This window comes from Python bivittatus, unplaced genomic scaffold, assembly GCF_059951505.1.
Source record: "Python bivittatus isolate LINGU-HERP-01145 unplaced genomic scaffold, Pbiv_v1 ctg000390_np1212, whole genome shotgun sequence".
Lineage (NCBI taxonomy): Eukaryota > Metazoa > Chordata > Lepidosauria > Squamata > Pythonidae > Python > Python bivittatus.
Window position 1 is genome coordinate 213,647 of NW_028277070.1, and position 233,463 is coordinate 447,109.

General features: G+C 46.6%; 9 protein-coding genes and 1 long non-coding RNA gene across 17 annotated transcripts; 7 read left to right on the forward strand and 3 right to left on the reverse strand.

The window, feature by feature from the left end:
• The first annotated feature begins 8,377 nt into the window (after positions 1-8,377).
• On the forward strand, positions 8,378-24,195 carry LOC112542688 (solute carrier family 2, facilitated glucose transporter member 11-like). Of its 2 annotated transcripts, XM_088143706.1 has the most exons (12): positions 8,378-8,458; positions 10,711-10,809; positions 11,890-12,050; positions 13,493-13,617; positions 14,231-14,360; positions 14,519-14,667; positions 15,991-16,178; positions 16,494-16,604; positions 17,078-17,179; positions 17,769-17,844; positions 23,396-23,523; positions 23,753-24,195. In XM_088143706.1, the coding sequence occupies exons 1-12, from the start codon at positions 8,435-8,437 to the stop codon at positions 23,957-23,959; spliced, it is 1,500 nt and encodes a 499-aa protein (XP_087999832.1). In that variant the 5' UTR covers positions 8,378-8,434; the 3' UTR covers positions 23,960-24,195. The 2 variants fall into 2 exon arrangements, with proteins under 2 accessions (XP_087999832.1, XP_087999833.1); XM_088143707.1 differs by lacking the exon at positions 17,078-17,179.
• An 11,095-nt stretch (positions 24,196-35,290) lies between these two features.
• On the forward strand, positions 35,291-76,139 carry LOC112543138 (solute carrier family 2, facilitated glucose transporter member 11-like). Of its 3 annotated transcripts, none has more exons than XM_088143713.1 (12): positions 35,291-35,486; positions 40,009-40,107; positions 55,671-55,831; positions 61,229-61,353; positions 61,756-61,885; positions 63,244-63,392; positions 67,430-67,617; positions 67,931-68,079; positions 68,277-68,430; positions 68,690-68,765; positions 75,293-75,420; positions 75,663-76,139. In XM_088143713.1, exons 1-12 carry the CDS (start codon positions 35,463-35,465, stop codon positions 75,867-75,869), a joined length of 1,590 nt encoding a protein of 529 aa, XP_087999839.1. In that variant the 5' UTR covers positions 35,291-35,462; the 3' UTR covers positions 75,870-76,139. The 3 variants fall into 3 exon arrangements, with proteins under 3 accessions (XP_087999839.1, XP_087999836.1, XP_087999838.1); XM_088143710.1 differs by having other exon boundaries at positions 35,295-35,486; positions 67,931-68,041; positions 68,329-68,430; XM_088143712.1 differs by lacking the exons at positions 35,291-35,486; positions 55,671-55,831 and having other exon boundaries at positions 38,863-40,107; positions 67,931-68,041; positions 68,329-68,430.
• LOC148215351 (uncharacterized) lies at positions 70,732-75,299 on the reverse strand. Its single transcript, XM_088143709.1, has 2 exons — positions 72,474-75,299; positions 70,732-70,855 (listed from the first exon to the last, which is right to left on the reverse strand). The coding sequence occupies exons 1-2, from the start codon at positions 73,922-73,924 to the stop codon at positions 70,759-70,761; spliced, it is 1,548 nt and encodes a 515-aa protein (XP_087999835.1). The 5' UTR covers positions 73,925-75,299; the 3' UTR covers positions 70,732-70,758.
• A 2,733-nt stretch (positions 76,140-78,872) lies between the features above and the next one.
• On the forward strand, positions 78,873-79,599 carry MIF (macrophage migration inhibitory factor). Its single transcript, XM_088143714.1, has 3 exons — positions 78,873-79,096; positions 79,218-79,390; positions 79,471-79,599. The coding sequence occupies exons 1-3, from the start codon at positions 78,989-78,991 to the stop codon at positions 79,535-79,537; spliced, it is 348 nt and encodes a 115-aa protein (XP_087999840.1). The 5' UTR covers positions 78,873-78,988; the 3' UTR covers positions 79,538-79,599.
• On the forward strand, positions 79,595-100,421 carry DDX51 (DEAD-box helicase 51). Its single transcript, XM_088143708.1, has 16 exons — positions 79,595-79,726; positions 84,113-84,474; positions 85,507-85,703; positions 87,567-87,717; positions 89,764-89,909; positions 90,418-90,489; positions 91,773-91,879; positions 92,411-92,519; positions 93,488-93,633; positions 93,858-94,050; positions 95,298-95,413; positions 95,640-95,756; positions 96,368-96,469; positions 96,629-96,692; positions 97,047-97,181; positions 98,013-100,421. The coding sequence occupies exons 1-16, from the start codon at positions 79,704-79,706 to the stop codon at positions 98,037-98,039; spliced, it is 2,067 nt and encodes a 688-aa protein (XP_087999834.1). The 5' UTR covers positions 79,595-79,703; the 3' UTR covers positions 98,040-100,421.
• An 8,989-nt stretch (positions 100,422-109,410) lies between these two features.
• Positions 109,411-116,914, forward strand: LOC103050525 (glutathione S-transferase theta-1-like). Its single transcript, XM_088143717.1, has 6 exons — positions 109,411-109,673; positions 109,996-110,058; positions 111,720-111,795; positions 112,324-112,474; positions 115,571-115,747; positions 116,659-116,914. Exons 1-6 carry the CDS (start codon positions 109,562-109,564, stop codon positions 116,857-116,859), a joined length of 780 nt encoding a protein of 259 aa, XP_087999843.1. The 5' UTR covers positions 109,411-109,561; the 3' UTR covers positions 116,860-116,914.
• LOC103050281 (glutathione S-transferase theta-1-like) lies at positions 116,876-123,458 on the forward strand. Of its 5 annotated transcripts, none has more exons than XM_025176902.2 (5): positions 117,055-118,953; positions 119,706-119,844; positions 121,369-121,519; positions 122,713-122,862; positions 122,958-123,458. In XM_025176902.2, exons 1-5 carry the CDS (start codon positions 118,695-118,697, stop codon positions 123,156-123,158), a joined length of 900 nt encoding a protein of 299 aa, XP_025032670.1. In that variant the 5' UTR covers positions 117,055-118,694; the 3' UTR covers positions 123,159-123,458. The 5 variants fall into 5 exon arrangements, with proteins under 5 accessions (XP_025032667.1, XP_025032670.1, XP_025032669.1 ...); XM_025176901.2 differs by having other exon boundaries at positions 122,686-122,862; positions 122,958-123,319; XM_007444152.4 differs by having other exon boundaries at positions 119,706-119,793; positions 122,686-122,862; positions 122,958-123,316.
• A 38-nt stretch (positions 123,459-123,496) lies between these two features.
• Positions 123,497-142,676, reverse strand: LOC148215353 (uncharacterized). Its single transcript, XR_015796662.1, has 3 exons — positions 141,993-142,676; positions 125,748-125,908; positions 123,497-124,856 (listed from the first exon to the last, which is right to left on the reverse strand). It is a non-coding gene; the product is annotated as an uncharacterized LOC148215353 (long non-coding RNA).
• Positions 142,677-143,057: 381 nt separating this feature from the next.
• Positions 143,058-143,732, reverse strand: DDT (D-dopachrome tautomerase). Its single transcript, XM_088143718.1, has 3 exons — positions 143,549-143,732; positions 143,300-143,475; positions 143,058-143,215 (listed from the first exon to the last, which is right to left on the reverse strand). Exons 1-3 carry the CDS (start codon positions 143,654-143,656, stop codon positions 143,143-143,145), a joined length of 357 nt encoding a protein of 118 aa, XP_087999844.1. The 5' UTR covers positions 143,657-143,732; the 3' UTR covers positions 143,058-143,142.
• A 1,246-nt stretch (positions 143,733-144,978) lies between these two features.
• CABIN1 (calcineurin binding protein 1) lies at positions 144,979-231,132 on the forward strand. The gene is made up of 36 exons (XM_088143715.1): positions 144,979-145,308; positions 145,497-145,589; positions 149,633-149,746; positions 151,106-151,240; positions 151,886-152,066; positions 155,838-155,967; positions 157,149-157,298; positions 158,461-158,738; positions 160,378-160,546; positions 160,761-160,897; positions 161,064-161,281; positions 167,696-167,774; positions 168,065-168,255; positions 168,517-168,666; positions 169,329-169,523; positions 179,285-179,521; positions 180,053-180,215; positions 181,156-181,277; positions 189,441-189,602; positions 190,148-190,354; positions 191,617-191,762; positions 194,094-194,355; positions 194,430-194,690; positions 197,311-197,462; positions 199,792-199,970; positions 207,226-207,408; positions 207,725-208,026; positions 209,459-209,572; positions 220,004-220,167; positions 221,345-221,441; positions 221,578-222,219; positions 222,728-222,802; positions 223,943-224,219; positions 229,217-229,369; positions 229,629-229,855; positions 230,186-231,132. Exons 1-36 carry the CDS (start codon positions 145,306-145,308, stop codon positions 230,390-230,392), a joined length of 6,555 nt encoding a protein of 2,184 aa, XP_087999841.1. The 5' UTR covers positions 144,979-145,305; the 3' UTR covers positions 230,393-231,132.
• The last annotated feature ends 2,331 nt before the right edge of the window (positions 231,133-233,463 follow it).

Below are 233,463 nucleotides of genomic sequence, written 5' to 3' on the forward strand. Positions count from 1 at the left end.
GGATTGGGGCTTCCATATGCTCAGGCCCAACTTTTTTTCTGGTTTAGGTCCTTTGTTTTTTTCCTTAAGGACTTGCTTCCTTCTTATCTACCTCCCCGAAGGGATCCCATAGATAAGTTTCCTGGCTTTTGTCCTCTCTGCTTACATGCCTGCTTCATCTTTAGGTTATGGCAGCTTCAGCCTAGTCTCACAGTGGGACGAAATAAACAAAAAGATGCTAAGCATTTGCAGAAGGTTGAAGAGCATACAAAGATACCCATGCTAATCAATGGCGGTGGGATTCCTCCATTCATTTAGGAGCACTCTTTGGATGTGGTACAGCACACCCCCTGGACTGGTCATACCACATTTATCCAACTTGTTCACAAGGATATAATAAAACCTTCTCAAATGTTTTACTGAGATCACCTTCAGGTGAAACTTGAAAAATTAGAATATCGTGCAAATATTCATTTATGTCAGTACAGCAACTCAAAAGGTGAAACCAATATATGAGATAGACGCATTACATGCAAAGCGAGATATGCCAAGCCTTACTTTGGTATAATTGTGATGATTATGGCGTACAGCTTATGAAAACCCCAAATTCACAATCTCAGAAAATTAGAATAGTGTGAAAAGTTTCAATATTCTAGGCTCAAAGTGTCCCACTCTAATCAGCTAATGAATCCATAACACCTGCAAAGGGTTCCTGAGCCTTTAAATGGTCTCTCAGGCTGGTTCAGTAGGAATCACAAGCATGGGAAAGACTGCTGACCTGACAGTTGTGTAGAAAACCATCACTGACACCCTCCATAAGGAGGGAAAGCCCCAAAAGGTAATTGCAAAAGAAGTTGGATGTTCCCAAAGTGCTCTATCAAAGCACATCAATAGAAGGTTATGTGGAAGGGAAAGGTGTGGAAGAAAAAGGTGCACAAGCAGCAGGGATGACCGCAGCCTGGAGAGCATTGTCAGGAAAGGGCCATTCAAAAGTGTTGGGGACTTTCACAAAGAGTGGACTGAGGCTGGAGTTAGTGCATCAAGAGCCACCACACACAGATGGATCCTGGACATGGGCTTCAAATGTCGTATTCCTCTTGTCAAGCCGCTCCTGAACAACAAACAACGTCAGAAGTGTCTTACCTAGGCTACAGAAAAAAAGAACTGGTCTGTTGCCCAGTGGTCCAAAGTCCTCTTTTCTGATGAGAGCAACTTTTGCATCTCATTTGGGAACCAAGGACCCAGAGTCTGGAGGAAGAATGGAGAGGCACACAATGCACGATGCTTGAAGTCCAGTGTGAAGTTTCCACAGTGTGTGTTGATTTGGGGAGCCATGTCATCTGCTGGTGTTGGTCCACTGTGCTTCATTAAGTCCAGGGTCAACACAGCCATCTACCAGGAGATTTTGGAGCACTTCATGCTTCCTTCTGCAGACGAGCTTTATGGGGATGCTGACTTCATTTTCCAGCAGGACTTGGCACCTGCCCACACTGCCAAAAGTACCAAAACCTGGTTCAGTGACCATGGGATTACTGTGCTTGATTGGCCAGCAAACTCGGCTGACCTGAACCCCATAGAGAATCTGTGGGGCATTGCCAAGAGAAAGACGAGGGACATGAGACCGAACAATGCAGCGGAGCTGAAGGCCGCTATTGAAGCATCCTGGTCTTCCATAACACCTCAGCAGTGCCACAGGCTGATAGCATCCATGCCACGCTGCATTGCGGCAGTCATTGCTGCAAAAGGGGCCCAAACCAAGTACTGAGTACATATGCATGCTTATACTTTGCAGAGGTCCGATATTGTTCTATTTCCAATCCTTGTGTTATTGATGTCATGTAATATTCTAATTTTCTGAGATTGTGAATTTGGGGTTTTCATAAGCTGTACGCCATAATCATCACAATTATACCAAAGTAAGGCTTGACATATCTCACTTTGCATGTAATGCGTCTATCTCATATATTGGTTTCACCTTTTGAGTTGCCATACTGACATAAATGAACATTTGCACGATATTCTAATTTTTCGAGTTTCACCTGTTAGTCTTTCTTATTGTGGAGGGTGAGAAATCCTTGGTCAAGACAAGGGAATCTCCTCAGGAGAGGCAGAGAATGCTAATGAAGAGGAAGACAAGCGGAAGCAAGAGGATCAGGAGGCACTTAGGGCCAAAGAAGCTCAGAAACTGGTATCAGGCTCATGCTCTAGAAGACAATCCACAGTTGTCTCATCATGGAATCATAGGGACTATAGAAGAAATCCCTGCTCAGTGCAGGATCCACTAAAGCATCTCTGACTGATAACCATCCAGCCTCTGTTTGAAGATCTCTACTGAAGAAGCAACTGGCACTGACTGACAGCTCATATAATCTGGAACTTCCTCCTGATGTCTAGCCAAAACCTACTTCCCTGTGGTTTTAGCCCATTGATTCTGGACCTGTCCTCTGGGGGAATACAGTTCCCTCTTCTGTGTGAATCCCAGCATCACAGAACAGGGTGAAAGACATTCAGGCCCCCACCGGTTAAAGAAATCCAAGAACCACTTTGAGGCAGACAAGGTGTTGTGGTAGCTGGTGATTCCCTACCGAGAGGTACTGAGGCCACAGCATCCAAGCTTGATGACATCAAGTGATGACATCACAGCAGATGTTTTCCAGGTGTCCACATCCAGGATGTGACAGACAGGCTTCAAACTCACTGATAACTATTTTTTCCTAATGATCCATGTGGGGATGAACAGCATTGCCAGAAGAGACCTTGAGACTACAATTCAGAGACATAGTCCAGAGATTATGGACAGGAAGGTGAAGGAAATGGGAGGCACAAATTGGGTTTTTGTCAATCTTCCAGTTGAGGGAGACAGCATATGAAGAAAAGAAAAGAAAAAGGCAGACCTGTCACCTTGACTTCTACTCTGGGCAAGGTCATCAAACAGATTAGCAAGCAGCAGATTTGTGAACACTTGGTTGGTACGCAACAATTCACAAGAGCAGCGTGGGTTTATCACAAACAAGTTATGCCAGACTAACCTTATGCCAGCCCCACTAGGTAGACCAGGTCAGGAAATCAACACCACAGGAAGGCTACTTTTATTGAAGTTGACTGTAATAACAGAATCTTGCAAGTCTGGTTGTGCTGTTCCTCCTCCTCCTCCTTTTATACTTTTATACTGAATTAGGGAGGTGTCTATCTGAGCCACTTCCAAATGTTATCTGGACATTCTGGACTTTAAAAATGTTTCATCCCCTTCTGCCAAGGCAATGGTTCCTACATATTGCTGTCAAGGTCATCTTCCTTACTCTCTACACTTTATGCTCTTTTTTGACAAGAATTACAAGCTTAATAGATCTGGTGTATACCATGGATATAGTGTACCTTGATCTCAGCAAAGCATTTGACATGGTCTCCACAGTTAATAAAATTATTAACCTCTCATTCATAAACATGTATTAATCTCTCATGTTAATAAAATGCATTAACCTCTCATTAATGGCATTCATCATTTTATTTAAGAGACTCCATACCTCCATACCACCTCTCCCAACTATCTCTACCTAGTAAAAATTGACAAACTATGTAATCAAAACTATGTAATATTAACAGTAATAATAAATAATATTTTCTATCAACATTCATTAGAAGTGCCACATCTCTCTAAAACATGTGATTCCCCCAGAGACTTCCAGATTAATCGGATGTTAATGAGCCTCTAGAATATTTATTTTTTTATTAAATTTCTCTCCGCCCATCTCCCCCCAATAGGGGACTCTGGGCAGCTCACACAAAGCATTAAAACAATAAATATATATAAATACATAAAACATTAAAAACTTATACAAAACATTACCAAAAAAGGAGAAAGTCCAAGAAGATGATGGATCTGGAGCTGAAGAGAGCAGGCCTCTATGGGGCTAGCCATCCCACGCTTGATATATTTCCTCCCCACCCCAGGCCAAGTGGCAGAACCAGGTCTTCAAAGCCCTCCGGAAGGCCAGGAGTGAGGGGGCCAATCTCACCTCTGGGGGCAGAATATTCCAAAGAGCAGGGGCTACAGCAGAAAAGGCCCGCCTTCTGGACCCCGCTAATCAGAAATCTTTTACCAAGGGGGTCTGAAGCATGCCCTCTCTGTGTGATTGGGTGGGACAGGTAGAAGTCATGGGGAAGAGGCGGTCTCTTAGGTAACCTGGTCCCATAAAGGTGATAACCAACACCCTGAATTGGACCCGGAAGCAGACTGGTACCCAATGCAGCTTGCAGAGCAACAGTGTTACATGGGCCCTTCTTGGGGCTCCCAAAATAGCCCGTGCGGCTGCATTCTGGACCAGCTGTAGCTTCAAGGGTAGCCCCATGTACAGCGCATTGCAGTAGTCTATATGGGAGATAACAAGGGCATGAGTGACCGTTCAAAGGGCATCCCGATCCAGGAAAGGGCATAACTGGTGCACAACCAACTTCGAGCAGGAGCCATGAGTCTAGGAGGACCCCTAGATTACGCACTGAGTCTGTCTGGGGCAGTGCTACCCCATCCAGCACCAAAGATGACAAAGTCCCAGGTACAGAGGAGCCATTAACCCACAGCCACTCTGTCTTACCAGGGTTCAGCCGAAGCCTGTTGTTCCCCATCCAGACCCTTACAGCCTCCAGGCACCGAGAAAGGGCAGTCACGGCATCACTTACTTCACCTGGGATGGAGTTATATAATCGAGTATCGTCAGCATACTGATGATACCTCATCCCATGATGGCGGATGATCTCGCCCAGCGGTTTCATGTAGATGTTAAAAAGGAGCGGAGAGAGAACCAAACCCTGCAGTACCCCACAAAGGAGGGGCCAGGGGTGGGACCTCTTGCCCCCTATCACCACTGATTGGGATCGGCCCTGAAGAAAGGAGGTAAACCAGCACAAAACCGTGTCACCCACCCCCAATTCCCTGAGCCGTCCCAAAAGGATATCGTGGTTGACAGTATCGAAAGCCACTGAGAGATCAAGGAGAGCAAGGATGGTCGCACTTCCACCATCCCGCTCCCGCCAGAGATCATCCATAAGTGTGACCAATGCCATTTCCATTCCATAACCGGGCCTGAAACCTGACTGAAAAGGGTCCAGATAAGCCGTTTCCTCCAGAACCCTTTGGAGCTGTGATGCCACCACTTTCTCAACCACCTTCCCCAAAAAGGCAAGGCTGCTTTCACAAAGAATCCTGTGCACTTCCTCAAGACCTACAGACTCAAAAACCTCCCAGGTAACACAGCAAGGCACCACCCCTCAGATTTCAACCATCTAGCTTCCAGACTGGAGTGAATACAAGTGATGTTATCCAAAAGTCCCAGCCAACCCACAATGGACACTTGATTAATCTTCTTGTTCATCCTGGCTACTCCAAATGATGTTGCTGGCTGAAAGCCCATGGATGCAATAAGAGCAGACCCGTAGCTCTGGTCCACCACCCCACTGAACTTGAGCTTATACCATGGCAGCCATCATCACTCCTCAGCTTCTGTCAGCTTCACTCTAGGTAACTCTTCATCTGCTTCATCTTCCAAAGCTCCTCAGCATACAAAGGCACGTGCACAGATCAGTGGATAGGCAAGTCTGTCTAGTGGCCATTTCAGCTCCCTGTTCTGAGGGTTCCTAGATACACAACAAAACTGCCCTCTAAGTCATTGGGAAACTCCCCAAGTGCCATCAGAAAGCCCACTGGTCTGTAATCTGGGTAGCAGGGACAGACCCACGGCAGTTATGGTGGGTGTGAATTCTTGAGCTGCCTCTGACCACAGAGAGGAGGGGCTGAAATCACCCCAAGCCAATATCCTGACCAAATCCACAACATCACCAGACAAGGATGGGAGGGAGAACATCACTGGGAGCCTTCACTTACCTAGGTACAACAACTGCTGGTCACTGTGGGATAGGAAGTGACCATGGAAGTGACCATGGAAGACAATTACCATTCCTCACCACTCCAACAGGCAATCATTACCTGCCATGATTGTCAACAGGCAATCATCAGCCCTCAACATCCAGTCAGGACTGGGTAATGCATACCAGGCATGCCCTCTTGTACACAAGGAAGTCATGGATGAGGATAGATTTAGTGCAGACAGAGCCAGCATTCAGTAGTGCCAGCTTATGCCCAAGAGTCCAAGGGATCTGGCTCCCTGGCTTGTCAGTTGAGATCATGGGATTGGCCATAGGTTTCTTCTTCCCCTGCCCCCCCCCCCAACCTTCTGCCCCTCATCACTGCAATCCCACACTCATGCCCTCTTGCCCAGTTCTTCTACACACATCCTCAGGATCACCAACCAGTACAAACATTGACTAATGTAGAAAACCTTCTAAGAAGACGCCCTCACTCCCCCACTCATCTTCTTTAAAACATACAATCATTATCCTCTGTGTTTATCTCCCCTCCACCCCCGCACCCCATATTGCTAGACTCCTAATAAACCACTTCAGCCCAGTTCTCACCTAGCTATGAGTCAGAGGGAGACCCTTCAACCTTTTCTCAGCACAGGCAATCAGAGAACCCTTTCTGGTTCCCACCTTCCACTCAGGAACCATGTTCTACATTTCCAAGCTTCCAAGCTTTGGTCCCAGAATCAATCTTCATCCCTACTTTATAACCCACCAGGCAATGCAAAGCCTCCTCATCTGGTTGACATCCTTCCTCACCATCTCCAGCCAGGGTCCCCTCTGTTTCCAACCTTCATCCCTCAAACAAGCCAGCTCTTGTGCTGCAGAAATCCCGCATCCTTCTTCCTCTGCTCCAGTCTCCCCCATCAAGAAAGCATCGCTCTGGCTTCTCACTGGAAGAGTACTGGCAACTGTCTAGGAATCTATTATCCCTCGTTAGTTTCTGCACTGGAAACCAGTCACAAGAGGATCCATGTATCTGACCATCCAAAGCTACCACCTAGGTGGCCCCTGATCACCACAGTTTGGCCACAGTGACCCACTGTGGCATGACCCTTGGATATTGCTTATTTTTAATCCAATCCCCACTGCACCAAAACACAGAGAGGTGAGACTCGGTTTAGAAATCAACTCTTATCCTGACTTCACATTTCAAATTCTTGGAGGGTGGGAATCAACCTGCACAAAGCCTATTGAAGCAGGGTTTGTAACCTTAACAGAAAGGAGATTCATTTATAGGAAATATATGATGCAAGCAGAAAAACCTAGCATCTAGGGAGCTACATTCTACTAGGAGAAGATTCAAGAATGTGATGTTGCTGCAAAAAGAAAAAGAAAAAGCAGATGAAAACCTAAGCTGATTGTCAGAAGTCTAATGTCCAAATCAAGATAAATCATTGTTCCTCTCCATTCCGCATTGGTCAGACCACTCCTAAAATGTTGCCTCCAGTTCTGAACTTGCATTTCTGAAAGGACAGTGACCAACTGGAGGTGACTGGAGGAGAGTAACCAAGATAAAAAGGGGCTGGGGAAAGAAAACCTATGAGGAACAGTTGGAAGTATTGTTATTTTTAGCTGAAGAAGATCTGAAGGGCTGTCAAGTGGAAAATGCAGCAGAATTGTCCAGAATTGCTCCAGGAGACAAGAAACAATGAGTTTAAATTATGAGGAAGTAGATTTTGGTTGACATCAGAATTTCCTATGGATAAGAGTTGCTCAACATTGGAGTAGGTTGCCTTGGGAGGTGGTGGACTCTCTTCCCCTGAAGGTGTTTAAAAGAGGATGGATGCTATATTCGTGGGTTCCTGCAGGGGGAAGGGGATTCAACTAGAAGATCCCTAAGGACTGTTCCATCCCTTTCGTTTTATGATTCTGTGATTCAAGAGTAGGAAACAAATGGATGTAGGAAGACCCTGAGATTGGCAATCCCATAAACAAAGAGTAGGCAGAGTAAAAGATAAAGGAGGAACATCAAGGGAATGCCTAGCCATCTACCGCCCTTGAGCGGAACAGGTTATGAGGGGCTGGGAGGTGGGGCACCTGAACCCAGATCTTCAGCAGTGCTCCTTCTGGTGAGTCCAAGCTCTAGAAGCTGGAAATGGGAGAGTTTAAAAGGATAAGGAAAATGTGGTATTATCTATCAAGCCCTAAACCTGACTCTGGACTTGGGTGGCCCTCTGTCTCAGGTGGCTGAGATGGCGCCCTTTGATTTCAATATGATGAAGTGGGAACTTCAGGAAGGGGATGTCGGGGAGATCCAGCAGTCACTGCAGGCCATGACTGCAGAGGAGCTCCCTCTGAAGCCTGTCCTTCCCTCCTGCTTCATCACAGATCCTATGGACTTAGTCTAAACCAGTGGACATTTGGAAGGGCGAAATGTGCCATTTCACCCTATGTTCTTGTAATCATTACAGTGAATGAACTGGCATAGCAAAACATTAACCTGGGTGATTTGGGATTGCACCAAAGAAATGAAATAGAGAGTGCAAAGTCCAGGACTGCCCTCCCTTAGAGACAGGATCTAGAAGAGCCCTGAGTAGAGATGGCACCAATCTTCTGGGATGTGGTGAGTACAAGCCAGGCCAGGTTTCCCCAGCATCTCATTCTGAGGGGTTGCTAAAGGCTCAGCAGCAACTACTTTCAAGTCGAGCGCATGCTGTATGGACATCTTCCCTGACCTCCTCACGTGCAGGACCCAGCATGCCAGCTTTGAGGGACTCTGTGTAGGCACAGGGTTGGGCTAGGTCAGAGTTCCCCAGAGTGGTCAATATTGATCCCCAAGGGTTGATGGGACTATTCAAGGGGTTGCTCTTATTATTACTATTATTAATAGTACTACTATTAATTAAATTAGTATTTGTTAAATTATTTTCATATAATAAATGTTTGGGGCTTGATGAGCCATCTGAAACTTCATGAAGGGATCGATGAGCTGAAGACTTTGGGGACCCCTGGACTTCCAACTCCAGGATCCTGATTTCGCCCTTCCAAAGTACCAGTTGTTCCAGTATACTCTGACTGTTAGAGTTGGGCTTGTAGCACAAAATGGTGGCTTAAGCCATTACAAGTTGTAAAGCAGTCACTTCATTTCTTCAGAGCTTCTGCTCCCTTGTTCAGAGGACCAAATATTTTGCTGGGAGGCCAAACTATCAAATTGGAGCTCCAGTCTCAGGAAGCCTGACCTTCCATCATGGTCCCCTCCCCAGATGGGAAAAGCTCTTGGAATTTCCAAGAGATCAATGTTTGCTCATGGAAGCACAAAACTCCATTCCTGGTAATCCTGAGAGGAGTTTCCTTGTCCCCTCCCAAGATCCCAAATGGTCGTCTTTCAGTCATCCCTCAGGAGGCCCCACAGGGGAGCATCTCAGGGAAGAGGGGAGACTGAGGGCTGCCTTAGTCATTGGTCTGAGAAGGATTTTCCAGGATTGTTCTCAATGTGTATGTGTGGAAGGGTGAAATTTGTTTTAAAACGATGTTATGCCTCTTGTAGGTCTTATTGGGACCAGTCAAAGGAAATTTAACACAAAAGAGAGAGGGGGGGGAAACTATTTTTAATTAAAAGGTTTAAAAGCTACAGTATAAGGCATATAGCTGCAAGGCATTTGAAGATTTGGGGGGGGGCACTAAATGCTGACAGTCTAAGCTGAGGGGTATCCAAGTGCAGCCAGTCCTGTGGGATGAAGACACAGCCACTTCCCCAGAGTTTTGAAAAGCAACTGTCCGGTGCCCCTCTTACACCCTGAACTCTGGCCTGGCCGAGGAGAATACAGAAGCAACATGTACTTTGCATAAACCTTGCCAGGTTATCTGAGGAACCGCCTCGCCCCGGTCATCTCAGCCTGCCCCACTCGGTCCAGCAGAAGGGGCAGGTTGCAGACCCCACCCATCAAGGAATTTCGATTGGTGGGGTCTAGGCAGAGAGCCTTTTCTGCTGTAGCGCCCGCCCTATGGAACATCCTGCCACCTGAGGTGCGGTGTGCCCCCTCCCTCATGGCCTTCAGGAAAGAGATCAAATCCTGGCTCTGCCAGAAGGCCTGGGGGCCAGAGGGGGGCCCATACCTGTGGAGATGGCTGGTGGGGTGAGGGGTTGTCCCCCCCCCAGCATCTTACAAGTTTTTAGGGCCAAATTATAGGAGGTTTTTAGGCCATTTTTAATATATGTTTTTTAACTATTTATAGATTATGTCCATGTCTGGAGAGTCCTGTGTTTTTTCTTTTTTTATTATTGTGAGCCGCCCAGAGTCACCCATTGGGGGAGATGGGTGGCATACAAGTCTGAAAATAAATATAAATAAATAAATAAATAAATAAATAACACCCACTTAGGAGCTGGCCCTTCCTTTGGGTTGTCTCTAATAGCTGTGAGGGTGCATGGATGGGCATGGAGGGGGGTCCTGTAGACCCATTGGCTTTGGTTGCTTTTTATGTCTTTGTACGATGTCTTCACCACCTTCCAAAAGGCCAGTGGGGTTGGGGCCATCTGCACCTCCGGGCAGGGCCTGTTCCATAGGGAGGCACCATGACAGCTGCACAGCTGCACAGTCCCCGGACCCCAAGGCAAGGGGTGGGGGGTGGGATGCAGAGCATGATCCACCACAGCCTCTTGCAGGAGCAAATGCCCTTAAGAATGAACACAGTTGCTTTGGGAAGTAGCATCTTAAGCAATTGCTTACACTAGCTGGTCTTCTCTAGCCAGCAGGACACATTCTTATTCTCTCCTTTTTGGCATTCTTTAAAAAGGGATAGGAAGGGAGCCTTTTTGAATACAAACTAGGTTTTTGGTTTAAGAAAAAAAAGTGTTGCTTCTCTTCCTTCCAGATTCAGTATCATCGACTCCTCCAAATTATGCTTATCCTGGGAATCGGAGGAACACTGCAGGTTGGCTTCCAAGGATCTATGATCACCTATGCATCTGTGGTAAGCAGCCCCCGTCCCAGGTAGGATCTGCATGGAGGATCTAATCAGTGCTTGGTCCCAGCTCTGCAGCACCTGCCTTGAACTCATCCCCCGAGGTTGAGAAGAAAGATGTCATTTACTGTATGGCTGAGCGTGTTTGGCAGAAGAGAAGAGGGCTGTGGGAGCATCTTCTGACTGCTTCTGTAGAATGGAGTGGTAGAAACAGTGGCAGTGTGGAAGGACCTTTCTACTGCAAGGGGTATTTTCCACACAATCACAAGACCAAATGCTGGGCAGATGACTTCAGGCACGGCTGCTGGACTCCCCAAATGGTGCTAGGCAATGCCAGTCTACCAAAGGACATCTCCCTTCATGCCCCCAAGATCCTGTTCTACTTACACTTTTTACATTAAAAAAAACAGAGTTAAAAGAATTGGTATAAAGAATATTAGCCTCTTCTTTATTACCAACAATGTGTTTGACTTTCAGTTTGCTGGTAGAGTGATTTTGGTTTTGGTTTTGTTTTCCCTCAAAAATAATGGCAGAAATGGGAGGCCTCTGGGAGACAGACACCTCCAAGATCCAGCCTCAAAAGCCCCAAGTGCCCCAACACATTGCCCCTTTTAGCAGAAGTTCTTTAGGGGTTTCTTCAGGAATGCCTCTTCGAGGCTCCCCACCTCCATTCCCATCTTTAAACATTCCCCAACCCCAAAAGGGTGCTGAAAAAATGGTTGTTTCCCCTCAGGAAATACCATGGCCCTTCCAGCAACTGGAGCAGCTTCTCTCAATTTGGGGGAAAGACTCTCTCTTTTGCAGTACAACATCCTCTGTATGTCACCACTTAATCTGGAAGTGGTCTTTAGAGACCTGAAAACACCCAAGAAAGATGCCTGGCTGGTTCCAAAATGTGCTAGGTTCTCATTTACTGAGCCTGATGGCCAAGCTGACTGATGGCCAACATTGTATCACTACAGGTAGCTTTGTCTGGGTTGTTTCTTTCTCCTCTTCTAGGAGTCTTCTGCTATTTCCTTCTTGTGGACTGTAACTGAGCTTCTACAGTAAGTGGCGATAAACCTGCCTAACTACATCCCTCTTTTCCAGCACATCAAAGAGTTCATCAATGAAACTTGGCTGGAGAGGTTTGGACATTCGGTCCATCCTGCAACACTCACCTTATTGTGGCCTTTGATGGTATCCATCTTTGGTTTGGGAGGTCTCCTGGGCGCCATGAGCAGTGGATGCCTGGCTGCCAGATATGGAAAGTAGGTCCCCATTGAATACTTTGCTTCCATCAAGGCTGTCCTGAGATCAGGAACAACAAGAAAAATATGCCAACAGTCAAGTCCCAGACAGTCCTTCAGCAGCCATTAGCACTTTCCTCTTCCGTCAGGCCTTTTCAGTTGCCCTAATAATATTTGTAATTGGCTGCTTGGTTGGTTTTTTAATTGTTATAATTTATATTTATTATAAGCCCCCTGAGTACCCTAGGGTCAGAAAAAGAGGAAGAGGAGGAGGAGGAGGAGGAGGAGGAGGAGGAGGAGGAGGAGGAGGAGGAGGAGGGGGAAGAATATGCATCGAGGAAAAGAGGAGATGTGCAGCTGAGAGTCTGGTGGATGCTTTACCCATAATCAGAGTGAAATCATAACCTGATGCCATAGAATTACACAATAGGGATGAAGATCATTGGAAGTTTATCAGTTTTCAGTGGCTCCTCAGTGTTTGTATTAACAAAGTTGAACATATTTTGGAAGTCGTGCTAGGCGATATTTTAAAAAGCCAGTAACGTCAAATCAGCCAAGTTACCTACAGGGTAGAAATGTACCTTCCTAACCAGATTACAGTTAGTTTCTCCAGTTGTCAGGGGAGGTTTTTCTATGTCCTATGAAGACAGCTCAAAGATCTGAATGCATTTAGCTATGATAAAACTGAGAGGGACATGATAGCCCTGTTCAAAATCTCAAAGCCTGTGACACAGAAGGTCCAGACTGGTTTCCTCTTCTTCTCAAGTGGAGGACATGGGATGCATTTAAATTACTGGAAAGTGAAATCTTCCTGAATGTTAGAAAGAAAGTTCTTCAGTGGAATGAATGGCCCAAAGAGGCAGCAGCAATAGTCTAGCGAAGGACAGAGAACCATCTCTCAGGGATGTAATATAATGTAAATTCCCTTCATTAAAGGAATGCCCCAAAGGGATGGACTGGAAGGCCTCCAGGCTCCCTCCCATGCTATGATTCTCTGCACTCAGAGCAGGCATTCGCTTACAGCTACCACAGGGCCATGTATCTCCAGGCAATAACGTGAACTGAGGGATGTCACACAGCATGTCACGCAAACCATCAGCACTGGAGCAGGAGAGGGACCTTTTAATCCAAAAAGGCTCCAGAGTTACTTCAGGTTAACATGTTGTACAATCTGCAAAGAGAGGACATATTCTGGTCCTGCTGCCCAAACAATGGGGTGCTCTAAGCTGTGTCTTTTGCCAATCTTTCTATTTTTCACCACCCACCCCCTCCCCACACCCTGGCTGCCGACAATGGGGTGAGGGAGTCACAGGGTTTTTTCTGAAGGAAGTGATGGTTCACAGGAAGCTGGACCTCCTGTGAAGAGGCCACTCCCTCTGACACAGAAGTCCCATCTTCTTCCATCCATGGAGTACCTGCTTATGGGCCTCCTTAGCCACCCCTCCCTGCTTTTTTATGAACAGGAAGAAGTGCTTCTTGGGAAGCAACATGCTCATGCTGGCAAGTGCCTTCCTCTTGGTCTTCAGCAAGATGGCCAGATCTGTCGAGCTCATTTTGATGGGGCGTTTCCTGTGTGGCATCAGCGCAGGTATGCACTCACCTCTCACAACTGCTGGCTAGGCCCCCTTCAAGCAGGGCCAGGGGAACACATCATGACTAAGAGGGACAAGAGGCCAAATGGTCATTCCCAGGACAGAGGCGTCCATTATGTGAACATACAATCCCTGGGTCATAGAACCATTAATTTGGAAGGGCAGAGGAAGAGCCTCCAGCTTGAGCCCCAGAGGGCATCAGTGTCATTGCATTGTTGCACTGGCTGTGGGCTGCTACCTCTTGTGCTAAGCTCTCTTTCGCCTCCATCAAGATTTTGATTTAGCCAAGCCACATCAACAAATCCTTGGCTGAGTCAAAGTGATGAAAAGCTGAGTCCCACCAGAAAGAGTCAGGCGATCTGTCCTGGTTGGGGAGCCAGGCAGAACAAGGAGGCTCACCCAGTCCGCCCCACATCCTATGCAGCACTGTGCAGCATCAACCCCCCCCAATGTCAAGCCAGTTTCCAAACATTCAGCTCCCCATTTTGTGCCTCTCCCCTTGTGTAGCCAGACTGTTCTTGGTTAGCTCTGAAAATCAGGACTGATAGTGCAGCAAGCCCTTTTGCTTCTTGTGGTCCTAATAACTTTGTTATCTGCCTTCAATTCAAGGTGTGTGTATCCTTCTTCATCCCCAGTACCTCGGGGAAGTTTCCCCCAAAAAACTCCGTGGCTTTACTAATTCAACCGCGTCTGTGTTTTGGTGTTTGGGGAAAGTCCTTGGTCAAGTTATGGGACAAAGGTATAGTCACACTTACCTAAATGCCATGCTTTCATTTTAATTTTTCAGCATTGATGGCTGTAGTCATTAGAGCACAAGATAACAAACAGAAATATGTCTCATCTCTCTTACTCCACAAGCCTTTTGAAATAATCTGGGTTTTCTGTCTGCTTTACCAGGGAGCTTTTGGGAAGTGAGACCCTCTGGCCATTGCTGCTGGCCTTCAGTGGCATGACAGCCTTGGTCCCATTGCTCACTCTGCCATTCTTCCCTGAGTCACCACCTCACTTGCTCTTGCACAAAGGAGATGAAGAAGGATGTGTGAAAGGTAATAGATGACAACACTTCTTTTCCACAAGAAATGATAACATTTAAAACTCTCTGAGAACACAGCTCAAAAAGGCAGTGATGAACTGGAGCAGGTTCAAGGGAGGTTACCAAGATGGGGAGGGGTTTGAAAATGAAGCCCAATGCAAGATGATTAAAGGATCTGGACATGTTTAGCCTACAGAAGAGACAACCGAGGGGAGATGTCAGAGCAGTCTCAGGTCAGTCTGTAATAAGGCTGCCCTCATCTGTGAGTTGATCACGGATGGGAGGGCTGACCTGGCATGTGTTTCTGAGACTGGCTGGGCTCGGAGTGGGAGTGTTCCTCTAAGAGCTTTGCCCAGCCAGGTTTCGGGTGTAGCATCAGCCAACACCTCAGGGCACGGGTGGAGAAGTGGCAGTTGACTCTTAGATGGCTTTCTGGGGCATCATGTGACGTCACACCTAATCATCATGCTGGATTTGTTTAACAATAGCAACTGGAACTGCTGCAACTGCCATCGTAAGCATCACACGATGTTATGCTTTATGACCACATCATTTAGTGATGGAGTTGCCAGTCCCAATCACTGTTGTTAAGCAAGGACTACCTGTATATAGTTTTTATGGTTCTTAAATTGTTGTATTATTTTGGTGTTTTTATATTGTTTTTAATTGTTTGTCAGCTGCCCAGAGTCATCTATTTGAGACGGACAGCTATATAAATTGGGTAAATAAATAAATACCAAAGGGTTTTCACATAGAGTGGACTCATTCCCTGTTGCCCTGGAGAGCAGGGCCAGAACCAATTCAAAGTCCATGCAAGAAGGTTCAGGCTAAGCACCAGGAACAACTTCCTGACTGTGGGAGTGTTCGCCAGTGGAAGGGGTGAGTTCTCCCCCTCTCTTGAGGTCTTCAAACAGAGGCTAAGTTGCCATCTGTCGAAACTGCCTTAACAGAACCTGCACTGAGCAGACTCTCAGATCCCTTCCAGTTCTGTGACTTTATAAACAATCTTGGGTCTCACGTTCTCTGAGCTGGATAATCCTGCCCACTCCCCTTTTTCAACTTTTCCTTTCGTTCCTCAGTCAGTGTGACAGTTTCACACTGCAAAGCATCACACACACTCCAACTCCCATGTGCTTTTCCTCCACAGAAACAACAGCTGCACCATTTCTGGCCTGCCACAAAGCAGAGCTGGCTCCAGGAAGAAATGTGCCAGGTGGTTCTGCTACCAGGCAGGAAGTCAGATGAGATGTATCTGCTGGGCCCAAAGTTGTGTCATGTGGCAGTGATACTCCATGCCCACATCCCTGTCATGAGACGGCTTGTTTCTCATTCCTAGCAATGAAGACCTTTTGGGGGGAAGGGTCTCACCAGGCAGAGCTGGATGACTTGCAGGAGGAGCGTGTGGCCCTGAAGAGCACCCAGAGCAAGAGTGTCCTTGAGCTGGTGAAGGAGCCTTCCCTGCGCTGGCAGCTGTACATGCTGCTTGTCCTTGTGGTGACCACACAGCTGAGCGGCATCCAGGCAGTTGAGTGAGGCCCTTGGGGGGGGGGGGACGACACCTTTCACTTTCACACACACTTTCACTACAATTTCCTTTGACCTATTTTTCCCTTGGGATTTGAACCGGTTGTTAGCTGCAGAGATGCAGGGTTTCCAAGTCCCGACTGGCTTTTACTTCCCTTCCATCCTAAGCCTGGTTTGTTCTACCATGTCCCCAACTCACTCCCCTCTGTGGAAAAGACCCTCCCCTTGGTCCAGGACTGCTCCTAGGCAGTTGTGGGCAGCTTCCCACTGCCAGTGAGGGTCCTCTGACAACTTCTTATGGTTCCCCCTCTTCAGATTTACTCCTACACCTTTGAAGTGCTCCAGACAGCTGGGTTTCATCTTGAATCCATCCCCTACTTGGCTCTTGGAGTGAGCCTCTGTGAACTTCTCTCTGCAGTCCTTTGTGTGAGTGAACAGCTCTGCAAGGCGGGGGGGGGGGGGGGGGGAATGCAGCAGGAACTGGCCAGGACAGCTGCTGCCCCACCTCAAGGGAGGGCACACGGCACCCCTTCCTTCAGAACAGGATCATGGCTATAGGCTGCCTTTGTGGTCACGAGTTGGACCCTCTGCAAGCCCCAGGCCTGTGGTGGATTTTGAAACCATGGCCAGTTCTGATGTAAATAAGGTCTTGCAGGAACTGGATGGAGAAGACATTTGGGGGATAACATTCCTTCCTCCTGGCCCCTGGGAGGAAGTGTGGTAGCCAACAGGCCTTGGGGTAGGGAGTTTGTCAAGCAGCAGCATGGCCCTCTGTGCCCAGCTATGAACAGGCTTGCCATAGGACCCTGTTTAGACCTGCCACTGAATCAGCCATGGGCTAAGGTGCAAGTGCATCCTTGCTGCTTCCAAGCTGTCATTTCTCTCCCCCAACCCCACAGAGCTTCATCATCGAACGATACGGAAGAAAGGTGTTGCTCTGGGCAGGCTATGCTTTGATGGGCACTGTGCTGGCTGTTATCACCTTGGCCCTCTCCCTGCAGGTGAGCAAATGCTCCATGAACTGCTCATCCAGGCAAGGGATGCACAGCTGTTGAGTGATTTACTGGAGGAGGCCATTGCACTATAACTTGTAGGAGGGTCTAAGCCAAATACTCAACAGAACTTGAGTTAAATGTACTTACTATTGTTTCTCATTGAACACAGTAGAAATCATAGCAGGAGCTTTGGGAATGATAACCAAGCCACTGGGGCTCCAGGTTGCACTTCCCTGGTTTATTAGGTCCCCCCCGCACACACACACACTTTTGTGGTTAGAAAAGAAGGAGGCAACCCACCTGCCGGCTGAGGAAGGTGATTGGATTCCCAATGAAGAATCAAGGCTGGTGAACGGGTCCTTATAGGGCTGAGCAAAGCCAGAAGAGGAATTTCTTCTGCTCACATCAAAGGACCATGTAGATTGGGAGGACAAGAATAGTGGGGAAAGACTTGGGATGTCTATTGTTGGTGGGCTTTCAATAAAAATCCATCACCAACAAGGAATCTCCAGTTCATGAGACATTGAGAGTTCCGTGGCATACAAGTTTAATAATAGTAACTTAATAAACTAAAGTGCAGTTTTATTTATTTCAGCCCTGGTTCTCCTGGATGCCCTACTGTATCCTATCTTTGATCTTCTGTTTTGTGTTCTTCTTTGGAATGGGCCCAGGTAAGTCCTTTAGCACAAATTTATATGGATACCTACAGGTTACTTTTCCATTTAAAGCTTTCAAAGTAGGGGGCAGAAGAAAGTGTACCCAGTAAATCAATATCCCACCAGGAAGCTGCTTAGGCTGCGAGTATGAATCCAAAATGCAAAGATCCCAGCAACAACCAGACTTTTTTAGCAGGATGCTGCTTATGCAGAATATGTTCAGAATATGGCCCAGATTAGGACTGTGGAAGCTTTTGTGCATCCTGAATGTGTGAGGGCACTGACTGGCAATAGAGGGTGCCTAGACCATCTCTGGCATAGAAGTTGGCATAGAATTCTTTGAGCATGCTGGAGGTAAACCTGGGCTTTAGTTGTGCTTGTGGCCAAAATACCAAACCTAACCAGCACAGTCATCACTATGAGCAAGGAATGCTTCATTTGGCAGAGTCCCAGAAGGGCTGGTAACCTTCTCTATCTTGCTGAAAAGTATTATGTGAAAGCCATGATTGACCAAAGCCATGATGGACGGCGTAGGTCAGTATCTCTGGATGATGACCAAGATTGCAGTTTGGAATGCAGAGAAGCAAATGGCGGGGAGCAACTGAAATGAAATAAAGTAATGTAGATAAAAGATGGGGAAGGAAGTAATAGATTATTTCATTAGGTGACATAAATGTGACAGGCAGGAATGGCTAATCCATTTTGAGACCTAGGAATGAATGGAAATGTTGATAGGAGGGTATCAGCTCAGAGCAAGTCTGTTCATTTTGATTATAAACTTAAGTCTGTTTATATACAAGAAAAGAATATAAATCTAAACGGATAATTGATTTGATCGCTTATGAGGGAAGTCTGAGAGAATTAATGAAAAATACAAGGTTAATGAAAGGTTCTGAATGCTGGACAGACCATGATTTGGTGGTGTCAAGAGTGGATTTTGGGAAAAATAGACAGTAACAAGAATATAAAAGTAACAAGAATGAAAGTAGAATAACTGCAGAAAGAGACAGTACGAGTCCTGCATGAAAAGAATCAGAAGGTACATTAATTCCCCAGCAAAACAAATAGGAACTGGAGAAAAAGAAAGAGGATGTGGAGGCTGCTTGGAATACAGTGGGAACAATTATGCTGTAGAGTGTTGCAGAAGTGTTGGAGTTATGCCAATGGAAAGCGTGCTGGGATGGTAAAGAGGCTGTGAATGAGGAAAAAATACACACCCCAATTGCTGCAAAAATTGGGATGAGTAAAAGATACTGTATAACATGTACAGAGATAAAAATATACAGTATATGCAAAAATTGTAGTCAAAGAGAACAAGAACACTTAAGATTAAGAGAGGCAGAGAAAATGCCAAATTATTCTGATAGAAATAAAAATATGCTTTAGAAGTGGGCAAAGAAAGCTAAACTGAGGTGAAACTGAAGTGAGAGAATGATGAAAAGAATATTTTAGAAATTTGTATTGGAATGATAGAGATGTGTGAAAAAAATGGAATTAAAACAGGTGCTACAAATTTTCAGGGTCCAAGAAAATAAAATGATGAAAATGAATTAAGTGCTGTGACAGTACTGAAAAAATGGTAAGGCTGCAGGTTGGTGTAACAGGAGAAATGGTAACACAAGGATAGTGGTTTGCTTATGGAGGGGCTGTGCAACTTCTTTAACACAGAAGTTGTTAAAACTGCATCTGTGCCTGATGACTAAAAAAATGCCAGTGTTCTTTCCTTACACAAAGGAAAAGATAGCAAGAATAACTGTTTGTAAAGCGTGCCTGGCAGAATTCTGAATGAAAGAGCATAGGAGATTATCATGGGCAACCTTTGGGAACTGTGGTATGGCTTTTATGCTGGGCAAGTAGTATGCACAGCAGGTTTTTGCTTGTCCATTTATTGATTAAGAGAAAGCATATGATAAAGTGGGTATGTGTGTAATATTCATTTGGCATGAATATGGAATCAAAGGCTGGTTACATTCTCAACATATCAAACAAAACCTTACTCACACCAGAGCTCCATCAAGCTGGCCCCAGTGCCTGGGGGAAGAGCAGGTCTTCGTTGTAAGGTTTGCCCCATTCGATAGAGAAACTCTCGTGACACGTGTGGTTCACAAAGAAGGTTTACTCATGCGTAACGTAGTAGTCACAAGCAAAGCCAGGACTGGCTTGGTACAATTGCATCACTTGTTATATTCCCCCCTTCCCGCGCTTTTTCCCGCCTCGTGATCGCGATGCAGCTGTGGACTATTGGGCCCCCAATAATCCCCCTTGATTGTTCATGATGGCAGGATCGGTCAGGGTCCATTGTCCTTGATTGCCAGTCCCCCTCCGGCTGGGTTGGTCCCTCCCTGCTACGTGCAGACCCGCGGGTTCTGTGCTGCGTTGCGATCTTGTTTCGCTGCCTGCGGCCCCGTTCATTGCTGGCTCGCGCCGTTATCAGTTTATAGTTAAAAACTTCCGCTGCGGTTTTCCTGTTTGGCTGGGCGCAGGTGGCCCGTTAATTAGCGGCGCTTTCAGTTCCTCTTTTCCTCGCTAGCTACCGCCGGTGGATTCCGCGTGGTCTGGCTGCGAGCTTCCCCGAAGCCCCGTGCTGACCGAACCTGACATTCGTGGCATTCCAAAAGGCCAACAGGGTCGGGCTGTCCGTATCTCAGGGAGGAGGCTCCATGACAGAGAAGGTGTGCTTCAGAGGACCCACCACATAACACTTCTTCACCAAGAACACCCAGATCATGCTCACTCTAAGATGTAGTGGGATGAGCAGAAACCATTGGGGATAGGCTGTTCCGCAAGTTACCTGGCATCATGCCATGTATGGCTTTTAAGGCGGCAACCAGCAGCTTGAATTGCCCCCAGAAGCTCAATGGGAGCCAGTGCAACTCATGTACCACCAATGTTATGTGCACATTTCATGGTATGCTCAATACGGAAGGTGGTGTTGCATTTTGGACCAGCTGAAGCTTCCAAATGCTCTGGACAGCCCCATGCAGAGTGTGTCACAATAATCCAATTGGGAGGTGACTAAGACATGAGTGACCATGAGCAGTGCCTTGCAATCTAAGAATGGGTACAACAGGTGCAGAAGATGGAACTGTGCAAAGGCCCTCCTGGTCATGGCTGCATCTGCTCCTCGAGCAGGAGCTGCAAGTCCAGGAGGACCCCCAGATTGCCTCAGGGAGTATTACTCCATCCAGAGGTAATAATGGAAAATCACTAGATATGGGGTACTCTAAAACCCACATTCACTCAGTCTGAAGTCAATTTTTCCCCATTAAAACCTGCACAGTCTCCAGGCACTGAGAAAGTATCTTTTCAGCATCTCTTGGATGGCCCAGGGCAGAGACATATAACTGAGTATCATCAGCATACTCTGTGCTGACCTCACCCAGCAGTTTCATGTAGATGTTAAATAGGGGTGGGGAGAGAGTTGAGCCCTGTAGCACCCAACAAAACAGAGGCCTAAACAGATTGGAACCCACCTTAGAGGAAGGAAGAAAATCACCAAAGAACTGTGCCCCCCACTCCCAATACCCTCAGCTGGTCTAAAAGAATGCCATGATATTGAAAACCATGGAGAGGTCAGGGAGAGCCAGGATGGATACAATACTCCCATCCCAGGCCCACAAGTGTGATCAGTGCCATCTTGGTACTATGATAATCTGCTTCCTCTAGAGCCTTTCAGAGCTGCAGGCCTACCACCTTCTCAGGAACCTTCCCCAAAAGGGAAGATTGGAGACTGGACAAAAATTGTCCAGTACTGCTGGGTCCAGGGATGGCCTCTTGAGGAGGGGGCAAAATAACATTTCCTTTAAGGCAGGTGGAATGGCCCCTTCCTGAAAGGAAACTTTCAGTGCCATTTGGACCCAGCTCAATGTCACCTCTCAGGAACCTAATCAGGTAGGTCCCCCTCTTGGAAATCTGCCCACCTGGGTTTTGGGTGTGGCATCAGCTGAAATGCCAGGGAAGGGATGGGAGTGTACCCATTGTTATCCAGAAGACTCTGTATTGTGGTAGCTTTCAGGGGCGCTACTACACAGACAGCCAGATGTGAGAGCCTATTTGTGAAATGGGGCTGTAAGGATAAGCCTTTCTGCCTGAATGGCTTGAGTCTATGCCAGGCTACCAAAGGAGTTCCCCAGTCCTTCACTGGACCCAAAGTCAGGGTAGCTCGGGAGTTCATAACAGCCGAATAGCCAGCCGTACAACAGCCACAGGACGCAGGCTAGCTTTCTCGCAGGTCCACCGGCCTGCTACTGCTTCCCCTGCTATTCCTGACCTGGGTGCCCAAAGATGCCACCAAAGGGCATTTCCAGGCCATCATTATTACAGAGATGCACTAGATTTTGGTGAGGAGAGCAGCCACCACAACACAGCTGGTACTGGTGTCACAGCCAACGTGGAGGCCACCTACAACTCCGTCACATAGCTTTCTTCCCTGAGTTCCCACAGTTCTGGCCAAACACCATGCACTATCAGCCAGCTGTCATCAGCTCCAGGAAGGAGCCATACATCCTTTTCTCTCTTACCGAGCTGCTGTCTGTCCCTCCACTGGCTACCCAGAACAATCCAGCCAACCTATCTGGAGGGATTGCTCTGCCTTCACCTTCCATGCAGCCACAGCTGCAATTTCTTGCCCTGTGCCAGGACAAAAGGCCTCAGAAATGCTGCAAACCCTCCCAGGGACTGACTCCAAATCATCTGCATCTACACTAAGCATCCTAATCTTTTTTCTTTTCTCCACATCCTAATCCATCTGGAGCTCCAGTATAAACATCTGGCCTCAATGCTACCTTTCCTGTTGGAAACCAGGCTGAGGCTCTGAAATCTCAGCAATATCTAAGGCCAACATATTACCGCCAGTGTCTTCTTCAGGAGATGTCTTCTTTTCCTTCCTCCCTTCCCTTTTATTCTTGTTCCTTTTCCTTTCGGTTGGTGTTTCCTTTTGTTGTTGTTTTATATCATTTTTATTAAAGAAGGGGTTTTTTACAAAGTTAAAAGATAAACACAAAGCAATATAGGGAGGGAGGGAGGGAGGGAGGGAGGGAGGGAGGAAGAGAAAGGGGTGTTGAAAACAATAAAGAGCAAAGAGAAAGAAAAAGAAAACAAAAAGATACTGAAAGAAGCGACTTCCAATCTTCTTTACAGCAGTTATAGACATACTTGAAGCCGTTTCCCAACTTCAGAATTACAAAAGAAATTGCCAAAAGAAGCAACACTTCTGTAGATAAAAGTGCTTCTGGCCATGGGTAGAAACATATATGTTTGACGTGTCATGATTTGGAACACTGCAGACTCCTGATGATTGGAGACAGCTCGGCTTGCATGTCTTTCAGGAGCTGAAGCAGTTGCTAGACCCGGGCACCATCTTTAGCCCCCATTCCAAATTTATCCCAACTTCTCTTCTCCCTTCCCCAACCACAGTTAATCAAACGGCTGGTTCCCCCTCCTGGCCACAGCTAAGTTTTGCGGTGCTACTGAGCCAAGGTGGCCACTCAGGAAATCCACTTGATGAGAAATCTCCATAGGGTTACGTGTAGAACAGCGGCAAACTCTCCTCTGCTTCTCACCATAGCGGGTGCCACAGCCTCTGTTCGGGTGGAAATCTTCGATCAGTCATCCAGAGCATCTGCCTTTGTGATTGGTGGTGTCCTGAATTGGGCTGGATTCTTTGTGCTCGGAATGGTGTTTCCATTGATTGTGGTAAGCGATTCTTGTCCAAATGGGTTTATTCCTCCAGTCTGTATTATCTGCAAGAAAGGTGGGGGAGTCAACTGCCAGCTTCGTGCGGTTGGCTGAAGCTGACCTGCAGAATGATGCAAAGGTGGCAGTATGAGCTGAATCCCAGGACAAGCAACAGCACACGTTCAACTAAGAGATGCTCGCTTCATAATTCTAAAGGATTGTGGGGTATTTGTTTTTCCATCCTCAGGAAAACTTCCGTCATTTCAGCTTCCTCATCTTCATGGGGGCCCTTTACACGTCAGGATTTCTTATTTACTTCTTCCTGCCCGAGACGAAGAAAAAATCCATCCTCGAAATCCGAGAAGAGTTTGATAAACTTAATTTTAAGAAGAAACAAATCCCTGTCTTAGAAACCAAGCTGACCGAAGACCATGAATTCTGTACTAAGTTATGACAAAGCTGGACTCTTGCAGAAGCCCTGCGTGATCCAACTGAGCTGCACTGCAGCTTTGTGGGGGTCCCTCTAGATGGCGGCCTGGAAGAAGGTGCCGCAGTTGCTTCTCCATCCCTGATGCACAGCAGCAGGCGTCTGAAAAGCAGGTCCAGTCACCAAATGGTGCTTCTTTTGTCCTGACGGGGAAAAAAAGACACTAAATCCATTCGGAAATAAAACATCGTTGTATTCTTAAAGGGATAATATTGTACTTTTTGATAAACCATATAGGGCCTAGCTGGCTCTGCTAGGACTGCGGCCTGTCTTTACACGAGGAGGAAGAGACTCTGCTTCCAGAGTCCCCTGGCACCTGATGCCAGGCTGACTTTCACCTCTACCCGCATCATCTGAATCTTGGAGGGGCCTGGAATTTGCCCTCTGGTCCAGCTACAGAAGGACAGGAAGGCACAGCCACCACCATCCGGATAGAGTAGTTTATCATCTTCTTTGCCACGGGTGTATTTAATCCCACTTTTAAGGCTATCTTCTGAGGAAATGAATTCTATGCTGTGTGGGAAAGTCATTCTAACTGTCCTTCAGATTTGCTGATTCCAGTGTTAGAAAAAGGAGAAGACCTTCTCCTTCTGCATTTTTACCCCAATTCCTCAACGCCGGCCATTTTATTGTCCAGCCACAGTTCACAGAGGTCCTCCTGGAGTTCTTTGTACTTCCTTTTTGTTTTTAACCCATATGGATAACTTGATATGATCAACCATTGTGGCGACCTCACTGCTCCCTTTTAACTCCAGATTTATTACCCCAGTCCCACTCCTTCATTGCAAGAGCTGGCCATATATTTCCACTCTTCTTTAATCTGCTATTATACTTGCCTCACAACTCTGGGAATTCATAGATGAAGCTGATTACTTAGATCCATTCAGCCTTGTTCTATGCCGTACGTTTGCAAGAAAGTGCATTGCTAAGTCTTTTACTTAAGCAGGGGGAAGGGCTATTAAATTCCACTAAATTTCCTGGTGACTGTCCTTCTTGTCAGCTTCCTGTTCTAGACCCTCATGGACTGGTGTAACAGGGGCATTTAGGCTATAACTCAACAGTGAATGAGGTCATCAAAGCAGCAGACATGACAGAATAACAACAGAAGAACGACGTGGCAACACTGAAGCACAAAATAGTTTAAAAGCTAATAAAAAAGAAAACTTAAAACCCAAAACTCTGGATTACCCTTCCTGGAATTTCAGCTTGGTATTTTAAACTATGGCAGACAACAGACCAGATCTCTCAGCCCTGTCATCTCAACCGATACGGCCCAAAGGTGTGGGCCATTCTTCTCGGGCAACATAAAGTATCTCTGAGAGACGGAGTTGGAAGCCCCTGTGTCTTCCTCAGAGCATTTCTCCAGCACTGATTTCCCACAGACCAAGCAGAGCTCTTTCCATGCCAAGCCTAAAACCATTTGAAAAGATCCAAGTTAATCACATTCATCCAAGAATCCCAGAAGGTAACACCAAACTCCTAAACACGCTATGGAGAAAGGTGAGTTCAACCTCAGATGATAAATCTAAGCTGGAAGTTTTTCCCAGAATAGCCACACTCTGGAATCACACTCAGTGTGTCCTTGGGGTCTGGGGCCAATGAGTGGCATCTTCTGCTGTCAGGAAGTGCCAAGGTGGCCCTTGCCTTTTCCTGCCAGTGGGATGTGTTTCTCCTTTCCTTTTTAAAATTTTTGCTTTTAAACACCTAAACCTGTGGCTGCAGGGATCTCAGAAATGAACGGGGCATGGCAAGAAGATCTGTTCACACCCTGACAGGGATGAACCCAGATCTTCTCCAATTTGGGGGTGGGGACTGACCATCAAGCTGTGAAAATCCTTTCCCAGTTTAAACAGGAGAAGCAACCAAAAGGGTGCTTGCAGGGTTCTGCCTGGCTGCTGAGGGCCCCATCCTGCATGTTGCATGGGGCTCTGGCCAGATGTTAAGACGCCAAAAAATGTCCCAGGCCTTCAGACCTTTTCTCATGGCTCTCCACCCATTGTTGACTCAACAGAGACCACCCCAGGTTGGTGGTGCATAGCCAGCCTCAATAGCATTGGTTCAAGTCATGGCCAAATAATGCCATCCTGATTCTGGGTAAGAAGCACGTGGTGCAAAAAAGCAAAGTCCACCAGCTTTACCACCTTCCCTGTTCAGCACATTACCTGCCAGTGGGAATGTGGGGTTGCAGCAGAAATAAACACATCAGACTGGCACCTTATACATTTATTTATTGGGTTAATCAATTTAGTAGTAGTAGCAGTAGTAGTAGTCGTACTAGTAGTCTTTCCTGATTTGCCATCTCTGGACAGCATACAACAGAATAAGAACAATTGATAGAAATAAACTGAGGTGGTTTTCTGCACCCAGGAGCCCACATGCAAGCATGCCAGTTTAAAATGAGCTGCCCACTTTTCTGACTCCCTTTCTGCTTTGGCAGCAAGCTCTGCCCCAAGAGAGGCACCTCATCTGTAGCCAGTTTTGAGGAATGGAAGACCCGCAGACTCATTGTCCCATTATGGTAAAAATATACTCCCCATCCCATGGTTTAGGCCAATCTGCAGAGGAGCAACTTCACCACAGGAGATGCACCACTCCACTTGTCTTCTCTGGGGAGGAAGCAGCTCCTCCTGGTAAAAAGGGTGGGAGGCTAAGCAGATGTTTTCAGTAGGGAAACTGTTCGTCTTGACCTGCTTTCCCTCCCAGCTTCTCTTGCCAGGGAATCATGAGAAAGGGAAAGAACCAGGGAAACAGTTCCTTGGTGTGAGTTCGCTCACTCCTTGAGATAAGAGAACTGAGAGAGAAGACCCATTCTCTCCCATTCTTCCTCCAGTAAAGCTTCACCCAGACACACACCAGGATTAGGCAGCTCATCTGTAGGTGAGGGATGTTTTTGAATGTGTCCAGTGGTCTACTGGAAGACCGCTGGAAACATCTCAAAATGTGCAGTGGTCTTCTGTCAAAAAAACAACCAGCCCTCAAGATTGGGCATTGCTGTGCCAGGTTTGCCAGGCCTGGGGGGCAGCTTTGCCATGGGGACTGCTAGCTAAAGAGCCACTTCCTGACCCCCAACCCATCTGCCCCCTTGCAGTTAACTAGTGTCAGCCTTCCCAGGTAGACCAGACAGGAAACACAACCAGATGAGGTAATTCTACTTTATTGTAAGGCTACATTAACAGAATCTTGCAAGTGTGAAAGTATAAATCTCCTACCATCTCCTTTACAGCCTGAGAAGCTAGGGAGGGTCCCTTCTGAGCCTCTTGCTCCACCCATTAGGCAGCTGTGGGCTATGTCCTCTCCTATCTGAACGTTCCCTAGGCAGCATCTCTTTTTCCCATCTCTCAAGGTCTTTCTCATATACCATTACAACTGGAATGCCTTTCCCTCCCTCCCCTTGCACCCCTATGCCACCACGATGCCATGATAAAGCTCTGCACCTTTTACTCACTCAACCTCCATCCTATTTCTGGTAATTGATACATAATTTTGAATTTGTACTAGCTTTCTCCTGTAACTTTCTGTCATCTACAAATCTGATAAGGATTTCAAGTAGCCATTAAAAACTTTGAAGACCACAAGGTTCAGTCTTTCCTCCCCACACCTCAGTTCCTCTATTCAGTTTGCTAAGGAACTTCTTGTTATGGTTTCTTTGCTTTTCTTTTTTAAAATAATTTTTATTTAAAATTTTGATTATAGTAGTAAAGGCAAATACAAACTAAACTAAGAGAGAAAAAGAAATAGAAAAAGAATAAAAAGTGCAAGGAAAGGAAAAAAAGGAGAAATTAAGAAAAAAAGAAAAGAAATATTTGCAAAAGTGACTTCTGATCTTCATCACAGCAAGTATAAACAAACTTAATATGTCAAGTCCACAAAGTCCAAACCCCAGTTCCGAAGAATTCTCATGAAACCAGGCCTGGTTCAGATAAATGCTCCTTTATTGTGTGGTACATGCAGCTTGAAACAAAACATTGCTAAAACTAAAGCCTTGGAAAACTTCCTTCTATTTATCCCCCCTCCCCTTGTTGCCCTGGCGCCTTAATTCCTTTTCACCTGGTGGTGACCTCTTTCCTTCCTCCCACGGATACACAGCTCCTTCCTGGCCATCAGGCCTGGCCTCATTGCCCATATAAGGTTAAGCTCCTCACCATCTCCCAGTACTACTCCTATTACAACCATTAACTACTAGCCCCTCTCCCTAGTCACAATTGGCAGAAGCAAATCAATCAAACTCCCACTGACTGCTATGCTTTGTAAATTAACAATTGTTGGTTGATGCAGGTTCTGACATAATAACTCTTCACTCCCTATAAGGTTACAAACAAATATCTCTTCGTCCCATAACTCATTCCATATGCAAATCCATAAATCATCAACTCAGCAAAAAGTCCGTAAGGGGTTATCAGAGATTTATAGAAACATGTCTTATTTTAATCTTGGTCAAACAAACCAACTTTATATTCCTTACTTTTACTTCTAACAATCTCAATCTTTAATTCATTTACATGTTGTTATAGGATTTGATCTCTCTTCCATTTTTCTTTTTCCCCATCCCAAAGGCTTCTCTGAGGCTTTAGCAAACCTCTTTTGTAAATCCAATAAAAAGTCATTATCCAGGTCATTCTCTTGGTTTATCATTTGTATTTCCACTTTAGTTGTCTTTTCTGTCTTATAATCCACACTTTTTCTTTTCTAATATTTCTGGTTCTAATATTTCTGCATCAGGAAAAATTTGTTTCACCTTTTTATCCTGTAAATCTCTCAAAATATTCTCTTTCACATCTGCCATTCCTTCATTAACATCTTTTGGACATTGTCTATCCATAGAAGCAGACATCATTGCTTACATCGTAGCTGCTAACTTCTGACCCATTCTTCAAAGATCTCCTGGAACATTTCAAATGTCATAACATTTTGTGTAATTTTGTAAATTCCAGTACTAACCAAAAACAAAGGGCAAGATTTCATTCCCGCCCCCCCCTTTTTCCTTTGCTACTTGGAATCTTTGGTCCCCTCTAGTGTCCAATTTCTGAAGTCTTGAATTTCTGTTAGGATAGACAAAACAACTAAGTTCTCACGAAAGGCTATTTATTTATATAATGATTTCCAAAATCTTAAAGTCCTAATACTCCAAATTTGTCTGGTCCCTTAATTCATTTATAATGAATTTGTATCAGAATCTTATTTAGCTTTTTGCTGTTTATTTCCCATTCTTTAAATTCTTAAGCTTATAGTTAATTTTTCTTTTATTCAAGAATGAAGGTAAATTTACCAGGTGGCTTTTCAAACTTGTCATTTTGGAGTTCTCTATTAGCCTTAAGATAGTTAAAAAGGTAATTTCTGAAAGTCTTTAGAAAGTGAAGGTAGTGAACCCAGTGTCCTTTAAAAGGCTCCACTGCGATGGGGAGCATGATGGCTTCCCTTCTTCTCCCAGCACTCAAACCCACAGGAGACTGCTATCATGAGGAGCAGCCATCTGGAGCACATGTGGGTAATCTCCTGTCCTCTCCTTATCTGGAGGGGTTCCGTAGGACCAGTCTACTCACCAGTTCTTTGGTCTGTGCTACGGTCATTGTCTCCGCTCATTTGGACGCATGCTAGTTCACCATTCCTCCCTTGGAAGTTTATGGCTTCCAAGCCACTGTGCACCTATTGTCAGCCTCACTAGGCAGACCAGACCAAGAAATCAACTTCATAGGAAGGCTAACACTACTTTTATTGAGATTGGCTATAATAACAGAATCTTGCAAATCTGATTGTACTGTACCTCCTCCTCCTTTTTATAGTTCAGTGAATTATACTGAAGGGAGATGTGTGTCTGAGCTACTTCTGAATATTATTTGGCTGTTGTAATTTAAAATAACTTGTTGCCTTGTTGCAAGCTTGAGGGAGCTTGCATATCTCCCTCAGGGTCATCTTCCTTACTCTCTACATCCAATGAATAGTCCCACCACTCTGCCCAGCTTCAAAAATTCCGGCAAGGAAGAAAGTGGAGGACAGCAAAGCACCCAATATAGCTTAGTGGACATCTGAAGACAAACAAGAACACATATCAGTGATGGAAAGAGACAACCCAGGAAGAGTACAGACACACATCTTTGTGAAAGCACAATCTCAGAATGAATTGAGATTGGGAAAATATGCTGAGATTAAGAACCACAAATATGATTAAAATACAAGGTAAAATAAAAGAATCAGTGTACCAACTGCTCAGTGAAGAGGATCAAAAGTAACACGACCAGAGACCAAAGTCTCAGCACATCCCACCACTTGATCAAACTTGTCTGTTTGGCTCAGAAGCCAAATAGAATCAGGCCTGCCCACTGTAAGGTTATGCCCCGTTTGACAAGAGAAACTCCCATGACACGTGTGGTTCACAAAAGAGGTTTACTCAAGCGTAACGCAACAGTTACAAACAAAGCCAGGACTGGCTTGGCACATTTACATTGCTCATTTATAGTTGTCCCAATTCCCCATGGGCCCCGTTGCTAGGTTACATATTACAGATTAGATTACAGATTGCCCCCTGTAATCCCCCCTTTTGCTCGAATGGCAGGTTCAGCCCAGTTCTCTTGTTTCTTTGATTGTTGTTGCCTATGGCGTGGTCGTTGCCTTCTTTGGGGCTTCTGTCACGCACACAGCCGGGAGCTCCCCCTTGCGCGCTGATCGCTCTTCCTCAATTCCGCAGCTCTCTCCTTTGTCCATAGCGCCCGCGGCCCTCTGGCGTTAACACAATGCATCCGCTCCAGATTAGTAAAGTGGCACCAGGCGGCCCATTCATTAGTTTGCGGTTTCGCACTTCCTCTTTCTGCGCTAGCGCTCGAGCGGTGAAATTGACTAAAGCGCGGCTGGGCAAGTTCCTAGCCGTGCAGCGCAGGCTGAACCTGACACCCACTACTGGATGGGAAACCACCAGAGAATGGGGTAGTGTAGATTAGACTGAAAAGGGGAAAGCATTCTGGATGATGGTAATGGCAAACCAGTTCCATCCTATTGCCAAGAAAACCACCTGAATGTGTCCATGTAGTTACAAGGAACCAATCTCAACTTGAGGGTGTCCTTACCTCTTGCCTCTTGAGCTAGATATGGGTTCCACCAAGCAATTTTGAAGAGCAGGATGAAGTAATAGAAATAAAGCATGAGGCTGTTAGAAATCTAGTCAGAAAATAACTCTTTTCTTTCAATGAGTTTCAGTCTCTAGGACCAGATGAACTGCATCCTAAGGCACCAAAAAACAGAAACAAAAGAACTTGCTGATAAGCTTTTTGATGGAACTTTCATGGATTATCTCTGAGAAATCCAGATGAAGGTACCAAATATTGTCTGTGTCTTCTAAGTGGGAGGGCCAGAGGAACCAGGTCTCACTCAGTCTGATGTCATTTGGCAAGACACTCAATGGATTAATCCGCAAATGCTTTGAATATAATGCAGTGGTTATCAGATTTGTGAATAACAAATCTTGCCAGAGTGTGATGGAATGGACTTATGAAGGCCAGGCTCAGGGAGATAAGCATGTTCTTAGCCCCCAACAGGAGCATGGGAAGTTCAAGAAGATGAGGCTGGCACCTCCCTAAGGAATTCATGGTGTTGTGGCTGGCTGGCTTGGGAACTTGGGTTCAGTCTGGTGAGATTCTGTCTTGAGGTGGAAGCTAATAAACGCAACAGAACTGTATTTGCACTGTCTTGTGGAGTTCTTTGGGCTGAACCTGACACAGAGTCACTTTCTTTTTTACCTAAGTTAACTTTATTTGGGATTTCAGCAAGCCCTTGATAACATGCCTGATTTGCAAGTCAGTTAACTATGGTCTGGGTAGCAGGACAATTAAGTGAAATTTGTTGAAAATCATATTCAAAGAATACTCATCAATGATCCCACATCAGAAGTCAGTGCAGGACTGAGGAGTCTTCAGTATTTTATTAACAGCTTGGACAACTAGAAGGAAAAGTTGCTTCTGAAATGTCCAGATGACCTGACTGATCTATAAAATTCAAAGAGATTTTTTAAGTTAGAAAAAAGAACAGAAATTTAGCAAATGTAACACTTTCCATGGAGAAAAAATAAAACAAACGCCATAAGACTTGCAAAACAGATCTGGTATTCTGGTCAGTCCCAGGCTGACTACAAGCCAGCAAGATAACATGGCTGGCAAAAGCAAGCAATTTTAGGCTGCATTAAAAGAAGCCTTGTTTCCAAATCACAGAAAATCATCATTCCACATTATTGGTCTGGGACCATACAGTAAATAAAAATGAAATGAAATCATTCCACTTTGTTTTGTCTTAGTGAGATTCCCACCCTAAGCCTTGGGTCTCATTCCAGGCTCCACACTTTAGGAAGATTTTAGGAAAACTGGAAGAGGTTCAGTGGGGGAGATCAGAGGACAGGAAAGGAGGAAGGGAGGCAGAAGATTGCTTAGCCCTGGGAAAAGAAGGCAATGAGGGAGGACTCATGTGTTTGATAGCTATGAGGTGCCTAGAGTCGTTGACAGTCAGGTGGCATACAAGTTAAATAAATAAACAAACTAGCAGCCTCCAAATACCTGAAAGAAAGCAGTCAAGCCCTCTTCATTCTCTTCCCAGAATGCAGGTGTAATGGCTGTGGGAATGACCTGGGGAGACAGGAGAGAAAGCCGCAGACTGGACAACCGGCATGTAAATGATATCTCAGCCCACAGAAGTGGGGATAGCATGGGAAGTATTTCAGAAGGGACCCTCCCTAGTTTTCCAGAGAGTAAAAGGAAAGAAGGAGAGAAATACTTTCAGTCTTACAAGATTCTGTCAATGTAACCTAACAATAAAGATATTGCTAATAGCTTGGTTGTGTTCTTGCAAACATTTCGTTACCTGGCTAGGTAACATCTTCAGTGCTGGAATGGAGTGGGGTTTGCTTTCTGTTTATATACAGTGGTATGCCCTGCCAGTGTTGGTGGGTGGGTGTGTGTGTATTTTTTCCCCACACCCACACCCACCAGCACTTGGCAGGGTATACCACTGTATATAAACAGAAAGCAAACCCCACTCCATTCCAGCACTGAAGATGTTACCTAGCCGGGTAACAAAACATTTGCAAGAAAACAGCCAACCTCAGAGAACCCCAAGGACTCTACAGTTCAACCCTGAGCTACACATATTCTCTTCTATTGATACCCCCGGTTGTGCTGCTTCAAAGCGCTAACAGCAGGATACAAAATAATGGTTTTATCCAGGCTGAATTAGGCAGACCATATTTAATGCTAGGATGAGACTCAATAATGAATCTCTTCTCCAGCACTTTTAAGATTCCATGTCTCTCCCTAACTGGGTTAGCTCCTCAGAAATTCAGAGATAAAGGTATCAATGGGGGATGAAGGGAAAGAGAGAGATGGTTTCACCTGGAGCAAAACTGTTCAGACTTCAATACTGTTTTCCATGTCATTCCCCCCTCGTAGGCTCATTTTCCTTCAACTCTACTGAGCAGTAAACTTCAAATTTAGGTTTATCCCTTAACTGATAGATACTCTCTGCCAGGATGGTCCAGTAAATCATTAACTGTTCTTTCTTGAATCACTGCAGGTCAACTATTTGAAATGATTATTGGGAAATTACTAGCTAGTAATTTGTTGAAAAGTGAGAAAAATTTCATGAGTCTAATGAAATTCCATCCTACTATAATTCTAGTCAGCATTCCAAACCCTGTTTTGACAAAGACGTGCCCAAGCTAAGGTAATTTCAGCCTACATGAAAGGCCCGATTCTGCAGGGAGTCTCCTTCTTGTGAATTTTTCCAGCTCTTCTTTGCTGGATGTGGTCATGCAGAAGCTGGACAGTCACCCATCAGCAATGACTTCATTGGGATATTGGTATTGAGCAGAAGGTCATGCTTGGAGTTCTTATTGGCCCCTGGGACTGGGGCTGAGGTTCCCAATGTGAGACTCAATAGCTACCTTGAGTATTATTAGAAATCAACAAATGACTACCACCTCTGTTTCATTTTGCAATATGGACTAATTGGGAAGGTTGCCCCCATGCAAATTGGAAATGTGGATGCTCTGATCAAGATTGGGACTGTAATTAGGAGCCAAAGGTTTTCCCAAGGGTTGTTCTGCATGGTAACCTTAAGCTGTTTGTCTCCCCTGCTGAAATCAGCTGGAAGTGAAACCACTTTGAACATTGCTGTCCAGATTTAAATCTATTCTTCAGTTTTGTCAACAATACTAGTCAGGCATTCTGTTTGATGGTGGTTACTACAGTCCCCATTTCTTCACCCCTCCAACCTGTGCTGTGAAAACAATTGCCAAGTACTTTGTTTTCCATGGGCATTTGGGGGGATTTTTTTCCCACTGATAGCCTGTGCTGAGCCCCCTCTTGCACTTCACACCTTCTTGTCAGGACCAGCGAGAGGGGAGACATAAATGTTTTGATAACTTTTCCTTCTTGTCAGCTCAAGTGGCAGGAAGAAAGATAAAACTCATATCAATAACATATGATTAAAAAAAAAAAGATCCACTATATGTATGTGGGTAAGTGCAGTGTTTCATCAATTCACCAAACCTCAGTGATTCACCAACCCTCTTGAACCAGATATTGTTCACCTGAACCATTGGTACCCTAGTTGCATCCATGAGGATAGAAACTGGTGAACCAGTGCTTTAGAGTGCCAGGTGTCCAAGATGTAGAACAAATCCATGTAATGCTCACCAAGCCCAGTGAGGTTCAGACTTTATGTGGGCATGGACCCCTTCTTGGATGCAGACATCCTAACAATGACCAGGGACCGGAAGGGAGTGCAGAAAGATGCCTACAGCTCCATACAGTGGCCAGATGCTGCTCAGATCAGAGCAGAGATCCGTCATGGCCAGGTTTGTGCTGGTGTAAGCAAGACACCCATTCGAAGAAAAGGAGTAGGAAAGTGCGGTTGCAGATTGCCTCCATGTCAGGATGGGGGTGGGGAGAGGGTGCCATCATGTGCTCCAGCCCTCTCAAGCAACTGCTGAAATGTGGCCTGTCTGGGATTTAAAAAAGAGCCCTCAGTAAAGAAATGTGTATTCAAGGTAAACCCTGTCATTAGCATCACATGTGCTTTGGTCCAAGAAAGTGGATTCATCTTGTCAACTCTAACCAACAGCTAGCAGAAAGTTTCATATCTATTACCATCTCACATTTTTTTCAGGATTCAGTGCAGCAAGGGGAAATTTATATAATTTGATGACAGCAAAGGCCAAGTATTTGCCAAGTCTGTGGGCGTTCACAGAAGCTAGGCAGTTTCTGATCCTTTAATTGGTTATTGTATCTACTGCTGGATTATTTATTTAACCCAATAGCTCCAGCTTTGCATAGAAAGCAAATTAATACATTAACTTGAAAACTTGCATGGCAAACTTTAACTTCAATTAAATGGGACCAACTGCTAATTTCTGCAATGAGAGACCTCTTTGAGAAGCAGCCTGTGTGCCTTCCGGTTACAGGAAATTAGCTCCTGCTTGCCTCTTAGCTGGGAGATGGCTCGCTTCCTCTCGGATCTGGTGAGTACTGGGTTATCTATCACTCACCCCCTCACACGCACACACACACGCAGAGGCATAGAGGAAAAGACTCTAGATGAAGCAAATGGCCAACATTATTCGTAATGCTCCTTGCTCCTTTGTGTAGTCCGTCCCTTTAGGACTTCAAGGTTACCTTGTGCAAGGAATTACCTGGGGACACTCAGCTACCTGAAGAATAATAGGAAATGAGTGAGGTGCTCTCCCCTATGTGCCTGCCACTTTTTTGAAGATCTCCCCCAATTTCCAGGCAAGTAAGGGTGCTGTGAAGCAAGCAGGGCTCAGAGAGCAAAGGGAGAGGGTGCTGTTGGTAGCCCCCTGGATTTGAGGAGAAGGCTTGGGGTGGGGAGGGAGAGTCCTCTAAAGGATAAGAGGTAGGATTCAGGGATGGGGCTCCTGGTTGCTCTTGGACATTATGTATTTTATGTTCTGAGTATCCAATACTACACATGTCTGTCAAGAGGTAAATCCCAGTTAAATTCAACAGAATTAATTGCCAAAGTGACTGTGGGAATGCCCTATAAGAAGCAGGTGAGTGGGCATGTTACCCTCTGTTTCCTTCACTTTTGTCACACAGGTCTGCACTGATGGCATGGCCTTAGTTGTTCCCTCTCCTGGCTTGGATTGCTGTCCCAGCAGTGGGGGGTTATCTGTTTTTGGGCCAACCAGTTCTTCTTTGAGGGGAGCCACTTCCTCCAGGTCACACCTGGCCTTCCTTTTGGCTTGGGCTGCAAAAAGCTTTTCACCGAATGCCATAAGCTTTTAAGCATATGCAGCACAGTCCTTGACTGGCTGTTTTAAGTCCTTTTCATCTTGCATTAACAAATTAATTAGTTGGTCCATTTTCAAGATGAACATACATCTAGCCTTGCTCTCTCAGGAGAGCCAGCAGTAGGCAAACAGCCTGAATGCTGGGGCCAGAGTGGAGAGTGGCCCACAGCAACCCCAGGTGGCCAGTGGAGAGGACAGGTCTTCGCCCCACCCTGACCTCAAGTCAAGGTGCCACAGGTGGTCTGAAAAGCATGGTTGGCATCAGGAGAAAGTGGAAAACAGACAGGGAAGAGAGGGCAGCCTGCCTCCCAGGGCTGGGCTTAGTCAGAAGTAACTCCTGACTAATGATATGGTATCCTTCTGCAGCTTCGTGTTCGGACTCTAGCTTGAAATCAAATTGTGGGGGGGGGAAAGTCTTATGGGAAGGGCAGGTTTGTGTTATGTGTAATTATTCCAAGCCAAAAAAAAAAAAAGGAGGGGGGAGACATTCGAACCAGCTTAGAGGTACTTTTCTTTTAAAATATCCTAAATTTGAAAATTGAGCTTGATCCAGCTGTAAACTTGGCATAAGTATAGAAAAACAGCACAAGGATGTAAATAAGAGGGAAGCAGAGAAAGCTGCAAAGAGACAGACAAAAAACATTCTTTCTTACATAGATTTGCTGGAAAATCAGTTGGTATGCAAGAAGCTGGGCAAGGAAAAAATGAGACAGAGAATTGTCTCTTAAGAAGTGGGGGAGAGAGCAGTGTGAGTCAGAAAGGAAGCCCACGCTTCAGCTCAGTTACAGGCAGCACCATCTCCTTCTCCAAGAAAGACCTGCGGGGGTTAAGAGAGATTTAACCAAGGAGAAGCTGCCCTAACCCACTACCATTTCTGGTTAAGCCCTCAAGAGGCCTCTCTCAAGCAGGAAATTCTGCACGTGGTCCACTTTTCCTTTTTCATTCCCTGAAGTTGCCATACTTTAGAAAAGCAGAAAGCATAAGCTGGTACTTTCCTGAGGTTTGGCATGTTATTTATTTATTTTTATTTTTATTTATTTTCAGACTTGTATGCCGCCCATCTCCCCCAATGGGTGACTCTGGGCGGCTCACAATAACAAAAAAGAAGAAAAAACACTGGTCTCTCCAGACATGGATACCATCTATAAATAATTTAAAAACATATATTAAAAATGCTCTAAAACCCTCCTATGATTTTAGCCCTAAAAAACCTGTGAGATGCTGGGGGGGGGGACAACCCCTCACTGCACCAGCCATCTCCACAGGTGCGCCCCCCCCCCCGGCCCCCAGGCCTTCTGGCAGAGCCAGGATTTGATCCCTTTTCTGAAGGCCACGAAGGAGGGGGCAGGATGTTCCATAGGGCGGGCGTTATGCGGTAAGATCAGTGACAAATGGGGGTTAGCAGTTAGGATACTGGATCCAGGGACCTTGAATCTGGCCCTGCCTCTCAGCCCAATTGGAGCAAACTCAGTCTTTGATACGGCACTAAATGATTCCCTTGAAGTAGAATTAAGCTTTTGTTTCCCCAACAAAAAACTCTGTCATGGAATATCATTCCTATAAAGGCAGAAGCAGTGAAAACTGGTATTCTTTTGCCTTTTTCATCATTCTCCAACAGTCATTAGGAAGGAAGATTGAGCCATTAGATAATTCCTGATTTGCTGGCTATACCCAAGACACCAGAAATGGAGCACTTTTCTTTGGGAATTGGGGAAGCAATCACGGGAGGGAGGGACCGTGCTGGTGGGCTCCCGAGTGGAAGGATGCCCAAACCAACCTGCTACTTTAGAGTCTCAGATCTATGCAACGTCCAAGCCACAGGTCCAGATAATCTGCCTCCAACCACAGTAATGAACTCTGAACCTCTGCTGAAGCCCAAAAGCTTATTCAAGGAGATAATAAGTAACTAGTTTAGTTAAGAGATTCTGGGTGATTGTATTCTTGTTCTCCAGTACTTCCCTTTTCCCAATAAACTCCTTTTTCCTATCTGAACCTTATTGCTTTAATACAGGAGTTCCCATTAAAACATTCCTCATGTGCACAACTGCAGTTACCTAGCTACCTGTTAATCAGGAGGAATCTGTTAGCACCCTCTCAGACTAACACATCTGATTAAAAGACAATCAATACAATATCATTAATAAATAGATTAAATAGGAGCAGTGCAAGCACGCATCCTTGTTTCACCCCTTTAGAGGTCTTGAAGTTATCTGTCAGGGGCCCTACTGGCCCTAACCTGAATTTGAGTATTTGCATATAATGCCATGATTAAAATCAATTACTTTCTTTCCAAATTCAACTGATCTAACTTAATCCATAGCTTGTTTCTATCAATAGCATCAAAAGTTGCATCAGTAGCCACAAAGGCAACAAACTATTTCCTGTTGGCATGTGTTACATATTATACATATTTATGAAATGATCCAATGCAAAATCATGATCACTTGTGGAGTAACTCTGCCTGTTTCTCTGCAAGCACATTGTTATCAATGATCCAGTCCTCTAATTTATTGGCTAGATTTTGCATAAATTTTGGGCATGATGTTAATCAGGCTAATTGGTCTATAATTTTTTGTATATTGGGATCACTATGTTTGTATTCCAGCCCTGGGGAAGTTGGCCAGTGGAGTTAATGTTATTAAAAAGTTTAACCAAAATAGGTTTCCACCAAGCAATATTAGCTTTTGCTAAATTTCCAGGGATATTATCTTCTCCTGGGGCTTTGCCTGATGGCAAAGCCAGGATCAGAGAATCATTTGTTTCAGAGAGAGACAGGGGGCCAGGGTGTAACATCACTAAGATTTAGATTAATTGGAGAATTAGCGGAAGTGGGAGATGGAGCAAACTATCTAGTGTGATGGTTCTCCCATTCTTCTTTGGACACTCCAGTCTTTGGGATGTTCTTGTCTTCTCCCAAATTGGCATTTACCACTTGTTGTATCTTTAGAATCTATGGCAGTCAGGAACAAATGCTAAAGAGTTGTTTGGTACAATGTTTTCTTGTGCTTTAGGAGAAGTTTATATTCCCTTTTCTTCCTAAGCAGTTCTGTGACAACCCATGGGGAATAACCTTCTTTTGCTCTCCTTGTCAAATTCCTAGCTCTACCATGTGCTGTCCTACATTCTACATCAGACTAGCAACTATGCTGTTAAAATGATCTTAATTTAGAGTCATGTTGCCTTAACAAGATATAAGCTCTCTTGAGCTCTGACAAAATGAGCTATAGCTCACAAAAGGTTATGCCTTTTAATCAAATTTGTTAGTCTGAAAAGATGCTGCCAATTTCCTCCTGATTTCTGCATACCATAGACTAACACAGTTCTCCTCCTACAATGTCTACAGCTACCTGTTATATTTCAGGATTGCCACATGCTGCTTAAGTTCTGTATTTCTCAGCAGGAAGATCTCAAAAAATCCTTATTTTCTATTTTTTCCAGAGGGGAGATTTCTTTGGTAGAAGGCCTGAGAACTCTCCAGCTGGACAGAGGTTGTCAGGAGGTTCAGCCTGACCTGGATAGCTTGTCCTGGGGACCCCTTAAAGGAAGGGCCTGCCAGGGAAGTTGCACATTATTCTGCCTTGATTAGTCTGTAATCAAGCCTTATGGATGCAGTTCCTCTCTCTCTGTTTGCGGTGTGTGTGTGAGAGAGGGAGGGGGAATGACCTTGAGGATACATCTCTGGTAGTAAACTGGTGCCAAATGCTGGAGCCCTTAATGTGTTTTCTCTTTGCAGATTCAGTACCGGGGACTATTCCAAATGATCTTCGTGCTAGGAATAGGGGGCAGCTTCCCCTATGGGTTTCACATTTCAGTGATAAACTATCCCTCCCTGGTAAGTGAAAGTGTTTTGGCAGTTCCAAAGTCCCTTCCTTTCCACATGCTTTTTCTTCAGTCCAAACATTGGCCGTGCTGAGCAGCACAGAAGGCTCTCCACCCTGGAGTTATGGGGCCCTTTAGACTGTACCTACCTGCCCCAGATAGAGCTCCTTTAGCTGCAGACCCTCCATGGACTAGGAAGGAAGTTGCGCTGGTTGGTTGCAGAGTGGAAGGACACCCAAACCAACCTGCTTCTTTAGAGCCTAAGGCATCTACAACTATAGAGTAATGGACCTACCTGCTTTGCTGTGGAGCCCAACCCCTTGTTCTGTGCAGGAGTTGAAAGCATGCCAGGCAGAGGGCTCGCCAACCTCTGCCTGAAGAAAAAATAAACAGAAAGGGGAATTCATCCTGTTACAGACGCTGCTCCCAGGTTCGGCTTATGGTCACTCACTCACACACTCACAGCCTGTTGAGGCACGGGGATCTTGTCAGCCCCCCTTGCTTTCTACCTGGGTTTTCCAGATAGGTGCGGCTGGAGAAGACAGACACACAGCCCTGGTCAACAGCGGGGAAATAATTGGGGATACACACAAACCACTTCCAACCGAACACCGAGGCACAAGAGGTTCTTTGTAATACACGGAGACCCAGTGAATTTAAAGTAACAGCAAAACTTTACTGGTTGCAAGGTACATTTGCTCTTCCTCATACACACACACACACTTACCCACGTCCTTCCCAACTAGGCTGCCAGGCACTAGCTAGAGGGACGGAAGCCGCCAAGTCTGGATGACTCAGATGACCAAGAAGACTCAAATGACTCAGACGACTCAGAGTGGGCGGGCTTTGGGACCCCTTTTATCCCCAAAAGTACAAGTTGATGGGATTGGGGCGAGGGCCTCCATGTGCTCAGGCCCAACCTCCTCTTTCTGGTTCAGGTCCTTTGTTTTTCCTTAACGACTTGCTTCCTTCTTATCTACCTCCCCGAAGGATCCCATAGATAAGTTTCCTGGCTTTTGTCCTCCCTGCTTGTGCCTGCTTCATCTTTAGGTTATGGCAGCTTCAGCCTAGTCTCACAATCCTGGATAATTAGTTCCACCATCAAAATGCTTAACTAGAATAGGCCTTTCTGCAACTGAAATCCATTATCTCATCTCATGCCTTCTCGACAACATCCTTGAAAAATGCTTTGACATTTTTCTTCTTTCTTTCCTCTGTCTTCCTCTGTCTTCTCAAAGCAAACATATGGAGTTTCCTCAGTCTCTCCCGACAGTTCTTATTTTCCAGTTCCGTGATCACTCTCAGTGCCTTTCTCTGAACATCTCCCAGTTAGGCTTAGTTCTTCTTAAAGTGTGATGCTCAGAAGTGGACACAGTTCTTAACTGGGACCTGGTCAATGCAGATACAGTGATTACTTTCCATGGTTTAAGAACCATTCTACTGTTGCTGGTCTAAAACTGCATGTAACTTTTTTACAGCCAAACTACATTTCATATATAGTTTGCAGTCAATATTATTATCTTTTTCACACACACTTTTGCCAATTTGGGAATCCCCCATTCAGTGTGCCCCTGCATTTTTCCTAAGTGATTAATTTTGAGTTGTTATCCCAAGTTTTGTGTCTTCTGCAAATTTGGTAAGCATTTCTCTGTCTTTTAATCCAAAAACAATGCAAAGTATAGGGCCCAGGGCCAAACCCTGTGCCATGCAGGTCAATACCTCTTTCTGGTTTAAGGCAGAACCTTTGAGTAGTATGTGTAGAATATGATTAAAGAGCAAAAGGTGCTACAGATCTAGAATATGTATGTATGCTTCTGAATTAACAGCCACTCCAATTTCCTAGGTTGAGTCTAAGCTTGTTTCTCCCCACCCCAAATCCTGACAGTCCCCAGACACTGGGCCAGAAAATCTACCACATCTCCCATTGGGCCTGGGGTGCCATCAGAATGGGTACCATCAGTGAGTACCATCAGAATAATAATAATAAACTTGGATCAGAAAACAAGAAAAATAATGACAATGCTTTACACCCGAAAAGCAATATTGATCAGCTGTATTTGCCAAGAGCCAAAGGGGGCAGAGAAATCCTACAGGGGAAACAAACGGTGGAGGAAGAAAAACATGGCTTGAATGACTATATTAAGAAAAGTGAAGAACCTTTATTGGAGGAAGTCAATCAAGGAAAGCTTTTGAAAACAACAAAGGTGAAGGCTGAGTATAGAAAAGAAACAATCGAAAACCGATTTGTTAATTAGAAGAACAAGCCAATGCATGGTCAATACTTGAAGGATATAGAAGGAAAAGCCAATAAAAACCCCACATGGAGCTGGTTAAGATCAGGAGTGTTAAAGAAAGAAACTGAAGGCTTTATTTTAGCGGCTCAAGAACAAGGTTTGCATGAAAGTGAAAATTCATCATGTAACAAACAACAGTAAATGTCGCCTTTGTAGTGAAAAGGATGAAACAATTGACCATTTGATCAGTGGCTGCAGCAAAATTTCACAAACTGACTATAACCAGCATCATGACTGAGTTGCCAAAATTAGTCATTGGAAACTTTGCATTTGAATGTAGCAAGAACCACTGGGACCATCAAGTTGAGAAGGTTTTGGAAATTGAGCAGGTTAAGACTTTATGGGACTTTAAAATCCAGACAAACAGGCATCTTGTTCATAACATGCCTGATATAACAGTCATTGAAAAGAAGAAAGTCTGGTACGTTGATATTGCTGTACCGGGTGATGCTAGAATTGAGGAAAAGCAATCTGAAAAATTTACAAAATATGGGGACTTGCAGATCGAAGTTGAATGCTTGTGGAAAAAGAAACCCACCATTATACCAATCATGATTGGAGCCCTCGAAGCAATAGTGAAAGGACTCCCTCAATATTTAGAAATTTTGAATTTATCAGACCTGAACACCCTAATGTTACAAAACAATACCCTGCTTGGAACTTCCTATATCCTCAAACGCTACCTTAATAATTTTTAGGTTCTTGGTTAGGACTTGAATTATTAGGTTTTCACCAGTATTAGTGAATCTAATTGTAGATTAATAATAATAATGATAATAATAATAATACCTTTAACATCATCAAACAACAACCTCTGCCTATCCCAGATCCTTGAGACAGATTTGATAGGTGGATAAAAATGCCAAATCCAGTCTAAACATCTGGCTGTGTGAACAACAACAACAACAACAGTAATAATAATAATATACTGTAGAACCAAACCAGGAGGAGTCAGCAGTAGAGGAAGCCAACATAGCTATTGAATTGTTTTCATTCCCAAACCAACGACCCTCTCCTCTGCCTTCTCCTCAGAAAGAACAAAGCCCTCTAACTAAAAAACAAGAGAAATTGAAACACAGTAAATGAGCATCTAGAATAGCACAAAAAAGAACAGAATAAGGTTGCCTGCATTGAAGTTTGTTACAAAGAAACAGCTAGTACAAGTATTAAAAGATGCCAATACCGTAATATCCAATATAAGCACCAGCTCACTGCAAGAAACAAACCAACTAATGTACAGCACAATGCAGTTATAACTGAATACCTTGGATGCAAAATCAACAAACAAGAAAAAAAGCCAAACAGTGCACCACCCAAATGGAAGATCAGTTGGAAAATAAGATCGGCATGCTAAGATCAAATGCAAGCAAACTAGAACAGATGAAAAAAAAGAAGCTGAAGAACAAGAAGACCAAAGTTACCTGATCAAGAAATATCACCTAGAAACAAGGAAGATCAAAGACGCACTGGAAATGATAAAGCAGCAAATAACAGCCATAGCCAAAAAGATCAGCAGATACGAAGCTCAAATTGCACACTATAGGCAGAATCTCCAATTTCAGTCAAATCAGAAACGTTTCTACCAATCCACCAGTGGAGAGACTGCAATGAACCAGTCAACACCTGACAAAGAAGAAACAGTGCAGCTCTGAGTGCAGCCATGGGACAACCCAAAGAAATACAACAAGAATGCAGCTTGGATAAAGGGAGTGGATAAGAATAAAAAAGAAGCTGAAATGAAAGAACTTGTAATAACAGCAGAAATGGTGGAGAAAAGGGCAAGGAAAACCAAGAATTGGTCCACACCAGGTAAAGATGAATTGCACAGTTTTTGGTTGAAACATCTGACTGGTCTGCACCCACTACTGCAAGGAGGTGAAATTGAAGACTGGTTAGCATCTGGCAAAACCTACCTGATAGTGAAAGATCTGGCTATCAAACATCAAAAACATCTGCCAGGCTATCCTACCTCCTTCACGTGGATGATCTGAATCTGTATGGAAAAAGACCATCTGAAATAGAATTGCTGCTCAACACTGTCTAATATACAGCCTGTAAGGTTTGCCCCGTTCGACAGAGAAACTCTCGTGACACGTGTGGTTCACAAAGAAGGTTTACTCATGCGTAACGTAGTAGTCACAAGCAAAGCCAGGACTGGCTTGGTACAATTGCATCACTTGTTATATTCCCCCCTTCCCGCGCTTTTTTCCCGCCCCGCGATCACGTTGCAGCTGCAGATTGTTGGCCCCCAATAATCCCCCTTGATTGTTCATGATGGCAGGATCGGTCAGGGTCCATTGTCCTTGATTGCCAGTCCCCCTCCGGCTGGGTTGGTTCCTCCCCGTTACGTGCAAGCCCGCGGGTTCTGTGCTGCGTTGCGATCTTGTTTCGCTGCCTGCGGCCCCGTTCATTGCTGGCTCGCGCCGTTATCAGTTTATAGTTAAAAGCTTCCGCTGCGGTTTTCCTGTTTGGCTGGGCGCAGGTGGCCCGTTAATTAGCGGCGCTTTCAGTTCCTCTTTTCCCCGCTAGCTACCGCCGGTGGATTCCGCGTGGTCTGGCTGCGAGCTTCCCTGAAGCCCCGTGCTGACCGAACCTGACATACCGCCCCCCTGAAGACAATTCCCCCCCCCCAGCTCTATTTCGGCTTCCCGGGGTATTTTTTGTAAAAGTCCCGCACTAGGTCCGGTGCCCTTATGTGGGTTTTACTCACCCATTCGCTGTGGGACTTGGGAAAATGTTTCCATTGCACTAGGAGCTGGGTCTGCCCCTTGTGCCTCCGGGCGTCCAGTATCTGGTTGATCTCAAAATGCTGCTCCCCCCCGACCATGATGGGTGGTGGCACTCCCTCTGTCTTGTGCCAGGCGTTCCCCGGCTGGTGCAGCTTTAGCAGGCTGCAATGGAACACCGGGTGGATCTTCCCGAGGCTTTTCAGGAGCGTCAGCCTGACGGTTACTGGATTGATGACCTCTGCAATGGGGAACAGCCCCACAAACCTCGGGCTGAGTTTTTTCGATGCCTGGTGCGTCTTTAGGTTTTTGGTTGACAGATACACCTGGTCCCCCACTTTCCACTGCTCCTCGGGGAGCCTCTTGCGGTCCGCGTGTTTCTTGTAGTCGGCTTTGGCTCTTTGCAATGCCGCGTGCGCCACTCGCCGGGTCGCGTCGATTTGGGCGAACCAGGCGTCCAGGGAGTTGATCTGGGATTCTGGCTGAGGCAACTCCGGCATGGGGACGAAGTCTCTCCCGGTGGCTACTTTGAACGGAGAGAACCCGGTGCTCTTGTGGACGGCGTTGTTGTATGCCACCTCCGCGAATGGTAGTAGCTCCGCCCAATCGTCCTGTTGGTGCCCCACGTAGCAGCGCAGGTACTGTTCGAGCCCCCCGTTCAGGCGTTCCGTGGCTCCGTCCGTCTGCAGATGCGCCGCGGAAGAAAGGGCTTGTTTCGTCCCCACCCGCTTCAGGAACTCCCTCCAGAACCGCGCGATGAAGTTGCCGCCCCGATCGCTGACGACCCGTCGGGGCGCGCCGTGGAGCCGGTAAACATGTTGCACGAACAGTCTCGCCAACCCCTCTGCCGTGGGGACTCGCCGGCACGCTACAAAGTGCGCTTGTTTAGAGAATAAGTCCGTAATCACCCAAATGGCGGTCTTCCCCTTACTCTCCGGGAGCTCTACTATGAAGTCCATGGCGACCTCTTGCCATGGGCCGTCGGGTTCCGCTACCGACTGGAGTAGCCCTCTAGGTTTGCCTTTGGCCCCTTTCACCATCACGCACACCGGGCAACCCCCTGAGTACGCCTCCACGTCCTTACGGAGCGTGGGCCACCAAAACTGCCGCCGGATTAAGTGGAGCGTCTTTACGAAGCCGTAATGCCCCGCGCTCCGGCTGTCGTGGGCTCTTTCCATGACCTCCCGTCGGCAACCCTTGGGCACGTACAGCTTTCCTTCGTGCCACCACAACCCCTCTTGGCTGGTTAGCGCCTCTCGGTTCTGCTTGAGCCAAGCGTCCCGCTCCGCCGCCTCCGCGAACCCTTGCCTTACTTCAGGCGCCGCGTCCCGTCGCTCCCCCTTGGTCTGGCTTCGGGTCACCGCCTTTGCAGCCAGTCTGCTGGCAGGGATGATAGAGTCCACGATCTCCTCCCGTAGGCTGGCGTGCTGGGGCATGCGAGACAGTCCATCTGCTAGGAAGTTGCGCTTCCCGGGGATGTGTTTTAGTGTGAACCTGAACCTCCCGAAGTATTGGGACCACCACGCCTGTTTGGGGGATAGCTTACGCGGGGTCTTCAGGGCCTCGAGGTTCTTATGGTCCGTCCACACCTCGAACGGTTCAGCTGCCCCCTCCAGTAGATGCCTCCACGTGGCCAGTGCCCACTTGACTGCGTACGCCTCTTTCTCCCACACCATCCACCTTCTCTCCGTCTCGGTGAATTTGCAGGAGGCGTAGGCGCATGGGTGGATGGCCCCCTCCGGGCTGGGCTGGAGCAGGACTGCCCCCGTTGCCACGTTTGACGCATCTACTTGGATTATAAACCACCGATCTGGGTCGGGATGGCGCAGGATCGGCTCCGCTGTGAACCGCCGTTTTAGCTCCTCAAACGCCCCCTGGCATTCTGCAGTCCACGCAAGTGCCAGGCTGGGCTTGGGGGGTTTCCCAGTGCCCTTGGTCTTTAGCAGGTCGGTTAGGGGAAGGGCAATTTGGGCGAAGTTCGGGATAAACTGTCTATAGAAGTTCGCAAACCCTAGGAAGCTTTGGAGTTGCCTCCGGGTTCGCGGCGCTTCCCAGCCCAGGACATCCTTTACTTTCGCCGGGTCCATCTCAATTCCCCGGCTGGATATTCGGTAGCCGAGGTAGTCTAGTTGCTCTCGATGGAACTCGCATTTCGAGAGCTTTGCGTACAGCTGTGCCTTCAGCAGTCTCTGGAGCACTGTGCGCACCAGGCTCACGTGCTCCGCCAGGGTTTCGGTGTAGATGAGGATGTCGTCCAGGTAGACCAGGACGCCCCGGTAGAGTAGGTCGTGCAGCACCTCATTTATTACCTGCATAAATACCCCCGGGGCCCCTTTTAATCCGAACGGCATCACGGAAAACTGGTAGCTTCCGAGCAGCGTGTTGAACGCCGTCTTCCACTCATCTTTTGCGCGGATCCTGACTCTGAAGTAAGCTTCGCGCAAGTCCAGTTTTGTGAACACCCTCCCCTTAGACAGATGTGACATCAAGTCCTTCATCAGGGGGAGGGGGTATTTGTACGCCGTGCTGATTGCGTTCAGCCCCCGGTAGTCCACGCACATTCGAAGCGAGCCATCCTTCTTCTCCCGGAATAGTACCGGGGCCGCTAATGGTGACTTCGCGGGTTGGATGAATCCCCGCGCCAGGTTCTTGTCTATGAACTCCCGCAGAGCCCCCATCTCTCTCCTTGACAGGGAGTACATTTTCGGCTTAGGCAGGGTCGCCCCTGGCTCTAACTCGATGGCGCAATCACTGGGCCGGTGTGGTGGGAGCTGGTCGGACTCCTTCTCCCCGAACGCTGCCGCCAGGTCTCGATACTGCCTCGGGATTCCGCCGCCCGTCGTGGGTTCCCCGGGCCCGGCCTCTCTCTTTGCAGTTGTCTCGCCAGTCGCCGCTGCCTCCCCACGCCTCGGGATCGTTGCGGGTCTCCGGGGTCCCGGCGCTGCTGCTGCTGCTGTTGCCGGCCGGGTCTCAGGCTCCGTCTGCTCTCGCCCCGTCTCCCGGTGTCCCGGACCCTCCACTTGCCCGTCTGTGGTTGCGGCCGCACCCGTCTCCACGGCTCGGTCCCCTCTGCTCTCGCACTTCGCCGGTCTGTCGACCCCGAACCGCACTGCCTCCGCCGTCCAGTCGACCCGTGGGTTCCGTCGTCGCAGCCACGCCAAGCCGAGTACCACCGCGTAGTCGGCCACCGGGACCACCACAAATCTCAGTTCTTCCCGGTGACTCCCGATCGTCATCTGGACCGGCTCAGTGTAATACTGAGCTGCCCCCCCCCCGCCAGCGTGCCGTCTAGCTGGCTGAATGCAATGGGCTCCCGGAGGCGTCTCAGCTGTAGTCCGAGCCCCGAGACCACAGCTGGGTGCATCAAGCAGTGGGTGCAGCCTGAATCCAGTAGCGCCCGCAGCTGTCCCTCCCCTCCGGATCTCACCCCCCGGATGTGTATTCTCACCCGGAACGGAGGGCAGTCCTCATCTCCTATTGGGTCCGCGCACCTCGACTCCCCTGCTCGCACTGGGACGCCGTTCAGTGCGAGCGCGCCTCGTTTCCCGCCGGCTCCGAGTCCTCTCCGGAGGACGCCGTCTCCGGGGTCGACCACCCCCCGCGTCCTTTCTCGGTCACCGCCGCCACTGCCCCCTTCCGCAGTCGGTCGCCGGCCCTATTCCCGGTCGCACGCGGGGGCTTGACTTCAGGCCGTGGTGAGGCTCCTTCCCGCTCCGTCGGGCACTGCGCCGCTCGGTGGCCTCTGCCTCCGCACCGGAAGCACAGGTTCGGGGCTCTGGTCGCCTCTTGCACCCCGGTGGACTGCCGCCGACTGCTCCGCCTTTCCTCTGGGGTTCCCTCCCTCGGCTGGTCCCTCGTCTGGTCCCGTCGCCTCGCGCTCTGTTGGATCTGCCGCCATGCCGATTCCGCCGTTCCAGCCAGCCAGATCCAATCTTTCACTGTGGACGGGTCGTCCCGCCCCAGTGCCCGCTCTAGGATCTCTGGATTGAGCCCCCTCTTAAAATACTTCACCCTCAGGGACTCCGGCCAGTCCGTGAGCTTCTCTGCCAACCTCCGGAACTCCAGGGCGTACTCTGATACCGACTTGCCCCGCTGTCTGAACTGCAGGATGTCGTCCTCCGCCCGCTTGGCACTCAATGTGTCCTCGAATCTGTCCCGGAGCGCCTGCATGAAGTCCGGGAAACTCCGTAGTTCCGCTGCGTTGGCATCGTATAGTCCGATCACCCAGCTAGCTGCTTGACCATCTAGCAGCTCGGCCACGTAGGATACTCTATCCTCGTCCCTAGCAAATAGGTGACCACCCCTCTGCATGAACCCCCTAACGTGCGTCAAAAAGTGCGACAGCTGTTCAGGGTCCCCTGAGAACTTCCCAGTGATACCTCGAAGTCTCAGGGCGTCTGCCGCCCGTCGGTCCACCGACCGGGGCATTGTGGGCGGTGCCGGCTGAGGTGCCGGACCGCCACCCCTGTTGCTCGCCCCCTCGCTCACCGCCGGTGGTCCCACTCTCTGTAGCAGGGTCTGGAGCATCGCCTCCATGGCGTCTAGGCGCCGCTCGACTCTCTCCTCTAGTCGGGCGAACTTCTCGTCCCACTCGCGGTTCCGGGACCCTGAACCTCGGGTCATCGTGACGCCTGAACCGTCTGGCCCTTGGTTCACGCCCATCGACCACCGCTCGGCTGGAGGGCGCCCGGTCCTGGCCGCTGTCCCGTCGCTCCCGGGTTGCTCTGACCGTCCCTCCTCGAGCCTGGGTTCCTCGTGCTCCAGCTGACCCACGGATTCCTCGTCGCTGGTCATGCCTGTATTGGAAAAGGAAACGCTCCTCGGTGGTACCGGGTAGCGCTAAAGGTGAGTCCTGGCTTTATGTAAGGTTTGCCCCGTTCGACAGAGAAACTCTCGTGACACGTGTGGTTCACAAAGAAGGTTTACTCATGCGTAACGTAGTAGTCACAAGCAAAGCCAGGACTGGCTTGGTACAATTACATCACTTGTTATATTCCCCCCTTCCCGCGCTTTTTTCCCGCCCCGCGATCACGTTGCAGCTGCGGATTGTTGGCCCCCAATAATCCCCCTTGATTGTTCATGATGGCAGGATCGGTCAGAGTCCATTGTCCTTGATTGCCAGTCCCCCTCCGGCTGGGTTGGTTCCTCCCCGTTACGTGCAAGCCCGCGGGTTCTGTGCTGCGTTGCGATCTTGTTTCGCTGCCTGCGGCCCCGTTCATTGCTGGCTCGCGCCGTTATCAGTTTATAGTTAAAAGCTTCCGCTGCGGTTTTCCGGTTTGGCTGGGCGCAGGTGGCCCGTTAATTAGCGGCGCTTTCAGTTCCTCTTTTCCTCGCTAGCTACCGCCGGTGGATTCCGCGTGGTCTGGCTGCGAGCTTCCCTGAAGCCCCGTGCTGACCGAACCTGACATACCGCCCCCCTGAAGACAATTCCCCCCCCCGGCTCTATTTCAGCTTCCCGGGGTATTTTTTGTAAAAGTCCCGCACTAGGTCCGGTGCCCTTATGTGGGTTTTACTCACCCATTCGCTGTGGGACTTGGGAAAATGTTTCCATTGCACTAGGAGCTGGGTCTGCCCCTTGTGCCTCCGGGCGTCCAGTATCTGGTGGGCGTGGAATGTTGCAAGCACACCAGACAGTTGAAAAAGAAAAAAGGGCATTAGGAGCATATCCGAAGGGCAGTGAAGAAGATGCACTGAAGCTAGTACACCATGAAGGTTTACTAAATACCAAAGAAACCAAACTGGCCTATAAGAAAGACCAAATGAAGAACAGAAAAGAGATGCGGCAAGGCAAAGTATTACATAGCCAGTACACAAAAAAACTAGCAGGCAAAGCAGGTAACAAGAAGATCTGGCAATGGCTAAGAGCAGGAAAATTGAAGAAAGAGACAGGGGCTAATTCTGGCTGCACAAGACCAAGCCTTAAGAACAAATGCATACAAAGCCAGAATTGAGGAGACAGCAACAGACAGCAAATGCCGTCTCTGCAAAGGAGCTGAAGAAACAGTGGACTACCCAGTCAGCTGCTGCAAGAAGATTGCACAGTCTGATTACAAACAATGGTATGATAAGGTAGCAACAATGGTGCAATGGAATATCTCCAAGAAATACCACTTGCCTGCAAGCAAGACCACAACACAGACAAAGTAATAGAAAATGAAGAAGCTGTGGGACTTTAGAATTCAAACAGACAAGCACCTGCCACACAACACCCCAGACTTAACAGCTGTTGATAAGAAAGACAAAAAGGTCTGGATAGTGGACACTGCAATACCTGGAGACAGCAGAATAGGAGAGACAGAATTGGGGAAAATCACAAAATACAAAGACCTTCAAATAGAAGTAAAAGGTAGAAAATAGAAGTAGTGGCAAAAGAAAGCAAAGAGTTATAGGCACCTTAGTTGCAGTCCCACAACATCTGGAGCACCGCTTGAAGACCATCGGCATTGACAAAATCACCATCAGTCAATTGCAAAAGGCAGCTTTACTTGGAACAGCTTATGTCCTGCGACGATACCTTTAACACCATCGAACAACACATCTACCTATCCCAGATCCTTGGGAAGGACTCGATAGGTAGATAAAAATGCCAAATCCAGTCTAAACATCTGGCTGTGTGACCAACAATAATAATACACTCTACGCTTGCTGACAAACTCTCCCAGAAGCTTCATATAAATGTTCAGTAAGGTAGGGGAAAGGACTGAGTCCTGAGGCACCCCATAAGAGACTACCCAAAGGCCAGTCCTCTTCCCCAAATTGGACCTGCCTGCTCAGTCTTATGAGCTGCTTTGATTCTGAGGCTGAAGAGGAGAACCTAGCAGATTCTCAGCCTGTAGTTGGAGAGCCAGTCAGCTGCCAGGAACAACTCTCACCAGCACAGGTGACTCCCAATCCAGAAAGCAAGGAATGAAATGTTGATAATGGGAGAGTGCCAAGCCCCCAAACATGCTGTCATCCAATGAGTCAGTCTCTCTTCCTCCCTCTGAAGATGCCAGCTGCTGGTGAAATGTCTGAAAATCTGCTGTCTAGACCACAGTCATGAAATCCTGAAGCTCAACAGAGTGCCCAACAGATACTGACCGTGAAGCCTACACCAGCATATTTAGATATTCCTTCTTCATTATTATGAGTCAGTGCATTGCATGGCTGCACTTAACTGGTGGGCAATACAAAGTTGGCTTGCAAGGCAGTCTCTTAAGTTAGAGAATCCAGCTTATATAGAATGGGACAATCCTGTGCATTGGCAGTAATGGCAGCAAAGTGTATGTGCTCCTTCATTTTTACTGTGTCAACAGATCATGCCCCAGCAGCCTGTCAGGATCTGCGTAAGCTAGAAATCAAAGCATAGTTAAAATGTAGAATAGTGATGCATAGTTGACAGGGTTAAATGTTAGAGTTGTTAATTGTAGGCCCGCTTGCTTGTTCCTGCCATAAAAGTCAGGAGAGAAGAGGAATTAAAACATTTAGAGCCAGGTGCCGTTATTTTGGTTAAAGGCGCCAACAAGGTCAAGCAGCCGTGAGTCCAGGAGAAAGGCGTGGAGAATTTCAAGCGGGAAAAGTAGAATAGGGGGGGGGGGAAGGGGTTAAAAGGAAAGCTTCAGGCCGGGGAAAATTAGACTCAACAATCTATGGATGCTGTATGCTGCTTCTCAAATAAAGAAATCTTTGATGGAACCAAATAGAGTCCAGAGGATTTACTGAACTTGGGAACTGAGTGTGCAGACTCTGACACAGCCCTCTTTACAGTGAACTCGCTATAGAAGTGCTGTTGTGGGTATATGTGGAACAGTTTGTTGGTAAAATCACTCAGGTCTTCTGTTCTTACCTTGGGCAGCTCAAGTCAGTAGCAGTGGGGGAGAAGTCAGCTTGGTAGCCACTGTCTCATGGGGTAAAACAGGGGTTGGTTCCCTCCCTACTGTTTAGTATCCATATGTAGGTGTTGGGAGGAATTATCTGGGAGTTTAAGGTACATTACCGTAACCGTGCTAATAATACAGAGTTTTTAAACTCTCACTCCGGGCCCAGCTGGAGATGCCATCAGCCTTATCTGGCGTCTGAAGGCCTTTGGGATCTGGATGGGATGAAACAAGCTAAAACTGAAGACACGTAAGGTGGAGTTGCTGTATGTTCATTACACACAGTTCCAGTGGTGTCTCTCAAGGGGGTGGCCTGAGGGAGCAGTTCCATGACCTGAGGAACCTCCTGGACTCATAGCCACTGCTGTGTGAACAAGTGGAAGTCAGAAGGCCTTTGTCCAGTCCAGCTAATGTGAGGGTTGCAGCCCTTCCTGGAGCAAGAGAACCTAAATACAGTGACTAATGTCCTTAGCACTGCTTGCTTGGACTTGGCAATGCGCTCTACATAGGGCTACATTTAAAAACCACTCAGAAATTGCAACTGGTTCAAAATGCAGTAGTCCATCTATTGACTCGTACTCACGGCCATGACCATATTACTTCTATGTTGTGAACTTTGCATTGGTCACTGACAGGTTTCCTGATACAAGCCAAAATACTAATTTTAAATAATAAAGCCCTAGATGTCTTGGCACCAAGGTTATTGCAGGACCATCTACTCCAACCTGAGTTGGTCCATCCAATGTGATAATACAAGGAAAAGCTGCTGCTGGTAACCCATTTTTGTGAAGTGAAGGTAGCCAAGGCCAGAAAACAGGTTTTTTGCCATGCCCCCAATTCTTTGAAATAGCCTCCCCCCAGTAGTGAAATAGCCTCCCATCCTTTCAATGCTGACTTTTTGGATAGCCTTCAGAGATTAACTCTTCATGATCTGCATTTGTGTTTTTGTAACTTGTATTTTGTCATTGGCATTATTACTATCAATTTTACTAATTATTAGATTAGGTTTATGTTGCATTGGGTTGAGTGGGTTTGACTTACTGTTGTGGACATTTTATTAATTTATTATTGTGGATATTTTATTTTTAACATATGTCTTCATTGTAAGTCACTAGGAAACTGGAGGGATTCAGGAACATGCTAATAATAATATACTATAAAAATAGTACACAGGTAGTCCTCGCCTAATGACTATTCGTTCAGTGACCATTCGAACTTACAGCGGTGCTTCCCCACCTGCCTCTCCCCTCCCCCATCTCTGCCCTTTTGGCCTCCCTGCACAGCGTCACTCCTCGGCGGTGACACTGAGGCTGAATTAGAGGCCCAGGGCCTTCAGCAGTCTCAGCCAGCTGCCACCAACCCTGGGCCTCTACTTCAGCCCCAGTACCACCTGCACTGCCACCAAGGAGTGCTGCCTCAAGCTCCATGCTGTGGCCAGCCACCAAGCGCCAAATGGAGGACCCAGCCACTCTCACCGCCCTGTGCTCCACAAACCCTGACATGCCCAGCTGACCTTCACCGTCTTCCTCACGCTGCTGATGAGGTGTGCCTGGCCTGGCCCTATGCGAGGCAGCTGCTGGCTGTGCCAGGCCTTCTTCCCAAGGCTGCCTGCGCCATTCTCCAAATTGCGTGCACTTTGAAGCATTGCACTGAAGCAATGCTTCAGAAGGCCTCAAATGCTTTCTGAAGGCTTTCCAAAGCATTGCAAGAATGGCACGCACTGTTTGGAGAACAGTGGGTGCAGCCATCTGGCAACGTTTCAGAAGGCCTTCAGAAGGATCACAAGAAAGGCATGCGCTATTTGAAGAATGGCACACATGGCCTCAGGAAGGAGGCCTGGCAGAGCCAGCAGCTGCCTCGCACAGGGTCACTCCTGGTGTGCCTCAGCAGCAGCAGGCGAAAGATGGCTAAGGTCAGCTGGGCACAGCAGGGCCTGCAGAGTGCAGGGTGGTAGAGATGGTTGGGACTTTATGTTGTGGTGCTGGAATGGCTGTGGCACAGGCTTGAGGCGCACTCCTTGGTGGCAGCACCAGCAGCGCTGGAGCTGAAGTAGAAGCCTGGTGGCGGTGGCAGCCAGCTGAGACTGCTGAAGGCCTCGGGCCTCTACTTTCCCCTAGCGCCACCACCGAGGAGTGCTGCTATGCAGGGCAGCAAGAAGGGCAGAGATGGGAGGGAGATAGGTGGGTAGGAGGAGCTGAAGAGGAACAGCCCCTTACCTTACCGAGGCTCAGGGCTGGGAGGGACCAAGCTAGGAATGACTTGGATTGGGGTGGGTCCTGGCCTAATAACCAGTGGGGTTTGGTTAACGACGGCAACGGGGACTACTGGAATTGCCATCCCTAAGCGATGCGTTAACGTGACATTGCGCTTTACGACCACATTGCTTAGCGATGGAATACCATCATAATTTGAGGATTGCCTGTAGCAATTATTGTTACTATTTGGAATGGATTAAAATTCCAAAGAAACCCAACAATTGCGTTCATGTCTCACAGACAGGGAGAACCAACATATCTGGTTGAAGAGTCAATGAGAAACAAATTCGTGGATATTTTACCATTCATATTATTTTAACCATATTTTTAATAATACAGCTATTGCTATTGTTTGTTAGATACATTGTAAATTACTATAGGCAAACTCTTGTGAAAAAGTGAAGAAGTTCATTAAGTGTAAAATGAATGCATTTTTTGTCCACAGCATATTAAACAATTCATTAATGAGACCTGGCTGGAACGACATGGCTCACCACTCCCTCAAGAAAACATTGTCTTGTTGTGGTCCTTCATTGTGTCCAGTTACGGGATTGGAGGACTCTTAGGGAGTGTCTGTTGTGGATACCTCACCACAAAATATAGGAAGTAAGCTTCTTTACTAGTTAGATATATCTATAGTATGGCCTTACTCATTATCTTCAAGTACCAAATGTTCAAAATGTTTGAAACTGTACACCAGGCCAACAGTTTGGTGCCCTATTCAGGGTGTTCACAGGGCATGGTAAAAATAAAAGTCAAGATGGTGGCCACAAAACTCTCCTTCAATATTCTTTCCTCAAAGTTAAATATTCCCAGCTCCTTTAATCTCTCCCTGATTATCCTTCTTGTCCTTCTCTAAACCTGTTTGAGATTATCTGAATCCTTCTTACGGGTAGTCCTTGGTTAACAACCACTTGTTCAGTGACCATTTGAAGTTCTGACAGTACAGAACGAGTGGTACTTAGGACTGGTCCTTGAAGTTCCAGCTTTCCCAGCACCCTTGCAGTCATGTGATTGTGATCTGGGCCCTTGGCTACTAGCTCGCACTTACAGCAGTTACAGCATCCCACGGTCACATGATCACCATTTGCGACTTTCCCTGCCAGCTTCCCACAAGCAAAGTCAACGGGGAAACCGGCAGGGAAGGTCACAAGTCACTCGGGTAAGTTTCCCCCACCGTGCAGCAGCTACTCCCAGCCCCTCCCCATTTGTACCACACCTCGCTGGTCCCTTGCATAGCCTTCTGCACCCTAAAGCAGCCACCCCAAGCCCTGCCATGCTTATGCCATGCCACACTACCCCTCATGTTCCCTTCTGTACTGGCAGCAGCCACTTACCTGCCCACAGCCTGCTTGTGAGCTGCCTGGGACTTACAGTTTCTTGCCAGATTTCCCACTGACTGCTTGTTGGAAGCCAGTAGGAAGTTCCAAGGAGGTCCTTGCTTAACAACCTGCGACCCTTGCAATGGGGAGTACCAGGATTGCTGCTGCTAAGCAATGAGGTCACGTGATGTCACGCTTTACGACTGCATCACTTAGTGATGAAAATCTGGTCCCAATTACCATTGTTAACCAAGGACTACTTGTACATTGTAGCTTCCAGAGCACAATACTGAGGTGGGGTCTCGAAGTATTACTTTCAATGATGTAGAAATTATTCTTTTGTTGATAAAATATGAAATTAATTGGCCTTTTCAGCAGTCAAGGCACATTGCTGACTCACTTTTAGCTTTTAATTAATGTTTTAGTTTTTGAAGATAATGGTGTTTGCTGTCCTCCAGTTATCCAGTATGACACATAAGGGTTCAGCCAGATCTTCAACTAGTTCCACAGGTACCCCAGGATGCAACTCATCTAGTCTTGGAATGTAAACTAATTCAAAGTACAAAGTATTCTCTGATCATGTTTCTATCAACTGTGTGCTTCGATCCTGCCCCTTCATACTGCTCTTCACAATTCCCTAGTGAAAGCCATTGTTTTTATCATTGTTGAAGACTGAATTAAAACAGAATTTGAATAGCTCTGTCTTTCCTTTGATAGTTGTTAGCATTCTGCCTTCTTTACTAAATGGGCAGCATACTGATTCTTTAGTATCACTTCTACTCTGAACATACCTACAGAAGCTCCTTCTGCTATTCTTAGCACCCACTGCTACCCTCCATTCATTCTGACACCAGCTGTACAGTTCCAGGCTACTGGACAGCACCCTTCCTGTGTGATTTGCCCCTCTTTCATTTCAGTTTTTGTTTTTAGTTCTTCACTAATCTTTTTCTGTAGCCAAGTTGACTTCTTCTGCTGTCCACTTTTTTTCCTCCTCACTGGAATTGTTTGCAATTGTGCTTTTAATATCTCCTTCTTTAGGAACTCCCACCTCTCTTTCTGAGCTTCTTTACCCATTAGTTTCTCCTGTTGTGCACTTATATGTTCACTTTCCCCCAAAGGTCCTGTGACTCGCACTTCCTCTAAGTTATCCATTAATATCAGATGAAAGCAGCTGACCCTCCTGTGGCTTTCTCCAGCCTTTGAGAGAGAAAGTTGTCAGTGAGATCAAACAGGAATTACCTGGCAGGACCATCCTTGGGAGAATATGTCTCCTAACAAATGTTGAGGTCATTAAAAGCCATTCCCCATTAATGAATTGTAGCAACTCCATAGCATCACCCTGCCATCAGCTGAGATGATACGAATCCTGTCCTTATTGTTTTTATTAGGCAGTACAGCGGCTGGGTAACTAACAGGGGAATTAGCAATTTCTCATATCACTTTGATTTTATACAGTTTGTTTTCAGAAGACATCATCCAGACCTTCTCTTGGTTTGGAAGCCAATGCCAGACATCCACAAGGGTATTTTTTAAATTTGTTCCTCCACTTATTTTAAACCAGATGCTCTTTACAGTATTGGCAAGTTCGTTCACATGGATTTCTAAGCAAAACTAAATACTGTAGCTTTCCATAGTTATATTTCTATTATGAAAGTCATCCCAACATGTCCCTTAAATTGCATTTGCTCTTCTGTACTAACAGTTCAAGTTTATCTTATTTTCCATTCTGTGAGCACTCAGGTATAGACTATGAAAGCCATGAACTGTTTGTTTGTAAGATTTGTACAGCTGCCCATCTTAAAACACAACTCTGGGTGGTTCACAACAATAAAACTCAGAACTATGAAAATCACAAAACATAAAACCATAAAACTTCATGAGCCAAGTGGTTTAAAAAGCCCCAGTTCAGCAACATTTCTACTTTCCACCATGCCCAGATGTTTATCTGCCAGTCTTCTTTCAGGATTTCCAAGCTCACCCCTACAAGATTCAGTTCAAAGCCCTCCTAATCAAGCTTGCCACGCTTTAGCCAAAGACGTCTTATCAGTTCTTGTCAGGTGCCACTCATCTTGTGCCAACAATCAATCATCTAAATACCTTACACTATGGTCCCGGAGCCAAATTTCTACCAGTGACACCATTTGTATGGCCAGTCATTGACTTGCAATCGGGGGCATCCACAGGAATGTGAAAAAAAGTCAAGATGATGGCTGAACTCCATGGTCATGTTCTACCCCTTCTAACAATTAGATGTTAAAATAAGAGAATTGGAACAAAAGCATAAAACCAATCTAAACAAACAGTTGAAATAATTGCAAGAAACTAAACAACAGTTAAATTTATTCGAAACAGAAGAATTGCACAAGAAAATAAAATGCATGGTCATGGACACAATCTTTTTTGACCCTCCCCTCTTTGCACACCCTACTTGCAGTAGTTTTCTTTCTAGTCCTCTTCTATGGACTGGAAGCATGTGGAGAATACCATCTGAACCCTTTAGGGATTAGGGTATTGTGCTTCCTTCTGAAATCTTCAAAGTCTGTGCTGATTCACTTGGAGCTGTTCTCCAAAGAAGATGTCCCCACATGCATCAGCTGGAAAGGTAATTGTCTGTGGACTTGGCAATTGTTCAGTCACATATTGATCCTTGCTTCTGGCAATGCATCCAATTGGTATACATTTCTTTAATTTCCTCATAATACTGAGTTACCAGCTTAGCATGACTTCTTATACAGTACCTTTGTATTTGTCTCTCCTTCGATGATTCCTTCTTCTGCAGTTTCTCTTTTTCTTCCCTAAATGCTCTGAGCCTGTTATGTCTGCAGGGGCCTAAAACCTGTTTCTGAATATGCAGAATGACTGTGTTTCTTGCTTCCGGTTGTTTTTCTCACCCACTGAAATTGCTCATCTGTCTGAATATTGAGGGCTGCTGCTTCTTTTGAACTGATAAATCCTTGTACTTTCTCATCAAATGAAATGTGTGACCGCTCACTGCTCCAATCCTTTTTTTTTTTCTTTAAGGACTGCTTTTGTTTACTGAGAACCTATGCCAGGTTATTTTTGGTCAATTCAAACATGCTATAAGTATCACAGATCATAACATATATGCTACTGCCCATTCACTTCTTCAGCTTAGAGCACACCAACAGAAAGACTTATTTCTCAAGCTCCCTCTAGCCTGAGAAACTCTTGACTCAGAGGGACAATCTTAGGAACTCCCCATTAGACTCCAGCTTGCTCAATGAGCTCATTCTCTAGGACCAGACTGCCTTATATTCCTCTTACAGTCTCTGCTTACTCAATAATAAGCAGTCATCCAATTACCCATAATGGGCAATGGACAGCTCTCAGGATGTATCACTTGCAGTCAAACAGTTATTCAGAAATGGGTTTTTCAGTCCTCACAGTTCAACATACCAATCCTCAGTACTCTTTGCTTCTCTAGTCACCCTTCTTCTCCCCCTGTTGAACCCACCAGGCAAACTCCTGTTAGCTCTATTTCCTCACTCAATGAGCTTATACCTTGGCACTTTGTTGTTGTTGTTTGTGCCTTCAAGTCACTCCTGGTGACTGCCTGGACAAGTCCCTGCAGTTTTCTTGGCAAGATTTTCAGAAGTGGTTTGCGATTGCCTGCTTCCTAGGGCTGAGGGAGAGTGACTGGCCCAAGGTCACCCAGCTGGCTTTGTGCCCAAGGCAGGACTGGAACTCACAGTCTCCCAGTTTCTAGCCTGGTGCCTTAACCACTACACCAAACTGGCTCTCATTCCCTGGAACTAGGCTGCCTATATTCAGAGACTACAGTCTAAATTACTTAATACGCAGCCAGAAGATAAAGTTATTCGGTTGTTTTCCATTTCTTAAGTGGCCTTTGCCTATGTAGGAGCTATGGGTAAAACATATTGTGCAAATTTCCAGAGTTAACTGAGTTTGATTTGTATGTTGCAGAAGTGCACCACCTGAAGTTTCAGGGTCACAGGCAACTCCTTAGAACATTGGATGTGGCTCCCAAGAGCCCTTCAGAAATTATTACTAAATTATAAATTTTAATGTAACGGGGAACATTATTAAACAAATGACTAAAGCATAATTGTATAAACTCTATTTTCTGTTTTTGTCCTGGTCTCACCCACTACTTGTCAATTTTTTTGGCAACTGCCTGAATGGAAACAGATACTCAGCACGATTCCCAGAATTCTCTTTAGCAAGACATTTATTGAGATGAAACGGATAGGGGGACAAGATTTCACCAAGTTTAGAACCAATATTACCATGTACTGTAAATTAAGACAGAAACATTCTGGTTCTCTTTTTCAAGCCTTGCTATGAACTGGTTAAAAGACGAATCTCTTCCCAATAATAGGAATTTGGAGATAAATGTTCACATAAGGGTCTCTTGAATCTTTATCAGTTTGGAACCAATTCTTACACTACTTTTGGAAGCACAGGTGTCAGGTTGCACTTAAGGCAAGTGCTTCCCTTTGCATGGATACAATTATGCAGCCTGATATGCTGCTTTGAAAATTATAGATGATAGAAGTTCATAGTCCAATAGGGACAAACAAAAAAACCCTCAATGTATAGTGCTTAAATGCATTGTACTATTACAGATTACGTAGTCCTGCTGTTGCTTAGAAACCCCCTGGAAATCTCTCTCTCTCACTGGGCCCTCCTTCTGTTGCAGGAAGAAGTGCCAGATGTTCACCAACCTCATCATGCTGACTGCTGCCCTGCTCATGGCTTTCAGCAAGATGGCCAAATCTTTTGAGATGATCCTCCTTGGGCGCCTCCTGTATGGGATTGGCATTGGTATGCTGGATGTGTTGTGGCTCTGGGCAAGTTCATCAAACCCAGAATGGGCAAAGATCAAACATTCTAGAGAAGGCTGATTCAGGAGGCGGTTAACCCAAAGCCCTTATTGGCACAGGCTTCTCCCTCTTTCTCCCCTTCTGAAATCACTTGGCATAATTGTAACTCTTCTCACACAACTACACACGATGGAGTCCAGCTTGGGCACACAAAGACCCAAACTCAGTACTCAAGGATGGCATTTTTATGTCAGCAAAGAGATGATCTGACTCGTTATGTTCAACCAAATAATTCAGTAATGCCTCTCTGCAGTGTAAGATGATTTTAATGAAATTACAACTTAGATTAATTGCAGGCCAGCTGGTTCCATGCTCTTCTTCACAACCTTTTTCCTTTCTTAAGGGTTTTCTTTCAATATACATCCTCAATATGTGGGAGAGATTTCACCTAAGAAGTTGCGTGGATTTACAAATGCCACTGTTGCTGTTTTTCTGACGCTTGGCAAAGTTGCAGGACAAGTTATTGGTCTTGGGTGAGTGCCGTTCCAAAACGCCTTAAATGAAAGTCACCAAGGGTGTTAAGTAAACATTAAATTTAAGCCTCATTTTTAGTTTTTCATTTCAGTTGAAACTGGAGTATTTGGCTTTGATCCTGATGATATGAAACCTTGATTTCAGAATACAGAACTGAGATCTGAGTTATTTACTTGTTTTATATGGCCACCCACTCACCAAGTGATTCTGGGCTGTTAACAGGGATTTAAAACATCACAATATGAAAAGACCATAAAATAATAAAGGGCCTTCTTAAAGGCCAGCAGGATTGGCACCATCTGAATCTCAGGGCAGGGGGGAGCACTGCTTCCAGGGCAGGTGCTGTTACATGAGTCTGCCCAGATATGAAGACTTTAGCATGGCTGCCCCACCAACCAAAACCAGGGATTCAGTAGCAACGTGCCTTTTTTAGCTGTAGCCCATTTATGGTATTTCCTTCCCAAAGAGGAAGTTCTGTATTTCCTTTACACTACCCAGTAAAACTTATTTGTCTGAGCCAATTGATACTTAGATATTATGCTAGATTTTTTTTAAAAAGTTTACTTCCCGACTATACTGTAATTCTTGGTTGTGGTAAGTGCTGCTTCATTTCACTGTTATTGGTTATATCCATTGTTTTATGTAAGCTGGGAATTTACAGAATAAAAATCTTAAAATAATATATGAACTGGATTATTCATTATCTTGATATTTGCTGTGCAACAGAAATCTGATCAGCCATCTCTTTTTTCTTCTAAAAAATAAATAGTCTAGATACAGAAGAAACTGTTGAACAAAAAATACTTTGAATTTTTTATGGTAAACCCAGGGACATACATTGTAGAATCTCAAGTTTCCCACCTCCCTGGATTCAATTTCATATAGAATTTCAAATAAGACAGTTGCAAACAGTGGTCTTGCATTGCTTACAATATGAGTGACTTTCCAGGGGAAAAGGAAAACCTCATTTATATTCCTGGCTCTTAAAATAGCATAATAAAAATATCCCCTTCATGCTGGCTGATACCTAGACAGATATATATCTAAACAAATCTGGAGTATCTATTTCAGTTTTCTATGGAAAACTGGAGAGTGGGCAGAAATCTAATATTTAAATTTTAATGCTGTTCAGTCCCAAGGGCCTTGGAGGAGGGAATTTGTCCCATCTTTGCTTGGCGACAGTGGGAAGAACAATTTCACAATTTCCACCCATTTTACCCACACCGAGTGTCCTTGACTCTGCCAAGGCTCACAGAGCATGGGGAATATTGTGGTGAGCAAATTAGGACTGGCGGACAATAGCCAAAGCTTTCACTCTACTGGCCTAATAAAAATTATGCTCTTCCTTTCTCTGCAGGGAAATTTTGGGCTCAGAGTCCTTGTGGCCCCTGCTGTTGGCTTTCAGTGGACTCACAGCCACAATCCAGCTGGTGACACTCCCATGCTTCCCTGACTCCCCACCCTACCTTCTGATACAGAAAGGCAACGAAGATGCCTTCCTGAAAGGTAGGATCCTTCTTCTCCAGCTGAAAGGGGAACAGGGCTGGAACGTGCTTCTAAACTCAGTGGCAAGCTTCTTGCCAGGTCCAGTAGCCCTCTGCCTTGGAGGCAAGCAGGATCACCAACAGACAACTGGGGAGAGGAGAGGATGGGGAGCTGCTGTTACAAAGGAGGAAAGATAGTAAGTGGGAAGGCAACATCAAGCCTGTCCTGCCTAAGATTTGGGGGAACTGCCACCAAAGAAACCTGAGAGACTTATGTTTTTCCATCACCATGCCTATGCTCTTGAACTGAAAAATTGGTTAAAAAATGATGGAATTAAAGAAGCCTTGCAGCAGAGGATAGTTATAAACATTTAGGCATCCAACAAGCAAATAACATTAGATGCTTGGAAGTCAATGCAGTGTAATCAAGGAATATAAAGGAAGGATAAGGAAAGTGCTGAAATCCAAGCTTAATGGTAGAAATACTATTAAAGCCACCAACCCTTGGGTTAGCCTACTTCTTCGATCCTCTGCAGGAATTACAAGCTGGACGCAAGCTGAACTAGAAGCACCAGACTGAAAAACCTGGCAAACTGTGACCATGAACCATGCACTAGATCTACGTAGTGACCCTGATAGATCATATGTGCCTCCATCGTATGTGAAGGTTGAAGTGGAATGCTACCACAAACAGTTGAAGAAGGAAAAAAGGCTCTGGCTGAATACACAGGGTAGCCAAAAAACATACAAAATGACCTAATAAAGGAAGAGGTACTGAAAAGCAGTGCAACCAAGGATGTATGTAAGAACAAGCACTGATGATGCGAAGGCAAACTGACCAAAGAAGCCAATACATACCCAGCACTTAATAATGTCCAAGGAATAGTTAATAATGAAAAAACATGGCAATGGTTAAAAAAGACATATTAAAAAAACAGAAGGACTTATTTTAGTGGGTCAAGAACAGTCATTATACCCAAATGTAATGAAAGCTAAAATTGGGAAAACTCAACATGACAGTAAATGCTGGCCATGCAAAGAACAGGAGGGGAATGTTGAACACGTGGTACTTGGATGACCAGATGGAATATTTAGAAAAACACAATAAAATGGCCATCTTAATTCATTGGAATCTTACGAAGAATTATAACTTGCCAGCAACAAAAAAATGGTGGGATCAAAATATTGAAAAAATGGCTGCAAATTGTTCCAAATACAAAATGATAAACATTAACCAGACATGACTGTAGTTACAAAAAAACAAGTATGGATAATTAGCATTCAATAACTGGAGACAGAAGGGCAATGAGAAAGAAGCAGAAACTCAGAAAAATATAAAGGCCCTCAAAGGTCAAGCAAATGTGGAAAAAGAAAATATAGTGGTACCAATAGTGGTTGGTGTGCTTGGTGTCATATCAAAAGATGTGAAAGAGCACTTGGATACAAGAGGGATGGATAGAATTTCAATACATTAATTACAAAAAGCTGCATTACTTGGAACAGCACATACTTTACAGCAATATCTGCAACTATCCTAGATCCATGGGAAGGATAAGACTGTACCAAAAGTACAATCCTAACCAACTGGTAGACTCTGTATAAACACCAACAGTAATAAATTGCTCTCATGACTCAACGCTAAGGTAACCTTTCATACTCTTATCTTTATTAATGACATTTATTCTCGTCACTGCACCCAGAGAGTATGGGATGGAAACTCCATTGGTCACTCTTGCTGATGACTCGTGTCATGGCATGGATGCTGGGGGTGCAGCCAACCTTGTCCTGGTAGATCTCTCAGCAGCCTTGATACCACCAACTACAGGATCTGACAAGGAGCAGGAAACATCATTTTGCAGTAGTTCTCCTTTCCGAGTGGATGGGTTGATGGCTGCAGGGGGGAAGAGACTGCCTCTGCAGGGACTCCAATATGGGGTGTTCCAGAGCTTGGTTCTCTCCCCCATCCTCTTTAACATTTACATGAAGCTACTGGTAGAGATCATCTATCAACGTGGTTTGTTGATGACATGCAACTATACATCTCTGTCCCAGGCCAAATGGAGAATGCAGTGGAAGCCTTGTCCTTGGAGGTTGTCAGGGCCCGGATGGGCCTGACTTGATCAAGCTGACTTGATTGAAGCAAGACAGAGTGGCTGTTGGTTCTGAAATCAAGTAATTCTGGAGTAATACCAATTTTGGCTTTTAATGAGCCTGTGCTCTCCTCAAAAAAGAGGCTCATAATCAGGGGAACTCCTAGACTCACAGCTCCTCCTGGAAGAACAAGCAGAGACTGTGGCCGGGAGGCCTTTGCCCAGCTTTAGCTGGTGTGTGTTGCAGCCTTACTAAAATAGACCAACTGAATTCATACCCTTATCACCTAGCATCAAGATTTTTTCTACATGGGCTGTTCCTGAAAACCACCCAGAACCTTCAGCTGATGCATTTTACAGCTATCCATGTGCTTACTGGACAATACCACTGCTACAGGAGCTGCATTGGTTACCAGTTTGTTCCTTAGTGCAATTCAAAAAAGATTTCATTTATTGGAACCGTACATGCAACTCTAAGCAAAACATTGCTGAAACTAAAGCCCACGCTTTTTTCCCCCTTTACTTTATCTCTACTTCTCACCCCCCTCTTTCCAGGCGCCAGTTCTGTTTCCCACAGAGGTGCAACCTTGCACATTCCTATCCTCTGATAACAGTCCATCTTCCTGGCCTCTGATATCACACCAATTCCTTCTACTTTCCTTTTCCCCCTCCCCCTACTAAAGAATGGCAGAAACGAAGCAAGCAACTACTAAGCTAATATTTTGATTGCTGAAGGTTCTGACAGCTAGTTATTAACCTAATAAAGCCCTGTATGACTGCAGATCATCTATGCCAAGTAAATTCTGCCTGTCTAATCCAGGTGAATAGAGAGCACCTACTGAAGGCCCCCTCCTATAAGGAGGTACAGGTAGTCCTCACTTAACAATTGGGACCAGCAACTCCATTGCTAAGCAATGTGGTTATTGAGACAGTACATGACCACAACAGACTTATGACCTGACTTCCATTGCAGTTGTTAAACAAGTCACCACAGGTCATTAAGCGAGACATCACATGACTGCAACTTGCAATTTTATTGCCAGCTTCTCCATTGACTCTGCTTGTCAGAAGCCAGCTGTGAAGCATGCAGATGGCAACATGTCCACGGGATGCTGTGACGGTTATAAATGCCCATCAGTTGCAAAGCACCCAAATCTTGATCATGTGACTGCAGGGACACTGTGATGGTTGTAAGTGCAAGGACCAGTCATAAAGTTACTTTTTCAACATCATAATAACTATGAACAGAGGCTAAACAGGGCAGTCATTAAGTGAGGACTACCTTTACAATGGGAGGGGACATAGGGGCAGGCATTCTAAGTGGCCATTGGCCTCCTTTAGAACAGATTACGCCCCCAAGACAAGAAGGGTCCTGTCAGTCTTCCCAAGTAGACCAGACAGGAAACACAACCAGATGAGGTAATTCTATTTTATTGTAAGGCTCTTACAGAATCTTGCAAGTCTGAAAGTACAAATCTTCCACCATCTTTACAGCCTGAAAATATAGGGAGGGTCCCTTCTGAGCCTCTTGCTCTGCCCATTATGCAGCTACAGGCTATGTTCCCTCTTATGTGACCATTCCCTAGGCAGCATCTCTTCATCCCATCTCTCAAGGTCTTTCTCACATACCATTATAGGACCCCACTCCAACAAATAGTTAAGACTAGCTTTTCTGGCAGGTCTTTGATGATTAATCAACTAAAGAAAGAGCTGTATTTCCTACTATTTCCTGTTTTATTATTTTTACAGTATTGCTACTCTGTACTGTATTCTGATTTTGTATACACTTAGAACAGTTGGAGATAGTTTATCAATCTTATAAATAAAATAAATATTAACCCATAATCTAGTCCCCATATCCATTACTTATTGCCCATAAATCAATCACCTCAAGTGTACATTGGTCTAGGATCACCCAAGGGGGCAAAGGGACACAAGCGTACCATCATGTATGTCCTTCCTTCCACAGCCATCAAACAGCTCTGGGGTGAAGGTGACCATCAAGCCGAGATTGATGACATCAAAAGGGAAAAGGCAGCCATGTCTTGCACGAAAAGTCTCCGAGTCCTAGAGGTGCTGAGGGCCCAATCACTGCGCTGGCAGCTGTATGTGATGATCACCGTCATGAGCACCCTGCAGCTGTGTGGCATCAATGCAGTTGAGTCTTTGCTCAGTGAAATCCCACAACTGCTGCTCTTCTCTGTCACTGTTGGCAGGAAGTAAAGCAACCTGTGGCTCAGCCCATCACAGAACCCAGGTTTGCAAGATCATAGAACCATTTAAGAAAAAAAAAAGTTTCTGGACCTTTTTGGTATAATCCAGGCTGGTCTGGACAACATCAGTCTCCCATCCTTAAAATCAGGTACTATTTAGCTGGATCTGAGGCGCCTTTTCTAAAAAGAACTTTTCCCTTCTCTCCTCTGTCTTCTCTTCTAAATACATTACCTATCTTCTCTTTTTTTTCCCCTAGATCTACTTCTACTCCTTTGAAGTTTTTCGCACAGCCCAGTTTGAAGAAACTCTCATTCCATACATTGCACTGGGTGTTGGCATCTGCGAGTGCCTCTCATCCATCCTGTGTGTAAGTTCAAGAGAACACAGCAGGGAAGAAGGGAGAACATTATTAAAGATGGGTAGAACCATGTGTTCCTTTTCTTTAGAATCAGGTTGAAGATGGTAAGTGATGCTGGTCCCATTATTTTTTGCTGACAGCTGGTTTTCTGTGAGACAGAAATGGTGTGATTTGCATCATTTGTGCTGATGCAATTATGCACTCTTTGATTTATCAGATTTTGGAGAATCTTAGCCTTTCCCACAATTAGTCCATTAAAACATGTTTTCTCTCTATTCCCTTTTCCTGCATTTCAGAGTTCTCTGATTGACCGTTTTGGGCGGAAACTTCTGCTATGGGGAGGATATGCTGTGATGGTGCTGGTGCTGGCTGCACTCACAATAACCCTCTCACTCCAAGTAAGGGAGATTGTTTAGTGTTTTCTGGCAAAAGAGGAAGTATCTGCTTCTGCCAATGGTTAAGTATGGCAGGAATGGTAAAATGAAGACCAGTCAGATCTGCACTGTGGGCATATCTCAGAAGTCCCATTCTAGTCCAGGAGGGTCAAATATCCCCTTAACCCAATTTGGCACCTCAAATCTCCAATTATGTTAGCAACAGTCAGGAATCAGAGTATTGTTGCTGTTATTTTTTAAAGGACCCTTTTTTTCATTCTAGCATCGCTTCTTTTGGATGCACTACCTGAGTGTCATTTTCATCTTCCTCTTTGTAATCTTCTATGGAATTGGACCTTGTGAGTATCTCCATGCTGGGCAGATGGCTGTACAGGTTTGAATGGTGAAGAACTGTCTCTGACCCAATCCTACCAAGACCAATGGCTGTGGGTATTTGGCCCACCCAGATCTGGGGATATTCCATCTTTGACCTTGGTTGGGGTTGCACTTCCCCTTCCAAGGCAGTGCACAATCTGGGGCTCTTCCTGGACTCCCAGTTCCAGCTCAAAGAGCAAGTGGCAGCTATAGCCAGGAGGGCCTTTGCACAGTTTCAACTGCCCTTGAAGACCACCCAGAAGTTCCAACCGGTCCAGAGCACAGTGGCACAGACTGTCAGGGTACTGTGAGTGAAAACGAGCAAGTAGTTTAGGGGCTTTAACATTAACACTGTCCACCCATTCGTGATGGGTTTGGGGAAAATGTTTCCATTGAATCAAGTACTGGAGTTTGCCTTTATGTTTTCTAGAGTCCAAAACGTCTTTTACTTCGAAGTGACTTTGTCCTTCAATCATGAAAGGTGTTGGTGGAGACGGATCAGGATGCCAAGTTTCAGAGGGCTTGAATGCTTTCAGCAAATTTGCATGGAAAACAGGATGAATATTTCTATAATGTTTTGGCAATGATAATTTAAATGCCACAGGGTTTATAACTTTCTCAATTGGGAAAGGTCCCACATATTTTGGAGCAAGTTTTTTAGATGGTTGGGAAGATTTTAAATTTTTTGTAGAAAGCCAGACTAGGTCGCCTACCTTCCAAGGGGGGGTTGCAGTGCGTTTTCTGTCGGCGAATTTTTTATGCTGGCTTTTTGCTTTTTCTAGAGATTTCACAATTAGTGGCCACAGATTTGTAATGTTATTTATCCATTGGTCTGTTGAGAATTCAGGGGGGTTTTTAAGTGGTAATTCTGAGAAAGGCGGAAAGTCCTGGCCAGATGCTATTTTGTATGGCGTAAATCCAGTGCTTTGATGCACTGTGTTGTTATAAGCTACTTCAGTGAAAGGAAGGAGCTCAGACCAATCATCCTGTTGATGATTTGTGAAACATCTTAAATATTGTTCCAATAAAGAGTTAATTTTCTCCATAGATCCGTCAGTCTCCGGATGAAAACTGGAACTCAAAGCTTGAGTAGATCCAAGTAATGTAAGAAATTCCCTCCAAAATTTGGAGGTGAACTGTGGCCCGCGATCTGAAATCACCCGCTTGGGGGCGCCATGGAGGTGGTAGACATGTGTAATGAACAGTTTAGCTAATTTTTTAGCATTTGGAATTGATGAACATGGAACAAAATGTGCTTGTTTAGAAAACAGATCCACTACAACCCAAATCACTGTGTTGTGATTACTCAGAGGTAAATCCACAATAAAGTCCATAGAAACTTCTTCCCAAGGTTTTTTTGGAGATGCCACAGATTGAAGAAGGCCGAGAGGTTTCCCCCCTCTCTTCTTTGACATTGCACATACAGGGCATGTAGAAACATAGTCAGAAATGTCTTTTCTCATGGTTGGCCACCAAAATTGTCTGCGCAGAAGGTGTAAGGTTTTTATAAATCCAAAATGCCCGGAAGTTTTGTCATCATGTCCCCTTTCTAGAATTTGTTTACGAAATGAAAGCGGAACATAAAGCTTGTCTCCCATCCACCAAGCTTGGTCTTCATGGGTTAAAGTATTTTTATTATTCTGGAACCATTCATCAGAATCTAAAGCAGCATTTATCTTTTGGAGTAGGTCGTTGGTAGGGTTTTGTTTTTGGAGTTTTGCTTGAGATCTGGTTAGGGCCACTGAGCCAGGTTCTGTTTGAGGTGGTGCTTTAAGGATTACCGGGGCCACCACCTGTTCTCTTTGGCTGTTATGCTGAGGCAATCTTGACAATGCATCAGCTAAAAAATTTTTTCCCCCTGGTATGAATTTTAAAGTGAAGTTAAAGCGACTGAAGAATTGGGCCCAGCGTACTTGTTTAGGAGACAACTTTCTTGGAGCTGTAAGAGACTCCAAATTCTTGTGGTCTGTCCATACTTCAAAAGGCTGGGCTCCTCCCTCCAGGAGATGCCTCCAGGTCATAAGGGCCCAGCGTACTGCAAAAGCCTCCTTTTCCCAAACAAGCCACCTTCTTTCTGTATCAGTAAATTTGCGAGAAATATAAGCACAGGGTTTGAGTACACCCTCTTCATCTTTTTGAAGTAAAACAGCCCCAATTGCTACGTCTGAGGCATCGGCCTGTATCACAAATGGCTTGTCAGGGTCTGGGTGTTTCAAAATTGGCTCTGCTGTAAATAAAGCTTTCAGAGCCTCAAAAGCTTTTTGGCACTCTTCTGTCCATGTTAACGGGGCCCCGGGTTTTTGAGCTTTCGCTACAACTTTGCCTTTTGTTTTTAGTAAATCTGTTAATGGCAAAGCCACTTGTGCAAAGTTTGGAATGAATTGGCGATAAAAATTGGCAAAGCCCAAAAAACTTTGCAATTGCCTCCGAGTTTTAGGTGGTTCCCAACCCAAAACATCTTTTACTTTAGCGGGGTCCATTTCAATTCCTGCCTTAGAAATGCGATACCCCAGGTAGTCTACTTGTGTTTTATGAAACTCGCATTTTGACAGTTTGGCATACAATTGAGCTTTCAACAATTTTTTCAGAACAGTCCTCACCAATTTCACATGTTCCTTTAGGTTGTCTGAGTAGATCAAGATATCATCTAAGTAAACCAGTACTCCTTGATATAAATGCTCATGTAGCACTTCATTAATTAGTTGCATAAACACCCCGGGCGCTCCCGAAAGCCCGAATGGGAGGACCTTGTACTCATAGCATCCAAAGGGGGTTGAAAAAGCAGTTAAATGCTCGTCTCCTTTGCGAATTCTTACTCTGAAATATGCCTCCCTTAAGTCCAATTTAGTAAATATTTTCCCCTTTGAGAGTTGAGCAAGCAGGTCCTTCATCAACGGGAGGGGATATTTATTTTCTTTACAGATTGCATTGAGGCCCCTGTAGTCTGTGCATAGCCTCAAGCTTCCATCCTTCTTTTCCCAAAATAACACGGGAGCTGCCATGTGTGATTTAGCTGGCTGTATAAATCCCCTTGCCAGATTTGTGTCTATAAATTCCCTCAGAGCAGCAAGCTCTTTCTGGGTCATTGAATAAGTTTTCTTTTTGGGGAATTTAGCTCCTGGCTGAATCTCTATGGCACAGTCAGTGTCTCTGTGGGAAGGCAGTGTGTCTGCTTCTTTCTTGCTGAACACAGCCTGTAAATCCCTGTAGGGTTCAGGAATGTTTTTAAGGGACTCTGGGTCCAAATCTAGTGATTTGTTCATGCTGCTAGCTGTTGCCGCAGTTTCTGTTCTTCCTGACTGCTCAGGTCCCAAATAAATTCCATCTGCAAATTGCAGTTGCCCCGTCTTCCAAAAAACATGAGGATCCCACTTTTTCACCCAGTTCGCTCCGAGGATTAGGGCGTAATTCCCTAAAGGAGCCACTAAGCATTTAAGAGTCTCTTTGTGGGTCCCTACTTGCAGCTCAAAAGGCTCCGTGCAATACAGCACCGCCCCTCCCCCTGCTTTGGAACCATCCAGCTGGGTGAACACTATTGGGGTCTTTATTTTTTTCACCCTTAGCTCCAACGCGTTAACCAGTATGGGACTGATCAAACAGCGTGAGCAGCCGGTATCCATTAGCGCGGTTAGCGTGGCTTTGTACTCTGTTCTGAGCGCTGAAATAGTCACTTTAAGGGTGGTAACACTCACCGACTCATCGTCATCGGAGTCGTCTTCCTCCTCCTCCGGCTCAGCCTTGGGTTTGTGAGCAGGTTTGTCGGCCTCGACTCTTGCCTCTTGTTCTTTTCCCACCGATCCATTTTTGTAGATGACGAGGTCTGGGAACGGCGATTCTGTGCCTGCCGCAGCGGTTCCTTTTTTCCCTTTCGCGCCGGGCTTTTGCGCTGCTCCAGCGGGCTTTTTCGCCTCCCCCCCCCCCGTGCGGGTGGCAGTTTAGGACAGGAAGGTGCCAGATGACCCGGCTCGCTGCAGCGGAAGCAAATGCGATCGGCCCCTCTAGGAATTCTCTCGTCTCCTCCCCTCGATGGTTGTCTTCGGGACGTCGACGCCGGGGCGCTGGGTCTCCTACCGAAGTCCGGGTCCACTCTTCTCCACTGGGCTTCGACGTTCCCCGCGTGCTGGATCCATCCGTCTAGGGAATTTGGGTCTCCCCAGGCGAACGCCAACTTCCAGAGATCGCGACGCATTCCTTGCTGGAAGCAGTCAATTTTGAACTGCTCCGGCCAATCAGGAAGCAGCCCCGCAACGCTGCAAAACTCCAGGGCGTACTCGCCAAGGCTACGGGTTCCCTGACGCAGCGTGCTCAGTTGCGCCCGGGCTCTGGTGACTACTCCGGGGTCCTCAAATCTCCTGCGAAGGGCGGTTAGGAACCCACCCAGGTGGTTTAGTTCTGGCGCTTGTGCCGCTCGGAGCTGGATCAGCCACTCCCCCGCCTTGCCGGTGAACGCTCTGCAGATGTAGAGTACGCGCTCCCGGTCGGAGACAAAAAGATGCCCCGTCTGCTCCATGCATATCGTGATCTGCGCCATGAAGCTGGGTACTTCCTTCGGGTCCCCGCTAAATTTTTCGGTCAACCCCCAGCGCTTTAAAAGGGCATCTTGCTGGGCTTGGATTGGGGCAACCCTCCAAGGTACCATCGGGGCGGGCGCAGGTGGCGGAGCTGGGCCTGCCGGAGGACCCGGTGCTGCCGGAGCTGGGGGGGTGGCAGGTGTGGTTGGTGGGGCTATCAGCGATTCCTCTAGCCCTTCTTCTTCGGCCCCCCCCTCTGCGCCCGGGCTTTGGTACAGACCTGAACGACGGACGAGCTCGCTCATCCTCATCAGCTCCCTCTTCATCAAGGTGTTTTCCGATTGCAGGATCTGCACGCAATCTTCTAGGATCCCCCTCCCGGTGGATTCGGTTCTCCCTGTCGTCAGGGCCCAACGCTTATCAGGCTCCATGTCTAGGAATGACATCTCCCCCGTCAGCTCTTCCATGCTCCACAACTTAGTTTTGCGCCGGTCGGGCTTCCGTGGCGCCGGGAGAGACGGGTAGGTGCCGGTCAGGGATTCCTCCCCCACGGATCCACCTACAGCCCCGGCCACGGGGCATTCCTCCTCCATTTCCGCAGCCGCGGTCGGCTTTTCGAGGGATTTCTCCATGGTGGTGGTTTCCCTGGTAAATCCCTCGTAAAGTGGGGTGAGACTCAACAAAATGTCAGAGTCTGCACACTCAATCCCAAAGTTCAGTAAATCCTCTGGAGACAAAAGGTTCCATCAGAGATTTCTTTATTTAGGAGAAGTACACAGCATCATAGTTTGTTGAGTCTGACTCAACATAGCAAAGCCTTGTCTTTTTAAGCCCAACTTCCCCCCCTTCTAGGTTTCTATTCCCGCTTGCAGCTCTTCGTGCCTTGCTCCAGTTCTCACACCTCCTGGCCTTGGATGTCTGGCTCAAGATAGAGATAACGGCACCTGGCCTCCTCTTTCCCCCCCTTTTATGGCAGGTCAAGCAAACGGTTAGAATAACATTCCCAGCATTTCACTATTGATCTATGGTTAGCAATAAAAGCAAAAGTATGGTTAGTAATCAAAGCACATTAAAACAATTGAAGATTCTGGTTTGCGTAGATCCTGACACAGACCATGACAGGCATGCCTCAGTATGCCCATGTAACACCTCTGCTTCACAATCTGTACTAGTTGCCAGCTTGTTTCCCAGTACAATTCAAGGTGCTGGTCATTACTTCTAAAGCCGTACATGGCATAGGACTTGGTTATTTGCGGGATTGTCTCCCATAGTATTTGTTCAGCTGTTTCAATCTGGCAGGATTGGCACACTCCAGGTTCCTTCAATTAAACAATGTCATCTATTAGGACCACAGAATCACACCTTCTTTGTAGCAGCATCTGGCCTCTGAAACAAGATTCTCCCCAAGATCTAGATGGCCCCCACTCTGCTGTTGTTTAGAAGAGTCAAGAAACCTGACCCAGGCCTTTGGCAACGGAGAGTGAAATCTTTTGCGTCATTTCCATCCAATCTGTCATTCTTGCCATCTTTTATCTTTTTTTCCCCATTTTAATTGGTTTTATTGTAATTTCCTTCTTTGATTGTTGTGAGCCACCTAGTCATCAGGAGTCAGGTAGCATACATGTTTGATAAATAAATAAATGGGATTTGGGGTCAAGGAGCTTGTAGCTCAGCTCAAAGCAACATGCCACTGGGTTAGAAATATGAAAGGCCTTGCTGTTGTTAGGCACTCAACACCTGAGCTGAGGTATGTCCCCTAATCCTGCCGAGACCCAACCATGGGATCTGGAATGATGAGTTACTTTTAAGAGGATGCAATGAGGCTGCCCACTAATTCTTGCTGCCCTCAGAAAAGCATCTATCCTTGCCCAGGATGACGAGTCCATCCATGGCCACAAGAAAACCTTTTTCTTCACTCTTCCCACAGCTTGAGGCTACACATTTCCAAATGAACACTGACCCTGTCATACTGGGCATTTCTTTCTCTCCCTCTTTGCTAGCTGGCGCCACAATATCAGTTATGGTTGAAATCTTCAATCAAACATACCGTCCATCTGCCTTTGTGATTGTGGGATTTATCAACTGGATGGGACTCTTTCTGCTTGGGATGATCTTCCCATTCATTGTGGTAAGAGAGTAACTTGATTTGGCCAATGCACCTGAGTCACAAAAAGATCAGATGCCATATGGTACTACAACAAGCATATTTCTGTCGTGACTTAACTACACAACAATAGGAAAGAGAAAAGGAAGGGGCTTGCTTGATGAACCAAGTCCAGCCCTGTATTGATCTGTCTACAAACAACACTGAAGAATGCAGCACTGCTTGTCTTTTTTGAAGTTTTAATTTTCATTTCTCTCTCTTTTCAGGAATATCTTGGTCCCTTCTGCTTCCTGATTTTTATGGGGATCCTGGCTGTTTCAAGTGTAATCATCTACTTATATCTTCCAGAAACAAAGGGAAAATCCATTCTTGAAATTACAATGGAGTTTAATAAGTTAAATTATGGAAAGAAACAAGTTTTTCTCACAGAAAATAATTCTCCAAAGGAAACTGTACTTTGTACCAAACTTTAACTCTTGAACTACAAAATCTCCATATCTCAAGAACTGTAGGGCACATAAAATTGTAAACCAGACCATTTACAACACTGAAGCACTTGTTCTGCGATTTTGCATAGCTTCACAAAGAGCAAAACCCACCTGTTTACGTTTGATGAACTTTTGATGTGCCCGATTGTATCCTGTGCTGCAAAGCCTATCTTCTCAATTCCTGTGTCCAGAGAGCCTTTCTAAACCAGGTGGAGCATAATCAAATTAACTGTGTAAATTAAACACTTAAAATTAGGTGGGTTTTTTTTTTGTCCTGGCATGCCACTCAAAGGCCTTCTTCAAAGTTACATATCTATCATCAACCATGGTTTGCAAATCACAATAATTGGTTGGTATCTCACACCAAGCTAAACATGCACAAGTGACAATATGCCTCAGTGAGAATTTGTTGGCATGGATTGGCCATGTCCCAACTCCCTAGCAGACCTGCTTTCTGTTTTTATTACTGCCTTTTGATGGCTGTTCCATCTGTTTTCTCTTTCATATGATATTTAGTTGGTGAGTTGTTGCTTTGATACTGTGCTAAAGTGAGATTATAAATTAAGTAACTAATAACATTTTTTGCAAAAGAAGACCCTATCTGAAAATCTAAAAGCAAATAAGTACTGTGTCCATTGGAATCTGTGATCAGTTGTTCACAAGCTGCATTTATTCTTTAAAATGCATACCTAATGACAATAGGAATTTTGATGAAAAAGGAAATGACACAAATCAGCACTAGCAGCACACCCCATCAGGAAATCCAGCACCAGTCTAGTCACCAATCTAATCTACTGACACCATTCACCTGAGAGATAATTCCATCAGTCTCAGCTAGAACCAAGCCGGGTTCAAAGGGCAACTAACAAGAGATTTGCCAGGGCACAGCAGAAGCAGAATAGCAGGAGAAATGTGAATCCTAGCGTTAGACAGAGCACCTCTCTGCCTATTTCCCCCAGAAATTAAACAGCTTTCTTGACCCTACGAGGCATATAGGGCAATTGTAAGAGGTGTAACAATGTCTCTATAATATTTTTTCACTTTCTCCAAGAATCTGGCCCGTTTACTTCAGAAAGCAGGGCCAGATATTTCTATGGTGCCTGAATTCACTTACTTTCCTTTTCCCTCCCCTCTGCCTCCTAAGGCATAATCCTCTTACTCACAGTATTATCCAAAAGAAAGGGTTGGGAGCCGACTTTTCTCTGTTTAATACCTCCAGCAAGAGACACCTTTGAAACACCTCAGAGTTGTTCCAAAAGACAGGACAAGAAATGGAGGGGAAGGGGGTTAAAATTACAAGAAGCAAACTTCAATGGGGCATTAGAAGGAATGTCTGAATGGTCAGAGCTGTTCAACACTGGAGCAGACTGCTTTGGGAGGGGGTGGGCTCCCCTTTGCAGGAGGGGCTTAAATAGAAGGCAGGTGGCCATTTGTTAGGGATGCTGTAGCAGTGGATTCCTACGGGGGCAAGGTTTGGAATAGCAGGTTGAAGGTTGCTTCTAACCCTGACATTCTACAATTCTATGGCTTTGGCTTCTCTTGCTGATGGAAGAAAGAAGTCTCAGTAATTTACTCTACAGCTCTCAGATGAAGCTTACTGAATGAACTAGGAGAATTCCAGCAATTGCCAAATATAAAACATGTCCTCCTTATAGCAGAGCGATAAACTCCTGTGCCTTTTTGTCCTGCGCACACAATGCATCAGGCCTGAGGTCTCCCACATTGGGGAGGGAGGAACAGCTGCCAGCTGTCCCTCGGCACTCTAACAAACTGATTTGGCCTTAGGCTGTTGGCTTCTACCTTGCCAAAACTAGTTTTCACGATGATGATTCTGGGATTTGTCCTTGGAAAAGCCGATCTGCCTCCTACCCGGCAATGCATTCATTTTCAAATGCTCACAAGCCCACTTCTCAGTCCGTTCCAAAACTCATTCATTATCAACATCAAGCCAAGCAGTTTGTAGTTGCCTACTTTTTGAAAATAGGAACGTCATCCGCCCTTCTCCACTCTTGTGGCAGAAGGCCTGGCCTCCGTGTCTCAAACGGAGGGTCCAAGATGATGTCCACAGGCTCCTCAGGATTCTGACATCATAGGTCTGGTTCTGGAGATCTGAACTCATTTACTGCAGCCAGGGGTCCCCTAACCAGGTCCAAAGTCACCATCCCCCTTTGTGTCAATTGCTCTGTTCAGGCCTAGTTGAATGCGGTTCCCCTTCAGGGAGAAGACCAAACCACAGGAGCTCTGCTTCCTTCCGGTTCCCGTCTGCTGCAGGTTCTTTTCTGGAACCACCAATAACCAGACCGACCCAGACTCCACAGACGCAAAGCACTGGAAACCAAGCCAGTCGACTGGGTTTTTGTATCTCCCTCTGGGGGCTGGGGGAGACCCTTATTTTACAAAAGGGAAGCTTACAAAGAAAAGAAAGGAAGTGGGAAACTAGCGTAGAGGTGAATCGTAGCAACAAAACTATTTTCCATTTTGACCACGTATTTTCTACGTGCAAGCTCGTCACCCACACCACTTTCCGTAAAGTCCAACTTCACTACGTCCCCCTCCAATATGTTTACTTCTCTATTTCCGTCGCCTTAATCCTCGCACACCTCTGCCGCCTTTTCCTGCAATCTATCTTCTATCTTTTTTAGTTTCCGCTTCCCATTCCCGCTGGCTTTTTCCTCGTCTTTTCTGCCGGCTTCTTCCCGGCGGGGCTCCTCGACTGAGGGAGCCGGCCGAAGAGCGCTCCCTCACGCCCGGCCGAGGCAGGGGAACCAGCGCCCGCCCTCGGCCGCCGCCCCCCCTCCTGGCTCCCCGGGGTCGCCAGGCCCGGCCCGGCTCCTGCGGCCCCCACCCACCAGGCCCGCGGCGGCGCCTTCCCGCCGCTGACTGACGGGGCGGGCCGAGAGGGGGCGGGAACCGGCCCGCCCCGGCCCCCCGCCGTCTCCCTTGGAGGAGGGGCCGGTCTGCCTTCGGCGCAGGGCAAGCGGGGCTGCGGGAGGGGCCACCCGGGGGCGTGGCCGGCGCGCTCGGCAGCCGCAACAGCTGCAGCCTCAGCAGCAGGAGCCGCCGCCGCCGCCGCCTCCTCCTCCCCGGCCGACCTTCCTCCCGCGATGCCGGCCTTCGTGGTGCACACCAGCGTCCCCCGCGACGCGCTGCCCGAGGGGCTGCTGGGCGAGCTCACCGAGGAGCTGGCCAAGGCCACCGGCAAGCCGGCGCAGGTGAGGGGCGGCTGGCCGGCCGGCCGGCCGGCCGGGCGGGCGGGCGGGGGGGGCCGGGCGCCCTGGGCGCGGGGGGAGCGCTCCTCCCTCCCTCTCTCTCCCTCTCTCTCTCCCCGTCCAGTATGTCGCCGTGCAGGTGCTGCCGGACCAGGTGATGTCCTTCGGAGGCTCCTGCGCGCCCTGCGCGCTCTGCACCCTCCACAGCATCGGCAAGATCAGCGCGCCGCAGAACAAGGCCTACACCGCGCTCCTCAGCGCGCTGCTGGCGAAGCGCCTGCGCATCCCCGCCGACAGGTCAGGGACGGGGCCAGGGGCGGGGCTCCCTCCTTCCCTCTCCCTCCCTCTGACTCCGTCTTCTCTCCCCCCGCCCGCAGGGTCTACATCTTCTTCTACGACATGGCCCCGGCCAACGTGGGATGGAACGGCTCCACCTTCGCGTAGCGGCGCCGCGGCTGCCACGGGGGCGGGCGGGTGGGGCGGGGCAATAAAAGCTTCCGAGCGGCCGCTCTGCCTGTGTCTGCCGTCTCTGACTGCGCGTGCGCGGGGGGCGGGGGACGCGGAGCCTGGCGCGTGTGCTTGGCGTCATCGGGACGCGCCGCCGGCCGAGATGGCGCTCTTCGCCGTTCCCAGGTGAGGCCGCGCGGCTTGGGCGTCGCGTCGCCCGAAGGGGGGTGCCGGGCAGGGTCGGGCCGGCGGCCCTCCTTCCGGGGCTTTCCTGCCTCGGGTTGCGCTCGCCGAACCGGCCGGGCGTGAGTGCTTCTCCACGCTTCTCCGGCCGTTTTGGAGGGAAGCTGATGGGCTTCTGAGGCGCCGGGGCGAGTTTCGTGGGGCAGGCCGGGGGCTCTTGAGGAGCAGCCTCGGCACGGCCTTCTGAACTTGGACGCGCCGAGCTCATCGCATTCGCGCGCGAAAGGAAAACGGTCCGCCGTAAGAGGACTCCGACGCGCTCCGTTTAATCATCCACATGGGGGAGGCGTTAAAATGTTTAAAGCGTTTAAGGTGTGAGACTAACCAAAAAAAAGCACACGGCTTGTGCCAAGGCTGTCAAAGTCAAGAGAAGAAGAAGACGGGTCATGCTTTAACAACAGAGCTCCAGAGCGCAACGCCAAAGTAGGGGGGCCAAAGCGGTAAGGCGGAGATTGGGCCGTCGGTGCAATCAGACCCCGAGTGAGCTAAGGCAAGCATCTCCCAAAGCATAGGAATAGGAATGTTGGGATGTTCTGCAGTAACATCCGTAGTGGGTTTTTAAACGTGCTGCTACCTCATCTGGAGTGTCCAAGCTCTGATTCAATCTCTCCTGTCCCTCTAGCGTTGAGTTAAAATTTGTTTTCCCTCTTTTCACCTATTCGCTCTAGTTCTGCCCATCTACTTTTTCCAAATAGGGAAAGTGCAAAGCCCTCAGGGGATTCCACCAGGGGAAGTGCTGCATATTATATGACTGCTGCCCTACCTTTCATTTGTGACATCTAAGCTGCAGACCAGTGGAGTCACGATAGGTTGTTGCAGCCCTGTGGAAACTTGGAGAAAAGCATATTTTCCTTCCTGGTAATGTCCTTCCCCAATCATACACCCTGTGAGCAAACCTTATTAATGAGGGAAGGGACTCAGCCGTGCCAGAAATACCAGCTTACATTGTAGCTGTCTGGAGATGTTTCCTTACTCTTCTGCATTCGTTAGCAAGGCAAAGCTAACCAATGCTGCTCAGAATTATTTAGAAGTCGCTTCTACCGCGCTTTCCAGAGCCATTTACAGATCAATAGACAAAGCCCCTGGCCTATGCCTCAAGCAACTATGCTGCAAAAGGAAAGAGGAGAAAAACACAAGTGTTTCTGTAATGGTGTAAACTAGCCCAACTGGTTGGACTAGAAATTGTTCAAGGGGATCCACAGAGTCCATTGGGGTTGGGTGGCTAATAAATTTAAATATTAAGAATAATACTATTGATATCCAAGCCCGGCTGATCAAGTGGTGGCTTCTGTCTTGTGCAACCTGAGGGAAAGGCTCCCCGGAAGGTTACAAAGCTGCAGCCATCTTACCCAAGTTTATTTAGTACATCTGCCACCCCCGAGGTAAAGGGATTGCAGTCCCCATCCCCAAAGTTGGGGATGATAGGAGCTGTGGTTCCACAACCCCATGCTGCAGATTATGGTCAAGTTTACTGATAACACTGAGCTCAGTATTGCCTTTTTTTTTTGCCCCGTTTTTAGTTTATTATTTTCTATTCTTTTTACATTCTTATTTACATGATGGTATTACAATGGGTCTGTCAGCCCTACAAGGTAGATCAGATGAAGAAACAAGATGCCATGTTTGCCAAACTATTTTATTAAGAATAAGATTGGCTATAGTAATGAAATCTTGCTTTTCCTCCCTCCTTTATCTTCGTTTGAACTGGGGGGGTCTGTCTGGGACCAAGCAATGTTTACCCCCTCATTGCATTGCTAAGAGTTCTTCCCTGTTTCCGCCAAGGTCGTCCTCTTTATTCTCTACAGAGTCTGATACATTTAATAATAATCCTCATACTCTGGGAAGATTCGGTGGCTTTCGGTCTTGGGACCACCAAGGTCTGGGAATTTACCATCTTCAGTTCTGGATGGGGTGGCACTTCCCCAGACACACCTGGTGTACAATCTAGGGGTCCTTCAGGACACATGACTCCTCAAAAAGCAAGTGGCAACCATGGCTAGGAGGGCCTTTGCACAGCTTCAAGTTGTGTGCCAGTTGTGCCCATTCCTGAATTAAGAGGCTCTACACTCAGTCACTCATGCCCTGGTCATCTCCCATATGGATAACCATAATGTGCTCTACATGGGGATGCCCTTAAAGAACAACTGGAAGCTTCAGCTGGTGCAAAATGTGTGGGCATTTATGTGCACCCCTAGATCAGCGCATGTTATACCTCTGCTCTGTGAGCTGCATTGGCTATCAATTTGCTTCTGGGTTCAAGGTGCTGGTGATGACCTATAAAGCCCTACATGGCATGGAGCCAGAGTATTTGAGGGACCGCCTCACCCCAATCACATCTACCCATCAGATCCAGCAGAAAGGGCATGTTTTGGGTCCTATCTATGAAGGACTCATCTGACAAGATCCAGGAGGGAGCCTTTTCTGCTGTGGCACCCGCCATCTGGAGCATCATTCGCCCTGAGATCAGATTGGCCCCAACCTTGCTGGCCTTCCAGAAGGGCCTGAAAACATTGCTTTGTCATCTGGCCTGAGAATCTGGTGACAGTGGAGAGCCTGCTAAGTGATTCTCCTTTTAGGAAAATGAATGGTGCTGTCCCACTGATGAGGTTTTTATGGTTTTAATGGTTTTAGTAGTTTTATTTTTAATGATTTTTGCAGTTATTCTTTGGTTGATTTTGTACTGTTTTCTGGATTTTTAACTTTGTAAGTTGCCTAGAATCACGGTAGTGAGATAGATGGCTATATAAATGTAATATATATATATATATATTTCAAATTTAGATACCACCCATCTCACGAAGAAGTGACTCTGGGCAGTTCACAATAAAACAATAAATATTAATTAAAATACAATAAAAACAGTATAAAAATACAGTAAAAATAGAATAAAACCAAACACATACACAAATAATATCTTCCAAGATGTTGATGATCAGTAAGAAGTTAACATATGGGAGCATCTTTAAGTGCTAGCCACCCCCAGGTTTGGTTGCCCCTTTTTTCGCCCCATGCCAGTTGGCAGAGCCAGGTCTTGACTGCTTTTCCAGAAGGACGAGAGTTGGGGCCTGCCTCACCTCTGTGGGGGGAGTATTCCATAGGGTGGGGGCCACAGCAGAGAAGGCTCTCTTTCTGGACCCCTCCAGTCGACATTCTTTCATCAACGGGGTCCACAGCATACTCTCTCTGCTTGACTGGGTGGGACGGGTCAATATAATGGGGGTGAGATGGTCCCTCAGGTAACCCGGTCCCATGACATGTAGGGCTTTAAAGGTGATAACCAACACCTTGAATTGGACCCTGAAGCAAACTGGGACCCAATGCAGCTCATGCAGCAAAGGTATAACGTGCCATCTTTGGGGCACCTAAAATTGCCCGTGTGGCTGCATTTTGAACCAGCTGAAGCTTCCGGATACTTTTCAAAGGTAGCCCCATGTAGAGTGCATTGCAATAGTCTATACTGGAGATGACAAGGGCACGAGTGACTGACTGGAGGGACTCCCAATCCAGAAAAGGGCGTAACTGGTGCACAACACATAGTTGAGCAAAGGCCCTCCTAGCCACGACTGCCACCTGCTCCTCGAGCAGGAGTTGTGACTCCAGGAGGACCCCCAGATTACACACTGGGTCTGTCTGGGGCAGTGCTACCCCATCCAGGACCATAGCTGGTAAAGGCCTCAGTTACGGAAGAGTCCTGAACCCACAGCCACTCCATCTTACCAGGGTTCAGCTGAAGGCTGTTGTTCCCCATCCAGACCCCCACAGCCTCCAGGTACCACAAAAGGGTAGTCACAGCATCACTCAGATGCTCAAATAAAATACATTTAAAGAAAGAAGCTAAAAGTAATTCCCAGAGGAAAAAGGGAAGAAATTCTCTGCCTTTATATGGGAAAAGAATGGGCGCATTTGGAATTAGAGTTTTCAGATGTTTTACTAGCCTTTCAAAAAGTTCTCAAAATACTTAAACTATCATTCCATAAAACCAGATCAACCCATCTGATATAATTAATGTACAGATGGTCAAAAATTAAAATGCAAGATTGGAAGAACAAATACACTAATAGATATAAATACCTAATAAAATGAGGAAGTTCTGTAGTTGGGATTCCGCCCCAGAAAATTCTTTTTGTGTGTAATTGGTAGCTCTAAAAGTAGCATATACTGCGCTAAAATAAGAGCAAAAATTTAAAGCTGAAGACAAGTAGCTTAAATAGAGTTGAATATTCAACTGAACGTTAAAGATAGCACATAAATAGTTTTCACTCTCCCAAAACCAGATGAATAACTTTTGTTGTCTATGTGTTAAAACTACTTTCCACGGGAAATCCACAGATACGTTAGTGATGAAGAGGATAATCCAGAACATAAATCCCAGTTGCTCTTACATCGCCTCCAGGAGCAAGCAAGAACTCGGCAGCTGCAAAAACAGGAGCAGAACTGGCCCACTTCTGTGCAGCTAAAGAGATTGGAGCCTGAAATCTTTGAAGAAGAGGCTGAGAAGGAATTAAAGCAAACAATCAAAAAGAAGAAAGTAAGTCAGAAATCTCCTTCAGCCCAAAGCCACAGAGAAAAGGGTCAGAGACAATACGCTTGTAGGGAAGAAAGTTTGCCCGAAAAAGGAGATGGCTCAAGCAGGAGTAAAAAGAATGGTGGGAAATCCAAAACACCTCAAGGAAAGACAGAAGCAGTTCAAGGTAAAACAGATTTTGATTGTTGGCTGGGTCATTTCTGGGAGCTTTGGGCAAGTTTCATTTGGTTGTTGGTCACTCTATGAGGGACTGTTAATCTTTATAGATATTTTTCAGACTGTAGAATAGAGCTTATTCCATAACAGGAGCTTCTGTAAGCAAAATGCAACAAACTTTTCATGAGTTGGGTTTTACTTCTCTTAGCATAATCTGCACTTACCTGTCCTGGTGTGTTCTACAAGTTACCTTCTTCTTGCCTGCATCATGTGGCTGTTATGCAGGCACCCGTTGGTATCTATGTTTCTGTTACCAACAGACTGCAAGAACCCAAGTCAGCACAAAGTAGACACCTGCTTCTCTCTTTGGCTTTTTGGTTTCGTACTCTTAGAGAATGATACTTGAGGAACCACCTCTCCCCACTCACATCTACCTGCCCCATCAGGTCCGGCGGAAGGGGCATGTTGCAGGTCCTGTCTGTCCATGAAGGAATGTCACCTGATGGGATCTAGAAGGAGAGCCTTTCTGCCATGGCACCCGCCCTCTGGAACATCATTCCCCCTGAGTTCAAACTTGCCCTGACCTTACTGGCCTTCTGGAAGGGCCTGAGGACACGGCTTTGCCCTCTGACCTGGGGATCTGGTGGTGGTGGTGCGGAGCCTGCAAAATGGCTGTACTGCTAGTGAATTTGAGTCCGCCCTCCCACAGATTATGTTTTTTTAATGATTTTAATCATTTTTATTATTTTAATGTTTTAATGCTCTTTTGTTATTATGATTTAGGTTATTTTTGTATGGTTTTTTGTGTTTTTAACACTGTAAGTTGCCCAGAGACACATCTGTGAGATGGGCAGCTATATAAATCGAACAAACAAACAAATAAATACTATTAGAAAATACTGTTTCTGGTACTATTAGAAAATGGTTCCTCACCTAGATCCCCTTTCTGCTTGAAAACACACACCTTGGGATCAGGCACTTTCTTCCATAAAATGTTTCTTAAAAATCAAGTTATTTTTGTTATTTCTGTTCCTTTTATCAGGTGATGAAGGTATGTTGGAGAATCGTCTGGAAAACAGACTTACTGCAGCAGAAGAAAGAGTGGACAGTTTTGGAGATAACACAAGAGAGAGCCACGGAGAAGAGGATCGGATGTTGCTGACACTAAATCCAAGAACAACTTCTCCATCTTCTAGCATGACTGTCCTTGGTCCTTGTGATCAAAAGACTGTGCATAAGGTAATACATTGATAACCAACTAACCAATGTCAAATCAGTCATAGACCAGCATAAGGAGGGTGGGGTACACTCAATTAAAAAGCATAGAAGATACATCAGAGTCTAAAAAAAACATGAAAAACTAGAAGATATTAAAACAAAGTATATGTAAAAATCTATAATATAGCAAACTGGGTGTTCATTAACTCTAGTTTGTGGCACAGGTCATCATCCGATGAATTTTGAGTGCTGCTGCACAGAACCTTGGCCACATTGTATGTTGTAGCAGCGTTGGTATCTGAAAGCAGCAGGGGGGTGTAGAATTGTCCTGTGTGTCCTGGGTATTTATGGTGAGATGAGGCTAGTATGAGTGCCTCTGTAATGCAGGCACTGGAGAAGCACATGCTCCGTTGTTCCTGTGTGTCCAGAGTCAGGGGATTGTCTCTCCGGGTAAGGAATCTTCCTGTATCGGCCTTCAAGGACAGTTGAGGGGAGGGCATGGGGTCATGCCAGAGCAAAGGCCCTCCAGTGTTTAGGGACTCCAGGTTTAGCTAGGTATGCCATAGGGGAAGCAGAGTACCTGTCGGATTCACTGGCAATAAAGGTTGGGGTCCTGGCTAGATCCAGTGGGCCCTCTGTGTCTGCTACATGTTGTTTAATGAGTGCTTTGGCCTGACCGTATCCCATGCTGAGTAGAAGACCTGGAGAGATGCCCCGGGATGAGATTTTAGTTCCCACTGCCTGTTTCCATGTGGATAGTTAATGGGGCAATGCCAAGGGGAAAAAAGGAGAGTCTGAGCCAATAGTTGAGTATGGTCACCCACACTCTAGCCTCCACTTTCATGAGGCCTGTCTCTAGTCTCAGGGTAGCGTTAGAGACACAGTTTGGGACTTGACGGGCCAATCTTAGAAATTTGGATTGTAGAAGTTCTAATGGTGCAAAATTGGAGAAGAGGCCCAGCTGGGCACCATAAAGAAGTTGTGCTATTGGCTTGGCTTCAGATAATTTGAGTGCTGCAGGAATATAGTGGCCACCTCTTATCTTGAGGAATTTAAGGATGGCAGATGAGCTCCCCTGTGCATTTTCAGCAATGTAGTCCCCATGGGCTTTCCTACTGCTGGCAGAATGAAGAACTACTCCCAGGTATTTGAAGCAGGAGACCTGCTCAATCTCGTGACCATCTATGCTCCGGGAGTGGCTCTTGGGCCTTTTGGCAAATGCCATGATTTTAGTTTTCTGATAATTGAAACTAACCAATGTGTTTTATCCTATTTCTTGAAGTATGCTTCAATGAGGTCAGTAACACAATTGGATGCAAAATGTTGAAAATTAATAGTTTATCTGGTTATTTAGTAAGTACATTTTGGTAGCCCCTAGAAATCATTCCAATTAATTCAGACACTAAACCCTCAGGAAACAATGTGCAATTTCCCTGTCATATTTTAACAGAAGTTAAAGCTAGTGTATCATCTAGGCTTAACACAACAGAACCACCCCAAAACACTTACAAGCTCCTTCAGAAGGGGAAGAACCCCGCATTCTACATATAGCCACTTCAGTGAGGTTCTCTTCTACTCACTGTGGTTCTTGACTGCTCCCCCCACTCACATTTAATGAAAAGGGTGGCTTTTTAATCTGCCAAACTGCTGTCTTGCTGGCCCTAATTTAGTGCAGATTAGTTGAAGGTTAGGGGAAAAATCAGCCTCGGCAGCAAGAGCAGTGTGACAGTGGAGGCAGTTGTGAGAGGGGCAGTGGGCTTCCCTTCAGTGAATGGGTTCAGAGCAGACACTAGGCAGTCACCTGCCAGAAATGCTGCAGTTTGGATCCTTGCTTAGGTTGGGGCGTTGGACTTCCAAGTTGAGGACTCTGTGTTTACCTTCCAGGCGCAGCCTTTTGTGCCACAGTGGTTCGCTCAGCCAAAGCTATTCCACAGACAGATCAGAGAGAACCTGGTCCCTCTCCAAGATGTCCCAGTCATCCATCCTAAATTGAGGAAGAAGCTGCAAGCCAATGGAATAGTGTCCCTGTTTCCAGGTATCGTAACAATGAGGAGAGCCAGCTCCATATTTTTGACGTTTGTCCACCAAGTTTTCATCTTGGAAGTGACATAGTAATAAAATACTATTTTCACTTTTTGTATATTAAAAATGCAGTTAGCAGACAGCCTTGGGGATAATAGTTTTGACCAGCTAATGGTTTTTGTTTTAAATGTATTACTTTTCTTAAGTGTTATTTAAAGCCACTATAATCTTCTTTTAATATTTAATATGGGATAGATGTTATGTAGGGCATTTCCTGTCAGGTTCAGCCCAAAGAACTCCAAGAGACAATGCAAATACAGTTCTGTTGCGTTTATTAGTTTCCACCTCAAGACAGAATCTCACCAGACTGAACCCAAGTTCCCAAGCCAGCCAGCCACAACACCGTGAATTCCTTAGGGAGGTGCCAGCCTCATCTTCTTGAACTTCCCACGCTCCTGTTGGAGGCTAAGAACACGCTTATCTCCCTGAGCATGGCCTTCATAAGTCCATTCTGTCACATTTCCCTCATGATTGTAACAGAACTCAGGAAGTACGTTTTTCTCTGCAACAAATCTTTGAGCTAAATTAGAATTGTCATAAAATATCTAAAAATAGACATGGGCGTGAACAAATGCCTTTTCGATATCTCTCTATTCTTCATCTGTTTTCCACCACCTACCCAAATTCAGGAATCAATTTGTGTATGTGTTAATGAGAAAGAAGTAGCCATCTTTGAACAGACATGTCATGCATGGGTCCTTCAGGACTCCTTAAGGCAGGAACGGGCTGCTTCCTTCCACTGCCCATTCCCCAGGTGTCCCCAGTCAGGAATGGCATGCCAATGACAGGTCGGTCGAATTCTTTCTACCACCCTTCCCCCTCAAGATCTTCACCAGCCTCCTAGAAGTGCCACTGATTCCATGCTCAACTTCCTTTTTTCTCCTGCTACTTTTGTTCCCCCCCCCCCCCGCCACATCCCTGCCTTCCTGTGGGTTGACTGTCTGTAGCCAGGAGGGTCTCTAATTGTTGTCCCCTATGATCAGGGACACCTGCCTGTCTAACGATTTTTCTTTCGCGCTTTGGCAATTCATCCAAAAGGAAGCAGGTAGTGTGTGTCACAGGTAGCCTGTGTCACGTTGGCTCTGGCCTGAATGACCCTCTTTCGAGAGGAGGACTCAGTCTTCAGAATAGAGATTTGACAGGCTCTTACTGTTCTAAAGACTAACTTGGTTTCTCAGCATCTGGTCACGAAATAAGGGCTTAGAAAATATTCTGAGCTCAGAACAGCCAGAGTTTAATCCCAGGATGTAGAAAATAAGGAAGATGACCTTGACAGAAATACGCAAGAACCGCTACCTAGGCAAATGGGATTGAAGTTTTTTTAAGTCCAGAGAAATGAGATAACGTTGGGAAGTAGCTCAGGTAGATGCCACCCCAGGGGACACGGGAGTACAAGAAAAGGGAGGAGGTTCAGCATACCCAGACTCGCAAGACTCTGTAATTGTAGCCAGTCTCAGTCAAAATAATCTTAACCTTCCTGTGGAATTGATTTCCTGGCTTGGTTTACCTAGTGGGGCTGACACAGCATCCAGCCAAAAGGATTGTATCTCATTCCACTCCACTTTTAAGTGTACTACCGCAGAAAACCGAACAAGCCCTTGCTCTCTCAGTATTTATCTTAGATCCTCAAAAGGAAATGGTGCAGCTGAATACTATTTACCACCTGACCTACCGAGAAATTGTTGGATGATTAAAAAATCAGTGGAAGCTATTTGTTATCTTCTGCCTTTTTGCTAGTGGCATTAATTTTAAAAATTACAGATCAGCCTCCCACCTGTGTTTTTGGTCCTAGGGCATAAAATGAGGGCACAAGGCATTTGTTTTGAGTTCCATTATTGTCTATGGCAAACACCTAAAATATTTCACATTTTTCTTCATCATATCAATGGACATTCAAAACATTCCACCATTTTTTTTTCTGTTTTGTGCAAAGCTCCTCTTAAGCGTTCTCTTGGGTGGCCAGGGCAATACAGTAACACTTCCCACTTTCTTCCTTTAGTTCAGGCTGAGGTGATTCCAGCCATCTTGGAATGTGGGCCCCATGGGGCATTAGCTGGAAGGGGTGGCTACCAACCAAGTGATATCTGCGTTTCAGCCCCTACAGGCAGTGGTAAAACCTTGGCCTTCGTCATTCCTGTGGTTCAGGTGAGCTGCAGATAAAATTAAGCACTGCTAGGTTGTATCTGAGTGTGCGCATGGCATCCAGAGCCAGAGTCACCCTAGGATCTACCACCAGGGTTGTGAAATGTACTGATATGCCAGAGGGGATCAGTGGAAACATCCAGGGAAGAACTGGATCCAGACTTCTATATTTCTGCATTTTGGAGAATTTAGTCCAGTTGTAAACTTTTAATTTTCTTACCATAAAACTGAAAGTTTTGTAGTGAGTTTTAAGTAAAAAGATGAAATAGAAAAATTAGAGTGAATAGAAATGTTGTAGATCATCTGAAGGGACAGTAGCAACTGATAAGTGTGGTCAGTGCTCCGTAAAAGGCTCTGGCAGCACTCAGAACACCTCGCCTGTGCTTCAGGAAGGTGTTTGTGTGCATACGTGTCTCTGTTTGTACAGTGAACTGTTTTTTGTGCACTTATTTGGGAAGATGTAACATAGAACCATCAGACCATTTCTGACTTCCTGTTTTTGTCTTGGCAGGCACTGTTAGACCGCATTGTCTGCCATGTACGAGCTCTGGCAGTCTTACCCACCAAAGAGCTGGCACAGCAGGTATATTCTGAAGGAAGGAAGTCTTTTTGGCCCCTGCTATGAATTCACATTCAGCAAGAGATTGTTTTTTCCATTATGTCTTTGGGTAGGAATGCTGAGGGTCAGAACTATGACTCTGTCCACACGTAAGAATATTTGAGTGATAGGAGCGGGCTAGCTTGAGAATGGTCCTGGGTGAGAGACAAATTAAAGAAAAGGAAGGAATTGCTATAACCCTCTGCTAACATTATGTCAGCACATCTGCAGTTGAACTTCATAAAATTGGTGAACTGACTTGTAGCTTATCATGTTTGCTGTGTATTTTGTTGGAGCTCTGAGATCTGGTGACAAAGGCATAGTGGGAGTTGCCATTATTATTACTGATACTCCAATAGAAGAGAAGTATGGAGCTCAGGGTTTAACAGTTACATTCTTGGTGCTCTTTGCACTTAGTTGTTTTCTTGCAGATGTTTCATTACCAGGCAAGGTAATGTCATCAGCTTCCTCGCACTAAGATGTTACCTAGCCTGGTAATGAAACATCTGCAAGAAAACAACCAAACTCAGAGAGCACCAAGAACCCAACTGTTATTGATATTATTTCTATAACACTCTCTCATCTAGAGAAGTCCATACGAGGTTCATACGAGAACAATGAAAATAAAGCTAATAATACTTTAAAAGAATAAATGCAACAAATGTTCATTTTTAAAAAAGAGACAGACAAAAAAGATGATCTTACAGTTAAGTTGGCCCTGGAGATCCTGATTTCCATACATTCCTGGCAGGTCCTCATTTGTTTTCTAGAAGAAGAGAGTGCAGGGATCAGTTGAACCTCTCTTGGAGAGAATTCCATAATTAGAGTGCTCCCACTGAGAAGTCCCTGCTTTGCCAATTCATTGTGAACCAAGCCCATCAGTGGGATTATAAGTAGGGCTCCCAGATGGTTTTAATGCTCACAGTCCTAAACTATGGAGGGAAGGCAGGTTTGTCTGGCCCTTTGTCAGATTCTTTGAACGGGGAAAGGCAAACTGTGTTATAAAAGCTTTTTCTAGAAGTCTTAATCTCCAAGCACAGTGTACACAAAAGCAACTCTTCTGTCCTGCTAGTGAACATTATGGGAGGCTGGGACAGATGATCTGCCTACAGAGTCTCTGGGTATTCCTAAGTGTTGGGCCTCCCTCAGAAGGAGTTGAGGAGATGCTTCTCTGCTTACTGTTTTCCTCCCTCCCTCCCTCCCTCCCTCCCTGATGTTCACATTACCAGCCCTGCTCATTTTTCTTTCTAATTCACTTCTTTTGATAGGTGACTAAAGTATTCAACATTTATACTGATGGGACTGGACTGAAAGTTGTCCAGCTTACTGGACAGAAATCTTTTGTGAAAGAACAAGAGTCCCTTGTTGAGACAACGTAAGTTCATGTTCTCCTGGGCTCTGTGTTTTGATTTAATCCTGCTGTCTTGTCCTGTTAGCTTTGAAGTAGAGATTTGAGATCTGTGGCCATCCTAAGAAAGAACTCAGCTGCAGCTCTTCTAGTGCCATGACCCTGAAAAGTGGATTGCATGTGAGTCCAAGTCTGCTGTATACTTGCAATTGTGAATCCTTAATTTCTAATAGAGCATGGTATGAGCCCATCCTGAAATGACTTTGAATTGGAATATGTTGTGATTTGGTCTTGGTTATCCTTTGTGCACCCTCATGGCTGGTTGTCCTGTCTCATTCACCATTTGCTACAATGTTTTCCAGTCCCTAGAAAGTGATGGGAAAGCAGTCCAGGCCTAAGGTGAATCCACTTCTGGAGTGGACCCAAAATAGCATGCCCAAAGGTGCTGCTACTGATCTTTCCTTCCTTCCTTCCTTCCTTCCTTCCTTCCTTCCTTCCTTCCTTCCTTCCTTCCTTCCTTCCTTCCTTCCTTCCTTCCTTCCTTCCTTCCTTTCGCAGGCTGATGGGATTTCGTAGCCTGGCAGACATTGTTGTAGCCACCCCAGGACGCCTGGTGGACCATCTCCAGCAAAGTCCTCAGTTCAGCTTGCGAGAGCTTCGTTTCCTGGTGAGGGCACCTCCCCAAAAACATGTGTTTGGGCAGCCATTGTGAGAGAAACATACAGTGGAACCTCGGTTCACAAACTTAATTCGTTCTGCGACTCTGGTCACGACCCGAAGCAAATTTTCCCATAAGGTTCAATGTAATTACCGTTAATCCATTCTGGCGTGGAGGACAGGGAGGCGGCTATTGCTTGGAGGGAGAGTCCCCCTCCCTACGAACACGTGTCAGGGGCGGAAAATGGCCGGGGACCACGTGTCAGGGATGGAAAAATGGCCGCCGACCACGTGTCAGGGGTGGAAAATGGCCGCGGACCACGTGACGGGCAGGAAAATGGCCGCGGACCACGTGTCGGGCGGGAAAATGGCCATGGACCACGTGTCACGGGTGGGAAAATGGCCGCGGACCATGTGTCACAGGCGGGGAAATGGCCGCGGACCAGGTGTCACGGGCGGGGAAATGGCCGTGGATCCTGTTCGTGACCCGATCTGGCGTTCGCGAACGGAGGCAAAATTTTGCGATCAGAACTGTTCGTGACCCGAATTGGTCGTGAACAGAAGCGTTCGTGACCCAAGGCACCACTGTACTTTCAGAATTCCAACTGTGCTCCTTTGCCCCAAGGTTACCTGTCAGAAAGTGTTTTCAGGTTTTCAACAGTTCCCAGCAGATTTCTGCTGGTACTTTCCATTGATTGAGTCTATAAATTGGAGGAGGGGATGGGTGGTCTTCCCCTGCTAGGCCCTTGTTAGCATCAGTGAGCTCACAGCAGGAACAGCTTTAGCTGGAATCACAACCTATGCATCACAGGCTTTGTGCTTAAGGATCCTGCACCTCCTCTTTCTTCCAAACAATAGGGAGCAGCCGACACAGCCTCTTCTGGGTTCTTGGCAAGAAATACTCACCATGGCTGCCAGCCTGCCAGACCAGAGTCTCTCGTCTGAATGTGTTTTTCCCCCCATTATTTCTGAGTGCAGATCATTGACGAAGCAGATCGCATGATTGACAACCTGCACCAGGACTGGCTGCATCAAGTGGTGGAGGCTGTATACCAGCCTGAAGAGGGCTTTGGTCCCAGCAGGCTGTTCAGAAGGGCACAGCTAAATCCCCCTACAGCAGCAAGGTAAGAAGCTGCCATAGGGAGTCTTGCCTTGAGCTGGAGGTCCCACATCCTGCCCTTACTGAGCTGGTCCATCAGATCTTCCACAGAGGCCTTCTTGAGAGAGAGGTGACTGAGTGTCATGACACCAACCTGGGTGATGGTGGATGAGCAAAGAGGGCTGGGTGTGTGTTTGGTGGTTGGCTTTTCAGAAGGAATGTTCTTTCTTGTGTTTCCCCACTTTTCAGGGCTTGCTGCCCCCAGCTCCCTCTGCAGAAGCTCCTCTTCTCAGCCACTCTGACTCAGAACCCTGAGAAGCTGCAGCAGTTAGGCCTCTACCAGCCTTGTCTCTTCACACCAGCTCAATCTGGGAAAACGGCTGATGTGCCTGGGTCTCAGCCATGCGTCAGGGAAAAATACATTCTCCCTGAGGGGCTTTCAGTAAGTCTGGCTTCCCTGGATCTTGTTCATGTACTTTGGGCACCATGCACCCTTGGAAGAGGAGCCCTTGCCCCCTCACAGGCCAGGGTGGTGGACTGGGAAACATTCAGCCTCTTTTTCCACTGGAAGTCAGGATGGAGGGAGCCTGAATCACGATCTGAAAAAGGAATGTGTTGTAGCACAAGGCAGCCATAAGTCCTCTCCTCACAGATTCCATCAGACCTGGAAAGGCTCCGAGGTTTTTTGAATATATTCTAGAAGATGATGAAATGGAAGAACCTCTTGGAAAATATGTTTATTCATTTAATATTTATTCCACGTTGTCAATATAACTGTCCTCTAGGGCTAACTCTAACCCTAACTCTAGGAAAGAAAGATGCAACCAAAAGGAACAATCATCAAATAGAGCAGGAATTGGAAACATCTCTTTCTCTGGGGACTGGTTTTGGAGACCAGACACCCATGCTTTCCAGGTGGTGTTTTTATATTGTTGGCTTTGAAAGTGGAACAGATATCTGATCAGCTGATACAAGAGTTGGTGTGAAGGAATGGTTTGATGAAGGCCCCGCTCGGGGAGATAAGCATTCCCTTAGCCCCCAGCAGGAGCGTGGGAAGGTTAAGAAGATGAGACTGGCACCACCCTAAGGAATTCACGGTGTTGTGGCTTGCTGGCTTGGGAAGTTTAGATTGAGTCTGGAGAGATTGATGTCAGGTTCAGCACAAAGAACTCCACGAGACAGTACAGATACAGTTCTGTTGTGTTTATTAGCTTCCACTTCAAAGACAGAAATCTCTCCAGACTGAATCTAAACTTCCCAAGCCAGCAAGCCAAAACACCGTGAATTCCTTAGGATGGTGCCAGTCTCATCTTCTTAACCTTCCCAGGCTCCTGCTGGGGGCTAAGGGAATGCTTATCTCCCCGAGCGCAGCCTTCATCAAACCATTCCTTCACAGTTGGTGACTCATATTGGAATTATTTAAATTGTGTCCCATGCAGTGTTAGCAGTTCTGAATTACTGTGTTGGGTAACAAGACATATATTGAACTGATCTAAAGCATTGATTGGAAATCTATTATCTTAACAGGTATATTTTCATAGATTTCTCCGCAAAGCAGGACTGCCAGACTTTTAGCATTGTTGCTGTCAGTCTAGGAAAGCTTTTCCAAGTATTCTCCTCTCGAATCAGGTGGCTTTGGAGTGAGATGGACCCCTAGGGCAAACGCTATCTTTCCTTTTCTCTTGATAGCAATATTATGTCCCGTGCAGCCTGAATTGGAAACCACTGTTCCTCCTGCATTTCTTGGTGAGACTGAAATTCTCCCAAGTGCTGTGCTTCACCAATAGCAAAGAAACCTCACACAGGTGAGATTCCACAGCAGAATTCACAACAGTGCTGGCAGCCACCTTGTATCAGATCAGGCCACTGGTCCTAGGTTAGTATTCCCTGAACTGACTGGCAACAGCGCTGGGGGCTTCCAGCAGGGATCTTTGCCAGCTGTGCCGAGCCTAAGATCATCCTTCTGCAAAAACATTCTCTTCTACCCAGCTGGTTCCCCCCACCCCAACCATTACTTCTGTCTATGCTCAGGCTCTCCCTGCTGATTCGTGCCTTTGGTGGAGTGAATGTAGCTGAGTTTTCTTCAAAGCTGAGTCCAAGCAAGAGGAAGTTGACACTGAAGGAGTTTGAACAAGGCAAGATCCAACTGTGAGTCCCTCAAGGAGCAGTTTTGGCATCCTCTGCTCTGAAATGTTATCATGCCCCTGCTAATTCCATCACATACTGCATGTCTGCACAAGTGCCTGTTTACATTAGGATTGGAAGCTGTGGAACTTGCTGGTGCAGGTGCCACTGTTTAGAGGCTCCATTATGCAATGGGGTCTTCTCGGGAGTTTTGCTAGTGAAATCGTGCCAGCTTGCCTTTGCATTGTGGTCTGCTCTTAATGCTACATATTTTTGGTACTGATTTCCAAAGCTCAGGTTTATCCGTCAGTGCTTTGGCTAGCACGGCTGGGGTTTTTTTTGTTTGTTTGGGGGTTTTTTGGTGCCTTCAAATCAATGGCGACTGCCTGGACAAGTCCCTGCAGTTTTCTTGGCAAGATTTCAGAAGTGGTTTGCCATTCCCTGCTTCCCAGGGCTGAGAGAGAGTAACTGGCCCAAGGTCACCCAGCTGGCTTTGTGCCTAAAGTGGGACTAAAACTCACAGTCTCCTGGTTCTATCCTGATGCCTTAACCACTGCACCAAACTGGCTCTCACAGCTGGATTTTGGTTATGCTAAAATATTTGTGTTAATTGCCTTATGTTTTTTCCTGAATAGTTTGATCAGCACAGATGCCACGGCTCGAGGAATTGATTTTGGTGCTGTGAAATGTGTCATTAGCTACGATGCCCCTCAGTTCATCAGAACCTACATTCATCGGTACTTTTCTCAGAGGAAGGGGAGGAGGTGTTTTCAAAATAGCGTAGCAGATGAATCTGCTCTCTCCCTGAACGTCACAGGTTTCCCTTTAAAGCTTGGGAAAGGGCGGGTGGGGTGGGGAGCTGTTCATCTCCTCACCAGATGCCTTTCTGCCTTTAGGGTGGGCAGAACAGCTCGTGCTGGGAAAGCAGGCCTGGCTTTCACCATGCTACTGAAGCGGCAGGTATGTTGCAGTAGAGAGGAATAATGGGCAGGGGGGTGACTCGTTCCACCCTGTGGAAACTCTCCTTGGAATGTATTCTGTAGCACCTGGATGCGTGGGGGAGATGTATGATGTGCTACTTAAGAGTGGCAAAAATGTCAAAGATTGGGCTAGTCCAGAGCCCAGGAAGGAGCCCAAATAAGGCCGAACCATGAAGTTGCACGGCCTGATGTCTGGACACCCAGTGGCTTCTTCTTCTGGATTGCTAGGTGCACTTCCACTAGGCCACACTGCTGGTTGGTGGAGAACTCCGCCACTGCTGCAGGTAGTCGAGGTGCAGAGAAGTTGTGATATTAAACCGCTTCTCTTCTCCAGGAGTATAAGTTCCTAAAGATGTTGAAGGACGCAGGCCTTCCAGAATTGCAGCCACAGCTGGTTAAGAGCATGTCCATTCAGCCTTTCCTCCAGCAATATGAAGAAGCCCTGGCTGAACTTGCACACACCGTCAAGGTATCCTGGGTTTTAGGGAGGGAAGCTAATATGTTGAGGTTGTACTGGAGCAATTATACAAGTAATTGTAAAGCTAGTGTACACTTTCTATGCCTTTAGAAGCAAACGCTGTGTACTAACTCACAGCATACACAGTTATGGAAAAGTTCCATTTTTATTTTTCAAATCTATAATTAAGAGAGCCAGTTCACATAACACATAAAACTGAGCAATGTGCTAGGTACAGCCTTGCTGATTGCACACATTGACTTCTCTTACAAGCAAGCATTATTATCAAGCCAAGGGTGCTTCATGGATTGATTAACAAGTGGCCAGAACTAAGGATTTGGGGTATGAAGCCACAGTTTGTGCTTAGTTTCTTCCTCTTTTTTGATAATCCCCTAAACAGACAATTTGTCTTGTTTGCTGGTTCCCCTCACAGGACAGGTTCTGGTAGCCATGATCCAAGAGTAGTGTCATTATCGTGGGGTCTGTTCCTAACTGAGATATGCCTTAGTCTAGCATGTTGTGTTAATTTGTTCTGTGGCTGATCCACTTTCTGAAGTTTAGTGGTGAAGAAGACAGGGGAAGTTGAGTATCTACATTGAAGAAAAGTGGCATCTGGAGACAAGGGCTGGGTTCCTGATCCCAGGAAAGGCTTCATAGTCTGAGCTCCCTTTTCTCAGGTTGTGGCTTAGCCAGAGCAAAAGTGAATTGGCTGCTCCCGTTGTCTGTGAAAATGTGCAAACAGCTTAAGTAATCACTCTGAGGCTAATCTCTTTCAAAGTGGAGAAGCAATGAAATGTCCAAACCACCATTCCCAGGTGCTAAACCTCCTCTCTATTTCAACAGGAGGAGCAGGTTGGAAAGCGATCTTGAGGCAGACAGGAGAAATGCTTCGTGTATGCCCCCAGGGTGCTGAGAACCAGCAGGACCAGAACCCAGTTCCATGCTCTTGAGCGCACAATGCTCAGAAGCAGATATGAATAATGAAGAGCAGCCTGAAGTCCCGAAGAACAAATGGAGGGACACAGCCTACTCGCACTGCAAAGCAGGAGGAATAATTCTCACTTCTTAAAAAACAAATTAATAAAAGCTTCTCTGGGTAGAGACCATGCTCTTCAGCCTTAGCCAGTGCAGGGCCATTCTCATGAGCAACCCTGAACAAGTGTACGGTCAGCACAACATTCCTCTGAACTGTAGCCCCACAAATTAAGGTTTGAAATGGCTGGATTGTGTTTCCAAAATAGGGCAACTGAGATGTCCTTGTCCATAAAACAACAGTTACATTCATTCTTGATATCCAGTCTGTTTCTGGGTATGTCTGGAATTACAGAAATTGCACCGTCTGCGTTTGTATATTCTGCTAAGCCCAAATAGGTGGCTTGAAGTGAATGTGAGTGATCAGCTTCAAACCTAAACTGTGGCACTCAGCATGGCAAAGCTTGCTTGCTCCTTTGTTCTTTCTGCATCCACAGAGAGCCACCAGCCATGTTATTTAAAGGAACTAGCGGAATTCTAGGTTGGAAGACTGTCTGCTGGCCATCGTGATGAATTCGCGTAGCACCTGCAGAATAAAATGGCTTGTGTTTGCCAAGCAGGATGTCAGCCGGTCAGGTTCAGCTGAGTTTTTGTTTTTTCAATCCCTTTATTTATCTGTGGTACAGAGCCTCTGGAACCTGTCAAGGTTTCCCAAATGACAAGTGCCATCCCTGCTCCGTTTTGTACCACGTTCAAAACCCAGGTGGGCACAGTTCTGGGAGAGGTACAGCCCCCTCTAAGCCCATGCCAGGTTGACTACCTCATCCAGGAGAACATTCTGGAGGAGGACTCTTTATTAAAGACCAACCTAGCATTCAGCAGCTGGAGCCTAAGGCCTCCGAGGACCGGTGACTTGGCTCAGGGATGAACTCGGGGCAGAAGGCAGAATCAGTTGAAGATACCAAAGTTACTTTTCCCACAGGCAACTGACCCCCAGATTCCTGCCATATCTCCTGCCTGCCAGTGTCTGGATGGTGTGGCTGGCCCTCACTCCATGTCAGCCTTTGCCTGCACCCAGCCATCCCATTCCCCAACTCCAGGCCCCTTCCAACAGAATGAATTGCGCACAACCAGCAGCTCCCCTGGCCACTTCTGCAACACTCCCAGCAGCTGCAGAAACTACCTGGTCAGGACAGCCGCCCAATCCCCCATCCCACCAGGCCCTTGCAAGCAAAGAAAGGCCTGCTGCAAGCACACAGCAGACTAGAGAAAAGGCAGGCAGCAATCCAGGGAGAAAGCCACAAGGCAAGGCTTCAGGCAGGCCTCCGTTCCAGGCAAGGTGAGGGCAGCGCCAGCTGGACACAGGAAGGCAGACCAAGGTGCCTGGGGGGCTCAGAAGGGTTCCGCCATCATGGCTCCAACCAACCCCACTCCCACTGCCTGCCTCCTCACCACAGCACCTTGCCAAAGTTCCCACAGCCAAAATCTCAGCTGGGTTTGCCACCAAAGTGTCCAGTTCCTAACATTCAGGAAGATGGACTGCAGCAGCCGTGCCAGGCAAAGGGAGTCCATCATGCAGGATCACTCCAGGGAAGGGAGAGGTTCTGTGCAGTGAGAGGCCGTTGAGGTTCTTCCTGGCACTCCTCACATGTGTCTGCCCACTACTCTGGCTCCATACCATAAGCAGCAAAAACAAACAGTATGCTAACACCCCCCAGGCAAAACATTGCAAATGTAAGTAATTAAACAAAAATGCCCACTACTTCATGGACTATTGACTACTGAAAACTGTCCCACTCAGCATAGATGGACAGATTTCAGTAAAGGCTGACCATATTTCATTCTATTTATCCATACATTTGATATGGTGAGTAATTAGTGCCATAAATGTATCTATCTGGTGTTGAAGGACTAGTCTCTCAGCAATAAGAAAAAGACGGCAAATCTATTTTTGTTTCCAGCTATCAATTTCTGTGTAATAGGTATATGTTTGGAAAGAATATGGACATCCAAAAATATTGAAACTGGTCTCAAAGTCAAATTAATATATGTCATTGCTTCTTTCCTGAACATAATAATGTTAGGGTATTGGAAAAATATACTTTAATGATATTCTCATTGCGTCTTCAACAGAAGTGAAGTTTACTTATTTCTTTTTTATACAAATGCAGTAAGTCTGAAATTTTTTTGTTCAATAAACCATATTCTATGGAAACATGAAACATTAAAACAGTTTCCCATTATTTAGGCAAAATGGAGCACTCCAACTTCTATTGATTCAAAGGATATGCAAGTATCTTTTGATATTTACATATCAACTTGATTTTTCATTAACAGGTATTTATAAAGACTAATTGTAGGCCTTTTTGGCTAGTAGGACTTGGCGATCGCTTCTAAGGTGTCTCAAGCTGAAAATATCACTGGTCTAAACTGAGATATCAGTAAATGGCTGGCAATGGACAAATGCCATTTATCCTCAAACATAGAACATGATTAAAAAAAAACAACTCATTATCATCCAGTACTTGATCTAAAATAAAATCCCAGCATCCATCCAAATCTTCCATATAACTAGTTTTTTTTAATCAATTACAAGAGTTGCATTACCCCATAGTGTCTCTTCCCCATGAGAAAAATTAACAAAATGCAGTTTTCCAAAAACAGTATGTCAAGAGTTTTCAGGTACATATGATAGTAAGTAACAGGAGATACATCTAATCTACTATATCTTGGACCCAAAACAATCCAATTAACTAAAGGTGCTAAAGAAGAATATTCCAATGGAATATTTTGAAAATATTTTCTGCATATGTGTATAGGAATGCCCTGCAAAATATCCAAGGAATTACATTCATTTTGAGAGTGTTGACCATAGCCCTAAGAGTAAAGTTTAAAGATTCAATATCCAAGGAAATCACTTTATATATCTTAAGCTTATTTAATGTAATTATTTAAGAAATGTCATACAGAACACCTAAGTAATCAATAAAATCAAAACATATCTGAAATGATAATCACATAATGTATGAATAAACAAACATTTGCCTATTGTCATTCATTCCAGCTAGTTAACAGAGTGTCCCATAATTTGCCCAAACATGTGAATCAAATACATCAGAGTCAGAATCAAAGCATAAGATTCAGAATAAACAGCAGACTATCATCAGTATATAATACCAATTTATATTCTGATGATTTATGGACATGGATATTGTCATCTTTTCCAATAGCTGTCAAAAATCAAAAGAGATGGCGGAAGTCCTTGTAGACCTTTTTAGAGTGAAAAAGTAAACAAAAAAAGACCATTGACATTCACCTTAACTTTGTTAATTCTTTGGGTAATCACGTTCGGTTAAAGTAACATACATATATAGTTATAACTTTTATCAAAAGCTTTTTCTGTATCCAAATAACAGCTTTTTTTTTCAAATTAGTCAAATCTACCACCAGCCAAATATTATCTGATCCATGTTTATTTTAATAAATCCCACTTTATCATACTTGGCCACTGAAGGAATTATTTGTGGGACTCCATAGCTAAAACATTTAATTAAAATGTTAATACCTACATGAATCAGTTAAATCAGATGATAACACATAACAGGATCTTTATCAGATTTCACTAGGACTAATATAATATATGGGAATCAGCGAACTGAAATGGACGGGAATGGGTGAATTTAATTCGGGTGACCATTATATCTACTACTGTGGGCAAGAAACCCTTAGAAGAAATGGAGTAGCACTCATAGTCAATAAGAGAGTGGGGAAGGCAGTAATGGGGTACAACCTCAAAAACGACAGAATGATCTCAGTGCGTATCCAAGGCAAACCATTCAATATCACAATCATCCAAGTCTATGCCCCAACCACTGATGCTGAAGAAGCTGAAGTTGACCGCTTCTATGAAGACCTACAACACCTTCTAGAACTAGCACCAAAAAAAGATGTCCTTTTCATCATAGGGGATTGGAATGCTAAAGTAGGAAGTCAAGGAGTAATCGGAATAACAGGCAAGTTTGGCCTTGGAGTACAAAATGAAGCAGGGCAAAGGCTAATAGAGTTCTGTCAAGAGAACAAGCTGGTCATAGCAAACACTCTTTTCCAACAACACAAGAGACGACTCTACACATGGACATCACCAGATGGTCAATACCGAAACCAGATTGATTATATACTTTGCAGCCAAAGATGGAGAAGCTCTATACAGACAGCAAAAACAAGACCAGGAGCTGACTGTGGCTCAGATCATGAGCTTCTTACTGCAAAATTTAGGCTTAAATTGAAGAATGTAGGGAAAACCACTAGACCACTCAGGTATGACTTAGATCATATTCCTTGTGAGTACACAGTGAAGGTGATGAATAGATTTAGAGGATTAGATTTGGTAGACAGAGTGCCTGAAGAACTATGGACGGAGGTCCGTAACATTGTACAGCAGGCAGCAACTAAAACCATCCCAAAGAAAAAGAAATGCAAGAAAGCAAAATGGCTGTCTGATGAGGCTTTACAAATAGCTGTGGAAAGAAGGAATGCGAAAAGCAAGGGTGAAAGGGAAAGATATAAGCAACTGAATGCAGATTTCCAGAGAATAGCAAGGAGAGATAAGAAGGCCTTCTTAAATGAACAATGCAAAGAAATCGAGGAAAACAATAGAATGGGGAAGACTAGAGATCTCTACAAGAAAATTGGAGATATGAAAGGAACGTTTAATGCAAAAATGGGCATGATAAAGGACAAAAAAGGCAGGGACCTAACAGAAGCAGAAGAGATTAAGAAGAGGTGGCAAGAATACACAGAAGAACTATACAAGAAAGATCTTAATGTCCCTGATGTCCACGCTGGTGTGATCACTCTCTAGGATGTCTGGCTCAAGGTCAGTGAAGTCAAGTGGGCCTTAGGAAGCATTGCTAACAACAAAGCTAGTGGAGATGACAGTATTCCAGCTGAGTTATTTAAAATACTAAAAGATGATGGTGTTAAAGTGCTGCACTCAATATGCCAGCAAGTTTGGAAAACGGAACAGTGGCCACAGGATTGGAAAAGGTCAGTTTATGTTCCAATTCCAAAGAAGGGCAATGCCAAAGAATGCTCAAACTATCGCACAATTGCACTCATTTCACATGCTAGCAAGGTTATGCTCAAAATCCTACAAGCTAGGCTTCAGCAATACATGAACCGAGAACTACCGGATGTACAAGCTGGGTTTCGAAGAGGCAGAGGAACTAGAGATCAAATCGCCAACATTCGCTGGATCATGGAGAAAGCACGAGAGTTCCAGAAAAATATCTACTTCTGCTTCATTGACTATGCAAAAGCCTTTGATTGTGTGGATCACAACAAACTGTGGCAAATTCTTAAAGAGATGGGAGTACCAGACCACCTTACCTGTCCCCTGAGAAATCTGTATGCGGGCCAAGAAGCAACAGTTAGAACCGGTCATGGAACAACCGATTGGTTCAAAATAGGGAAAGGTGTACGACAAGGCTGTATACTGTCATCCTGCTTATTTAACCTATATGCAGAGTACATCATGAGAAATGCCAGGCTGGAAGAATCACAAGCCGGAATTAAGATTGCAGGGAGAATCATCAACAACCTCAGATATGCGGACGATACCACCCTAATGGCAGAAAGTGAAGAAGAACTAAAGAGCGTCTTGATGAGGGTGAAAGAGGAGAGTGCAAAAGCTGGCTTGAAACTCAACATTAAAAAAACTAAGATCATGGCATCTGGACCCATCAATTCCTGGCAAATAGAAGGGGTAGAAATGGAAGCAGTAACAGACTTCATTTATTTGGGCTCCAAGATCACCGCAGACGGAGACTGCAGCCATGAAATTAAAAGACGCTTGCTCCTTGGGAGGAAAGCTATGGCAAGCCTAGATAGCATATTAAAAAGCAGAGACGTCACCTTGCCGACAAAGATCCGCATAGTCAAAGCTATGGTTTTTCCAGTAGTAATGTATGGCTGTGAGAGCTGGACCATAAAGAAGGCTGAGCGCCGAAGAATTGATGCCTTTGAACTGTGGTGCTGGAGAAGACTCTTGAGAGTCCCCTGGACTGCTAGGAGGTCAAACCAGTCAATCTTAAAGGAAATCAACCCTGATTGCTCATTGGAAGGATGGATAATGAAGCTCAAGCTCAGATACTTTGGTCACCTAATGCGAAGAGAGATCTCTTTGGAGAAGACCCTGATGCTGGGAAAGATTGAAGGCAAAAGGAGAAGAGGACGGCAGAGGATGAGATGGTTAGATAGCATCACTGAAGCAATGAGCATGAAACTGAGCAAACTCAGGGAGGCAGTGAAGGACAGGAAGGCCTGGTGCAATATGGTTCATGGGGTCACGAAGAGTCGGACATGACTTAACGACTAAACAACAACAACAACAAATATATGCTTTATTAAATGAGAAAAATAAGATACTACTTTCAAAAATCTCATTGTATAGCTGATAGAGTTTTGGAACATCAACACATGTTTAACACGATGCCACATGAAATCCATCCAGGTTTACTATTACTGTCACGGCCAGCTCCAACTCTGACGAGGAAACCAACGGTGAGCAGCCAGTTCCAGAGTGGCCGGACGAACTGCTGCCTGAGCAGCTGCAGGCAGAGGAGGCTGCGCCGCCCCGTAACCAGCAGGCACAACTGCCACCAGTCTCGGGAGATGGGGAGGCTGAGCTGCCACCCCTCGCTGTGCCTCACAAAGGCGCTCTGTGGGGCTCCTTGCAAGAAAGGAACTTCACCCTTCCAAAGGAGCCACACCGGGGCTGCTTCTGTTTAAGAAGAGCAGCAAGGTCCAGCCTCTCCGTTGGCAACAACCATTTATTTTCCCAGATTCCGTGTGCTTTGACTCCCGACTTGAATCCTTGTGACTGTGACTCTGGACCTGGGCCAGCTGATGACCCTTCAAGATGTTTGGACCTTTGGACTTTGCTTGACCACTCTTGTGCCTGCTATTTTGGACTTGGAGCTCTCTCAAGGCAAGCTTGCTGGACTTTGGGGGGTTGATTTCTCTCGTGTGTGTGGGTGTGCATTTGCACTCACATTTCCTTTGCCACTTGTTTATTTGTTTCATAAACTTCCCAAGTAAAGTTTGCAACTGCCTCTCTGTGTGTTTCTGGGTGCGTGGCCTGAGACAGGACAATTCCTCATACTCAAAACCACTTTTTTTATGTTATCTGAATTCAAGTTAAAGCAGTAACTAGTAATTATAAGGAATGTCATTGTAGAAGGTCAATATTAGCTTTAAAAAAAGCCACTATCTTGACAATATAGGTTCTTGTGTTTACTATAGAAGTCCAAAACAATAGAAAAATAGAATAATTATATCTGGAGGAAAACCATCTTATCATTCCTATCTTTAGAAATATATAAAGAAGTGGCTTCCCCCTTCATCATAACAAGTATAAACAATTTTAGTAACTTATCACCTTCTCTTAAAATACAACAAATGATCTTGTTTTCCCATATCCCATCTCTTATCTATAAACAAATCCATAAAACCTCATCATTTCAGGCCTGATGTCAGCAAAATTCCATTAAGGGTTACCAGGGATAACAACATGCCTATTTTAAGCTTTATATTCCTTTCTTTTACTTCTAACAATCTCAATCTTTAATCCCTTCAAATAATGTCCTAGAACTTGACTTCTTTTCATTTTTTTCTTTGTCCCTTCTCAATTCTTCAAAGCTTTAACAAGCCAATATGGGAAAATTATCCAGGTCACTCTCTTGGTTTGTTATTTGTATATCCCTTTTAATTATTAAGACATCAGCCTGTTTCTTTTGCATGTCCAGTGTAACATCTTTTTCCATGTCATTCTTGTAGCCTGTCATTTTTAAATCCACTTTCAACACATTCTCAATCATGTCAGGTAATACTTGTTCCTCTTCCATAACATCTTTTAAGCACAGTCTATCTATAGAGGCAGACACTCTTAAAATTAACTTCTGGGTCCATTCTTCAAAAATATCCTTCAATATGTCCAATGTTAAAATATTTTTCTTCATTCTGTATTAGTAAGTCAAGTTTCAGTGTTCTAATTGTAATCTTTAGTTCTTTCTAGTTCCCTCTACTGTCCAATTTTTAAAGTCTTTTTTTTTTTTTAAGAATTCAAAACAGAAGCATTTTCCCATGGGAAGGATTAATTCCAAAATCTTATTTCAAATTTATCTGGACCCTTAGTCCATTTGTAACTTTCTAAAATCAAAGTTTTAATCACCCTTTTGCTACTTATTTCAGAAAAAAAAATTAAGTTCTTAAACTTGTATTTAAAACTTATTTTATTAAGGATTGAAGGAAACTTACCCAGTGCTATAAACCTGCCAATCTGAAGGTTCCTAATAGCTGAAAAGCAGTTAACAAGCAATTTCCGAAAGTGATTAGAAAAGGAAGTATGCGAACCCAAGGTCCTTTTGAAGGTGCCGACCTTGGGTTGAGCAAGATGACTATTCCCTTCTCTCCCAGAGCTTTAAACTCACCAGAGACCACTGTCTTGCAGTCTTCTCATGAGGAGCAGCTGTTTGGAGCACTTGTGGGCAATCTCAAGCCCTCTCCTTAGCCTGAGAGGAATTACAAACAGCCGGTCTACTCGCTGGCTCTTCATTCCTCAACAGTCATCGGCTTCACTTATTGTGGAGCCATTCAGTTCACCATTTCTTCCCTGGAAATCCTTGCCATTTCTTTTCTTTACTATATTCTTATTTTTTCTTTCTTTTCTAATTTTCTATTTTTTTCTTTTTCTTTTCCTTTTTTAGTTGGTATTACTTTTTATTGTTGTAAATTGTAATATTTAATACAATTATTATCATTCGCATCTTAATAGCTGTAACAATTTTTCATATTTTTCTTTCACTTCAAGCAAGTTGCCAAGATCCTACCAATCTCTCACATTTTCCATTTGATATAAGCATATTAACCCATATCCAGTTCACTGTTATGACAAATTATTCAATTCATCTTTAGTTTTGTGTAACTTTCATGGGGACTGGGGGTCTATACTGGATATCTGTGTCCAAAGAATTTTCCATTTATTTTTCAAATTGTGCATATTTTTAAGGTTCTTCTTATACAATGTGTATGCAATAATATGTTCATGCAATATGATTTATAAGATTTGAAGGTTAAGGAATTAGCCATTCATGCATTAAATTCCAAGTATTGTAATGTCTCAGAATTCATCTACTTTATGAATTTACAGTCATTCAATTAAAGAGACATTGAAATATCAACTTCCAGATAGCTTAGTAAACTGTTGCAGTTGTAAATTTAAACTGATTGGGCTGTACTCTGATAAATGAGATGTCAGTCTTGAATATCATAGCAGGCTGTGAGGTTTGGTAGCAGGAGGCAGTATTTGCAGTGGTTCTTGGTCCTGAGCAGTTGGTTCCAGCTGGTGTTACTGGGTGGAGAGAGGTCAGGACCTCAGGAACTCCATTGCACAGAGCTTGGTTCTGTCTCCTCTGCTGTTTAATATCTATAAGAAGCTGTCAGAGAGTTCATCCTCCAACCCAGGATGAGATATCAGTGTTTTGGTGGTATCTCCACCAAAGAGGGAGGAGGACCTGACAGTTAGGGTCCGGATGGGGAAAAACAGGCTTAGACTGAATCCCAGTAAGATTCCATGATGGTGGATCCAAAAGCCAGTGGTTTCCAGAAATAGACCATCTTTGACTTTTGATGGGGTTGCACTCCCCAAAGGTATATGGCCCACAATCTGGGGGTTCTCCTGCTTGAACAGTGATTACATCTTGTGTGCCAGTTGTGACCGTTCCTGGAACAGGCATCTCTGCTCTCAGTCTTACACCCTTATCAGCTGATGTCTGGGCTATTGCAACTTGCATGTAGCAGCCCGAGGTTCAGCCAAGCAGGAGCCGCCCTTGCAGCCAGCTGGCTTCCAGGTGCAATTCAAGGTGCTGCTTTAAAGCCTTCGTGGTTCTATGAACAGGGTCTGTTTGCCCAGGGAGATCACGCAGAGGCGGCCTGCTGAGGGAATGACATCTCAGTGATGCCCCTGTACCTTTGGAACCACCTATCCCCGGATACCTGGACCACCAACTCCCTATTACATTTTCAAACATGGCTCTTCAGAGAAGCATTTGGGAACATTTGAAGATTCTGCTCTCCCAAACAGTAAAGCACCAGGGTCTTGTTGTCATGCTACTGATTGGTTATATTTTAATTTTTGTATTATTACTTGTAAGCTGCTCATAGACTGGAAATGTGGTGGCTAGAACTAACTCTAGCCCTAGCCCTAGCCCTAACCCTAACCCTATGGCAATGGGGATTCCAGGCTTCTGCTGATTGGTCCAAAGTTCCACCTGCTGAGCTTGTCTGGCCAAGTTGCAAGAGGGGCTGCAGAGCCCTGTCCCCACCCACTTCGAGTCTGCTCCTCTTCCCTCTTGCCACCATGGAGACAATGCTGCTCCCCTAGGCCACCAACCTATCTAACCTCTGCAAGGAAAAACAGCATCCTGTGGGGTTAATTCAAGGTGAGGAAGGAATCCAAATTCACAAGCCAAATGGTAGAGTCACTAACCAGAGCCATGATGAATATTGCCCACCGCTCCTACTTTTCTGAATCATGCCTCTCAAGCTCTTTGAGAGATTTAGCAAGGATCTGCATCAGATGGGGGGGAAAGATCTTTGGGTGCACCTTGGAAACCCCAAACCCCTCAGGCTATAGGATGGCCAGCTCAGAGCAGGGCCCCTCAGCCTCCTGAATAAATGTTCAAAACGCTCAGCCAGCCAGGAAGCCAAAGAGGTGAAAGACCCTCTGTGACCTGCAGTAATTCTTTCCATCCTTGATTCCATGGAGTTGCTGAAATTAACAGGGACTCTCTAGACAAAGCTCTGAGAGGCCTGTTGCTCTCTTCACAGTAAGCTCCGCAATACTGAGGGCTCCCTTAGTGCAGATACATGCTGGGTTGTTACTGCTGTGGACCCCCATCTATCTGTGAGGGCCTACAGAGTCTCCAGTGATCTTCCAGGCAAATGGAGCCCTCAGCAAATGCTGGCACTTCTGAACAGCGCTGCACATAAAGATATTTGGGACAACCAAGAAATCTATCGTCACATTCACTAGAGGTGACCTCCCAGTTCTTAACCTGTTTGCTGTGCTGGCACAACGGGTCATTGTGGGCTTGCTTTCCCCATACTTGCTTCTCATTGGCCCTGCTATTGAAGGTTATTCCCCCATCCTCCCCAATAATTTTTGGTCTTTGCTTTGCTTTTTCAAAAAGGAAACAGAAGCTCCTGTCCTGCCCCTGAGGGTGGAACCTTGTCTGGGCTGGCTCCCGTTTTCAGCTCTTTGCCCTGTTTTCCCTTCCGGGAGTGCCTTTAATTGAAGCAGACCATGCTGAGAACTTGCTTCGCTTCCTAGTGCTCGGCCCCTCCATCCAGTCGACATAAGAATGGTGCTGGAACTCTACCTGGACCTTCTGTCCCAACCCTGCCGGGCTGTCTACATCTTTGCCAAGAAGAACAACATTCCCTTTGAGCTAAAAAATGTGGAGCTCTTCAGAGGTGAGGGGGGAGCACCGCACATACACAAGTGTGGGGAGGGTCCTTTCTCTGCTAGAGAAATGGAGGCTGGGGAGCCTCCTTCAGGGTGACCACTCAGCTCTCTTTCGACAACAGTTGGGTGCTCTTTGCCTTGCTTGTTGGTAGATTCTGTTGGGGCCCTTCAGAAACAGGAGGACTGGCATATGGTACCTGATGGTTGGCTTTCCCAGATGGTGACACTAGAGCAGCCTGAGCTGCAGGGGGCCAAACGGGGGGGGGGGCTTTTTTTAGAGCGCTCTTGCATTGGAAGCCTTTGGTTATGCTAGTGCCTTCCTCTTGCCAGATTCTATCCTGGGAACCAAGGTACCTGGACCAAATGCCGAAGGGGGGGCAACACCCCCATCAGGTAAGAAAAGCTCATGCTTTATGTGAGGCACCAATTTCCACTTCTAGGATGGAAGACTGAGGTATGGTCTGTGCGTGTGTGTGTGAGGGGGATGGCACTTTCGGGTTTTTTCCAGAGGAGGTGGAATGAATTTCAGTTGGACACCAGGCAGAATTATGAACTAGGACACCTCCTGGCTCCTCTGCTAAGCTCCCACTTTTTGGGGGGAACATGGTGACTCTTCGGTTTCATACTAACTGTTGAGCACCTGCTCAGGAAGTGTAATGTTGGCAGGAAACTTCACCTGTGAAGTTGCCTTAACGGCGAGGAACCGGGCAGCGTCTTCCTACCAGCAGCTGCTGGAGTAAGACTGCAACGGTTTTCCTCCCCAGATGTCTCCCTTCAGGGCTTCAGGTGCACTTGGCATGTCCCAACAGTGCTGCTGATGACACCCTGATGAAAGGAGGGTAGACATTAAAAAAAAGAAAAGAGGGATGTCAATAAATGCCTGCCCCCAACTTCTCTAGGTTTCCTATTTGCTGTGCAAATACAGCTAGAAAGAGTCCAAAGGGCTTCTTAGGTTGCAGAAAGCGTTTTTGTGTGCCAGAATTGGATGCGGTTCTCCGTAAGATAAGATAACATACCTGGTTCTTGTACTTTGCCTCCGTGGCTTTTCGAAACCCCTTTGGGTGTCTTATTCAGTGCAGCGTTAATGTAACCAATCCCAGTCCAGGGCACTGTGGATCCCTTGTCGCAGGGAGGGTTATAAAAAGGATCTTTATCAAGCTTCCGTTGCTACCTGTTATTTCTTTAGAGATTAGAGACGCACAGAAATAAATGCAGGTTTACAACGTTTGTTATTCATTTTCTGAAGTAAACCCTTCAGTGATTTCCTCATTCCTATCTTACATACGTGCCCACTCAAAGTCAGGCTCGGGTTCCAGAAGGGTTGAGGCGGGACACCCCCACCACACCTGCACATTGTTCTACATGATGGCTTCAGAATACCTATCTACCCTATAATTTCCAACAAGTTTGATCAGATTGACCCCTCTTCTCAGCCCTATTTCTCCACTTGGGTGCCAATGCCTCAACTAGTTCATATGGAATTTTCTCTTATGGGGCCTTCATTCTGGTATTTTCCCACATGCTTACATTCCCAGAACAAACCTTCCTGCTTCATGTCCTGCTCTGTGGGCCATGAAAAGCATTATTCTGTGGGTAGCTGTGAACCCCAACAGCCTGAAATACTGTACTCACATTTGTAACTTAGACATTGCAGGTTCATAGCTACCATGTGATCTCTGTTCATCTGCTTACTTGGGTGGAGAAAAAGTTGCACCAGATCCATTTCTGATCCATAGCAGACTTGCTGGAAGAATCTTTAATTCTGAGATTTTCTGGCAGCATTTATAACTTTCTAGACAATTTCAACTGCAGAATGCAGAGGTCATACAGTTCTCATTCTATAAACCCAAAGAGGCATGGAACACTTAATGTGCAACTTTTTAGCAAGCCATCTTTCTAGCTATAATTCAGAGAAGACATGTAGAAGGAGGGGTTGGCCACCAGATTCCTGCTCTCAACTCCAGACAGAACTAGCAAGGAAAGGAGGTGGCTGGTTTCTCTGCTCTTAGCCCTCTCTCAGGCCTAATTGTGAAATGTGCTGGGTTGACTTCAAGGTTCACAGAGCAAGGTGAGCACGAGGGTGAAGAAAGTTCCTATCTTGAAGGATGAGACTTTCATCTTGGCAGAAGGGTAAGGAGAGCTTTCCCCTAATTTCTCTTTGTCTAAAGTTGTGTTTGTAGGAAATGGTCAGAGGATGCACAGCAGGGAACTAAGGAGCTGGAAGCAACTAGAGGTTTGGGGTCAGGGACATAATAGAGTTACAGCTTTAGATGTTAATTCTGGAAATCTCTCTTCTTGTTTATCCCAAATGACACCAGATAACAAGTTATTCAGTCCTAAGTTTGACTGGACACCGGGGAGGGTGGGAGTCCCTCAGAAATGGAGCGGTACCAGGAGGACCTCTCTGCGGTACCTCATGTTACATGAAATGGGCCACAGAACTTTAGTAGACCAGATGGGCAACTGAAAACCCAAAATGGTTTTGGTTGTCTCAGTTGTTTCACCCTTGACAATCCTGATTTTGAAGTGTTTTGATTAAGGCAGCTACTCTGTTGTGTTTGCTCACCAGCTCCTCTCCTGTAGAAACTAACACCTCTCTTCCTTTTGTGATCCTGTCCTCCTACTTGATTCCTTTGGCTTCCATGAATCCATGGTCAGCACGGCCATCCTTCTGTACCTGAGTCGCAAGTACAACACCCCAGATCACTGGTACCCATCTGACATACAGAAACGAGCAAAGGTGGATGAATACCTGTCATGGCATCAGGCTAGCATTCGATCCAATGCTCCCAAGACAATGTGGATTAAGGTGAGGGATTTCAGGGGGATTCTGTTTGATCTGTAGAGATTTGGGAAGCCTCAGCTTGTTCCAGTCATGCATGAAAATACTAGAAGATTTAAGATCTATCCCCATCAGCTGAAACCTCCAATCTTTCTTCATGGTGCCCAATACTTCACTTTTTCCCCAAACTGCTTTTACAACCACTCTTTTGAGAGACTGCAGCTGCCGTGCATTTCCAGCTAAAGGACTGGTGGGCAGGAGTGCTTTCCAAGCCTTCACTGGGTGGATGCGGAGACAGATCCCCTCCCATCTTTCTGTAAATGAGATGGAGGCAGCTGTCTTCCTTTTAGCCCCACAGAGGGATGCGATGCTATTCAAGGAAAGAAAAGAAAGGATTTTTTTTAAAAAACCCACCATAACAGTTTGATGCAGAGTATGGTTTACCACAAAGGAAAGGTTGATTTTTAAAAGAAAAATAAATATTCTTAGGAAGCTAGTGTTCCTGGGAAAGGAGTGATTTATATTTTATCTCATTCTGAAATTATTTGCTACACACATACTAGGATCCAAAGCAGTGATTAACTATTTTTTGCATCTACATTCCTGAATAAATGTGGCAATGCAAATAGAGTTAATGGAGCCTTTTTGGTAAAACAGAAAAAAACAAACAAAAAGATTAAGAGGGCAACAGTGGAAATTCACAATGCTTTAGATAGCTAAATAGATGACATTTTCCAACATTCTCCACTTCTCCCATATTTATGTTACTACATGCTGCCATATGGCTTACGGTCATGTGTCAGCACCTGCAACCACAGTAGTTTCTCACCCAAAGAAGGCCCCTCAGTAGATCCTTCCTAGGATCCCACTATTTTGAAAAGGGAGGAGGCCAAGGTTGATAATCCATCCATCCATCTTCAGAGGAACACAACAATTTGGGACACTCACTTCCAAAGTGCTCCATCTTTGTGGCCACTGCCAAGATCTTTCTCCTCACTGAGACACTGAGACACTGAGACAACCACCACAGGAATGTCCAAGGAGCAAAGGCTGGATGGCCTTCCAAAGGCCACTACAACTCTAGGTTTACCAAGGCCATGGGGACCCGACACACAGGTTACCCCTTCTTTTTGAATTAGCCTCCTTGGCAATGACATAGCAGTTCAGCCAGCTGCTGTGAGCAAGGCTCCACAGTTCACCTCTGCTCATTTGAAAATCACCTCTGCTCTGGGGCCATCATGCTGGAGCACCTATTGCCCAAGAAGCAAGGCAAGTGTGCCTGTTAAGGGGAGCCAGCTGTCCTAAAGCTCTAGCGGGCGGCTGGCAGAGCTGCTCCACAGGAGCTCCAGAGGTTGGTGAATTTTGGTGTTCAGGGAAGAGGCATCCAGGTGGCTGTGCAAATGGTCTCTGCTACAGCTGCATCAGAGCTATAATGACTCTTTCGATGCTCTTTCAAACGCTGTCCAGTCTGGTTTCCATCATTGTGTCTTGGGAGAACAAATTCCATAGTTCATATGCAAATTGAAAAATCACCTCCTTTCATCTGTCCTGAGTCTCCCCTTATTCAGCTTGATGGGTTACTTTTGCTACTGTTAAGGCAAAAAACACCAGATGTACAGCTGCCCATGAAGGCAATTTATTTACTCAAGGGCAAGTAAGAACAGAGTTTCTCTCTTCTTTTTCTTACTTAAAATACCACAGAGTCCAAAGGTAATTTAGACACAGTTCTTGTATAGACAGACATAAGTGAGTTGCAGCCACAGAAGGAGTGACCATGTTTACTTTCCAAACCCAAAGCAAAAGCAGCAAGGGAGGAGCACGTTTCTGGCACAGAAAACAAAGCCGCTGCAGAGGATCAGAAGCCTTCTTCCTTCAGTTCGTAGGTACTGAGCACCCAGTCGTGGCTGTGTCAGGGGGCTTCACTTTGCCCTGCCAGATGAAAGTTTAACCTTCTCAGGAAAGAAAGCAGAACCATCCAGGCAAAAGGGAAAAAGAAAAAGAAAGGAAACAAGACTTTGTATGAAAAGAGAAGGGAGTATTATTTTAAAAAATCCCACACGCTACTCAATGTTTATCTCATGTCCCCATTTCTTACTTTCTGTCCCCAGTCCTTGATCATTTTGGTTGCCCACATCAGCACTTTTCCAGGTTTATGACATCCCGTCTGATGTGTTGCTGTTGCACTGTGTGCCAAGTGTTATGACTGTACAGTGGTACCTCGGGATACGAACGCCTCTACTAACGAACATTTCGGGTTACGACCAGCTTCGGCAGGGAAATTTTACCTCGGGTTATGAACTCACCTCGACTTACGAACCGGATCCGCGGCCACTTTCCCTGCTGCCACACGGTCGTGGCTTCCTGTGGGCGAGGTTGCGGTAGCAAGGAGACATTTGGTGAGGCTTGTGGTGTGTTTTGCGGTGTTTTGCGAAGGTTTTTGGTGTGCGTGTTAGCATGGCTTCAAAGAAAATGCAGAGCAGGCTTGGCGGGAGTCAGGCTCTGAAGAGAAAATTGCCTTGGGTTGCAACCAAATTCGGGCGGAGGGCGGAACGGATTAACTGGATTTACATTGAACCCTATGGGGAAATTCACCTCGGGTTGCGACCAAATTCGGAGGGTGGAACGGATTAACCGGATTTACATTGAACTCTATGGGAAACTTTACCTCGACTTGAGACCAACTCGAGTTGCAACCAGAGTCACGGAACGGATTAAGTTCGTATCCCAAGGTACCACTGTATATGTTATTTGCTATTAACTGAAGCATATTCCACATGAGGACACTCCATAGAATAACGGAAAGGCATTGCAAGATGGCAGTTTCATTTCAGTTGTTTGGATTCATTTCCAAATGTCTCTGACATGGAATTTGCTACTGTGCGCTCAGTCCCAGTTTCTGTGGACTGTCCTTTTCTGTCAGTCGCTACCAGCTTAGACTCCTCCACATCTAGGTGAAATTAAAGGATGTTTTGTTTTTAAACTGAGCAGGCCTGAGGATTCTCTGATCCTTCCCTTTATCCCCCTCGCTGAGTGACCCAGTCCTCGCCTTCCTGGGCACGACCTCCAGTGAGTCTGGGCAGCTTTTCATGGAGAGGTCAACAGGTCTGCCTCCCTGTCCTGCAGGTGCTGATCCCTCTCTTCACGGGCCAGCCACTCTCTCCAGAGAAACTGCAAGAGGTCATGGATGGGCTGGCTGCCTCCTTGGATCAGTTTGAGGAGTTGTTTCTCCAGGACAAGCCTTTCCTGGTGGGAAGTGAAGTCTCTCTTGCAGATCTGGTGGCCGTTGTTGATCTCATGCAGGTAACCCTTGAGACTCTGGGCCCCCTTTCTCACCTGCATCTGATTCATCTCTAAAGCAATGATCCTTGGAGGGTGGCAGATGGGGCTGGGTGTTGGCCGAAGCGTAATGCTTGGCTGATAAAGGAAGTTCACCAACAAGCTAGACCCATGGAAAGGCCCAGAGGGCTCGGGTATGGGGGTGGAGGGCAGTAGGTGAGCCAATGAGCTACAGGCTGATGAACAGGTTGCTCTGATTATATACATAGTTCCTGAGTCCTTTCTCTCAAAGATGTAATTTGGCTTTTCCCAAATGGATAGATTCTGCCTTCTAGCCCATGGTCAGCCTTTCAAGGGAGACCAGACTAGGAAATCCAAGTCATGCATGCTAAGACTACTCTTATTATACGGTTACAATAACAGAATTTTGCAAGTCTGAATGCATTTCCCCCCTTCTTCCTTTCACCTTCGTGAGAACTAGGAAGGATCTCGTGTAAGACCCGTGCTCTGATTATAGTTCTATTCTGGACTCAGATTTATTTTATCTGACCATTGTCTTGATAGCAGCTCTTCCTCCTGTTCCTCAAGGTTATTTCTTCTTCCCATTCCACTCATTGACTTATGGAGGTGGCACCACCATCTGCCCTTGGGGTAGGTTCCCCTTCAGGAAAGGACATCCAGTTTAGAGCAACACCCGGAGATGTTTGTGTTCTGGAATTAGCTCTGGTGTGAGTCCTGGTGACAAGAAGGGACCAGCACAGGCACCCTGGGAAGATCAGAGACCGGGCCTGATGCCTGTAGGGTGTGAGCAGTTTCAGTGGCTTAGGCTAGATGGCCAAGAGAGATTGCCCTGTGAGATTGGGGCCCTGATCTTCCTCCAGATGATTTGATGCTGCTGTTTGCCAACCTCCACATCTCATCCCATTTTTCTGCAGCCTGTGGGCGTAGGATGTGACATTTTTAAGGACAGGCCCAAACTGGCAGAGTGGCGCAACAGGATGGAAGAAGTTGTTGGAAAGGAGCTCTTCCTACAAGCACATGAATTGATCCTGAACATTAGAAAACTGAGCACCATCCAGATTGATCCACAGCTGAAGGAGCAGCTGGCCCCTGTTTTGTTAAAGATGCTGAAATGAATTTAAAAAATTCAAAAGAGAAAATGTAGTGGCTAATCATGTTTCCATCTTTGGATTTGTTTAGTTAACCTTTCCATTATACCAGTAGGAGCATACAGGGAGGAGGCCATCCTCGCAAAAGCCCCATCAGGTAAGTTGGGCTCTGACCCACAGTCATCTAATGAGCTCCAAGGTTAAGTAAGGACATGAACCGGAATCTTCCCGATAACTTGACATTGGCTCTGCATCCTGCTATGGCGGACCATGACATCACAAGACCCTCTCCTGCGAGCGAGGGGAGGTCCTTTGAACTAGCTCCAGAAAAAGGTATGGCTGAGGAATGGGAGGAAGAGAAGCAAGTCTTCTTCTCATGGAACTGTCTCTCCTCTGCCCCTGACTAGAGAAGCAATCTGGCTGGAGCTGGAGTCTCACGGACTAGTGGAGTTTTTGCCCCACCCCAGACAAAATGGGGAGGGGTCACTGAGTCTCCTTCCAAGGTGGCCCTGGCCCCCACTTCTCCTCCCCTCCTTTCATTTCTCCAGGCTTGGAGCTGGCTGGCATCGCATATAGGATGCCAAGGAGAATGGGTCCTGAGAGGGTTGTTGTCTCTAGAGCCCTCCTGCCCCTCTGCCTTCTCCCCATGCCTGGGCCTGTCTACTCTCTCCTCAACTGGGTCAAGAAGGTCATAACATGGCAGAGACCAAGCACAATTTTTCCCACCGTCTTTGCCAACTCCAGCTTGGTAGCAACTTCTTGGTCCATGTAGTCACCTTTAGAGAGAAGTAAACAGATAATTCCCCTTACACATGTTTCTCCTTGAAGATGCAGCATAGTGGTTAAGATGGTGGACTAGGAGCAGGGAAATCCAGGTGCTGGTCCTGCTTAGGCACGGAAGCCAGCTGGGTGACCTTGGGCCAGTCCCTGTCTCCCAGCTCTGTGTAGCGTTGGGCTCTGCAACAAGCCCCCGCTGATAATGAAAACCCCTCTTCACATTGTGCATTGATAGCTTTGCTGTAAGAGCGAGGCAAAGTCATGCAAAAGCAAGCAGACCTGCAACCACACAGAAAAACACTCAGAAAAACACCAACACAGCTTGTTTTTCCACTTGACCTGAACTTATGTGCAGAGATTGGATGTTTCAAGATATTGGGAGGCAAAAGGCTGCTGATGTGGGCAGGTGTTTCTTACTCACTGTCTGTTCTGATGAAATGGTTGCTGCCTCCTTCCATGCGCTTCTGTCTTGGTGGGCAACCAAACTGACCCCCCAGAGTGGCCCGTAGTGGTTAAACTGTTCCCTGGGTTGGCCCAACAGGCAAATGTTGTTTTCCACAACTTCCGTCTGACAAAACAGCTGTGTTCACACAGCACAGAGGAATACCGTTAACAGGTTAGTTAAATTAACTCATTTTCACAGCATGCCGAGCTTGGTTAGTTTTAACCTCAGTTGAAACTTTCTGGTTTAGTGTATCATGTGAACCCAGAGAAACAGGTCAGCATAGCAACCAAGTTAAGCATGCTATTGACTAAAAACATCATTTAAACTGATGGCTGGAGAGGAATTGACTTTAGGAGAACACAGGCTCCCGAGTGCTTCAGTAAATCCTTAATTTCTATTGTTAATTTCTTACAAAGATTTCCTGTTTCTTGGGGGAAACTGTGATAGTGACAACCATACCCCTCCTGTGCTATGCACGTGGCCCAGCTTCCCTGGCAGCAGAAGGGCCCAGATCAGGGGTCGCCGCTGCCAAATCCACTGGCTCCGCCCGACACCCGCTGCCTGCCTGGACGAGGAAGAATGCCAACCCCCAAGCCTCTCCCATGCCCAGCGAGAGCGAGCTCAGCCCAGGGGATCAGCCATGGGCGCAGCCTGTCCAAGCATTCACCACATGGCCAAGGCAAGGGCCTGGCCTGATTGGCCACCTGACCGCTTATTCCGCCGGCCAATCAGGTGCCTGAGAAGAGGTTTCCGTTGGTGCTGCCCACCTTGCAGCCTGGTCCTCGCCATGGTACTGGAGCTCTACCTCGACCTCCTTTCCCAGCCTTGCAGGGCAGTCTACATCTTTGCCAAAAAGAACAACATCCCTTTCATGCTGAAAGCCATTGAGATGCTGAAAGGTAAGATGGGGGGGGGGGGTTCAGCTGTACCTCCCATCTTCTCCTGCCCCATCCCATGGATGTGCCCCCTTTTCTTTCCACCAACCTTCCCAACACATCGCAGCTCCCTGCCTCAATTCCCCCTTGAGACTTCCCATCTCAAGGAAGCTTCAGAGGTGACCTGCGGGGCATGAAGGGCATCTGTAGGCATCTTCCAATTGCTTGGGAAATAGGATTTGTACTTTTATGATGCTGAGGGAGGCAAAATCTTGTCCTTCTCCACAATAGCCAAGCCACCCCTCCAGAGGCAACATGCAAGCTTCTCAGAGGCCTCTCTTGGACCATTTCAGATGGGACAATGGTCCTTGCACCCACTGGAGGTCCTCTTACGCCAACACTTTTCACTGAATCCTCCTGAGTGCAAACGCCACTGCTGAGGCTGTGGCCACAGAGGAAGGCCCCCTGCTGTGGGCCAGCATGGCACCCACCCAGGCCATCCCACCAGTACCACTGGGGAGCCTGGAGGCTTTGGGGAGGGAGGCCCATCTGGGATTTAGACCCTCAACCCACCCGGAGCCTCTGGGACACCCTCCTCCTGGCACCCATGTCTGGCCCTGAGCAGTTTCCGGTCATTTGGTGGAAATCAGGAGCTCTTAAAGTTTTGGAGGCTGAACTCAGCTAAAAGTGGGGGGGGGGGGGGAGATAAAGCGCTGATTTTGCTTTGGTTTTTGTTTCTGTTTTTTTTTTTTGCTGACCTGGTTTATTGATTTTAGGGCAACAATTCAGTGAGGAATTTAACAAAGTGAACATCCTAAGAAAAGTGCCAGTTCTGAAGGATGGAGATTTCATTCTAGAAGAGAGGTGGGAACTGCTGAGAAGATGGCCGGGGAGGGGAGCCCACCGCCATCCCAGGTGCTATAATGGTGCTCTTGCCTTAGGAGCGAGAACGAGCAGCTCCTCTCTCTTCTTCCAAACCGGCATGGGTGCAGCGTTCACATTCAGAGCTGGTTGTCTTCAAATCTCCAGAAGAATGCACGTGCATTATTGGCTCAGTGGAAAAGCAGCTAGGATAGAAAGTCCCTTCCAGTTGCGGGCTTGGAGGGTGTAGCTGGGCTTGTGACAATGACACCTGTAGCTGTAGCTTGCAAGTCAGAACTATAAAAGGCTCCCCTCTGATTCGGGGCATGAAGGCCTGGTTCCCGCAAGCTCTCCTGGCTGTGACACTAACAGGGTTCCAGTCAGCAGAAAGGTAGACAGAGAGGCCAATGGGATGGAAGCATGGTTTCCTTCTTTTCTGGCAGAGCATGACACGCAAAGGGGCTTTTTGCTCCTTCCAAGGAGCTGGGCTGCTCAGATGCATGGGAGTGGGGAAGGATGCCCCACGTGGCAGCAGTGACAGCCATTGCACAGCCCGGTCAGTTGTTGCAGCAAATGGCCTTTTCCACCCAGCTCTGGGATCTCGGTTGCCAGGAGAGCAACCAAGGCAGAAACGGTGCGGCACTACGCCAGCCGCATTTTGGAAATGTGTCTGAACGGCATGACTGGAAACCCCCACTTGAGCGAAAAAAGATGAAACGCTCTGGTCTCTTCCCTCTGGGCGATTCACACTGACCCAGCTTCCCCAAAGAGAAACCCCCCCCAAACCATAAAATCAGGCCAAGAAGACTGAATGTCTCCTCAATGGCTCTCCTTCAGCTTGGAGGGCAGAATCAAGTGGAGGGCCGCTGAGGGGGCCGAGTTTGTAGATGACACAAAGCAGCTGGGGGGGGGGGCTAAACCTTTAGAAGGAAGAGATTCCAAAAATCTGGACAGATTTGGGCTGAAAAGGACAGGATGGAACTTAACACAGAGAAATGGCAAGTTCTGCATCAGGACAGGAAAAATGAGAGGGCCATGCATAACAAGGGGGAGCCCTGGCTTGGCATCCAAGCATCCTCACCAACCACAAATTAAGCAGGAGCCGGCAATGTGCTGTCGCTGCACTAAGGCTAAAGGCCAGGCTGCAGGACGCAGGTAACCCTGATCAGATCAGCTTTGTGATCTGGTGTCGAGTCAGCAAGCCCAGGGGAGGGTGCCAGGACAGGGAGGGGTCTGGAAAGCAAGGCTGGGAGGACGATGACATTTCGCTGCAGAGAAGACTATGGAGGGGAGACATGATGGCAGAAATCTGAAGGGCTGTCAGAGAGAGGGGGGGGCTGGACAAGACCCCCAGAGCTGAAAGTACAGGGAAGGAGAAGGCAGGTAGCCGAGGAGGAGGAATGAGCCGTTGGCCAGCAGAGCAGGCTGACCCTTGAAGCGGCAAGTTCTTCTTTGCTGGAGAGGTTGTTGGGTCCTGCCCTGAGTCGCAGGTTGGGCTAGATGACCTCTAAATAACTGTCCATCCCAAAAGTGGGCAGGGTTTTTTCCTGTCTTGACTTTTTGCCTTCTACCTGTTAGCACAGCCATCCTTCTCTACCTAACACGGAAATACAACACTTCAAGTTACTGGTACCCGCCTGATATGAAGAAACGAGCCCGGGTGGACGAGTACCTTGCCTGGGAGAGCAGCACCATACGGGCGAGTGCTTCCAAAATCCTCTGGCTCAAGGTGAGGCCAGCCCCGCTCACCAGCGCTGCAAAGCACCTGGCTGGCCACTGCGCAGGCCTCCCAACAAGACTCCGACGTCCCAAGAGGAGGAGGAGGGAACGCCATTGGGTGCAGCGTGGGCGCCATGTTGCCCACAGAATCCACTGGAGGGGAGGGAGGCAGAAACCAGCGGGGGAGCTGGGGGATCCCACCCAGAGGAGAGGTCAGGGAGCCCCAGGGCAGCAGGGCAGAAGGGATGTGCCACTCAGCTCTGGAGAGCTGCAAGAGCCCCAGCCGGTTCAAACTGGGGCCACGGGAATAGCTGGCAATTCGGGCCAGAAGCAGACTCAAATAATAAAGCCCATGGCCAGGGGCCTGCTTCTTTTGGAGGAAATGGTCACTACCTCAGGCGTGACCTTTCGTATTGCATGGGAACAGAGCAAGCTGCTATGCCCTCAACGGGGGCACAGCATTGCCCCCCCAAACTCCACTGCTCTGCTGGTAGAGACCACCTCCAGGCCGCCTCCACACCAAGGCAGGGCAAACTTTTTTGGGGGGGGAGGTGACATGCTAGTGCTGGCTTCAACTGAATAAGCAGCCAGTATCCAGAGCGACCCACTTCCTCTCCCCTCTGTCACCCTCGGCTCTCAGATCATTTGGGGCCGTTTGGTGCAGATGTGCCTATACAAGGACTGGAGCAGTGGGGGCCAATCCCTGCTGCACCCCTCCTGGCAGCAGACAACACGGGGGGCACAAACAGCCAACCTGGCAACAGCCTCCTCAGGATGAGGGCTCCGGATCTGCCACGGAGCTCCAGCCCCATCCCAGCGGCCTCTGTAGCTGTCAGGCCCAGCCCAAGAACAACGATGAAACAGTCCAGTCCAGTCCCTTTATTTGCTTAAACCTTATAGACAGAATCTTGCCAAACTAAACCTGTACTATTGGGGAGTGGCAATCCTGAACCTCTTTCGCTTCCCACACTCCCCCTGCCGATTGTATTGTCTCTTGCCTCCTCCCCCCTCCTGGAATGCGCCCCCCCTTCCCGACAGCCTCGATCTCCCACATCGCCCTCCTCCTCGTAGATACACGCCCTCACAGTAGCCTCCCTGGGGCAAAGCCGGGCCCCACTCCTTCTCTCTTCTCCCCTTCTGTACGTTAATTGTGCCAGTGCCTTTTCTGCGGGGCAGGTGGTGATCCCGCTCTTTCTGGGCCAGCAAGTATCCCCAGAGAAGCTATACGATACAATGGAGGAACTGAACGTTGCCGTACAGAAACTGGAGGACAAGTTCCTGCAGGACAAGCCGTTCATCATTGGCACAGAGATCTCCCTGGCTGACCTGGTGGCCATCGTGGACCTCATGCAAGTAAGGTCCACCCTGCCCCACCCCAGCAGCCCTCTCAGAGAGGAGATTCAGGATCTTCCAAAGCTGTACCACTAACCACCTGTGCCTCTCTCTAGCCCATGGGAGCTGGCTGTGATGTCTTCGAGGATCGGCCTAAACTCCAAGAGTGGCGCAAAAGGGTGGAGGTCACTTTAGGGAAGGACCTCTTCATGGAAGCACACAGCCGGATCCTGAATCCCCAAGAACTGAAGAACATCATTATTGACCCTCCTCTGAAAGCACAGATGAAGCCCATGCTCTTGAAGCTGCTTAAATAAAATAAGTAAACGGGGGTCCCACCCCGTCTGCCATTCACTCTTTCCTTGCATCCTACCACTGGGTTGCAGGTTTGGCTTCTCATGATATTGTGCTACAAGCCACTTTCCATATTGCCCAGATCACCTCAAACAGAGAATGGGGGGAGGGGAGGGGGGAGGGGAGGGGGGAGGGGGGGTCCCACAGGAATATTTACGGTCTGCTTGGCAGTAAACATATTGCCATCTTCATCGGAGGCCTTCTGAGTGACTGTGCCCCTCACCTCCCCTGTGCAACTCTAGATTTTGTACAAGGTCCCAAATCCTGGGGTCAGAGGAAATCAGGTAATTTTGCAAATGGATTGATATTATAATTGGAGTTTATTAATTCCCAATTGTCCACGGTCCACAATTTAGGTAGTGTATACCTAAAAAACATAATACCCAAATAAAATCCAGTGATGAATAAGATAAAATAATTGTCAGTAATATTAAACATATGCCACATAAAATCACAGTATGATCACAGTGGAACCAGTATCTCTCACGTTCTAACACCAAATGGTTTTTCAAGTACACGGGAGCATCAGCCCTCAACCTGGGCCCAGGAAGAATCTCTCTGGAAGAGCATTCCACCAGCGAGATGCCCCCATAACCTCACTGGATGGGGGCATCTGGAGGAGCCGCAGATGAGTGGACAGACCCGAGGCCATGTTGAGCTTCCAAGGCTTGGTGCTGGACCTGGGAATGAAGCGGTCTTCCACGTGATCTGACTGGCCAGTCCCAGATCTCTGTTGAGCTGGTTTACACAAACTGGTGCTTCATATCATGCTGCAGTGATCCAAACAGTAACTAATGGGGCAATGGCCCCTCAGTCCAGGCAAGGTCCTTGAGGAAATACTCAAGAGCTGATGGAAGGCAATCCGGATCAGCTTCGAAGCATCCTAAATTATGCACCCAAAACCTTTAGGGCGGGAGAGAGCAATCTGTACCCCCACTCCACAAAACTCCTAGAGTTTGGTCTAATCTTGATTCATGGCAAATTTTAGTGATTTCTGAAAAATGGTTAGCAAGCTTGTTAGCTACTCCAAGGCAGGAAACCAATGAAAATTAAAAATAACCCCCAACTCTTCTCTACAATCTTAGAAAACACTGAAAAATCCCTAATGTGGCACAGCTTCTCCCACTTTCCATCACCACCCCACCCTCAAATCCGATGAGCACTGGATTCACCCAAACTATTAACTCTCCTGCTCTGGCGTTGTAGGACAAGACAGGCAGCAAGTTTACAGGTGAAGCTGCAGTTTTTAAGAAGCAGCGTAGGCCTCCAAAAGCCACAGGAAGCGTTGTGAAGCTGCTGAGAAAAGCACTGATGTGTTTTCCACAACTTTGCCCCAGAGCTCTGACATGCTCTAAGCTAGGGTTCCCCTTGTATCTGTGCATCAGTTTTCACTGTGGAAGGTAGAGAGCTGAAGCAATTTTATCACAAAGGGAGTCTGAATAGGGGAGCCAAACAGAGCCCACAAGTTACAGTTCTTTGGTTTACTTTTAATTTAGTAATAAGCTCCCGCCCTGCCTGCCTGGCGCTGTTCAGAGTTCTTCGCAATCAAATATGAAGTTGCTGGTTCTCAGGCAAAAGGACATGACTTGCCTTTAAACTACCTCTAAGATAGAGGCATCGGAAGGCACTTCACAGATGATTAAGCAGGAATCCAAGTACGACTGGTGGAAAAAGGGAAAATTATCACAAAGATCAAGCTAAGAAGATCGCTGGCTTCTGCAATGAGAGGGTCAAACTCACTAAACTGTTAGTGTTATATTTAGAGCATCAGGTGATCTGGGAGACATTGTTTACTTGATTTTCAAAGTCCTTTACCAAAGGTTCTTGAACAAACATAGCAGTCATGAGATAAGAGGAAAAATCCTCCAGTGGACCAATAACTACAAAAGCAGAAACTAGTGACAAGAAAAAGCCAATTCTTGCAATGGAGAGAAATGGGGCCACTTGGGTGGTGATTGTTAAGAGTTTAAGTAAGCAAGATACAAAAACAACAACGTATGCAAACTATTGTACAATATCCTTAATTTCACATGCTAGCAAAATAATGCTGGGGATCAACCTCTCTGAGTCACTTCCTCGCGAGATGGGTGGTGACCAAATTTGAAATATAAATAAATAAATCATCCAAAACAAATCACATCCCTACATGGAAGGAGATGCCAGGTGTTCAAGCGTCGTTCAATTTCTAATTGCAGGTTTTAGTATCTTGAAGTACTGTCAGAACTTCAAATGGTCACTGAACAAGTGGTTGTTAACCAAGGACTACCCGTAAGAAGGATTCAGATAATCTCAAACAGGTTTAGAGAAGGACAAGAAGGATAATCAGGGAGAGATTAAAGGAGCTGGGAATATTTAACTTTGAGGAAAGAATATTGAAGGAGAGTTTTGTGGCCACCATCTTGACTTTTATTTTTACCATGCCCTGTGAACACCCTGAATAGGGCACCAAACTGTTGGCCTGGTGTACAGTTTCAAACATTTTGAACATTTGGTACTTGAAGATAATGAGTAAGGCCATACTATAGATATATCTAACTAGTAAAGAAGCTTACTTCCTATATTTTGTGGTGAGGTATCCACAACAGACACTCCCTAAGAGTCCTCCAATCCCGTAACTGGACACAATGAAGGACCACAACAAGACAATGTTTTCTTGAGGGAGTGGTGAGCCATGTCGTTCCAGCCAGGTCTCATTAATGAATTGTTTAATATGCTGTGGACAAAAAATGCATTCATTTTACACTTAATGAACTTCTTCACTTTTTCACAAGAGTTTGCCTATAGTAATTTACAATGTATCTAACAAACAATAGCAATAGCTGTATTATTAAAAATATGGTTAAAATAATATGAATGGTAAAATATCCACGAATTTGTTTCTCATTGACTCTTCAACCAGATATGTTGGTTCTCCCTGTCTGTGAGACATGAACGCAATTGTTGGGTTTCTTTGGAATTTTAATCCATTCCAAATAGTAACAATAATTGCTACAGGCAATCCTCAAATTATGATGGTATTCCATCGCTAAGCAATGTGGTCGTAAAGCGCAATGTCACGTTAACGCATCGCTTAGGGATGGCAATTCCAGTAGTCCCCGTTGCCGTCGTTAACCAAACCCCACTGGTTATTAGGCCAGGACCCACCCCAATCCAAGTCATTCCTAGCTTGGTCCCTCCCAGCCCTGAGCCTCGGTAAGGTAAGGGGCTGTTCCTCTTCAGCTCCTCCTACCCACCTATCTCCCTCCCATCTCTGCCCTTCTTGCTGCCCTGCATAGCAGCACTCCTCGGTGGTGGCGCTAGGGGGAAAGTAGAGGCCCGAGGCCTTCAGCAGTCTCAGCTGGCTGCCACCGCCACCAGGCTTCTACTTCAGCTCCAGCGCTGCTGGTGCTGCCACCAAGGAGTGCGCCTCAAGCCTGTGCCACAGCCATTCCAGCACCACAACATAAAGTCCCAACCATCTCTACCACCCTGCACTCTGCAGGCCCTGCTGTGCCCAGCTGACCTTAGCCATCTTTCGCCTGCTGCTGCTGAGGCACACCAGGAGTGACCCTGTGCGAGGCAGCTGCTGGCTCTGCCAGGCCTCCTTCCTGAGGCCATGTGTGCCATTCTTCAAATAGCGCATGCCTTTCTTGTGATCCTTCTGAAGGCCTTCTGAAACGTTGCCAGATGGCTGCACCCACTGTTCTCCAAACAGTGCGTGCCATTCTTGCAATGCTTTGGAAAGCCTTCAGAAAGCATTTGAGGCCTTCTGAAGCATTGCTTCAGTGCAATGCTTCAAAGTGCACGCAATTTGGAGAATGGCGCAGGCAGCCTTGGGAAGAAGGCCTGGCACAGCCAGCAGCTGCCTCGCATAGGGCCAGGCCAGGCACACCTCATCAGCAGCGTGAGGAAGACGGTGAAGGTCAGCTGGGCATGTCAGGGTTTGTGGAGCACAGGGCGGTGAGAGTGGCTGGGTCCTCCATTTGGCGCTTGGTGGCTGGCCACAGCATGGAGCTTGAGGCAGCACTCCTTGGTGGCAGTGCAGGTGGTACTGGGGCTGAAGTAGAGGCCCAGGGTTGGTGGCAGCTGGCTGAGACTGCTGAAGGCCCTGGGCCTCTAATTCAGCCTCAGTGTCACCGCCGAGGAGTGACGCTGTGCAGGGAGGCCAAAAGGGCAGAGATGGGGGAGGGGAGAGGCAGGTGGGGGAAGCACCGCTGTAAGTTCGAATGGTCACTGAACGAATAGTCATTAGGCGAGGACTACCTGTGTACTATTTTTATAGTATATTATTATTAGCATGTTCCTGAATCCCTCCAGTTTCCTAGTGACTTACAATGAAGACATATGTTAAAAATAAAATATCCACAATAATAAATTAATAAAATGTCCACAACAGTAAGTCAAACCCACTCAACCCAATGCAACATAAACCTAATCTAATAATTAGTAAAATTGATAGTAATAATGCCAATGACAAAATACAAGTTACAAAAACACAAATGCAGATCATGAAGAGTTAATCTCTGAAGGCTATCCAAAAAGTCAGCATTGAAAGGATGGGAGGCTATTTCACTACTGGGGGGAGGCTATTTCAAAGAATTGGGGGCATGGCAAAAAACCTGTTTTCTGGCCTTGGCTACCTTCACTTCACAAAAATGGGTTACCAGCAGCAGCTTTTCCTTGTATTATCACATTGGATGGACCAACTCAGGTTGGAGTAGATGGTCCTGCAATAACCTTGGTGCCAAGACATCTAGGGCTTTATTATTTAAAATTAGTATTTTGGCTTGTATCAGGAAACCTGTCAGTGACCAATGCAAAGTTCACAACATAGAAGTAATATGGTCATGGCCGTGAGTACGAGTCAATAGATGGACTACTGCATTTTGAACCAGTTGCAATTTCTGAGTGGTTTTTAAATGTAGCCCTATGTAGAGCGCATTGCCAAGTCCAAGCAAGCAGTGCTAAGGACATTAGTCACTGTATTTAGGTTCTCTTGCTCCAGGAAGGGCTGCAACCCTCACATTAGCTGGACTGGACAAAGGCCTTCTGACTTCCACTTGTTCACACAGCAGTGGCTATGAGTCCAGGAGGTTCCTCAGGTCATGGAACTGCTCCCTCAGGCCACCCCCTTGAGAGACACCACTGGAACTGTGTGTAATGAACATACAGCAACTCCACCTTACGTGTCTTCAGTTTTAGCTTGTTTCATCCCATCCAGATCCCAAAGGCCTTCAGACGCCAGATAAGGCTGATGGCATCTCCAGCTGGGCCCGGAGTGAGAGTTTAAAAACTCTGTATTATTAGCACGGTTACGGTAATGTACCTTAAACTCCCAGATAATTCCTCCCAACACCTACATATGGATACTAAACAGTAGGGAGGGAACCAACCCCTGTTTTACCCCATGAGACAGTGGCTACCAAGCTGACTTCTCCCCCACTGCTACTGACTTGAGCTGCCCAAGGTAAGAACAGAAGACCTGAGTGATTTTACCAACAAACTGTTCCACATATACCCACAACAGCACTTCTATAGCGAGTTCACTGTAAAGAGGGCTGTGTCAGAGTCTGCACACTCAGTTCCCAAGTTCAGTAAATCCTCTGGACTCTATTTGGTTCCATCAAAGATTTCTTTATTTGAGAAGCAGCATACAGCATCCATAGATTGTTGAGTCTAATTTTCCCCAGCCTGAAGCTTTCCTTTTAACCCCTTCCCCCCCCCCCCCCCTCTATTCTACTTTTCCCGCTTGAAATTCTCCGCGCCTTTCTCCTGGACTCACGGCTGCTTGACCTTGTTGGCGCCTTTAACCAAAATAACGGCACCTGGCTCTAAATGTTTTAATTCCTCTTCTCTCCTGACTTTTATGGCAGGAACAAGCAAGCGGGCCTACAATTAACAACTCTAACATTTAACCCTGTCAACTATGCATCACTATTCTACATTTTAACTATGCTTTGATTTCTAGCTTACGCAGATCCTGACAGGCTGCTGGGGCATGATCTGTTGACACAGTAAAAATGAAGGAGCACATACACTTTGCTGCCATTACTGCCAATGCACAGGATTGTCCCATTCTATATAAGCTGGATTCTCTAACTTAGAGACTGCCTTGCAAGCCAACTTTGTATTGCCCACCAGTTAAGTGCAGCCATGCAATGCACTGACTCATAATAATGAAGAAGGAATATCTAAATATGCTGGTGTAGGCTTCACGGTCAGTATCTGTTGGGCACTCTGTTGAGCTTCAGGATTTCATGACTGTGGTCTAGACAGCAGATTTTCAGACATTTCACCAGCAGCTGGCATCTTCAGAGGGAGGAAGAGAGACTGACTCATTGGATGACAGCATGTTTGGGGGCTTGGCACTCTCCCATTATCAACATTTCATTCCTTGCTTTCTGGATTGGGAGTCACCTGTGCTGGTGAGAGTTGTTCCTGGCAGCTGACTGGCTCTCCAACTACAGGCTGAGAATCTGCTAGGTTCTCCTCTTCAGCCTCAGAATCAAAGCAGCTCATAAGACTGAGCAGGCAGGTCCAATTTGGGGGAAGAGGACTGGCCTTTGGGTAGTCTCTTATGGGGTGCCTCAGGACTCAGTCCTTTCCCCTACCTTACTGAACATTTATATGAAGCTTCTGGGAGAGTTTGTCAGCAAGCGTAGAGTGTATTATTATTGTTGGTCACACAGCCAGATGTTTAGACTGGATTTGGCATTTTTATCTACCTATCGAGTCCTTCCCAAGGATCTGGGATAGGTAGATGTGTTGTTCGATGGTGTTAAAGGTATCGTCGCAGGACATAAGCTGTTCCAAGTAAAGCTGCCTTTTGCAATTGACTGATGGTGATTTTGTCAATGCCGATGGTCTTCAAGCGGTGCTCCAGATGTTGTGGGACTGCAACTAAGGTGCCTATAACTCTTTGCTTTCTTTTGCCACTACTTCTATTTTCTACCTTTTACTTCTATTTGAAGGTCTTTGTATTTTGTGATTTTCCCCAATTCTGTCTCTCCTATTCTGCTGTCTCCAGGTATTGCAGTGTCCACTATCCAGACCTTTTTGTCTTTCTTATCAACAGCTGTTAAGTCTGGGGTGTTGTGTGGCAGGTGCTTGTCTGTTTGAATTCTAAAGTCCCACAGCTTCTTCATTTTCTATTACTTTGTCTGTGTTGTGGTCTTGCTTGCAGGCAAGTGGTATTTCTTGGAGATATTCCATTGCACCATTGTTGCTACCTTATCATACCATTGTTTGTAATCAGACTGTGCAATCTTCTTGCAGCAGCTGACTGGGTAGTCCACTGTTTCTTCAGCTCCTTTGCAGAGACGGCATTTGCTGTCTGTTGCTGTCTCCTCAATTCTGGCTTTGTATGCATTTGTTCTTAAGGCTTGGTCTTGTGCAGCCAGAATTAGCCCCTGTCTCTTTCTTCAATTTTCCTGCTCTTAGCCATTGCCAGATCTTCTTGTTACCTGCTTTGCCTGCTAGTTTTTTTGTGTACTGGCTATGTAATACTTTGCCTTGCCGCATCTCTTTTCTGTTCTTCATTTGGTCTTTCTTATAGGCCAGTTTGGTTTCTTTGGTATTTAGTAAACCTTCATGGTGTACTAGCTTCAGTGCATCTTCTTCACTGCCCTTCGGATATGCTCCTAATGCCCTTTTTTCTTTTTCAACTGTCTGGTGTACTTGCAACATTCCACGCCCACCTACGCTCCTTGGTAAGTAGAGTCTGCTGCGTGGAGGAAGGGCATGATTCATTGTCATTATTTTTCTGGTCTTCCTATCCAGGGTTTTAGTTCAGCTTGAGTCCAGTCCACTATTCCAGCTGTGTATCGAATGACTGGAATTGCCCAGGTCGTAATTGCCTTGACGTTATTTCCTCCACTGAGTTTGGACTTCTTCACTCTCATGATGTATTTACTGCTAACCTTCTTCTTGGCTTCAATGTGTTTGATGTTGTCAGCTTGAAGGATGCCCAGGTATTTGTAGTGATTTTCTTCATCCAGACGCTTGATGTTATTTCTATAGTGCATCTTGATTCCTTCAGTATTCACTATTTTCCCCCTGTTGATGGTAAGGGTGGCACATTTGTCCAGTCCAAACTCCATTGCAATATCTTGGCTGTATATTAGACAGTGTTGAGCAGCAATTCTATTTCAGATGGTCTTTTTCCATACAGATTCAGATCATCCACGTGAAGAAGGTAGGATAGCCTGGCAGATGTTTTTGATGTTTGATAGCCATGGTCTGACCTGTTCAGTATTGTTGACAGAGGAATCAATGCAATGACAAATAGTAGTGGTGAGAGTGAGTCTCTTTGAAAGATTCCTCTCTTATTGACCTCTCCCAGTCTGTCACCATTGACCAGGAACTGTGTCTTCCACTCTGCCATTGATCTTTGCACAAAGCTTCTGATGTTTCTACTGACGCTTGTCATTTCTAGGCACTTGATTATCCAGTCATGTGGCAGGGAGTTGAACATCTTCTTGTAATCAATCCAAGCTACATTCAAGTTGGTCTTCCTTCTCTTGCAGTTTTCCAAAATCATCTTGTCAATTAGGAGCTGATCTTTTGTTCCTCTGCTGCTTGGGCAGTTTCCTTTCTGCTCAGATGGAAAGAGCTTGGTTTCAGCTAGATCCTGTTGGACTGCATCAGCTACCACACCAGTCAGCAATTTGAAAGTTGGCAAGCAGGTAATTGGCCTGTAGTTGCCTGGTGCCGCCCCTTTTGTTGGATCTTTCACTATCAGGTAGGTTTTGCCAGATGTTAACCAATCTTCAATTTCAGCTCCTTGCACTATGTTGTTAAACTGCTTGGCAAGGAATGGGTGCAGATGTTTCAACCAAAAACCATGCAGTTCATCTTCACATAGTGCTGACCAATTCTTGATCTTCCTTGGTCTTTTCTCCACCATTTCTGCTGTTATTACAAGTTCTTTCATTTCAGCTTCTTTTTTATTCTTATCCACTCCCTTTATCCAAGCTGCATTCTTGTTGCATTTCTTTGGGTTGTCCCATGGCTGCGCTCAGAGCTGCACTGTTTCTTCTTTGTCAGGTGTTGACTGGTTCATTGCAATCTCTCCATTGATGGATTGGTAGAAACGTTTCTGATTTGACTGAAATTTGTTGGAATAAAATGCTTGCTTATCAGAAACTTGATTCAGGCTTCTGCAGTGTGGCCAGGCCAGTGGCCGACACACGAACCAGAAACCTAGGATGAGGGAAGGCACCAGATAATAAAAGCACCTAAAAGCACGATAAGGCGATCACTGCTTGAGAAATACCTGATGCCACGTAAGCAAGTAGGGAAACGTATAACCATGACAGGCTATACAGGAAACATAGAATAAACCAATAGTGTTGCTTAAAGCTGTTGCATGACTATAAAAGGCTATATGCCCCCACAACCTGCCCCCACAACCTGCTTCCTGACTTGTAATACCCAATAAAAGAGTAGTTCAGAACACGCTCTGGGCTCACTCACCTCGAGGAAAACCTGCGTGTTTGTCTTCACTCTCGCCTGTCGAGACCCCATGAGTGGCCCACCCTGATGCGGACTGCAAAGCCGCATTGTGGTGACCCCGACGTGATCGCGTGATTTCACGAGGTGCGTCTCGGACCGTCCTTACTTATTCGCTCGAGGGGAGCTGTGCACTCGTCCCGTCTGAAACACGGCTGGATATTCGTAAGTATGGGCGGAAAATTCTCTCAACTACAGACAGCGCATCTGAAGGAATTGAGGGAATTAACCGAATCTTCCTCTAAAATTTCTTCAAACGGAGGCAAAACCCTCCCCCGTTTGAAAAACAAAGAATTAATTGGCCTTTTGTCTTACATTTGGCAACAATGTCCATCATACCCTGAAAAAGGGTCACTGAAAATATCCACATGGACAAAATTGGGGGAATACTTCCACGCGGCCCCTAGGGCCCCGGTCCAAATTCTGACCTCATGGCGTGTGGTCATGGAATGCTTAATGATTCACCATAAATTCGAAAACCAAATGCCGGCAGAACCCATACCACCCCCGTATGATTCTGTTAAAAATTCTCCGGCCACTTTACTTCCCATGTCAGCAGGTTCTGGGTGCCTTGATCCAGCCAATGGTCCCACGGCTCCCATGGCTCCAAGTCCCCCCCTTACTATAAAACCTCAAAGGGGGGGTCACATAATCAGAGCTATGCAGACTGCTCAGCAGTCAGGTCAACTCTCTGCTGAGGATCTTGAAGCGTGTGCAATGTTTCCGGTGACCTGGGTGGTGCCCGCCGGAGCTGCTGCGGGCGCTCCCGGCCAGCCGGTGCATACGCACATAGATTACAAACAAATCAAAGAGATTAAAAGTGCTGTTAGAGATTATGGCCTGCAGTCGCGTTATGTTATGGGCTTGCTTACTTCGCTTTCTACTGCTGCTGTGGAAATGCTGCTTGCAGATTGGCAGTCGCTTTTTGGCATGATTTTAACCCCTGCTCAATATGTAATTTGGAATTCGGAGTACGGCAAACAGGCTGCCGTTGCCATAAATGCTGGACTCCCTCAAAATGTTACTGCTGACGATGTCCTGGGGACTGGCACCGTCAGCACTATTGCACAACAGCAAAACTCCGATAGAGCTGCTTTTCCTATTATTAAAAATTGTGCCTTAGCAGCCTTACGAAAGGTTGATGACAATCAGGGCAAACCTTTGCAAACCTTTTCTAAAATAATTCAATCGCCTACAGAAGACTATTTTTCCTTTATTAGTCGCCTTCAAGTTGCATTAGAACGCCAAATTGACAACGTAGATGCTAGAGGTGAACTGTGTATGAAATTGGCTTATGAAAATGCTAATTCGGACTGTCAAAAGGTGCTCCAGCCCATAGCTAACAAACCTGGCATCACCCTGGCTGATTTTCTCCAAGCATGTCGTATTGTCGGAACCACCAGCCACAAAATGGCTGCGCTGGCCTCCGCCATTACCACAACCTTGCTTCCGCCTTCTTCTTCCTCCCTCGCGCCACAAGACGCACTTCCTGTGTCACGCCCTGCCGGAAATTGCTTCAATTGCGGGAAACCTGGTCATTTCAAATCTCAGTGCAGGGCACCAGGAGGTGGCGCACATCGCAGTTCCTCCCAACAGGCAGTCAAGCCTAAGACCGTTTGTCCAAAATGCAAAAGGATTTCATTGGGCCAACCAATGCAGGTCCTTTAATCAAAGTCAGCAGAATTCGGGAAACTGATTGTGGGGCATGCAGCCAGCCCCACCCCCAAGGCTGAATTACCCAATGAGGACCCGTCCCCTCACTCTGTAGAGATGACTGCGGACGAGACCGTGACCTATTCTTTACCCGCTCATGTTTATCATCTTTTTATATCGCCTCGCTTGCCTTTGACATTGCACCCCGAAATGCCAGTGCTTGTTTTCCCTAACTTGGACCTTACCGCTCAAGGAGTCATAGCTGCCCCCTTTTTGCGCAGTGCTGACTCCTTTTCTGATTTTGCCTTGGCAATTATGGTTAATTCTCCGGTAACCATCAAACAGGGAGATGTGGTGGCGACAATGATCCCCCTTGAGACTTTTTCTGACTGTATGACTATAGAGCAAAACGTCAACTCCAAAAGGCCAGTAGCCAAGTTTAAACTCAATGGACGTTCTTTTTCCGGTCTTCTAGATACCGGTGCCGACGTCTCGGTCATCTGCTCAGCTGAATGGCCTGCCGATTGGCCTACTGACCCTGCCCCATCCGTCAGAGGGGTAGGAGGGATCCAGACGGCTCAGATCAGCTGCAATTGGATCTCAGTCACGTCAGCCACAAGCCCTGTTACCGCTTTCATTAAGCCTGTAGTTTTACCTTTACATACTAACTTGTGGGGACGAGATTTGATGTCCCAATTCCAAACCAAGCTTATTTTGCAATAATGGCTGTTTCAGCTGTTTTGCGGCTGGAATTGCAATCTCAAACTCCAGTCTGGATAGATCAATGGCCGCTCACAGTGGAAAAACTCACTGTATTAAAACAATTGGTCAATGAACAATTGGACAATGGGCACCTTGAGCCCTCTTTAAGCCCTTATAACACTCCAGTCTTTGTAATTAAAAAGAAATCCGGTAAATGGAGATTTCTTCATGACCTTAGGGCGGTGAATGCAATTATCAAACCAATGGGGGCGCTGCAATGTGGCCTCCCAAATCCAAATTTGATTCCTCAAAGTTACGATATGATGATCATTGATCTTAAAGATTGCTTTTTCTCTATACCCTTGCATCCTAAAGATAAACATATCTTTGCCTTTACTGTACCTGCGCTCAATAATTCTCAACCAACTTCTCGCTATCAATGGAAAGTTTTGCCACAGGGAATGCTGAACAGCCCCACCATGTGTCAATACTTTGTATCGCAGGTTTTACAACCCTATAGGGATAAATATTCGTCATTTTTAGTTTATCATTACATGGATGACATTCTGGTTGCTGCACCAGGACCCAAAGGTACTGTCTTAAAAACATTGCCTCACCTACAACACATATTGCAACAAGGAGGATTACATATTGCACCAGACAAAGTACAACTTTCATCACCTTTTCATTATTTGGGACACAAGGTGCTTGAATCACACGCTAACCCCTGTTTGCCGAACATTCAATTGCCACCTGCGCCTACCTTGCTACAATTACAGCAATATTTGGGATCCATCAACTGGATCCGCCCCTATATAGGTCTTTCCACCATTCAACTTTCTCCCTTATTCACGGCACTAACTAAAGGAAAGCAACCTGCAGATGTCATCCCTTTGCAAAAGGAACAATTGGACGCTGTAAAATTAATTAATCAGGCCCTACGTACCAAATGGGTGGATCGCATGAAAGACAACTTGCCTTTCTCTTTGCTCCTACTGAACACGCTGACACTGCCAACAGGTGCGGTGGTTCAGGTGACACCTTCATTGCTAATCCTTGAATGGATCCACCTGTCTCACACGCCTCGTGCAACGCTTACTACTAAACCCGCTCAATTTGCTTCCCTTATTACCAAAGGTCGGCTGCGGTCTAAGGCCCTAGCTGGTGTTGAACCCTCTGTCATTTATGTTCCTTGCTCTCTCTCCACATGGGAGTCACTGCTAGCGGTCAGCGACCACCTTCAGTTTGCCCTCGCTGACTGGCCTGGCACTGTCTCTTGCCATCCACCACCAGACCCTCGGGTACAACTTCTCAGAACCACTCCCTTTATTTGGCAAACTCCTATGTCTCCTTTCCCCATTCATGATGCAGTCACTGTCTTCGCCGACGGCAGCAAAAAATCTGGCGCCTGCGCTTGGCAGATTGACGGCCAATGGCACACAAAAACCACCCCTCCACAATCCTCCGCCCAACGGGCAGAGCTTTATGCTTCCATCCTTGCTTTTGAGGCCTTTCCTCATCAATCTTTTAACCTTATTCTCGACAGTTTTTATGTTTCCCAAATTATTTCCTCCATTTATCAAGCCTATTTATCCCCCTCTATCGAACCAACTCTTCTATCTTTGTTTCTGTCCTTACAACACCTCATTTCTAAAAGGACTCATTTTTTCCATGTTGCACACATTCGTAGCCACCAACCGTTCCCTGGTATCCTCCAGGAAGGAAATAGCGTGGCCGACGCTGCGGCCGCGGCTGCATCCTCCTCCCCACTCATTTTTGCCTTTTCCTCACCCACTCCGTGGGAAAGTCATTCCTATTTCCACCAGAATAAAAAGGCGCTCATTCAGCAGTTCAAAATTTCTGCTACAGAGGCCACTGCAATTTTACAGCAATGCCCCACCTGTAGCAAACAAGCGCACTCTGTGCCCATGGGAGTTAACCCCAGGGGGACAGAGTGCAACCAAATTTGGCAAATGGATGTTACCCAATATGCTTCTTTTTCCCCATGGAAGTACTTACACGTTTCCATTGACACTTACTCGGGGTTCATCATGGCCACCCCTCAAAGGGGCGAAGCCTCTAAACACATTATTAATCATTGTATTCGAACCTTTGCAACGCTGGGACGCCCAAAAGAACTTAAAACAGACAATGGGCCTGGCTATACAGGCAGTGCTTTTGCCGCCTTTTGCCAGAAATGGGGAATCACACACAAATTCGGCATACCATACAACAGCAAAGGTCAAGCCATAATTGAAAGAGCAAATCAGACCTTAAAACATGCTCTTGACAGATATATAGAAACCAAGGGGAAAGGGCCCCTAGCCTCCCAGCGGTGCAAGACATTCTCAACCTTTGCCTCTATACTCTTAACTTTCTCAACTTGACCGGACTACCTGCCACTTCTGCTGCTTGTCGTCACTTTGCCTCACAACCTGCTGCTGACCACCAACGACCACTTGTCTACTATCGTTGCCTGCCAGACCCCGCCTGGAGAGGGCCTGCGCAACTCATCACCTGGGGTCGAGGTTACGCGGCCATTCAGCTTCCCGATAAGGTTCTGTGGGTCCCTGGTCGCTGCGTCCGTCCTTGTCATCTCCCGCTTTCGCCGGACGCCCAAGACGTCCCTCCTCCTCCCCACATAAGAGGCCTTACTGGTGTCACTCCGGAAGCTGACCCTCAACGTACGGCCGAGGAAGAGGACAGCAGGGACAACAGAAGGTAGACCAAGGGAAGGGCCTCAATCAAAATGTCACATCTGCCTCAATTGGGAAGAATACTGTGGTTCCCGGTTGCCCTTCAGCTACTGAGCGTTGCCCTCTGCGCACCTAACTATGCGCAGCACAATCCCCATCAACCCCAGAACCTAACGTGGGCGGTATTGGACGCACATGCAGACATCCTGAACTCCACTTCATCTATGGCGGTGCCGGGGTCCTGGTTTCCTGACCTGTACTTTGACTTTGGAGTGATGATGGACACCACCACTTCTCCCAACAGACCGGGTATGGTTAGCCACAGATGGATCAAGAGATGGCCCCTTTATGTCTGCCCCGGCCATGTCAGGGCAACAACATACCGGAAGAAGTGTGGTGGGGAAAACGATTATTTTTGTGCGGACTGGAGCTGCGTCTCCACGGGAGAAATAACATGGAACCCCCCTTTCAGAGGTGATCTTATTACACTCAGACGGACTGGTGAGAACGTACGATGTGAGCAAAACCAATTTGGAACATATGTTAATTGTAATCCGGTTAAAATCTCTTTCACCGCTGAGGGAAAACGACACACGGGGTGGCAGTCAGGGGTCACTTGGGGAGGCCGAGTTCATGATAAAACCGGGGAGCCAGGGAATATTTTTACTATACGCCTAACACAAACCCCCATAGAACCCCCGGTACCGGTGGGCCCCAAGACAATACCAGCCAACCGCAGGGAGCCACCCCCACAACCCACCCCCACTCCCGGGAAAAGTTCACCTACTTCCATCGGTTATTCTTTTTCCCCTTCACGGAGCCGCCCTGGGAACCCCCTTTGGGACATCGTCACAGCCACCTATCACATGGTCAATGACACCAATCCCAACCTTACTACAGCCTGCTGGTTTTGCTACGATGTTCGACCCCCATATTATGAGGCTGTAGGGCTTGTTTCTCCATACAACACTTCCTCGAATGACAAGGCATGCAGATGGAAACATGGCTCACAAACATTGCAGTCAATCTCAGGCAAGGGAACCTGCCTTGGACAGGTACCCACACAGTATAAACAATACTGCAACACAACACATAGTGAGGTTGATACAACACTCTTTTACATACCACCCACAGATGGATGGTGGGCTTGCTCTACAGGCCTCACGGCCTGTGCCCATGGTCATGTAATAAGCACCAAAGGTTTTTGCATCCTTGTCCAGGTCATGCCACGCATATACTACCACACAGAAGAAGAAGTTTACAACACTTACTCAGGGTCAGAACTCATAAGACACAAGCGTGAACCCATTTCCACCCTCACAGTAGCTCTCTTGGTAGGACTTGGCCTAACAGGAGCAGGAACTGGGATAGCATCCTTTGCAAATCAGTATGTCCAATATCACCACCTTAGGGCAGCCATCGATGAAGACTTAGAGAGAATAGAAACTTCGATCTCTCACTTACAAAAATCCCTAACCTCCCTCTCAGAAGTGGTCTTGCAGAACAGAAGAGGCCTTGATTTACTTTTTCTAAAAGAGGGGGGGTATGTGTGGCTTTAAGAGAAGAATGTTGCTTCTATGCAGATCACTCTGGCATAGTGCAGGACTCCATGACCAAACTCAGGGAGGGCCTGGATAAACGTAAAAAGGAGAGGGAGGGTCAGCAAGGATGGTCTCAATCCTGGTTCAACTTTTCCCCATGGTTGACCACCCTGATAGGTACCATAGCAGGACCACTGATATTGCTACTCCTTGCATGTACATTAGGCCCCTGCATTTTATCTCGCCTAACAAAATTTGTGGAAACTAAAATAGGTGCCTTGGAAAATATGGTACTGGAACGCCACCATTACCAACCAATACGGTCTGGAGAAAATATGGAAAAAGCATCCCTCCGCATATTAGACTCTGACGAAGAGTTGGAATCCACCAGTTTTACTTTTAAAACAAAAACGGAGGAGATGTTGGAATAAAATGCTTGCTTATCAGAAACTTGATTCAGGCTTCTGCAGTGTGGCCAGGCCAGTGGCCGACACACGAACCAGAAACCTAGGATGAGGGAAGGCACCAGATAATAAAAGCACCTAAAAGCACGATAAGGCGATCACTGCTTGAGAAATACCTGATGCCACGTAAGCAAGTAGGGAAACGTATAACCATGACAGGCTATACAGGAAACATAGAATAAACCAATAGTGTTGCTTAAAGCTGTTGCATGACTATAAAAGGCTATATGCCCCCACAACCTGCCCCCACAACCTGCTTCCTGACTTGTAATACCCAATAAAAGAGTAGTTCAGAACACGCTCTGGGCTCACTCACCTCGAGGAAAACCTGCGTGTTTGTCTTCACTCTCGCCTGTCGAGACCCCATGAGTGGCCCACCCTGATGCGGACTGCAAAGCCGCAGAAATTGGAGATTCTGCCTATAGTGTGCAATTTGAGCTTCGTATCTGCTGATCTTTTTGGCTATGGCTGTTATTTGTTGCTTTATCATTTCCAGTGCTTCTTTGATCTTCCTTGTTTCTAGGTGATATTTCCTGATCAGGTATCTTTGGTCTTCTTGCTCTTCAGCTTCTTTTCTTTCATCTGTTCTAGCTTGCTTGCATCTGATCTTAGCATGCCAATCTTATTTTCCAACCTGATCTTCCATTTGGGTGGTGCACTGTTTGGTTTTTTTTCTTGTTGATTTTGCATCCAAGGTATTCAGTTATAACTGCATTGTGCTGTACATTAGTTGGTTTGTTTCTTGCAGTGAGCTGGTGCTTATATTGGATATTACGGTATTGGCATCTTTTAATACTTGTACTAGCTGTTTCTTTGTAACAAGCTTCAATGCAGGCAACCTTATTCTGTTCTTTTTTGTGCTATTCTAGATGCTCATTTACTGTGTTTCAATTTCTCTTGTTTTTTAGTTAGAGGGCTTTGTTCTTTCTGAGAAGGCAGAAGAGAGGGTGCGTGGTTTGGGAATGAAAACAACTCAATAGCCACCTCTGCTGCTGACTCCCCCTGGTTTGCCTCTACAGCCTCAGCCACTTCTGGCAAGGCTTGTTTCTTTGCCTTGGATAGACCTTTGCAATTCTTCCAATTCTACTTCTGTGAATACTTTTTTCTTTTTGTATTGTAAATCGACCTTGATCTGCTAGCCTGTTCCGTTATTTTTGATTCTGATGTTCTTTCCAGAACTGGTGCATTCTTTTCAGATATCCTCTTCTCGCTGGACTTGATTTGTATTGTTGTTATTATTTAAACTTGTGCCACCCAACTCTCAACAACGAATCAAAGAAATTACAATAAAATATAAAAAATAAAGAAAAAAAGATGGCATGTGTGATGTAGTGAGGGGTCACATTCCCCCTCATCGATGGCCTGGGTGAAGAGCCAGATCTTCACAACTCTTCTAAACAACATAGTGGGGGCCATCCGGATTTTGGGGGGAACCTCGTTCCAGAAGGCAATCACTGCTTCTGGGGTCCTGAGAGATGACATTGTTTAATTGAAGGAACCTGGAATGTGCCAACCCTGCAGGATCGAATTGGCCAGGCAGTCGCTATGGGAGATAGGCGGTCCATCAAGTAAACTAAAGTAAGGAAAAGATATTCAGATGCCATGATGTGTCTATACTTATAAAGATCAGAATGGTACAAGTAATGGTTTTTCTTGTGATACTCTATGGAAGCGAAAGCTGGGCTTTGAAGAAGCAGGATAGAAAGTATGTTGATGCTTTTGAACTTTGGTGTTGAAGACTCCTGAGAAGACCACATGTACCCAAGAAAGCAAACAAAGGATCATCGAACAGATCAAGCCAAGGTTCTCACTCAGGGTTGCCACGAGTTGACACCAACTTAATGGTGCATGTAATCAATTGTAGTTGATCTCTTGGTACTGAAATTGGCAAATAAGCAACAAAAGCAAGCTCAGCCCTCTTTACATACTGGACACAGAGAGGAAAAAGAACTGCTGCTAACTATAGACTTCAAGATATTGTTGAAGGGGATTTTTGATGGCTAAAATCCATAATAAATAAAACTGATTTGTTAAAGAGGATTCACACACACACACTTTTTTCCCAGATGGAAGAGTGGAGCTCCGCTCTCCTCTTCCTTGTTGGAAACCTGGAGAGAAGCTGTTGTCCAAAGGGGGGAACAGAGAAGGCATTAGGAAGGGAGCTCAGGAGCCAAAGGTAGTGGAGAGGGCAAGGGCCGGGGGGGGGAGGGCTGTGCGGGACGCTCTTAATCATACCTCACTCTTAATCATACCTGTAACAGGTCAACTGAACTGGCCTCCAGGTTAGCAGGCAGCAAATTTGACACATCTTGTGGCTGTCCTGGGTGTCTGAATAGTGGGAGAAATACTGCCTTTGTGAGGATGCAGCCAACAACATCTTAAGGCTCTCTTGGCTGAGAATGAAGAAAGAGCAATATTGTGGGACCGAGGGGGTGTAATAGACTCGTCCCCCCCCCTCCCCAGGACAAAGCTGACAAGTCCATGCTGATCTCTACGAATCACTGCATTGTTTTCACACACTGGTCGCTTCGTCTTCTCAGGTCTCAGTCCCACGCTAACTTGCCTATGGTCCCCTAGCTGCTTCTCCCTCTCCTTTCGGAAGTTGGGAACAATATTGGCACCTCAAGAACAGAGAGCTTATCCACCTCCCATCAACCTACAGAACGTGACGCTGCTGGATGACCCCAGGGTCATCAGAAATTCGTAACAGTTGTCACACTGATGAATTGTGGCTGAACAACCAGAAGCAAGGATGTTCCTTTTAAAAATGACACAACAGTAGCGAAGGCTCTGGAAAACGGAAAGACGGCTGTGCCGATCACCACAGTGTGTAGAGGGCAAGGGACAGACCCGTTTACCTTTCTAGAGGCGGCAGGGAAACCCAGCTGCGCTCCAGAGATTCTTTCCAACCCCCTTCCCGGCAGCAGCAGCCTTATTTCCGTGTCTGCCTTTTCCTCCGTGCACCGAGTAATGCGTGGCACCTATTGTGCGTCGTCCGGCACGGGCACGCTCGGAGCCACGGCTGGGCTGGAGCCGGCAACGTCCGGAGCGACCGCTGCGGGGATCCTCTGGAGAAGCTCCGATGCTGTCCAGACTCGCGGGCGGGCGGGGGCTGAGCGCCGCCCCGCCCCGCCCCGGGCCGTTTCTTTCCAGCGCAGCAAGCCCGGCCCGTGCCGCACGAGCGGCCGTCGAGAGGCGGCGCGGCCCCTGCTCTTCGGGAGACCCGGAGGGAGCCCTGGCGCAGCCGGCGCTCCCCCGGCCTGCCCAACGTCTCCCTGCCCGAAAGCCGCCCCCCGGAGGAAGACGCGGAGTCGGGATGGGCCGCGAGCGCTTTATTGCCAGGGAGGCCGGGCGGAGAGGGCTGCCCGGCCCAGGGAGGCGCGTCCGCGTCCGCGGCGCCTCTCACAGGAAGGCCATCACCGTCCCCTTCTTGCCGACCTGCCACGGCTCCAGCGGGTGGAAGCGGATGAGGATCCTGCGGGAGAGCGGAGACCTCAGGCGCCGAGGCCGAAGCCCGGCCCGCCCCGGCCCCCCAGCCCGCCCCGGCCGCCCCGCTCACCTGTCGGCGCCCAGGCCCAGCTCGCGGCCCAGGAACTCGAAGAAGCGCGCGCTGTGCGCCCGGTTCTGCTCGGCGGAGCCCACCGCGCCCACGGCGGAGACGGCCAGCAGGGCGCCGGGCGCCGCCGAGCCGCCCACCACCAGCGCCAGGTCGCTCCTCACCGTCGCGGAGACTCTCTGCGGGCGAGGCGGGCGAGGTCAGCCCGATGGGCGCGCCGCGGACCAGCGCGCCCCCCCCCCCGGCGCTCACCTCCTCCGGCTTGCCCAGGATGTCCGCGGCGGCGGCGCTCAGTCGGGCCGGGAGGTCGCGGGGCAGCCGCGCCGCCGGCAGGTTGGTCTCCAGCTCCACGAAGGGCATCTCGTCCGGGCGACTCCTGGTGCTGGAGGGGCGGGGCCCGGAGGGGCCCGCCCCCAGAGCGGCCCCCGCCCCCTCCTCCGCCCCCCCAGCCCGCCTTGCCCCCGCGCGGCGCTCCGTGCGGCAACGAAGGCCCTCGCCCTCGCCGACCCCGGGTCCCCGTCCCTCTTTTGGGCCCGCTACCTTCTAGCCCTTCCGCGGACGCCCCGCCCTGCGAAACCTCCCGGGTCGCTCTCGGACAGGCAGGCGACAACGCGCCCGCTCTTCCCTTCCGGCCTTCCCCCAGTCCACGCCCCTCCCTCGCTCACGCCCGCCCCGGGTCACCACCTCCTCTGCGGCCCCGGAGGCATCCGCTCTAACCGAGGGCGGGGAGGGCAATTTTCGCTGCGGCCCAGTGCGGCTGCGCACAGGCTCAGGATCGCGCGCGCGCGAGGCCGGCTCGCTCGAGATCTAATTTATTTATGTTTACTTGTATCTCAAATTTGTCACCACCCAACTCACTGCAGAGCGGCCCCGGGCGGCTTACAGTAAAAAAGAATAAATATTAGTTAAAGTAGAATAAATATTGATTCAAGATACACTACAAAATTTTCTTACATGAATAATAAATACCTCCCAAGAAGCTGATGCTAACTAGGGGCTATTAGACTCAGGGAGCGTCGTCGAGGCCGGCCGACCGGCGGGCCACCCCCGCTGCGGCTGCAGCCCTCCTCGCCCCTCGACTCCCCGCGCAAGCCGCAGAGCCGGGCCTCACCCTCCCGGGAGGCCGGCGCGCGGGGGCCGCGCCGCGCCGCCTCGGGGGAAGAGCGTTCCACGGGCGGGGGCGGCGGCGCAGGCGGCTCTCCTCCGCGGGACGGTCTGCGACAGCCCTCCCCGCCTAACCGGATGGGACAGGCCGGCGAAACGGGGCGAGACGGCCCCTCGGGTAGCCCGACCCAGGCCGCGCAGGGCTCAACCCCTCGAACTGGTCCCGGAGCAGACGGGGACCCAACGCAGCTCCCGCGGCAGAGGTGCTGCCTGCGCCGTCCTCGGCGCGCAGAGCGCATCGCGGTGGCCCAACCGGGAGGCGACCGGGGTGCGACCGACCGACCGACCGGAGAGCCTCCTGGTCCGGGAGGGGGCGCGACTGGCGCACCGCACGCGGTGGGCAAGGGCCGTCCCGGGCGCGACCGCTGCCTGCCCCTCCAGCAGGAGCCGCGCGCGGGCCCGTCCGGGGCGGCGCCGCCCCGCCCAGAACCGGCGGCGGCTCCTAGGGCGGGGGGCCCCGGGGCTCGGCCGCATCTGCCGCGCCCCAGCCAGGCCCCGGAGCCTCCGGGAACCGCGAAGGGCGGCCGCGTCACTCGCCGCGCCCAGGACGGAGACGCGCGGACGCCTCGCCCAGGGGCGGGGGGGGCGGCCGGCCTCTCGCCCCGCGTATCCGAGCGCCGCAGCCGCGTTTCCGGAGCCTCCCGACCGCGCCCGAAGAGCCGAACGGGGCAGCCGAGACGCGCGGCGAGAGCGGCCGAGGCGGAAGGGGCGGGCCTCCGTCGCCGGGCCGCGCCCCCCGCAGCCCGATTGGGCAGTCGGCGCCCAATAGGCGGCCGCCTTGCTGCCCGCGAGCTCGTTCCGCCGGGGCGCGGCGCGGCGCGGCGCCGGTGGCTCGCCAGGCCAGCATGGTGCGTGTCCCGCGGGTGGCGGGGGGCCCCTCCGACATCGCGGCCACGCCCGGCGCCCGGGGTCGCCGGAGCCTCGCTGGGGGCGGCCCGCTGCGCGCCGGCGTGCGAACGGACGCCCGGCGGGGCCTCCGCGCAGGCTGTCCTCGGGGCCAGCCCGGGCCACGGCTGAGCGCTGCCTCTCTCCGCAGATCAGGATCGCCGCGCTCAACGCCAGCTCGGCCGTCGAGGACGATCCCGAAGGGACGCTCAAGAGCCACAAGTCGCAGACCAAGGAGGCGCAGGTAACCCCGCGGGGCGTCGCCGCTGCGGCCGCAGCCCCGGCCGGCCCGGTTCCTGCGGCGCCCGGGAGGGGCCCTCCTCCGCCCCCGTAGCCGCATCGCCCGCCCCGGCCCGGGCGCCTCGCAGACCCGCCGCGCTCCCCGGCCCGGGTTGGGCGGGGGCCTGCTGGCGGTTGTGGGGGGCGGGGGGCGGCTCTTGCCGCTTCCTTTCCTCGGGTGCAGCCTCCCCGGAGGCGCCTGGGGTCAGCGGCCGCCGGACCACGTAGGACGGGCTCGGCGTTGCTCGTCCCTTCGCGGGCATCAGGTTGAGAGCAGAGGCGCCAGCTGGGCCGGTAGCCACCAGCCCCCCAGTTTCTAGGCTGGTAAGCGCAGGGCCGAAAGGCGGCGACCCCGGAGAAAGAACAGCGGAACTAAACGCGGTGGACGTCAGGTGGAAGTGCTGCGCGCCTCTGCCTGGGTCGCGAACCGCCTGGTTTTCGTGGACGCCTTTAATGCGCGGCAGAGACCCTTCCCTAGCCTTGCTGTGTGGTGCGTCTGAGAGCCCAAGCGAGTCATGCTAGCTGAACGCCTGGGAATTTCTGCTGAGCTCTTGCCTGTGAGCCTGACAAACGGCAGCGATGTTGCAGTAATGTTTGAGTGATTGCTGCCTATAAAATAGATATATTTTCCCCGTGCTTCCAAGTGAGGTCAGCCAGGAGCTGCTTTTATGGACCTCAAGTATTGCTCTGGTAATTGATTCACCTTCTCTGATTACCTGTTAGAGGCTAGGTGGGGGTAACTGGAAGAGTGTCTTCCAAAACATGGTTCTCCATTTACTTCCAAGACCACATGTTTTACAAAGTCCCTGTACCTAAAAACATGGTCCAGAAAGTTGTGTGGTCTCCTAAGTCAATGGGAGGCCCTTGCAAGGAAAAATATTGGTAAACAAATGCACTATTGTGAAAATGATCATGGTGGAAGATCAATAAAAAGATCCAAAGAGAACATGTCCCAGGGTTCGAGAGGGGAGGGTAACAGCCAAAATAAACTGGCTCGTTTAACCCAGACAGCTTTGGCCTGGTGACAGACATGATAGGATGAGACAGTCATCTGCTCTTCCCCCTTGGCTAAGAGAACTCTCTGAGCGTGTTCATTGGACTCCCTAGAGATGGTTTTAAAGGTGCCTGTTATTAATTTCATTATGTTGGAAGCGTAAAATGAATGAGAGGTGACGTATTCATATGATATGGGTTTGTTTTATTAATGACCTACAGCGGTGCTTGAAATTTGTGACAAATTTGACAAACAGACAAATAATAAATAATAAAAAGGGAGGAGTTATGCTGTTTGTTAAAAGTACCCATTCATAAAAGGAATGTTTGTGGTGACCCTAGGGGAGTGTTGGTTGGTGATTTCAATGCATGCTGTGTGGTCTTGATTGTACGATGCAACAAGCCGTATGGATTTGGATATTAATGTTTGAAGAAAAACATGGAGTAAACAATTGCAAGGGAAACGTAAATAGTGAAAAACTAGAATGAGTTAATGAATATGCTTATTAAAGTTGAGGAAGTAGGTGAAGAACCTTAAGATGAGATTGCCAAGGCATGATAAGAACTTCAAAAGAAAAAGGGAAGCAGTCAGTCTAGCAGCTGCACAGCAGAGATGGTAAAAAGGTAAGTAACAAAGGAGACAGGTGTTCAACTCCCATTTTGATTTACTCTTCTCCACACACAAAAATTGTGTTCCATCAGGCAACTGTAAAAAACAAATCAAAGGGGTAGCGTTGAAATTAGATTTTTACTGAATGCTAAAAAGCACTTCTTGATGGCAAGAACAGATTGATGGTGGAATCGATTAGCCAGATTGCTGCTGGGCTCCGGTTCATTGCATGAGTTCATGCGGGAGCTCTCTCTCTCCGCCATGCTTTAATTTGGATTCTTGCTGGTCCATTCTTCGACCTTCTGCCTTTCATTCACAGATTGTTACTGACACTAAGCATCCTGGGTGCAGACGTGTACTTTCACTTCTCTCTCCTTCATCTCATTTTAGTTTTTTTCCTGTCGTTTTTCATACGTGTATATTTTTGTCCCAGATTCTAGCTGCATGCTTTTACTTCTCCTTTGTGGCACTTAACTGGTAAATCATCCCATCTAACTTCCACAGTTTTATGGTGTCCTCTCTCTGAATGGTTTGTGAGTTGCTATTGTGCCATTTTTTTGCTATGCCTGAAAAAACATATTTAGGTTTTTCAAGTTCTAAGCTGAGATCCTGATACTGAAGAAAGTATATAACTCAGGTTCAAATCTTGGATCTGGTTTGTTGCCTTTGAGCTGAGGACCCTGACCAGAAGAGTCTCCTCAGTGTATCTTGTCTGTACATCTTCTATCTTTTACTATCTGGAGCTGGAGAATTTAAAATTTATCCTGCATAAAGCACAATAGGTTTGCATATTATTAATCAGTATTGCTTTATTAAAAAGGATGGTCACTCTACGTCTGTTGCCTTCCTGAGTATATTGATAGCCAACAAATGTATCTTTCACACCAATATCCTGAAGCTGGGGTTTTTGGCCAAATTAACAGTTAGTACAACAGATTGGTGGTTAATAGTGAAAATAAGAGTTATGCACAAAACAGAAAATGGGTTATGTTTCAGCCTCAAAACAAAATGTCCTACCTGGAATATTCTATTACAATCTGTTGGTTGTATGCAGTAGAACAACATCCAAAGCACTTCAAGGATTCCGTGTTCTGCCAAAAACAGAGCTGCATATTTTAAATATTGCACATTTTAATGTGGCAGCCATAAGGAAACAGTGGTATGTGGGAAAAGCCTCTTGTTCTCCCCTGTTCACCCCAGGATCCCAATGATAGATAGGGTAGCAGTTCATCCCACTTAGCAAGTCCAGATGTAGAAAAATCTTTGAATGCAGATATATCCTTCTTCCTTTGCCCTATGGATATGCTAAAGATGTGAGCTGACTGAATCTTTTTTTCTTTCAGAAGGAACACAGAAACCTAAGTCTTGCAAACGCTCCTTTTAAATTAATTACCTCCTCTAGGAAGGCCAGCATAGCAGACAATACATTTCAGTCCCTCCAAAAACACAAATGTGGTTTCTTTAAAAATGCTTTACAGAAAGTTGTGTAGGTCCTCTAAACCTAACATTGAAGGCAGCGGGGAAGATGAGCTGTCTCCTTCCTTCCTCTCTAGTATTTAAATACAAAACCTTTTTCCCTGGCTGGCAGCATATACATCCTCAGTAGCACACAGAAAAAAATAGTAATCATAAATTACGCACACCCTCTGGCTCAGCAAAGCAGCTAATCTTTTTACCTAAAGTACTAAGAGGACAGAACTGCAGCAGACAACTCAAACTGACAAATTCAAACATGCATTGCTGTATCATGCACAATGGACTGAATCAGTAGTGCAAAAGAGCGTGAATAATGTGCACCCACCCTCCTTAGCAAGCCAGACAACAAAGAATTTGCATTGCATTTTTAAATACGCTCTGAAATTCCATAAAGAAAAAGGCAGAAGTGAAGTATTGTACTCTGATAAACACTGGAAACTTAGCAAGCCAACCAGTAGGAAATACCTTTTTGCTTTATCAGCTGTACTCAAAGTAAAAAAAAACTAAAAAAAGCCAGCGTACACAGAAAGTAAGTTATCTGTATAGAGTGATTTTGGGGGGGGGGGGGAAGCACTGTTGCTATCTTGCTAAACATGGGGGGAGGTCTGCGGAAGAAAAGTCAAAAGGTACACAGCAGTTCCCAGTTCCCAACCCAGATTCCCAGTCACATTATCTGAAGCAGCATGGAACCCTGAAACAATTCCACTCAAAACAGCCATATTTTTTTTCATGGTCAAACAAGACTTGCAAAAGCGTGTGTGTATTCTGAGTATAAACCATTTGAAGCAGTTGTTCTGAGCGTGTGCGTGCCTTGCAAAGCTACTTAAATTATTATCTCCGTAAGATTTCTTTTAGGAGTTGAGGTGGCCTTGCTCTTTTTCAGAAGTGGGTTGTTTAATCAAATGCAGTGTCTCTCTCTCTCTTTCTAGGAAGCAGAAGCCTTTGCCTTGTACCACAGAGCGCTGGACCTTCAGAAGCATGACCTCTTTGAAGACTCTGCCAAGGCTTACCATGAACTGCTTGAGACTCGTCTCTTGCGAGAAGTCAGTGAATGGAAGTCCTTCTTGCTTCTGCTTGATGCGGGGTGGCTTCTGGGTCTATTTTCCCTTGTATGCTGCACGGGGGCCCTTGATTGGTGGAAGCTGCAGGAGTCTTTGGCTCTGATGTCATAGAGAATCTTAGTGGGTTGGAATCTCAGGTGGATCAGAATCTCTTTATGACCATTGATGATCTGTGAAAAGAGGAAGCTAATGACCCACATAAGGGACACCTTTCAGAGGCTACTTAGCTATGACATTCATAAAAGGGATAGATAGGAACTAATCTGTACATCAGTACTGCCGTTAAACTCATTGGCTTTCCAAGTGACTGTGAGGCCCTTTGTAGTCCCAGCCAGAAAGAAGGTGGAGGATGAGATTAAATAGCCTGGGGATGTCCTCCCCTAGCACAGTCCATTCATGCAAGGGCACCTGAATGGATGACCAAAGTTCCTCCATCCACCAGAATGGTTCTACAGTGGTAGGGCCTCTGCAGAGTTCCTCAATGGCGAGTGCAGCTTTTTACCCGCAGAGGGCCTTCAGCCCTGATTTTGAAGGCTTATCATATGACACTTGTGATGCTTTACTCCTATAAACTTTTGTTTGGAGGGAGAAGGGGATTTGGTTCTGAACGAATCTTCATGCTAAAACCACTTCAGGGATTGATCCCATAGGAAGACCAAAGAAAGTTGCCTTTCAGATTATTTTTCCGTGTAGGCCAATCTTGAACCTGCTGTCGATTTTTTAACACAAGCTCTGCATGGCTTCGGGAAGTCTTTCTGACCTTCTTACCCAAAGGGGCTGTATGTTTATGTGTGGTGCTCTCACTGGGAAGTGCCAGGGGGGTGGCAAAGTTGCTTACAGTCTCTGCTGGGTTACGTGAGCAGGAGGGGGGCTCAGAGTGGTGCAATCAGCTGCTTGTTCCAGAGGGGTGCGCTGGGGGAATTTGGAGTTGTTTTTCTCTGCAGCCCCCAGCAAGAACTGGCCCATCCACAGGATAGCAGGACCGGTGAGTAGTCCAACTATCTCAAGCCCCATGGTGTAATTTCTTTCCAACATTCAGTGGGGTTGGACTGCAATATGTCCTCCTCCTAATCTTTGCCCCAACATCTGAACAAGGAAGGGGGTTCTTACCTTTCAAGGGCTGCAGGTGGTTGGATGAGGTGTTTCTATTGCAAGTTCCTTGCAGAACTTAGAACCTTTGGGGGCTTTTAAAGGGGAGTCCTCACTACCTTAGTAATGGCCACAGTTGACAGCAGTGCTTGCTTTATCTTTCAGGTTCAGGCAGCCACAAATGAGGCATTATCATCTGGTGATCATTGATTACAGACAAGCCATTTACCTCCACTTCCTTCTGATTTTCAGGCAGTTCCATCTGGGGATGAGAGGGAGGGATTAAAGCATCCTGGTTTGATGCTGAAATATTCAACTTACAAAAACTTGGCCCAGCTGGCTGCACAGCGAGATGACATTGAGACAGCTATGGAGTTCTATCTGGAGGTAGGGTCTTCCTCCCTTCCCCCGCTCCCCCGGCAGACGTTTCCATTTCACACAGGCTGATGCTCGAGCAGAAGTCTTGGGGTGATCTTTAGCCTTACAGGACCCATTGCCCCACGTCGCAAGACCTGCTGTGGCTGCCCCTTTTATTGCCTACTATGTTTCCCTCAGGTGTAGACGTTATGCTAATGTTGCTTTTAAATACAGAAATCTTTTCTATTTGTGTGAGGTTTTTATATCAAAGTAATTTTTGTTCCATATGTTTATTATTGTTGAGTAAATATCTCAGCAAATTACATTCTCAATGTTAGCATTTAGCAAACACTGACATCTTCTGAGAGTTTTCTCTGGTGCTGCACTTTGAAATATTCCTTCTTGGTGGTGGGCTCCAAGGGCTGCAGAAGACGTGTGATGCCCCTGGGGTGGGTAGGGTGACAATTTTCAGTTTCTTTCTGGAAAGGTTAGAGGGGGTCAGTGCAAAACCAAAAATGAACCCTTTGCCATGACATGTTGTCTGCAAGCAGCCCTGGGTTGCTCTGGGGCCTTTGGCATCTGTTTACTATAGCCTTGGGGACCCAAGAAGTGGTGCAACCTCTGGGTTCTGTTGGCACAATTTACATGAAGAGCATCGTCTGTTGCGTTTCCCAGGCTGTGCTGCTCGACTCCACTGATGTCAACCTGTGGTATAAAATTGGTCACGTGGCACTGCGGCTTACTCGCCTGCCCCTGGCGCGGCACGCTTTTGAGGAGGGGCTTGCCTGTAATCCAGATCATTGGCCTTGTTTGGATAATCTTATCACGGTCCTCTACACTCTCAGTGACTACACAAGTAGGTTCTCTTCTTTTTGCTTGAGTTTTCCTAATTTAATTTAGAATTTCCTGTTGTGTTAGGGTTGTTAGGGTTAGCATATTGCAGCTATATATGTGTCCAAGTTATGATACAAGCTTAATATACGTGTACTGTGTTCTATTTTTATTCTTATTTATATCCTAATTTCACAGTTAGAAAAGGACCTAGAGGGATTAACGGCAAAGTTTCTCTCTGGTGATGATGATCATGCAGAAGTGGATTGTTAGTTAGTTAGTTAGTTATTTATTTATTTATTTATTTATTTATTTATTTATTTATTTATTTTGCCATTTATTGCCCCCTTAATCTCAAGGGAATCTAGGCTGTGTACAAAATCAAACCTAATAAACAATAATGAATCTTCTCGCATGCATTGCCAGCCTGCATAGGCATTCCTAGAGAACCTGGCCCTGGGGGGACTGATGAATCTAGAGAGGAAAGCCAGGGTTTTCCTGCAGGAGAAGAAACCCTCCTCCTACTTGTTCCAATGGGAGGAAGGGCCTGCCCTGGCCCTGGCCCTGGCCCTGGCCCTGGCCCTGGCCCTGGCCCTGGCCCTGTCTACACTCTTGTTTGCATGTGCTTGTAAGGCTCCCACCTGAACTGTTTTTCTTTGTTTTCATTTAAGTGTTTCATGTTTTGGAATTTTCGGACAAACAATGGCCCCAATTCCAATTTCATAAACTATTTAGCAGTGTCATTACTTTAAAGGAAATCTTTCCAAGGGGTTAACAAAGGGAATAGGCACAGCACATGACAGCAAATATTTCCACAATCCAGTAGTGACATTTTTACGAGGCACTAATAATAAGTAAGAAAGGGGAAGATAGGGAATTAGATCACCTAATCCTTAGATAAGACATCATCTCAGGTTCAAAGTCAGAGGGCTTTGGAGTGCAGAATGTGGCTCAGAAGGCTGTAAGTCATGGCTGGAGAAGAGATGAGCTGCCGCAGGAGGGCTGACAAGGTGTGCTGGGGCTAGGTCCAGGGTAGCAGACCCCTTTGTTCTGTCTTTCATCTTCTGATAAATGATGTCGTTAGCAAGAGAAAACCAGAATTTGTTAGGTCTCTGTTGGCAGTTAGATTCCCGGCAGATGTCAGTGTATCTGAAATCCAAGACTGGTCACCTGATGCAGAAAGACCTTATCTGTATCTTCTACCTGCCCACGTGGTCTGTAATACATTTGGGACCACTTCTGTTTTCTCCTTCTGCTCTTCACAAAATTCTTTCAACAGTACTTCCATGCTCTGATTCCTGAATTTTTGTGCAAATACATATTTTCTTTAGGTTTTCAATATGCCTATTGGCATCTCTATTACAATATTCTATGAAATTCTGAGTCCCCATTGTGGCTTCTTGCATTTCCCTTTGGATTTTGCTTTCATGGCTGCAGTTCTTGGCTTCACATTCAGTGCTAGACTTTGTCCCCTCTCCCGTTTGTTCTAATTTAACACCCTTCTGATGAGATTGGTAAGTGCCTGCCAAACACTTCCTTGACAGATTTTGAAGAAGTATCCCATTTCTTCCCAGGAGTCCTTCATGAAGATAGCATAAGATACTGTTGCAGAATCCAAACCTGTCTTGGTGACTCCATTGGCATAGCCACTTCTTGACCTCCAAAATCCTATTTTCTCTTTTTTTGTCATGACCCAATTGAGAAAAGTACACCCATGCTCTCAGTTTCTTCACCTCCATGCCCAAGCCCTCGTAGTCTCCACAAATTCTTTCAAAGTCTCTTCAGCTGCCATTTGTCCTCACATGGCCCAAGAGGAAGAATAGTTGTTAATGAGTTTCAATCATCTTAGCAATCTCTGTATCCTGTCCTGTTTATGGGCACCTGGAAGACAACACGCCTCCTGTGACATCATATGGGGTTTGATTACAGCCGCCTCATTTCCACTTAGCAGGGAATCACTCTCCACCAAGCCATGCCTCTGGGTATCTCTTGGGTTTCTTCGATCCATGGGGCCCAAGTGTCTCCTGCAGCATACTATGGCATGAATTACTTATATAGCTATGTATCATCCACTAGAGAGAGAGCATGAGGCCATTTCTGGATCTTCTTGCTTCTTTGGCTTATATTCTTCCACATGTTTGCCTCTGCCAAATATTTTTCTCCTGTTCCTTGGGATTCCCTTCCCTTCACTCTTTACTGTGATCCAGGAGCCGCTCATCTTCCCTGGTGCGTTTCAGAATAGGAGCTCTCTCCTCAAGTCCCTTCACTTTCTTCCAAGAAGGAGACAAGTTTGCAGTTGCAGCGGTTATAGCTTGGGTCCTCTTCAGGCAAGAAGACAAACATTGTGCATATTTTGTAGGTCACAATGATGGCTTTCCTCACTAGCCATGTTCCTTGGAGTCTCCCCTGGTCAGACTTCCATGCAGATCCTCCCTTTTGCTATCTCTAGTCGCTTGTCTGTGCGAGAGCCAACCTGGACCAAAAGAAGAAAATAAAAAGAGAGAGAGAGAAGGAAGAGGAGGAGAAAGTAAGAAGGCGCTTCCCCCTTGACCTCTGCTGCCAAAGGCTTGTTTGCTCTCTAAATAGACTGCCTTGAGTGATCTCAACTAGGTCTACAAGACTAATGCTTCAACCAGACATGGTGGGAAGTCATTCAGAAAAGTAGCTGCAGCAGCAAATAAGCCAGTGGTCTCTTGGGCTCCTTGCTCTTCCTCTTTGTGTAGCTCTGCTGTCTTTTCCAGCTTCATTGCCAAATTCCAGTTTCCTGCAAGAACAATAACTTATTTATTTCCTATGACTGACTCCATAAGCCCCCCCCTTCAGTGCATCAACTCCTTAACTGTAATTTAAGCTACTGTTCCATGTCAGCTATAGATCGCTTTGCAGAGTTGAACCAACTTCTGTAGTAGCCTTTGGGTCTGTTCTTCAGTGGGGACTCTGCCAAGCAGTGACTCAGGCCCAGCCGTTTACACTTCTCAAACATCACTTATTAATCCGATGTAGCATTCAGTAGTGCATCCTCACTACCAAGGCTTCCTAAATGCCTAAATTCACCCCAAAGTGAAAAAAGTATTCACCCACATTTCTAATTCACAGGGATGGTTACCTCCTGGAACTCTTGCTCCGTCAAGTGATCTATATCCATTTTCCATTTAGGTGGCTCTTATATATCTATAGATATATTTATATAGAGACAGATAATGTTCGGGGGGTTTTGTCCTTGGTTTTATGGGTGGTGGTTGTTTCTCACTTCTGAAATAGCGATGCCTCAGCAAAATCTATTTTGCATGGACAAGGCTCTCACCAGACTTCTCTGGAGCTCTAGAGTTACCCAAAAGACATTTTCAGTGCCCACTTGAAGGCCAAGGTTTAAGAGAGCAAATCCTTCCTTCTTCCCATTTGTAGAACACATTTGTGGTGATAGTTTCTTGGAGGCAATATAATTTTGGCTGACTAATGTTCTTTGCCATATTAAATGCTGCTTCCTCTGGCAACAGCCTATTCTCAGCCTCATGCAGATTAATCAGTTCTTATTTGAATATTGAAGCCCTTTGCAATATTTATAAAGCAGATAACATTAAAAACAATCAATTTTTAACGTTTTGCCTAACATGTTTAATATAAATCATACATACCTTGTTTGATCTATGGCAATGAAAAAATATCTGTGAGAATGGTTACTATGCATGGGTCTCAACGATATGGGTAAGTTTATTTTGTAGGTTCTGTGAAGAGCTAGTCCAAAGGAGTCTGGAATGCATTAACAGATGTCTTCCTTCTTTGTTGATGCCCTTAGCGTGCTTATATTTTATTTGCAAAGCGCTGGAGAGAGATAACTGTTACAGCAAAGGACTTGTTATTAAGGAGAAGATCTTTGAGGAGCAGCCATGCCTCAGAAAGGACTCCTTAAGGATGTTCCTTAAAGGGTAAATTACTTTCTTATTTGTCACATTTGGTCTTTGATCCTGAAGCTCCTCACAACTTACCATACTGGAATTGGCAAATAGCTTGATTGGGGGTGGGGTGTTGTTTGTAAAAGCTTTCTATAACCTTGCAGGTAGGTGTCTGGTGGTTTCTATTCTGCAGAAGTTTAAATTTGTTGCCATTTTTATCCTGCCTGAATTCAGTAATAGATTAGGTCCAAATTTGCAAATAAATCATGTACCAGGTAAAAAAGGCTAGTGGTTGCTTCAGAAATTTGATATTAGAGAAAATATTTGGTAAGTAAATAAATCAACTTACATCGACTTTAGAAGCCAATAGAGTTGATTTATGTTTAATTATGTATCTCTAATCCATTTATATGTGTCCCATCCAATCCATTTTTGCTGTATTTTATTTCAAGATAATCCAATTAATAATAAAATTAAAATCATTCAGGCATCTTCCATGATCCAGTAAGTTGGGCTTCTGCGGTGTTTTGCTCTTGTCTTCTACAAATTCCAGCCAGAAAGGAATAAATCCTCTTCTCTCTGGAGAACTTGCGACGTGGAAGGATTGACTTCTGTCTTTCTTTCTATTGGCCAGAGCAGCAGAGAGGGGCTGTTAAGAGTTTTTTGCACAAGCCACTTCATGGAAGAATGACATCCCTGAATTCGTATGCTCTCCCTGCATGCCCTAAGTAGACAGCAAACCCAATGCAAGCCCCATCCGCAACTTGTGCTGTGGCCTCCTTTTAGGGCCTGTGATGCTTCCTTATGCCAACAGCACGAGGTTATGCATGTGAACAGAGTATGCTCGAGAACTCTTCTCGTGGGCTTCCTTTCCCTGGACCTTGGAAGCAGTGCAGAGCATCCGGATAAATGTTTGTCTCAAGCAGTTCAGCTTTTGTTAAGTATAACAGCAGCGAGGGGTTGCTCACCCTGGTACGAGGGCAGCAGGCAGTGACAGAAGTCACCGGTGCGTTGGCCGCTGCTCAGTACCAGTCTCCAGATGGAGATTGTGATGCAGTTGCTGCATCTGCGTCCGTAAACTGTTTGTCACCTAAAGTGGCTCCGTCTGTACAGGCCCCTAATCTAATACCATTAGGATTTGTTGATGCTTGAATAACAGCGAAATTAAGTTATTTACAAGCTTGCTGTTTGAAATAACTCTGATTCCTTTTCAGTGACCTGTCAGTGTGTGATGTCCCTGTGAGCGCATCCGAAACACAAGCAATCCTTGAAGAAGCCCTGGAGCTGCGCAGGAAGAGGCAGGCTCTGATGGCACGGAAGACGGAGCCAGATCTCAAGCTTGCCCAGCCCATTTCTCTGTTCACGTATGTTTCAGCTCAGTATCAGCTGAATACAAGGTTTTGATAAAAAGCCAGGTTGAATTACATTTCCCAAAAGTATTGCTTTGTGGGTGAGCCGTGCACTTTTTCTCTGGAGTCTTTTGAAAGGTATTGTGCAGATAATGTCTCCTGCCAAAGCACACAGGCAGGGACCTCTTTGCTGGGTCCTTCCCAGTCTTCTTTCAGAGAAGATGAGAACCTAAGAGGGTTAAAGCCAAGCCTTATCCACCTGGATGGGAAAGTTTTGGAGTGCCTCTTCTGTCTGCTGTCCCTTCCTTGGCAGTCATCCTAGCAAAAGGGGAGGGAGGTCATTCCTGAGGAGCTGCGTAATAAGGGAGCTGACTCTACCCTCCATAGAAGCTTTGAAGCCCCAGCTGAACTTCAGCAACTCAGCCGATAGTCCTCCTTTTCTCCACGACGTTTCTTCGGAAGAGATGGCAGTGGCAATGGATGCCTCAGTTAAGCCCAGAAAGAATGCTCGGCCACTTGGTTGGCCAATCCCTCCTTGGATGCCTTGCATCTTAAGGGGTTTCCACCCTTAGCCAGATGCACCATCAGGCAGCCCAGCTGAGAGAGGATGCGGTAGCTTTATTGCAGTCACAAACTCAGGTTAACAGAAACAAAGCAATTTGGCAAGAGAGCATGCACAACCATGCCTGAATGGAAGGTTAGGAAGTGTGTGTAAGAAAAGAGTGAACGAGTTAAAATAACAGAAAGTACAAACAGAACCCACATTAAAAAAATGTGCCTTATACACACAGGAATGTGCATGTGCACTCAGGCACATCAATATGTGTGCATGCATACCCTAAGATTACCAAATAGGACAGCCAAACAATTTTCCCTTTTAGCCAGTTGTAATTGTCTTTTGCAGGATTTTAGCTGCTACCAGAAGATTATTAATGGAGTCTGTCACACTGTTGTTGCAGTTATCAAGTAAAAAAATTAAAAAATATCAGGCAAAAGTTCTTCCTGGGTACTTAACTAATAAAGGAGTATTTATTGTTAGTCAAGCCAAGAATTTTGGATTAACAAAGAAAACTGCTTTTACTTTATTATTGCGTATAGCAGTTCTAAGGTGAGCAGTGCTTTATCATACATGGTATAAAAGGTGAGAATGTCTTTGTGACCCTGTTTTTTCATGCAGGTGGAAATCTTTGGGCGAAAGTTTAATCGCCACGTACCTGCATCTCACAACTTGTGAGCCACCTCATCCCAGCTTGGGCAAAAGAATTGATCTCTTGGAATACCAAGATCTGGACCAGCACTTGGATAGCCATACAAATTCAGCTCCCGTCAGTGTTCTTCATCCCAGTCCTGTCAGCTCTAGCCCACTGGTGCCTTTGACTGAACCGCTGCTCACATATACACCACTGACACCCAGCTTCCCCAGTATGACTGTGTTGGAATCAGTAAATCCTGCAGGTGAGGAAGATGTTTGTAATAGGTATCACATGAATGGGAAGTTCTTTCTCCTGCTGAACAGTCTGTCCTTCATTGAATAAGCTGTAGAAGAAAAAAGTCTGGACCGCTGCTTGGAAACACTGAGCATATTCATAACAAGTTTATGTAAGTTGTAGTAGCAGAAAGAGCTTGCAAGTAAACCAGTCTGGGGTTTTATGTGGCAGGTGCTTGTCTGTTTGAATTCTAAAGTCCCAGAGCACTTTAGCTCCTTCATTTTCTATTACTTTGTTTTGTGATCCCCCCAGTTCTTGCTTGCAGGCAGACGGTATTTCTTGGAGATATTCCAATGCACCATTGTTGCTACTTTGTCATGCCGTTGTCTGCAGTCAGTCTGTGCGATCTTCTTGCAGCGGCTGACTAGGTGGTCCCCTGTTTCTTATAGTTGGCCAGGAGTACCTAAATTTTTGCATGCAGTTGCAACATGTCTTACCTAATGCATTCGATGAAGTATCCAGTCTAGTTAAATATGGGTAGGGTAGCATGACAGTTAAGTAAATACATAGCTGGCTAAAAAATTATACTCAAACATCCATTGATCTCTATCAAACTGGAGTGAAATGCCAAACTGTGTCACAAGGTTCAGATCTCTTCAGTATTTTAATTACTTTGATGAAGAGGCAGAGGAAATGTTTGTCAAATTTGCCATGACCCAAAATTGGGTGGAATAGTTACTCCCCTAGAAGACAGAAGTCAAAGTGATCTTCCTAAGTTAGAGAAAGTGGGCTGAAAGAAAGAAATGAAATGTAAAAGAGATATATGCAAAATGTTCACTTAGGGAACAAAAAATGCACACGTGTAATGTGTTGAATACCAATAGTACTTGTGAGGAAGATCTTGGAATAGTAGTTGATTGCAAGCTGGATGTGAGTCAGCAGTGTGAAGTGGCTGCAGAAAAGGCCAATGCAACCGTGAGCTGCATCAACAGAAATATGATCTCCAAATCACTGGAAGTAATAATTCCACCATGGTCTGCTTTGGTTACATCTCACCACATTTTAGGATAGAGTCAGAAACACTGGAGCACTTTCAGAGAAGAGCAGTGAGGATGATCAGGGTACTAGAAACCAAGTTCTATGATGCGAGATTGAACTTGCTGCATATATTTAACTTTGAGAAAAGATAACCAAGTACCCAAACGGATGCTGTATAGAAAAAGTTCAAGAGCTCTTCTCTGTCATTTAGGAGTACAGGACATTGATACGGAATTTCAGTTACAGGAAGGTAGGTGTCAGGTAATCATAAGAGTGGTTTGGCTGATGGGCTCCCCTTCATAGGTACTGTTCAGGTGGAGGCCAGACAGCCATTTGTCAAGGATTCCTGCCTTGAGCAGATGGTTGAAGACCTAAACAGTCCCGTTGAACTCTACGGTTCCAAATGCTGCCTCCTTCTCTGCATGAGGTTTTTCAGAAGGGGGCCCAGATTAGGGGCGTGGGGCAGAGATGAGGCAGCATGGCCTTAGGGGGACTACCTCTGGTCACCCTTGAGTTTGGGAACAAGAGGCACACTTGACACAGAAAAGGTGATTCTGTAAATAAAAAAGTCAGGAAATGTCTTGATAAAGAGGCCATTTGTTAATCCAAAAGTCTTTGGCTCTTCTCAGGTGATGCTTCTGTGGGTGACAAATCCAAGAAAGGATTGAAACGGAAGAAAATCACAGAAGAGAGTGGTGAGACGGCAAAGAGGAGATCAGCTCGAGTCAGGAATACCAAGTGCAAAAAAGAGGAAAAAGTTGATTTCCAGGAGCTGCTAGTAAAATTCCTTCCTTCACGGTGCGCATCCCCATTACTAAGTGTGTGCTGGTTCTGGAAAAATAGCAGGGGTGCTCTAAAGCTATGAGGCTGAGGAAGGGCGTTTCATGTTGAGAATGTGTTAGAAGGGAGGGAGGTAACCACGCAGTAGTGGATCAGGTTGTCTGGCTAATATTACCCTGGCATTCAGGTTCATTGGCTTGTTTTCTTTAATGCTTTTCTGATTTGCTTTTAGCCTAAGGAAGCTTGATCCAGAAGAAGGAGAGGGTCCATTCAACCACTACGAGATCCAAACCACAGCAAAAGAAGAGAACTTCCAGCATGTCGGCTCACACAGAATGTCACTTGACCTGACAGTCTGTATGGAATCTGGTAGGATTTTTTTCTGGCTTGTCTTTTTCTGTAGATCGAATCCCTGTAAAGAACTGCACTCCAGTTTTGTTACAGTTTGGTTTTCTTAAACATTGGCTTAATCAATTGATTCATTCATTCCATAAAAATCAGACATACACCCACAGTATGGTGATTTTTCTTCCAGAAAAGCAGGATGTTCATAAATTCCTGTTGGCTAATTTGAACAATGGAGGCATCCTTGAACTGATGATGAGATACCTGAAAGTGATCAGCCAGAAGTTCCTGGTCAAGTGGCCACCAGGCTTGCCTGAGGTTGTCCTGAATATTTACAACAACTGGAGAAAGCACAGCAGTAGCCTACCCAACCCACTATTAAGGGACTGTCGCAATCAACACATCAGGGTAAGGATTAGGTTTGAGTGATCACCTCTCTGCTGCCGTTTGAGCACTGTAGGTGAAGTGAGAGAGTCTCTGCCTGCCAAGGGTAACAAAGGATTTAGCAGGATCTGCAGTGGGCTACCTTTTTGTCTGTCAGAGCCACCATAGCAAAGGAGAGGGAATTGGTGCTCTGTGGGCACTGTGCAATGAGTGCAGCACAGCATGTGCTCTCTTTAAAAACGGAGCACAGAACCAATCCACACGGTGTTATATGTACAGAAGAAGTAGGAGCAATCAGAAAAGTCATGTGGTTTTATAAGGTAATAGCATGGCAGGAGCAGGCTCCACTTGTTTGTCTGTGATCATGCAGATCTGAGTTTAAGAACTCACCATGTACCCGTAAACCCTCCTGTGTCGGCCTCATTTGCAGGCAAGAAAGCTCTGCCTCTCTGGGCTTTCAGCAGCCAGAAAGAAAGGGAGCTGTGAGTTCCATTCCTTTCCTCTGGAGAGCTGTTTTGTTCGCATCCAATTTTATTGGAGAAGTCGATGACAATCACAATGTCAAGGAAGTGCACAAACCCAAACCCAAAATGTTTTGCTCCAAACTCAGAACAAAGCACCTCTATTCCATTGGATGGGGATTGTCCCAGGGGAAAAAACCTCTGACCTGTTTTTCTAAGTTCTCTGCCATAGAGAACATGGGGATTGGGCTCACCAGCTCAGGAGCTCAGTTGCTCCTGCCTTCTCAGGGAGTCACATGCTTTGATTAACGAATATGTTTTATTACAAGCAGGCGAGTGGCCAGTTAAGACAACTGATCAGCTCTGCTGACAGTGAAGAATTCTCAGTATATAAACCAATGACGTTTCCTGCATTTTCCTCTAACCAATTCAGGTTACATTTCTAACTCCTGCCCAAGACTGTTGAATTTCTGGGTTCTCCACAAAAGGAGACAAAGCCCTGGCCTGAGCTCAAGAAACCACCTTCCTCCTAAGGTCCTTACAAAGGGAAATTTGAAACATTTTCTTTTGCTTCCTTGTCTTTTGTCTTATGATCACAAAACTGTGTGGAAGTCCATGCTGAGTGCTATTGACCAGCAAACTTACAGAAAAATTGGGCAAAGGGTGATTATAAAACAATTTTAAGTGTTTTAAAAATCCCATGGTAGGTTATGTAGACAGCAAGTAGCTCAAATAGCCACCAGACTGACCCCACCAAAGAGAGGACAGAATTAGGAGGATTAATTTCAACACAGCCCATCAGTATTGTAACAACAGTACATAGTACCAACCTGCCTGTGCAAAGCTCAACAAAATAAACACCATTATTTTTGCATGTGGCAACATTGAAACCTTGTGTCTATAATGTATATACACAATGAACATGTTTGCATTTGACAGTTTGCACATGAGAAACATACAGAGACATTATTATGTTATACTCAATCAGCTCTTCCATAATAGCAAATTTTAAAACTTGCTTTCCAGGCAGGTAACTATCTTATGTCCAAAACAGTTCTCAAATTCTGATGTGTTTAACTGATGGCTCCCCTGTAATTCCCCTCTCTTCTGCTTATCCAACTGAAGCCAGCGGCAGGAGGAATTTAAGATTACTGTTGTTGATGTACTCTCCAAGTCTTCACAGATGGCTGGGGGATTTTTTTTTTCCTGTGTGATATCAAAACATTCCAAAGCGATATGGAACAAAATCTAAAATATATACTTATTAGCTCAGGACACTTGAAACAGACTTTTCAGAGTTAGGATATTTTGAGTTGGGTTCTTTTGCAGATCTGAAATGCCTGTAACAAAGCTCCATGCCTTTTTCTCGCCTATTTTAATATTTAATATTTTAACCCTTCTTCTAGTGTCAGCCAGGAAGTGAATGTGATAATTCGGCATCTGTGAAATACACTGAAGTCAGTAGTGTCTGCAGGTTCAATGATAAAAAGCAGTGGGGAGTAGGATGACTTTTTGGGGGGAAAATAGCTAGAGAAGGATTGGTCAAAGCACACCTCATGGTTCAGCATAGAGGCAGGTTATGTCTCTTTGTCCAAAAGGAAGGCACTGGCCCAGTGTGCTCCAGAGAGGGAGGGTCTGTCGTTCACCTGAGGAGCACACTAAGTCCTCCCGTTGCAAGGGCAGATGTAGGTCCTTTTTGGAGCAGAAGGTGAAAGGGAAGCCGTCCTTTCTTTTTTAAGGTTTTTCAGGAAAGGTAAACCATGAATGCCAGCAAAAGAAGCTGACAAAAAACCAGGAGGACAGGGCACAGGAGTTTTTTCAGGAACAGAGACAGCGAGGAGGAGGAAAAAAAGAATTCCAGTGCTTGGAGATGCATGGCAAGAAAGGGGATGAGCCAGGAGTTGGTCCACATCACTGGAGCTGACCCGTCAGTTTGGAGAGGGAAGAGGAGCTCTAACTACTGAGTCAGTTCTATCTCCCCAGAATAATATGAAAGGCTGACAGCTCCATAGGGATCAGCAAAATGAAGCTTTCTGGTAAAGGGGAAGAAAAGGTGGTGGGCTCGCTGCTGCCAGGAAAAGAAGCAAAAACTCCAACCACCACCCACGTCAGAAAAGAGGCATTATCAAAACCCTGATGGATTGTGCCAATCGGATCTGCGAAACCCAATTTCTAAACACTGAACTTAACTACCTTAATTGGGTCCTACAAGCGAATGGCTACTCCAAGAACGAAATAAAAGCCATCAAACCAAGAAAACAACACACGACTAAAGAAAAACAGCCCCCCACCAACAAAGTATTTCTGCCCTACATCAAAGGGGTCACGGACCGCATGGGAAAACTGATGGAAAAACACAACTTCAAACAATCTTCAGACCCACCAGAAAAATGCAACAAATGCTAAAATCAGCAAAAGACAAAAGGGATCCCCTCACCGCCGCAGGAGTATACCGCATACCATGCAGCTGCGGACAAGTATACATTGGAACCACAAAACGCAGCATCCAGACCAGGATAAAAGAACACAAAAGACACTGCAGACTACAGCAGCCAGAAAAATCTGCAGTAGCTGAACATGCTCTCAAGCACACTGGACATAAAATCCTATTTGAAAACACAGAGATACTGGACAACACCAACAGCCGCTATACTGGGAAGCCATTGAAATTCACAAACACCGGCACAGTTTCAATAAAAAGAAGAAAGTCTAAAAATCAACAAAACCTGGCTACCAATCCTGAAAAATACAGCCTGCAAAAGGTCAACGAACTCAGCTCAACCACCAGGATGCATGAATAATTCACACAATGAACATGCTAATCACCCTCAGCAGCCACTCGTTAACAACTCAACACAAAAAACCCTGCCTAATCCCCAGGAAGATATACACATACGCTGATCACCAAAACAACCAGCCACTCATTACCCCACAACCCCCCCGCCCCCGCAGGCACTCTCACTTACCTCCATAAATACCCACAAAAGGGTCACATCATCCTGGGCACAGAGAGAACCGCTCCTGTCCGTGCTCCTGCCCTCTGAAGATGCCAGTCACAGATGCTGGCGAAATGTTAGGAACCAAAACTTCCAGAACATGGCCACGCAGCCCGGAAGACCCACATCAGCCAAAAGAAGCATTCGTTTGCAAACCAGCCAAACTGTCGCAAGAATCATGCTGCCTTTGTGCAGATTTCTACGAAGGATGATGCAGAAAGATTACCAACACTCATAGTCCCAGTTGCAGTCATTAGGCGAGAATCTCACACTTCTGCCCTCCCATGCTTGCCTCTGCTTCAACTCCCCCCTCCCGCCTTTCTCCCCACCACATTTCTGCCCTTTTGGCTGCCCTGCACTTTGCCACCACCACCTACCCCTGCCGTCCACCACCACCCCCAGCTAAGCTTCACCGTTGTCTTCCTCCTGTTGCTGACAAGATGCACCCAGCTGAGGCAGCTGCAGACCCTTCATGAGACCTTCACAAAGAGGGGAGGCCTCGTGCGGCATTATGGAGGCCTCACCAGCCATGCGAAGAGCCAGCAGCTGCCTCGGCCAGGCAGGAGGAAGAAGATGGCAAAGGCCAGCTGGGGGCGGCAGAGTGCAGGGCGGCCAAAAGGGCAGAGATGGGGGGGAGATAGGCGGGTAGGTGGAAGTTGAAGTGCATGCTGAGGTTGTAAATGCGGGTGGGCTGCCAAGTGCCCAAATTTTGATCATGTGACTGTGGGGAGTCTGCAGTGGCCGTAACTGCCAGTTCAGTGCCATCGTAACTTTGAATAGTCGCTGAACAAATGGTCATTAAGCAAGGACTACCTGTAGTATCTTTGTGGATAATAGAGTGTACTGCCTTAACAGAAGCCTTGTATCCAGTTAGTTACACTCTGCCCTGGTTAGACTACAAGTGGCATACTCTGGTCAGTTCAGAACAGTGCACTTTAACAGGCCCATGGAGAAGCTGGAACAGATTCAGAGGAGAGCCACAGGATGATAAGGTTCTGGAAACTAAGCCCATGAGAAGCAGTTAAGTGCTTTGCCTGCAGAAGCAAAGACCAAGGGAGATACAAAGCAGTCTGTACGTATGTAAAAGCCTGCCAGGTGCAAGGAGGAGCAGACCTTTTTCTGTTGAAACTAAGGCAGAAGGGCCAGTGAGTGAAATGAAATGAAGGCAGATTCAACTCACCCTCAGGAGACGCTTCTTAATGGCAAGAGCTGGAACAGCCTGCCCAGAACTCCCCTTCTTAGTCAGTGCCTGCCCGAAAGAGATTTGACGAGAAGACTCAGAAGTTGCCTTCTAATTCATACATTCTAGGGTTCTAATAACAATATCCCCATCCCTCAAAAAATGTGATAAAAGCAAATTATAAACATGCACAAAACACTTTTCCAATTCTTAGCTTCCCTACCCTGTCAGTCTGGTTGCTATCTCCAGCTAAAACTGACTCCAGAAACTGCTTTCTTCACATTAAATATGTACATGTGGCACTTGTATACGTGTGTGCAGCTTTATGTGTGTGTAACCCTCAATTGGTCAGAACTCTCACTGCAGAAACAGCCAGAACAAGTAATTAAATTAATATTAATAATAACTGCTGCATAGTCACTCTCGGGCACACATACATGGAGCAGGCACGTGCACATGTACGTTCTTCCCTCCCTCAGGCCAACAGAAACAGCTGAAAAAGAATAGGATAAGAAGGGGAAAAGAGAGGTAGGGAGCAAAATGGGGCAGAGATGAAATGAAAAGAGAAAGTAAAAAAAAGTCTCTGCTAGGCTTAGCAAGCATCAATTTATATGTCTTTGCTTTATAGAAAACCCACTGATTTTAGTGGCTCTTACTGACAAAGTAGATTGCTTAGGACATCTACTCTTCTTCACTCCTTATGAAAATCTGTCCAAACACAACAAGCATGTGCTAACTAGACCAGTCACCCGTTTTGTTGCTCCCCATGACTAGTGGGTGAGTATCTCTGATGAAGTAAGAGAGGAGAAGAAGCTGTTGAAGAGGAGACTTCAGCCTCATTGAAAGAGAAAATCCTAGAAAATGGTTTGAAGTCCATGAACAGAGAAAGCTATCCACTGCTGGACTCCGTGCACTTAAATGCAGTCCTTGCTTCCATCTCCTTGTTTTCCCTAGCATTGCTCTCTGTTAAGATTCGAAGGTAATTATGTGAACCCACCTTCCATTTGGGTAAGCCATTAGATTGGGTCCTTGCCCCCCCCATCAGCTGAGCCTTTTTGGCCAAAGGCCAGGCAGGAAAATGGCTTCTGATCCCCCAGACCACGTTCATCTCTCCCACTCACCACTTTGGAAAACTTCAGGAGTCTGTTAGGCATTAATGTTGAAGCCAAGGAACCTCTTACAAAGAAGCAATTATTATTTTTTATCATTTTGCCCAGCTGAGGGGGTGAACAAGGTTATCACCAGTGCAGAATAGATAGAGTATTATCTGTTCTTTTGATGGCATTGGTCTCAGAAGATATTTCCATCCTGAATTCCTTTTGAAAGAGATTCCATTCATGAGTTGTGCCCTGCTATTGAGAAGGAATGAGAGCATTGTGGTGGGCCATCCTCTTGGGTGCCTTAAATATCACCATACCCTTGGGGTTGGAAACTCCCCAGGAGGATCTGACTGTGAGAGGAGTAACCTCTGCAGACACAGCCAGTATGAACTCTTGAACTGAAAAGCTGGCTTAGAAGCACAGTTGGATGCTGGATTCCTTTTTAATACGGAGTGGCCAGACCCCTTTCTGCCTTCATGGTCACTTTTCCCTCTAAGTGATTAAATGCCTTTCTGTTACTGGAAAGGCTTGAGCTTCTGGGCCAGATCTTAGCAAGCGTTGTATACCGCATGAGTCCTGCAGATTAGGAGAGGTTGCTTTTGCTATTGTGTCTGCAGATAAAAAAAACAGAAAACCTCCCTAATCCCATGCAGCTTTCCAGTGCCCCTCTTCTTTCTGTCATGCCTTCACCAATATTTTAGGAGATGATGCTGATGAGTCTGTCCTGCATGGAATTGCAGCTGGACCAGTGGTTGCTGGCCAAAGGGAAGAGCTCGATGGGTGAGTAAGGGCTAGAAGTTCAGCAAATGCTTTTAGGGCTTGCAGGAAATGTTGGTGAACAAGATCTGGGTCTGTAAGCTGGTTTTGGGGGAGCTCAGAGCACTTTGCGTGCCTTGCCTGAAGGAGTTCCCAAGGCTTGCAGAAATATTAGCAGAGAACATGAAGCTCTGCAACTGGTCCCGTAGACCAGTATAAGGGAGCCCCTCTGCAGAAGTGGTGTTCCCTTGCTCTCCCTGCTTCAGCTTCCTATTTCAAGGTCTTGGTGCTAACATGTAAAATGCTTCTTCTAGTGTCTCCCAGGAATGGTCCTGCAGCCAGCTCTGCGAATGGCAAATTTGGCCCTGACTTCCCAGGTACCCATTTCTTGGGGGATCTGCTACAGCTTTCGTTTGCTTCTTCCCAGCGGGATCTCTTTGAGGAGAGTTGGTTGCAGTTTGCCGTTCGAGTGTATTGGTTGAAGGCTCGATTTCTGGCTCTGCAGGTTTGTATTTTGGTGCAGCCAAAGGGTCTTCATGTTTAATTTTCAATTCCATGCAGGATAAGTTTAGGAAAGGGGAACTCCTGGCACTTCAGGAACATCCTGGCTCCTAATCAGGGCAAATGTGGGTTAAGTAAACAGCTCTTAAAGGTGGAGCCAGGAAATGGCCCTTGAATAAAATGCCTTATGAAAACCCACTTGGCCTGTGGGGTTTATGACAGATGCTGGATGAAGATGTAGCCTAAAGCCATGTTGCTTCTCCAGGGTGAAATGGAGCAGGCCTTGGAAAATTATGATGTCTGCACAGAGATGCTTCAGCATTCTGCTGCCATGGAAGCCACACCTGACAGCGACAAGAGGGTGGTGATCAGGTTGCCCAACCTCCATGTTGATTCTGTGGTTTCTTTGGAAGAGGTAACGTCATTGTTGGCCCCAAGCCATGCTTATCTCACTTTTGGAGCTGATTTCGTAGCAGGTCTTTTTGAGCTCTGGAAGTGTCAAGGTTTATCTTGATATAAATGTAAAAGGGTCTAATTAAATTGATCTAATTAATTAATTTAAAAGGGTCTAATTAAATATAAAAGGGTCTAATTTGAAACCTCAGCACTTGCATTTGAAAATTCATGGGTGCTGGGAAGTCAGCACTGGGGGGTCAGGGGGTCCTTGATTTATATTAAAAGCATCATCTCTGTGTTTGAAGAGATGCTTGATTCAAATACTATATTTATGCTTCTGGTTTTAAGAAATGAGGACATTAGTTTAAAACAAATAAATAAAGCAGTGCTCTTAGAATGTCTTTCCACCTCAGTTGTCTGTCATCTTTCCACTATGTATTCTCTGGAGTTCATTGGACGTAAGAAAAACAGTTTGCTGGCTTTCTATAGTAGACTAAACAAGGCTAAAGTGTAGTTTGTGAGTCAACCTGCTATGGGAACCTGGCCACCATCTTAAGGTATAGCAACCAGACCATCTCCTTCAGTTACCATACGGCTTATTTGGTCATTGGGGTGGGATTTTTTAACCCTAGGTAGACATTGGTCTGGTGTGTGAACCCAGCCAGTGTTTAATTCTTGCAGATCGATAAGAATCTGAAGTCTCTGGAGAGATGCCAGTCTTTGGAGGAGCTTCAGCGCTTGTATGAGGCTGGAGATTACAGGGCTGTGGTTCAGTTGCTCCGCCCAACTTTGTGCCTCAATGGGGACAGCAGGACGAAGCACTTGGAGTTTGTCATCTCCATACCAGAGAGGCCAGCTCAGCTGCTCTTGCTACAGGTTAGTTTTTTTCCCCCCCAGGTAAGTTGGTGTAAATTGGTATTAAAAAAGAATAAATGCAACATTATCAGCTGTGTGGAAGAATTGTTGAAGAAGGATAAATGTGGCTTCACAGCATTAATGCTGTTTCGCTCATCTTTTAGAGTGTAGTGAACTTAATATCTGCAAGGATATCAATGGGACGATTGTGGTTCTTGAGAAAAGTCCTCAGCAAACTGGGCAATCATGGATAAAAAGATCCTTGGGAATAAAGTAGAGGAAACAGAATATGAATTACTGGACAGTTATAACCATATACATTTTATTTGTGTGTGTGTGTGTATAATCAAATATCAAAATGGGTGTAACCATAGTGTTCCCACCCCCAAGGTCTGTGTTGAGACTGGGTGTAATGGGGAGAAGGATTAACCTTGAGGAACAGTAGGAAGAGCCGCAACCCAGGCAACGGTCAGATAAAAGAAATCTATGCTCAGGGCCAGAACTGTAACCTGAGGAAGTCTCTCAGATATGACCCTCCCTAGTTCTCTTGAAGAGAAAGCGGGGGAGGGAGATGTGTTCAGGCTTGCGAGATTCTGTTACTGTAACCTCCTAATAAAGCAGTATTAGCATTCATAGCTCTGGCATCCTAGTTTGGCCTACCTTGAAGGGCTGACATCAGGCTTGCAAGCCTGGATGTGCTTCCCTGCTCCCTTCATCTTCATGAGAACCAGGGAGGGTCATATCTGAGACACTTTCTCAAATTACATTTCTGCCCTGGATTCAGATTTCTTTAATCTGACCATTGCCTTGGTTATGGCTCTTAATAGAATATATGAGGAGGTGGCTGGCGACCTTAAACCACGGGTGTGTAAAACATGGCAAAGGGAAATGAATAAAACTAGAATTTCCTGGTTTAATCATGAATGTAGACGTGAAAGAAAGGAATTAGCCAGACTTATCAGACAAATTAAGAAGGATAACTCATTTGATAGGGTAGAGGCAGTGAGGGATAAATGCCGAAAATACCAAGCATTGATTAGGAGGAGTAAACAAGATTATTATAAAACACAGTGGCAAGAACTAAGACTCATGTTTGCAAAATAATGATATGAAATTCTGGGAACTACAAGTAGTTTCCCAAGGCCAGAGAGAAATAAAAGTAATGATAGAAGCTCAGATTACACCGGAAGATTGGATAGCTTATTTTAAAAATAAATTTGAGGATACTAGTACATCAAACCAACAGCTAATGGGTATTGATATATTAAAAACATCTCCAAAATGGTGCCCTGTAACTGTGGCAGAAATTAAAAGAATAATTGCACAACAGACAGCTGGTAAAGCCCCAGGAGAACACATGTTACCTCCAGAAATCTTTAAGGCATTTCCGATTGGTGGGCTCGCCTCTGTGTTTACCTATATCAATGCCACTGGTTGATTACCTGTAGGTTGGAATAATAGTGTAGTAATCCCAGTATATAAAAAGGGAGATACTACAAATCCAGCTAATTTTTGACCTGTAAGTCTTATTGACATAGGGTGCAAGCTACAGGTGAAACTCGAAAAATTAGAATATTGTGCAAATGTTCATTTATGTCAGTAAGGCAACTCAAAAGGTGAAACCAATATATGAGATAGACGCATTACATGCAAAGCGAGATATGCCAAGCCTTACTTTGGTATAATTGTGATGATTATGGCATACAGCTTATGAAAATCCCAAATTCACAATCTCAGAAAATTAGAATATTACATGACATCAATAACACAAGGATTGGAAATAGAACAATATCGGACCTCTGCAAAGTATAAGCATGCATATGTACTCAGTACTTGGTTTGGGCCCCTTTTGCAGCAATGACTGCCGCAATGCGGCGTGGCATGGATGCTATCAGCCTGTGGCACTGCTGAAGTGTTATGGAAGACCAGGATGCTTCAATAGCGGCCTTCAGCTCCGCTGCATTGTTCGGTCTCATGTCCCTCATCTTTCTCTTGGCAATGCCCCATAGATTCTCTATGAGGTTCAGGTCAGGCGAGTTTGCTGGCCAATCAAGCACAGTAATCCCATGGTCATTGAACCAGGTTTTGGTACTTTTGGCAGTGTGGGCAGGTGCCAAGTCCTGCTGGAAAATGAAGTCAGCATCCCCATAAAGCTCGTCTGCGGAAGGAAGCATGAAGTGCTCCAAAATCTCCTGGTAGACGGCTGTGTTGACCCTGGACTTAATGAAGCACAGTGGACCAACACCAGCAGATGACATGGCTCCCCAAATCAACACACACTGTGGAAACTTCACACTGGACTTCAAGCATCGTGCATTGTGTGCCTCTCCATTCTTCTTCCAGACTCTGGGTCCTTGGTTCCCAAATGAGATGCAAAAGTTGCTCTCATCAGAAAAGAGGACTTTGGACCACTGGGCAACAGACCAGTTCTTTTTTTCTGTAGCCCAGGTAAGACACTTCTGATGTTGTTTGTTGTTCAGGAGCGGCTTGACAAGAGGAATACAACATTTGAAGCCCATGTCCAGGATCCGTCTGTGTGTGGTGGCTCTTGATGCACTAACTCCAGCCTCAGTCCACTCCTTGTGAAAGTCCCCAACACTTTTGAATGGCCTTTTCCTGACAATGCTCTCCAGGCTGCGGTCATCCCTGCTGCTTGTGCACCTTTTTCTTCCACACTTTTCCCTTCCACATAACCTTCTATTGATGTGCTTTGATACAGCACTTTGAGAACATCCAACTTCTTTTGCATTTACCTTTTGGGGCTTTCCCTCCTTATGGAGGGTGTCAGTGATGGTTTTCTGCACAACTGTCAGGTCAGCAGTCTTTCCCATGCTTGTGATTCCTACTGAACCAGCCTGAGAGACCATTTAAAGGCTCAGGAACCCTTTGCAGGTGTTACGGATTCATTAGCTGATTAGAGTGGGACACTTTGAGCCTAGAATATTGAACCTTTTCACACTATTCTAATTTTCTGAGATTGTGAATTTGGGGTTTTCATAAGCTGTATGCCATAATCATCACAATTATACCAAAGTAAGGCTTGGCATATCTCGCTTTGCATGTAATGCGTCTATCTCATATATTGGTTTCACCTTTTGAGTTGCCTTACTGACATAAATGAACATTTGCATGATATTCTAATTTTTTGAGTTTCACCTGTATATACAAGATATCTTTTAAACAGACTGATTGATTGGGCAGATACCAGGCAGATTATAGCAGAAGAACAAGCAGGTTTTAGAAAGGGACATAGCACTATAGATCAATGTTTCATTTTACAACACCTGATCCACAAATCAATTAATGGACCCTCAAAATGCTTGTATGCAGCATTCATTGATTTATCATCTGCCTTTGACACAATAAATAGAGGGAAATTATGAGAGAAGCTTTTAGTTACTGATATAGATAGAAGATTACTTTATTTAATATATATATTATATGAAGACACCTACATACAAGTAAGGATAAATCAGAGCGAATCCTTAACAAAGCAGATTAAAACCTTAAAAGGTGTCCATCAGGGCTGTCTACTGGCCCCTTTCCTTTTTAACTTGTATATAAACAATATTGTAAAAGACTTAAACAATCCTTCTTTCCATGCTCCATCCATTGGAAGTAGAAAGGTCCCTATATTACTGTATGCAGATGATATGGTACTTATGTCGACAACATTAATTGGAATGAGAAGAATTCTGACAGAATTTGGCATGTATTGTAAGAAAGATCACTTGCAGATAAATTATTCTAAAACCAAGGTAGTAATATTTGCCAAAAGACCAAAGAGACATAGATGGACTCTAGACGGTAAGGAGATAGAACAAGTGAGGTCATTTAAGGATTTAGGTATCCACTTTACTGAAACATTGTCTTGGAACTCACATATAGCATCAACAAGAATAGCAGCCATGAGATCTATGAGGGCAGTTTGCTCCATCTTCTATTCAAAAGGAAGACGCTTAGTTCAACCTGCACTTAAGATCTTCCAGGGGAAAACAATATCACAGTTGATATATGGTGCCCCAGTTTGGGGGTTTAGTAAATTAGAAGAATTAGAAGTGATCCAGAATAAATTTGTGAGATCAATCCTAGCCTTACCTTCATGTATACCAGCGGCAGTGTTGAGATTAGAAGTCAGCCTCCCATCGATTAATATAAGAGTAAAGAAGGCAATAATCCTATATTATAGGAAATTAGTTCTTATGCCCAATAATTATCTGGCAAAAAAATCCCTCTATGAAAAATTTAATAGCAACAGATGGGTGATTTTGTGTCAAAAACTATTTTTTCAATTATCCCTAGATCAGGAACTGTTTAATGACACAAATTATCATACACTATTGAGGGACTATTTATTTTTTAAAGATTTTAGACAGGATAGAGATCAGGTATGCAGGCTTAAATTGGCCAAGTGGTATTGTCTTCTTAAAAATTGGCAAGGAATGCCATATTACTTACAGTATTCCATACCCCAGTCCCTGAGACAAGCTTTTACAGAACTTCATTTTCAAACAATGCCAACAGCCTATTTAGATGGAAGATACAAAGGGTTACCAACTGCATACTGTTTATGTATTTGTAATACCTCACAGGTGGAAGATCTGACATTATCTATTACACTGCAGATTATACCAAGAACCAAGAGCTAGATTTATTACGTCTTTGCTAAATCAACTGAATCAGACTAATCTAGAAAAAAATATATTTTTTGTTGTCTGATGAAAACGAATATGTAACAAATCAAGTTGCATTGTTCGTAATGGCTGCAAGAAAGATACGGAAGCAAATGTTGACAAATAGCGCAGCAAATACTAGAGGGGATGGGCTGAATTGATATGGATTGCTGTAATTTTAAATGAATTTTGCTAAAACCTAAGGTTGCAAATAAATGTATGAAACTGGTTATGGTTCTTCCTCCTGTTCCTCAAGGTTATTCCTATGCCCGTTACAGACTGGTTCTAATGAATGTTCTTGATGCCCTGGGCCTTGGTGTCATGGGCATCCCCAGCAAGGATAAGGAAGACACACAGAAAAAAAAAACTCCAAATGGCAGTAGTAGTGAATCCTTCACAGACTTCAGTACTAGCAACCAGATTTCCCACTGCTACTTGATTTTTTGCCAGAGTGTCCATTTTATAATCCAAACAACTGTTGAACTGCCAGCTGAAGGATGACAGTGCAGGGCCCTCCTCCCAAGTGGGCTTCCAGCAGGAGGAAGGGGCGGGATTGGGACATGCTCCGAGTCCTTAGGGAGGTGGAATAGTTTTAGGGCTGGCGTGGGCTAGTTTTGATGGACTCTTTGTAGAAATAAATGAACTGTTTAAAAACCAGTTTTTTAATTATTTAATCAAAACTCCGTATGTACTCTCTGTACTCTCCTGAACTTTTCCCAGGCTTCATCCAGTTATGTTACCTTAGAGACTTAAAAAATTTCTAAACCAATAAAGGGGCTTAATGTTGGCAGCAGCACAAAGAGATCCCAAAGGAAAATGCCCCCTACAACAAGGAGCATTTGTGCCAGTCCAGCAGGAAGCCAGTAGGCTGGCTAAGGCAGCTGCCTTCAGGGCAGACCACCACCTTAGGCCAGGGTCAGTTCCGGGCTTAGGCTGCAGCCAGGTATGCTACCCTCAGGAAGCAACCGTGCCTGAAGAACAGGAACTGAGATCCCAGGTCGTAGCAGCATGGGTCTCTGAGCTCATGAGGAGGGGAGAAGGGGGGTGCCTGATGAAACAAAGAATAAAAAGAAGGCGCTGTCCAAGAAAGTTGATATCATAGTTCTTCCTCAGAAGCACACCTCTGATGATGAAGAAGAGGAGTTATCTCTTCAGCTCCATTTTAACTTTTACTTACTCCATCTTTATAACCTCAGGATTAACTGACTTTAATTTTATGATCTTAAATCATAAAGGGTAGGTATCAGGAGTTGTACTTTCAGGTCCCAGCTCCCATACTGAGCCAACAAAACCCCACCAAGCTGCCCCAGGCCCAGCATCCTTTGACATAGACATGGGCCTTGTCCCCTAGAACCGTGTCAGCTGAGGGTAGAGGACAGGGAGACGTAGGCAGGGCTGCTCCGGAGCAATCTGCTGGGAGAAGCCAAGCACGATCAGGACCCGCTATGCTTGGTGGGAGCTGGAAGTCAGCAGTTAGGGTTGCTGGAACAACAGCCATTGTTTCCCTGCTGAGATGTGCAGTTACTGTGGTGTGGCCCAACTAGTGCGTGAATCAATGAGTGACATGTATTAGGAATAAACATATATGTGGCATGTTTGTGAACAAAGATGGTCTGACCTTGTGGAGGGTAGCTGATGAATACATGCGTGGCATGAAAGTGCAGATTTAGTTATAAGTGAAGGTCCAAAGTGGAGGACTCAAGGATGGCAGGTTGTCAGGGAGAAAGCAGAACCTTCTAACCGGGGGGTGGGGGGTGCTGAATCTTCTCCTTTCCCAACTGTAGGAATCATGGATTCTTGGACCTTTGTCAAGTATCAAGTCAATTTATTTTATTGTTTTGACCACTGGTCATAACAAGTGAGATAAAACCTGCACAAAAGTGGCCAAACATTAATAAAATACATTAAAATGTACAAAAATCAGTAAAAACATTAAAACAGTGTTATTACAGCAGGTAAAATATTAGTAAACATTAGGAACTTTTGATAAAATATTCTCTCTTGTTTAGCAGCAGCCCATGCAAAGCTTGCTAATTTCCATAGCAGTGTCTCCTTGTCTGAATTCATTAGATATTTAATTTTATATAAATCAGGCCAAAATGATTTTCTTATCAAGAGGGGCTCCAGAAATTTTCCACATGCTGGAGTGGAAATAGGGCAGTGCAATAAAAAATGGGTCAAATCTTCTATAATTTCCTTGGAGCAAGGACAGAAGCGGATATTACATGGGATATTGTGAAATCAGCCCTCTCTAATTGCTGATGCCGTTTGCTGGAACTGAAGTCTTGTCAGGGCCTCTCGGAGGGACGGCACTGTAACACACCTCAGATAATGTTCGCATTCGGTTTTAGTTTTATTAAATGCATACCAAGGAGCGATTTTATTTTGTGATAATTTAAACAAATCTCTTTGGGCAAAGACATCACCTGGTTTTTAAATAATAGATTATTGTTTGCATTATTTGAATTTTAAAATAATTGACTAATTTGACAAGTGTAGAAGAGCACATTGATCTAATGGGGTAGCTTGGCATCAAATGAACTTGGTGGATTTATAAACCTGCACAGATGTTTCTATCTTCTTCCGCAACTCGACCATGTTCGGGACCGATTTCCAACAGATTGACAAGAGCCAGTTAAACTTTTATTATATCTTTCATGCTGAAAGTAATTAGGCAGTTATCTTTTCAGCTCCATTTTTTTTACTTACTGCATCTTTATAACCTCAGGATTAACTGACTTTATTTTTATGATCTTAAGTCATAAATTGAGTTGCTTTAGTGAGAGGGGCAACCACATAAATTGACATACGTAAATAAATAAGTGTATGGTAGCTTTAATGCTTCTATATATTGACCCTGTTTATTTTTCCTTACTTTCTTTTTTTGGCCAGTTGGAACTTGAGTCCACTCTTATAACTCAAGAAATACACTGAGTTGAAAAACAATATATCTTGTAACTTTTTATACTTGTATAAAGTTAGTATACTTATATTTTTATACAAGTATAAAAAGTTACAAGATACATTGTATACAAGTTTTGCTTCTCTTCAGCTTATTTTGCTGCATTGTAGATTAATATTAACTGTTTTACATCTTTCCATTTTTTTAAGCGCACACATAATTACGGACTTATTTTAACTATAGCACATTTATTCCTGCTGGATGTTATTTCCTAAAGTTCTTATATTTGACACCACAAAATGGAGCTCCATATCATATTCCAAAATGGAATAACCATATCAGTATTTTATAATAATTTTAAAATATTGCTGTGCAATTATTTAGACTTCCATTGTGGATCTACCAGGATTTATTCTACTTTATTTTGCTTGTGGACTTACACTATTTCTACTGATGCTACTGTACTTTTAAAAATAATTTGTCAGATTACCTTGAAAGATTTTTCATCTTTAACTGAAAGCACAAAAGGGAGCTCTAATACAAGGAATAAAGTCATATGCCTGTACGATTTACCCCGTTCAGCTCCAAAGAAACTCTCGTGATACGCAAGTTCAGCCAAGAAGTTTACTAGAGTGTAACATAGGTAGGTACAGACAAAGCCAGGGTTGGCTTGGCATAGCTTACATGGTATTTTATAGTTTCCCCGTTCCCACGCTTTTCCCTGTTGCTTAGTTACCGATTGCCCGCAGTAATCCCCCCTCGCCCAAATGGCAGATTCAGTCTGGTTCTTTTGTCTTCTTGATTGCCGTCTATGGGTTGTGCGGTCGTTGCCTTTGTTGGGTTTTCCTGTTGCGCGAGTTCTCAATCGCGCTGATTGCTGCGCCTCCCTTTGTCTGCAGCACTCGAAGGAAGCCGGTGATGATACAGTGTATCTGCTCTCCAGTGGAGTTAACCGCCGCCACCTGTCAGCAATCAGTTCGCGGTTTGGCTGACTTCCCCCTTTTCGCTGCTAGCACCTGGGGCAGTGAAATTGACTAGGCGAAGCTGAGCAGCGGCATTCACCTTGCCGTGCCGTGCCCTGCCGGCTGAATCTGACAATGCCAGGATTACTCCTAATCAGACCTCTACTAATAAAATGATGTTGGAAGGCCTGTATTTTTATTGTATTGAATATGATATTTCATAAATTTATTGATATTCGTTTATATTATCCTTTTCTGAACTTGTTTAATGAAAAAGTGTTTTTCCAAAGATAAATTTATTTTTCATTTCTAAAAATGAGAAAGAGAAGGCAGAATAAAGAAATTCAACAAGATTGGGAAATGGTAGCCAGATCATGGAGAAGCTCATGTTAATTTAACTGTTTCAGTTAATCAAAGACCTATTCAGAAGTAAACTGCATAAGTTGCAACAAAAATATGAATTGAAATTTTAAAATGCTAGAGATTGGAAAAGATTACAGTTAAGTTGATTCAACAAAAGCAATAAGGATGATGCCAATGTTAAGCATGCTGCACTAATAATGGAGGTGGAACAACAGAAAAAACATAATAAAGACATCATTACAGAACATTTATTTATTTATTTATTTATTTAACTCTGGGCAGTTCATGAATACAGAACAATAAAATAATACAATGATAAAAACAAAGAACAAAAGATGGTGTAAACCAGATAACAATTAAAATAAAGCCATATTACCCAGAAGAGTTATTAATTAATTGTGTTATTAAAATTATCAAGAATTATCTTCAAAACAAAAGAATCAAATGCTAGAGATGAAAAAGGTAGAGGCCAGACTATAAACAGCTGAAAGAATTACATAAAAGCCATTTAAAGTTCAGAGAGATTTCAGGTTTTGGGAGATGACTTGGAGAAATGGAAAAGTTACTTTAAAAAAGATATAGAGAAATATGAAACACTAGAAATCCAAGAAATCTCAAACTCATTGCTCCTATGAAGAAGAAATTTACCGTGTGACATACTTACCAAATGCGCAATGTGGAGTGTGATGGGGATGTATACGCGTTCTGTATAATCTGCAACAAGCGCAGAGCACCTGTAGGGTCCAGGGTGGCTCTTGATGGTCTTGTTCTTCTGTGTGTGAACGAAGCAGCGTTTCTGTCTCATGGAACCGCTGCATGCTAACTCTTCATTCTCTTCTTTGCAGAGTTTGGCCATTAACCTGTCTTCCTGATATTCCGTAGGATTCCCTCCTGCGGCTGAAGGACTATAAGCAGTGCTTTGAATGTTCTGAGGTGGCCTTGAATGAAGCTTTTCAGCAGATGGTTAATACAACAGCAACTTCTGCCAAGGAAGAGTGGGTGGCCACTGTAACCCAGCTGCTCCAGGGGATTGATCATTCTCTCTCAGCAGACAGCAGCAGCCTCAATGAAGCTTGTGCGGTGCAGAACCTCATCCGGCTAAGCAACAACCTCATCCAGGTATCCACGTTTGCTGTTGAGGCAGTTGCTGTAGCTTTCATCCAAAGAGCTACGTTTGGAGCAGTAGCCAGCTGTTTTCATCATAGGAGGAAAAAGAAAAAGTATGCTCTCTCTTGTTCAGAATATCACAAGTCTTACATATATATCCACGTATTATAATAACATTTAGTAACATTTAAACAACTTTAATTAACAATAGGAAAGACATAGGACATTACGCATATGAACTGGTATGTGCAATTGACATTTTTGAACAAACCTTCAATCAGAACTCATAACAGTTCAGTGTAAAAAGTAAGTTTCTCAGATCATTGTATATATTATTTACTTACTTATTTAATTACATCATTCATTGCCACCTATTTCCAAAGGCCTGGGAGACTAGCAATCAAGAAACCCAACTGCCAATTGCCATAATAAATTTAGTAACGCTCTCTTGTCACAACTGAGTCTCGAACATCTGAACTGGAGGCCTGAATCTCGATTATCTTTGTGGCTTTAATTTGCAGTATCTCTTTCTTCAACTATTAGATTATCGATTGTAGCATGGCAGTCCAGGAGGAACCCAAAGAACCATTTGTATCTTCTGTGCTTCCCTGGATTATTCTTCATCGGATCATTCAACGTGAAGAAGAAAATTTCCAGTCCCTTTGCTGCCAGCAAGAGGAGCAGCTCCAAAATCCACATGGGGAAGGTAAGTACTGGAGTTTCTTTTTGCAGCGGCTTCTTCAGTATCAGCATCCGTATCGGTCCTCTTTTTTCCTCTTTCCCGTCCTTCTGCAATCCTCTGGCACAGCGCTCATCCTCCATGATTTCTCAGAGAATACAGAAAGGGGCTGCGAGGTGATATCTACAAGCTTCTTCAAGACTCTCAGATGTATTGATCTGAGTAGGTCAGTATGTCATATGGCAAACTCACAGGGGCACTGTGGCATACAGTTTGAGCACCACAGGTCTACAGTATTCCCACAAGGAAGTATTCCTTCCCTGTAAGGAAGTTGCCCATTCAAAAATGAGGTAAAGTCATTCTGGTAAGTTTTGTTTTTGACAAATCCATGCTGACTTCTCACATAATTCCTTACCTGATATCTGGAAGCCGTAAGGGTTTGATGGAACAAAACCAATTGAGGTTGAATCCCAGCAAGACTGACTGGCTGTTTGTCCAGTAACCACAGTGTAGTTAAGTGACTCCCCTGCTTGATCTTGAGGGGGTCACATTCCCCCTAAGGAGAAGATCCCCAACTTGGGGGGGGGCTCTGGTATCTCAGCTCTTTCCAAATCAGCAGATCCCATGGTCTGGGATGCCTTCATCCAGCTTCAGCATGGCCCTTCTTGGAACCAGAAGCTCTGTGGGCAGTTACTGATGCCTCATTACCTCCAAATTGGTGCTGTTCATGCAAAATGCAGAAGCTGCATGCTGATGAGGGCAAGGTGATTCAGCAATTTGCTAGATAATTGTAAGGGGTGCCTTGGGCCCGCGGATTAGTTCATCGCTTTGAGAGACTTTGTTAGAGCAGAAAGATGCCTAAATACTCTATTAAGTAGGTAAAATAATGAGAAATTGCTTTCTGAAGTATGTCATCTGTCCTTCTAAAGTTGACGAGAGTTCTACTTGTTTCTCACTTTATTCTCAGTGTCTCCAATTCAAGACACACCTATGCTGCCCTCTTCCCTTATGCTACTGAACACCGCCCACGAATATCTTGGAAGGAGATCCTGGTGCTGCAACTCAGATGGAGCTCTTCTTAAATTTTATGTGAGTAGAAATGTCCATTTCTTTTAGCATTGATCGCTTTTGATCTCCACCCTTGATATAATGGGATAATTGTTTTGATAGCATCTTGTATTGTTCAAGAAATGTAAGATGGCCTCTCCCCCTGTTCACAGGTAAGTTGACATCCAACCTTTTCTGAATATCCTTGGAAAAGTCCAGTATAAATAAAAAAGAATCTTCTGTTGAATTAATTTCATATTGAGACTATAGGAAACATTTGACATTCTTTATAATTCTATTCCATTGATTTATAGGATATTCCAACTCTTTTTTCCCAAGTTCTTGCAAATTACCAGTATGTCCTTCTGTAATACTGCTTGGTTTTCTATAAAAATGAATTGTTCACTTAGAATAACCTATAACACTTAAGAAGAGGAACATCTTGTCTTCAAAGTTTTCTTTCCATGGCATATTTCTTATGAAAATTGGCCTTCCTAAAATCTGTGTTTTGTGCTAAAATCAATAATTTTAACAATGCATGGTCACTTGCCCCAAAATTCTCAGCACTTTAATATCTTCAGTATTGGGGCATCCACAGGGGGGAAACGTGTAAGAAAAGTTAAGATATCTGCTACAACAGCAACACATATTAAAAGGGGTGCAGGACTTTGATCGTGTGGCCACTATCTTGATTTGGGTTTTTTTGTTTTTTTTACTAACCCTACAGATATCCTTGCTTCAATCAAATCCTGTAATTTAGTATGAACCAAATGCCCTTGTGCCCATCTCAACCATTTCAAAGAAAATTATCAGCAACTCAAGAATTTATCAGACATTTTATTTCTGGCAGAATTAGTCTTCCAACGGAAGTCTGGGTTGATGAAATCTCCCATCACAATCACTTCATAGTTGTTTTTTGTTTTTGTCTGTGGGGTGGGTTTTTTGCTTTTGTTTTTGTTTTTAGGCTTCAATCAACTACCTTAAGAAATCTTCAACCTCTTCTGACTGATTTGGTGGTTTGTAGCAGACTCATAGCAATAATTCCCTTGTTTATCTCAGTCCAGTAGGATGGGATGTCTAACAGACTCTGGGAACTTGGAAGAGGAAGCTAGGTCATTACAGAAGAAATTGAGTCCGGGGAGGGGGGAAGAGTTTGGCCTTCTTGGTAATAAGGAACTGTCAGCCCTATGAGGTAGGTCAGATCAAGAAACCACAGGAAGACTTTATATATACTTTATGGAGAAAGGCTCTAGTAACAGAATCTTGCAAGTCTGCTTGTGTTTCTCCTCCCCTCCCTCTTACACCTCACTGAGTCACAAAGGAGCCCGCTTGAGCCTCTTCCCAATACTGTCTCCTTTCCCAGGACTTAAGGAATGCTTCTGCCCTTGTTCTTTCTGTAACAGCTTCTGAATAATCCCCTTCAAGGCCGTCTCCATGACTATCTACACCAACCAACAAAAACAATGAATGTTCACTAAATGGAAATAGCAGATTTTGACAATATTTTCAGTGAAATATTTTAATGATAAACTGGGAATCAGGTTCTGTACAACCAAGGAGCACTGTGACTGGTATCCTCAAAACTCCAAGAAAGAACCAGGAAAGTGAGGAATGCGATGTTCAGGAGGGAATGCAATCATCTCTCTTATCCATGATCAGCTCAAGACAGTGGGAGCCCATCCAATCTGAAAACCTGCTTAGTCAGTAAGAAAGACATGCCCTCGTCAGGTCATCCAGAGTTTGGACAGATTAATAATCTGAAAATCGTCTGTGTGTATGTGGTAGTTGAATTTGGAACAGAAAGTCAGCCTAGAGGAAGAGAGTATAAACCCTGAGCTTTTTGACAGTGGGAAGGTTTGAGAGATGGAGCGTTTCATGGAACCCAGAAGGTTCTATGAGATAGAGAAGACCAAAACCACCAAATGCAATGGGAACTCAGTCAGGACAACAATACATAATGGTCCAGGGAGTGAAAAGTGACAGACTGTGAGGGAAAGAGAAGAGTGGTTGAAAGCACCCTCTATGCTTGGGAGAGGCAGCACTGAAATACCTGGCTGGCGTGACTGCTGCCCCTCCTAGCCTTTCCTGAAGCCAAGCTCACTTTAATTCCAGCCCCGAAAAGGGACTGAGTTACTACGGCGCTGGCTGGGCCAGGAAACCCAGTGAAGGAGTGCTCAGTTCCCTCCCCCACCCCCACCCCCACCCCCCTGCTTGCTAAGAGAGCAGACTAACCAACACAGACTCACCTCAAAAAGTGAATATATATCATCGTAACAGTTAATAATTACAATTCTATATATAGTTATCTAATCTAAGTCTTATCTAAGTCATAGTTTGAGATCCATTGGCACTCTTGCTATAGAAGTTAAGATGCTCTCCCATTGTCTAGGCCAGTGTTTCTCTAGGCAATTTTAAGATGTGTGGACTTCAACTCCCATAAAGTCAACTTAGCATGGGAAAAGGGGTCAGATATTATTTTATTAGACATTCCATTCCATAACTTTCTAACTGACATAATTGCTTCCAGAGACACTAGAGTTCTAGTGTATTTTGATCCTAATACTGGCCATCCAAGCAAAGGTGCTATATATGTATATTCCACTGTGGCCCAAATTGGAAAATTGACACCAATTGTCGGCTTCCAGGATTTAATACTTGACAATAGGTAAACATAATGATATAGCTCCAGATTCAGAAAACCGAATCCTCCCTCATTAATTGCTAGTTGTATTTTCTGTAAAGATATTCTCGGAATCAAAGAATCTCATAGAAATTTTCTAAAAAAAAAAAAAAAAGAATTTCTGAAAATATTTTCCAGACATATGAACTGGAATTCCTCTCAGAATATAAATTAATCTGGAGATAATATTCATTTTGAGAACATTCACCTTTCCCCAAAGTGTAAGGTTTAATGACTCCCATTTGTTGATATCTGAAGAAACCTCTCTATATATTTTATTTTTATTACATGTTACTGAGTTATATCTTTTGGTATGCACATACCTAGTTATTCAATGGATTCAGTACAAATACGGAATTGATATTCCTTAAATGAATGGGTAACCAAATGAAAATAGGTGAAAATTGGCATCCGTTCCGAGTTGGACCAGTTAATAGAGTATCCTGCTGTTTTCCTAAAGGCATCTATCATTGCATCAACGCTGGAACAGTAGTGTGAGGTTTAGAAATAAACCAGAGAATGTCATCTGCAGAGGAAACCAATCTGTGTTCAGCTCTCCCTGTGTCGTCTAATAGCACAAGCCAAGGGTTCCACGCAGAGATTAAAAAGCAAGGGTGAGAGTGGACATACTCGCCTAGTTCCTCTAAATAGTGGGAGAGTAGCAGAGAACATGCCATGAACCTTCACCTTGGATGTGGGCGACTCATGTAACATCTTAATCCATTTTATGAATTCTAAAAGAAATCTGAGCCTTTAGCACGGCAAACATGTACTGTTTATATATTTTGTCAAAGGCTTTTTCAGCCTCTAATGGTAAAATTACAAATTGATCTTTGTTTTTGTTCAAGTCTATTAAATCTACAACTAACCTATCATTATCTGCTGCTTGCCTAGTTTTTATAAACCCTGCTTGATCATTCTTAATAACGAACAATATCACTTGCTGTAATCTATTTGCTAACACTGCTGTTAAAATCTTTGTATCAACATTAATCAATGAGATTGGATGATAATTAGCACACAGAATGTGATCTTTATCTGCTTTTGGTATAACTAATATAAGCCTCCCCTTCATGGATCACTGCCTTGTCGTGGCGAAGGGGCTTGCGTAACTCAGTGAAGCCATGAGCTATACCGTGCAGGGCCACCCAAGACGGACAGGTCATGACAGAGAGTTCTGACAAAATGTGGTCCACTGGAGAAGGAAATGGCAACCCACTCCAGGATCCTTGCCAAGAAAACCCCATGGACAATGTTAAAAGGCTAAAAGATATGACGCCGGAAGATGAGCCCCTCAGGTCGGAAGGTGTCCAATATGCTACTGGGGAAGAGCGGAGGGCAATTCCAAGTAGCTCCAGAAAGAGTGAAGCGGCTGGGCCAAAGCCGAAAGGACGTTCAGCTGTGGATGTATCTGGAAGCGAAAAGAAGGTCCGATGCTGTAAAGAACAATATTGTATAGGTACCTGGAATGTAAGATCTATGAACCAAGGCAAGCTGGATGTGGTCAAACATGAGATGACAAGACTGAACATCGACATCTTGGGAATCAGCGAACTGAAATGGACGGGAATGGGTGAATTTAATTCGGGTGACCATTATATCTACTACTGTGGCCAAGAAACCCTTAGAAGAAATGGAGTTGCACTCATAGTCAATAAGAGAGTGGGAAAGGCAGTAATGGGGTACAACCTCAAAAACGACAGAATGATCTCAGTGCGTATCCAAGGCAAACCATTCAATATCACAGTCATCCAAGTCTATGCCCCAACCACTGATGCTGAAGAAGCTGAGGTTGACCGCTTCTATGAAGACCTACAACATCTTTTAGAACTAGCACCAAAAAAAATGTCCTTTTCATCATAGGGGATTGGAATGCTAAAGTAGGAAGTCAAGGAGTAATCGGAATAACAGGCAAGTTTGGCCTTGGAGTACAAAATGAAGCAGGGCAAAGGCTAATAGAGTTCTGTCAAGAGAACAAGCTGGTCATAGCAAACACTCTTTTCCAACAACACAAGAGACGACTCTACACATGGACATCACCAGATGGTCAATACCGAAACCAGATTGATTATATACTTTGCAGCCAAAGATGGAGAAGCTCTATACAGACAGCAAAAACAAGACCAGGAGCTGACTGTGGCTCAGATCATGAGCTTCTTACTGCAAAATTTAGGCTTAAATTGAAGAATGTAGGGAAAACCACTAGACCACTCAGGTATGACTTAGATCATATTCCTTGTGAGTACACAGTGAAGGTGATGAATAGATTTAGAGGATTAGATTTGGTAGACAGAGTGCCTGAAGAACTATGGACGGAGGTCCGTAACATTGTACAGGAGGCAGCAACTAAAACCATCCCAAAGAAAAAGAAATGCAAGAAAGCAAAATGGCTGTCTGATGAGGCTTTACAAATAGCTGTGGAAAGAAGGAATGCGAAAAGCAAGGGTGAAAGGGAAAGATATAAGCAACTGAATGCAGATTTCCAGAGAATAGCAAGGAGAGATAAGAAGGCCTTCTTAAATGAACAATGCAAAGAAATCGAGGAAAACAATAGAATGGGGAAGACTAGAGATCTCTACAAGAAAATTGGAGATATGAAAGGAACGTTTAGTGCAAAGATGGGCATGATAAAGGACAAAAAAGGCAGGGACCTAACAGAAGCAGAAGAGATTAAGAAGAGGTGGCAAGAATACACAGAAGAACTATACAAGAAAGATCTTAATGTCCCTGATGTCCACGCTGGTGTGATCACTGACCTTGAGCCAGACATCCTAGAGAGTGAAGTCAAGTGGGCCTTAGGAAGCATTGCTAACAACAAAGCTAGTGGAGATGACAGTATTCCAGCTGAGTTATTTAAAATACTAAAAGATGATGGTGTTAAAGTGCTGCACTCAATATGCCAGCAAGTTTGGAAAACGGAACAGTGGCCACAGGATTGGAAAAGGTCAGTTTATGTTCCAATTCCAAAGAAGGGCAATGCCAAAGAATGCTCAAACTATCGCACAATTGCACTCATTTCATATGCTAGCAAGGTTATGCTCAAAATCCTACAAGCTAGGCTTCAGCAATACATGAACCGAGAACTACCGGATGTACAAGCTGGGTTTCGAAGAGGCAGAGGAACTAGAGATCAAATCGCCAACATTCGCTGGATCATGGAGAAAGCACGAGAGTTCCAGAAAAATATCATCTACTTCTTCATTGACTATGCAAAAGCCTTTGATTGTGTCGATCACAACAAACTGTGGCAAATTCTTAAAGAGATGGGAGTACCAGACCATCTTACCTGTCTCCTGAGAAATCTGTATGCGGGACAAGAAGCAACAGTTAGAACCGGTCATGGAACAACCAATTGGTTCAAAATAGGGAAAGGTGTACGACAAGGCTGTATACTGTCATCCTGCTTATTTAACCTATATGCAGAGTACATCATGAGAAATGCCAGGCTGGAAGAATCACAAGCCGGAATTAAGATTGCAGGGAGAATCATCAACAACCTCAGATATGCGGACAATACCACCCTAATGGCAGAAAGTGAAGAAGAACTAAAGAGCATCTTGATGAGGGTGAAAGAGGAGAGTGCAAAAGCTGGCTTGAAACTCAACATTAAAAAAACTAAGATCATGGCATCTGGACCCATCAATTCCTGGCAAATAGAAGGGGTAGAAATGGAAGCAGTAACAGACTTCATTTATTTGGGCTCCAAGATCACCGCAGATGGAGACTGCAGCCATGAAATTAAAAGACGCTTGCTCCTTGGGAGGAAAGCTATGGCAAGCCTAGATAGTATATTAAAAAGCAGAGACGTCACCTTGCCGACAAAGATCCGCATAGTCAAAGCTATGGTTTTTCCAGTAGTAATGGACCATAGCTGGACCATAAAGAAGGCTGAGCGCCGAAGAATTGATGCCTTTGAACTGTGGTGCTGGAGAAGACTCTTGAGGTCTTGGACTGCTAGGAGGTCAAACCAGTCAATCTTAAAGGAAATCAACCCTGATTGCTCATTGGAAGGATTGATAATGAAACTCAAGCTCAGATACTTTGGTCACCTAATGCGAAGAGAGATCTCTTTGGAGAAGACCCTGATGCTGGGAAAGATTGAAGGCAAAAGGAGAAGAGGACGGCAGAGGATGAGATGGTTAGATAGCATCACTGAAGCAATGAGCATGAAACTGAGCAAACTCAGGGAGGCAGTGAAGGACAGGAAGGCCTGGTGCAATATGGTTCATGGGGTCACGAAGAGTCGGACATGACTTAACGACTAAACAACAACAACAATATAAGCCTGATTAAATGCCGGTGATAAAATTCCCTTATCAAATATCTCTTCATACGCTTGACAAAATTTTGGCACTAAAAGGTCTGTAAATGTTTTAAACCACTCTATAGGGAATCCATCCAATCCTGGTGTTTTACCACTTGCCATTTTTAAAATTGTTTAATCTCTATCTCAGATAGAAGAGCAAATAAAAATTGTTTTTGTGTGTCATCCAAATGTGGTAGATTAATTTTATTTAGAAAGGCTGTATGTCTTCATTCAATGCATTCTCTGATTTGCTATATAATTCTAAATAAGGCCTTCAAACCAGGAGGACCTTCAAACAGTCACTCACACCCTCTTCACCTCACAATTGCAATGCACTCTACGTAGGGCTACCCCTAAAGACCACCCAGAAGCTACAGCTGGTTCAAAATGCAGCAGCACAAGCAATAACCAGTGCTGCTTCTTATGCCCATGTGTCGTCTTTGCTACACAAGCTGCATTGCTTACCATTTGGCTTCTGGGCACAATTCAGGGTGCTGGTTGTTACCTGTAAAGCCCTTCATGACTTGGAGTTCAGCAGTCTTTAAAAAAATTCAATGAATAAATAAGTCCTTGATGCCATTTACTGCATCTGTTTCAGGTTCTTTGAAACTCTTGAAATACTCGGTGCTCAGAATTAGATACAGTATTTGAGACAAGATCTGGCCAGTGCAGAATAAAGTGGAACTATTGTATTAGTGCCCTGATCTGGAAATTACACATCTACTGATGCAGCCCAAATTGCATTTGGGTTTTTAGCAGCCATGACACATCATTTGATTTCCCAACCAGCTATAGACAAGCCATCCAGCCCAAGGAATTGGTTTACCAAACAGAACATCATGGGTACTTTGCCAAAGTGACATTTGCCCTCATATCAGTTCTCCCCCATTTGCCTGACTGGTTTAGTCAGAGCATGAGCAAATTCCATCTCTATGAAGCCAGGCTATCTCTGTGCACATGTCCCCTTTCCCTCTTCTTTTTTCTTTTCAGAGCTTCTGCTGGCTTCCATTTCTTCCTTGTTAAAATTGTTCACAATTGTGTGTTTAAAATCTTTCTTTAGGAACCCACCCAACTTGGCCTTTGTTTCCCATTAGCTCCTCTTGCTATGCTTATCTGTGTTGCATGTTTGTTAAAATCCACTTTCTTGAAGACCCAAGCGAGGTCTTTGATTGCACTTAGCTGTAGCTTCCCTCAACCTGAACATTCATTTATATTCTAGGTGCGGGTTCTGCAAAAAGAGCTTTTAGCCTCCACCTCTGAAGACACCCATCCTTATAAAGAGGAGCTGGAGACAGCTCTGGAGCAGTGCTTTTACTGCCTGTACAGCTTCCCAAGCAAAAAAAGCAAGGCACGGTACTTGGAAGAACATTCGACACAGCAGGTGAGGTTGTCCAGTGCTCAGAAGCAGATAGGCCTCTCTTTGCCAGAGGTCCTTCCAGCGGTTATGATATGTAAGAGCTTTGTTGCTCTGTGTAGCTTATGTCTTCATTCTAACAGCAGTCAGCCACAGGTTTCTAAGAAACCTACACAAAGGGAGCAGCATTGCCCATCTTTTTTTCCTAAATTGTGTTTTCTGACTAGGTGTTTCAAAATGTAACCAAAAAGGTTTTTCATCACAAATAGTGAAAACAAAGCTAATGATATTTTCAGTAAAATTAGGTTTAGAGCAGCTCTGTCTTTTCAGGACCCTGAAGAGATGCTACGCAGCAGTTCCTCAGAATCCTAGAGTGGAAGAGATCATTTAGGTTATGAAATCCAACCCTGTCAACCTAGCGCACAATGCAGGAATCCGGAGTAATGTGTTCTCGAGATGGTTGTCTAGACTTTGCTCAAACACATGGAACAAGGAGGAGCCCCCTGGGTAATTCTTACTTCATGCATTGGTTTAATTAATAAATGTTTAAAATCTCTTTCATTCTTTCCAAGGTGGAACTGATCTGGGAAGATGCCCTATTCATGTTTGAGTATTTTAAGCCCAAGACCCTTCCTGAATTTGACAGCTATAAAACCAGCACCGTCTCTGCTGACCTAGCCAACCTTCTGAAGAAGATGGCCACTATTGTCCCTCAAACAGACAAGCCTATGCTGAGATTAGAAGAAGTGTCTAGTTATATTGAAGGGACTTTGAACAAGGTACCAATTATCTTGCTTCTGGGGATGATTAATAGGAACCAAAGTGTTAGAAGTCCAATCTGCTTTATTTTCAGACTTCAAAAGTGGGATGGCTGGGGCTATTGAATGAGAAAGAGAGGAAAGCTTTTTGTGCACACAGAAACAACTATCATTTTCTTACTGCTTAAGCAGGTCTACAAAGAATGAGATTTAACTCTGATCAGTCATAGCTACGGGCTATGCCCCCTTTTATCTGGCCATTCCCTAGGCAGCATCTCTTTGCCCTGTCTCTCTCACATACCATTATGTATGCCATGTCCTGCATTCTGACTTTCTTCTGTGGGATATGTTTTAGAGTGTTTGAAGTATGCTAACATATGTCACCTCAGTTGCCTTTCCTCAGACAAAGTATAACCAGCTCATTGAATTTCTTTTAATTTTCTCGTCTCCAGAAAAGAGTTCTGGAGACGAGAACTCTTGTTGTTCTTTGAACATACTTCAATTTCATAAAACTACAGGATATAAGGATTGGAAGGGACCTTGAAAATAATGTAGTCCACCCCCTTGCCTGAGGAAGGAATCCACTGTTACATTATCCCTAGCAGGTGGCCATTCAGCTTCGGTTTAAGGGTCCACCACCTGAGGCAGTCCATTCCATTGCTGAACAGGCCTTACCATTAGGACGTTCTTCCTAATGCCCTGTCCAAATCTGCTTCCTTGAAATTTAGTCCCCTTGTTTATTCATCTGTTTGTTTATTACATTCCACCAATTTCAACAAATTGACTTTGGAGCACCTGAGATCACATTAGTGCCTACCCTGATGGCCTCCCAGAAGCTCACTAAAACAGCTTTTCTGGAGACCATTTCCAGAATGCATGTATTACTGTGGTGGATTATTACTGTAATGTTGTCTTGGCCTTGATATAGTTTACTGCTGCAAACCACTAGCAGCTCATGGAGGTTATTGCAGCATATAAAGACAGAAAGGCATCCTTGCATACTAGTGGCATCGGCCTGCCCTTCAACAACAGCTGCCTGAGTGCCAGTGTGCAGTGCGCCTCACTTTCTATTGCTTTGGCTCTTTCTGAAACTCCAGATATCTTTCATGAACATCTGTTGGCCAGCCTTTGCTAGTCTCCTACCGGAGGTGGCTAACTTGCCATCATGGAGGTTTTCCCAGCTGCCCAGCAGTCCGGACAGCCCTCCCCACCAAGCAAGAGGCTGCCCGGACCCCCGAGCTGAAGACAGGGACCCCTGACATGGTGCTTCTCTTTGTTCCCAGGTCCCAGCCCTCCCCGAGGGCGCAGACTTCTCTCCTCCAGTGGTGACGGAGCTGTACTACCTCCTGGCGGATTACCACTTCAAGAACAAAGAACAGTCCAAGGCAATCAAGTTCTACATGCACGACATCTGTGTCTGCCCTAACAGGTCAGGCCGGCCAGCTGCCCAGAAAGGATCCTCCACTGGGTAGCCTGATGTCCTTTGCTTGCCCTGCCTTCCTTTGCCCCCCTGTCCATGGACAGCTTTGACTCAGAGAAGTCCCGTGGACACCTGGGCCATTAGGGTTCGCTCTGCCCAGTGCGCGAGGTTATCTCACACTGTGAATAGATTCACTGGATTGATACCCTGTTTTTCCTCCAGGAGCTCAGGGCACTGTACATTGCACTCCTTCCTTCTGTTTTTTCGTACAACAGCCCTGTGAGGTAGGCTCTGCTGAGAGAAAGTGACTGGCCCAAAGTCACCCAGGCAGCTCCAAGGCTGAGGGTGAACTTGAGCCAGGGTTTCCCCACTTGCAGTCCAGCGTCTTAAACCCTGTGCCATGTTGGCTCTCCGGAGAGAAAAGGGGAGCTTCCTCCAGAAAGCTGCTGCTGCTGCTGTTCACCCTCACAGGAGCAGCTTCTCTCCTGGGCGAAGCCTCTTCAGTGGAAAGCAGGTGATGCTGATGCTGTGACACGGAGGAAGGACCATCTCTCCCCCTCCATCACGGTCCTAAGATACATGCAAGTGTTTCCTGCTTTATCTGCTTTGCTCCTGGAATGGAAGGAGCATGGACGTGCATGATTTAGAGACCAGCTGAAACAGAGATGGATGTTTGCTCTGTTATTTTTACATCCATTATACTTTTGATACTTGACACACTACATATCTTGGGTTAATTGAATTGCAGCCTTCCAAAATCTACCCCCAAAACCCCATTGCTATATTTTGTCATTGAAATCTTTGATTTCCCTCTGAAAGATTTTCATGGTTCAGAAGATCCTTAGAGCAATCAGGAGCTGCTCAGATAAATGTTAAATTTATTAAAGAAATAGGAAGGAAGTGAGCCAGGGGAGTACATCTATGCAGCGCTCTGGGGTTTGGGACTGATTTCCAGAATTGCAGCCTTGAGAAGTTCTTAGATCTCTCTTCTACCTGAAAATGCTCTCGGAACAGCTTTTAACTTAGAGCTATTGATATGGGATGCCTTAATTTGGATTCTGGACTGAGTGAAGGGTTGGGCCTAAATTGCCCCTTTCAGCTCTTTGATTCTATGTAATATTTTTTTGTTTATACATTTAGTTAGTAGTTCAGTTGGATCTCCTTTCATTTTTAACCTCACAACAGCAACCCTCTCAGGTTGATTGGACACCGAAGCAAAATAGTTTGTACTCACTTTGCTGAGAGAGGGCTTAGAATAGGCATTAGTTTAGATTCTCAAAGGTCTTAGTTCTCCTAGGAAAATAGAGGTTATTGATGGACTGGTATCAGTATCAGATGCCACACTGGCATTCCAGTTTTAAGCACTATCAGATACAACTTCAGGAGGGAGAGGCTTGGGAATGCTAAAAAAGATTTAGACAGCAAACAACTGTTGAAGATGGGTTGCTGGTTTTAATAAAGAACCAATAAGGGTTGGCAAGCCTGCATTAAATTGGGCAGGGTTTGCACTGCTGAAGAGAATTGTTTGGCTCTATCTGAAGAACCATGCTGGAGAGCAGAAGAGGAGTAACAACACCCTGGGACAATTGCAAGCCAGCATGGAGGGCACGGGGAGGGTTCCAGAAGCTCAGGTCTTCTGCTGAAGGAAAGGTAGCAGACAAGAGTTGCTAGCCAGACCGAAGGAAGATAGAATTGCCATTAATCTGCTTGTCCTTCCCATGTCCCTAAAATGTGTAAGGTTAAAAAATAGAGTGGTGCGTGCAGACGTTAAGCTGGTATCATAATCCATACACACATATGCATGCTTAGGATAGCTCTGTGGCCACCTGACGTTCAGGGGAAAAGTAGTTAAAAAGCAAGCAATAGCAGGTTATCTTATCAACAGAAAGAGGGAGATACTGTCTGCTATGGAATGTCAGGCAATTAGCTGACTAACTCTATATTGTACTTACAAGGCTGAGATGACAATGAAGCTGCTTCTGCTAGGTGTTAGCAGAAGCTGGAATAAACCCCTGAAGGCTGTCTCACCTGTCTCTTCAGTCAAGGTCCCTGAGCCTGCAGGTCCACCCTGTGACATCCCCTCGAGTGGAACAGTGCTTAGCAGTGGAAGAGTGGCTTGCCCAGCCTTCTTCCAGGGAGAGTTTTGACTTGCTAGTCAGGGCTTCTTCCCTGGTGTCTCTCCCCAGGCCTGCTCAACAGAATGGGGCTGATCAGAGCAGCAAAAAGAAAGGTCCCGAGATGAAGAGTCAGGCGCTGTGGGAGATCGGAATTGTCTGTCCTCCTGGTGTCTGTGTGCAACATGCAGAGTGGGACCGTGGGCGTGTGTGTGCTGTCTTTCAGGTTTGACTCATGGGCAGGCATGGCACTGGCCCGGGCCAGCCGCATTCAAGACAAGCTGAACTCAAACGAGTTGAAGAGCGATGGCCTCATTTGGAAGCACTCGACTCCAGTGCTGAGTTGCTTCAAACGAGCCCTGGAGATCGATGGCTCCAACCTCTCTCTCTGGATTGAGTATGGGACTATTTCCTACGCCCTGCACTCATTCGCCTCCCGGCAGCTGAAGCAGTGGAAATCAGAACTGCCGTCCGAAGTGGTGCAGCAGGTGGGAACTGGCGCAGCCGAGAGAGGCTTGCCCTCCTAGTCTTGAGCCGCTGCTGAGCCTGCTTCCTCTTTCAGATGGAAGAGCGGCGCAACTGCATGTTGGAGACGGCCAAGCACTGCTTCACGTCAGCTTCTCACTGCGAGGGCGACGGCGATGAAGAAGAATGGCTGATCCACTACATGCTGGGAAAGATTGCTGAGAAGCAGAAGCAGCCGCCTGGAGTTTACCTCTTTCACTACAAACAGGCAGGTCACTTCCTGCACGAAGAGGCAGCCCGGTATCCCAAGAAGATCCACTATCACAACCCACCAGAGCTTGCAATGGAGGCCCTGGAGGTAAAGCAAGACCCTCACCAGCCAGTTGTAATGCAGAGCCCGCAGTCGGTGCACAAGCAGCAGCTGGGACCCCGTGTTGGGCTGCCCACCTTCGCCTAAAGGTGGCATCTAGTAAAGGTGAAGGCTGCAGCTGCTCTCTCTTTGGCCTTCAGTAGGTGATGGCCCCTGCAAGTCGCATCAGCTGGTAGAGGGGACCGGCGGAACCTGAGCCCATCTCTCCCATCGGGCCCAAGACAGATCCAGGCTTGGCGTCTATTCAGGACTGGGCCACCCTTCCAAAAGTGCTAAGGCTTGTGATTTTCAGGATGGGTGCCTTCCTGTGCATCTCCCCAAACTGGTTCCTATGTCCAGGCCCTCTTAGTCCTACTGTGGGTGAGGGGGTGGAAGAGAAGCCCTGTCTTTCCACTAACACTCCTCTAATTTAAAGCTGAGTCCCTTTGGCTGGATTACTATTATTCTGCCTTTTATATATATAACTCAAGGCAGCAAACATACCTGATACTCCTGCCTCCTATTTTCTCCACAACAACAACCCTGTGAGGTGGATTTGGCTGAGACAAGGTGACTGGCCCAAAGTCACCCAGCTGGCTTTCATGCCTAAGGAAATGCTGGAATCCTGTTTGGCAGATGCTGCTCAGCACCAGACACTAGCAGTGCCCCAAAACATAGTGGATTGGGTGGGACATAGCAACTTGGGGAAGAAAGCACAGGTGACTAATGTAATACAGGTAGTCCTCACTTAAAAACCATTCATTCAGTGACCATTCAAAGTTATGGTGGCACTGAACAAATGGTACTTATGCCCAGTGCCCAAAGTTACGGCCATTGCAGTGTCCCCACGGTCACATGATCAGCCATCCCAGTGCCACAGCACAAAGCCCCAGCCACTCCCATTGCCTTGCACTCCACAGGCCCTGCCATGCCCAGCTGACCTTCACCATCTTCCCACTGCTGGCGAGGTGCACCCAACCTGGCCCTATGTGAGGCAGCTACTGGCCACACCAGGCCTTCTTCCCAAGGCCGCTTGCACTGTTCTCCAAATAGTGCGCACAATTTGGAGAACAGCAAGCATGGCCTTCTCACAAAACTTTGGAAGGTCTCAGAAGCTTTCCAAAGATTTTCCAATGCGTTGCAAGAATGGAGAACGGTGCAGCAGAGGCGGCTGGGATGTTGCACTGTGGCGCTGGGGTGGATGGCTGTGGCATGGGGCTTGAGTTGGCACTCCTCGGCAACGCCAGCGGCACTGGGGCTAAAGTAGTGGGGCCAGTGGCTGGCTGGACTGCCAAAGGCCCTGGACCTCTACTTCAGCCCCAGCACCACTGCTGCTGCCAAGGAGTGCCACTGTGCACGGTGGCCAAAAGAGCAAAAATAGGGGGAGATAGGCAGGTGGGGGGAGTTGAAGAGGAGGAACTTACCAAGACTCAGGGCTGGGAGAGGCCAAGCTGGAAATGGCTTGGATTGGGGTGGGTCCTCACTTAATGACTGGTGGGATTCAGTTAGCAACAGGGACTGCTGGGATTGCCATCACTAAGTTATGCAGTCATGTGACGTCACGCTTTACGACCGCATTGCTTAGCGATGGAAATTCTGATCCCAATTACCGTTGTAACTCAAGGACTATCTGTATGCTTAAACTATTTAGGCTTAGAAATATTTGCTGTTACCTATTTTTTGCGCCAAATTCGTAGCTCAACTATCCAGACCATCTTCAAGGGCAATGCAGGTACAATGCGTTGCAGTAGTTCAAATCCAAAGATCTGCCCCACACCCCCAGATTCCAGTTGTTAAGGGAGGGTGGGGGACTTCCTTCCTAGCAACACTGGAACAGCAGTCCTGAGCCTGTGATGTCAGCCCCACCAGGTAGACCAGACCAGGAAGTCAACTCCGCGGGAAGTCTAAGATTACTTTTACTGAGAGCGGCTCTAATAATAGAAATTGCAGTTGCATTTCTGACTCTGCTTATTACCCTTCCCCTTTCTTATACTCTGGTAGATTAGGGAGGGGCCTGTCTGGGCCCTATCCAAATGTTTTCTGTCTGTCGTGGACTCGATACGCTTCTCCCCTCTTCACTTTGGTGATGGGATCTGGCATATCTCCATCAAGGTCACCTTCCCTAACCTGTAGGTGTGAGGATCTCCCCACTCTCCTCAGTCACCGAAAAACAGCCCTTCCCCAGCTGAGAAGGGCAGCAGGGCTACCCTGAGTTCCTGAATGAAAGTCAGGAGATAAGAAACCAACAAACAAAAGTGCACCTGAAGTTCAGTTGCTTCCTCAGCCACCCTGCAGACAGCTGCTTCTCACTAGCGGGGTGGCAGATAGATTTAGGTCTGTATTTATTTGTTTTATGGGACTGCCTAACTGCAGTGCTCAAACACAGTAAAAGGAATGAGAACAATCAACCATGCCAAGAACTGCAAGAGACATAAAAGGCCACAGCATTCAGTGGCTCTGGCTGTCCTGAGAGGTCCCAGGACAGGATGGGCACTGCTGAAAAGCCTGCCTCCAAACAGCTTTAGGGTGGCCGTGGCGCTCTCTTGTGCATGGATTTCAGTAAGGTGGTTGGATTTAATTTAAAACCCAACAGAGAAACTTTGCCAGCTGGTGAATTTCTTTCCTGCAGGTCTACTTTCGGCTCCATGCATCGATCCTAAAACTGGTGGGAAAGCCTGACTCTGGAGCAGATGCTGAGCTGCTTGTGACTTTTATGAAGGAAGCTGCAGAGGGGCCTTTTGCCAGGGGAGAGGAAAAGAACACCCCCAAAATCTCTGAAAAGTGAGTGCTGGCATTGTCCCTTCTATCGGTGGTTTCAGCTAGCAGGGAGAGGAATGTACAAAGTTTGCTCAGTGTGCTGAAAGCAAATCCTTCAAAGATATACTATGGCATTTTGATATTCTGACATTTTGGTTTGCCCAGATTATACATTCTATCTGAAGTTTTAGCCCTGAAGGAGAGAGGACAGACAAATGAAAAGCTCTTTTGAAATCTTTCCAGGCCTCTGGAACGATCATCTAGACATAAGAAGAACCATCCTCTGTAACACTAAAAGCGTCTCAGCATTTTGGTTTGCAAAGTGGCCAACTCTAGGTATCTCCAGGAAAACCAGGAGAGGAGCGGGGCCAATAGAGCCTTCCACATCGTCCTTCTCCAAGAATGCAGCTTTGCACAGCTGCGATCCTACAGCCAGGATTCAGACCACACACCTAATGCCATGGAATCATAGAAGGGGGGGGCTGGGAGGCACCTCGGAGATCATCTAGTTCAGTGTTCCTCAACCCCAGCAATTTTAAGATGTGTGGACTTCAATTCTGGGAGTTAACATCCACATGTCTTAAAGTAGCTGAGGTTGAGAAACAGTGATCTAATTCTTACCTCCAAGGGCTGGGGCAGAAGGAGGGACCGAATTTATGTGTGCCCATCTTGAGAACCTGGCACCTTGGGGCTAGGTCTGTGAGGGTGCAACAGCAGAGCAAAACCTTCAGACCTGCTCTTCTCCCACTGTAGGAATCCCGGCTGAGGGGTGTTAGGACTTGGCCTCGTCTCCTTTTAAGCCCTCCTGGCTGAGGCCCCTCTAACGGAACCGGGCTCTCATGAAAATTCCTCACTGAGAAGCAGTGCCTACTTGGATCTGAACGTTGGGGATCCTCCCTAAGCATAAAGGGTTCTGGCTAGCTCTGCCACTGCCAAATTATTTTGTCTCCATAAAGACAAAATTCAAATGCAACGTTCCTCTTTTTTTCTTTTTCCTTTTTTAATTTAAGATTTACTTTGAGCGCGAAGGTTGGTTTTGCTCTCTGACCCAGCAGTCTCCAGGTAACCCAAGGGGCTGTTCGGGAGTCTTGCATAAGCCTTGTGCGTGTTGGATTGTCCTCTGCACAGCTGTGCAGACAGGCTCTAAGCAGCAGCTGCCAGCCTTATCCCCCTTTTCCAAAAATCAAATCTGGGTAAATCGGCGTTTATATAATCCAGGAACTGTCTGTGTTTTCTAGCTTTATTAATTGCAATGACTGATCAGCTTTCCAGGATAATCAAAATGGGGTATGGTTACAGATCTGGTGCCAGATATCAATCATGTAGGAAAACAGAGAAATATTCCTTTATATTCCTTTTCAGGCCACTTATTAAAATGTTCCTGGTGAATTTTGAATTGGAAAATATCAAAATAAGTTTTGCATAAAAACAAAAGCAGAATAATTTTTATCTGCAGAGGAATGGCTCCAAAATAACTCAGCAGAACATAAATTACTTATCATGGAGATAAATCATACTAATTGTCTATTTAAAAGTAACTGATGTAATTTTCAATATGCTTTATTAGGGCTGCAGTGTTTAAATACCTGGGTCTCATTGCTCATACTCAAGTGCATTGAGTAACAAGTGTGTAGCATTTTTCCACAGTAGCCTCCTGTGCAGATCTCTTGCATAAGAGGGAAAGGTCAGTGAGGCTTCTGCAGTGGCACTGGCGACATAACAAGTGTAGGGGCCAGGGCATCTATCGCTCTCCAGTATGCTACATGCAGCTCCCCCACCCACCCAAATTCAATTCAATTAATGTTTAAGTGACTGGAATCTCAGGCCTAAATTTGAGAGATAACACATGAAGGTTAAAAGGGTACCAAGTCCTGAAAAAGTTGCCAATCCTGTTCTCTGGTTTAGAGAAATAGAGAAGAAGGAAGTAACAGATTGGGAGTGGAAGAGGAAAAAATGGGCTATAAAAATTCAGGTGCATTTCCTTGGTACAACCTAGAAAATGTATGCAGTGCAGTCCAGAGGGATCTGTGGGCCAGCAGAGCTAAGAGGGAATAGAGGTAACATTATAGGATATAGAATCAAGAAAAGGAGTATTAACAGGTCAAAAAGGCCACATCCCTGCTTTTCATCCCGCTTAATCTGATGAAACACCTGAAGAATTCAAACGTTTGCGTAGTCTTTTGTAGCTTTGTCCAGCTGTGAATCTTGATTTTAGATGGTCATGCTCAAGTTCCTTTGCCATCCTGAGCTCCTTAGAAACGCAGGGGAAGTTGAGTTGTCCCCCACCAGTGCAGACGGTGTGCCGGTGCAGCCTTCCCACCTTTCCTTGTCTTCTTCCTCCTTCTTCCACCAGGGAAAAGCTTTGCATGGTAGATGACGACTCGCATTCTTCTGCAGGAACTGTGCCAGGCCCTGGGACTTCCCTGCTCTCTTCCTCCGGTCCAGGTCTGACTTCCCCACCCTACACAGCCACTCCAGTTGACCACGATTACGTCAAATGTAAAAAAAGCCATCAGCAGGCAACACCGGATGGTACAGTCCCTGTTCTCAATACTGTCAGCACACAGAGGTGCTGGAATCCTGGGGGGAGGGGTCAATTTGTGGCTTCGAGGAGGGCGATGGGTCTGTGGTAACACGGGCAATATTGTAACTCATTAACACCATCAGCTTGCCACCTCCCCTCTAGCCTAAATGAGCAGGCAGGTTTATTTCAAGATACTGTCCATACGTTCTGAGGTCACATGCTTGGGGCATTTCTGGGGGACCCTTCTGCCATCTGGAAGTAGGTGGGTGGCAATATCCTGAGTGTCCTGTTCTTAGTCCAATGTGGAATGGCTTCAGCTACCTGGATTCTTTGCTTCTACAGTATTGGCACTCCATGCCGCCCCATTTCTTCTAACTGGCTGGCTCAGCGCCATAGCTGATGGGCAGTTGGTCCTGTTGAAGCTGGATGGGAAGTGGCTGCCTGTTGAATGGGCCTTGATCCACAGTTGAGCCTTAGGTCCAGGTCTGTGACGGAAAGCTGCCTTCTCTTCAAGGAAGCGCAGGAGGAGTCTGTCACAAAGCTGCTCTCCAGTCTTCCAAAATGATAAGCTTAGCTCCTGTGCATCACAGGAATGGCCCTCTGCTAAGCAGCAGCATGCTTGCTTTGCATCCAGAAGCCTTCAGTTTGGATCTTTGGCATCTTTAGTATAAATGGAAAATGCTTCCCTTCTCTGTGTCTGGAAAAGGCAAACATAGCCTCACCACCAGGCCATCTCCTGTCTTCTGTATGTCACGCAAGGCTTAAGGCCAAGTACACAGACTGTGTCTTACCTATCAGTCGAGAGCAAGGCCAACAGTGAAAGCTCCCCTCCCCTGCCTTCTGTTGCAACAGTCGGGGGCCACTCATTCTTGAGATTCAGTCATGGCATTGCAACAATGCCGTTGCCGTACTAATGACAGATGCCAATTTAGGAACCTTCTTGCAAACTTTCCCCAAGAGATCTGCCAAGTGCTGGATGATTGATCACACCTAGTACTTTTGGAGCAAATGTGATAGGCCTGGAGAGCTGGAACTTTGGCCTTTGGTGGACCTGGACCCACTCACTAGTGTGAATTCCCTGTTTCACTTTTCCTCGAAAGTAGATTCAGCATTGCTTTGTTGGTAGTTTTGCCACTATCTACCTATTTTTCATTTCTCTGCCCATGGTCATCCCATAAAACTATTTATTTCTGAGAAGCCTTCTCTTCTGGAATATTGATATTTGTATCTCTTGCACTGTTTGAAAGGATGGAAAGTAAATCCTTATATCAAAGCAGCACATGCTAGAAGCAACACCAGATGGACAATCACTTTAATTCAAAAGAAGTCTAGAGTTTTCATTATACGCCAATGTTGCTATCTGGGGAACATCTCAAAGCAGTGCTGGAGTAGAAGTGAATTGTGGCAAGTCTCAGAAGTGAAACTGTGCCATAGTTTGGAGACAGCAGGGCAAGATAAATCCTGATGACCAAGCCATGGAGAGGAGAAATGAGTACTGAAGGAATAGCTCAAGTAGGCCGTACATTACTTGGAGTATTTATGGGACAAAGATAAAATGCCAGGATAAAAGGTCATGAGATATTTAGGAGACTTTGACAAATGGTGTGGAAGAAGACAAAAGAGTAGGATCGAGACAGGGTGGTGCCAAATCAGAGGTAGCATGATCATTTGAGGTCTCTGGAGCTGTTCTTAACAGCTGGGCCTTTACATGAGCGAAGAGGCCTGGGATTGCAAAGGTCTGGCCTCAAGAAAGTTAGGGTTAGATTTATATCCTGCATTTTGTGCTGGAGTTCAAGAAGACATACAGAGCACTCCCTACTCCCATTTTTCCCCACAAAAACTTTGTGATACAGGTTTGGCTGAGAGAGAGACTGACCCAAAGTCAGCAAGGGCCTCTGTAGGAATGGAGGATAGAAATGTGCTCCTGGAAATTAGAAAAACCACATGAAGGACTATCCACATGCTATCTGTAATCCAAATGGGATTTGAGTGCTGTTCAGAAGATAGCACCTCCACCCCATCAGAATGAAAGCCCTGTTCCTTGTCTTATCCAATCCGTTACTGATTGCAGACAATGATTCAGCACTTCACAGCTTCACCTGGACATCAGAAGTGTCGAGCTCCAGATGATCACCCTCAGTAGAGGATTTCATGCCCAAATTAAGTGGCCTTTCACTTCCATTCCCAACGACCATCTCAAAAAGTTGATTCAGGATTGTTTCGTGGGGTGCAGGAGGCTACTTCAACATTATTCTCCATTGCCCTGTAAGCCAGTTCACTCAGCAGGGTGCCCTAGCAGGTTTAATGGCTTACTAATAAACTTTAGTGGTCTCTCTCCAAGAAGAGAAAAGGAGTTTCTGTGACATCAGAACCCTGAAGAATTTCAATTAGGTTTCTTAACTAAACAGATCAAATGTGATACATCAGCTTTGAGTTCCAGAACATAAGGGTGACCTGCCCATTCAGACACGTGGGTAGAATCAGCTGCTGATGCCAAGAATTATTTCAGTGTCTTTGAATCCTTAATCAAGGAGGGTGCTCTTGCCCTGTTGGGAATGAGGAAGAACTGGGCGGTAGAGAACTCCTCTGTCCTTGCCTCTGCATCGCTCATGCCTGGTTTGAACAACTGAGCAGCTGTGACTCTCGGTCCTGCTTGTTCTTTAGGGCTGCGTCCACAAGAGTTGGCTTCCCTCACTCATTCTTTATTGTGACTCAGATAAACCTTAGGACTTTAAAAGAATCTCTGCCATATTAGCCCAGCCTCTTTGTTTAGGCCAGGGCACAGAAATAGACTCCTGTGGACAGAAGCAGCTTGACTTTGCCATATTTGTATTGGATTTTCAGTGGTTTAGCTAGAGAAGGCATGAAAGAATGAATTTCTTTTATCATGGTAAATGATAGAAAACAGCTAGAGAAAATGTATCTGGCTGAACGTGTTAAGTACTAAGCAAACGGATAGCTTGGGGTTTGGCTGTTTTTTATCTGCACAGTCCTTTCTGTAGAAAGAAATGGAAAGTGTCTAAATTAAAATTTGTGACCCCAGGCCAGATGCTTCAGCTTCAGGTATTTGCCTGCAAGATCTTCTCCTGGGCGTCTTGCTGTCCAGCTGCCTTTGTCCATCAGCAGAATTCTGATTCCCCATGCCTTCAATGTAAGGAAGACATTTCAGGAGAGCCAAAGTCATTCTTGTCACTCTGTCCTTTGTCCACTTAATCATGGCTGTGTTTGTTTGTTTCTGCTATTTTTGTATATTCATGCTTTTGTAACCAATATTGCCTGTGTTGCCCTAACCCCGTTAAAAACTATTCATATATTCCTCACCTGCTTTTTGCCCATCACGGCTTGCTTGAACATCAGAGCTGCAACTGATGAGTCTGTTGGCTGTGCAAATGTTGGAGAAGCCCATTACTGCAAAAGCCCCTTAGATCAACTGCGGCACCATGCATCTTACTTGATGATGATTGAATAGCCTAGCCTATCCCTCTAGCCTATTTTCTGAATCCATCTCTTTTTAGTCCTTATATGAGCAATTGTTTTTTATACGTGTAGGTTAGTTACATTTCTGGAAAAAGGACCATTTGTGGGTAGCATTCAGGATGCAGACCAGTCCTTTTGCAAAACTAACTCCATCCACCTCATCCCAGATCATCTCCCAAGGTGACCAGAAAGCCAAGATAATAAATAAAACTAAACACATAGTAAAGCATTCAATAAATTCTCATATGTGAGTTTACCTCTGTAGACAGTCGTTCCACCCTACGATGGTGCCCTTCTCACGGCATTTCCATGTTACTAAGTAGCACAATTTTGCTGCAGAATAGGTGATTTAGGGATTTCTGCCACTGTATGAGGCTTACATAAAATTGTTCAGTACAGCTGGGAAGATTTTTTTAAAAACGGATGGAATAGCTGTCCTCTTCAATCAGAATAAACAGTAAAGCCTTAAAAAAAAGTGCCATGGATTCAAGCCTACTTGCTCCCTCTGTGACCCTTAAACATTTGGGAATCTGCCCAGCAGGATAGCTGAAGAGAGAGCGTTGAAGTGGGCCCCAGGACATACCCACCCCAACTGGAGCACGTGAGAAAATAGCAACACTTTGCAGGCATCGATCCATAGGATTGGTGGATGGCTAACGCCAGGGCCCATCTCATTGGCATTCTCCATCTGTTGTCCCTTTTCAGTGAGATAAAATAAAATAAGGAAAGACTTCCAAGAACATTTCCAAGGCTGTGATGTGATCTTAAAATCATGTGAACGTAGTAATATTCAAAAGCAGAAAAAGCAGCGCCTATCATTTTGTGACTTTTCTATGGCATATTCTGTATTAACAGATGATCCATGATTTATATACAGCACATGAGTAGATCAGGTTGATCCCATGGTGCTCAGCCACAGCACTCTCAGTTTCCTGACTTTCTAGAGACCTGATGCTTTCTTGGCAACTTCTCCCAATGACTGTGGTTGTTACCCTTACACCAGTGTAAATTACCCTGCTTTCCTTCTTTGTTGCTTTAATTTCCTTGGCAAATGCTTTCGTAATGCACATTTTCCTACTGTCTGTATGCAGCTTTCTGTTTGCACACCCCTCTCAGAGGGATGGGGCCTTCCTTGCAGGTTGCCTGGTTGTGCTTAATGCCACTGCACTCTGAGCAAATCGCCTATGCTATGGCAGATTGCTTCTTAAAGCCCAGCTCCAAGCAGGTATTTTTTCCAACCAAGGTCCACCAGAACCAGCTTACCATTGAATAAATTACTGTTTCTTAGCAGCCTTTCCTAAAAATGACATCTTAGAATTCGCTGAGATCTGCCGAAATCTGCCATTTAATTCTGGGCAAGTGTGTTATTTTATCTGAGTTACGATAGGCTACCACATCCATTTCCCCTGGTTTTCAACCACTTGGGGCAGCAATGAGGTTTTGTTGTGTAAATGTGATAGTGACAAAAAGTAAGATTTCATGCCTTAATATGGGCTCTGTCCCATGCTCGACTGGATTATTCATCTCCAAGTTTCCCAGGCAGGTGGGAGGAGGGAACCGTCCAGCTCCTTTCATCAGTGCCTGAGGCATTTCCCCCACAGCCCTTTAAACTTGTTTAATTCCTTAACAAAATCGCCAATCCGAAATGGCAGGGGTGTTCCCCACACGCACACCAAAATGGGGGGCTCGCCATGGGTACTCTCAGCAACACATCTTTCTAATGCCTCGTTCACTCCTACAAAGGTTGGACAAGGCTACACCCAACCAGACGTATTTCAAGACAGCAGATACTTTCCAAAGCACCATCATCTAATTTTGTGGGAAAAGCAGGACGTTCTGAGCCCTTTCCTGCAGGGCATGAACGTTAAATAAAAACACTCTTGAGATCACCTCAGATAGCGTAGGTGGGGTACTGATACGTCATTCTGCCCCCCAAAGTAATCGGAGCTGGATTGGATGAAGGACCTAGAATTCTGATAAAGCAGAAACTTGCTTTCCCACTCCCGCCCCTTTCTAAAGATGAAAGATGACTGGTGAGGGTGTCTCCCACCTAGGATCACTACTGCACTACAGTATGTGCGCGAGGTTCCTGGAGAGCTGCCTCCTGCTGCTCTTGCAGGGGGCACGTCCTGCCCCAGGACCCTCCTCGCATCCCGTAATACGTTCTAGTCAAACAGAGCCAGTCTTTTATTCCCGTGGTATCAGAACAGACAGAACGAATTTTTGCCAGGAAAAAACTCACAAGGAATACTCCTGTTCATATCTATATACGTATTTGTAGTATAGCCACAGCTCAAAACAAACATTCCCCTAAATTAGGTTGCCAAAAAAGAGAGGGAAGTCAGCTTGCAGTCAAGTGTTACTCCAAGATTTCCTCCTACGCTGGGCAGATCGGAGTTGCTTGCTTCTTACTAACCTGCATTTAAGATCAGTTGTGGGAGATTTTTGTCAGCCAATAACTGAGAAGCCTTTGCAGATGTTTGTGTTTTCAGTATTCTTCGTAGGCGGGGAACCTAATCCCAGACATTCTTTAACCCTTTGAAAATGAGGGATTATCTCCCTGCCTGTATTCACCAGTTCCACTCCAGCAGATCAGAGCTGTTACATTCACAGACCCACAGCACATCTACATTGCTTCCTTCCAGTTCCCTTGCAGTTCATCACCTTCATCGCATCCCTAGTCATAGTCTTCCACTTGCCGTGGTCATCACCAGATGGGCCCACAGGGACTGACCCCCAGCTCCCATCGGGACTTGGGTCAGTCAAGGCTTCCACATCATGCTTCTTAGTAGGAGAGTGATAGGTTACCACTTTACTTGTACCTGCGCCACGTGCAGCGTTTCCTGATAATGCGAATGGTCAGTTTGGGCACATTTTGGCCCTGGGCCACCAGTGGACCAAAGCCCACTTACACTATTCTAGGTAAACCAGAATCTCTAATCTAGCAACTGCCCTGCAAACCACCATGCCGTTGCCCGTGCTCAACCTGTTAGGAGGTACATACAGTGCACAGTTAGGGGGCAGTGAAGCAAACATCATTCCACAAAATTCTTCATTAAAACGGTAGGAAGATTTCTTAGACATTTCATGCTAAAGCTGCATTTATGCTTGGTGGGGGTGGAAGGTGCCTGCATGGTGGGCTGTAGCATCTCCAGGACTTGCTTAGTATACAGAGGTAGCCTTTTGCTTTTGAACGTCAGCCGTGTATGAATTTCTCTGTGTATCTTCTCCGACTGGTCAGGAGGGCCTCCCATTCTGTAGCTTCTCAGCCATCCCCAGATGAGTTCTCAATTTACCCTTTCATTACAATCGCTTTCTTGTAAGTTTTGAATGTCAGCCGCATTGCTTGCTGTACTGTGCACACCTGTGTTTAGGTTACTAACCAAGGATAATGTCTCTGATAAAAAGGGGTGTCGTCCCCCAAAACGTATAATGCAATGGCTGTTTCGCTATTTAAGGAACCAAGCTTTTGGTTTTGCTGCAACAGACAGATGCAGCTGGAACTTTGGTTTCAGAAAGAACATTAAAATAGCTGCATAGTCTCGTGTGTGCATTTTGTTACAGGACAGAATTACTTCCAGGCAAAAGTTTTACATTTATATACAAAAGAAAAGAAATGTTAGTGGGCTGCCGGAGGAGAGGCTGAGTGCTGAAAAGAATGAGTGGGTGTGTTGGGTGCTGAAATGGAGGGAGGGGGATGGTTGCCTGGAAAAGCTGGCCTTCTGACTGGGGGGGGGGCTGCCGCAAAAGCTCCGTCTCATTTGGGTCCCTGTTTCTCCCACGCAGACAGGAGTCAGGACAGCACAGCCGTGGTGCTCTCTGACTCCAGTTCCACCCAGGACACGTTTATGGAGCTCGCCAGCCCTCAGGACAGCGCGAAGAAGCCTGTTCCAGAGGGACGGTCCTGTGCGTCCTGCTCAGAACCCACCGCCCCTGGGAAAGAGAGCCTGGGACCCACGGAGGAGAGGGGTACGTCCTTGCCAGACAGTGAGGCTGAAGCCTCTGGACATCATGGCCGGAGAGGGAAAACTGAAGCCGAGCGGGTGGCAGAGTTGGGGGGTGCTTTCCAGGCAGCATGACGGTCCCTTCCTGGGCTTCTGCTCCCCGCCATCGACGGGAGAGGAAGCAGCCAACATCCAGGAGCTCGTGTCTGTGGCGTCTCTCTGCTTTCCCTCCTGTCTGCCTCTGGGGCTTCTATGAAAACTCCTGGCATGGGGTCGTGATTTGGTGAGCTGGCTCTAAGGGAGAGGATTGTGATGTTGTGTGTTAATTTCGCCCACTCCAGGGAAGTCAGAAGACGCCTTGCAGAACTCTGAACCCTGTCGCACTGCTGAGCAGAAGCTCCCTCCCCAGGCACCCCCCAAAGCCTGCGCTCCCTCCCTCTCCCAGGGGGACCCCAAGAGACCAGCCGAGCCCCTCTGCATGAGCCAGTTCACCCAGAGCCTCCCAGCGGACCTGGAGGGGCAGCGCACTTTCCTGACGGAGCACTGCGTCACCTCCTTCCACCTCTGCCTCAGCCGCTTCCCGCAGCACTACAAGAGCCTCTACCGGCTGGCCTACCTCTATGCCTGCAGCCCAACACATAAGGTGGGGGGCACTGCAAATGTAAGGGGGCGTCGAGGCCAGCTAAGCGTCCTTTGGACAGCTGGGAGGTGCCCTCCACGGGGCTCTTCCCGCAGAAGGAGCCTTTGACAATGCCCTTCGATTCAGCTCCAGAACAGGGCAGGGCTGTCCCAGAGAAGTCCGTGAGCTGTGGCACCCAGCAGAGAGGGGCCACACCGCACAGGGCGGTTGCGCCAGTGCTGGGAGGAGCCAGCAAAAGCTGCTCTGCAAATTGCATCCTTCTCCAGGGTTTCTGAGGCTCTGCTATCCCATCATTATTAACTTGCAAGGGTCCTGGAAGTCTTAAGGGCCAGAAACTTGGTTTAAAAGGGAAATAATTACAAGAGAACCAAGACTCCCAGGAAACTTGATTTTGCCTTTAACATACATACCAGGTGATGTTTGGCATCCCCCAGAGGTTTCATCACATTCCCTGGCTTTTTTCTCAGGGCTGCCTTCCTTTTGAGTAAATGATGCATTTTAACTTTAAAATGTACTGGGAGTCTCACACTGAGGCATCCATATATGGGAAGAGAGATTTCCCTGTTAAGAGAACCTGACCATCTAATACGTGTGAGGACTCAGAATAGTGGGGGCAGGAGGCCCTCCCAGCCGCAGGGAGGGTTAGGACCCGTGGAGAAGTTGGCAGGAGTTGCTCTTTCTGGGAAGGGTCCTCAGGAGCCAACTCCCCCATCTCCATCACCCGGCCACCTGAATCAAAATAAATATTGGGCTAAGAAGAGAGAGTTGTGGAGCCCCGCACCCATCTTTCCTCTCCAGGGCAATAAATTAGTCTGGGGATGTTCACAGACATCTTGACTGCTAAGAGAGAAAGGGCACCATCCCAGAAAGCCTTCTGGACACCCTGCCTTTGTGCCCACACCCTCTGCTCCCATCCCAGGCAGGGACCTTCTGCGCCAAATGACTGGGAGGGAAGGGGGCAGCTTCCTCCCCCAGTGGTCCAAGGCAAGGGTTGAAAACCCATAAGCCTCCTTCTTCCTCTTAGCAGCCAGGAGTAGGACTCAGAGTACTGAGGGTTTCCCTGACCAGGGGTCAGCTTTGGGACATCTGGTCACTAGGAGAAAGGCCCTGTCACCAGGAGGGGACTGGTGGCTGTGCTGCACCCAGCTCTTTATCCCCACCCCCCCCCCACCCCAAGCTGGCTGACAAAGGCAAGTGAGGAAAAAGATCTGTGGCTCTGAAAACTGAATTTTGCCCCCGGGGCCTCCAGTTGGCCACCTCTGCCTTCCAGCTTTGCTCAGGAGTGGGAAACGTGTGCATTGGGTCAAGAAGTGGCACCTTGGGGAGATTTGTTGAAGAGGGAGTGGAAAGAGGGGCTGCGGGGGCGGCTGCCACCACCCAGCTTCTCCTCCCTCCCCAACCAATGTGTGCTTCTCTTGCACTCTGTCCTATATAGAACCTCCCGTGGGCACGCGATGTGCTGCTAGGCAGCAGTCTCCCCTGGCAGCAGCTGAAGCACATGCCAGCACAGGGGCTCTTCTGCGAGAGGAACAAGACCAATTTCTTCAATGTAAGTGGGCTGCCCGGGCCTCAAACGGGGCACTTTCTCTGGCTTTCCCCCAGTTTCCTGCTTCCTTTTCCTCTGGTGAGATTGTAGACAGGTGGACCAGGATCCAGCAGGATCTCTGTGCGTTGGAAGGTCGCTTTCTTCCCCCACGTGCTGCTCAGGAGCTGCTCCCGTCTGTCTCTGTTGGGCAGCAAGAGAGGGTCTTTGGGCAGCCCAGGCCAGCTGAGCAGAGGGGCATTGCGTGGGGTCCTCCTCCAGGGAAAAGGTTGCTTTAGTCAGAGCAGCGCTGGAGAGCACTCCTCCAGAAAAAGGCATTTCATACCTCCCCACTACAAGTGAACCAAAGGCTGAAAGTTGCAAGCATTACAGCACCTTCCAAGAATCTGAAGCCATGGAGGGCAAAGAAATATTTAATTTTATAAGAATGCCCTCCAGTCATGGTCTTGAGAGCAGTCAGTATGAATTTGACGTGGCACAGAAGTCCCTGAGTTCAGTTTCCTAAAAACGTCATTGCAGGAGGAGAGCCGTGTTAGTCTGTGGCACAGGAGATACCTTGTGTGGTGTTCCCAGTTAGGCAGACTAGCAGGAGGCAAGCACTGTGTCACCAGTTTCACCCTTTGGGACTCTCCAGATGTTACTCTGTGGGGTTCAAACCCTCTCATGGACCTTTGCCCTTTAGAGGAGTATAGACAGTGCGTCAGGCTAGCAGCTCTCCAGGCCATGGTGCTCTAGAAGCACTCAGCCCGGGATACAGTACATCTTCCATGAAGCTCTCCGCGATACAGGTGATACATTATGTTGTGCCCTCCATGTGACAAAGGGAGTCACAGCTCACGAAGACTTATGCCTTTCAGTAACACGTGTTAGTTGGAAAAGGTGCTACACGCTCCTCCTGAAAATGTCAGAAACCAGGCAGGTGAAGGAAAAACCAGGGAAGCTTTGTTGTTTACTGCTCAATCAGCCCTTGTCACAAAAGGTGAGAATGGAGCATATGGATAACGATGTTCTCCTGGGAAAATAATGTATGGAAATGTATAGTTGTGCTTCTGCAAACTGTGCGATACAGTACAAGGAAGCAGGAGCCTTTAAACCACTGGCCCCAAAGGAGTCACTCTGCACATCTCTTCAATGTGAACATGATCCTTTTATTTCTACTCTGTCACCGCCTCTTTGGCCAATTAACAGTCTGTACACTTTTTTCTGTACACAAGTCAACCTCCACTAAGACGTGGATACAGGGCACAAGTGGGGATTGAAAGAGAAACTGTTCTTTAGGGCAGCCACTAGCTCTGGACGCAGCTTTTCACAAGAAACCCTTTGATCACGTGAGCCCAGCAACAGGAGTCCTTCCTCAAGGCCGAGCAACACCCCACCCCCAGCCAATGAATCCCGGGACCAGAAAGGGGCTCCAGAAGGCTCAATCAGTCTAGCGGGCGAAGTGTCGCCTGGCCTCGGTCTGCTTTTTGGAGACCTTTCTGGGAGACTGAAGGCGGCTGGGCAGGGACATAGGGGCAAAGTGCAGGTGAGGGGGGAAAGGAAAGCAGCGCAACCTGGGGAGGTGGGAAAGGGGAGCATGGCTCCTCCCCACAGCCCGGTCAGAAGTTTCCTCCTTGGCAGCAGCCACCCATTTCTTTTCCCTCCCCTTCTCCTTCCCACCTGGCAGAAATCCAGCCAGCCTGTGGGCTCCCAAGAAGCCCGAAGGGCAAGCCAGGAGGTGAGGGCGGTCAGCTGGACCTGTAGTCCATTCCTGGTCCTGGGAGGTGAGAGCCACTGCAGCGGGGGGCATTCAGGTAGCTGCTAGGGAGGAGAGCCCTGAAAGGCCTCCAGGCTTTTCCCTGCCCTTCCAAGCGACTGATGGGAGGCCTGTGAGGGCCAGTCCTGATGGCGGGGCTCGCGCAGCGCTCCTGCCCATGCGCCGGGTGGCTACACGGATTCAGAGCAGGGATTGGTGAGTTCCCTGCCATCCCTTCCCTGGTGGGGCAGCTCCCTCCTACTTCATCTGCCCGTGTCACAAGCATACGTTTGTGCATGCCCCCGCCCAAAGAAAGCCTCCCTCTCCAAGGCATGCGTGTGGAGACGGACCCATTCGGAATCACGTGGGAAGGCTGAGCCCACCATAGGCCACATCACCAACCACCACACTGGGCTTCTCTCCTCAAGGGTGTGTGGCTGCATTGCAGCCAATCCCCTCAAAGGCACTGCCCCTCGACTGCAGCGGCCCTCATCCTCTTCCAGGAACCCCTGGCACTGCTGCACTGAGAAAGGAAAGTCCTCCCAGCTGTCCCCAGCCGTGTGGTAGAGCTGGGAGGAAGCAGAGGGGTCCCTCTCCACACCGAGCCCGGCATCTCCCTTCGACCCGCGGGGATCCCTCTCGCCTGGGTTCCCTTTCCAAGCTGGGCCTGGATTTCCGGCGCTGCTGCTGCTCTGCCCTCCTTGCAACCTGCAGGCGAGGCATCAGGTTCCCCCACATTGCAGCACTGGTCAGCAGCCTCTCTCAGTTGCGCCCTGGAGCCTTAATGTGCGTGGGAAGGCAACCAGCCTCTTCCCTCTCCCATTCCTCAGTGGCCAGTGTGTGTCTCTCACACTCTTTCCTAATTTGCAAGCTCCCCACTGCACACCCACACGCACCCCAAAGAGCAGCAGCAACATTCCCTAGCTTAGTGGGGCTAGGTGGGGCTGCACACCAGACGGAACCTGAGTGCAATTTGGGGGTCCTCCTGGACTCACAGCTCTGGCTCAAAGATGATTGGAGGGCCTTTGTGCAGCTATGCATTCTGCGCCTGTTCCTGGACCAGGAGGCCCTGCTCACAGTTACTCACACCTCCGTCACCTCTCGATTGCAATGTCCTCTATGTGGGGCTGCTCTTGAAGAGCATTCAGAAGCTTTAGCTGTTGTATGCACTTTTCATTCAGCACATGGGACAGTTCTGTGCCACAAGCTGCATTGGCTGCCAGTACACTTCCAGGTTCTGTTCAAGGTGCTGGTGGTTGCCTTTAAGCTTTTCATGGCTTGGGCCCTATTGACTTAGAGGACTGTCTCTCTCCCGTGGTGACTGCCCGTCCCATTAGATCCAGCAGGAGAGGCATCTGCTAGGAGTGTCATCTGGCGGGACCCGGAGGAGAGCCTTTGTCATGGCACCCACCCTCTGGAACATCATTCCCCTGGAGATTAGACTCCCCCCAATCCAGCTGGCCTTTCATAAGGCCTTGAAGGCTTTGTTATTGAGCCTGGGGCCCTGGGTGTGTGGTTGAGCCCATATCACGATTGTGTTAATTGTTGTGTTGGTTGGTCTTTTATCTTGGCTGCGGCATATGTTATTTATCGGTCTGTTAATAACATTGTCATCTTGCTTTCATCATTGTTTCATCATTGTGGGTGGCCGTATAAATTAAATAAATAAATAGATCCCATCCAGCTAATTCTGCTGGGTTATCAGTATCCCACATTAAACCAAAGCAAGAATTCTCATCTGAGAAGTCTGTTGATCTCCTAGGCTATTGATAGTCTAGGCCAAAAGAAAGAGAAAAAGGCCAGGGGTCAGGTTTCTCTCGCAGCCCTCACTAAAATAGCCATGGAGAGCAACATCCAGTGATCGGGTGGGGAGAGGACCAGCCTGCAGGAGTCTCAAGCAGCCAGGCCGAGCTAGGCTGACTCCAGCCCCTGATCACACCCTCACTAGCATCAAAGGGGCTTCCATTGTCCACACAGCAAGTTTTGTGTTGTGGGGAGGGAGGGGGGAGGGGGGGAGGGAAGGAAGGAAGGAAGGAAGGAAGGAAGGAAGGAAGGAAGGAAGGAAGGAAGGAAGGAAGGAAGGAAGGAAGGAAGGAAGGAAGGAAGGAAGGAAGGAAGGAAGGAAATGCTTCCCCAGCAAAATAGTTAAAGGCGACTCTAGATTGCTCCTGGGAGGCAGGGAATAAGGTGAATACCTGTGCTTAGCCATAATGGCAGACCCCCTGCTTCCTTGGGTGCGGATGATTTTATGGAGGAAGAGGTGTACTTGTCAGAGGTGTAGAACATTTAAACAATGCACAGAAGCTCCGAAGTAGCTCCCCAGTTGCAGGTCTAACTCGTAGGGCCTGACCCAGATATCTCCTAGAGGGCCGTTAGTGAAGCTACTGCATGGGCTGCCCCCAACACTTGGCATCTCTGCTGAATAGAAGAGGGTAATCCAAGGTGCTTCGGGACCTCTGTGCCTCACACTCCCTGCATGGGTGATGTGCCTCAGGGGAGCACAGCTAGGAACCTCTCCAGCTGTGAGGCGATGGTTGCCCGCAGGACATGCTCTCTTGGGCATGGCTCCTGCTCGTCCCCTTGGTTTTATTCCCCCTCTCACCAAAACAACAGAACGTGTTTCTTCCTCTCAATTTTTATTTTGTTTTATTTTTCTGATATTGATGAATTTTCTTATTTCCCTTTCTCCTTGTTTCCCTTCTTGGGTCTTCTGAAAAACTAAACGGAACAAACTATTTATTATAGTTATTATTACCAGGGTCCACTGTGGTACCCTGTCTGTCTACAACTCCCCCCACCTTCCGCATCTACTCTGCTCATTCTGTAACATTTCATAAATGTGTAAAAATGTGTTACTACCAACAATTGGACATTCTTTATGCCTGGTTTATCAGAGGAAGGACATGTTGTCAGTTGTTGACCTCATTGTCTTACTCACAGCAAGGCCATCAACTTCACTGCAAACTTTGCATCCTCCCATAGGTATCATTCTAGGTTTTTATTCATGGCCTGGATGATGGGATTGATGGGCTGCTTATCATTGGGATGGGTGACAGAATCAGTCCACTCTCCAGCTTGGAAGACTAGGCAGAGCAGCGAGATGTCCTTCAACAGGGAGAAGTGTTAAGATACTACATTTAGTGAGAAGAACATAGGATCCACAAACAAGATGTGGGATTCACGGCTTGGAAACACTACATCTGAGAAGGACTTGGATGGGTCATTGACAACAGGCTGACCATGTGAGGCAGTTGCCAGAAGGGCTAACTGGGCCACATCAAAAGAAGCTCTGTATCAAACGTATGCCAAGTCATTATTCCTCTCTCCTCAGCACTGGTGAGATCCATCTTCAGTCTTAGGTACAATTCTGGGCACCCCGTTTCCAAAAGCCACATTGACAGGTTAGAGAGAGTTCAGGGAGGGCCACAAAGTTGATCCAGGGACTTGAGGATGTGCCCTCTGAGGACAGGCTGAAGGAACTTGGCCTGTTCAGTCTGGAGAAACAAAGGCTGTGGGGAGACATGATAGCAGTGTTCAGGCACATACAGGGAAGATGGCCAGAGAAACTAGGACCAGAAATAACAGATTTAAGTTGTAACTACCTAGGTTTCATTAAGGAAAAGCTTCTTGGTAGTACAGGGCTGTACAACAGTGCAGTTGTCCACCAATAGAGCTTGTGGATTTCCACGTCTGGAGGTTTTTAAGAAGGGGCTGGACAGCTACCACTCAGGGATGATTTAATTGTTTTTCTGCACATCAGAGAGGGTTGGACTAGATTATCTTTCTGATACGTTCCAACTCTTTGGTTCTACATAAACTACTTGTACATTTATAAATATTTTATTTATTTATTTATCCATCCATCCATTCATTTGATTTATATAGCTGCCCATCTCACTTTTACGTGACTCTAGGCAGCTTACAATAAAACAAAAAACACAAAATACACAATATAAAAACAGAAACACATAGCAGCTGGGCATAATCTAACCTATCATCCACACAACCAGCAGATGGGCTTTAACCCACTACCAGGGCCCCAGGCTTGGGCACAAAGCCAAGTTTTCAAGGCCTTATGAAAAGCCAACAGGGATGGGCCAATCTAATCTCGGGGGGATGATGTTCCAAAGGGTGGGTCCCATGGCAAACTGGCAGAAGTAACTGCCTGTGCCACCACGTTTTGCACCAGTCGAAGTTTCCAAATGTTCTTCAAGGGCAGCCCCATGTAAACAGTATTGCAGTAGTCCAATCTGGAGGTCACAAGGTCATGCGTGACTGTGAGCAGGGGCCCCTGGTCCAGGAATGGGTGTAACTGAGACACAGCCTTAAGCTGTATAAAGGCCCTCCTAGCCACGGCTGCCACCTGCCCTTCGAGCAGGAGCCATGATTCCAGGACAACCCCCAGATTGCGCACCAGCTCTGTCTGGGGCAGTGCCACCCCATCCAGAACCAAAGATGAAAGGTCCCCAGAACTAGGAGGTCCAAAAACCCGGAGCCACTCAGTCTTCCTTGGGTTGAGTTGAAGCCTGTTGTGCCCCATCCAGGCCCCGACAGCCTCCAGGCACTGAGACAGAACCTCCACAGCAGGCAGCCTGGGGTGGAGGTAGAAAGTATACTGATGATACCTCACCCCAAACTGTCAGATGACCTCATCCAGCAGCTTCATGTAGATGTTAAGCGTGTTTCATTCAATCATTCAGAGAGCCATAAATATAACTATTAGAATCAATGAACTGTAAATAGACAGTTTTGTATTTATTGTATTTATGTATTTAAAACTCATCTCTGCTAGGGATGAGTTTTGCTTTTTGAAGGGGTGCTTTCTGCATGACAGCCATGTGCAAAAATGTACAGTACAAGCAAGCTCATAACCCGCTCCTGGGTGTGGGAGTGTGAGTGTGTGTGTTTTAAATATGAACACAGGCCTTGCATTCTAGACAAATGCAACAGAATGAAGGATCTATCCTAATTGCTTACAGTCACGTATGTTCTCAAATGTTTGTTGTTTTTTTAAAAATGACAACAAAACAAATTGTGTGGTTCTCAGAAATGCAAAAGTAGTTATTTTGCACACTTGGCAATATATTTTTTATCTGAAAGTGATTCTGAATTTAAGGGATCCACCCTCAAAGAACAAAAAGACAGGAAATACACACACACACACACACACACACACACACACGACAAAAATCCAGCACAATGGCCAGCTTCCCCAACTTGTCAAACTGGGGGTGTTAAATTCAGCTGAAACCAGGATTCCTCCCTCCCTTTCAGCAGGGCAGAAAGGGAAACACCAGGGTTGTGATGGGGTGAGGAGCTGCCAAGGGAAGGGAAGGGAAAGCCGGTGACGGAGGAGGAGAGCAATGAGGCAAAAAAGCAGTGAGGGGCCTGGTCTTGTTTTAAAAAGGGTTCAGTGTCTAATCATCAGCATCCCTTGCACGTTTCCTAATTTCTGAATGTTGGATGACCCCCCCACCCCAAATCCATGAATAATTATTTGGGAGGGACTCCTTTTCCTTGGAAGTAACAGTCTTCTTCAGAAGCTCCCAGTTTTCTGCTCAAGGCACAGCTGGGCCTGTGGCGGCGGCGGCTGCTGCTGCTGATGCTGAGGACTAAGAGTCTGAGCTCTGTTTTGGGGACCCTTCCAGATATGGCCTGCTGCTGAGGCTGCTGGGAGTTGTAGTTGAGCAAGTTCTGGAGGGCCACAGATTCCCCATCCTGAGTTCTTCTGTAGGCATGCTAGGGAGGGGGCTGAATGCTTCTGAAAGAGAGCTAGCTAGCTTGGGGTAGCTCGTGGCACCTGGCATCTGAGTTCTCATCTGGGATTCCAGCCAGCTGGGTGACCTGGGGCCAGCCAGTCTCTCTCTGCCCAGGAAGACAGAGGCGAGACCACTCCCCTCCGAAAGGAAAGTGCCAGGAACACTGCAGGGACTTGTCCGGGCAGGAGCCAAGAGACTCGAAGGCACCCCCCCCCAAAAAAGTTGGAAGACCCGGGGGGGCGCCTGCTCTGCTGCTCCCTTTTCAAGACTGCTTATGTTCTTCTGAGCCTTCTGAATCTTGTTCCAAGCTGCCCTGCGAGGTGTTGGCTGTTGTTTTTACACAGACTCGGTTTGCTGCTGCAGACTGTCTTGGGGGGGCATCTTCTGGGGGACAGCCTGCCATTGCAGAGTTGAATCCAAGCAGGAAGGGAGCAGCAAGTGCAGGTGGGGGGCTTCCTCGTGTCACTGCCCGATGCTGTCCTGCTTTGCTGCTCAGCAGCCCAGGTGCCAGGGTACCCAGATTAATGCTGCTCCGCCAGAGGGGCTTCTTGCTTTCAATTTTCTGCTTGAATTTTTGCCCCCTGCGCTTTAAACGTGCCTCTTTCGGGGGTCCTGCCTTGGACTGTGGCGGGAGAAAGGGAAGGCTTGTCCTTAGCCGTTGATCCTGTCCCTCGGGTGTCCTCCGACGCCGACCTGGGATTTGGAAGCCATTCCTGGGGGCTCAGGGCGCTGCCAGGGAATTGGAAACGGGGGCTCAGAGGGTGACGGACAAGGAAGCTTGCGAGGGGCGGCCGCTCTGCCGCCTGGCGTGCAGGACAGCACCGCGCTCAGCAGGTGCCGGTCTGGGTGAGCATCAGTCCAGCCGATTTATACGCTGGACAGTTCCGTTCTTCTACTTGGTAGTCCGAAGTTGTAACGAGGGAAAGATTGTCTGACGGTGGAGGGTCGCGTTGCCCGAACGTGGAGCCGCTTCTGCCGCCATAGCCGGAGGCGCCTGTTTTTCCGAGGCGCCGCTCGGAGCCAGCCTTGCAGCGCGTGAAGGCGAGGAGGTGCTGCTCGGGGTAATCGGGGACTTCAGAGAGCAGCCCTCGGGCGCGGGGGACCGCCGGCCGACCCCTCCCGCGGCGGGCTGGGGACCGTTCCCGAGGCGCTCCGCCGCAGCGGGAGGGCAGCAGGTGCCGGCAAGGCTGCGGAGGAAGCGGCCGGCGCCTGGAGCTGCCGGGAGGGAACCCCGAGCCGCCGCCCGCCCGCCGCCCACTCGCCCGCCTCTCGGGGTCCCCCTAGGGAGGAGAGTGCCGGGCGGCGAGGCGGGACGCGGTTCCTCCGCCGAGAGAGGTAGCCGGCGCGGGCGGCCCCGGGAGGAAGTGCCTCGGCGGGCTAAGGGCCGGGCCGGGCCGCGGAGAGAGGCGGGGGCGCCCGGGCAGCCGCGGCGCGGCCAACGGCGCCCGCTCCGGGCACAGGGCGAGGCGAGGCAAGGCCGCGGCTCGGCTCGGCTCGGGCCTCCTGCGTGGGCGGGCGACTGCCCGGAGCCGCGCTCGGCCGCCAGTGCCCGGCGGGGCGTCTCGATCCTTCCCCCGGACAGGCGCCGCCCGGGAAGAGCCCCGATGGCCGCGGGCGGAGGCGCAGGCGGTGCCACGGCCCCCCCGACTCGCCGCAGCTGCTGCCGCTGCTTCGGGGCAGGCAGACGGAGCGCGCGGCGGCGGGTCGCTGTTGGCTGCCGTCCGAAATGGTGAGCAGCTGGGCAAGCGGGGAGGGGAGGGGGCTCCGGGCCGCTCCTGGAGAGGAGGGGGGATGCTAAGGGGGCGGGGGCGGGGGCGGCAGTTGAAGAGCAAGCAGGCCGGTCTAACACCCCCCCCCCCGCCCCGCCTGCTTCCTTCCTTCCTTCCTGGGCGGCTCCGCTTTGAATCAAGAGGAAGAGAAAAGCAGGCGGCGGCGATCGGCGGCCCCTTCGGTAGCTCTTTGCTGCCGCCTTGCTGGTGCCAGTCTTGGAGCGTCCAGGTGATGCTGGGCGCAGCCGCCGAGCCCGCCCGGGCATCCCGAATCCCCCGCTGTAGAGCGGCCCTGCCTTGCCTTTCTCACGTGCGACGTGCATCGCTGTGAACCCGGGTCTCAAGGCCGGGTAGGCTTTGCCCTCGGGCCACCTGAGCCTCTTTCCAAGTAGGGAACTTCGCTGCAGCCAGGCTGCACCCCCCCGCCCCCGGTAGCTCAGCAGACCGAGGGGAAAACCCAAGGATGATGCCTGCAGGACCTAGGAGCCGGGAGGTTGGGGGAGGTCTGCTCCCTCAGTGCCCTCGCTGGAAAGGGGCCCAGGAGGCCAGGCTGGACCCAGGTGGTTCAAGTCAGTTGGAGCCCACGGGGACTGCAGCACCCAGTCCTGCGAACGCTCTCAGTGGTCACAACCGGCCCACAGGTATCCTCACTGTTAGGAGAGCCCTGGAGCTCTTCGCCTCAAGGGCTGTGGGTCTCCCACCACGGCGGCCTCTCAGAGCACTCCAAAACCCTCAAAGTGACGTCCTCTGGATCCTTATCCAGCCCGTGCCTGCCTCCAAGTGCAGATAGAAACTTCTACTTCCCCTGAATTAGGTAAAAAAAAGAAAAATGGTGCTGGTCTTACCCAAGTACTGGCAGCATCCTGAAGTACGTCTCCAGGTGCCCTCTCATACCGGTTTCTTCCACAACTGACTGGAATCTCCCCCCCCCCCCCCCCCCGGCATAGAAATTATCTCCAGTGGCGTTCCCAACGGGTGGCCCCAACCCAGGCTTGAGACTAGATTGGGGAGTCAAAGGAGCACCCGGGTCGAAGGAGGTGGGACCAGAGGCAGGGCCCCCTGGCTGCCAGGAGCCAACTCAGGTTTACGTTTGCTGTATTTTGTAAGTGTAACCCAGGGAGAGAGAAGAGCTTGTCAGGTTCATGATGATTTCCTCCTCTTGCTTTATGGGCAGGGAATTTGGCGCATCCCCGTGGATGAAATCGACCGTCCTGGTAGCTTCGCCTCTCATATGAACCGCTCCATCGTCCTCCTGCTGAACGTGCTGTCCCAGCTCAAAGATTACCCCACCTTGCTGAAAATCTCCTCTATGCTGCAGAGGACCCCTGACCAGGGAAAGTGAGAGACAAAGATTTTCACTTCCGTGTGCAAAGGGCAAGGATCTCAGGGTGTCCCGGGAGGGAAGGGTGAAAGCCGGAACCCCATAGGCTTTTAAGAGTGAAGCTTGCTCGCGGAGAAGAAGCCTGGGGCAAGGGCTGGAGGCTACGTCCCCAGTTCCAGCTCCCCGCCCCAGGTAAGAAGAGGAGAGATGCCCCAGTGCAGATAGCCCCAAATGCCCCTCTGGTCCCATAGCCCCATTCCCAGGGAGGCCCTGCTCTGCAGCGCTCACACAAGCAAAATACTGCTTTTCCTTGAGCTGATAGGGAGGGCCCCTGGGAACCCCGCAGAGGCAAAAGCTGGGGGTCCAGGGCACAGCACACCAAGAGGCTTTGCACTTCGTTCTGTTAACCCAGGGGCTGGTTGCTCATTTATGTGGCTGGCACTTTCTCCGAAGTTTAGATAAACGACAGCGGTTGGACTGAAGGTTTCTTTGGATGAAAAAATGGGGCGATCGGTTCAAGCAAAGGAAAACGTTTGTTGGTGGCCTTTCCAGACTGTGGCCTTTACCAACTGCCAGAACAAAAACATACACCACTTTTTATTTTGGTCAAAATGGTGCTGTGATGTCCTGTAGTGAGGGCAAAGTTTCATCATAAAATTCTGATAGGCAAAGTTGGTTGAGGATACACTTTCCTCCCAGAAAGATTAGCATGAGCAATCATTAGTTGCTGCAAGGAGCAAAGTAAATATCCTCCTGCTCTTGGGAGGAAAAGATGCAGTTAGAAATCCTTCCTTGAAGCCTTTTACAGGTTCTGTTTCCATTCAGGGTCGTGTGGTTTTAATTTCAGTTAAGCAACTCTGTAAGTGGCTCTGTGGTTCAGGATAGAAAGGTCCCACTGGATATAAAATTCATGGAATCTTTTACTACACCCGTGACTGAATTTGAGTAGCCCCTGGCCTGTCGGGCGGGGCCTGGGAGAATATTACTGGTGCAGCAGGGGTGGTGGATGGCTTTTCAGTCATGCACATCTTTCAGAATGGGATGGCTATAAAGACAGTTGCTGGGACAACTGGAAGCTTATGGGGAAAAAAATCAAGCCAGAACTGAACCATTTGTGAATGCTGTCTTTGGTCCCCTTCAAACAATGGATGGTTTCTGCATAACATGTTTGGTGCCTCCTTTCCCGGGCTACAGGAAATACTTGCGGGATGCGGATCGCCAGGTTCTTGCCCAGCGTGCCTTTGTTCTCACCGTGATGGTGCTAGAGGACATGTTGCATGAGCTCACAGAGGTATTTTTATTTACTTATTTATTTATTATTAAATTTATACACCGCCCATCTCCCCCAGAGGTACGTCTCTCCACGCAGCCCATGACGCAGAGCTCTTGCCTTCATTCAACCAGCTAACTTTCAGTTTGCCTTGAAGGTCTCTGAAGATCAAACCAGCCAGTGCTGTGGCGTTTTGGAGACCAGAATGACTACCGATGTCTTTAACAAGGCTGGTACGGACGAAGGACAGGAAACCCTGCCCCCAAGGCCAGCTTTGTCTGAAGGGGAGGTAGCATCTCACGGCGGTGGCAGCACTGAGAATGTGGCCAGAGAAGAGACCCCCCCGGAGCAACCTCTCACCGCGATGGAGCAAGCGGAGGGGAAGCCGGAGAGAGAATCGAAAGAAGCGCCTCAGCCGAGCCCTGCCGAGCCCATGGAGTGTGAAGACTTTTCTGCTGAGCCTGAAAAAATGGACACTTCCTCTCTTTACTCTGAGCCGGCCCGAGCACCCTCTGCTAAGGTCTGCAAGGACCAGGCCCCCGAGAGCCGGACGGCGGAGCTGTCTCTGGAGGACCTGAGCATCAGCTCCAAGCACCAGCAGCTCCGGGCTCAGGCCTGCCCCACGGAGGAGATGAGCCAGAAGCCCAGCCGGAAGAGGAAGCTGGCCGGCGACGCTGAGTCAGGGAAGACGCTCCTCCTGGATGCCTACCGCGTGTGGCAGCAAGGTCAGAAGGTCATGACCTACGACCTAGGCAAGATTGAGAAGATCATGTCGGAGACGTACATGCTCATTAAGCAGGTGAGTAAAGGGGTCACGATGGCAGGTGCACCTCGACGCGGTTCTTTGGGTTCCCTCTTTTGCATCCCGGGAATGGGTGAGGAAAGGGGGCCTTTTGGCCCCCTGCCTGTTGGCCGAAAGAGACAGCAGGCACTGAGGCATGGCCGACCCTGCAGTTTCTTGCTAAATTCCCCTCAGAGCGCTTCATAATTTTAAAAAATAAATGACCAAAATCAGCCTTAAACAAGCGAGCGCTCTCCTGACTGAAACGTTGCAAAAGAGAAAAGAAAAGCAAGGTAGCAAGCAGTGTGAAAGGCAGCCTCAGCCAACAAGCCCTTTTTCGGCAAAGAGACTTCCAGGGTGACCAGCTGAGCCCCTCTTGGGGGAGACCCTCTTCCTGGCCAGGCTGCCTGGTGGGATCTCGAGTGGGGCCTTCCCAGGAGAGCTCGTGCCTAGACGGGGTTGGGGACAACCTCTTTTAGGAAGCATCTTCTGGCTGCTTTAGCTCCCACATAATTTCTTTCTGCAGGTTGACGAAGCGGCAGCTCTGGAGCAGGCCGTCAAATTTTGTCAAGTGCATATTGGTGCTTCTGCCCAAAAACAAGTAAGTCCCAAGCTGGTCTTTCAGCAATCAAACACGAGAGAGCTGTTGCTGCTGCTGCTGCTGCTGCAGAGAACAAAGTGAGAGAGGCAGAGCGGTGACTGCTCCTTCAGCGTTTGAAGTGGTGCAGCTTGACTTTTATGTGGCAGTTCAGAGTCTGCCTGTCCCTTTCCTGTGTTCTGCTCAAGCTTTCCTACCCAGAACGTTCTAGTTCTGTTCTGCTGTAATGCTGCGGCAGACGACGCATATTCCTCTTCCCTCTCAAGTGAAATCAGGAACGATCTGAGGGTATCTAGTTGAGATGTGCAAAGTGTTCCATGTACAAATAGCTCCATGCACTGAACAGCTGTTTTTGCATGGTCTGTGACTAAATTGTCCATGGTTGGGATGTTTTGCATCCCACGGTGCATGTGGAGAACAAAATGTGGTCTGTTCTGTGGAAGCATGAAGCTGAACTTTTGGATTGGCTCCGTGCGCCCACTTTGGTCTGGTACCGAAGTGGTGCTGGGTTTCAGAGATGCTGGTTGGCTCCCATCCTTAGGTTCAGCTTAAGGCCATGTTAGATTTCTATCTGATGCATTTCCCCATCATTTTTAGCAGCTGGTTCCAGCTCTCAGATCCCTTTCCTCCCCATTCCCCCAAGGCTTTTCTGATGAGAGTCGTGGAAGATTTTCATTTGCATCCTGAAAGCGCCAGATGAAGCAGGAAGTTTGCATCAGGCGAGCATCTCTGAATGCCAGCGGGAAGTAACCCTGGTCCTGGTCCTGCTCCCGTGGAAGCTCCCATGGCCCTTGAGACTGATTTCAAAGCTGCGCTCTTCTCTCTTGGCTCATCATGGCACGGTCCAAGAGAAAGTCCTGTTTTCTCTTTGGTTGTTGTATTTCTTTCAGGAGGAACATGTGTTCGTATCCACGTCTTCCAAAATACGTTGTTTAGGAAAACACAAGCCCGGCTTCTGGAAGCTTTTTCAGCATGACCGATAGAGACGTTTAGGGACGGGGGTGCAGCAAAGGGAGAGGTTTAAAAAATGTACTCAGTAGAATCTGCAGATGGGATGGAGATGCCGGCCCTGCGTGCAAGGACACTAAACACCCCTTGACCCATCACCCTCTTTGACGGCCTTTCCTTTTTTTCCCTTCCTAGTCGGCCGGAGATGCTCCCACCACACCAAAGCACCCCAGAGACAGCAGGGATCACTTCTTTGCCACTGCTCCCAAATCTCTGACACCCCCCGCGGGGACTGCTGCAGACACCTCGGTTGCAGAAGCCCTCCCAAGACTGACGGATCAGCAGACCAAGCCCAAGGCGGCCTCGCCCTCCTCCTCCTCCTCCTCCACCAGCGGTCTCCTCCTGCCACCGCAGGAGCAAGCAGGGGTGGAGAACATCAAAGAGATGCCCCCTACATCCGGTCTCAGGCCTGGTAAGCCTTCCCTTGTAAAGAAGCGCTGGAATGCTTGGAGTACTGAAAATGCTTTATGTCTGCCTTGGAGAGTCTCTTCTTGCTGTTGGTGGCAGTTGCCTTAGGTAGACATGGGACTTTCTTTTTAAGATTTGCTGGTTTGAAGTAGTTGAAGCATCCCTTTGCAGCGGGTACTAAAACCTGCATCACTGTCAGCTAAAAGTCCAAACACAGCAATAAATGTGTTCAGGAGGAAGGCTTGAGAGCACAAATTGCTGTCCAGGGCTTTCTTAAAAGCTGGCTGTGATGGGGCTGATGGACCCCAGAGGTAGCCTGCTCCAGAGGTGGAGAGGCTGTCTCCCTGCCAAGGGGGAGGGCCTTCCTTTCAGAACTTACAGCGCTCCAAGACTGCAATGGTGAAGGCAGCCTTTAGGCAATTTGGTCTCAAACCAGCTAAGGCTTTCAAGATAAGAACCAGAACTCAGAACTGGGATCAGAAATGCACTGGTAGCTGGTAGAGAATACACCACTTGTATGTGTGCTACGGGAGGGGGTGTTAATTCTGCACCAGCTGCAGTTTCCAGGCTATCTTCAAAGGCAACCCGACAAAGTCCAGCCTGAAGGCAGTTGTGGATGCATACAAGAAGGTCCATCCTCTCCAGAGAGGGTGGCAGGTGGATTAGCAGCCTAAGCTGGTCAAAAGCAGTCCTGGCCACTCTGGCCACCTAACCTTCTCCTAGACCATAGACTCAGTCTTTCCAAGTGACAACCTCACCAAATGCCAGTTCCCTACCCTCTTAATACCTTCATCTTGTCCTGGACATCATCGCCAATTATCACAAATAGTCACAGAGTCCATTGGAGTTGGGCAGTGTATATATATCAATCAATCAATCAATCAATCAATCACCTTCCTGGTGCCACTTGTGCTCCAACCTTTGGGTGACTTCCTCCAGTGGCATCTCATAGTTGTTGAAATGTACAGGAAAGGGGATGGAACCACATGACTATGGGTGGCTGTGACCCACACGAAATGTTTGTATGTGTGGGTGTGTTAAAGAAATCTTAGGATTAACAGAGAGTGGTTTAGGAGCTGCACAAAGGGGATTCAGAGGTTGCATGTGAGCAAAAACCCTTTTTTGAGATTGTCCAGGAAGGAACAGAAGCACCATAAAATAATGTCTTCTCAGCTCACAAAAGCAGGCCAGAAAAATACCACTGTTGATATCACTGAAAACTGCTTAAGAAATCCAGAAAAACTGATGGAAGCGCTGTCTGAATCATCACCCAGCATCCATTCATGGACTGTTTCCTTACCGTAACCAGGTCTGAAGCCTAATTGAAACGGAACTATATAATTAGAATCATCCAACACAGTGTGAAATCGAGAAGTTACCAGCATCTTGCACCAGAACGGTAGATTTGACATTGAGGAATAAGTTACATGAAGTCATGGAATCTAAACATGGTTTCTTCAGCAGATGCCTCACCGTTGTTTTCCAATTTGGACTGTCCAAGTGACATTTCTATACTGCTCAGAGTCTTGAGAGCTGAGTGATACAGAAATATGCATAAGAAGTGAGTAAGAGTGGCTTCTGGGGGCCCCAAGCCCTAAATTATGAAAGAAGGATTCAGCCTCACAGGTGATCCAGGAAGGAAGGCGAAAGGGAGGCGGGCCTCACCCACATCCTCTACTTTTGCACTATCCCAGACACACCAACCTGTTCTCATTCCTCTTTCACTTTCATGCTCCATTTTGAAAGTCATGCCTCTGTCTTTGGTCTTCTCCCTTCCTTTTCCCTCCGTGTTGGCCACCTACCAGAGAAAAGTCCCACCTCCCTTGAAGGAGTGCTACTTCAAAAAAGCTGATCCTTCAGGCCTGCTGTTTTCTGCTGCATCTGTGGGCTGTCTCCTGCAGCACAGATGGCGGCCTGGGAAGGCCTCCACTCATTCTGAGCACTGGTCTTCCTTGCAACGTCTGAATGCCTCACACTGGATGCTCATTGAAGTCTTTTTTCTCTTGGAGTCAGACAGACAAAACAGCTCTTCTTCATCCAGATCACAACACAAAGAGAGCACGGAAAGGAGAGAGGATTCTGTGAAAAACTTGGTTCCTGGTCTACTTAAATAAAATATACGTGGAATTTGTCCAGTGTCCGCCCGCCCACCCTAACTGTCCACAGCTGGGCACAGGGATTTCTTTGGGAGTCATCCATCATGATGTCCAGTGCCAAGATCAAAGATTAATCCAGGATCGACTCACCATTCTTCCATCTAGGGATTGTATCATCCTGTCCCCAGATTCATCTTCCCGAGCCACCTATTGCAACTAAACAGGGCCATGAACCTCAGTTTTACATCCCCTGAAGTGCTGAGTGTCTTTGGTTTAACAGCTTTGGAGAAGGAGTGCATCAGCCACTGTACCTGATCATTTGGAGACTAGGGTATGTTGGACATTTGAGGCAATTTAGCATGGTGAAGACATTCCTGGCATCTAGAGGTTGATCCACCAGGCTACAGAAACACCTGGACCACACAACCTACTGGAGAAACACCATGAAGAGCTGCTATGCAATGAGTAACATGGGTGTCCTGGATTTCTGTCCTTTGGCCTTTCCTCCAGCTCTAAGCACAGTGAGCCTGACCTGACTAGATTCAGTCCCAGCATCCCATGTGTGTGGATGTGTCCACTTGGGGTCCTGTTCAGAGCTTCCTGGAAGTGCTTTGATAGCCCACCAAAATTAAGGCGATTCCTTAACAGCAGTCTCTGGAAATCACACTTAAAGGCAGCATTTCAAAACATTTCAGCATGAGAACTGAGCCCAAGTTTCACTCAGAGATCAACACGTGCACTTTCGTGCCTAATTTTAGCTTTATTTGATGTAGTCAAGTTAACTCCCATTTCTCCATGCCTTGCTGTGCTGGATCCTGAAGAGAGGGACCATTGATGGTACCCATTGCCCAGCAGGCAGCTGGCAGAGCCACAGGGTTCTCAGGACAGCCCCAGGGGCAAAAAGTCTCCCTCAGGGTCCCACACTGGATTTCTCTGCTGACATTGGAGCCAAGTGGGGATCCCCCCTCCCGTTGCTTGGGTGGTCAGTGTGCCTCCTTTGTGCAGAAGAATCTGTTCCCACTGGGGCTCCTAAGTTTGGATACTGGGCTGTTCCTGTGGCTGGCATTGTTTATTTAGAAGCAGAACTGGAGGGGACATTGCTCACTGTAAGAAGACTCAACCAGTATGTTCTCTCCATAGCCATGACTGCTCCATTCACCTCTTCTGCTGGGCAGCCCCTGATGGAAAACATGCATGCTGTTGAGCTTTGCACTTTCTAGTACTTGTGCATGGGGTGAATCTTTTTATTGGTACTTTCCAAAGATGCAAGACACTGGTTTGGAGGGGCGTCTCTTTTCTCTTAGCATTCATTCATAGGTTGGAATCAGCCTTTAGTCCAGTAACAGGAAGCCTCTCCCAAGATGCTCCATTTGACAAAAGGAAGGAGAATGTGAGTCCTGGAGTTGCAGGAAGCGGCCTTTAAAAGCAGTGGTGGTATCTGAACAGGGAGCATGAGAAATGAGACGGCCAAGAGATTACAACGTATTAAAAAATCAGGTGATTTCAGAGTGGTCTTCATTTGATCTGAAAGACACAGAAAGAAGTGCATCTGTGGGAACTGACATGACCTCCCTTGGTTGCCAGGGCTTGGTGGCTGCAGAAGAACTTGCTGCTGAAGCAGGACCCAAGACCTCTGAAACACGAGCCGTTGACCTCTCGCCTCTTTAAGCACTGGTAGTCAAGCATAAAAAAATGGATTGTGTGACCTGGTTGTTGGGCTAAAGAATGAAAAGGTCTTGAACCTGAAGCCGTGGGCAGACAGACCAGGAGAGTATGAATCTGAGAGGCTTTGGTGAACCTCTTGGAGAAGTGGCCATCTGCCTCTCTAGATTTCTTTTTGGGAATGCGTGTGTGAGGAGTTGGAGGGAGTAGGCAAATGTGAATTGCCAGCAGATGAACCCCACCGCCTGCTGTCAGCATCTGCAAACATGGGTTGTCCTGGCAACAAGGGAAAAGAGGCTGGCAGTGGGATTGGAGTGGGCTGCTGGGGCTGAGTTTTGTTGCCAGCCTGATTTTTCCCCAGTAAAGCAGGAAAGTGTTGGAAGGTATGATGTATCTTTTCTATTGTGCATCTGTTATTCTGTCTCAGAGGGCTTTGGGGTTGATGGGCACGTGGGTAGCTGATTTCTGGAGTTCTTGTGAAGGGAATTGTTAAGAACAGGACATCTGGTTCCACCACTTGTAGGGAAAATGCGGGTTTACTTGCTAGCAGACAGTCTCAAGGGCCAGTGCTCTATCCTCCATAGACAACAGCAAACAGGGTTGCAGCACAGCTCCCCAGAATGGCAGTGGGATTTCCCTCCCCGCCCCTGGGCTCCTCGTGCTGGTTTACAACTTTTGCTTAATTCACATCCTTAATACTGCCACGTATCTGACCTTTGGAGCAGCCCCTTTTGTGTCCAGGTTTCAAGAGTCCTCTTACATCTCTGCTGTGGGATGCTTACCATAGGACATTTGAATGCACGCAAATAGCATCTTCTCATCTTCCAGTGTAGAGAAGGAGTTAAAACATTGGAATGTAAATTGCTTAAGGCAGCGGACCCAATCCATGCACATATGGTGGTGATGATATCCTGACTACTGCTCCACCACTGCCCCTCCTCTCGGTGGCCTGAATACAGCCCCCCTTTCCTTGGCTTCTCTCTGGCTTGTATTTTGGGGGCTCCCTTGCTTGGCCAGAGAAACCAATTCCCTCCAGTAAAACCCAGTACTCTTGACCTAAACAAATGTCAGCGTTTGGAATGTTCCCCAAGAACTTCAGATGAGCCTGAAGCTCTTCTGTATGTGAACATGGAGAGGGCTGCCAGGGCTGCAATTGGCATCTCCTGTGACTGGTAGGGTGGGAGAGGTAGTTTACATCTTCTAAGACTAAACCAAGTCCTGCTGGGTCTTTCTGTTCGCGCAGAAGAAGAAGAGAGCAGATTGGAGCAGCGTCTGGGCGGACCGCAGCAAGAATTGCACCTCTGCCAGCAGGGGAAGATGGCGGCTGTCATCCCCTCTTCCAGTCTGCCACACTGGCAAGTGGAGCTGGAGTCAGCAGGACAGACTGGTGGCCAAGGTGAGGAAAGCCCTCAGCCCCTGCTTCCACTTGAGGGTGAGAAGGATCTGCTTGGCACCCCATTTTCGCACTCTGCCCTCCAGGCCCCAAAAGAGGCTGAAAGAGCCTTTCAAAATAGTTCATAGAAACAGAATAAAATTTCTTGGGGGCAAAGACGGGCCCAGGTCTGTTGAGCAGTGCAGTCACACAGAGGTGCCCTATCTGGGCATTCAAAGAACCCCAATGCTTACTTATTTTTCTGATGGGGGGATTGTCTTAGCATCTAGCTCCAAGACAGAACTTGGCGCAGATTCGCATCCTTTGGGAAGGCAAACAAGCAAAGCCAACAGTAGCCGAGTGAAATCCCGCACGTTGCCCAACATGCCGAAGCTTTTCATCCCTTCGTCTGTCTCCAAATTCCCCCCCGAGATTACCGTAACTCCGCCAACACCCACCCTTCTGTCCCCGAAGGGCAGCATCTCAGAAGAGACCAAGCAGAAGCTGAAGGTGTGTGACTTGGGGGTGGGGGGCAAACAGTGGGGTGTCTGTGAAGGCCCAGAAAGCCAGAAGGGTTGGGGGAGGGGGAAGGGCAGAGAGCCAGCCCCCGCCCTCGGCCATCTCATCCCTCCAAGCCTTGTGAGTAACAGCTGGTCCCCCCCCCACCTTGATCCGGAACAGCCACTGCCCCTGTTCTGTGCTGGAAACCAACTCTGTGCTTGGAGGTTAATCCCACCATTAAGGCTGCAGTTTGAAGAGGCAGAGTGTGTGATCTGTATGCCTGACGGGGAGGCGTTTGGAAGAGTAACTGATTTTCAGTCATCCTTCTTTCCGGAACAGTCTGCCATTCTTTCGGCACAGTCTGCGGCCAATGTGAAGAAAGAGAGCCTCTGCCAGCCTGCCCTGGAGATTGTGGAAACCTCGAGCCAAGAGTCTTCTCTGGAGAGTGACTCTGAGGAGGAGGAAGAGGAGGAGGAGGAAGAGGAGGAGGAGGAGGAGGAGGAGGAAGAGGAGGAAGAGGAGGACAATGACTGCATGGACATCTGAAGCTGGCCAGGGCTACTCCCAGGGCCTCGTGGGAATGTGATGGGCAAAGAGAGCCCTGCCCACCTGCCCTGGGAGCCCAGTGCCACCTCCTGCTTGCCTCTGCCTCTTCCTTTGCAACTGCTGCCCCCCGTCCCCCGGCCAGGCTCTCTCTGCACGCTTGCAGCCCTTGGCATGCTCCTCACACCCGCTGGCCCGGTTCTCATTTGGGGGAAGACAGCTTCAGCCAGCTGGCTGAGTAGGGCCAAGACGCTGCCTCTGCACTTCAGCCCGGTGCCGCCTGGTTCTTACTTCTCTCGGTGTTGTCTGAAAGAATCCGATGTCGGAGGCTCTGCCTTTGGCCCCACTTGCATGAAGATGCATCAAGTGGAAGTTGGAGCATAACCTACTGAGAAAAGTAATGGTTTTCAGTAGCATTTTGATAATGTCTGTTTTTTTACAGAATGACACAAAAAGTGTATGCTTTGTTTTTTAAGTAGCTGTGGGCAGACTGGTCACATTTATATGGGAGATAATAAAGGAGACCAAGCATTTTTCTACTGAATGTTAAAACTGTGGCATAATTAATGCAAATCCTGCACAGAAACCAGGGTGTGTATCACTTAAGCCTACATGGAGTTTATCAGGCTGGGTTCCAGTCTGTTGGGGGAGCGGTTATATAAAGGGTGTAATACAGAGCTTTGTATAAATACACATTTTTCTAATAAAGTCAAAGCATGTCTCCCCTGAGCCTCTAAATTTTTCCCTTCCTCTGCCTCTTCCCTTTCTCAAATTTAGGTCTCCTGATCTCAGCATCACCACCACCCTCAACTTGTTGCTGTGGGTCACCTCTACCCTCCTATACATTTGAGCCCCCAAGGATGTGGTCTCACTTTCATGGATGCCAGAGGCTCAGCTGGTTGTCGGGGGGTCAGATGCTCCATGAGGCCAGTTGGCTGCAATACCTGAAAAGGGGTGGGGGGCAACTCAGTGGCATTCCTGTGAAGAGAAACGCCATTGAATTGGTCAAATATCTGGCCCTCCAAGGAAATTCTCTTGGGGGTGAGCTTTGAGAAACCCATCGCTGCAGCATAACTGGCTGTGTGGACGCAGTATATCCCATAGTGGTATAGATGGATTTGAATTCAGAAATCTTGGGGTAGGGCTAATACCCATGCTTCAAAACTTGGGAAATCATCTTGTCTATTCTTATTCTGATTTTATTAAGCAAAATTTTTACATGCTTCCTTTCAGTGAAAAGACTTGACTATCTCACAATCACTAAAAAAGGCAAAAAAACATAAAATCAATAACAAAATAACAGCATAAGAGCCCCCCAAAACCTGCATTAGAGGAACCAAATAAACATTAGGTTCAGCTGACATTTGCCCTTCTGGTAAAACCAAAGGGCCTTTCCTGAGGAGGGGGCATACTCCACGGCTGGGGCGCCATCTTTCCAAAGGCTACTCAGCCTTCACACAGCAGCAATAAGTCCTCAGACAACCTTTGGGCACCAGCAGACGTCTATGAAGTCTACGTCTTCTGCAGCCCTACCCAGCTTGTGCCAAGCAACTGGTGCGGACCTCCCTCCTTGCCCCCGCCACGCTTCGGCCTCTGTGCCCCATTGAGGGGCAGGTCTGGTTGGCTTGGCTGGCTCTACCACTGAATCAAACTGGGAGCGCTTCAGGATTCTTAAGACAACACAAGGGTGTTTCACCATGTTCACCACCCTGGGTTTCTGTATCATTAAGGGCATGATACAAATGTAGTAAATTATAGAAGGTATCTAAGTGGAATAGATGCATTTCTAAGAGTTCTTTCCATCTTTAAAATGCAATGTTCAAGTCTATTTCCTAGTAGAAAAACCGCTGGAAGCAAAACAAAAAGACAAAATCCACTCTGCCTGGCATTTGGGCCATTTGTTGGCTGAAAGTGGCTCTCTGTGCGAGGTTTATTCTCAGTAAACAAAAATTGGTTCTACAAGCAAGCAAAAATGAATTGATCCCACATTTTCATGGCGTTTCTTGTGGGATCTAGATTTCCAATACTTTTATTTTGGGAGCTGCTTTGCATGAAAAAGCAATATTAAAATATCCACATACAATTTCAGGTTAAGGTTTGGCCTGCACAACTGCACTAATAAAATTTCTAATAAGAACCCATGTTAGAATCTTTGCACAGTTGTTAAAAAAAAAAAAGTGATGTCTTGTTTTACTTTAGCCCTCTGCAGATGCAATCTGTGCTCCAAAGATTTATATGTGCAATTAGAGAGACCTGAGTATGAAAGGGCTCAATTAGATGGTCAGGGAATTAACTCCTTTGCTAAGTACCTCTTAAGAAAACTCACATTAAAGGGAGACAGACTATCAATATGCGCCTCATCAATAGGTATTGAGCAAATTAAAAGCTGTTCTCTTGCACACATTAGTTCAAAAACAAGTTGAAAAGCTAAGCGATCAGGTGGGAAAGAGACCATGGGGGGAGAGAGGTTTTTTCCCACAGCAATTCTCATCTTCTCTCTCCCCCACATTTGGTCTCCATGCAGCCATTCCTACTCAGTTGCACGGCTTCTTACAGCTAAGTAGAATCACTTGCCCATCCACATTGGCTTGCTTCAGTGCTCTCAGACTCTACCCCGAGCCCCCTGTAAGCATGACTGCAAGCGAGACAATGCGGACAACACCCAGCTCCTGAATTCTTAAAAGATAGAATCTGCAGCTTCGTAATATACTCATCCAAACCTCAATAATGAGGGAGAATGGAAATCAGGCCAAAAAAGATAAATATTTGGGCTATAAAATCTCTACACTTCCCTAGTCCACGTAAATCGCTGAAAAAGTATCTCCAGTCTTTGGCCCTGGATTTGTGGCGCACTAAATTTTGAAACCTTGGTTAAGAAGCACATGTGAACAGTTTTACCCCCATTATACTAGCAAAAACATTACCATTGCTCTGAAATCTTAACAATGTGATAGTCCCAGATTTACAGAGCCATGCAGGAGGTGTTCTTACATAAGAAACAGAACTGCATATTTCTGAAGATTCCTGAAACCCAGAGAGCTGTGTGAATCAGCACAAGCAACACTGAGTTCAAA

Bases quoted from the DNA above. Each gene is read 5' to 3' on its own strand.
- LOC112542688 (XM_088143706.1), top strand. From the start codon at position 8,435: ATGGCACCAATCTTCTGGGATGTG. The intron at 8,459-10,710 runs GTGAGTACAAGC...TCTTCCTTCCAG, and splicing joins CACCAATCTTCTGGGATGTG to ATTCAGTATCATCGACTCCT. The intron at 23,524-23,752 runs GTAAGCGATTCT...TTCCATCCTCAG, and splicing joins TGGTGTTTCCATTGATTGTG to GAAAACTTCCGTCATTTCAG.
- LOC112543138 (XM_088143713.1), top strand. From the start codon at position 35,463: ATGGCTCGCTTCCTCTCGGATCTG. The intron at 35,487-40,008 runs GTGAGTACTGGG...TTCTCTTTGCAG, and splicing joins CTCGCTTCCTCTCGGATCTG to ATTCAGTACCGGGGACTATT. The intron at 68,766-75,292 runs GTGAGTATCTCC...CCTCTTTGCTAG, and splicing joins CTTCTATGGAATTGGACCTT to CTGGCGCCACAATATCAGTT.
- LOC148215351 (XM_088143709.1), bottom strand. From the start codon at position 73,924: ATGGAGAAATCCCTCGAAAAGCCGACCGCGGCTGCGGAAATGGAGGAG. The intron at 70,856-72,473 runs GTGAGTGTTACC...TTACTGATACAG, and splicing joins ACTCCGATGACGATGAGTCG to AAAGAAGGTGGCTTGTTTGG.
- MIF (XM_088143714.1), top strand. From the start codon at position 78,989: ATGCCGGCCTTCGTGGTGCACACCAGCGTCCCCCGCGACGCGCTGCCC. The intron at 79,097-79,217 runs GTGAGGGGCGGC...CTCCCCGTCCAG, and splicing joins CCACCGGCAAGCCGGCGCAG to TATGTCGCCGTGCAGGTGCT. The intron at 79,391-79,470 runs GTCAGGGACGGG...CCCCGCCCGCAG, and splicing joins CTGCGCATCCCCGCCGACAG to GGTCTACATCTTCTTCTACG.
- DDX51 (XM_088143708.1), top strand. From the start codon at position 79,704: ATGGCGCTCTTCGCCGTTCCCAG. The intron at 87,718-89,763 runs GTATCGTAACAA...TTCTTCCTTTAG, and splicing joins AATAGTGTCCCTGTTTCCAG to TTCAGGCTGAGGTGATTCCA. The intron at 90,490-91,772 runs GTATATTCTGAA...TTCTTTTGATAG, and splicing joins CCAAAGAGCTGGCACAGCAG to GTGACTAAAGTATTCAACAT.
- LOC103050525 (XM_088143717.1), top strand. From the start codon at position 109,562: ATGGTGCTGGAACTCTACCTGGACCTTCTGTCCCAACCCTGCCGGGCT. The intron at 111,796-112,323 runs GTAAGGAGAGCT...ATCCATGGTCAG, and splicing joins ACTTTCATCTTGGCAGAAGG to CACGGCCATCCTTCTGTACC. The intron at 115,748-116,658 runs GTAACCCTTGAG...ATTTTTCTGCAG, and splicing joins CCGTTGTTGATCTCATGCAG to CCTGTGGGCGTAGGATGTGA.
- LOC103050281 (XM_025176899.2), top strand. From the start codon at position 118,695: ATGGGCGCAGCCTGTCCAAGCATTCACCACATGGCCAAGGCAAGGGCC. The intron at 118,954-119,705 runs GTAAGATGGGGG...TATTGATTTTAG, and splicing joins AGCCATTGAGATGCTGAAAG to GGCAACAATTCAGTGAGGAA. The intron at 119,845-121,368 runs GTGCTATAATGG...TCTACCTGTTAG, and splicing joins GGAGCCCACCGCCATCCCAG to CACAGCCATCCTTCTCTACC.
- DDT (XM_088143718.1), bottom strand. From the start codon at position 143,656: ATGCCCTTCGTGGAGCTGGAGACCAACCTGCCGGCGGCGCGGCTGCCC. The intron at 143,476-143,548 runs GTGAGCGCCGGG...CCTCGCCCGCAG, and splicing joins TCCTGGGCAAGCCGGAGGAG to AGAGTCTCCGCGACGGTGAG. The intron at 143,216-143,299 runs GTGAGCGGGGCG...GCTCTCCCGCAG, and splicing joins CTGGGCCTGGGCGCCGACAG to GATCCTCATCCGCTTCCACC.
- CABIN1 (XM_088143715.1), top strand. The intron at 167,775-168,064 runs GTGAGTAAGGGC...TGCTTCTTCTAG, and splicing joins CAAAGGGAAGAGCTCGATGG to TGTCTCCCAGGAATGGTCCT. The intron at 194,691-197,310 runs GTAAAGCAAGAC...TCTTTCCTGCAG, and splicing joins TTGCAATGGAGGCCCTGGAG to GTCTACTTTCGGCTCCATGC.